The sequence below is a fragment of the Macrotis lagotis genome, chromosome 1 (assembly GCF_037893015.1).
Source record: "Macrotis lagotis isolate mMagLag1 chromosome 1, bilby.v1.9.chrom.fasta, whole genome shotgun sequence".
In the NCBI taxonomy this organism is placed as follows: domain Eukaryota; kingdom Metazoa; phylum Chordata; class Mammalia; order Peramelemorphia; family Peramelidae; genus Macrotis; species Macrotis lagotis.
Genome location: NC_133658.1, coordinates 64,523,690 through 64,762,185, shown reverse-complemented (window position 1 = coordinate 64,762,185; position 238,496 = coordinate 64,523,690). Strand labels below are relative to the sequence as shown.

Here is a 238,496-nt window from a genome sequence, read left to right as displayed (position 1 = left end):
CAGCCTCCGTGGGTCCTTGGAACCTGACAGGAGGGATAGAGTCGGTGAAATGAGTTGAGTTAACACAGGGGTTAAAGGCAGGAGCAGGTTGACTGACTGCTGCTTGGATTTATTTTTATAGTCTCAGAGTCATGTATGCATCAAGCAAGCAAGTCAAAATTATTTCCTTGGTTACAAAAGTTTACAATTTTCATTATCAATCATATAGTTCATATGGTTACAAGTTTGATTATCAATCATGTAATTTTCTTGTCACTGCTCAGACCATGATGACCTCAACCTGTCTGTTGCCTAGTTTGTTGCTGCATGTAAAGTTATTAAGCAGAACTTTCCTGATAATAATCTTTGATATAATTCATTTAATGGAATGCTTTTATGTTTTTTGTGCTGTGTATGTAATGATTTTCAATATGCTCCTTTGACAGACTATAGTAAGGGCAGTTCTGTTTGTCCACCCATCTGTTGAGTCCTTCAATAACCAATTTTCCTTTCAGCCCTTGTTGGTAGACGCCATGCTTTCTATGACTTTTTATTCTATCACAATAAACTAAGGCTGTTAGAGTTCACATATCAGTCACCTATACTAACTATTCTTTCACCATCTTTATCATATATATTCCTGTGTATGGAAAAGGGGGCAAAACTGTTGATTTCTCAGGAATTCTACCTAGCCCATCTTGTATCTGTTGTCCCTGTATGTATTCTGACGTCTCCCCTGGAACTCCTAGTGCTGTATTTTCCAAAGATTTCATAATGTTGAAGCCTTTTGTATGCCTCAGGGAGAGGCAATCCTGTTAAATTTGGACAGAGTTCATAATCTGTTTTATTCAAGGAATTTCTCTGGAATCCTTCCTTTATAGTCATTTCACTATTAGGATGAGTAAGTTTTACAATCAATATTAGTCCTACAAATATGTGTATACATGGATCCCAACATTCAGAGATCTGATGATGAAATGTTACCTCTTGACAGATGGGTGACAGACCAAAGTGCAAAATGAAACATACATTTTTGGACCTGGCAAATACGTACATCTCTTTTTCTTGATTATTACTATTTGTTACAAGGATTATGGGTTATTGTTCTTTTTTTCCCCATTTTCAGAGAAAAAGGGACGGGTAATAGGGAGCTAGTCAAAACAAGCAAACAAAAAAACAAGGGGTACATTAGTTATGTCCCAGTATGTTGACAAAAAAAGGGAAAGGAAGGACATCATTGAACCATTTAAAATATGCAGAAGAATGTTCAAAAGAAAACAATGACAATAAGAATAAATTTGAAATTAGATAAATTTATGTACTTAAAATACTTTTGTTTTTTTAGATCCTCATGGTTTTCCTTTATATCCTTCCCGTGCTCTTCTCAGAGAGACATCCCATTTGACAGATAGTATTTTTAAAACAAAAAAAAAGGAAAAACTAGGATAACTAATCAACACATTAAAAAAGTTGGAAAAGTATGTGCAATAACAGCATCAGTAGACCTCCCCTGTCCTTGAAGGGATTAGATAGGAGTATCCTTTCTTACCTCTTCTTTCAAGTCATGCTTGTTCTTGATAATTTCATAAGATTTACTTCCCCTCCCTCCGCTATGTGTGCTTGATGTTTCTATTTACATTGTTGTAGTCATTGTGTATACTGTCTTTTTAGATTATGCTTACTTTACACATCAGAAATTCTCTGCATTATAATGTTCAGCATTTTTTATAACATAGAAATATTCTATTATATACGTGTATAGGGTAAGTCATTTGGCCGGGATTGAAATATGAATTCTACTTAATCACAGTGGTCCAGCTTGATCAGATGAGGCCCATATTTGGATATTTACTTCATTCAGATGTACATTCTTTAAGCCTGGAGATAACTATTTTAAATAAGTTTTTGATGCTTATGTAAGTCTCAGATTTGGCCTGATACCAACTGTTACAGTTCAGGCTAAGGGGAACACCATGCAGATAGGAGTTTGTGGGCCAAGTGGATAGCAAGCAGACCTTGCAGAGTGGAATGGGCAATAGTAGACAGCAAGTGGAGAGAGGGAGAAACAAGCCTGTACTTCTTAGCTGCCCTGTTACCAACTGCTGAACAATCAATTTATGACTTTTTTCCCTTTCAACTTTTCTACTTTTCTTTGACCTGACTAATTTGTGGAACCCACAGTCAGGAGAGGAGCTCCTGATCTACATCATGCCACAATTTGAAATTACCCAATTCATGAACGTCTTTTTTTTTTTCCAATTCAAACTATCCATTGGGCTATCTAGCTATGCATGCGCTGATCCTTGCACAATTCTCTAAATCCTGAGACTACAAACACAAAAATGTAACCACACTTGCTTTCAGATATATTTTGAGAGAAGAAACAACATGTACACATGGAAAAAGGTACAAATTATATTACAAAACATACAATTACTTACAATGTTGTCTACTTCATATAAACTCACTTAGCAAGTCATGATCATATAGTTTTTAATAACATGGAATAAAATTCAAAATAAATACGTAAAGCCCTATCAGTTGTATCTATTTTCTTCCAGGTTATTCGGTGGGTAATTTTTCCCCATGCATATACCTAAGCTCATAAATAAAGGGAATGGGGAGACAGAAATTCACTTTCCTCATCTTAGTTTCAAAAATTAAAGTCAAAGTAAGGAAGATGCATCCCCTCCTTGCCTTACAAGTTGCCAGACTTCAGTTAGTACTAGTAATGATGTGGTTCCAATGCTCCCAGCCTGTATCAGGCTGAATGCTCTAGCATCCTACCTGGTCAAACCACAAAAATCTCAGGGCAATTGTGTCCTCCTTTGCTGCTTTCTCAGAGGAAGAGTTTTTAAAAAAAAAAAAAAAGGAAAAGCATGAACTCAAAGAAAAGTCATCACCCCTTTTATCCTATTGTTCTGACTTCTGCTCTTGTTTTTTTTTTGGGGGGGGTTGCTATTATTGTTTGTTGGGTTGTTTGGTTTGTTTTTTTTTTAAGGAAAGATCTTAGGGGTAATTGGGTGTGACAGGCAATACCCCTCCTGGACTAAGATAATCAAAAATTATCCCAACAATTTCTAGGCTTCTTTTCCTTGGGTCTAAAGAATCTTCACTAGAGAAGAAGACAATGCATATTCTTTCAGACTATACAAAAAGGTTTGTACTATCAAGTAGAATAATGGGGGAAAGAAATAGGAAAAGAGGTGGACTGCCACTACCAGTTATACTATATGTAAGTTATACTATATATAAAGGCATGTGTGTTTTCCATGCAGGTTTTGTGTTATGTCCACAGAGAGAGTGTGTGTCCCCAGTGTCAACCAAGGGAAAATTCCTTCTCTATTATCTAAAGAATAACACAGAAATCAGAAGCTTATTGAGGTACTGCCTCCTTTACACTAATCCAAGTTCTTTTATTTTTAAAGTTATTTTACTTTACATTATCATCTTCCTTGGGCATCTTCTCTTGATTCCACTTATTTTATTCCACATCAGTTCATAAAAATCTTCTCAAGTTTCTCTGAATTCTTTTTGTCATCATTTCATAATATTCCATTATAGTCACATTCATTCCTCAGTTTGTTTAGACATTCCTCAATCATTGGTACTTGATTTGTTTTCAGTTATTTTCTAGAAATATATATGTGTGTGTGTGTGTGTGTGTGTGTGTGTGTGTGTGTGTGTGTGTGTATATATACATATATATATATGACCTTTCACTAATTTGACTTTCTTGTGGTATGTGACTTGTAGTGGAAAATGAAAGGTTATTAAAAAATTTAGTAATTTTAAAGCAGTTCAAAATTGTTTTCTATAATGATTACACTAATTCAGTTTCAATCACACTGGATTAGTGTGCCTATATTCTCAGAGTGTTAACACTGGCTATTTCTTTCATTCTTTTTTCCAAATTAGTGATTTGACATATTTAAAAGACTGTTGAACAGGAGCAGCTAGGTGGTCCAGTGGATAGAGCACCAGCCCTGGAGTCAGGAGGACCTGAGTTCAAATCCAGCCTCAAATACTTAATAATCACCTAGCTGTGTGATTTTGAGCAAGTCACTTAACCTCATTGCTTTATATAAATTTTTTTAAAGGTTATTGATTATTTGTCTTTCTTCTTTGAAAATTATTCATGTTCTTTAACTACTCTTGGGAGAATTCTTGGATAAATTCCCTACCTATCTTGATTATTAGATCTTTCTTTGGGATTTTGGATGTAAAGATTTTTTTTCCCTCATTTGATACCTTTTTTTAATACTAACCAAATTACTTTTGTTTGTGTAAAAAAAATTGAATTTTATATATAGCCATTTCATGACTTCTAATGTCTGGTTTATTTAAGAATTGTTTTCATAGTTTTGTAAAACATAAATGATATGACATCTTATATTTAAGTTAAATATACATTTGGAACATCAAGTGTTAATTTGGTATGATAGTAGGCTAAATTTAATCCCTATTAAACTATTTTCCCATTTTCCCAGCACCTCTATTGAACAGAAAGTCCCTCTTATGTTAGGTTATGTTCCTGGGTTTAATGAACACTGGGGTTATTTTGTTCAGTTTCTTTTGGATCTTGCTCATCTAGCTTATTTTGATGATATAAGTGCTGTTCCTGTTGCTAATGATGTAATTCTCTTTTTAAAACAATTGCAAATGATTAAAATGATTACTGATTTGCAATATTGTTTGGAATCTGGTCATAATAAGCCTACTTGAATTAATATTTTTAAAAAATATATTTCTTTGGGACAGCTAGGTGGCACAGTAGTTAGAGCACCAGCCCTGGAGTCAGGAGAACCTGAGTTCAAATCCAACCTCAAACACTTACTAATTACCTAACTTCGTGACCTTGGGCAAGTCACTCAACCCCATTGCCTTGCAAAAACCAAAAAAAAAATTTTTAAATAAAAGAATCTAGGCCTTTTGTTCCTCCAGGTGAATTATTTTTTTATTTCTATAAAGTAATTCTTTTGGTAATTTGATTGGTATAGCACTATGTGTGAAAATTAATTTAAGTAATATGAATTATCATAATGTTTTTCTTTATGTAACTGCTTTTTGTTGCTTAATTTTCATAGGTTATTTCACTTCCTAATCCCCCTCCCCAAAAAAAAAACCCACGGTCACACAATTGACTTCCCTTGTCACAATAAAGTACAATTAAGAAAGTAAACAGAAACAATAACCAAAGAAGAATAAAGCAGAAGAGCCAGAAAGGTAGAAGATTGTTATCTGAGAAAGGAATTCCATAGCTCTGGCTCATGAAGAATACCTAAGAGATCAAGGATAAAGTGGTGATAGCGATGGAATGGAAAGTACTATGTATGTCATTTGAGTTTAGAAGGTTGATGAACTAGAAAGTTAGGTTGTTTGAAATAAGGTCAATGGATATACTTGAAGACTCCAAGAATAAAAGTAGGGAGATTGTGCCAAGTGCATATTGAACTATTTAAGAAATAAGGGAGAATGAGCTGAGGGCCAATAAATAATTGCAGCACATATCTGCATCATGTCTAGTTGGCCCCTGCTATGCTTCATTTTATTCCTTGTTCATCTTCTTGCATATACGCAGTCACTAAACCCTTCAGAGCTTTCCAGTTCTGGAATCATAATCAAACAAAGAACTGCAATGGCTAATAGAAAACTCTATTGCTCTAATTACCTTCTTTAGTTATATTCTCCCTTTTGGAATAAAATCTCCTTCAAAACAGGAACTGTATGGTTTTGAATGTGTGTTCTTAGTTACAATGCTTGAAAAATAGTAAGTGCTTTTCATTCATGCATCTGGATAGGTTGATATAAATGGTTGACAGAATTATTAAGGAAGAGATGTTGCTGGGTGATGATGAAAATAGGAGAGTCTGGAAATGACTAAGGAGTATGCTTACTCTTCCTCCTTACTCAGTGAACATAAAGAAGCTATATCTCCAACTGATAAATGATCAGAGGATATGAACAGGCAGTTTTCAAACAAAGAAATTAAAGTTTTATATAATTATATGAAAAAATGCTCTAAATCATTAATGTTTAGAGAAATGAAAATTAAAATAATTATGAAGTACCACATCACACCTATCTGATTGGTTAAGATGGCAAAAAGGGAAAACACAATCAATGTTGGAGAAGTTGTGAGAGTATTGGGACATTAATGTACTACTGTGCATTGCTGTAAATTGAACTAACCATTCTGGAGAGCAATATAGAATTATGCCCAAAGAGCAATAAAACTGATCAAATATACCCTTTGACCCAGCACTAACAGTTTTAGGCCTATATCCAGAAGAAATCATAAAAAATAGGAAAAGTCCCATATGTTACAAAATATTCATAGCAGCTCTTTTTGTGGTGGCAAACAATTAGAAATTGAGGAGATGCCCATCAATTGAGGAATGACTGAACAAGTTATGGTATATGGATGTTATGAAGTACTATTGTTCTATAAGATACCATGAATGGTCAGACCTAGAGAAGCATGGAATGAATTACAGGAAGTGATTCAGAGCGAAGTGAACAGAACCAAGAGAACATTGTACATATTTACAACATTGTCAGGTGATCAACCTTGATGGATGCAGCTCCTTTCAGTAGTTCAGAGACCTAGGATGACCCTGGAAGATCTATTATGGACAATGCTATCCACATTCAGAGGAAGAAAAACCAAACAAAACAAAGAAAAACCTACAGAATCTAAATGAACACTACATTCACTTTTAAAAAATTTCTCTTATGTTTTTCTTTCCTATCTCATGGTTTTCTTTCTTTTCTCTTAGTCTTAATTCCTCATACAGAAAATGACTAATCTGTAAACAAGTTAAACACAAATGTATATGTACAATGTTCACCAGACTATTTGCTACTGAGGGGAGGACAGTGGGTAGTGAGGGTGGAAGGAAATTATATAACTTATAAATATGCATGTGGATAAATGTTGACAAACTTTCATAACATATAATTGGAAAAATAAAATAAAATACTGATTGTGAAAAAAAGAAGAAGCTTTAGAGAATATAGATAAAAGTCTAGAGATTATAATCATGGACACAGTGTTTTCTAGGGTAAACCAGGTTTCTAAAAATGCACAAATGATCCCATTGTCTTCCATCTTATCCAGCAAATTGCCCCCTCTACTATTCCTACCCTCTCACTTATTTCTAATTTCTTCTTATCCATTGCCTACTTCCCTGTTGATGGCAGTTCAAGTTGGCTTGGGTTAGAAGGTCAGTTATGACTAAAAAACCTAAACTCTGGTGACCCTCAAGCAGAAGGCTTTCCATGGAACTCTAATTTGATAATACAACTGTGTCATTTGTGGCCTCACTTGTGATAGCCCTGTTCCTGAACTTCTTGACCTGAGTTACAGCCTGCCAGGTTACATCCTGCCCAAATTAGAGTTGCATCATTGTTTTTATCCTGTATGCTAATTTTGTGATTTTCTGCTATAAAGAACTGTTTGATACTACCAATAAATGGCTCTACTAGTCGTTCTTCTAACATCCCCACCCGAATGTATGCATGTTTCTTTTCTCTCCTGAGCTGAATGAATCCCCTGGTGAACAGGAGAACTCAATGCTTCCCTACTGCCTAAAAACATGCTCATGTCTTCTCTAGACTCAAAAAAACCTTCCCTTGATCCACCTATTCTCATTAGCTAATGAAAAGGGATTTATGATTTTCATATTAATCAATATGGCATGTGCAACAAATATATATTAATAATTGTGACTCACGATGCAGCTTAGACTTATCAATCACTCTAACAATACCCATGTTCCTGTGCTTCTGTTGTGCCTGTATACAGTAAGTGAAGTGAATCAAAGACTGCAGAACCTGTTACCATTACAGAACTTGTTCTGAACTCTGCAACGTAACAACCCCCCAAGACTTGAAACAATCAACTTAACTGTTCCCACACGACTCAAAAAAAGAATACCTATACACTCCTGCACTCCATGGGCTCAAGTCCTAGAAATGATTGTGTGTTGTAATCCACTTTAAGGTAAATCATTTGGCCTAGATTTAAATATGAATTTCCTTTAATGATCAGATGTAAGGCCCATATTTGCATGTTCATTTAGTGATGGATACATAATCAGGCTGGATATACAATCCTTATATGGAATCTGGAAGTAGCTACTGTTATATAAGTTGGTTATATTTGATATTTATATAATCTCAGATTTGGGTCTTCTAGACCTCTATAAATGTCCAGATTATGGTGCAGACCAGGCAGACAGGATACTGTGGAGCAGGCAGAGTGGACAGCAGACCATGTGGGGAAAGGCAGACATGGAGTAGACCAGATAAAGGGGAGAAGCAGATTAAGAACTTGGGGAATTGAAAAGTAAACTTGGTCTGCGCAGATAGAATATGGTGTTAACTTGACCCTGTAGCCTCCTGCCACAAGGTCATACAATAAAAAGGTATAAATTTCTCCAAGTCTCCTCAGCATTCCTTTGATCTCTCTGAATAAAGAACTTGTAAAATAAGGAGGATGTTTGAAACATCCTGCTCCCCTTGATTAGATAAGGACTTACATTTGAAGTCACAAATAGGATTGGCCCAACATAATTGTAGTAGAAGTCTTGACAGGATTATATCTGACTTACATTTAATTCCAGTTGGCATGATTTGACTTACATCCACTTTTCCCCTCCTTTTCCACTTGTAATTTATGCATAAAACCTCTGCCTTTATTGTAGCAGGACCAATTCTCCTTCTCAGGAGAACTACATTCTTCACCCTGAAATTAATTAAATTAATTCAACACTTGATTGCTGGCACTCCTGTCTCTGACCTGTTCTTTCTCTTCCAGTCATTCCCAGACTAAAGATAGGTCAGGTAAAATTCTGTTGACATTGCCATCTTATATCTCTCCTCCATTTTGTGGATAAACTCCTTGACAAAGTCATTTATAATCATTACAAATCATCTTTACCACTTCCTTTCCTTTCATTCTTTCTTTACTCTGCCATCTGGTTTCCAACCTCATCATTCCATTGAAGCCTTTGATCATCTTTACCTTTATACCCTCTTCTTTCTAAGTTTTCATGATATTACTCTCTTCTGGTTCTCCTCTTACCACTCCTTAGTCTCCTTTGTTATATCCTGATGCAGGTCACATTATGGGGTTCTCTCCTGGGCCCTTTTTCTTCTCCCTCTTCACTTTGTGTCTCATCAGCTTACATGGATTTAATTATCATCTCTATACTAATCATTCTCAAATCTAGTCCTAGCACTCTTAACAACCTTGTCTCATGCTTATTAGATGCCTATTAGACATCTTGTGCTGGATATCCTGCAGACATCTTAAATTCAATATATCCAACTCTGAATTCATTATCTTTCTTCCCAAATCTCCCTCTCTTCCTAAGTTCCCTTTCCTCTGGAAAATGCCAGCACCCTCTTCCTATCTTAAACTTCAACATACATACCATCCTTGAATCTTCACTTTTTCTCATCCACACTGCCCTACCCCCCCATACCCTATCTGTTGCCAAAGCAGCAAAAGATTGTGGCTAGATGCATCTAGGTGGTACAATGAATGGGGTACTAGACCTGGAGTCAGGAAGACCTGAATTCAAATCCACCTACTAGTTGTGTGACAATATTGGGGCAAATCTGTTTCAGTTTCCTCAGCTGTGATAATAGCACCAACTTTCCAGGGTTGTTGTAAGGATGGAATAACATTTGTATTGTTGAGTGTCATATAATAATCATTTAATAAAAGCTTGTTTCTTTCCTTCCAAAGTCTGCCAATTTTACCTTTCTAACATCTCTCCTATACAACTTCTCTCCAATATTGCTACCACTCTGGTTCAAGCCCTCCAACACTTCACACCTGAACTATTATAATAGCTTTCTAATTGGTCTTCTTGCCACTAATTTCTCCCCACTCCAGTCCATCCTTCTCTCAGCTATTCAAGTGATCTTCCTAAAGTATAGGTCTGACCATGTTGCCACACCCCCTTCAATCAAGTCCACTGGTTCCCTTTCAAATATGAAATCCTCTGCTCGGGGTTTAAAGCTCTTTGTAACAGGCTCCTCTCCTAAATTCCTAATCTTTCTATATTTTACAACCCCCTCCTACATGTCCTGTCTCCCCATCCTAACCCCAAATCCACTCCAACTCAAGTATTCTTTCATCTAATGAAAATAAATCCTTTTTATTCTTCAATCCTCAATTTCCTGGCTCTTGGCATCATCACTGGCTGAACCTTAAGCTCGGAATGCCCTCCTTCCTCATCACTACCTCCAATTTCCCTGACTTCTTTCAAGTCCCCCTTGGGGAGCCTTTCCCAATCCCTTTTAATACTAATGCCTTCCCACTGTTGGTTATTTTCAATTTACCCTGCATGAAACTTGTATGAACCTAGTTTTTGCATGATAACTGCCCCATTCTACCACAAGCTTTTTATGAACAAGGATTTTTCCCTTTCTTTGTATCCCCCAGCTCTTAGCAGAGGACTTCCACATTGTAATTGCTTAATAAATGTTTCTTCACCGACAGACCATCTGATACTTGGGGTTTTTTTTGTTTGTTTAGTTTTTGTAAGGCAGTGGGGTTAAGTGACTTGCCCAAGGCCACACAGCTAGGTCATTATTAAGTGTCTGAGGCCAGGTTTGAACTCAGGTACTCCTGACTCCGGGGCCAGTGCTCTATCCACTGCGCCACCTAGCCGCCCCTTCTGATACTTGTTTTTAAAAAACAGATCAATAGGACACACTAGACAAAGTAGGAAACAGAATCAATGGAACTCAGTGTTTGATCATAAATTCCTTAAGAAAAATGTTCCTATTTGATTAAAAAAAATTCTAGGAGAACTGAAAAACAGAAAATAAGCTTGAACAAAAACCTGACCTTAGGGAGCACAATATTAAATGGATACCTGGCCTTACTTAAGGAGCATATTCAAAAAAAATTTTTTTTAAAGAAGCATATCATATACTTTTCACAGTTATGTTAAGTGTAAGCAATAAAAAGTTAAGTTTTCATACCTGAACATCTAATCATGAGATGGAAAAGATCAGGGTCATGTAAGAGTTAACTTTTCATAACTGCTTGGAGAAACATAACCAGGACCAGACAAGGTCAAATAAAGAGGTCAAGTTTGTGGTTAGAAAAGAATGAACAGGGGCGGCTAGGTGACACCGTGGATAGAGTACCTGGGTTCAAATCGGGTCTCAGACACTGAATAATGACCTAGCTGTGTGGTCTTGGGCAAGCCACTGAACCCCATTGCCTTGCAAAAACTTAAAAAAAAAAAGAATGAACAAAAAAGGGAGGGAAGGGAAGGAGGATAAGGGGGAGCTGGTCCCAACTTAGCAATGACCTAAGAACTGCTCCTGCTCAATAAGATTTATACATATTCCTTTGCACGCCCTTCATAAAACTAAGCTTCATTTATATAATATGGGATGCAGGAAGAGGAGAAAGGAATCTATTTTTTTTTATTTAAGGCAGTGAGGTTCAGTGACTTGCCCAAGGTCACACACCTAAGCTGAATTTGAACTCATGTCCCCCTGACTCCTGGGCCAGCACTGCATCCATGGTGCCACCTACCCGCCCGGAGGAAGGCATCTGTTAGGGAAAGGTGTAGCAGGGAGACTGTAACCCTGAGGAGAGTTGGACCAGTCTCACTCTTGGGAGGGAGAGATTGAAGGGATTATGGCATACTGATTCCCCCAAGGCCTTTGGGGGTGGAGCCCCTACTGCCGGAAAGGTGGGGTTTCTCTAAGCCCTTGCCACAAGAACGTGCCCACACTTAACTGGGTCCAGCGCCACAAGAACCTGCCCACACTTAACTGGGTCCAGGGCCACAAGAAGCTGCCCACACTTAACTGGGTCCAGCGTCAAAAGAACCTGCCCACACTTAACTGGGTCCAGGGCCACAAGAACCTGCCCACACGTAACTGGGTCCAGCGCCACAAGCTGCCCACACTTAACTCGGTCCAGCACCACGAAAACCTGCCCGCACGTAACTGGGTCCAGCGCCACAAGCTGCCCACACTTAACTCGGTCCAGCACCACGAGAACCTGCCCGCACGTAACTGGGTCCGGCGCCACGAGAAGCTGCCCACACTTAACTGGGTCCAGCGCCACAAGAAGATGCCCACACGTAACTGGGTCCAGAGCCACAAGCTGCCCACACGTAACTCGGTCCAGCACCACGAGAAGCTGCCCACACGTAACTGGGTCCAGCTCCACGAGAACCTGCCCGCACGTAACTGGGTCCAGCGCCACGAGAAGCTGCCCACACGTAACTGGGTCCAGCGCCACGAGAAGCTGCCCACACGTAACTGGGTCCAGCGCCACGAGAAGCTGCCCACACGTAACTGGGTCCAGCGCCACGAGAAGCTGCCCACACGTAACTGGGTCCAGAGCCACAAGCTGCCCACACGTAACTGGGTCCAGAGCCACAAGCTGCCCACACGTAACTGGGTCCAGCACCTTCCTGGCAGCAGGGAGGGAGGGCGGTGGGGCGGGAGCAAGTACAGAAGACGGAGCACGTGGCTTGGATTATAGCGATCTGAAAATCTTTAGAAGACAAAAACAATGCACCCGGGATAAAAGGTAAGCCCCCGGAAAAAGAGTCCGAAATAGATAAATAACTGATATCTGCGCATAAGCTATTGCCTAATAAACATGCATTCAGGGGCCTGAGTCACGAGACCCAGCTGGTGGGAGTCACATGTGGGCTTCGAGAGGCCCCGGAAGCCGGAAGTCACAAAGTGAGGCTCGGGGGCGTCGGGAAGCACGAGGCGGCTGCCCTAGGCCTCTTGGGGTACTTGAAGCGGAAGGCCCCGGCACAGGCCTGCGAGCATGCGCAGTGAGAGAGGGCGGGGCGCTGCGGCTCCGCGGCGTGGCACGAGGTGGGCGCGCCTGCGCACTGAGCTTGTGGGGGCCTCGCGAGACCAGGAAGGTGGCACGCGTGCTGCCGTTGACTGGAGCCGCGGGCCGGTGGGTGCGGTGCGCGGGAGCCGAGCCGCGTCAGCCCGGGCCCAGCGGGGTCGGAGCCGCGGGGAAGCGCATGGAGACCCAGTCTAGCTCCCAGACGGTGCACAGGACCCTGAGGATTTACATGACCTCCCTCAAGGGCATAGTGAAGCTGGTCCGGCTGGTGAGGGCGGAGCTGGGCCCAGGGGGCTCCGGGGCGCACAGGCCGGGTGGGGGCAGGGCAGGGCCCCGAGGCCATCGGCTCTCACACCCCACCACCCCCATCTTCCAGGGGCGCAGGCAGAAGGCCGCACCAGCAGCTGCTCCTTCAGTCTGAGGGTGGAACTGATGATGGGGGGAGGGCAGCCACCCCCATGGGGAAAGTAGGGCGGGGGCCAGCTGCCAAGGTAGAGACTCATTAGCTCCCTAGTAGCCTCAACCTTTATACATGGATATGTCCAAGGGTATTTGAAAATTGGAGCATGAGGGTGGGGGCGGTTAGAGTACATTACAATAATATGCCATTTAAGACTAATTTGTAATCTTATGTTTATTATATTTATGCATACGTAAATAATAATCGTTAACGGAGCTAAGACTTAATAATAGAAACTGCAGGTATTGTCAGGTGTGACTGAAGTAATAGAAGTCTTGCATTTGTTCACTCAATAGACATTATTGAATACTGTGGGTACTAAAAAGATAATACAAAGCCCCTGACTTCTAGAAATTTGCAATCCAGTGGGGAGAAGAGGCATCTATGCAGATAACATAAATATAAGATAAAATATAAGTACTATTGGAAAAGTAAAAGTGCTGTGGGAGTTTCAAGGAAGGAAAGGAGAATTAGGAAAGGCTTCATGGAGGAGGGGAACATATGTACTGAACTTTGAAATAATAATAATATAAACTCATATTTATAAAGTCTTTTTTTTTGGCAAGGCACTTAGCTCAAGGTCACACAGCTAGGTGATTATTAAGTGTTTCTGAGGTTGGATTTGAACTCAAGTGCTCCTGACTTCAGGGCTGGTGTTCTATCCACTGTGCCACCTAGCCACCCCTATAAAATACTTCTAAGATTTATAAAACATTTTTCTCACAGCTCTGTAAGGTAGATTCAGCAAGTATCTCCATTTTGCAGATGAGAAAGCCAAGGCTCAGAGTTGAAGTTACTTGCTCATGGTTGCAGAGCAGCATTCAGACCCTTTGGGATGATTGGCTTAAGAATTCTGATGAGGGGTGATAAGGGAACTAGACACAGAAAAGGGAAAGGAATTAGGAATAAATAGATCTGATAAAAAGAGGAGTGAAAGACTATTCCAAAGCCTCACATCAGAGTGAGAAGAATGATGGGACCATTGATGGGATGGAGAAATCAAAAGAATGTAGTTGGAGTAAGAGAAAGGAAGAAACTAAAAATAATGAGTAGTCTTTGCTGATGTTGAATTTGAGGATATAGGGCCTGATCATTGTTGTTGTTTACTGTATGATAACTGGTTTTTCTATTAAGAACCTGGATTCTAGTAAACCTCAGAGAATCCTTGAGGGGATGAGGCTTGAGGAAGGATTCATCCATCTGAACCCTAGAGAATGGGTGAAAGAGAGGCAGCATTTGTTTTGTCTCACCTGTGCCACTGAAAAACCAAAGGAGTTATGGTAGTGATGATGTCTGTCCTCCATTCTCAAAGAAATCACCGCAGGGAGGTGACGCTATGATATGACAAGCACATGAATTGGATTTGAGTGAGGGGGGCTGTGCTGAAGCACCAGCCTCACTTCCTCCTCCAGAGCCATCTGGGTCCAGTGACCAGATAGGAAACAGGACAACTGGAGATGACCTTGGATGTGAGACAATGGGGTTAAGTGACTTGCCTGAGGTCACACAGTGTCAAGTGTTTGAGACTCAATTCAAATTCCTGTCCTACTAACTCCAAGGTCAGAACTTTATTCACATTGCCACCTAGCTGCCCCCCAAAAGTCATGGAAAAAAAGATGTCCTTGAAGGCCCAGCAAGTATCACTGGTTGAACAGGTAAAGAAATGTAAATGTTTTGGAATTCAAGTTCATAGTTTCATAGAGCTATACAACAAGACCCTCTTCGAGACTTGGCAGTGATGCAACTAGTTAACATCCCTATAATCTACTTAATACCAAGTGCTATTGAGAAAAACGAAAACAGTACTGCCCACAAAGAATTTATATTCCAATGAGGGAAACCACAAGTATATAGAGAAAACAGCCAAGATGAAGAATCTAGAAGCCAGAAATATCTGAGTTCAAATCCTGTTTCTTATGGTATTAACCAGGGCAAATCATAGTTTTTCAGTACCCTAGAAGATGTTTCTTTATCCAGAAGTTTAGCAGTGAAATTACAGGTCCATTTCTTATCCCAGTTACAGAATAACTGAAAAGTAACTTTAGAGGGGAGGGCATTAGGTCTGGGGAAATAGGAAAAACCTCTTAGAGAAGGCACTTAAGGTGAGTTTTGAAGGAAGACAAGGATTTTAAGAATGGAGAGCAAGAGCATTCCAGGCATGGAGAAAAGCCAGTGCAAAAGATAGAAGTCCTTCGAGGAGCTACAAGGATGACTGCACATTTGAGTGGAAGAGCATGCAAAAGAAAGGTGTCTGCTTGTGGCAAGATTTGGAAATGAAGCAGAGGAGTTTGTGTTTGATCCTAGGGGTAATTGGAAATCACTGGAGGTTTTTAAGTGGGGGAAAGGTAGGTATAATCTGAAAGACCTGTGCTTTAGGATATCACTTTGGTTCGTGTATGGAGGATATTGAAACAGCTGATTAAATCACCAAATGAAATGATAGAGAAAGAAAAAAGAAGAGGGCCCAGGACAAAGTCATGACATGGCTGAAGATCCAGTGGAAAAGACCAAGGAATCATCCAAAGAATAAGAATAAGCAATCACAGAAATCCTGAAAGCAAAGCATATCCAGGAGTCTTAAGATGATATAGCAGTATCACATGATGATTGAGAAAAGGCATCTGGAAACTTTGATATAACTGATGTGAACTCTAAAATCTTAAAATATAAGGTTAAAATAAAATCACAGAAAATAGAAATTAGATAAGAAGTTTTATTATCTAGGATTTCCTGGTAAACCTGTGGGTGGAGACCATCTGTCCAAGATGATCATCCAGAGTTGAGAGAGACAAGCATATTTATCCAAAAATAAAGGACAAGGGAAATCAGTGATCTCCTTGGTGACCTGACAATGAAGGTTGCACAAACTTAAGGTATCCATCCAATTGCTCCTTAAAACCTATCATCCTTATTACAGTATTCTCTGATTGTTATTTATTCTTGAACTTTAAGCATCATAAGGGCAGGACAAGTCTTCCAGAATCCCTAATCATTGTCTTCCTGAGTAAATCCATGTAATTAACATGGGGGGAGTCATAAATCACTGACTTCTTACCTATTGGCAAAAGGTGGCTGTAGTAAGGTGAAGGCTGAATACTGTCTAAAGAAATCGGACTTTTTTACCAGGAATGTAGTTGATAAAAACTTATCAACATTTGAAACACTTCAACATTTCCCCCCATTTTGCTCAAAGATGATGTCATTGCATCAGCTATACATCAACTAAAGAGGTATAGAAAGAAGGGGGGAATGAGGGGCATATTGGAGGAAGAGACAGCAGCAGCTTTTGGGGACCTAAGGTTGCTAGAAGAAAGAACAGGTGAGAAACATAAGTTTAGTCCATTGGGGTAGGGGAGGCAAGTCATAAATCAAGTAACAGGAGTCAAAGAGCAAGTTACAGAGAACAATAGGGGGCAAGTCCCTTTTGATCTGTTCAATCAAGAAACTCAGGAGGGAGAAAGTAAACAATAACATAAAATTCTGATCCTTTTCTTTCTTCACTTAAACATTGATAAATCAGTTTGGAGAGATGAGGTCAGAAGCCAGGTTGCATAGGGCTTAAAAACATGAGAGGAGAGGAAGTGGGTATACTAAGTGTTAACCTGCTTTTTCAGAGGTTAGCAGAGGAGAGACAGTCACCAAAATGGTATGATCTATTGATGGGGTTTTTAGAATAAGGGAGACACAGAAGTACTTTTAGGCAGTGTAAAAGGAACCAGGAGATGAGGAGAGATTGCAGGTTAGAGCAAAGGTGATTAGTATGAACTGTAGGCTGGAGAGAACAAGAAGGAATGGTATCAAAGTTACATTGACTAGGTAGAGGGCTTCCTCAAGGAAGAAGCAGTAAGCATTTATTGCCTACTTTGTGTCAGACAATAATAAACACTGGGGTTATGAAAAAGGCAGTTTTAGCTGCTCTCAAGAAGCTCATTCTAATGGAGCAGATGTCATGCAATCAACTGCAGTCATCTCATTAAATTGATTTTTGTGTTTTTAAATTTGCCCTATGTATGTGGGGAAGGAAGGGCTGTAAAAAGAGGGTCACTTGTAAAGGGATGGAATTGAGATGTATTTCAGGGATATGTGGGGGCCAGGGATAGAGAAGCATACAAAGACTAGAGCCAGCCAAGTCACAGCCAAAACTGAGAGGATGAGAATACATGGGGACTCAAGGACACATGGGCAGGTGATGAATGAGGCAAGCATCTTTCTGGGTGGAGTGGGGCAACAGTCTCAGTACCAGAGGTCTCAAACCAAACCTAGTTTGGTGGTAGTACCAGCCTCTAGGAACTTCTATTCTGCTTTCACTTGCAAGAGTTTTTTAGTTTATTATTTGGGGGGAGGGGCAGGAGGCACAGAGTGCTAAACTGAGGGAGAGGTGAGAATACAGTAGTCTTGACTGAATGTTGTCCTTTATCAAAGACCAAAATGACATCACTATGTTAACTTCCATGTTGTAGTGTGGTTGATCAGATGACTAGCTCAGAATGCTCACCACAGTTTGGGCAGATAGTCTAGGTGATCTTTGGGATGGTTCTCAAAACCTGCATATCTCACATTTCCTTTGAACTACTTTAGTTCTTCTTTTCCTATATAGTTCAGCAGCCTCCCTGATGTGAGGGTACACCATGCTGAGTGGTCCTGTGCCAGGGTCTCCCATGTTATATAATCAGTTCCAAAATTCTTAAGAGATTTTGAGTGACCTTGTATCACATTTTTTGTCCCCTCTGAGTGCTTTGCCTTATGTGAATTCTCCATAAAATAATTTTTTTTACTAAATACAATTTGGTATTTGAACAAGGCTAATCCATCAGAGCTGTACTCTGAAGCAAAGTTTGGATACTTGTCAGTTTAGCTGAAGAAAAGACCTCAGTGTCTAGTATGTTCTGCCAGGTGATCTTCAGAATCTTCTTAAGAGCATTTAAATGGAAATAATTCAGTTTTCTGGCATGATGCTGGTAGCCTGTTCAAGTTTCACAGGCATTCAGCAATGAGGTCAGCACAAAACCTCTCTAGACCTTCAGTTGGTAGTTGGTCTAATCTCTTCTCTCCCACACCTTCTTTCAGAGCTTCCCAAATACTGAGCTAGCTCTGACAATGTGTATGTCAACCTCATTGTCAATGTGTACCTCCCTGGAAAGTACACTGCCAAGGGAAGTGAACTTAACGAAGTTCTAAACTTCTCATTTTCTGTAACCTTTGGTTCCACATATGAAGGGTATGGCGCTGGCTGATGGAGCATGTGTGTTTTCTTGATGTTAATTGTTAGAACAAAATTAGCACAAGCAGCAGAAAATTGATCCATACTTTGTTGTATCTCAGATTTAGAGACTGCAATAAGTGCAATCATCTGCAAACAGAAAATCATGCCCAACACTCCCTCTACTTCGGTCTTGACTTGTAACTTCAAGTTGATGAATTTACCATCAATGCAGTAGCAGACCTTGATGCCTTATTTGTCTTCATTTAAGGTGTATGTCAACATGGCTACAAAGTATCATGCTAAAAAGAAAGCGCAGGAATGAGGGTGCACACAGCCTTGTTTTGCTCTATTGCTGACCAAAAGTTCTCTCATGAGAGTCACTATCCAGACCCCAGGCATACACACTGTCATGAAACTGATGTACAATCCTAATGAATTTCTCCAGGCAACCAAATTTTGACACAATTTGATGCAATGCTCCTGGCATTTCTCTTGGAGTTGTGGGGCAGTAAACATCATAGCAACTGTTCCTTAACTCTTCCTGAAGCCACATTGGCTTTCAGATAGCCATGTTTCAGAAGAAGGATGAACCTATTAAGGAAGACTCTGGCACGTATCTTTCCAGTAATGACTAAAAGAGAATCCCCTCTGTAATTGTCACAGAATAGTCTAGTCCTTTTGCCTGTATAAAGTTGTACAATAGAGGTATATCCCCACTCCTGCGGGCTAACCTCCTCATGCCATATCTGGAAAATTTCAACTTTCATATGAAGAAAGGACTACCCACCTTGTAAACCTTAGATGGAATAGAATCACCTTGTGCTTTTCCCCATGAAAGTAGCCTTTCACATTCAAAACCTATTCGTCAGTTGGAACTTCAGCTAGGGAAGAATTGACTTCAACTTGAGGTAAATGGTCAGTAGTCTCAGCACTGACTGATGACAGACTGTTGAGAACACTATGGAAGTGTTCCCATCTCTGGGATTATGTCTTTATTAATGTGTCTCTGTCAGCACTGAGTGGAGATGCACCATAGGTCTTTAGCCCATAAATAGCCTTCAGGGCCTCATAAAAGTACAATACTGTTCAATAAAATTAACATTGGTGTTTTTTTGGAATGTGGATTTACATAAAGCAAGAACTTATATGTATGCTCAATCTTATATACAAGATAAATAAGTGATCAACAAAAGGAAAGACAAATTAAAAGGGTTTGGGATAGACTTTTGATAGAAAGTGGAATTTTAACTGGGTCTGGAAGAAAACCTGGGAAACCCTAGAGAACTTTGAACACCAAGGGATTTATTTGATCCTGGAGATGATTTTTACTTGTTAATTTTTTTTAGGTTTTTTTTTTTTCATGGCAATGGGGTTAAGTGGCTTGCCCAAGGTCACACAACTAGATAATTATTAAGTGTCTGAGGCCAGATTTGAATTCAGGTACTCCTGACTCCAGGGTTGGTGCTCTATCCACTGTGCTGCCCATGGAGGTGATATTTGATCCAGGGTGTCACTGGATTTTATTGAGTAAAGGAGAGATGTGGTCAGATTGGGCTTGAGAAAACTGATTTTGCTGGTGATCCAAATATGAGGTAATGAGGGCATGCACTAGAGCAGAGACCGTGTCAGAGAAGAAAAGGGCATGTTCAAGGAATGTTGCAAAGGTTGAATTGGAGAGACCTTGACAACAGATTGGATATGGGGATTTGGGGAAGGGGAACAAGGTTGTGAGACTCAGAGACTGGAAAGATGGTGCTACCCTCTACAGTAAAAAGGAAGTTCAAAAGCTGGGAAGAATAGAACACAGGTGACATCCAGTTCAAGAGGTTTAATTGACAATAGTTGGAGATGTGAGACTGGAGGTCAGCAGAGAGCTTAGGATTTTATAAATAAATTTCAGAATCATCATTATGATAATTGAATCCATTGGAACTAAGATCATCAAGTGAAATAGTGAAGAAAGAGAAGAGAACAGGGTCCAGGACAGAGCCCTGGCAGACATCTACAGTTAGTGGGTGTGAATTGGATAAGGATACAGCAAAGACTGAGGAGTAGTTAGGCAGGTAGAATGAGAATGAACAGAGAGCAGTATCCAAAGGTAGAAGAGAGGATCAGGGAAAAGAGAGTTATTAATAGATCAGAAAGGATGAAGATTGAGAAAAAACCATTGGCTTTGGTGATTAAAAGGTCATTCATGATTTTGGATTAATCATTCACTAGAGTGGTGAGACCAGGAGCCAGATTATAAGCATTTAGAGTGGCTAATTTATGGGATATAAATGTAGAATATTTTTAAAGGAATTTGGCTACTACATAAATAGTTCTAAGGGATATTAGAAGTAAAGAAGAATAGGAAAAACAAATGTGTTTTTAGGAGAGTAAATAATTTGTGATAACATAGCACTTGACAAAGCACTTTCTGTGTGATGTAGTAGATGAAATAGAGAGTACAAACTATTTTACAGCTGAGGAAACCAGTTTATAAAGTCTAAACACTGGTACTAGGCCTACATACTGAAGCTGAATTCAAACTTGAGTGTCTTGACATAAGTCCAGATAATACTAGTTTCCAATTGATTAATGATGATATATCTAAAAATATTGATGAACACTGATACTATTATGAGTATAGCAGGTCTCAGGACCTCTTTTATACTTTTTAAATTTAGGGGGTTTTGGGGGGTTGTTAAGGCAATGGGGCTAAGTGGCTTGCCCAAGGCCACATGGCTAGGTAACTATTAAGTGTCTGAGGACAGATTTGAAATCAGGTACTCCTGACTCCAGGGCCAGTACTCTATCTACTACAACACCTAGCCGCCCCCTATACTTCTTAAATTGTTAAGGACTCTAAAGAACTTTTGCTTTTGTGAGTAACGTCTATACATAACTACCATATTTGAAATTAAAACTGAAAAAATGTAAATGTTAATTTAAAATATTACCCATTATATGTTAACAAATGACATTTTTAAAAATAATATATGTACATATAATATAAAAATCTTCAAAAAGAAAAATATGAGAATTAGTTTTATATTTTTGCAAATCATTTTAGTATGTCTTAAAATATAGCTGTATTCTCTAATCTGCTTCTACATTCAATCTGTTTCAATATGTTGTTTGAAGTAGATGAAAATTCATCTTCCCATAGATAAATAGTTGGGAAAAGATCTATTTTAATAGTCTTTTCAGATAATTGTGGATATTCTCCTTTGATACCAGTTGATCACAACTTGAAAAGCATTAGTTTCTTAGTGATTAATTGCAGAATGGAATATGAAACTATTACAATGTACTTTTTATACTCCTACATTAAAATTAATTGATCCTGGGGGCGGCTAGGTGGCACAGCCGGGGGGCTTGATGGCATAGTGGATAGAGCACCAGCCCTGGAGTCAGGAGTACCTGAGTTCAAATCTGGACTCAAACACTTAATAATTACCTAGCTATGTGGCCTTGGGCAAGCCACTTAACCCCATTTGCCTTGCAAAAACCTAAAAAAAAAAGTAATTGATATCTTGCACTTTGAATGGATTATTTGTCCATGCATAATTCTGTAAATCGTGTATTTGGTCATTAAAAAAATGTATTCACTGAGTTTTGCAGCTCTCCCAAGTAATGACACATTTCATTATACTATACAAAAATTCCATTTTTTACTATCACCACCAATATCATCAGAAAAGTCTTTTTAACTAGTTAAGAAATTGTCAAGTCTCATGGTGGTGGATCCAAGCATAGCTTCAGTTTTTGCTTGAAAGCTCAAATTTTATCATTGGCAACAAATACTCAATTTTTTTTCTTGAAGCAATAGATTCCTTCATTTCTGAGAAAATGTCTACAGATATCTAAATCTGAATAAGTGAAGTTTGTCTGTTGGCATTAGTGCTCTCCCAATGGAGAGCTCACCTCCAGTTTCAAGTACTTCCTGCTGTGTGACCCTCACCTCTATTTGCCTTATACTCCTCTAGTATAAAGTGGGGACAATAACAGGCCCTACCTTGCAGCGTCATATCCAAGCACATAGTAGATGTTATAGAAATGTTTATGGCCCTTCTCATCCCCATTCCCATTTACATGTCTGTGGATGTCTTCATTTGTAAGGCATGAATACAGTCCTGCAGAATGAAAGGGACAAATAACATCTAAGGAGTATTATAAAAAGTTTTAATTCACAGACTTCCTGAAAGGGTTTCAGATCACACTGATAACTGCAGGCATACTAACTAGAGATATGGCCCCAGAAAACCTGGATTCAAGTTGTGCCCAGGCAGTTTGGATACTTAAGTAGAGCGAGTTTCCACATTGAGAGGTTTGTACACAGATAAAAGCCTAAATCAGTCCTTCCTCAACCCCAGGTTTGTCCAGATTTCAAATATGTGGCAAGATTTTAGATTTTGCTACAGCATATCCCACCAGTTGGGGAATGGGAGGACTTACTGGGGGGGAGGGGGGAGGAAAGAAAGGAAAAAGAGCACAGATACTGAAGGACTTTGCCTCAGCAAAGAAATCAGTCTTAACACTTCATAGTCACACTTCATGCCTATGTATTTAGAAAGCAATCATAGTTAGAAATGTTTACAATGTGAAACAAATATATTGAAGTAAACTTTGTTTTTTTCTTACAGGTATTGATTATAGCGGCCTTGATCTTATTTGTTATTGCTCAAAGCCCTGAAACCTACATAGTAATCACAGCTTTGGAGACCATCATTTTGGTTTTTTTCGTACTGTTATATATACTAAGACTTGACCTAGTGTTGAAATGTTTGTTTTGGCCTTTACTCGTAAGTGTCCATTTTTATATTTTTTTTCTGTATAATAAGGTCTTTACTGCATAAACTCCATTCTTTAATATTAAAGACCTTTTTAGCCCAGGCCAATGGATTACTTTCTCTACATGTTTGCTTAGAGCTCCATAGTCTTGAGAGAGTTGGCCAAGAGCATGGCTAACCTTTAAGCTTCAGGGTCTTATCCTGCTAGTGTCCAGGGTGGCTCATGGTTGCATTCCATTCATCTTCAAAGCTGCATAATTCCAAGTATACATATGATGGCTGTCAGGCTTATCTCTGGTATCATCCTAGTCAGAGGAGAACATTGACTATTCCATATACAAAGAAAAATAGAAAAAGAATTGTATATGAAGCCATAGCTCTGTTACATACAGCTTGCTTTTTAAAAACGTATATAATAGAGGCAGCTAGGTGGTGCAATAGATAGAGCACTAGCCCTGGAGTCAGGAGGACCTGAGTTCAAATCTGTCCTCAGTCTCTTAATATAATAAATTCAACACATATTAGTTTCAAAATTCTCCTGTTTGTGTTTCCTTCTGTTCTATACATGTTTTAAAGTTTCAGTGACCCTCTTTCTTTAGGCAACTAGGTAAATAGTAAATGGTCTTGAGTCAGAAAAACTGAGTTTGAATTCAGTTTTAGACACTCCTAGCTATATATATGACCTTATTTAGGCAGGTCACCTAATCTCTTTTTGCCTCAGTTTTGTCAAATTTAAAATGAGGGTGATGACATTACTTAAAAGGTTGTTAGAAGAATCAAATGAGATAATATTTGGAAAGTGCTTAACACAATGCTTGGGACACAGTGGGTAGGTAGCACTAAGTAAATGCTTATTCCTTTCCCCTCCTTCTCTAACACTTCTTTTCTAGTGCCACTGTTCGTATCCCACTTCTCTTGTATAACCTCCCTTCCCCTTAAGAAAAAAACAAACCCTTAAAACATGGAAGCATAGCCAAACAAAACAAATCATGCACTGGACATAATCTAAAAAATGTCTCTGCATACCAAGTCTATCTATCAGCTCTCTGATAGGAGTGAATAGCTAGGTTCATCATTGCATTGTTCAGATTTCTCAGGTCTTTTAATGTTTTTCTTTACAGTGTTGAAATTTTGTATAAATGGTTCTAGTTTCACCTACTTCATACATGTCTTCCTAAGTTAGCCTGACTCCATCCCTTTTGTCAATTTTTTTACAGTCTCAAAAAATTATGTTACATTCATATCCCATAATTTTGTTCATTCAATCTCTAACTGATGGATAATCCACCATATTCTTTGAAAAGCATTTTTCTTCTGTAATGACACTGTACTTAACATATAACCCCTGCAGGGGGTTGTATACTCAGAAGCAGGAAAAACTCTTGTTATATGTTGGATAAGCTTTTCCCAAAGGTTGACCATTAACGCCATCAGTCAGGTTGATCTACGCATTACCCTCAAATGCCAATTTTAATGCTAGTCATCCTTAAGCAGATCTCACCTAGTATCCCCTTTGTCTTTTGATTGCCATTTTCACCCCCTGATTCTGCACCCCCACAAGGGTTTATTGTTTAGCTGCCAGTATCACCACAGTAATATGTTCTGAACTCATCTTTCAAAGGGGCTACTCCCAGATAAAACATGAATATATTTTAATAAAGGTCAGGTACACCGTTGGCATCAAAGAATGAGCCTTATGGTCATATTGAAGAGAGTATTAAATAGTGGTGGTGGAGATAGAGGGTCCTGATATTTAGACTGCCCTCACTGAAGAGCTGATACTGTTGGTACAGCTGAAGAGGAAAAGTGTACAGAAGTCCCTTTTCTTGAAAACATATTTACTGAAATCAGAAGTTACTATACTTGAAGATGTTGTCAGATCAATGAGTCATATCACATTGGATAACCTTACCAGGAATAATGACATAACTCTCAAACCAGTTGTTGCATTTGGAAAAGTGAATATTGACGGGGTTTTTTTGTTTTTCATTGAGTTGCTATAATCTGAACATCGAATAAATGACACCAGAATAATTCATAGTTCTATAGATTTCAAACTGGAAGGACCCTTAAGTGAAGAAATACTTAAGTGTCTGATAAATTTTGGCATTAAAAGTCAACTAGACCAACCCCTTCATTTGCTACTCCTAACTCAAGGGCTGGTGCTCTATCCACTGCACCACCTAGCTGCCCCTAACCCCTTCATTTGGATGAGAAGAAAACAAGATTCAGGGAAATCCCAAAGGGCAAGTGGCAAGACTGAGTTTTGAATGCAGATCCTCCAAACTAAATCTTAAGTGCTTTTTTGCATCTCACCAACCTGCCTCATTATTTGAGTTAGAACAAAATGTCATTCATTAATTTCCCTGAACCTTCCATACACTGAACATTGCTGGTATCTAATAATTGACACCCCCAGAGCCTATCTCTCATATCTAAAATATCTCACCCATGATTTGTGCTCTAGGTTAGTAAAAATGATTCAACTACGGTAGAAAACTAGGACCACTGGGTGTCAATCTGAGCCAGAGGGAAAGGTACCTCAGTTGTCACTACTGGCATTTCTACAGCACTATAGAACTGCAGTATGCTTTAAGGTTTTGCAGAGCACTTCATATTACATTATCTCATCTGACTCTCCTAATGATCTCATGAAGTAAGTAGTTTAGATTTTGTCAAACCCAGTTCACAAATGAAGAAAACATGAGCCTTGAAGAAGTGATTGCAAATAGTTGCCCAGTTAATAATAAGCCATGAAGTTTGAAGAGTTCTCCTAATTCCCAAGTCTCCTTCCATTAAGTCATGCTGCCTTTCTTAGACTTTACTATATTGATTCTAAAGTTTTATTTTTTGTCATCCAGTTTTCAGGAAAAATCTGACTACTTTATGCTATGTTTTCAGGATATTTTAAACTCAGTTATGACCATTGTGTTCCTTTTAATCCTGTCTGTTTTGGCATTGATACCAAAAACTACAGTCTTGGTTGCTATTGGAGGGGTAAGTAGAGGTTTTGGTAACTTCATTCCCTAAGTTAATTGATGTCAATAGAAGTCTGTTTGAATGGTTAATGGTATCACTTGTGTCCCTAGAATTGGAGTAGAATTTTACACTAAAATTGGAATACCATTTATCCTGAAAGTATATTAAACTTGTATTTCTTTGCATTAATGTAGTGATTCCTTATCTGCAAGGAATACATAACTGGATCATCTAATAGTTCTTTTCATTTGGAAATGTTATTTTCTGTATCTAAGATTTGTACAGAAATAAAGTCATAGTAATATGGAATCATGTTACTTCTCACAATACAAAATTCTTCCTCCCTGTTAACTTTATTAATTAGTCCTAATGCCATTTTTACATGGCAACCCTTCAGACATTTGAAGGTGGTCCTTAGATATCCACCTAAATTACATTTACTCCCATAAATCTTTTCTTCTGAGGTTAAAAATCCTTAATTCTTCTATGGTCCTGGCAAGTCCACTGCTATAAATGTTTAGTCATTGTCTCTGGGTTTGAATTCTGCTTCTGACATTTACTGTCTATGTGGCTCTGGACAAGTTACTTGACTGACTGACTGCCTCAGTTTTCTCATTGGTTAAATGAAGGGAATAGGACTTTACTGATCTCTTAAGTCCCTTTCAACTTTTAAGTCTTCTGTGACCTCCCTTCTCCACTTACCAATGTACTTTAGACCCAATTTCTCTACTTTAAAGGAAGAAACAAAGGTTTTCGCACTTTTTAATCCAAAAAGATCTGCAATTTTCCCATGGCCTCTTCAACAAAGTGTGGTGAGCCAGGCCAGTATGTCAGTCCTTACTGCAAACCCAAGTACTCCATTAGAATGGCACTGTGTTCAGAAGAAAGAATAGAATGCAGAGGTTAGAGTGAGGGATAATTTTTTTCGGTTAAATTCTCCAAAGTCTAGTAGTGAGTATATCCCTCTTCTACAGATTTTATCATTTACTTGGTCTCTACATGGTATCTTTAGTTTCAGTTTCTCATTAAGACATTAGTCACCATCAGTTTGTTCCTCATGAGCATCATGGATGACAATTCATATATTTAAAATATATCAGTTATTTTTTCAGATCCCTAAGAGGAATCTCTAAAAATGCCATTTCTATCTAAGTAAATGCAGTTCAATCTGTGACATCTATAGTCCAATTCTTTATAACATGTATAAATTATTAATAACACTTTCCAAACAACTTCTCTAGATTGAGCTGATTCACTTTTACCCATTAGACTAAAAGAATGGTATACTGGAAGAAGGAGCAGACTGAGTGTTAGGAAAGTGGATTCATATTTTAGTTTTTCCACAAGTGTACTATGTAAATTTGGGTTAATCATTTCCCTTTTATGGGCCTTAGTTTCACTATCTGTCAAATGAGACTGTTGTCCTGGGTGTTCTTAAGTTTCCTTTCTGCTTTAATATTTCATGATTCTATTAAAATAAAAGTATTAAACAGTAAAGACAATAATATGATGCTAAGTACTCATGAGTTTATACAATGCTCTACTGCTATACAGTACACAGCTAAGATGGAAGACAAGTGAATATTTTTTTTCAGGTCTCTTCTGAATAATCAACCTTTCTAACAGTTACTGGGGAAACTGTTTTAAAAAGACTATATTTTTCATTAACAATAAGTTATTTTGTCTCCTTACTGAAGAAACTTTAGAGAAAGGGAAGGACTGTGACAAAGATGAGACTAAAGAAAAAAAGGAGGGGGTCAGACTAAATGTTCTTTAAGATCTCTACCAAACTATAACTAAGTGAAGGAATCAACCTAGAGATCCAGGCTGAGTAGAGCTCATAACAGGAGGGAATGGGAAATTATTCTCTGGTCTATGAATGATTAAAAGTAATAACTTTTTTTAAAACAGATCCTTGGAATTGTGGCAGTTGTGTTTACCATTGCAGATGCTGCCCTCATTTACAGAAAACTTTTGTTTAATCCAAGTGGTCCCTATGAGAAAAAACACAGTCATGGCAGAAGACGACGCAGTCCTTCCTCTCACCCCTCTCATCATAGTAATGAATCTCAACCCACTTACGGGGAAAACTGAAGACTTGTTATTTTGTTTATTTGAAGTTCAAATATGTTTCTGTAGTCTTTTATGTTTTCTCTATAAAGTGTGATATTGGGAAAAGGGGGAAAAATAAGGAAGAATTTCCAGTGGACAAATTCCAGGAGCATTTCTGCCTTAGAGGTGGAAGGATAGAATGGACTTCATTCTGTGATCTGGGTTCTGTCAGAATGGCAAATGACTTGGTCTTGCTAGTTGGCTGCTTTCCTCTATAAAATACCAGGGGGTTGGATTGGATCATCACAAAGGTCCCTGCCTGCTCAGAATTTTGTAATCCTAAACTTTCCAGTATGCTTCCAACCCAGGATATTGGGTTATCTGAAGCTTAGAACCAGAATTAGGCAAGGTTTAAGAATTGCATCCCTTCCTGTGGGCATAGGAAATGTGACCTTCTGCAACTCATTCAGCATGATGAACCATAGATTGTTTGAGTTGAAAGGGACCTTCCTTGGTGGTTATCAAATGCAACACTCCTATTTTATGTAGAAAAAATATATGCCTGTAACAAAAATCCTGCCTATTGTGAAAAAATCGTTTTCTTGCATTAAAAATATATTTATAAAAAAGGGGTTTTGAAAATTCTTGGGTGGCTCCCTATTTTTTCTATCCTTAATCCTGTTTCATAATACAGATGCTTCTTTGCTCTCCTGTTGTGCACTAAGTTGATAAAAGCTTTTAGGACAGAAGAGGTGTATCCAAAAGACTTTGAATTATGCAAATAGTAGTAACAGAGGATGTGACAATTGAAAGTTTGCAATTCAGTTTACATGCTTTACAAGATCTTAGAATAGGCTTGAGAGAGTAGTTGTAGGGAGGAGTAAAGAATTGATATAGAGGAAATTTGGAGGCTACAGGGGATGAGGAAAACAGAATCACATGAAGTTGAAGAATGCAGGCTCATTTCAGGGCAGCAGCACCTCTGCTTCCACAGGCCTGAAATAACTGAGCTGAAGCTGACCCCAATGACCACAAAAGAGATTAAGACCAGTGAAGAAAAACAAAAATCCCCTTTTCCCTTCCTGTCAACTCTGAAGTTTCTGTAGCTAGTATGAATGATTTCTGATGAATGAAGATCCTAAAGTTCTTACAGTTTATCATATGAGAAAGAGAAGAACTAGACCAGAGATAAGTTCCATCATTTGGAAAGCAGGAAAAAGATAGTCTAACAGACAGCTTCTTCCAGTACAAGTACTTAAAGGCATCCTGCTAAGCAATGGGGATACAAAGACAAAATTATAAATCAACCCTGAAGACTTAATGAAGTGAGCTGGACCAGGGGGACAACTTTGCAGCAGCTGTATGATCATAAAGGAAAGTGAACTCTGACCAATACAGTGCTGGCTCACCAGTTCAGATGACTGTGGATGAAATATGCTCACCACTTCTTAACTGACAGGAACAGAATGAGATGCATTTTTTACTACCAGGGTGTGGTTTTATTTGAATATTTTTGACCTAGTAGTAGGAGTGGTAATAGTAGAGTGGTGGTGGTAGTGGTGGTAAGAGAGATATGGAGAAGGGGTTTGACGAAATATACATACAAACAGGACATTTCTGAAGGGGACAGGTCAGCAAGGCAATGGGGGGGTGCTACTGTGTTAAATCTGATATATGCTATTTTTTTAAAAAAACAAGCTATACAGAATAGAGATCCCAGATTTCATAGATAAGCCCCTTTTTTGTATATTGAAACATTTGTGTGTGGTGTTTTCAAATTGATAATAAAGTAGTTTTATGACAGTGTATTCTAAAGTCTGTAAAATATGCACAGATTCTGCCTGCTTCCTTCTACAGGTTTGGGTGTGTATGTTTGTCTGATTGTGTGGCTGTATGTGATTTCATATTATTATATGAATTAAGCTTTCAGAAGGCAACCCATAACCTGAGTGAAAAACAATTGACTAATTTCTGTCCACAGAATTTGACTATCTGGAGCAGTATCATATTTGTTTGCCCCTGAAGTCCCATAGAACAATTTAAACTCCCTAAAAAAATGGAAATTGGAAGGGGGGAATAGTGCACTGGCCCTGGAGTCATGAAGGACCTGAGTTCAAATTTGACTTCAGACACTTCAGATTACTAGCTATATGGTCTTGGGTGAGTCACTTAACTAAATTGCTTCACAAATAATAGGAATTACCTGTAATATTTTGAAGCATCTGTAGCTCAATATAGATACTATTGTACAATTCATTAATTCTATACAAATTTCAAAGCTTTCTTTAAGACAATTACAAGTATTACTCATTTTACATATTAGAAAATAGACTGGGGGTGGCTAGGTGGCACAGTGGACAGAGCACTGGCCATGGAGTCAGGAGTACCTGGGTTCAAATCCGGTCTCAAACACTTAATAATTACCTAGCTGTGTGGCCTTGGGCAAGCCACTTAATCCCATTGCCTTACAAAAAAAAATGAATGGAAATAAAAACTCCAGTGATTCCATTTCACCTCCAGGATCAAATACAAAAATCCTCTGGCATTCAAAGCTTTTCACCTACTGACCCCCTCCTGCCCTTTCAGTCATCTTAAGACTCTATTCTCACTACTACCCAACATAGGCAACTAGATGGCTCGGTTACAGCACTAGGCCTGAGTCACAGTTTGGCCTTGAACAATCCATTGAAGAAAGAAATGGCAAACCACTCCAGTATATTTGTCAAGAAAACTCCATAGATAGTATGATCTGTGGGGTCACAGAGTCAAATGTGACTGAATCAACTGAATATCCAATATACTCTGTCTCCTTTTTTTTCAAACTAGAAATAACATCTCCCAGCATTCTTCCCTTTTCCTAGAATTCTCTCCTTTCTCATCTCCCAAGTTCCAGCTAAAATCCTTCCTACAGGAAGTCTCTCCAGATTCGTCTTAATTTTAATATCTTCCCAGGGGTGACTAGGTGGTGTAGTGGATTAAGCACCGGCCCTGGAGTCAGGAATACCTAGGTGCAAATCCGGTCTCAGACACTTAGTAATTACCTAGTTGTATGGCCTTGGGCAAGCCACTTAACCCCGTTTGCCTTGCAAAAACCTAAAAAAAAAAAAACTTATTATCTTCCCTCTGTTGACTATTTCCAGTTTATACAGCCTAGAGCTTATTTGTACATAGTGATTTGGGGTGTTCAAGAGGACTAGCATCTCTGTCTGAAGGACTTGCTGAGCCCTTTTCAGGGCACTTATCCGCCTTTGATTTCTACTCGGCTCTCAACTCTTAGCTATACAAGAAGCTGTAGTGTGTAAAGTGGCCACACTCCAGGAAAATGTTTTGGCAGACAGGCTAAAAACCAGGTTGAGGATAACCAAGGGGTTTCAAAACCTTCGGGGAGTTGTGTCAACCACAAGCATGTGAAGATCTCCACAGACAATGGGTGGATGAAAACAATTTGTTCCAAAAGCCATGAAGGTGACTGAAACAGATGTCATGGAGAGCTTAGAGCTTGGTCAGACATCAAAGATGCCATGATCATCCACTGCATCCCAACCATCACCAGTGGAGTTCAATGACAGTAAGTGTGTGAGATTGTCAATCTTGTTTAGCTCTTCCTCCTAAGAACGGAATGAAATGTTCACACTTCATTAAAGGATCACCAGGAAATTAATACAATACCTCAAAAAAAGTTGCCATTTTATTTTTGCTTTCTGTGATGATATCTACAGTGGAGATTGAGGGAGAAGCTAATCCTCTTTCCATCACATGTAAAACAAAGGGGGATTGGTAAAATTTCTATAGTTACTTTCGCTCTGTCTCTTAGAAAGAAATGGCAAATTAGGATTTTAGGATCCTAATCTGTAGCTAAGAAAAAGCTTCCTAAGGACTACAGCTAAACCAAGAGACTGAGGCTGCCTGAGGAGGCAATTCTTTACTAGAAGTCTTCAAAAGGAGATTTGTCAGAGGAATGGTGATTAAGATTTTTTTCAAGTAGTTTGGACTAGATGACCAATTCTTTACAATTTGATCCCCTAAAAGGGAGTTTATGGAAAGCTATAATTGAATGGAACCTTAAAGCTTAACTGTCAAATCTGCAAGAAAGCTGGTCATCTAAATTCTTCATATAATTCATGAGAAAACAGTTCCAAAGAGAAGAGGCAGACTCAGGCTCACATGATGAGCAACAAAGCCATGGATAAAGCACCGGCCTGGAGTCAGGAGTACCTGGGTTCAAATCCAGTCTCAGACACTTAATAATTACCTAGCTGTGTGGCCTTGGGCAGGCCACTTAACCCCATTTGCCTTGCAAAAACCTAAAGAAAAAAAAATGTTTAGCAAAATATATAGCAAATAGTTAAAGAATGTTTTAAATTTTGCAAAGTATTTTCTGTTCATAATTTCATTATCACACTTACTGTGGTAACATAAGCTTACAGTCTCTACCTTTTTTTGTATCTTTTTTTGTATCTAGGGCTGAGCACATAATCATAATTTTTTTTGAATGAATGAGCCCCTTTTTCTCTGTCCTTTGAGAAAGATTGGATTGAGGTAGAATTGAGAGGTTCAAAAATAAGTGACTTGGGGACTTGGAATTTTATGGCCAAAAAGAAGGCAGTTTATGCCACCATACAGGTCAAACTCCCAGGTAGTTGAAAGAAAAGATGCAGACAGATGACAAAATGAATCCTAGAAAGTTAAGAGGAATGGTTCATTTACTCTGTCTCCGGCACTGTTCTTAGAATATGGGTAAAACAAGTGTGCTAAAGCTGGCTCATTCCACTCTGAAAAAGTAATTGTTAAATTTGCAGTGGGAGCATTGACACCTTAGAAATCAACAATGTCACAGATCACATTATTTTGTTAATTGTCTGGCATTAAGAAACTGCTGGAGAAGTTATTAAAAAGGCAGATTAAAAGTGTGCTGTGTACTTTTTTTTTCAGAGCCCATTATTAAATCTTTGGATTTCTGATTGCAGCCAGATTCCAGAGGTCAGCTAGGGAGTGAGGATACTTTCAATATAAAGAAAAAGACAAAAGAATCTTTGCCTTCAGGCAGATTGCATTTTGCTGTAAGACACTGCATGTTTATAGGGAGATATACGCAAGATATATATATATATATATATATATATATATATATATATATATATATATATATATATACATATATATATATATACACACAAAGGAGATTTAAGATTAAGTCAGAGGAAAAGACACAGCTAAAGGGACCAGAAAAGATTTTCTGAAGATGACTCTTGAATTGTACCTTGAATGAAGGCATGGATTCTACTGACCAATAACAATAATCACAGAAACTCCAGGCTCACTTCTCAGGCAAAATGAAGATGGTGGCACAAAGCTAACCTGCTCCCAGAGTCTTTCCCTACCAGAGCCTCTACTCTGACGTTCACACTACAGATCTCACCAAGAAAAAACAGAAGATGCAAAGAAGTTTTCAACTGTAGACATCATGAAGGATCTTCAGTGAAGATCTGTCTCTTTGGGGAAAAGGGGAAGTAAAGTCCTGGAAGTAGGACAATGGGGAAAGCTAGAAGGAGGCTCTTAGCCACAGTGCAGTCCAGGTCCTGACATTTTAATAATAATAGAGGTTCCAGCAGCTAGATAACAAGCCAACAGGGAGAATCCCAACCCTAAACAAAGTCTGAACCCTGAAAACATCACAGTAAAAGACAGGACTGGGTTGGGAACAATCCTCTGTTAAGTCAGAACCTGGACATAAAGGAGGAAACAAACCTCTGCAAAGGCAAGGCCTGGACTGCATAGGCAAGGCCTTGGCCAACAACAAACCAGATATCAGATCCCAGCCCCAGCAAAATAAAAGCTTGGATCTGTACTCCATATATCTCTGGAGCAGAACTACAACAACAAAGATGAGCAAAAAAGTTAAAAGAGTGCTCACTATAGAAAAATACTTCACAGATAAAGATGACAGCAATGCCATGTCTGAAGAAGAAAGCTGTGAAAAAATCACAGGGAAAGTATTAAAATAGTCTATAAATTGGACTCAAATGCAAAAGTTCATCAAAGAGCTTAAAAAAGAATTCAAAAACGTAAGAGAGGAAGAAGAAAAATGAAAATAAAAATGAAAGTCATGCAGAAAATTGTGACAAGTTGACCAAAGAAATCAACTCCATTAAAAGTAAAAATAACCAACTGGGAAAGGGAAATACAGAAGATAATTGAAGAAAATAAAAGCCTAAAAATCAGAATTAAACAAACTAATTAATCTACAAGCCTACAAGATTCCATCAAACAAAATTAAAAGGCTGAAAAAATTGAAGAAAAATGTAAAGTACCTTCTAGGGAAAACAAGTGACATGGAAAAGAGATCCAGGAGAGAGAATCTATGAATCATTGGACTACTAGAAAGCCTGGACTAACAAAAGAACCTGGAAAACATCATGCAAGAAAATATAAGGGAAAACTGCCCCAATCTACTAGAATAAGATAATATAACAATTGAAAGAATCCACAGAACTCCTCCAGAAAGAGACTCCAGGATAAAAACTCCAGAGGTTGTAATAGCCAAATTCCAGAACCCTCAAATAAAAGAGAAAATAATGCAAGCAGCCATAAGAAAATAATTCAAATACAAAGGGAATATAATCAGACTAACAAAGGACCTATCAGCTTCAACATTGAAGGATAGGAAGAACTAGAATAACATTTCAGAAAATTAAGTACCTGGGATTACAACCCATAATGTACTATCCTGCAAAATTCAGAATGGTGCAGTACATAGAGCAACTGACCCTGGAGTTAGGAGGACCTGAGTTCACTCTCAGACATATGATAAGTACCTAGTTGTGTGACCTTAGACAAGTCACTTAATCCCACTGCCTTGCAAAAAACTAAAAAAAAATTCAGCATACAATGTCAGGGGAAAAGATGGATGTTCAAAGAAATAGAGGACTTCCAGAATTTCCTGACACAAAGACCAGAACTAAATAGAGAATTCAATCTCCAAATACACGACTGAAGAGTTACATTTTAAAAAAAGGTAAATGAAAAAGGGGACTGAAAAAACAAAATTATTTTAAACAAATGTTGGTCCCTAAAAAGGAAGATACAATAATTTAAATTCTTTAGAACTTTACTTCTCTAAGGAAAATTGGGTAGAATATAATTGAAGAGAATGAAGCTAAAGGATAAAACCCAAGAAGATAAAGAAAAAGCTTCAAGCAGGGGTGTAATTTAAGTGTCTCATTATACTTTGACTCACTTTAATCACAAGGTGCTAAGCACCTTGTCTAATGGGAGCATCATAAACTGGGAGGACCTGAGACAGTGTCTCTGTTACATAGAATCATTTGTCAAGTTCTCAGGTGAGACCTCCAGAGCCTCCCAGTACTTAGAGACCTTTAGGATTCTTACAGTAAATTAGATCAGCAGCATCCTGTGCTTCATTTAACAAAGGATTAAGTACCTTGGGGGGGGGGGGGTGTAAAGGGGGAGAGACAATAGGCTTTGGTTCACTAAACAAGGTGTTAAGTACCGTGGGTGAGCCTGGGGGGGGGGGGGGGGCACAAATAGTTCAAGAAATGAATGGCTTTGGGTGATACTTTGGCTTGTGAGGAGGATTGTGTATACTTGAAAGATACTTGAAAAGGGGTAAGGTAAAAATGATTATAATTATAATTGGATGCAATTTGAGTCAATGCTTCTCAAGAAAACAATTTGTGATGATATCTTGATAACAATAGGAACTTATCAAGCAATCAAATAACTGTGATTGATGATACCTGATTAATAATATTAGAATACCTAGGGAAGAGGTACAAAGGTATATAATTTTGTTGGGAAAGAAGGGAGAATGTGACTGCTGAGTAAATACTACTCAATGGATTTAGTCCAATGAGAGAATAAGATACATTCCCACTTGAGTTTAAAAATTTAACTTAATCTATAGGGAAGAGGGGGGCAGGGCAGGCAGGGAATGGGAAAGATAAGGGAAGAAGGGACTGATAAAAGGGAAGGGAAGATATAAGTGAAAAAACTAAAAGAAATTCTAAAGTTAAATTTCTAAAAGATAAGTCAAAGGGAAAAGGTAGTAAAATTTTGGTAAGGAGGAATAAGAGAAAAAAAGGATAAATATAAATGGAGAAAGATAGCATGGAGGGAAATACAGAATTAGCAATTTTAACTGTAAATGTGAATGGGATGAACTGTCCCATAAAACAGAAGCAGATAGCAGAATGGATTAAAAACCAGAATCTTACAATATGCTATTTACAAGAAACACATTTGAAGCAGAGTTACACACAGGATAAAGGTAAAAGGTTGGAGAAAACTATATTATGCCTCAGCAGAAGTAAAAAAATCTGGGGTAGTGATTCTAATCTCAGACAAAGTAAAAGCAAAAATCAATCATTAAAAGGGATAAGGAAGGACACTACATCTTAAAAGGCACCATTAGTAATGAAGCTATATCATTACTAAACTTGTATGTGCCTACTGGCATAGTATCCAAATTCCTAGAGGAAAAGATGAATGAATTACAAGGAGAAACAGACATCAGACTTTAATAATGGGAGACCTCAATCTCATCTCTCACAACTAGATAAATCTACCAACAAAATAAACAAGAAGGAAGTTAAGGTGAATGAAATCTTAGAAAACTTAGATATGATAGACCTCTGGAAAAAACTTAATGGGAATAGAAAAGAATATACCCTTTTCTTGGCTGTACATGGCACCTTCACCAAAATTGACCATTGACCATCTAAAAAACTCCTTGAAACAATTAACAAATTCAGCAAAGTAGCAGGATATAAAATAAACCCACATAAATCATCAGCATTTCTATATATGTGAAAAACAAAGCCCAAGAACAAGAGATAGAGAAATTCTATTTAAAATGACTATAGACAACATTAAATACTTGGGAAATCTATCTTCCAAGATAAACCCAGAAAATGTATGAACACAAGTATAAAGCTCTCTTCACCCAAATAAAGTCAGATCTAAATAATTGGAAAAATGTCAAATGCTCATGGTTAGGTCAAGCCAATATAATAAAAATTACAATTCTACCCAAATTATTTATTCAGTGCCATACCAATCAAACTACCAAATAACTACTTTACAAGCTAGGAAAAATAGTAACAAAATTTATCTGGAGCAGCAAAAGGGAAAAAATAGCAAAGCAACTGATGAAAAAATGTAAAGAAAGGTGGTTTAGCTCTACCAGATCTAAAACTATACTATAAAGCAACAGTCATCAAAACTGCCTGATATTGGTTAAGAAATAGAGTAATGGATCAGTGGATTAGAATGGGTTCAAAAGAAAATGCAAAATGATTACAGCAATCTACTATTTGACAAACCCAAAGACATCAGCCTCTGGGATCAGAACTCACTATTTGACAAAAATTGTTGGGAAAACTGGAAAATAGTATGGCAAAAGCTAGGCATAGATCCACGTCTCACACTCTATACCAAAATAAGGTCAAATGGGTACAGGATTTAGACATAAAGAGCGATACCATAGATAAATTAATAGACAAAAAAATACTCTAGCTATCTGATCTATGGAAAAGGGATAAATTTATTACCAAACAAGAATTAAAGCACATTATAAACTGCAAAATGAATGATTTTGACTATGTTAAATTAAAATGTATGTGCACTAATAAAATCAATGCTGCCAAAAATAGAAGAAAAGCAGAAAGCTGGGAAACAATCTTCACAATCAGGAGTTCTGATACAGGTCTCATTTCTAAAATATATAGAGAATTGCATCAAATTTATAAAGTCACAAGTCATTCCCCAATTGATAAATGGTCAAATGATATGAACAGTTTTCAAATGAAGACATTAAAGCTATATATAATCATATGGAAAAAATGCTCCAAACACTATTGATTAGAGAAATGGTAATTAAAACAACAATGAGGTATTATCTCACACCTGTTAGACTAGCCCAGATGAGAAAAAGGGAGGATGATCAATGTTGGAGAAGGTGTGGGAGAATTGGGACATTGATGCATTGCTGATGGAGCTGTGAATGTATCCAACCTTTCTGGAGGGCAATATGGGACAGTTCATACCCTTTGACCCAGCAATTCCAATTCTAGGACTATATCCAGAAGAAATTGTAAAAAACGTTCCAAAATATTCTTAGCAGCTCTTTTTATACTGGCAAAGAATTGAAAATTGAGGGGATACTCATTAATTGGAGAATGGCTAAACAAGTTATGGTACATGAATACTATGGAATGTTACTGTTCTATGAGAAACCATAAATGGTCAGACTCTAGAAAAGCACAGAATGACTTGCGGGATCTGATGTTAAGTGAAGGGAGTAGAGCCAAGAGAAAAATGTACACATCAACAACATTATGAGATGAACAACCTTGATGGAAGCAACTTCTTTTGACATTCCAGAAAGCTAGGACAACTGTATTTGATTGGTTATGGACTATATTATCCCAAACAAGAGGAAGAAAAACAACACAAAACAAAACGCAAAGGAAAAAAAGCAACCCTTCCAAATCTGAGGAACACTTTTTAAAAATTATCTCTTATGGATTTATTTCCCCTAATCCTAATTCCTCATGCCAAAAATTACTAATTTGTAAATAAAGTTTTACAAAATATGTATGTAAAATAATAACCTAACTGTTTCCTACTAAGGGGAGGAGGGTGGAAAGGAAGGGTGGAGGGAAATTTTGTAACTTGGAAATATGCATGTACAAATGGATGAAAATTAAAATAAAATTTTAAAAAGTCCAGACTCTTCCATTAAATCAATCAGTCCAAAGTGTAAATTAGATATGGACAAGAACTTAAAAAATTTAAGAGGCTTATGAGATTTTGTATATTGAATGAAAAAGAAAAGATGAAGCTGCATTGTAATTGGTGGAGAAAATGAAGTCACAGTTTTTGGGTTGTATATAAAAAGAGCAAATTGGTTCAGAATTGTCCCATCAAGGTGAATCAAGCTAGTGGTGAAAGAGGGGAAAGGAAAGGGGGCAGCTAGGTGGTACAGTGTCTAGAGCACTGACCCAGGAGTCAGAAGAACCTGAGTTCAAATCCAGTCTTAGACACCTACCACCTAGCTGTGTGAGCTTGAGCAAGTCACTTAACCCCATTGCCTTGTAAAGCCCCCTCCCCCAAATAAAAGAGGGGAAGGGAAGGGAGAGAATATAATTAACAATTCTAGATACTGTGCTAAGTGTTTTTGATAAATATCTCTTGATCCTTCACAATAATCCCCTTTGCTGAATCACACAGCTAGTGTCTGAGGCTATATTTGAACTCAGGTCATAGGATTTTCAGTTCCAGCAATTGATCAATAGTGATTGAGAATTGAAGGGGGGGGGGGTGTAGAAGGGACATAGGTGACAAGGAGAAAGTTCTCTGTCTCCATCTCTGTCTCTGGCTCTGTCTCCCCTTGCCTCCCTCCCTTTCCTCCCCTCCTCCCACCCCCCATCTCTTTCCCTCATTCCTCTGACCATGTCATCATTAAGCAGGTGGTCTATGGGCAGGAAAAAATATTGTAATCTTTCCTCTTTTTCTAAATTAAAAAGCAAATATAGTTATTCCAGCAAACCTCTATAAGCAAAGAATGTACCCAACAAACAGACACTCTATTAAAATAATCTTTTAAAACTGTTAAACCTTCCCTAATTCTATATTGACTTTGAATTAGTCTGCTATGTAAGCTAACCAAACTAGTGTCTCCAAGTTATTTTACCAGGCTCTCCTAGTTATGTCATAAATTCCTTAAGGTTACCTTGAGTTAACAAAGACTAACTTCCAGTCGAGCTGATGTCTTCAGCTAAGGGACTGTAATTCTTAATCTTAATTTAATAATTTAAGGTTAATCGATAATTTTAAACTCTCCAGGCATGTGGAAACACAACTTTTTTGTCATACATTAAGACCCTCCTTAGTCCCCTCCTTGTGTTACACTAACTCCTCCCTGTACAGGAGATGGGCTAGGCTGGATTCTTCCCAGGCTGGATTCATGTGATCGCAGCCCAGCTGTCTGTCTCATGGATATGTCCTTTCCCTTTCCCTTTTCCCTTTCTTAATTGTCTTTGATGTTTTCATCAGCCCAGCTTGTAGCTGATTTTTCTTTGCTTAAACTTACTATCTTCTTAAAAACTCACTTTACTTTGCTAAAGAACTTTGTGAATTAATCTGTGAACTTTTTGCAGTAATCTGTGAATTAAAATTTATGTCTTTTCTTACCCCGAGTCAAAGTTTTGTGATTTAAAGAACCTTAGTTGTCTTTAGGATCTCCCCACCCTTTAGCTGTCCTCTGGAATCTGGCTGCAGTCAGAAAAAAATGAACCAGGAGCACATTCAGCTGGTTTGAGAGACACTGGACCAGTAAAAGACAACACATCCATCATGGGAGTGATAGACACCCAAGGAAAGGAAGCATTGGGGAATATGTCTTTCATGGCAGAGACAAGTGCTGGCAATGAACCATACAAATATGTAGACCTTTAGCACTCAGCAGAGAACAATTGGTAAGAAGAACCTCATGAGGTCACTACCTGGGGGGAAAAAACCACTTCCAGTAACCAGGATTTGGGAGTTACCCTTTGCCATATTTATTATCTACATTGTGCCTGACTACCTTTTACTTTAAATTTATGCCCATCCTCTCCATAAATCCTGTTTGTATTTATGGGAGAATGTATCTCTGACTTTAGGAGGTAAGGGGAATAATCTTGAACTATTTTTTAGATCATCATGCTATATTATATTATTAAAGAACATTGCTTAAAAGCTAGTTAATTCTGAATAATTATCAGTGGGAAATACACTATCAAAGGCAATATTAGGGACCCAAACCTTCATTGACTATTCCTTTAACTCTATGTAGTAGTAGTCATTCACCATATGGGGAGCCTAACCAGTGAATTGAGTTGGCAAACCCTAAAGGGATAACCTTACAGTGGGATCTTGTCCAGCCTAATTTGGATGCCCTTCAGCATTTGTAAAGACCTCTTGGAGAAATATTCCAACTGGGAGATTCATTCTTGGATACTTTAGCTTGACAGATCTATTTAAGAAAATTTAGCATTTTTTTCCCTTTTCTGTAGATGGCACAATGGATAGAATGCCAAGTCTAAATTCAGGAAGATTTGAGTTTAAATCCAGCCTCAGATATTAGCTGCATGACCATAGGCAAGTCACTTAATCATGTTGGCTTCAGTTTCTTCTTCTGTAAAATAAGCTGGAGAACAAAATAACAAACGCTCCAATATCTTTGCCAAGAAAAGCTAAAATAGGGTCACAAAGACTCAGACAACTGCCTGTTGGTCTAGAAACCTTTAAGAAAGAAAAAAAAGAAATAAACTGAGTGCTAATTCCCTTTTGGGAACTTCATGCCATTTTGGAGCTTTTCTGAGAGTGCTTTTTTTTCCCTAGATAGCATGCTTGTCCTACTGAGGGATCAATCTGAGCAACTAATTGGCTGCCCTACATGCTTCAGGGATCTCAGGAGAAAATCTTGATAACCAGTGTTATGGGAACCCTGAGGACTGTCCTATTATTAAACCTAGTGAAATATGGAAAGTGAGAAAGAGAAAGGGCAACTTGCTCAATTCCCCCCCAAAGTTAACTTTTGCCACATATGCTATCTTACATATGTGTCTCATTAACTTTGCATTTTGAGTTTGTGCATACCTTCAACATATACTCTGTATACTTTTGTATACAGATTTATCCATATTTTTGGATAAATCTTTTTGCACCATCTTGCTATACCATCTTAGTAAATACCTTTGCTAAAAACTAATTTAGTCTGGCAGAGTATTAATGGGAGGCACACCAGTAGGGATTTATAAACAATAATAATAGAAATTCAAATTTTCAGGGTTATCCATGGAAACTGAATAATTCTAGTTAGTCATTGTCTGGGGACATCAACATGTGAGTAGGAATTGGGTGTGTGAGTTCCTAAGGGTATACTATACCAGGTTTGAAAGAACTTTGCTTATCAAGCAGAGGAGTTTCTATTTTTTTCTAGAAATAATAAGGAACCATTGAGTTTATTGCACAACAGCAGCAGACCTATAATTTTAGGAAAATCATTTTGATAGCTGAATGGAGGATGGATTAAAGTGTAATGATACTTTAGGCAAGAAGATCAAATAAGATGCTATTGTAGACTTCTGTAAAGCAAGTTGGCAGAATAGCAGTAAGTCACCCTAACTCCATCATATTCACCTCCAAACATAACCATAAACAAATCCTAGAATAGCAGGACCAGAAAAAAGAACAGATGCAACAATTGTTAAGCCCAAGAAACTTGGAAAATCAGCAGGAAAAGTCTGTTGCATTCAGGTAAAATGGAAGCACAGTCCAGGTCAGGAACCAGCCCAGTAAATCAGCAGGAAGCCCCACCTCAGCAAATCAGCAGTAAATTCTGAACCCCAGTGCCAGGACAGGAAAACACCAATGCCGGGACCCCCTATACACCTCAACATAACCAGGGAAACAGGAAGACTCCAGGTCTGAGAACCAAATACTTCATCATAGCCCTGGGCAAATAATCTCAAGGGACCAGACTCCATATACTTCAGTTTAACTCTGGACAAAACAGGCAGTCGTCAGTCAATAGACCACCACATGCCTCAGTGTATCCTTGGAGAAACACAGAAATACCCCACTGGTCTCAACACATTCCAGACATTAGCACTAGAGTCCAGCTTAGCACCAGGTAAGCTTCCAGACTCCCATAGCTTCCAGCAGCACCAGTCACCCTCCACCTCACCTCTTCAGTGCAGCACCAGACAAGAGGAACTCCTGTGGACCTCAGGGCAACATCATTGCAGCACCAGGTGAACTTCAGTAAGTTTACTGAATTTGGAGGTAGAAACATGTTTTTCTGGAGTGACTGTAGTAAAGGGAAACTCTGTGAAGCTGGGGTAAATTTGGCGACCAAAACTAATGTTTTGCAATCAAAACTAACCTACCAAAAGAAGTGAATGCACCGGCCCTGGAGTCAGGAGTACCTGGGTTCAAATCAGGTCTCAAACACTTAATAATTACCTAGCTGTGTGGCCTTGGGCAAGCCACTTAACCCCATTTGCCTTGCAAAAACCTAAAAAAAAGAAGTGAATGGCAGGCTCATGACAATGAGATTGCTACTTCCAGGAAAACATCATGCCACCATTATTAGTGCCTATGCTTCCTCCATGACAAGGACTGAAAGAAAAATTTTATGAAGACCTGGAGACTCATCATCAACGTACTGAAAGAGGAAAAGCTTATAATTCTAGTTGACTTTAATGTTAGAGTAGGCTCAGATTACCAATTATGACAGGGAATCCTTGGGAGGATTGGCATTGGAAACAGCAACTGCAATGGTCAGCTATTATTGAAAACTTGTGCCTCTCATCACCTTCTCCTCAAAACTGTCTTCTGTTTACCTAAATGCAATTAAACTTCCTGGATGTACACTCATAGCAGACATTGGCATCTAATAGGCTATGTTATCTGAAGGAGAAGAGACAGTATGTGAGGGTGACAAAGGCAATGTGTGATGCAGAGTGCTGGACTGATCACAGCTTCATCCTCTCTAAGCTAAATATTCTCAGTCAATCAAAGTTGCAGCCCCAAGGCAAAATAAATACTAGAAGAATTAATGTCAAGAGACTATAGAGTGTCTCTCTGAGCAGGAACACTTTGTTTCTAACTTGGAGGCAAAACGGAGCCAACACACAATTGGGAACAGTGGAACAGAAAAGGACTAGGCAGCTTCAGAGATCTGGTAAGCAGCACTGCATTTGCTCATCTGAGCCAGAACATTCACAAACACCAAGACTGGTTTGATGAAAATGAAAATGAAAATACAGAAGCTGCTAAATAAAAAACAAGCACTCCACAGGGTTTACCAGCAGGATAATTCATAGTTGTTGGGACAACTCCAGGCAAAATACCAGGAATAGAACAGAGGTTTGTATACAATATTTGTAGATCTGACCAAGGCCTTTGATACCATCAGTCCAGAGTTCATCAGTATTGTACATCAATTTCATGATGGCATGCATGCCTGTGTTCTGGATAGTGGACAATGGTCTCAATATTTCCCAGTCATCGATGGTTGTGTCCTTGCTCCCATACTTTTTAGCATGATGTTTTCAGTCATGTTATCAAAAGCCTTCACTGAGGATGAACACAGCCTCAAGGTCAGCTACTACACTGACTGCAAATTCTTCAACTTGTCAAGGCTACAAGCCAAGACCAAAATAGAGGGAATGTTGGTGCATGATCTTCTGTTTGCAGATGATTGTGCCTCAATGCAGCCTCTGAAAATGAGATACAACAAAATAGGGGTCGATTCTCTGCTGCTTGTGCTAATTTTGTCTAACAACACCAAGAAAACACAGGTGCTCCATCAGCCAGCACCATACCATCTGTATGTGGAACCATTGATTACAGCAAATGAAGAAGTTTTGAGTATTGTGGACATGTTCACTTACCTTGGCTGTGTCCTTTCCAAGGAGGTACACATTGACAATGAGGTTGACACATTGCCAGAGCTAGCTCAGTATGGGGGAGATTTCAAAAGAAAGTGTGGGAGGGAAGAGGTATTAGGCTGACTACTAAACTAAAAAAAATTACATCTTACTAAAAGGTACCACAGAGAATGAAACAATATTAATACTAAATATAGATGCATCAAATGGTATAGCATCCACATTCTTAAGGGAGATGTTAAATGTTACAAGAAGAAATAGAAAATGAAATTATGCTAATGGGAAATGTCAACTGTATTTTCTCAGAATTTGATATATTTAGCAAAAAGTAATCAAGAAAGAAACTAAGGAGATAAATAGAATATTAAAAAAGTTAGGGTCTACAGAGTTGTGCTGACCTCATTGCTATATGTCTGTGAATCCTGAACAGTCTACCAGCACCATGCTAGGAAATTGAATTGCTTCCATTTAAATTGTCTTAGGAAGATTTTGATGGTCCTTTCTCAAGCTAAACTACCTAGCATTCCAACATTACTATAGAGAATGTAATTACAATGGGCTGAACACAGTTAGAATGCCAGATGTATGCCTGCCAAAAACCTCTTTTATGAAGAACTCATATAGGGCAAGGGATCACAAGGGGGTTAGAAGAAGCAATACCAAGACACCCTGAAGGTCTCGTTAAAAAACTTTAGAGCATGGGAGACATTGGCACAGGCACAGACACAGAACCACCCAGCATGGCATGTCCTCATCCGTAAAGGTGCTACACTCTATGAGGAATGCAGGATTGAAGCAGCTCAAAGTAAACATGACAAACATAAATTTAGAGTACTCACTCCAGGTGTTCACATGGACTATTTGTGCCCAACCTGTGATAGAGCATTCTGAGCTCATATTGTTCTGCTCAGTCACAGTTGGACACACTATAATTTGTTTCAAACTAGTGATGTCATTTTGGTCTTCTTCAATAAGGAAGGACAAGAACCAATCAACCAGCCAAATAAACAGGGCCTGTAGCCCCTGGCATCAGAAGGTTGGAAAGTTCCTAAGTGAAACAAGTGAAAAATAACATGGAGGGGAAATACACAGTTATCATAACTATAAATGCAAATTAGATGAACTCACCCTTAAAACAGAAACAGATAGCAGAGTGGATTCAAAAACAGAATCCTACAATATATTATTTACAAGAAATACCCCTGATATAGAGAGAAAACACAGAATAACGGTAAAAGTTTGGAGCAGAATTATGCTTCAGCAGGAGTAAAAAAAATCAGTGAGGATAGCAATCCAAATCTCTAAGAAAGTAAAAGCAAAAATAGACCTAAATAAAATAAATAAGGAGAAAAATTATACTAAAAGGTACCACAGAGAATGAAACAATAGTAATACTAAATATAGATGCATCAAATGGCATAGAATCCACATTCTTAAGGGAGATGTTAAATGTTACAAGAAGAAATAGAAAATGAAATTATGCTAATGGGGAATGTCAACTGTACTATCTCAGAATTTGATAAATTTAACAATAATCAAAAATAATCAAGAAAGAAACTAAGAGGATAAGTAGAATATTAGAAAAGTTAGAATAGGTCTTTGGAGAAAACTGAATGGGCAAGCAGCATGTGGCACCTACACAAAAACTGACTATGTATTAAGACATAGAAACCTCAAATACACATGTAAAAAAGTGAATAGAAGTAAATTTATTCTTATCAGGTCATAGTATAATAAAAATTACACTCAACAAATGGCAGTGGGAAGATAGATTAAAAATCAGTTGAAGGGGCGGCTAGGTGGCGCAGTGGATAAAGCACCAGCCCTGGAGTCAGGAGTACCTGGGTTCAAATCCAGGCTCAGACACTTAATAATTACCTAGCTGTGTGGCCTTGGGCAAGCCACTTAACCCCATTTGTATTGCAAAAAAAAAAAAAAACTAAACTAAAAATCAGTTGGAAACCAAATAATTTACTCCTAAAGAATCAAAGAACAAATCATAGAAACAATCAATAATTTCATTAAAGAGAATGACAATAATGAGACTGCCAAAATTTATGAGATGCAGTCAAAGCAATATTTAATTGAAATTTTATTTTTCTAATCTCTTACTTCAACAAAAATAAAAAAGAACAACCCAATGAAAGGTATGCAACTAAAAAAAACCTAAAAAAAGAAATTAAAAATCCTCAATTAAGTACTAAATTGTAAATCCTAAAAATCAAAGGTGAGATTAATAAGACTAAAAGTTAAAAAAAATACTATTGAATTTAATCAATAAATCTAGGCATTGGTTTCATGAAAAAGGCAATTAGGATAAAGCCATTGGATAATTTGACTTTAAAAAAGGAAGAAGAAAACCAAATATCAAGTATCAAAGAATGAAAAAAGATGAAATCACTACTAATGAAGAAGAAATTAGATCAACCATTACAAAATATTTTATACACTTATATGCCAATAAATCCGATACTCTGAGCAAAATCAATGAATATTTATAAAAATGTAAATCCCTTCTTAGAAAAAAATTGAACAAGCTAACTAAGAGTTCAGGGTCAGATGTGTTCACAAGAGAATTCATCCAAATATTTAAAGAATAATTAATTCCAACACTATATAAAGTATTTAGAAAAAGGAGAGAAGAATACTACCAAATTCCTTTTATGACTCAAATATGGTGCTGATATGTAAACCAGGAAGAACTAAAACAGAGAAAGAAAATTATAGCCCAGTTTTCCAATGAATATTAATGTAAAAATTTTGAAGACAATACTAGCAAGGCACTTACAACTATATCACAAAGATTTTAGGCTATGTCCAGGTGAGATTTATTCCAGCAATGCAGGGTTGGTTCAATATTTGAAAAACTATCAACATAACTGGCCATTGTATCAATAACAAAACCAACAGAAATTATATGATTCTCTCAATAGATATTGAAAACCCTTTTTAAAAATACAACCATTCTTATTTTTTTAAATAGAGAAGTATAGGAATAAAGGGTAACATTCCTTAAGATGATAAACAATAGCTATCTAAAACCATCAGCATTATCTCCTCATTTTCTGTAATGGGGAGAAGCTAGTAGCCTTCTCAATAAGATCAGGGCTGAAGCAAGGATGCCCATTATTACCACTATTATTCAATACAATTCTAGAAATGTTAGCTAAAGCAATGACAGAAGAAAAAGAAATGGAGAAAATTAGAACAGATAATAAGGAAACCAAAGCTATGATTCTTTGCAGATGATATGAAGGCATACTTAGAGAACCCTGGAGAAAAAATTTAAAAACTATTTGAAATAATTAGCAACTTTAGTAGAGTTGCAGGATAGAGACAAAGCCCTATAAAGCATCAGTATTTCTTTATATGACCAGCAAAGGTCAGCAACAAGATATAGAAAGAGAAATTCCATTTAAATAACTGTAGACAATATAAAGTATTTGGGAGTCTTCCTACCAAGACGAACCCAGAAACTATATGAATACAATTATAAAACACTTTTCACACAAATAAAGGCAGATCTAAATAATTGGAAAAATATCAATTACTCATGGGTAGGCGGAGCCAATATACTAAAAATGACAGTTCTGCCTAAAATAATTTACTTAGTGCCATGCCAATCAAACTACCAAAAAATATTTAACAGAGCTAAAAAATAATAAAATTAATCTGGAAGAACAAATGGTCAAGAATATCAAGGGAATTAATGAAAAACATAAAAAGGAAGATGGCACAGCAAAACCAAACTACATTATAAAATGGTAATCTTCAAAATTATCTGGTACTGGCTAAGAAATAGAGTGGGTCAGTGAAATAGATTAGTGACATAAAACACAGTAGTAAATGACCATGGTAACTTACTTTTGATAAATTCAAAGACCCCTACCTTTGGGATAAAAATTTACCATTTCACAAACATTGCTGGGAAAACTGTAAAGCAATATATAAACCAACACCTTGCACTGCATACCAAGATAAGGTGAAGATGGGTGCATGATTTAGACATAAAGGGTGACATCATAATCAAATAAGAAGAGTAAGGAATAGTCTACCTGTCAGATCTATGGAGAAGGAAGAATTCAAGATCAAATGAGATAGAGGATCATTATGAAATATAAAAAAGATAATTTTGATCATACTAAAATAATGTGTTTGTACAATGTCAATATAACCAAAATTAGAAAGCAAAACACTGGTAAACAATCTTTATAGCAAGTGTCTCTAATAAAAGCCTCATTTCTCAAATAAAGAGAACTGAGTAAATTTATAAGAATATAAACTATTTCACAATTTATAAATGGACAAAGGATATGAATAAGTAATTTTCAAATGAGGAAATCAAAGCTATCTATCAGCATATGAAGAAGTGCTCTAAATCACTTTTGATTGAAAAAATGCAAATTTAAAAAATTCTGAGATACTTCCTCACACCTATCAGATTGAATAATATGAACCCCCCCAAAAAAGAAAATGATAAATGTTGAAGAAGGTATGAAAATTGTGACACTAATACACTGTTGGTAGAGTTGTGAGCTAATCCAACCATTCAGGAGAGCAATTTGGAACTATGCCCAAAGGGCAACCAAACTGCATACTGTTTGATCCACAGATACCACAACTTGGTCTGTATTCTATAAAGATCATAAAAACCTATATGTGACAAAAGTGTTTATAGGAGCCATTTTTGTGGTAGCAAAGCAATGGAAATTGAGGGAATACCCATTAATTTGGGAATGGCTGAATGAGCTATGGTCTATAATTATAATGAAATACAATTATGTAATAAGATACAATGAACAGACAGATTTCAGAAAAAAAAACCCAGAAAGACTTGTTCAAACTAATACAAAGTAAAATGAGCAGAACCAGGAAAACATTATAGATAGTATTAGCAGCATTGACTGATGACCAATTATGAACAACCCAGCTCCTTTCAACAACATAGTGATCCAAGATAAGTACAAAGAACTCATAAAGGAAAATATTATCCACATCCAGATAAAGAGCCAATGAACTCTGAATGTAGATCAAAGCATATCATTGTCATTTGTTTTATTCTTTTTGTTTTTTGTTTTTATCTGTTTCTGCTTTCACATGTATGACATATGGAAATATTTCATATGATATCGCATATATAACCTATCTAAAATTGCCTACCAGTTTCAGAAGAGGGGAGGGGAGAGAGGAAGTGAGGGAGAAAAATTTCTATTTCAAAATCTTTTCAAAATGAATGCTAAAAATTGTCTTGACATGTAACTGGCGGGGCGGGGGGAAAGAAAATACCATTTTAAACCCAGGTTATTGCAATCAGGTAAGAGGTGATGAAGGTCTGCACTTGAGTGGCACCTATGTGTATCTCTAAGATGAGACAAATACAAGAAATGTCTTAAAAATGGAAAAAATAAGATTTGGTAATTAAATGAATGTGGGGTGAATGAATATGAGAAGTCAAGGATATCAAGGTTGTGGTGACTGGGAGGATGGTGATACTCTCCACAATAATAAGGAATTCCAGAAAGAGGAACAATTAAGAGGGGGAAGATAATGAGTTAGTTTTGGATGTGTTGAGTTTGTTCATAGGACATCTAGTTGGAAGTGTCTAATAGGAAGTGTAAAATAAGGAACTCTAGCTCAGGAGAGAAATTGAGTTTTATAGATCTGGGAACCATCTGTAAAAACGATGGTATTGGGGTGGCTAGGTGGCACAGTGGATACAGCACCAGTCCTGGAGTCAGGAGTACCTGAGTTTAAATCTGACCTCAGACATTTAATAATTACCTAGTTGTGTGGCCTTGGGCAAGCCACTTAACCCCATTTGCCTTGCAAAAAATTAAAATTAAAAACAAAAACAAAAACGATGGTGTTCAGGGATGGGGAAGTGGGGAAGGAAGGGAAGCTAGCCCAGGGAAGAAATGAGAGAAAACCACATTTAGTGGAAGTGACATGGATGGAAATCCAGCAAAGAGACCTGAGAAGGAGTAGGCAAAGAAATAGGATGATGATTAAGGGACAAGTCACAAAAACTCAGAGACCAGAAAGTATCCAGGAATAGCAAGTTATCGAGATATCAAAGTCTATAGAGAGTTCTCTATTATCATGAATCACACAGTTTTACAGCTTCAATGTCATTCTTGACTCCTCTCCCCAGATATGGTCAAACCATTGTCAAATTTCTTAAAATGTCACCTTGGCTCTAGTTCAGACCCTGAACACCTCTTGTATAGACCACTGCAATATATAATCTCCCTACCTCAAGCCACTTCTTACTCCAATCCATTCTTAACTCATCTACCAATGTTATTTTTCTAATAATAAATGCTTGCTGACTGATCAAGTAAAATATAATACTGGCTGTGTGACTGGTCAAGTTACAATCTCTAAGTGTTCAGGCACCTTTTTAAGCCTAAAAGAGAGCCTTACAGAGGTGGCTTGGAAACGAAAGTTTCTTCATTGTGCAAGTTTCCATTACCAACAAAATCATAAGTGCAGTTGTTAGGATAAAAAGGAAAGGAAAGTATAGGTAAGTAGTTGTTAGAGCCCTGGATCTGGAGGTGGCACAGAGCATAGAGCACTGGCCTTGGAGTCAAGAGGATGGGAGTTGGAATCCAGCCTCAAACATTTGACTCTTACTAGCTGTGGGACCTTGAGCAAGTCACTTAACTCTGCCCTGCATCTGGGGTCATCTCCAGTCACCCTGATTCATATCTGGCCACTGGACTCAGATGACTCTGGATGTGAAAGTGAAACTGGTGACTTAGCACAGCCCTCCCTCACTCAAATCCAATTCACATGCTTCTTTTGGCATCACCTCTCTGATGTCATAGTCTTCTTTGAAAATGAAGGACTAAAATTAAAACAACTATGAGGCTCCACTTCATACCTATCAGATTGACTAAAATGACAAACTAGGAAAATGATCAATGTTGGAGAGGTTGTGGGAGTATCGGGACAATAATGCATTCTTAGTGGAGTTGTGAACTGATCCAACTATTCTGGAGAGTAACATTGCTCAAAGAGCAATAAAATTGATCATACCTTTTGACTCAGCAATACCAATATTAGGCCTATATCCAGAAGAAATCATAAAAAATGGTAGTTTCACATGTTCCAGCAGCTCTTTTTTGTAGTGGCAAACAAATGTAAATTGAGGGGATGTCCATCAATTGGGGAATGACTGAACAAGTTATGGTATATGAATGTTATAGAGTACTATTGTTCTATAACAAACCATGAATGGTCAGACTCTAAAGAAGCATGGAACAAATTCCAGGAACTGATGCTGAGTGATGGTGAGCAGAACCAAGAGAACAATGTACCCATTAGCAACAATATTGTGAGTTGATCAACCTTGAGGGATGTAGCTCCTCTCAGCTGTTCAGAGAGCTAGGACACCCCAAGGAGAATAGACAGTGCTATCCACATCCAGAGGGGAAAAAAAACAAAACAAAAAACCCCACAGAATTTGAATGAGCACTAAATTCACTTTTAAAATTTTTTCTCTTGTTTCTCTTTCCTTTCTCATGATTTTCTTTCTTTTCCTATAGTTCTAATCCTTCATACAGAAAATGACTATTCTTTAAACATGTTAAACACAAATGTATATGGACAATATTCACCAGACTGTTCCCTGCTGTGGGGAGAGGGGTAGGAAGGGAAGGGGAAAGAAAATTAGCTAACTTAAAAAGCTACATATGCATGTGGATGAATGTTGAAAAGCTTTCATAATATGTCATTGGAAAAATAAAATAAGATATCAGTTGGGTAAAAAAAGAAAATGAACTAAACATTGGAGTCAGGAAATCAAATTCCAATTTAGACGCTGCTATGACTTTGAACTAAACCTCAGTTTCCTACTCTGTAACTTCAGTGGGTTGGACTTCACGACCTTTACAATCTCAAGTAACACAATAATATATATCCAGAGATCATTAGGAAAAAACCTTTTTATAGGGGACAAGGCAGTATGGCGGGTAGTTAAAGGGTTTGAGTTCAAGTTACCTCTGTGTAATACTCAATTGCTGTGTAATCCTGGACTAGCCACAACATCTCAGTGCCTTTGAGGTCTAATCACATCTGTGATGTTATAAACACATTGCGCCAATCAAATCCCGGGTCCAGACCTGGGCACTAAGAAACCAAGGGTGAAGGCTAGGGGTGGAGCTAGGGGCAGAGGGAGGAAGCAGCCGAAAGCCCCGAGTGGGGAGAGCGAGGCAGGGGTGACGTGGCCAGTGCCAGAATACAGCCGTTAGTGGGGCGCGGGGGGAGAGCGCTGCTGGGGGGACCCAGCGCCTCTCACTCTCTATTGCTCCCGGAGAGGTGGTCCCAAGCCGGGCCCCGCTCCACTCCCATGGACACCACCATGGACCCACCCAAATGGTCCAAGGGAATCAAGATGAGACTGCGGGCAGAGGGGCGCCAGAAAGTGCAGTCCAAGGTGACCGCAGGCCTGTTCAGATACCTTATTTCGGGGCCCGGCATCGTGAAGGTCATCAGACTGGTGAGTGCCCTCTGAGAGGCGTCCATAGGTTCCACCTTGCCCTGCCTCGCTCCACGTCATGGTTCACAGGCTGGATGGGCATGGGACTTGAGGATGGGGAGGACGGAGAGGAAAGAGACGGGGGGGGGGGGTGCCCTAGGGACTAGAGCACCTGGAAAAAGAGACTGTCCTTGACCAATTTGGAAAGAGATGGAAGGGATATCCTAGATCTTCTGATCCAATGACCTCATTTTGTAAATGGGGAAATCAAGACCCGGAGAAAAGATGGGCGGCCTTGATTCTCCATAGCTAGTAAACTAGTGGGGGAGTTTGGCCACGATGTTTGAGACGCTTCGGGGACATCTAAGTGGAGCTGTCCAGCAGAAAGTTGCAAAGACTGGACTGACCGCAGGGGAGAGATTACAGCCAGGTTAAGGTAGGTTTGAGAGTAATCTACTTAGAGATGTTAACTGAATTCTGGGGCAAGTGAGACAATATAAGTTAGCATTTCTGTAAGATTTTTCCCCCCTCTATATCTCTCTACCTCTAATGAAGGAAGAAAAATATATCAGTCAGTCATTCGCAGAGAGGAAAGACCACTTGTGGTGGTAGAAAGAGCCCTGAGTTTGAATTCAAGTCCTGCCTTCTTCATTAACCAACTGGGTCCTCTTTGTCTCATTTTGGTCATCTAGAAAACGAAGTACTTGGTCTCAAAGGTTTTTTCATTAGGGGGCTGCTAGGTGGCGCAGTGGATAGAGCACCGGTCCTGGAGTCAGGACCTGAGTTCAAATCCGACCTCAGACACTTAATAATTACCTAGCTGGGTGGCCTTGGGCAAGACACTTAACCCCATTGCCTTGCAAAAAAAAAACTAAAAAAAAGTCTTTTCATGAAGTTCTGTGTCTATATGTTCAAAGTCCACTAAATTTGGACACTGGCTGCCATGTAGCAGAAAGAAGGAAAGAATATGAGTCTGGAGAGAATCTCTAGATGTTTTAGTTATTGTTTCAATGAGGAAAGGATGTGAACATCCTCTCTGGATCACCTCTAAATCAGATCCAATCCTCTATATGTGGGGTGAAAGAGTCAAAAATGATTTTTGGTTGAGAGTATCATCAACAGATAGAGGAAATTTGGGAAGGTAGGAAGACTAACATAAGGAAGGCTGATGAATTTGGTTCTGAGCATGTTGAGTTTGAGAAACCTAAGTGTTATAATAAATAGCTTGAGAATACTTAGTCCAGAGTGATTAAAATGGTTTTTATTAAGATATCTTAACAAAATGGCACACCTCTCTCATAGTGGGAGGGCAAGAACAGATAGATCTCCTTGAGCATGGGCAAAGACTCTTGGCCAGTTAGGGACTAGTTTCTTCTAGTCTTGGGATTGTCATTTTTGGAACGGGATTAGGGGAACTCTCCCAGTTTTGTGATTGGTTGGGGCCATTCCCCATTTGTAATGGATTTCAAAGGGGCCCCCCTCCACACCCTGTGAAGACCAATAACACCCTTCATTCCTCACTCATAGCTGGAAACTGTTCAGCAGGCATCTGGAAGTTCAGGGTTGGATCTCAGGAGAGAGACTGTCTAGAGAGGTATATTTGAAAATAATTTTCATCATGTTAATATATGAACAAATGAGACAATAAAACTTAGCATTTATGTAGCCCCTTAAGGTTTGCACAGTGCTGGACAGAAGTTATCACATTTGAGTAAGCCTTGGAGGTAGGAGCTATTGGTATTATTATTCAAATTTTACAATTGGGTTGACTAGAGAGGTGGAATGCTTTGGTCAAAGTCAAAGAGTTATTAAGTGTCTGAACCAGAACCTGAACTCAGGACTTTCCAATTCCAAGTCTAGCCCCCTTAACCACTGCACCTTCTAGTTGCCTACCAAGAAAAGGAGTATAGGAAGAGATGAAAAATGGGACAAGAACAAAATATTGTGGAACACCAAAAAGATAAAAGATAAATGTTGATCTAACTAAGATTAAGGAGTCAGAGAGGAAGAAAACCACAGTAGAGCAATGACTCAGAAACTCATGAAAGAGAGAGAGTAACCAGGAGAAACAAGCAGATGGTCGGCAATATTGAGAGTTGCAATGCAGTCAAGGAGGATGACACCCAGGAGAAGTTATCAGATTTACCAATTAAGAGGTCAGCAGCAACCTTTAGAAGTACAATACAATAGGAGTCTTGGAAGCTAGATTGCTTGGGATCAAAATATGAATTCTGATAATTCTAACAATTTAGCAATGAAGGAAATACACAAATATACATATGTATGGGTACATATATACACATTTATGTAAAACTAGTAGCTTAAGGAAATGGTTGTGATGAAGTATGCTTGTAGGTGGGAGGGGAAGAGCCAGAAGATGATGATGATGATTATGATGTTGATTTTTGTCCTTCATTCTCAAAGAAAACTGTGACATCAGGGAGGTGATGCCATGAGATTTATGTAAATTGGATTTGAGTGAGGGGATGCTAAGTTACACAGCTAGTAAGTGTCAAGTATCTGAGACCAGATTTGAACTCAAGTCCTCCTGTCTCCAGGGATAGTTCTCTATCCACTCCCAGAAAATCAGGAAAAACTGAAGGTAAAGAAAGATGCCAAACCTAGTGTCCTCATTTTACAGATTGTGAGAGTTCCCAGGTTGAAATTTAGGTACCATGATTTCAAATCCACAGTTCTTTCCTTCTATGCCAAGGCCAAGATCTGAGAAATATTTTTTAATTGACTTTGTGACTTTATGAAGCCACATTGGATAAGTTATTTTGACCTCTTGATCAGTCACTTGCCAGTTGCTTAACCAAAATGACTGATTTAAAAATCAGTCCAATCATTGTTTCTCAGTTTACTTTAACTTTATTTTTAAAAAATGAAAAATGAAAAAATTAGGTAATTAGGTAATTCTTAACCTTCTTTACCTTCAAGGAAATGACATTTTTTCCCAGGATACCAATGTCCCCTAATTCTCCTACATAACAGACTACTCTTTCTCAGTCTCTTTTGCTAGACCATCCTCCAGAACATGCCCTCTAACCATACTCCATGTCAGTTACTCTCTATACCTATGATGCCTCACAAAATCAAAGCAATTCTCTTTTAAATTCAATAATTCAGGAATAGTGATCTGTGTTTCATTGCTCTGCAGGATCTCAACTAAGCTCATTATCTTGTCCCTCTATTTTCCTTACTTGGTGATCTCATCATCTCTCATGGATTTCATTTTTACCTATGTTGATGATTCTTAAATCTACCTATCCTTCCCTAATCTTTCTTTTGATCATCCAATCTCACATCTTCAAGTGATTTTGAGATATCTTGAAATGAATGTCCAGTAGACATTTTAAAGAAAGCACAGTCAAAATGAATCTCTTTTCCCCTAAACCCTTCTCTCCTCCTACCTTGCCTATTGCCTCTATAGCAATACACCATTCTTCCAGTCCTTCAGGTTTGAAATCTAGGAATCATTCTCAACTCCTCACTCCCCCTCACTCCCTCTCTAACCTCAGTTCCCATATTCAATTTTTACTAAGGTTTGCTGATTTCTGCTTTGCAATATATTTCTAGAATGTCCCCTTCTCTTCTCTGGCCTTGTTGTCTCTCAGAGGCAGTTTCTCATCACCCCACTCCTGGACTATTGCCATAGACTGTTGGTGGGTCTGCCTGCCTCAATTCTCTCCCCAATCCAGTTCATCCTCCAATCAGTAACTAAGATGATTTTCCTAAAGCACAAATCTGACCATGTCACTTCCCTACTTTGTAAAATCTGGGGGCTACCTATCACCTCCAAGATCAAATTCAAAATCTTCTGTTTGGCATTTAAAACCCTTCATATCCTCCCCTCTCCTGCCTTTCCATTTCCATACTCCCTTCCAAATACTTTTCAAATCAGTGACCCTGGCTCCTTTGCTGTTCTTCAAACCAGACACTTCATTTAACTTTCAGAGCATTTTTTCCCCTGGCTGTCTTCCATTCCTGAATTGCTTTCCCTCCTCATATTCATCTACTTGTTTTCTCAGCTTCTTTTAAGTCCCAGAGAAAATTATTTTTCCTGCATTAAACCTTTCTCAAGTCCTCTTTATTCTATTGCCTTCTCTCTGCTAATTATTTCATATTTATCTTCTATAAAGCTTATATATTTATTTGTTGTCTCCCCCATTAGATTGTAAATTCCTTGAGGGTAGGAACTGTCTAGACTCTTTCTGTCCTTAGCACAGTATCTGGTCATTTAATTAGGAGAAAAATAAAGTTAAAATAAACTGAGAAACAATGATTGGAGCACAATCAATTTATTAGACTAGTAATAATGAATAAATGGGTCAGTGGAATCTCCCAGTGACCAAAGATGTAGGTTCACCAGCCTACATTTGGGAGAATGGGAAGGTGGGGAAGACAATATGATTGGTTACAATATGGTGTGGAAAGGGACAACATGATTGGTTATTTTAAAGAAAGTGGATTAGCATACCCATATTGACACACCCCTCTCTGACAATTAAGGAATGTTCCTTTGCTTTATAGGACCCATTAGCTTTTTGCAGACCTTGTTAGCAGACTCCCTGACACTGAGAAGAGTTTGTTAGGAAGATAACACCCTCCTTAACTGTACAAAGACAGACAAGGATAAACAATATACCTTTTGGGGATAAGCAAGTTAAGTCATAACTTTAAACTAACTCAAAGGAAAAACTGGCTCAATTGTAAAATGAATAGAGTTTTAAATCAATTAAACTTATGTAGTAGAAATAGAGGTAATATTAATTTGAATATTTTCATATACTACCTATATACACCTTTGCTCTCTCTTTCCAGATCTGTGAAATGTAGAGATTGGGCTTGGGTGATCAGAGCTGATCAGAGCAGGACCTGTCTTTGGTCTTTCTTTAATATCCAAAGCTCTGGTTCATGTTGTTGTTCAGTTTGAGTCTAACTCTCTGTAATGCCATTTTAGATTTTCTTGGCAAAGATCCTGGAGAGGTTTGCCATTTCCTTCTCCAGTTCATCTTACCTAAAGATGAACTGAGGCAAACAGAAATAAGGGACTTGCTTATTATCACACAGCTAGGAAGTACCTGAGTCAGATTTGAACTCATTAAGATGATTCTTCCTGATTCCAAGTCCAATGTTCTATCCCCTTGAGTCATCTAGTAGGTGCTTAATAAATGTTTATTTATTTACTGCCTGGTTCTCAAATATGACAGTTGCACAGTCTGACACCAGACCTTTTTCTGAGTTTTGTCAACCAGATAATTTGCATTTCTCTAGAATTGCCCTCAGTACCCCAAGTTCACCTCCATCCCCAGGATCAAATGATACGTTTATTTTTAAATAGACTTAAAGTTGATTTTTAAAATTTACTTTTTTAGATTTTTTTCATATATATACATATATCCACATATGACAGAGAGGACATAGTTGTTACTCAAAGTTTTTCTTATCATTTGGAATTGTATTGAATGCTGTGATTTTTTTTTGTTAAATCTTTATTCATTTTACACTTAAATACAAAACAAAAATAGAGGAAAAGAGCATTACAATGTACACAGTAGTACTGAGAGGACTGAATATAAAACAATAAATTCCCATTTTAAGAAAACATAAATAAGTACCACACTTCCTTTTCAAAGTTACTGTACTTTTCTTTGTTTCCTTGTAGGTTTTATTTTGTTCTCTGCTATGCACTTTTTTTAGGGTTTTTTTTTTTTTTGCAAGTCAATGGGTTAAGTGGCTTGCCCAAGGTCACATGACCAGGTAATTATTACATGTCTAAGGCCAAATTTGAACTCAGGTACTCCTGACTCCAGGGCTGGTGCTCTATCCACTGCACTGCCTAGCTGCCCCATACTATTCACTTTGTATATCATTTTTCCCCTCCCTCCTCTTACCCCATCCTGAAGAGGGCTATATATATATATATATATATATATATTATATATACACATGCATATATGTATGTATATTTCTAAAACACACATATATGCACAAGACTGTAGTATGCATATTTCCATTCATCATCTCTTTCTCTGAAGATGGTCTTTTTCATAGGTCCAAGTCTTTCCATGTTTTTCCAATTCCACCAGCTTATCATTTCCTATATCACAGCAACATTCCTATTCAATCATATCCCAAATGAGAAACTATGAAGTTTTTCTCCCCATTTTCTACATTCCTTCTATTCTTGACTATATTGGTTTAAGAAAATTTTAATTTAAAATAATCCAAATTATCCATTTTACACTTAAACAATGCTCTCAACTTAAAATATAGTTTAAGGTCCCAAAATTACTGAATCTCCTTCCTTTTTATCTTTTCCCCTTTGTTTTGATGTTCCTGATCTTTTGTTTTTCCAAATGATCTTTGTTAATATTTTTTCTAACTCAGTAAGATAATTTTAGTGGGAGGGCATTAAATATATAAATTAGATAAAATTGTCATTTTCTTATAATATTGACTTTACCTTGCCATGAACAATAATATTACTCTGCTATTTAGCTCTGATTTTATTTATATTAAAAAGGGCTTAATGTTTATGTTCCTAGAATTCCTGTGTCTGTTTTGGCAGGTATACTCTCAGGTATTTCATATTATCTAGTTATTTTAAACAGTCTAACATTTTATTGAATGTAATTTCCCAATTTTTCTTTTGATTAAATCTATTTTAACTTTAACTTTTTCTGAGATCATGATTATTACCCCTGCTCTTTTTTTAACATAATAAATTCTTGTCCTGACCTTTATTTTATATTTGTGTGCATCTCTCATTTTTATTGTGTTTCTTGAAAGTAAAATATTATTGAATTCAAAATTTTAATGTTATCCATTTTCATTTTATGGATAAATTCATCCCATTCATATTCTGGCTGTTTGACTATTATATATTTTCTTTTATTTTTCCTCACTAACTTTCTCACCCTATTTACCCTATCCCTTCTCACTCTTCTACTCTACCTCTACCCACTACTTTGATCTCCTCTTCCTTTATCTGTCCATCCCTCTAGGAGTCCTTCCCTTGTCCTCTCCCCACCCCAACCCTATCCTCTTGCCATCTTATTTTTTTCTGAATTTAAAAGACTTTTATACCCTTCTTGATATATGTATATATATACACACACACACACATATATATATATATATATATATATATATAGTTCCTTCTTTAACCCATTCCCATTGAAAATAAGTTGTTATGAAATTCTTGAGGAAACAAGGAAGATAGAATAAAAGTTTATTTTAAATTTTACCAGGGTTCAAAATTCTTATTATGTGCCCACTTTGAAGAGAATATGAGTTCACTGAACAGACTCAAAGGGAATAATTGTCTTCCAGTCACCATACACACATGATATATGCACAATAATCACAGAACCATTGTAATCACAAACTCTTTGAGCTAGAAAAGGGGACTTAGAACATTGACTATAAAATGCTGTAACAGAAAGGAATCTTAATGAGTATCTCAGAACATATGGCATAGTAGGAAGAGCTTTGCTCCTTTGGAACCAAATAGATATACCAAACACCAAACAGGTCTGAGTCCAGACATGTACAAACTGTGTGATCCTGGGCATTCACTTCACTTTTCACCTCATCTAGGCTAAAAAAACAGTACCTGCCTGTTGGGATCATGAAAATCCAATGAGATCATAAAGATCAAGGGCTTTTCAGACTTTCAAGAACAACCTAAAGGTCAACTATTATCATGTAATACAACCTCCTCGTTTTGCCAGTGAAAGAGGGTCCCAGAGGGGAAGAGATTTGCTCAAATTTTTCCTGCAAGGTGTTACTGTGATTAACTTGGCTTTAAATTAAATTAAAACCTTGGAAGAAGACAGTACAAGTGTTATGATTCCCATTGTACAAATGAGGACAACACAGAAAGGCGAAGGGAGGGGCCTATGCCAGTGAGTTACAACCCTTAAGTTCAAGTCAAGGTCCTTTAGACAATCCCATATTCCATTCACTTAACAATGGTGCCCAAGCTACCAACTATGTTTGGAAATGGTCTTGATCCAATCCTTCATGTCAGTTTGGATTGTTGGTAACAAAAAGTTTGAATGAAATCTCTCTCTTCCCTTACAGATGCTTAACCTGGGAGCAGTTGTCAGCTTTATCATGGCACCAGCCCAGGAATCCTACATAGCCATCCTGCTATTGGAATGCTGCATAGTTTTGTCATTCATTATAATATATGTGTTAGGTCTACACCACTTGTTAGTGTGCATATTATGGCCAGCATTTGTAAGTGTCCATTACCTATAGTTAAAATTCATACTCTATGATTCAATGATGCTTTGACCATTAATTGAGCCCTATTTTCAGGAGATCCTAAGACTCTTGTCTGTCTAGCTCTGACTCTCTCTCTTTTTCTTTTTCTGTCTTGGACTTTGTCTAACTTCTCTGTTCTCTAACTTTTCTCTGAAAAGCTCAGTTAATACCTCCAAGGGGATCTCCTTTGGAAGCTACTAACTCATATTTAATATATCAGAGGAAAAAAATATAACAGGATATACAGGAAAGTTCTCACTCAGATGAGCATCCCTAAACTCACTGAGGACATAAAGAAGGAGAAATCAGGTATTATAAGAGGAAGAGTAGTGGAGTTAGAGTTAGAAGTTCTGGTTTCAAATGCTAATTCAGTCATTTAATTGGTTCTGTGACCATAGGAACATTGTTTCCCCTAAGTCTTAACTTCCTGATGTGCAAATATAATTATATTCTGCCTGTTTATCATTCAATTCAATAAATATTTAGTAAACATATACAATGAGCATGGCCCTATAATCAGTGCAGGAAATACTCATTCTTCAATATATCATGTTACTGGGGTGGCTAGGTGGCATAGTGGATAAAGCACCAGCCTTGGAGTCAGGAGTACCTGGGTTCAAATCCAGTCTCAAACATTTAATAATTACCTAGTTGTGTGGCCTTGGGCAAGCCACTTAACCCCATTTGCCTTGCAAAAAAAAAAACCTAAAAAAAAATATATCCATGTTACTATCCTACATCCTTGTTAGAACTATGATCTCATTGACAGAGGGTAGTCCCTCCTTGGGGGGGGGCAAGGGGGAAGGGGAGTACACATTGCAAATGATACAACCATTCTCATCTTGTGTGATTCCAGTTAAGTGCCTCCTGTGTTAGATGTTGCACTAAGCACTGGGCATAGAATGAAAAGCAAAGGAGGACCTCCTCTGTATAATGGGGAAGATGACATGCAAACAACTCCCTGTACAAACAAGGATAAATTGAAAGTGATTCTTGAGAGAAAGCATTAGACATTAAAAATAACTGGGAGAAATAATTTTATTAAAGAAAATAACAATATACCAAAATTTGTGGAGTATAGACTAAGTAGTATTTGGGGAAAATTTTATATTTCTAAATTCTTTTATCAATAAAAGAGAGAAAGGATAGATTGATGAATTAGGTATGCAATTTAAAAAGTCCTACAAAAACAACAATTAAAAAGCTTTTGCACAAACAAAATCAATGAAGCTAATATTAGAAGGAAATCAGATGGAGAAGGAAATCATTGCTGTACATTTTTCTGATAAAAATTTCATTTTTAAGATACATTGAGAATTGAGTAAAATTTACAAGAATAAAAGCCATTTCCCCAATTGATAAATGGTTATGATAAATGATAAAAGGACATAAGTAGACAGTTTTCAGAGGAAGAAATACTTGTTTAAAAATGCTCTAATGGGGTGGCTGGGTGGCGAAGTGGATAGAGCACTGGCCCTGGAGTCAGGAGTACCTGAGTTCAATTCCATCCTCAGACACTTAATAATTACCTAGCTGTGTGGCCTTGGGCAAGCCACCTAATCCCATTGCCTTGCAAAACAAAATGCTCTAATAATTAGAGAAATGTAAATTAGATAACATCAAATTGAATAAAATGACAAAAACGGAAAATGACAAATGCTGGAGGGACTACTGAAAAGCAGGTACACTAAAGTACTATTGATAGAGCTGGGAAATAGTACAACTTTTCTGGAAAGCAATTTGGAACTATGCTAAAAAATCTATTAAATTGTGCACATCTTTTGATCCAGCAATATCCCTGTGTCCCCAAAGAGATAAAGCAGAAAAGGATCCATATGTACAAAAATATTTATAAAAACTCTTTTATGTAGCAGCAAAGAATTGGAAATAGGAGATGTCTAGCAAATGGAGAATTAGAATGGAGTATTGTATATGAATGTAAGGAAATACTATTGGACTATTGTGTGAGAAATGATGAAGGGGATTATTTTTTAAAAAAACCTAGAGACTCTTGTATGATCTGAAGCAAAGTTAAATGAGCTGAACCAGGAAACAAACTACACAATAACAAAAATATCATAAAAGTTATAAACCTAATAACTCTGATCAGCAAAATAAGTACTCTAAAGGATTCATGATGAAACATGCTATCCAACCTCCAGATAGAGAAGTAATAGACACAGAATGCAGTTGAAAGCATATTTTCTTCTCTTTCTTTTTCTCCCTTTTTCTTTTTCGGACATAATGTGAGGTTTTGCATGACTGTACCTGTAATAGATTTTGGGGCTTTTTAGTTAACTCAATATGTGGGGAAGGGAAATGGGTAAGGAGAATAAAATAAATTTTTTAAAATGTTTTAAAATGTTTTAAAAGAGGTATTAAGGGGGCAGCTAGGTGGCGTAGTGGATCAAGCACCAGCCCTGGAGTCAGGAGTACCTGAGTTCAAATCTGACCTAGCTGTGTGGCCTTGGGCAAGCTACTTAACCCCATTGCCTTGCCAAAAAAAAAAAAAGGTATTAAGAAAAGCTTCCTGTAGACAGTAGGATTTTAGCTGAGACCTGCAGAAAACCAGGGAAATGAAAAGGTGAGGACAAAGAGGGAGAGTGTCCCAAGCATGAGGGATAGACAGAGAAAACTCTCCAAGTCAGGAAAGTCAGGAGATGGGAGGTCGTCTTGCAAGGAATAGAAAGACAACTAGTGTTGTTGATCATGCAGTAGGTAGAGGGTTATAAGATAGAAGAAGACTGGAAGAAAATGACAAGGTCAGACAGTGAAAGGACTTTAAAAGTCAAGCAGGGGAGGTAAATTTTGATTCTGAAGGATTTGAAAATGGGTCATCCTAACTCTAGTCCCAGAACTCTATCCACTATACTACACAGGTGCCCAACACTAGGGAAAGTAGGTTGTGTAAGTGAAGAGAAAGATGTTTAAGATGGTATGAAGGTCATCTTAAGAAGCCTCATAAGCTGATGGAATATTGGGAAAGGAAAGGAAAGAATAAAAGTGACTGATTAGAGAAGATGGCAGATTATGGATGGCCACCTAACTGAACTTTTCTAACAGTCCCCTCTAGACAACTTTTAAATAATGCCTCAAATAAAATTTAGGAGCAGCAAAGCCAATAAAAAGTCAGAGTAGAATCAAGATGGAGACATGTCCAAAGCCAACACATCCTTTGGCATCAAAAGCAGCCACCTCTGTAGCAGCAACAGATACAACAACAACTTCAAGAATTCTCAGCCCAGAAATAGTAAGAAAGTCAGACAATTGGTCAGAAAGAGAACACAGGGAACCCTTTGATGGCACTGGGTATAGCTGGTGCTTATTGACAAGTCTCTTTTCCATATGCAGTTCTGTTTCATAGTTCAAGGGAGGAAAGGAACACTGGTGGTCATTCACAAGGGAGCAGGGGCCCCCAGTTATTTTACCAAAGCAAAGGGGAGAGCTCTTGAAAAAGAAGCTTGTGGTAGTGTCTCCTCACCCTAAGGTAAGCCCAACTTTAACATAATGTTTCAAATCAAAACTAGGCTATAGGGGCGGCTAGGTGGTGCAGTGGATAAAGCACCGGCCCTGGAATCAGGAGTACCTGGGTTCAAATCCGGTCTCAGACACTTGGTAATTACCTAGCTGTGTGGCCTTGGGCAAGCCACTTAACCCCATTTGCCTTGCAAAAACCTAAAACAAACTAGACTATAAAAATGAGTAAATGATAATTTGACCATAAAAACTTAGTGGCAAGGAAGACCAAGACACTCGGAAGAAGATAACAATGTGAAAACAGTTACAAAGTTTCAAAGAATAATGCAAATTTGACCCAAACCCAAAAAAGAATTCCTAGAAGAATTAAAAATCAAAGCATGATAGATTAAAAACTGGGACAAGAAAAGAAAATGATGCATGACTATAATGAAAAGAGAATTAACAGTTTAGAAAAAGAGGAATTTAAAAATTCTGAAGAAAATAATACCTTAAAAAAATTGGCCAAATGGAAAAGGAGGCACAATATCTCATGGAAGAAAATAAGTGGAAGCTAGAAAATGAAGGAGAGGTAATTAAAGAATTATTGTACTATCTTAAAAGTCATGATCAGACAAAGAACCTAGATATCATATTTCAAGAAATTATCAAGCAAAACTGCCATAATACTCTAAAACCAAAGAGTTAAATCAACATTGATAGAATCCACTGATCATCTCCTAAACGATATCCCAAAATAAAAACTCCTTGGAATATTATAACCAAATTCCAGAGTTCCGAGTTCAAAATTTTACAAGCAGTCAGAAAGAAACAATTCAAATATCATAGAGACACAGGATCACACAAGATTTAGTGAGTTCCAAGTTATCTGAAAAGGAGGTTTGGAATACAATATTCTGGAAGGCAAAGGAGCTAAGACTATAACTAAGAATAACCAACCCAGGAAAACAATGTAATTCTTCAGGATGAAAAATGGATACCTAATTATATATCTTTCAAGTATTTCTACTATGACCAGAGTCAAATAGAATATCTGACATTCAAACAGAAGATTCAAGATAAACATAAAAAGAGTAATCGGGCAGCTAGGTGGCACAGTGAATAGAGCACTGGCCCTGGAGTCAGTACACCTGAGTTCAAATCCAGCCTCAGATATTTAATAATTACCTAGCTGTGCAACCTTGGGCAAGTCACTTAACCCCATTACCTTGCCAAAAAAAAACTAAACTAAAAAGAAAAAGAAAAGAGTAATCATAAGGGTCTCAAGAAAGTTAAACTAAGGGGTGGCTAGGTGGCATAGTAGATAAAGCACCTGCCTTGGAGTCAGGAGTACCTGGGTTCAAATCTGGTCTCAGACACTTAATTACCTAGCTGTGTGGCCTTGGGCAAGCCACTTAACCCCATTTGCCTTGCAAAAACCTAAAAAAAAAAGAAAAAAAGAAAGTTAAACTACTTAGATTCCTATGTGAAGATGATATGTGAAACTATCATTATAAAAGTAGAAATTTATAGAGACAGAAAACATAGGTGTGAGTCCATTATGTTGAAATGATCTCCCCAAAAATAAGGAATAAGAAAGATTATCTGGGAGAAGGGGTAGGGCAAGAAGGGGAAAAATTTAGAATTCAAAATTTAAAAGGAAAAAATGTTAAAAATAAATAAAAATAGATTGGGGAGAAAATCTATCAAGTTAGAGAATCTGAATGATTGGAAGGATGGTAGTGTCCAGGTAATAGATTAGTGACTATCATTTAGAAGATTCTGTTGTCTTCTCTACATTACAGGATATCGTGAACTGCCTTCTCACTTCAGGTTTCCTTATAGTTATTGGGATCCTGGTTCTCTGGGAAGAGGGAATAGATGTACTCATCGTAAGTGGAGCAGTAAGTAGAGGTCTTTTGATTTGCTTTTAACATAGATCAGAGTTCAAATCATTTTGAAAAAGAAAGTTAAAACCAGTTTTCTATCATGTGCAAAATTCTCTGTCAATTTTTCCAAATAAATTAAGTTCTGAGAGGCTGCAAAATATATTGGATGGAGATAGAAACTTCAGTAAATCAATCAATCATGTAACAAGTATTTATGAATCTCTATGAACTGAGGGCGCAGGTACAAAGAAAGAAATAATCTCTACTCACAAGGAGCTTGGGTTCAAATAGGGACATAAGTACATATAAAATATAAATAGGTGAGTAATACAAATACTTGTGAAAGTTATTAAATATAATGTGGTTTGGGAATAGGGGATAGAGTCTGTTCAAGGAATACTAGTATCTCTGGTGTGAGTCCTTTTCAGGGTTGCTTTCCACCTTTGGGGTCCACGTGACTCACCCAGTTATTACCTGTGGCTCCAAGAAGCTATGACAACTTCTCAGTGGAAGCAGCAGTGAATTTGGGCAGCCCCTGGAGTAGTTGAATAGTCTTTTTTTAAGGACTGCATTGCTCACCTCTTGGTGTGAGGAAAGGGGCTAGAAATAATGTCCTTAAAATTATCTGCTTCACCCACCCCAGGCTTGTTTACTACATCAGGGCTCCCAAAAATGTACAAAAACTTTGCAAAGATGATTCCACTGACCATCAGAACAGGGAATGTGAACATACTTATGGACAATTTGAAATCCAGCAGACCTGAATAACAAACAGCTCTTGATGCAAGAGATCTCAACAAGTATTGCATCCAAATAGCAGCCCTGAATGAAACAAGGCTGGCAAATGAAGTTGGAACTGGATATACATTTTTCAGGAGTGGCTATAGTGAAGGGGGAAGTGCTTTGACGCTGATAAGGGTTTTGCAATCAAAACTAAACTAGTTAACAAGCTTATATTGCTTCTAAAGGGCAACTAGGTGGCACCATGGATAGAGCACTGGTCCTGTAATCAGAAGGATGGGAGTTAGAATCCAGCCTCAGATACTCACTAGTTGTGTGACCTTGGACAAGTCACTTAAGCCTGATTGCCTCATATCCAGGCCATCTCTAGTTGTCTTGATTCATATCTGGCCACTGGACCAAGATGGCTCTGGAGGAGAAAGTAAGGCTGATGGCTTAGTACAGCACCCCTTCACTCAAATCCAATTCTTAGGCTTGTCATGGCATCACCTCCCCTGATGTCATGGTCTTCTTCAAAAACGAAGAAAAAACAACACAGCTCCTAAATGGGGTGAATGACAGACTCATGACAATGTGATTATCACATGATGCTGGAAAGCACCATGTCACCATCATTGATGAATATAGTCCCACCATGATAAATCCTGATGAGGTCGAAGGAAAATTTTATGACAACATGGAGTCCCTTATTATTAGTGTATTGAAAGAGGACAAGCTTATAATTCTGGGTCACTTTAATGCAAAAATAAGTATGGACTACCAAATGTAGAAGGGAGTCTTTGGAAGGAATGGAGTCAGAAATAGCAACATCAATGATCATTTACTACTGAAGACCTGTGCATCGCATGACCTAATCACCAACACTTGTCTTCCATTTATCTAAACACAATAAGACCCTGTGAATGCACATTCACAAACACTGGCATTTAATAAACTATACCTTTGTAAGTAGAATAAAAAGATAGAATGTGAGAGTGATGAAGGTGAAGTGTGGTGCAGAGTGCTGGACTAATTATCAACTTATCCTCTTCAAACTAAAGATTTGCATTCAACAAAAGCAGTAGCCCCCCCCCCCCAAGACAAAAGTTAAAAGACTTAAAGTCAAGAGATTAGAGAACTTCTCTGAACATGAAGAGTTTGTCACTAACTTGGAGGGAAAGTTGAGCCAACACATGTGGGCAACAGTGGAAAGGAAAAGGAGTAGGCAACTTTCAAAGATTTGGTGTAGAGCATTGCAATTTTTCATCTGGGCCAGAATAATAACAAATGTCAAGACTGGTTTGATGAAACTGATGAGGAAATTCAGAAACTGCTAAACTGAAAATGAGAACTCTACAGAGTTTATCAGCAGGATAGATCATCTCTCAGTTCCTCATTTATTAAATGTGTTATAGAAGGAAATGGCAAAGCACCCCCAGTATCTTTGCCAAGAAAATACCAAATGGGGCCACAAAGAGTCAGACTGTACAACAAAGACAACAAGGATCAGATCTGCCCTGCAGAAAAATTGTTTTTAGCCTCAGAGTGTGTGATGGACTAGAATGGTGAGAGACTTGAGATAGAGTAGTACAGAAGTTGATATCATAACCTTGGTCAAAAGAGATGAGAGGCTGCACTTAAGATGGTGATCAGATGAAAGGGAAATCATGAGTGGCAACATTTAATAATTGGTTGAATATCTATAGAGGAGAGTGAGGAGCTGATGATAATGCCAAGTTATCAACCCAGAGAGACTGAAAGGACAGTGGTATTGAGTTCCAATCTGAATTATCAGGGATAGTGACTATCTGGGATCTGTGACCCAGATAAGAGGGAGTGGGAATGATAGGAAGTGCAATCTGCTAGAGGAGGCAAGGTAAAATAGGATCACTAAAGGGGTTTGCCTGGGAAAGGAGAAAGTATATTTAATTATGCGAGACAAGGATGAAGGAGGACATAATGGTAGAAGGCATCTGAATAATGTTAGATAAGAAAAATGGAACAGTAGCCTCATTTTTTTTTCAGTAAAATATGAGGCAAGGTGCTCAGTTGAGAGGATTGGGAGAAAGATTTGAAGAGGAATGCAAAAGTTTGGAAAAAACCACCGGGATAAGTGAAATAGTGTTTTAGTTAGGGAGATAAAAATGTATAATCTTGCCACAGACAATAATGACCCATTTTCTTCTATATTTCCAGTCTTTTGACATTGATTTAATATTCTTTGTTGCTTTGTGTAGTCCTTGGCTTCTCTTTTTTATTAAAGATTTTATTTATTTTGAGTTTTACAATTTTTCCCCCAATCTTACGTCCCTCCCCCTACCGCCCCACAGAAAGCAATTTATCAGTCTTTACTTTGTTTTCATGTTGTACATTGATCCAAATTGAGTGTGATGAGAGAGAAATCATATCCTTAAGGAAGAAACAAAAAGTATAAGAGATAACAAGATCAGACAATAAGAAATCTGGTTTTTTTCCCCTAAATTAAAGGAAATAGTCCTTGAACTTTGTTCCAACTCCACAGTTCTTTATCTGGATACAGATGGTATTCTCTGTTTCAGACAGTCCAAAATTGTCCCTTATTGTTGCACTGATGGAATGAGCAAGTCCATCAAGGTTGATCATCACCCCCTTGCTGCTGTTAGGTTGTACAGTGTTTTTCTGGTTCTGCTCATCTTACTTAGCATCAGTTCATGAAAATACCTCCAGGCTTCCCTGAATTCCTGTCCCTCCTGGTTTCTAATAGAACAGTAGTGTTCCATGACATACATATACCACAGTTAGCTAAACCATTCCCCAATTGAAGGACATTTACTTGATTTCCAATTTTTTGCCACCACAAACAGGGCTGCTATGAATATTTTTGTACAAGTGATGTTTTTACCCTTTTTCATGATCTCTTCGGGTTATAGACCCAGTAGTGATATTGCTGGATCAAAGGGAGTCCTTGGCTTCTGGTTGATTCGATCTTATTTTGGAAGTATGTTGCTTAGGCAAGATTTTGTACTATTTTGTGCCAAGCTGTTGAATCCCTTTACAAGTCTTTCTCCCATAGCTCTCATTTCTTTTCCAATCTGTTTTTCTCTGAGGGTCATCCTGTAGATATTTTAGAGTCATTCTCTTCATTGGGGCTTGTTTCTTTAGTGTCTCGGCCACCATAATAGCTCATTATATTATGGTTCTTTATTTTTATTTGACTAGTCTTCCAATCTACTTCCTGACTTCATACCTGAGGTTAAGATGAGACTCTGCCTCACTTCTGTTGGGAAAGTCTGGGTAAAAATTATTGCTACTTTCATGGGGTATTGAGTGTTGGGTTATTCCAGGACTTCAGGGACAGATTGGTACTTGCAAGCTTTTTCAAAGTGCTCTGATCTAGGGCAAAGTCCAATATCTGCCCTCTGGTCTTAATTGTTAATGACTTGGCTTTGGGTCTGTGGAAGAGTAGACAAGCTCTCCTAACCAGTTGGAAATCTCTGTTGCTTAAGAGTGGCACAATGGAAGACTTTTCTTTGACCCAGGGATTCCTGTCTCCTATAGTCTAGGTTTGATGCTAACTGTCAGAACACTGTCAGAAACTTTTTTCTTTCTTGTGTGATTCAAGAGCTCTCTCCTTACAGATAGCCTGGTGTGACTAAGCATCTCTAGCTTCTCATCTACCACTTCTTCAACAGAGAGAGTTTAATTCCTACCAGAAGGGGAATCAGGAAGTTGGGATCAGAATTTGGCCTCTCTACTCTCCAGTGAAGGGGGTAATAGGCTAGAATGATATCTACCTACTTCCTTAAATAATGTTCACCTAAGAAATATTATTTCACCTAAGAATATTATTTCATTAATAGAGGGCATGTAGGATCCTAATCTTTATATATTCCATTATGCCCCTTTTACTCAAATACCAGTTCCACAATAAACACACAGACTGATTATCAAAGAAGTCCATTTATCCAATTTGATCGTGACAGAAATCAGAGAAAGTATGTGAGAGAATATATACCAGAAAATACAGAATGAAGGAGCTCTCCCATTAGGAGTGAGGTACCTCAACTCAGTTAAGAGAGAGTCCTAGACCTCACTGATGTAAAATTACCCAACAGTCCCTAGTCTAACAAGCTGGAGAGTAGGACATATTGGATACTGTCAGGTCCTTTCATGATGGCTTCCTTCAGTAACCTGAAGTGGGATTGATCTCTTCCATCTTCTCTCTCAAAGCTGGAAGATAGGAGTGCCCTGAAGTGACTACAGAGCCCAAAGAAATCTGAAGAAATCAAAGTGACTCTTGAGCATGAAGATAACTAAAGACCTGCTTCTGTCCTAATCTCACCAGCTCTGCATGGCCCTCTCATGCAGGTGCAGGACATTCACCTCCACCAAAGAAGGGAAAGTCCCATGGCAATGGGCTTTGGAACTGAAGTTAAACATGGTATACCTCACCCAGGGCCTCCCTACCCCTTTTCACTCTGCCAGGGATCCAAGACCCAGAACTGGGTATTGGGGGGGAAAAGCTGCAAGATTGCACCTGTCCCCTTGGTAGTATCCCTGGTAGTTCCTCTTGCCCTGGTGGACATCCATCCCTAGGTGCTGGGGCTTGTATGTTCCCAGTGTCCACAGACTTTCATGTCTATGCTGAAAAGGACAAATGATTCACAGTGACTTTTTCTGGATTTCCCCCTTTAGGATTCAGTCTGGAGCCTTTTCTAGATGAGAGGAATTTTGGAGCCTGGAGCAGTTTTGTGAATATATCACTTCTTGCCATTTTGTCATCCCACTGCCTTCTTCCATGAGGGCCCATTGGAAGGATGAGACAACGCAAAAAGGTTTTTTTTTTTTAAGGTTGAGAGGGACTTAGAGGTCTCTGAATACAGTAGGGAAAGAAATCAGTAGCTTTGGAGAAATTATAGATTAAAAAAAAGATTGCATTGAGGATGCAATCTGCTAAAGAAAAAAAGAAAGGGATGGGATCAAGTACATATGTAGGCATATTGTCTCAGGAACAGACTGAGTCTGTTTTCCAAAAAAACCAGCTCCACCAAGAGTGGAGAGTTTCCTCTTTAGAGGACTGGCCATTCGATAGATTACTCAGGAATGGGCTGTCATGACAACCCGAGGAATATGGGGTGCTAAGAGTTACCATTTTTAGACCACCTACAAGCCTTCATTTACTGCTAGTACTCTAAATGTGAGAACCTTGTATAATGGCCATGTATAGATAAATAGACATTCCACTGGAGAAGCTCATCATATCCTATCTTGATTTGCTATAAATGAAATCAGTAGAAAGGAGGAAGTTGTAACTAAATGAATGAATGAATGAATGAATCATTAAGCACTTATTACATGCAAAAGACATTGTGCTAAGCATAGGGAATTTAGATAAAAAAAAAAGTAAAATAGTCCATGCTGCCAAAGAGAATGTAATCATGTAATCAAGGAATAGTGGAGGTTGGAGACTTTTGAGGAGTTCCAAGGCAGTTATTTATCATCAGGATAACATGAAAAGAAGCCTGTTGCGAGCTGGAAGGATTGAATCCAAGACATAATAGAAAATTTCCCAAGACAAGTCAAAATGGATGACCACCACACTCTTGATAAGCCATACATAGAGTCAATCATAAAAGACAGCCAGAAAGGACATAGAAAGCAATGCAAAAGACAATCAAGTCACTTCCTCTGATTTCTGTTTACTATCAACTTGAATAAATGGGTTTATTTTATGGAATAAATGACTGTGTGTTTGAAGGTCTTTATGGAAGTCATGCTTTTGGATATTACTTTGATCCTTCTTCCCCTAGTCAAGGGATATATCAGGAGAGTGGCTTAGATCTAATAATTTAATTCTAGTCAAAGGAAAGCATATCAGCCAGTTTCTTGGGACTAGTCTCCTGCTCCCCTCTTAGCAGAAATCATCTCTCTATTGAATAAGGATGAGTGAAGAAGACTCTAGTGATAATATATTCTTGCCTCTCTGAGAGCCACATTGAGACCAATGTTGATACACATAATTTACAGGGACACACATAGATATGCTACACAAAGAAGGTAAGAAACAGTCTAATGAGAGAGACAAGATGGAAACAACTACGTACATACACGATATAAATAGAAGGTATTCTCAGAAGGAAGGCTCTAGCTGTGGAGGGAGACCATGAACAGCCTTAATCAACAAGTATTTAATAATTGCCTTTTGTATGCCAGTAGTAGGTGCTGGAGATGCAAGAACATAAAGTGAAACTATAAGTTTACATTCCTACATAAGCTGGGATTTAAGATGAATTTTGAAGCCAACTAGGGAAGTCAGGAGGCAGAAATGAGGTAATATCAAGAAGTGGGATTCTCTGGAGCAGAAGGGAGTTGTATTGGATGTGTTAACTCCCAGAATTTGACCTTAATAAAAACAAATGGAATTTGGCTGACATGTAATTGGCCTCCAGAGTTTGGTCTTAAGAAAACATATATACTGCATAGGTTAACAGACATGTTTATTAGTTTTCTAAACTTACAGTCATGTATGCATGGAGGCCTAGAAACTAAATCTCAAATGGAATTTTGGAGAAGTATTTATAGAATTGAATTTATAGAATTGAATCAGTCATAAATCAGAAGGCAGGATTCAATCAGAACTAAAAGAGCTGCCTCACCACTCATTATAGTTCCATGAGGGAAGTGCCCTCGTTTGAGAATATTTGTTTCATGTCATTTTAGGTAGGGGAGTAAAGGCACTATTGGGCTCTGTTAGGTCAGGGGAAGTGCCCCCCCACCCCAACTCAGGACTTTTGTGCCTTGTCTTCTATGATTCAGACTTCTATAAAGTAAAGGAATGCCAGTGCCATCCTGTGGCAGCAGATGAAGTTTATATGTGTTAGATGAAAGACAAAACAGGCAAGTCTTTTGTTTCTTAAGTCAAAGTTGACATTTTTGCATTCAAATTTATATTTGTTTTTATATGATATTCTCTCTATATATAATATACACATATACATACATATTCACATTTGTGTGTAAACTTTTGCACAATATAAACCAATATACCCATAATAAGGAAAAGAAATAGATGAAAAACATTGCATCACACTCTCCTGATAAAAAGTCTGACATCCAGGTATATAGGTCAAAGAATATGGACAAATAGTTCCTAAAAGAAGCACATATTATCAACTACTCCCTGAAAAATTGTTCAAACTCTTTGATAAGAAAGGAGTAAGTTGAAATGATTCAGAGACTCCATCTGATAACCCATCAAATTTGCAAAGATAATCTCAGTTCTACTTTTGCTAGCTATATGACTTCAGAAAATTTCATTTAACCTCTTTTTCTTTTAGTCTCAATTTTCTTATCTATAAAATGTTGAAACTAGTTTAAATGGTCTTTCAAACTCCTATTTCTAACTTTCCTATGGGCCTAATATGACATAATTCTGCATGTATGAATTTGTGGCTGAACAGTACCACAGCTAATTATATAAATTAGATCATCCTTTTTCAAAAGCAACGTGGAATGACAGAGCAAGAGTTACAAAAATAAATATACCTTCTAACCTAGTAATCCCACTACTAACACAATGCCCTAAGGAAATAATTGCCTAGAAAAGCAGAACTACTTCTACAAAAATATTCCTAGAAATACTTTTTGTAATCATTTAAGAATGCAAATGATCTAGTTTTCACTGGAAATGACTCCATGATAATAGGTGGTGCATATGCAGTATGTGTATATTTATATATGTGTATTATATTTTTTATGTATATACAAACAAAACAACACGCACTGTTATCATGGAGTCATTTCCAATGACAACCAGCTTGTTTCCAGTTACATATTTGTTACAACATATACACATTTCTGTATATATGTGTATATAAACACACACATATGCACAATACATAAGGCAGCATAATAGATTTAAAGTCACAAAGTCACCTAAAAAAGATGAGACTCAAATATGAGAAGACCAACATGAAGTAATGTTGAGTGAAGAAAGCAGAAGCAAAATGAAAACATACAAACTGACTGCAATACAACAACAACAAAATACAGGTTATGTAACCAATAAGAAAGTCCAAAAGACCATAAAGACAAAGTAGGCACTTTTTTTTTAGTTTGTTTTATTTTCAAGGCAATGGGGTTAAGTGGCTTGCCCAAGGCCACACAGCTAGGTAATTATTAAGTGTCTGAGGCCGGATTTGAACTCAGGGACTCCTGACTCCAAGACCGGTGCTCTATCCACTGCACCACCTAGCCGCCCGTAAAACTAGGCACTTTTAAAGCCAATTTGCAACTCTTTTGGGATGGAGTTACTTGGTAACTAGTTTCTAGATAAATGTACAATCATTTGCACTATTGGTGTTCTTTGTTTAATCACACATTCTCATTATTTCCATTTTCTTATTCCATTCTCATTATTCCATTTTGGTTTGCATATATGAATACCAACATTTGTCAGTCAATCCCAATATACTTCTTACTTATCATTTCAGTTCTTCTAGTGACCTGTAGCATTTTACTCCTTTCAAATTTATTGTTTTCCTACCTGGCTTAATTAATACCTTTAAAAGACTAATTAAATGGGGTACTTTCAACTGATAAAAGTGTCAATGTATGTACATAGGTATAAAACCTCTTTCTATTTACTTTAAGTGGGGATGGGGAGAAGTTATTGATTCAATCAACTCTCACCCTAACAATAAAAATTAATAATATAAATAAAAATTAAATAGTTAAAAACAGAAGATTCTAAAGTCTCTGCCAATTCCTAAATTTTTGAATCTATGAAATGCTAAATCCAGTGATCCTCCCTCCTTCCTCCATTACTTTTCAGAATTATAACTTCCATCAAGCACCGATATTCCACAAAATCCCAAATAGTAAGTAACTGGATTACTTAGAAATAGCTACAATAGGGGACAGCTAGGTGGCACGGCAGACAGTGGACTGGTCCTAAAGTCAGGAGGACCTCAGTTCAAATGTGACCATCAGACACTTAATAATTGCCTAGCCTTGTGACCTTGGGCAAGTCACTCTTGACCTCATTACTTTATAAATAAATTTTTTTTAAAAAACATAGCTACAGTAGAACCTTCTTTTTGTTTTGTTTTTTTCCTTTTCCAGGCTTGTTGCTTTACAGCCTCTGTTCTGTGTTTTGTTGATGTGGCTTGCCAAGGAGGCAAGATGTGGTTTAAGAAATGGAAAGCAGCATTGAAAGAGAAGCTAATAGAAGCAAAAGAAAAGCAGAAAGAAACTGAGACTTAAGACAATGGCAAAAAAAAAAAAAACCAGTGGCACCAGGGATGGCAGCATTAAAATCAATAATGCATACAAAAGGAGCAGCAAAAAAGTCATCAAGAGCAATACCTCCAGAACTGGCACCAAAAGCAACAAAACCAGAACCAGCAAAGTGAACAGCACAGCTCTCCAAAGATCACCCGTTTTCAGAACTATGGTTCAGTACACTTAATAATCAGTCTCTCAAAGTACATGAACACTTTTGTCCTTGATTCTTTCTTTCTTTCCAGAAAGATTTCCATTTAATTTTTGAAGGAATGGATTCTGGTTAGGGAAGAGTTTTCTGCATGTGGAAAGAAGTGAGGTAATTAAGGTACTTGTGGTGTAATGGGTAGATTATGTTGGTTTTTGGGAATCATTCAAGACTGAGGATCAAGTTAGAGCTCTCAAATTTCATTATCTGTATGACCTTGGGTAAATCATTTACCTTTTCTGGGCATAGGTTTCCTCATTTGCAAAATGGCAAGATGAGGAGGGATGTACAAGTTAAAAAAAGTAGCTGAGAATGTCTTCTATAAAGAGTTGAAGGAGATTTCAAAGGGGTCAAAACTATTCATTTTATTGATGAAAAAACTGAAAGGAAATGATTAACAGAGCTAAGTATGAACCCAGGTCCTCCCACCCCAAAGTCAGGAAACTTCCATTGTACCACATGACCTTCAATGGAACTCTTTTTTTTTTTTTAGGTTTTTTGCAAGGCAAACGGGGTTAAGTGGCTTGCCCAAGGCCACAGGGCTAGGTAACTGAGACCGGATTTGACCCCAGGTACTCCTGACTCCAGGGCCAGTGCTTTATCCACTACACCACCTAGCAGCCCAATGGAACTCTTTTAAATTCTATTGTTTTATGAGTACACAGCAGAAGGGCACTATGAATAAGAAGAAGACTGGATAATATGGTTTTGCATAGCTTTTTACAAAGTTATTCAATCTTTACAGAAATCCCATCAGGCAATGACTTCAGCTATTATTTTTTCCCATTTTACACAGAACCAAAGAAATTAACTTTCCAATAGTCAGTCACACAGCTATTTAGTATCCAAAGCAGAATTTGAATTCAAGTCTCCCTTGAGTCCAAGTTCAGACCTCTTAACAATACAGTGTCATAGATTCTGCTCTGATTATACCAATTTTGAGATGTAGACAGTCTGAAAGGATACTGAGAGGCTGAAGAAAGAAGGATATATAAATGCCATGCCAGTGTGGGCATATAGGTATAGATTTATAGGATTCAGTGGGTTAATTGGCCGCAGGACTGAATAGTGGATCCCTGCACCTACCCTTATTTAAGGTATAGAGAAACAGAAAAAAAAAAAAGAATGTATAGTGCCAAAGATGATGATGTTTACATTAATTCAAGATAACAAATCAACTATGGAGTTGGACAACACTGATACTCTGGCTTCTACCATTCACACATGATTTATCAAGGCTCAAATACCCTCCAGATCTTACTTCCGGGGCAGCTAGGTGGCACAGTGGATAGAGCACCGGCCCTGGCGTCAGGAGTATCTGAGTTCAAATCCAACCTCAGACATTTAATCATTACCTAGGTGTGTGCTGGGCAAGTCACTTAACTGCATTGCTTTGCAAAAACCAATTAAAAAAAAAAAAGATCTTGCTTCCAAGCAGTAAGATCAAGATGGTCTTTCTTTTACTACCTGCCAGGCACTTTGCTAAGCACTGGAGTTACTGAGGCAAAAAAAAAATAGTCCCTGCTCCCAAGGAGTTCCATAATGGAGGGGGGGAAACATGCAAGCTACCATATATATGAACAAAACATAGGAGAAATGGGAGGCATCCTTATTAAGGGGGAATCAGGAAATGCTTTTTACTGAGGATAGGATTTTAGCAGGCATCTGAAGGAAGCCAGAGAAGCCAGAAGGTGGAGATGAGGGACACATGATCAGACTCTGCTTTTAACAACTGCATTTAGACTGTAGAGCGGAGGATGTATGGGAATGGGGAAAGGAGAAAGGAGGTAGAGACCAATAATGGACTGAAAAGAATTCCAGGAGAAACAAAGATACACTCCTCATCCTCCTGCTTTAGCTCCTTCTAAATAAAGCGATCAGGATTAAGGTAACTTCCCACTGAAAAGACTAAGCAGGTTTTTTTGGAGCTTCAGAGACAGGGCTGAAGAATCCACCTGGACTGAAGGCTGGTTTAAATAGTAACTGTTGCCCTGCTGGCCATTATTGGGTGGCTGATACTTCTCTCCAGGGCCCAGTCCAGAGGAGTTCTTCTAACACTTCATAAAGAAGTGAAGATGAGCCAACTAGGGGAAAGGACATTTTGTAATACAGAGCTACCAAGGAAGAAGGGTAAGGTGAGACTATGCCAGAGGTTTCTGTATCTGTGTCTCCTCATATGATCTGGTTTTAGATGCAGATAGAGTTGCTTTTATTTGGGTGTAAACCTGCTCCAAAACAGGAAGTCCACAAGATTTAGAGCTGAAGGAGACACATTTAATGCAATTGCTAAGCTGATAGCTTGCTTGGAGCTACTTGGGTCCCATTCTCCTCCACCCGTATTTTGCAGGTCAGTCAACTGCTGAGCATCTGTCGGGTGCCAAGCTTTGGTTTAGCTGGTGGAGAAGCAAACAGAAAAATGAGATAGCTACTTCTTTTAGGGGGGAGGCCAGATTTGAACTTTAGTCTTCCGACGTTGCTGCTTCACCTAGCTGCCTATGCCATAGATACTAAGTGAAAAGAAGATAAAATGATAAAATGTATATAGTGCTTGAAAGTTTTAAAGTGATTTACAAATGTTTTCTCATTTGGTTTTCACGACTCTGTGAGGCATCTTACTGATGAGCAAACAAGAGGCTAATGACTCGTCCAGGGTCACAAAGCTAATAAGGGCAGAAGAACTGGATTTTAAATCAGACCTTCCCCCACTCTAGGTCTGTTGTGTCACCCAACTGCAAAATCAGTTCCAAGGAGGGCTATTGGGAGTTTGGGGGTCAGAGGAGGGCTGCTGTAAGCAGGGGAGCCTTGGAGAGCCAGCTCAGGGTCCTAAGAGGCCGAGGAGAGGAAGGCAGGCCCACATTGCAGGTAGAGGGGACACAAGGTGGCATGTGGTGAAAGTGGGAACTGTGGGGGAAGGCTTGCGGGGCGGGAGGACCCCCAGGCTGCCTCCCCTAAAGAAGTGGCTCAAACCAAAGCACGGCCTCCTCGTCCGATGCAAGATCCGAGGGTGGGAAAAGTGGGGGCGCGCAAGGAATCCCGAGAGTGGGGAGCGGGCGTGGAGGGCACGCAGGCGCGGGGGGGATCCCGAGGCGGGCGGCTTTCTCAGAGGTGCACGCGGGAGCCTGGGCGGGGGCTAGTTCCATAGGGTCCGCCCGGGTTCCGGGGGGAGGGGCTCATGTGGGGAGCGCGCAGGGGGTCCCGGGGCGTGGGTGGTCCCCCGGGGGCTCGCTCCGCGGCGGCCCGAGAGACAGGGGCCAGGGAGAGGGTGGGCGCGGGGGCAGCAGTCGTTGGGGGCCGAGTCCCCACAGAAGGCTGCGGCCCGGGGCCCGCCCTCGCCCCTCGCCCGCCATGGAGACCTCGGCCCCGCACGCAGCGGGAGGAGGGGGCTTCTCCAGGTACCGCCTGGAGTGCGGGAGGAGCAGCCGCGCCTACTTCGTCACCACCTGGAGCGGGGAGCTGAAAGTCGTGGCAGTGGTGAGGGCCGGCCGGGGGGGGGGGGGGCGGGGCGGGGGGCCGGGGGGGGGTGCAGAGACCCCTCCTCCTGGAGTGTGTGGGGGGCGGGGAGCCGGGCCCGGGGGGGCGGGGGGTGCAGAGACCCCCTCCTCCTGGAGTGTGTGGGGGCGGGGAGCCGGGCCAGGGGGGGCGGGGGGGGGGGGCGGGGGGGTGCAGAGACCCCTCCTCCTGGAGTGTGTGGGGGCGGGGAGCCGGGCCCGGGGGGGCGGGGGGGTGCAGAGACCCCTCCTCCTGGAGTGTGTGGGGGCGGGGAGCCGGGCCCGGGGGGGCGGGGGGGTGCAGAGACCCCTCCTCCTGGAGTGTGTGGGGGCGGGGAGCCGGGCCGGGGGGGGGCGGGGGCCGGGGGGCGGGGGGGTGCAGAGACCCCTCCTCCTGGAGTGTGTGGGGGCGGGGAGCCGGGCCGGGGGGGGGGGGGTGCGGGGGCCGGGGGGCGGGGGGGTGCAGAGACCCCTCCTCCTGGAGTGTGTGGGGGCGGGGAGCCGGGCCCGGGGGGGCGGGGGGGGGGGGGGGGGGGTGCAGAGACCCCTCCTCCTGGAGTGTGTGGGGGCGGGGAGCCGGGCCGGGGGGGGCGGGGGCCGGGGGGCGGGGGGGTGCAGAGACCCCTCCTCCTGGAGTGTGTGGGGTGTGGGGGCGGGGAGCCGGGCCCGGGGGGGGGCGGGGGCCGGGGGGCGGGGGGGTGCAGAGACCCCTCCTCCTGGAGTGTGTGGGCTGTGGGGGCGGGGAGCCGGGCCGGGGGGGGGGGGGGGCGGGGGGGGCGGGGGGGGTGCAGAGACCCCTCCTCCTGGAGTGTGTGGGCTGTGGGGGTGGGGTGTGGGGGCGGGGCCTCTGGTCTGGGGGGGCTGTGGCTAGGCTGGGGGCGGGGCCTCTGGTCTGGGGGGGGTCTGTGGCTAGGCTGGGGGCAGGGCCTCTGGTCTGGGAGGGTCTGTGGCTAGGCTGGGGGCGGGGCCTCTGGTCTGGGGGGGCTGTGGCTAGGCTGGGGGCGGGGCCTCAGCCTCCAGGGTCCGGCTCGGAGCAGACTGGAAGCCCCAGGCTTCGGCTCCTGCCGCTGAGGTGGCCCGAGGGACGCCGGGTCCCGGGCTGCGGAGAGGGCAGGCGGGGCTGGTGCCCGGCTCCGGGTCCGGGCCATCCCCTGGGGCAGTCCTTGAGGGACCTGGCTCCTTTCCCTGGTCTGCTCACGGTGACCCGCGCTGAGAGCCAAGCCCGGAGCCCGGGCGCCCCTGGTGCCAGGCGCTAAGAGGACGTAGGGCGCCCTCATCCTGAACCCCATCCTCGCCCCAGATCGCCTTTGCTTTCCCCAAGGCAGGTGTCTCCACAAATAGCTCTGCGGGCGTGGAAGGGCCGCATCCTCCAAGTCGCCTCGTGCACCCTCTCCCTCTCCAGTATCCACTGGGCTCTCGGGTCTTGGAGGGGCCCCTTCTGGCCCTCTTGGGCCTGCCTCCCCCTCCCTTCCCTCACACACCTCGGCCACTGGCACTCGCAGTGTCAGCGCCTCATCACGCCGCGGCCGCTGCCCCTGCTTCCGCACCCCAGTCCGTCCTCCACTCAGGCTGTCCGAAGGGTCTGACCGCGTCATCCCCCCACCCCTCCCCATTCAGTAAACACCAGTGACCCCTTCTGCCCTCCAGGATCAAATATAAACCTTCCGTTTGGCTAGCAAAAGCCCCTCATAATCTGCTCCTCTCCCCCCGCCCCGCCTTTTCCTGACTTCTTATACCACACATACACACCCACTTTGTCCCATTGACACTGGCACAAGACATTCCAGAAATTCTTTTTAAGGCAGTGGGCATTAAGTGACTTGCCCAGAGTTACACAGTGTCTGAGGTCAGATCTGAACTTAAATCCTTCCTGACTCCAGGATCCGATGCTTTATCCATTGAAGGCACAGCCCTGAACACATATCATTAGCCTGTTGGAAAACCTTCAGTGGCTACCCACCACATGGCAAGGGGCTCAGTGGGCGCCGTGTTAGGCAAAATGGGTAAGTTCAAAAAGGCCCCACAAGGGCAGGTCCATGTTAGAAATGAGCATGCACTGGGAAGCCCAGGGGACACTAGTATAAAATATAAATCCCCCAGTCTATCACTTAAAGTCCTTCATACATGGGTCCCATTCACCTTGCCAAACTGAATTTAACTCTTCCGCCTTCTTGTGCTTTATTTTCTGATTCATTAGCTGCTCTCTGAATTTAATAGACCATCTCCTTTCTGTATACCTTTGCCCAGGCTATCCTCGATGCCTGAAATGCATTCTTTCCTCTCCTCCATCTCTTAGAATCTCTCATTTTCAAAACTCAACCAAGGTGCCACACTTTACAGGCCTCATGAGACTTTCCCTGACCCTCTCTGGAAGTGACTTTCATTTACCCATGTTGTATCCCCCAGGAGTATGTAAGCTCCTTAAAGACAAGGACTTTCTTTTAATCTTTGTATCCTTAGCCCCAGGCACAGTACCCCACACATACTAGCTGAGTTGGATTGAATCAGATATCATTCTGTAGGCTCATTTTGAGGTTGTAGCCCATTATGAACCTTAGCTCTTCTTTTCACCCACATTGGTGTCTAGCAAACCTCTCTCATTTTGTCCTCGATTTTTAAAATACATATAATATGCAATTTATTCCTCATAGATTTTTGCTGTTAAATTGAATTGAATTTGATCTTGATTTTGCTTCCTCCAAAGATTCCTTTGGAGTGGAGTGAAAGCAATCTTGGGATCCCAAACTTTGGATTTTGAACTATGGAAAAAGATGAGATGGGGCTGTATCAAGCAATGGAGGGACCACAGCAATGAAATTCCAGTTGCTTGGAATATTGAAGTAAATAGATCACCTGATAAAATGTTAAAATCTTAGCCAATGGGTAACTAAATGATGACCTATGAAACTCTATATTTTGTATTCCAGATATTATTGATAGTGTCATTTATCTTGTTGAAAAGAACCCAAACAGCCCATGTGTTCATCCCAATGATCTTACTGATAGAATCCATCCTCTATGTTTTCTTCATTTTTGCGAATATTCTGGCATTACCAAGATATTTAACAAAGTTGCTCTGGCCTGTTTTTGTAAGTGTTCATTTTCATAATTTCAGTTTCATAATTCATAATTCACAATTTCAATTGAATTTCAAATTCAATTTCAATTTTATAAAGCAATTGAGGTCTTTGTGTGTGTGCATGTATATATATGCATATATGTCATACATGGTAGATATGTATGTTCAGAAAAAGCTTGCTGAATTGAATTCAGAGGTTAATGGAATTTAGGGGACCTTTAAAAAATTATTTAGTCCCAACCATTTTGTGTCCTGGGCCCCTCTGGGGAAGTCTATGGATCCCTTCTCAGAATAGCATTTTTAAATGTCTAAAATAAAGCACATAGAACAATAGTTCTCAAAATAATATTTAAAAATAGTATGATGGGGTGGCTAGGTGGCGCAGTGGATAGAGCACCAGCCCGGGAGTCAGGAGTACCTGAGTTCAAATCTGACCTCAGACACTTACTGATTATCTAGCTGTGTGGCCTTGGGCAAGCCACTTAACCCCATTGACTTGCAAAAAAAAAAAAAAACCCATAAAATAAAAAAAATAAAAATATTATGATCATATTAAGAACCCCTGATCTAGTCAAACACCCTCATTAAAGAGTTGAGAAAACAGTCTAGTTTTTTCCCAGTTCCCTAGGATAAGTGAGTTGCCATAAGTCAAACAAGTAGTTAAACAGCAAGATGGGACTAAAACCCAGATCCTCAGACTCCAAATCCAGTGTTCTTTCCACTGTGCCTTGATTGAATTTGATTCTCTGCTGCTCTGTGTTGGGTATGTGTTTGGGTATCCAAACCTCCTTGGCTCTCTTTTCTCATTTATAAAATGGAAAATTGAATTCCATATCCTACAGCTATTTGCACCCACTATACACTTTTCCTTACTCCTGGGGTCACTGACTATTTTGATTCCATGCTTTAAGATTTATGCCAAATGGAAAACCCCAGAGGAAAGAGTCATAATCTTAGAAATGATGAATCATGAAGTCATGGGCTTATAGCTGGGAGGAACTAGTCTAACCTTCTCACTTTGATGGGAATGAAACTAAATATTGGGGAAATAATACTAATGATAATATCTAGACTTCATATGGTGCCTTAAGGTTTGCCAAGCACTTTACAAATATTATGTCATTTGATTCTCACAGCTGAAGGAGGTAGGTGTTAGCATCATTTCCAATTTAGAGATGAAAAAACTGAGGCACAAAGAAATTGAGTGACTTGCCCAGTCACATGGCTAGTTAGTGCCCAAGTGAGGATTTGAACTCAACTCTTCCTGATTCCAAGTCCGACAGTATGCACTGTGAAGAAATTTTCCCAAGCTCACCCTGGTGGTTAGCTGCAGAGTCATATTTCAACCAAGACCACTTGTTCTCTTTCAGTTCCTTTGTTGCCTCTGTTCTTTTGTTCCAGTTCCACCCCAACTAGCAGTGTGCCTTGGTGCAAATCGGAAGTCAGGAGGGTTTTAACTTTGCTCCTTATGTTCCCCCATTCTTGAACTTCTCTATTACTGTTGAGGCTACCACCATCCTCCCAGTTACCCTAGCTTAAAATCTAAGTATCATCCTTGACTCCCTCATCCAAGTTAGTACAAGAATTGACCCTTCTAGCCATGGAACATTTGTGACTCTACCGCTTTCTCTCTTCTGACACTACCCTCAGTCCTCATTATTTCACACCTGGATTATTGCAATAGTCTGCTGCATCCAGTGTCTCCTCACTCTACTCACATTCTTTATTCAGCTATATGATCTTAAAGCAGATCTCTCTCTCTCTCTCTCTCTCTCTCTCTCTCTCTCTCTCTCTCTCTCTCTCTCTCTCTCTCTCTCTCTCTCTCTCTCTCTCTCTCCCCACCCACCTAGAGAGAGGGAAAATATTCAGCAGAACAGGATTATTGACTGTATCAACAACTGCAGAGAAGGAGAAAAAAAAAAAGATGAGGATTAGAAAAGACCATTAGATTTGGCAATTAAAAGATCATTCATTGAAAGATGAATTGATATAAAGTAAAATGCACAGAATCAAAAGAACATCATACACAATAACAGCAATATTATATTATAATAATTATAATTATCATAGTATATTAGTATATTATTATAACAGTGATGATTTATTGTGAAATGACCTAGGTATTCTCAGCAACACGTGGTCTAAGACAATTCCAAAGAACTTATGATGAAAAACCTCTATCCATCTCCTGAGAAAGAACTAATGGAATCTGAATGCAGATTAAAGCATACTTTTTTACTTTATTTTTTGGTGTATGTTTTCTTTTATAACATGGCTAATATGGAACTGTTTTAAATGAAAGCACATGTATAATCTATCTACTCCAGGAAGATAACAGAGGAGAGAAATTGCTACTCAAAATTTTTAAAAATGAGTGTAAAATTGTTTTGTTTACATGTAATTGAGAAAAAACAAAATTAAATGTTAAAAAAGAGAGATCATTGGAGATTGAAGAGAGTTTCAGTTAGATATTGAGGTTGGAATGCAAGAAGAAGAAATGAAAGAAGCAGCTGTAGTCAGCTTTCTAAAGTATCTTACTTGAGAAGAAAGATAAGCTAAGCAGCAGTATCAGGTGACTTTTTTTAAAGGCCGAGAGAGATGAGTGTGGAGAAGACAGGTTGGACAAAGATCACTTGTGCAATCAGAGGGCTCTTTCTTGGCAAGGAAAGGACCACCTTTTCAGGGAAGATAGGCATAAAAGAGGAAACTAAAGAAAAACATCTGATTTGTGTGAGATAGGGAGTGAAGAGAATGGAATTCTCGCAAAAGTCTCATTTTTTTTTCAACAGACAGTAGCCACCAGGATCTGGTGACAAATTTGAGTGACAAATTTTAATAGAGTGAACTTCAAAGAAGAAGTTAACTGTAATACTGGAAAGAGAGTCTGGAAGAGGTAATGGGTGACAAAGAGTGTTGACTCCTCTACCACTACCAGTGAATGCTGTGGGAGAAGAGGGTCAGGGTATAATGCAAAATGCATCTAGTCCATAAGAGAAGCCAGGAATGTGGTATCATTTGGAGGGAGTCAGGTATCAATGAAAAAGATGAAAGGAGGGAAAAATAAAAAGATTTAAGATGAAATCAAGTTTCTTAATTACTGATTAGGCATTCAAATAAGTTCAGAGGAAGGAGTAAGTAGATCTGGAGTGGTACATTTAAGGGTAAGATTGAAAGAGATGGGAGTGAGGGACTGGGCAATTGAGGGTGAGGAATGGACTTTGAACCTCAGTATCCAGAATTACTGGAATTGGGAAAGTTGAGGCAGTAGAAATATATTCCATTGAGTAAAACTATCAAGGAATGATTTCAGGGAAAAGTGCCCAAAGAGAGGTCTGTTGAGAAAGGCAGATGACTGTCTCTCAAGGTAAAGTATGTAGTGGTGTAATCTGGTCAGCGGCAGGGAACTTCATTCATAGGTGGGTCCAGAAAAGGTCTCCAGAAAACTATGGAAATCCCTGAAGCAAAAAGGTCAGAGGCAATGGGCTTGGATCCAACCAAAGCAGGGCTCCTCAGTAGCTCAGCTCCTTGAGAAGGGACTATTTCCATTTTTGTCTTTGGAGCCCTTTTATGTAGCCTGGTCCTAACACACTGAGTTGAATTGCACTGAATCTTAAGGAATTGTATTATTTTTATGATGATCTGTCAGCATTCATTGTTGACTATTTTTCTATTCTGCATTTTTAGGACATGCTCAATGACTTTTTTGCATTTATATACCTTGCCTATGCAGGCTTCTTTTCTATATTCAACGTACCAGCCACCACTGATAAACTTTACTGGCAAATATCTGTAAGTAAATTATTTTTAAGCTTCATTTCTACATGTTAAATCTGTATTCAGATCCTTTGGGGAAATGTCTGTGCTCTGTCCAGTGGTAGAAGTATCTATTTTCAAAGGGGGAAGCCTGATGTAAAATTAATGCCACTCATTTCAGCAGGGTAAATGAGGTCTCTCTGTGAGAGTTTGAGTTTTAAAATGAGTAAATTGGACCAATTTCTCCTGACCAATTCAGATCCAATAATTGACCTCTCCAAATAAGTGTCCAGGTGGTATCTAGCATCCATACTGTGGTGGGGGGGGGGGGAGGAAAAGACTATTCATATGATATCTAGGTCCCAAAGAGATTAATTCAAGAATAGCATTGAAAATCAGCTAGAGATGGGAATGATGCTGTGGGCCTACAAAGTACAGGAGTAGTGGGATGGCAGCTCCAAAGATGACTTCTTAGCTCCACTTTTGGTACAGAAAAGTCTCATCTCTGAAATGTGTTAGAGATGCTGCTTGCTTCAGAAGGGTTCCAGGATCCTGACTGATGGGGAGCAAGCTGTTATCTGTGACCTCTGATTTTAGACCTACTCTATGGAATCTTTGACTACAGTAATTGGTTGACTAGCATAAAAATATGGGATTAAAATGTTTGCCAATTTACACAAGGTTGACTGCCTAGAGAATAAAGATCTTAACTATGATCCTAAGTGCTATGGGGCCATTTAGGTCTAGGTAGACTTATTTATGAAGTTATGATTGCAAGCAAATATCAATTAGTTTTCAGGGATTAAACAAAATACAATAGGAAGCCATTTAAAAATACCTAGGCAGACAGAAAAATAGATAATTGATATGGTCCTGAGTATTCCTAGGATGTTCTAGAAGTGTTGGAGGTATAGCCTTGGACCATTTTCTCAAATAAGAATCAAAGACCTTCAAAGAGAGGTGCTTAGAGTGTTTCCCCTTGAGATTCTACACTATAAAGGGTAACATTTTATAGAGTAAGAAGAATACACTTTCAACACACCAGGATCATACATAAGGATTAAAGTCTTATTTATTAATATAGCTGACTTTATAATAAGGGTTGAGTATGGGGTAGAGCCAAGATGGAAGACAAATACCATCTAAGCTTTACCCCACAACTACTACACATAAATAAAATGCATGAGACCACACCCTGATCAGGAAATCCAAGAAAACAAAATTACAGAAAATAATAATAAATAAATAATAAAGGGAGATAGAAAGTTCATGGAGACTGGGAACAGCATCTATTCAAGCACAGAAAGAGGCTATGCACCAGAACCACAAGGAGACTCAGCTGCTGCAACACATAGGGACTTGATCTTGTGCAGCATAGAGGAATAGAGCAGCTCTGTCATTTGTTGTGAAGTTCTGGGTCACAAATTCAGAATGGGGCAAGGACTTGCATCTAGGGGTGGCATCTCAGGATGAGAAATGATCCCTCCCTCCTTAGTTCCCTAGTGCCTTAGATTGTGTTACTGATCAAGAAACAAGTCTGGAAGCAAGCAGCAGTTGCATAGCTCTGACCCTAGGAGTAGAGCAGCTTTTCATTTCCAGCCTCTTGCTCTAGTCTGCAGTGGAAATAATAAGGGCAGAAATCCCAGACCAAAGAAAACATGCACTTCTGTCACTCTGATCCAGCAGAGTCCAACAGCTGTCTCCTGAAACACCAAATAGGGCAAACCCACAGATATGTTGCTCAAATCCAATCTCAGGACAGGAGCTTTACAGAGCTCAACCCAGGAAGACAGCAATCAAATGTTCAGGAGCACTGAAAGCTTATAAATATTTCAAGGTCATCCTGGAGTAACACAACATTCAACAGAAGAAAGCAACGGCAAGACTCTAGATAACACAAGCTTGACCTAGACATTCACTCTGTAAGCCAGCATTGACTGTCCCTACCGTAACTAAGTTAGGAAGTATTCTAGAAGAAAAAATAATCCCATCATAAAAAGCTATTATGGTAAGAAGGATACTCAATAACAGCAACAACAAACCAAAAGAAGAAAATGACTCCTAAACACCTACAAGAAAAATAAAACACAGCTTGAGCATCAGTTCAATTAGAATTCCTAGATGAGATGAAATGATATTTTTTAGTTTAAAAAATAACTTAAAATACTTTTATAATATAAAATGAGGGTTCTAAAAAGGTGGAAAAAGAGATGAAAACTATGGAAAAAAGAATTAGAAACAAAATTAACAGCTTGATTCAAGAGGTTTGTTGCCTAAGCAACAAACTCCTAGAAAATAGAAAGGACATAATAAAAAGTAATGTCTCCCTGAGGCAAGAAATACTAAAACAAAGTTAAAAGTTAGGGAAAAGATAGAAGAAAATGTTAGATATCTCAGAGCATAACAACTAACCTGGAAAATAGATCAAGGAGACATAATAAATAGGTAGCTAAGTTTTCAGTGGCTAAGATGCTAGATCTGGAGTCAGGAAGACCTGAGTTCAAATCTGAACTCAGACATTTATTAGCCATGTGACCCTGGGCAACTGTCTGCTTCAGTTTCCTTATAATGATAACATCTACCCCAATAATTGCCATGAAACTCAAATTAGATATTTCTAAAGTGCTTAACAAAATTCCTGGCATAAGCAGGTGCTTTATTTTAAGCCTTTTTTTAATTTAAATTTCTGAAAGTCATGACCAAAAAAAAGAACTTAGACCAATAACCTATAACCAAGAAATCACAAATTCAAAAAAATGCCTATATCTCTTAGAATGGCAGATGGCAGAATGGAAATAGAAAATATTTACCAATCACCTCTCAAAAAAAAAACCCAAATTAAGATCAATAGATTAAGCGGGGGAGAATCCTGCAAAAGAGAATTCAAATAGTGAGAGGATCCATGATCCTCAAGATTTAGCAATCACTGCTATGAAGGAGCAGAGTGCAAAGGATTTATGTTTACAACCAATAAGAAAACTAAATAATTTTTAGTTTTCCTAAGAAAAAATAGACCTTTAAAGAAGCAGAGGATTTGCAAATGTTCCTAATGAAAAAACCAGAGTACATGGAAATTTGGAAAGGCAAATACAGGAGTCACAAGAATATAAAAAAGGTAAACATGAGCATAAAATTATAATAGAATAACAAACTAAAACTCTATATTATTAAGTGATAATTATTGTTACAGGCTGTAGGGTATGTTCAAGGAAGACTAGTACCTTGGTGTGAGGGCTGCTGAGCCCTTTTCAGGGCTGCTTTCCACCTTTGATGTCTACCTGAGCCACCTAACTCTCACCTGTGGCTCCAACAAACCATAGCATGCATAGTAGCCACACCCTGGTAGATTGAGGGTAACTGAGGGAGTCTCAAATTCATCAGTGAGTAGTGGGGGGCGGGATGTCTTCCCTGGGCTTGTGAAGTCTTCCACTGGTGGAATGGGTAAAAGAGAACATTTCATTCTAACAACCATGAAGTCAACTGAAGCAAGAGCTGTGGTGAGCTTAGAGTTTGTCTTGATTCTATCTTGTTCTACTGGATCATGGTGACTTTGGAGGAGAGAGTGAGGTCATTGATTTCATGCAGCTCTATCAAACCTAAATCAAATTTATGCATGCAACAAAAGACATCACTCATATCCACTCCTCAAAGTTCTGTGGCCACAGGCAGATAAAGAAGCAGGTACAGATACATTGGGATCTGTAGTCATAACCCTGCACACAGGTGACCCAGGCCATCGGGTCATTTCTCCACTGAAAGCAGCAGTGGGATTTAGCAGCCCCCTAGATGACTGAGCAGCCCTTTTAAGGATTGCACTGATCACTTCCTGATGCAAGAAGAGGATAGAAAAGGTGCCCTAAAAATTGTCTGCTTACTCAAGCCTGGCCTGATTATCAAAGCAGGTAGAGAATCCCACAGTGTGGTCAAGAGACAAAAAAAAAAATCTACAAAAACTTCTTCAAAGAAGATTCCACTCACCATTGGTGCATGGAGTGTGTGCACACTCAAAGACAACACAAGATCCAATAGACTCGAAAGACAAACAGTCTTGTTGCAAGAGAACTCAGCAGGTATAGTATCCAAATAGCAGCCCTAAGTGAAACAAAGCTGGCAAATAGATCACCTTAATGATGTCAGAGCTGGATACATGGGTTTTTTTTTTTTTGGATTTTTGCAAGGCAAATTGGGTTAAGTGGCTTGCCCAAGGCCACACAGCTAAGTAATTATTAAGTGTCTGAGGTCGGATTTGAACCCAGGTACTCCTGACTCCAGGGCCGGTGCTTTATCCACTGCACCACCTAGCCGCCCCGGATACATGGTTTTTTAGAGTGGTCAGAGTGAAAGAGAATACCATGAAGCTGGAGTAGGTTTTGCAATTAAAACTAATCTAGTCTACATTCTTGAATGTCTACCAAAAGGAGTGAATTACAGGCTCATGACATTGAGATTGCCACTTCTAGGGAAACATCATGCTACCATCATCAGTGCCCATGTTCCCATCTTGACTAACACTGATGAAGTTAAAAAAAATTTTAATGAAGACTTGGAGACTCTTATCTTCAATGTACCAAAAGAAGACAAGCTTATAATTCTGAGTGACTTTAATGCCAGAGTAGTCTCAGACTACCAGACATGGCAGGGAAACCTTAGGAGGAATGAAGTTGGTAGCAACAACAATGGTCACCTTCTACTGAAGACTTGGGCATCTCATGACTTTCTTATCACAAACACTATCTTCTGTTTACCTAAAAGCAATAAAACTTCCTGGATGTATCCTCATAGCAAACATTGGCATCTAGTAGTTCACGTGACTGTAAGGAGAAGAGACAGACAGGATGTGAGAGTGACAAAGGCATTGTATAGTGAAGAATGCTAGACTGATCACATATTCAACCAAAGCAGTGGCCCCAAGGCAAAATGAATACTAGAAGAATCTGGTTTAGAGTGGTTTACCAAGGTGTGGTCACTTACATGGAGACACAGGTGAGAGTTTAGGTGGCTCAGGTGGACATTAAAGGTGGAAAGCAGCCCTCACACCAAGGTACTAGTCTTCCTTGAACACACCCTACATCCCATAACAATAATTATCACTTATATAGAGTTTTAGTTTATTAGTCTAACTTGGAGGGAAAACTGAGCCAACACACAGCTGACAACAGTGGAGCAGAAAAGAACTGGGCAGCTTTCAGATATCTGGTGTACAGTATTGCATTTGCTCATTGGGGCCAGAACACTCAAAAACACCAAGACTGGTTTGATGAAAATGATGGAGAAATACAGAAGCTGCTAAATGAAAAATGACAACTATACAGGGTTTACCAGTAGGTAAACCATTCATTTCTAAGAAAGCAGCATTTAATTCCATCAAAAGTAAAGCCCAAGCAAAGCCTAGGAGACATGCAGGACTCTTGACTCAGTAAGAACAGACAAAATTCAATTTTATGCCGACAATAACAAACCTAAATGCTTTTTTGATGCCCTAAAGGCTATTTATGGGCCAAAGATATATAGTGTATCTCAAGTACTCAGTGCTGATGGATCCACATTGATTAACTATAGAGACATGATTCTAGAGAGATGGGCTGAACACTTCCATAGTGTTCTTAACAGACCATCATCAGTCAATGTAGAAGCCACTGACATTTACCTTAAGTTGAAGTGAATCAGTCCCTACCTGAAGTTCTGACTGAAGAAGAGGTTTTGAATGCCATTAGGCTCCTTTCAAATGGCAAAGCACCTGTGCTGATTCTGTTCCACCTGAGATCTACAAGGTGGGGGTGAGCCATTTCTCATCCAAAACATGACTGAAACATACCAGTGTATGTGGCGTGAAGAGCTTATTCCCCAAGAATTCAGAGATGCTTCCATTGTCCATCTCTATAAAAACAAAGGGAATAGATTGTCCTGTGACAGTCATAGGGATATTTCTCTTTTAGTCATTGCTGGTAAGATTCTTGTCAGAGTCCTTCTCAATGATCCTTCACTGGAAGATAGTCACCTCCCTGAGAGCCAATGTGGCTTCAAAAAGGGTCAAAGAACAGTTGATATGGTACTTGTTGCCTGACAACTCCAGGAAAAATGCCAGGAACAGAACAGAGGTCTGTATACAACATTTGTAGATTTGACCAAGGCCTTTGATACCATCAGTCATGGGGGTCTGTGGAAAATTTTGTAAAAATTTGGTTGCCCAGAGAAGTTCATCAGTATTGCACATCAATCTTAAGATGGCATGCTTGCCCAGATTCTAGATAGTGGACGATGCTCTCGAGATTTCTCAGTCAACAATGGAGTCAAACAAGGATGTGTCCTTGCTCCCGTACTTTTTAGATAATGTTTTCAGCAATGTTATCAAATACCTTCACTGAGGATGAACATGGCCTCAAGGTCAGCTACCACACTGATGGCAAATTCTTTAACTTGAAAAGGCTACAAGCCAAGACTAAGCAGAGGGAGTGTTGGTGCATGATCTTCTGTTTGCAGATGTTTGTGCTCTCAGTGCAGCCTCTGAAGCTGAGATGCAACAAAGTATGGATTGATTCTCTGCTACTTGTGCTAATTTTGGTCTAACAACACCAAGAAAACCTAGGTACTCCATCAGCCAGCACCACACCATCCAAATGTGGAACCATCAATTACAGCAAATGGAGAAATTTTGAGTACTGTGAATAAGTTCTTACCTTGGCAGTGTCCTTACCAAGAACATACACATTGACAATGAGGTTGACACATATTGCTAGAGCTAGCTCAGTATTTGGGAGGTTCTGAAAGAAAGTATGGGAGTGAAGAGGTATTAGACTGACACCGAACTGGAGGTCTACAGAGCTGTTGTGTTGACCTCATTGCTATATGCCTGTGAAACCTGGACAGTCTACAAGCACCATGTCAGGAAACTGAATTGTTTCCATTTATATAGTCTTAGAAAGATTCTGAAGATCACCTGGCAGGAGAAGATACCAGACTCTGAAGTCCTTTCTTGAGCTAAACTGCCTAGAATTCCATGACTACAGAGAGTACAATTACAATGGGCTAGACACATTGTTAGAATGGCAGACAAAAAAAACTATTTTATGGAGAACTCACAAAGGACAAGTGCTCACAAGGCAAGCAGAAGAAGCGATACTGAGACACCCTGAAGGTCTCATTAAAGAACTTTAGAATTGATCATATAGCATGGGGGACACTGGCACAGGACCACACAGAATGGCATGCCCTTATCAGTCAGGGTGCTGCACTCTCTGAGAAAGGCAGAATTGAAACAGCTCAAATGAAACATGACATCCATAAGTTTAAAGTATCCACCCTAGGTGTTTACATGGATTGTTTGTGCCCAAACTGTGTTGGAGCATTCCGAGCTTGTATTGGTCTGATCAGCCACAACAGGACACATTACAATTTGTCTCAAATATGATGATGTCATTTTGGTCTCCTTTGATAACGAAGGACAAGAACCAACCAACCAATTATTATTAATCTTTTAACACAGGGAGATGAAAGAGGTGTCTCTATGTCTTTGTAGTCAAAGAGTCAAACTTTAATTTGTAGTCCAAGAAATAATTCTGTTATGTTTCAATTATCTTTAAAAAAAAGAATGTGAAGAGAAAGGGAAGAGGAATATACCACTGGGGGAAGAGAAGGGAAAGAGAAAATTATCTCACATAGTTAGGATGCAAAAGCAAGGAAAAGGGAATAGGGGGAACAAATGGCTCTTGAACCTCACTCTTGTCTGAATTGATCAAAGGAGAAAAGACATTTGCACATAGTTGGGTACTGAAATACTCTTCTCTAAACAAGGAAATGAGAGTGAAGGGAGGGGAAGAGAGATAAGGGGATCCTAAGAAGGAGAGAAAATTTAAGGATTAGTTCTAAGCAAAACAAAGCAAAAATAAATCTAAAGATGTATAAAAATGCTGATAGCTCTTTTTGTGGCAACAAAAAATTGGAAAGGGAAGGAGTGTCCCTCATTTTGGGAATGAGTAAGTAAGGTATAGCATATGAATGTTATTGAATACCATTTCAGTGTAAGAAATACTGCAGGGGATGGTTTCAGAAAAGAATTGGAAAGGTTTATGTGAACCAAGGGAAAAGTGAAATGAGCAGTACTAGGAGAAAAATTTGTATTGTAAAAAATAATCAATTGTGTTAGGAACATAATTCTGGTCAACAAAATGCCCAACTACAATTCCAAAAGACCCTCAGAAAGAGAACCAATAGACTCAGAGTGCAGATTGAAGCATATTTTTTTTATTTATTTTTTTTGGAACATAGCTAATGTGGAAATTTGTTTTGCATGACTTAATATTTGTAATGTGTTTTGTTCCTCATGTCATCTCAGTGGGTGGGAGAGGGTGTGGATAAGGAAAGAATCTAGAACTGAAAATAAAATGAAATGGAATTTTAAAAAATAAAGAAAGAATACATATGAATATAGTTGAGTACAGAAATACATTTCACTAAACAAGAAAACAAGATAAAGGAGGGAAAAGGAGAAAGAAGTGTAAGATGAGGGAAAATAAAGGAAGGAATTAGTCCTAGGTTAAAAAAAACTCAAAAATACATATAGCAGCTCTTTGTTTTGACAAAGAATTGAAAATGAAAACCGAGGGAGGTGTCCCTCAATTAGGGAATGATTAAGCAAGTGATGGTGTATGAATGTAATGGAATGTAATTAGGCTTTAAGAAATTATGAAATGGAAGGTTTCAGAGAAATATGGGAAGGCTTATTCAAAATAATGTAGAGGGAAATGAGACCTAGGAAAACAATGTATATAATAATAATACCATAAAAACCAAATACTTTGCGGGACCCAGAAACTCTAATTAACCCAGTGACCAACTATGTCGACCAGAGAACTCACCATGAAACGTTCTAGCTACCTTCTGATTGAGAGGTGATGTTTTCCAAGTGCACACCAAGGCACATTTTATTTTAGACATGGCTGATGTGGAAAATTATAGCATCAAATAAGTAGTTTCCATCAATATGAAGAGTCTTATGCAAATAGTTTAGAGCCTTATTGTCCTTATTTTACTCATGAGGAAACTCAGACAAGTGATGTGACCTACCTCATGTCACACAACTTAGATCTAAGTGGGATTCAACTGTTCTATGTCAGAGGTTTGGAACCCATATATCCTGATTCTAAGGACAAAAATTTCTTTTCATTGATAAATGAAGAAATACACTTTGATAGGTAAAGAAATACATCTCAGATGGGGGTCACCTTCTGAAGCTAGTGAGTGTATTTCAAGCTTCTAATCTATGCCGAGGAGCCTATTATTATTATAACTCTCCTCACCCCTTCCTGGCAGCTATTGACCTACCTTTCTCCTCCAAGCAGATAAGAGCTTCATCTTAATTCTCCATTTTTCTGGTTCCCCCTTAGAGTTTGCCCAGCCCTTCACCTCTACTTCTTCTGCCCGGTCCTTATAATACTGTAAATTTGGTTAGGGCACATATGATCATCCCCATTTCAATCAGCTATGCAACAAGTAGGCACAGAGGAGTTAAAGGGAATAACCCAAACCAAAATAGTAGGTTTGGAGTCAGATCTCTATTAGCATGGGCAAATCATCTAACTTTTCTGTATCTGGTTTAAACTCCTATGCTTTTTTTCACTAAGGAAGAAGTTTTGAATGGGTAGAGAGCATAGATCACACTACTTAAAGGTAGAAAAGACCCCAGAGTTAGCTAATCTAACTCCCTCATTTTACAAATGAGGAAACTGAGGCCCAGAGAAGCTTAATGGTCACATAGCTAATAAATAGAGCTAGAATTTGAAATGATTCTATCTCCAAACCTCATACTCTTTCAGTTAGATCCGCTGAAATCTGTTTGGAGAAAAGTAGTAGAAACTGTTTACATTTATTAATAATAATAGTTTTCTCCTGTGGAGGTGAACTCTCAGATTGGTTGTTGTTCAAACAGGCTGGATGATCACTCAGAATAACTTAGATTTGTTGCTGTTGTTCAGTTGTTTCAGTCATGTCCTACTCTTCATGACCTGATTTGGGGTTTGGTTGGGGAATTTTTTATCTTTTGTCTTTCATTTTTTGTAGGAAATAAATACTTGTCCCATGTCTAATTTATATTTTTTTCTAATTTTATAAAATTTAGCATTTAATTTTCTCCCAGGTACATGTAAAAACAATTTTTAACATTCATTCTTAAAACTTTGAGTTCCAAATTTTCTCACTTCCTCCCTCTCCATCTCACTTCATTGAGAAAACAAGTAATTTGATAGAGGCCATGAATGTTTAGTCATGAAAAACATTTGCGTAATAGTCATGTTGTGAAAGAAAAAATAGATCCCACCCACCCCCAAAAAAGACCTTAAGAAAAATAAAGTTTTTTAAAAAGTATGTTTCAATCTGCATTCAAACATCCTCATCTCTTTCTTTGGAGATGGATAGCATTTTTTATCTTTATCCTTCCAAGTTGTCTTGTTGTCACTATTGCTGAGAAAAGCTAAGTTATTCACAGTAAGGGGGCAGCTGGGTGGCACAGTGGATAGAGCACCAGTCCTGGAGTCAGGAGTACCTGAATTCAAATCCAGCCTAGACACTTATTAATTACCTAGCTGTGTGGCCTTGGGCAAGCCACTTAACCCCATCGCCTTGGGAAAAAAAAAAAGAAGTTATTCACAGTAATATTGCTATTACTTTTGATAATATATATTACTTTTTAATATTTATATATTACTTTTTTAGATTTCATCCCTTTATATCCAACTCATACCTGTGTGCTCTATCAACATATATTCCTTCTAATTGTTCTAATAATGAGAAAGTCCATATGAGTTATCAGTATCATCTTTCCCTGCAGGAATATAAACAACATCATTAAGTTTCTTTCTTATTTACCTTTTTATTCTTCCCTGAGTCTTGTATTTGAAAATCAGATTTTCTCTTCAGCTCCTGTCTTTTCATCAGGAAAGTTTGAAGGTGTTTTGGGGGTACTGGAGTTCTTTGCCATTTCCTTCTCCTTACTCACATTTATATAAGACTTAAAACAGTCAAAAGCTTTTTCCTCACATAGTCTAACAAATGTTGGAGTCAGAATTTGAGCTCAGCACTCTAGCCACTATACCAGAAGAGAGAGAGAGATTAGGAGAATGAAAGTGAGGAAGAGGAACAGAGCCACATCAAGAACTAAGGCGCTAGCTATATCAATTTGAGGGATAGGCTTGGATGTTTCTCAATGTCAAGAAATGGAAGGGGAAATGTGCCTGTACCACTGTGCCAAAATAACAGCAGTATTTTTCTTTGCAGATTATCATACTTTCTGTGGCCTTCATGTCCCTAGCAGATGTTGTTTTACAAAGTTTTCGGATTAAAAGAATGAATGTGAACACTAAATTGAAAGAATCTATCTATTCTCCATCCAGATAGAAGACTGCATGTTTAAAATGCTGTGGAAATCACAAGCATATATTGTTCTTTATTTTACTAAGATGATTTTTTTTCCCCACTAAAATTCCCATTTTGACATGTTAATGGCAGTGTGCTTTCTCAAACAATAAAAATGCATGGAATGTTTTTTTTTTCTCAGAAATCAATTTTAATTTTACCAAATAAAATTCTCTTCTGACACCTCTTTCTTATAGGATAGGTTTTATACCTGATTATTTAATAAATTAATTATCAGACCTAAGAAAGGACCTTAGAAAAGAGATCGTACACCACCAATAAAGAGGAAATAAAAACAATCATTAAGAAATATTTTGCCCAAATGCATACCAATAAATCTGAGAATCTAATCAAAATCAACAAATATTTTTAAATATATAAATTGCCCAAATTAATTGAAGAAGAAAGGGAACATTTAAACAACCCCATCTTAGTTCTTATTCTCAGAAAAAAAATCCTCAGGGCCAGATAGGTTCACAAGTGAATTCTACCAAACATTTAAAGAACAATAAATTTCAATACTATATAAACTATTTGGGAAAATTGCTGGAGTCCATCCAAATTCTTTTTATGATGCAAATATGCTGCCTAAACCAGGAAGAACTAAAAAAAAGAAAATGATATATCAAATTCCTTAATGAATATTGATACAAAAATGTTAAACAAAATAGCAAGGAAAATATATCACAAGGATCATATATTAAACCCAATGGGATTTATATCAGAAATGCAGGGCTACTGTAATATTAGGAAAATTACCAATATAAGTAACCACATCAATAAGAAAAGCAACAGAAATCATATGATTTTGACAAAATACACTAGAGTATATTATTAAACACAAGAGAGTGTAGGAATAAGTGGGATTTTCCTTAAAATAATACAAAACTTAACAGCAAGCATTACCTGTAATGCAAAAAAAGTAGAAGCTTTCCTAGTAAGAGCAGGAATATCACCATTATTAATATAGTACTAGAAATGTTAGCTGTAACAAGAAGAAAAGCAAAAGAATTAGAATATTCAATGAAAAGACTAACATTACTTGCAGATGATATGAAGGCACACTTAGAGAATCCTAGAGACTCAACTAAAAACCAGTTGAAACAATTTACAACTTTAACAAAGTCATAGGATATAAAATAAACTGCAAAAACCATCAGCATTACTTTATATTAACAAAACTCAGCAGCAAGAGATAAAGAAATTCCAATATAAAATACTTGGGAGTCTACCTACCAAGACAAATCCAAAAACTATATGAATACAATTACAAAACATTTTTCATACAAAATCAGTCCTAAATAATTGGAAAAATGTTAATTGCTTATGGGTAGGCCAAGACTATATAATACAAATGACAATTCTGTCTAAATTAATTTACCTACTCAGTGCGATATCAATAAAAATAGCAAAAAATATTTTATAGAGCTAGAAAAATAAAATTCCTTGAAAAGAAAAAAAGAAAAACAAGAATATCAAGAGAATTATGAAAAAAATGCAAAAGAAGGTAACTATCTCTCAACTTGTAATAAAGCAGCAGTCATAAAACTAGTGCTGTATAAGAAATAGTGGATCAGTGAAAAAGATTAGGTACATAAGACACAGTAATCAATTATAGTGACCTAATGTTTGACAACTATTTGACAAAAATTGCTGAGAAAACTGGAATACAATGTGGCAGATACTAGGCACAGACCCACAATTTACAACATATATCAAGATAAGTACAGGGATGACTAGGTGGCGCAGTGGATAGAGCACCGGCCCTAGAGTCAGGAGTACCTGAGTTCAAATCTGGGCACGGATACTTAATAATTACCTAGCTGTGTGACCTTGGGCAGACCACTTAACCCCATTTGCCTTGCAAAAAAAAATAAAACTAAAAAAGAAAAGAATATGTCATTCCCCATTTGATAAATGATCAAAGGATACTTTTAAGATGAAGAAATCAAAGCTGCTATCAAGAATGCTCTAAATAATTATTGATTAGAAAAATGTAAATTAAAACCACTCCTGAGGTACCACTTTACACCCATCACATTGGCTAATATGACAGAAAAGGAAAATTATGAATGTAGAAAAATTGGACCACTAATGCATTGTTGGTTGAGTTGTGAATTGATCCAACCTTTCTGGAAAGCATTTTGGAACTATGCCCAAAGGGCAATAAAATTATGCGTACCCTTTGATCCAGCAATACCATTACTAAGTCTGTAGTCCAAAGAAATCACCAAAAAAAAAAAAAAGAAAAGAAAAGAACCTACACGTACAAAAATATAGCTTCTCTTTTAGTGGTGGCAAAATTGATGAGGATGTTTCTCCATTGGAGAATGACTGAACAAGTTGTGGTATATGAATGTAATAGACTGTTGTGCTATAAGAAATGATGAACAGAGTGGATTTCAGGGAAAAAAATCTGGAAAAACTTAACATTAACTATTGCAAATTGAAGTGAGCAGAACCAAGAGAACATTGTACATAATATCAGCAACTTTGTGGGATGATCAGCTGTGAATGACTAGCTCTTCTCGACAATACAGAGATACAAGACAATTCCAAAGGGTCCATGAAGGAAAATACTATCCACATCCAGAGGAATATCTGATGGAACCTGAATGCACATTGAAGCATACTTTTTTTTGCTTTATTTTTTCATGGTTCTTTTCTTTTGACCTTTCTTCTTTCACAACATGACTTATATGAAAATGTTTTACATGATTACATATACATTACAAATATCACATTGCTTACCCTCTTATCAAAGAGGGTAGTGACAAGGGAAGGGAGAAAATCTGGAACACAAAGTTGTTTTAAAAGATGGATGTTTAAAATTATCTTTATTTTTATTTGTATTGAAAAAATATAATACTATTTAAAAAAGAACATAAAACAATGTTAGAACTAAAGTCCATGGAATATTAAAATATCTAAAACTACGTTAGAGCTGAAAAAATCTTTAGAACATTAAACATTAGGTCATAGACTATAGATTGGGAGAACCAAAAAGAATTTTGAAACACAGAATGGCAAAATATTGAAATATAGTAGACCACACAAAGAATTCAGAATGTTAGAATTTGAAGTGATTTTAGAACATAAATTGTCAGAACACAAAACACAGAATGGCAAAACATAATATGGTGGACCAATATACTCTTATAGTGTGCATGAACATTAGAACATAGGATATTAGACCACAGAACATAAAATACTAGGACACAGAATGGTAAAACATAGAATATTAGAGACAGAAAAAATATATGAAAAAAAATTAGACCAAATAATAGATGTTAGAGCCAAAAAAGAATTCTTAAGGGGCGGCTAGGTGGCGTAGTGGATAAAGCATCGGCCTTGGAGTCAGGAGTACCTGGGTTCAAATCTGGTCTCAGACACTTAATAATTACCTAGCTGTGTGGCCTTGGGCAAGCCACTTAGCCCCATTTGCCTTGCAAAAACCTAAAAAAAAAGAATTCTTAGAATATAATATGTTATATTACTTAATGTAGAACATGGAAAAATGAGAAATCATTTAGTCCAATGCCACATATTTTATAGAAAAGGAAACTGAGACCCAGAGAAAGGAATTTAATTAGTGCAAACTTAGAGGCAAAATCAAGAGCAAATTCAAATTTCACTCTCAAGATATTGCCATTCACTAAACTGATCTAAGTTGAAATAACAAAGATAAAATTGTTATAGAAATTTAGTTTGACAAAGTTCCTTCCTTACAGCAATCTAACCAAAGACTTTAAGATTGTGATTCTGACACTCCACTTGAAGCATTTCCCAGATATTCTGCTACCTGAATTTTATTCATTCATTCATTTACTCATTCTGCAAATAGTTATCTGGTTCCAACTAATATGCATTAGCACCATGCTAGATACTGTGTGAAAGATATAAGCAATGGGCTAATAAATGCATGAATCTCTTGAATCTCCCCAAGTTCTTCCTCTCTGCCATGTTTTCTGTCCTTAGACTTCTTCTAATAATAACAGGCAACTACAAGTCACAATGGATAGTGTGTAGGACATAGGAATCAAGAACACCTAAGTTTTGAATCTTGCCTTATAAGTTTACAATGAGTGACCCTGAGCAAGCCACTTATCCTCTCAGCCTGTTTCTTCAACTGTTAAAAAAAAAAGTATTAATCATTAAAAGCATGATTCTGAGAGAGAGGCTTCTCCAGACTGAACCCTGGGTGAGGACATTCTTGTTTATACCTTTAAAAATCTTAATCATCTCTGTTAATGACACATTGAAATATTATCTGTGTTGTAAGAGGGTACAGGATATGAGATTTATTTATTGTTGTGAAGTACTGATTCTATTGCCTTCTGCTACCCCAGCGATTCAAATTTCCTGATCACCCTGTGGGAGATTAGGAAAGGGCTTGAGGAGTGGAGAGAATTGCAGTAAGTGATTGTCATTGGAGCTGGACTTTACAACTGCGTGGAAAATTGGAAGCTGACGCTAGAATTGAAACTTCTAGACGTCCACAAGGTACCCTTAGTTTTCAAATGCAGCTAGGTGGTACAATGGATAGAGTATATAGTTTCAGTCACTTATTAACAAGTGAATAAGAGTCCTGGAGTCAAGAGGACCTGAGTTTAAATCCAACCTCAGACACTTAACATTGACTGTGTGACCTTGGGCAGATCATTTAACTCTGATGGCCTTGAATGCAAGACAATCTCCACTTGTCCTGATTCATATCTGGTCACTGGACCCAGATGGCTCTGGTGGAGAAAGTGAGGTTGGTGACTTAGCACAGCCCCCCTCACTCAAATCCAGTTCTCTTGTCATGCCATCACCTCCCTGATATCATGGTCTTTGAGAATGAAGGGCAAACAACATGTGACCCTAAGCAAATCATTTAACCACTGTTTGCCTCAGTTTCTTCAACCATAAAATAAAGGAATCAAAAGCACCTACTCCTGGGATTGCAGTGAGAATCAAATGAGACCATCTTTCAAAAGTATTTAGTACAGGCTCATATTGTTGTTGTCCTTCGTTCTTTTCCTTTTTTTTTCTTTTTTTAGTTTTTACAAGGCAATGGTGTTAAGTGACTTGCCCAAGGTCACACAGGTAATTATTAAGTGTCTGAGGCCAGATTTAAACTCAGGTACTCCTGACTCCAGGGCCAGTGCTCTATCCACTGCGCCACCTAGCCACCCCTGTCCTTTGCTGTCAAAGAGGACCATAGCTTTGGGAAGGCGAATGCACAATTTGCAAGTGAATTGAATTGAAGTGGGGGAGGGCAGTGCTCCTCCAGAGCCTCAGGTTCCAACCTTCAGAAATAGATCAGGACTTTGTTCAGACCCTGATGGCTCAGACTGGCACAAAGTACGCTGGTCCTTAACCAGTTCTTGTGTCTTTTCTCAGCTCCATCTTCCTTGAGATAAACCTAAATGACTTAATAGGCAGCTGTCATTGACACTGTTTGACAGACCAAGCATAGACCAAGAGCAGCACAGAAGGAAAGACCCAGAACCTGAATCAGATGTTCCAGTCCCAAAGCTGGCAGCAGTTTTGTTGACAGGGGAACAAAGAGGAGAAAATTTGTTTTCCCTCCACTCCCTTTTTCTTGTTTTCTCTTATCATGGCCCATGATCCAAATCTGGCATTCCAGACACACACATCTCTCTTCATCCTTTTCCAAAGAACCATTGGGTATAGGCGTTTCGGGGCTTTCTCCCATTTCCTATTTCCCATCCAAAAAGAAAAAAATCCAAGGTTAAGGTCTTCTCCCCAGTTACAAATCTATGAAGAGGCTGAATTAGTCACCAAGCAAGATCAAATGGAACAGTGCTCAAAATGTTCACCATATGGAATCATTCGTAAATAGCTCTAGAACACCACTGCTTTCCCTGGTCACAACTCCTCATATTTATAAGGCTCAGATCCTCAGATGGAGGAATCAGGAAGACCTGGGGTCAAATCCTGCCTTATATATATTTTCTGTGGGAGCAAGTCACCTAAGGTTTTTTTGTTTATTTGTTTTTGTTTGTTTTTTTAGTTTTTGCAAGGCAATGGGGTTAAGTGGCTTGCCCAAGGCCACATGGCTAGGTAATTATTAAGTGTCTGAGACCGGATTTGAATCACCTAAGGTTTTTATGAGATTTAGTTTCCCATCTGCAAAATGAGATGGTTGACTTCAATTGTCTCAAATCTATGCTCTATGAACAAACAGACCTCAAAAGTGCTTGAACATAGGGAAAGGGAAAGGAAAAAGTGAATTCTTCCCACAAGGAGCCCTCTATTCCAGACATTTCCTATTGCTCCTTTGGTTACTAGTGGGGAACCCATGAGATTTTAGGAAGGTTGTGCCATGCTTGCAACAGAAAAATTGAGGCAGCTATTAAGCTTAGTAACTTGAAAAGAGGTGGTTCAGGGGATAGATCACTGGGTTGGAGTCATGAAGATCTGAGTTCAAATCTAGCCTCAGACTTTTCCCAGCTATATGACCCCGGACAGGTCATTTAATTGCTACCTTCTTAAATATAGCACAAGAGGGTTGTTATGAGGATCAAATGAGATAATCTGCTTGTTTCTGTCCTTTCTTGTGAGCAAGTCATTTTCTCACTCTCATCCCAGGCACATGCCATGGTTTGGGCTGCCATTAGTTCAGTAAGCCATATGTCATTCCCCGCCAAACTATTCCATATCATATCTCTCTACTCTTTCACTGTCTGCTTCCCAGAAAACACACTCCCTCCTCATCTCTGTCTTATTAAAACCATAATTTCAAGTCACAGGTTAAATTATACACCCAAACAAGGTCTCCACTGATTTGTCCCTGTTGATGATGTCCTCCTTTCTTCCCATAAATATCAAAAAGTATCTTGGATTTATTTCCCATATATTTTACATTAATCTGTTTATAAATGATTCTCTCCAAAAGAATATAAGCTTTAGAAGGATTGGAATTATTTCATTTTTTGGTCTCTATCCTTGGCCCACCTGGATCATTTGATATTATTGATCTTCCTTCCTAGAAAGTCTCTCCTCTGAATTTTCATGTACTCTCTCTTGGTTTTCCACCTACCTTGCCTGATTTCATTTCAGTCTTCTTTACTGAATCAACCTCCCCCAATTGGATATACTCTAGGTTTCTGCTTTGGATCCTCTTCTCTGTCTTGTTAATCTCATCAATCAGCATAAGTTTAATGACCATTTCTATGTCTACAAATCCCAAAGCTAAATATTCACCATTTGTTTATTGGCCATTTCCAAGTAATGAGCATCTCAACTCAACGTGGTCATCCTATCTATCCTTCCAATCTATGTTTCTAAACTTTTCTATTTTTGGTGAGGGCATCCGTGTCCTTCCAGTCATCCAGATTAACCTCAGAGTCACTCCTGACTCAGCATTCAACTTTATCAATGTATATTTGCTAAATTTCATTAATTTTACTCCCATAACATCTCTCCACTCATGTCAACACTTTAGCTCAGACCCTCATCACTTCCCACTTAGACTGTGGCAATGGTCTCCTAATTTGTCTTCCTGTCTCCAGTCTCTCCTCTGTCCAATCCATCTGCCTCATAGCTGCTAAAGTGATATTCTAAAATCATAGGCCTGATTGTAATACTCCATTACTCATTAAGTTCTACAGGCTTCCTACTATCCAAAGAATTTAGCATAAAGCCCAGTATTTGGGCTTTATTTAAAATAAACCCCTGTGTCATTCCCTGACAAACTATTCCATATCCCGTCTCCCTACTTTTTCACTGCCTGCTCCCCAGAACTGAAATACACTCCCTCCTCATCTTTGTTTCATCACAACCTAGCTTCAACCTATCATTTTATTTATTAGATCATAAAAAAATTTATTCTTATTACAAATTTTTGCCTTCATGCATGCTGTGTTCAGATGAACTGACCTTCTCGCCATTCTCTAAACATGATACTCTGCCACCCATCTCTCTGCCTTTGCCTGGACTGTCCTTTGGATCTGTAATTCACTATTATATGCTTCTAAGAATTCCCAGATTCCTTCCCAATTCAGTACAAACACCAACTCCAGGAAAGTTTTTCTGAATTCCTCAGATTCTATTTTCCTCCTAATTCCCTTCCACCAAAATGGTACTGATTTTTTGTATTTGAATCTGGCACAGTGATTAGAGGCATCCACTTGGATGAGGCTGCTGGTGCTTGAGGCCTGTGTCACATTCTACATTTTGCCTGCCATTGTGCTTGACTCTCAGCTAATTTATCAGGGTTTGCCCTACATTTGCTGACCTGGTTCAGACTTTATTAACCATTACCTAGAGTAGAGCAGGTTTCCTGTCTTCCCAATAGATGAACTAAGCTCCCTCAATTCACTCCCTGCTTTTGACTTCCAAGGAAAAGTGTCACAGTGAGAGTAAATAATTATAGAATTATAGAAATAATTAATGGCTCAAAATCCAGTTTTTATCAGCAAGAATGGAAAATAAAAAGTACTTAGTGTACAAATATGAATCAGTTATAAAACATAACAGTTTCTCCCATGCAGGAAATAGGTATGCAAATAAAGAGTCACAGAATGACTTGATCAGAATCCAGAACCTTTCACTCTTCAATTAGTTGGGAGCATAATATTATCTAGGATGCTGTGATCTGGTAAGTTATGGAGAAATTCTAGAGAGAAGAGCTAAAGGTTGAAGAGGAGTCCCAGGGATGACCCTATGCATAAGGAGTAGTACAAGACCTTGTAGCCCAGGAAGAAAAGGTTGTATAAATAGAGGAACACAAGGGAGCAAAGGAGGCAAAGGTGAAACACAATATAGAGGCAAAGATGAACTCTAGGGTCAAAATCATTGGAGGAGGAAAAGTAGACTAGAGAAAGTATTGTGGACTAGGAGGAGGGGAGGGGTAGAGGGTCTAGTGGTTAGCAGAAAGCACCTAAGAGGAATGAAGAGGGAGAAGGGATGAAAAGAAATTATGGTCAGTGAGGAGAATATTGGAGGTAGCACAGTTAAGAGTAGGTAGTTGAGATAGAGTGATGCTGTAGGTAATTTAGGAGATTGATAACCTGGGAGACAAAGGACATTCAAAGGGACATCAGTGAGTTGGGTAGAAGTGAAAACTGTAAAACAGGTATTGGAGAGTAAGGAGAGCTATAATATCACCTCCAAATGATATAGGTGCAAGAAACGAATTTCAGATATTACTGAGAGATGATAGATCTGTAAGGGATAGTGATGAACCCTATATGCTGGGTGTATGAATACAAAAAAGACAGTTCCTGCCCTCAAGCAGCTTACAATCTAATGGAAGAGACAACACATGCAAAGAAACTAAAAATGGATGAGAGGAGAAAAGAAAGATACAGGGTAAGAAAGGAAGAGGAAAAAGCAGAAAGGAGAGCAACCAGGTGGAAAATGAAAAATGGCTCACTTGGGTATCCTCCTTAACTAGAAGTTTTGGCAAGAGCTCTCCACTTGACCCTTCATTTAGAGGGTTCCCTGGAGCAGAGTGTACTGATGAAGTGTGAACATCAAGGCTGAAGGGAGCTTGCAGGATGACAAGGTTCCTTGTGAATAGTATATTGTGGGGTCCCCATACATTTTTATTGAAAGGATTTCACAGAACAAACTCATTCAGAATCACTGCATTAATGTAATAAAAAGGACAAAAATTCTTTGAAGCAAGAGGCTACTTTTTCTTTTGCCTTTGTGGTCCCAATCTGACCTTATAAGGTTCTTACTCAATTGAATGGATATTTATAGATATCCTTCTGACCCGTTTCAGGTCTTTCAGGGGTTAGAGTTTGAATTAAATGGCCCTTCCATCCAGAAGTGTGCCTTTTCTTCAAATAGCCCCTGTCAAGGACCCAGAAGCTAAGGTCTCTTGAGGCAAAGACCAAATTTGAAATCTCAGTAATTTTGTGCCATTATGGAAAGAATATTAAATGAAATAGCCAAAAGACCTAAGTGCTCCAAATTATAGAACCCTAATGTTGTAAGGGACCCATTCTGCACCTTATCAAGGATTTCCTCAACAACCTTCCTGATAATCAGTGAAACCAGTCTCCATTCCAAGTCCTCCAAGGATGGGAGTCCACTCCTTCCAAATGTAGCATGTTATACTTTTGAATGGCTCTTTTTAGAAAGTTGTGAAATATATACATTAAGCTCAAACCTGCCTTCTTTTCACTTCTGCTTGGCTTAGCAGTGCCTGCCACATAGGCTTGATATATGCTTATTGGACTGGACTATTAGATAATTAAGAGGCTCCAATTGCACCATTTACTAGTTTTATAAACTTGGGCAAGTGACCCCTCTTCATTTCTAAAATGGACATGATAATCCTTTGGTTTTCTAGGGTTGTTTGAAGAATCAAAGATCCTGGGTGTGCTATAAGCTAAAGGAAATGATTCTTGTTATTAACTAAACAAATGTGTCAAATATGAGGTATACATAGACATAAGTAAAAGATTATCTTGAAGGAAATTACATTATATCAAGGACACAACCTTATACATCTATATACATATATATATATATATATAGAAATTTTTAATGAAAAATTTAATACTCTGAGTCTTTGGTTTCAAGTTTTTAAGGGACTATGCTTGGTTGGCTGGAGAAGTTCATCAGTATTAAATGTCAGTTCCATGATGGCATGCATTCCCAGGTTCTGAATAGTGGACAGTACTCTTGAGATTTCCCAGTAACCATTGGGGTGAAACAAGGATGTGTCCTTGCTCCCACACTTTTTAGCATGATGTTTGCAGCAATATCATCGAACGCCTTCACTGAGGATGAACATGGTCTCAGGGTCAGTTATCACATTGATGGCAAATTCTTCAACTGGAAAAGGCTACAAGCCAAGACCAAAGTGGAGGGAGTATTAGTTCGTGATCTTCTGTTTGCAGATGGTTGTGCCTCAACACAGCCTCTAAAACTGAGATGTAACAAATTATGGATCAGTTCTCTGCTGCTTGTGTTAATTTTAGTCTAACAACACCAAGAAAACCCAGGTGCTCCATCAGCCAGCCCCACACCATCCAAATGTGGAACCATCAATTACAGCAAATGGAGAAGTTTTGAGTACTGTGGACAAGTTCACTTCCCTTGGCAGTATCCTTTTCAAGGAGGCACACATTGACAATGAGGACCACAGTATAGTGTGCCCTCTTCAGTGAGGATGTTGCAATCTATGAGGAAGGCAGAATTGAAACAGTTCAAAGAAAACAGGACACCCAATCCAGGGGTTCACATGGACTATTTGTGTCCAGTCTATGGTAGTGCAATCCCAACTTGTATTGGTCTGATCAGCCAGTGCAACACACTGTAATTTGTCTCAAACATAGGGATGTCATTTTGGTTTTCTTTGATAATGAAGGACAAGAACCATTTTATATATGTGTGTGAATATATGTATATATGTGCATGTACAGGTGATTATATCTATCTTTTGTTTGTATGTATGTATGTATGTATTTACAAGCTTTGCTACTCAGAGGGAAAAATGGCAAAATTTCCTCTGCTAAAGAATTCTTCCCTATTCAAACAAGGTCATCATGTAATCCATAGAATTCAGAAACAAAGACAAAATTCCACAATCAAGATTAAGTAAAAGTGCAGAAATTAGGGGAAAGTCTTTGATTCATGAAATAGAGCAAGAATAATTTACCTTTCTGGTGCCCTGGAAAATCAATCACCTTCCTAAAACCATTTTGTTCTGTTCAGGGGAGGTAGCATGCTCAAATGATTTAATCCAAGGAGCTTCTGCTTTTTTCTGGTCACTATTCTAATTCTCCATTCAAGGAGATTAGAGTTTCCCCCCTGAATTTTGACTTGGTTTCCCTTCAGATACTGGTTAGATCTTTGAATATATTTCAAAAGTATTTCAAGCTAGAATATGGTTCCTTGGCTTTTGATTAAGTGCTGACAAGGTTCATTTCATTCAGGTGAATCCAAAGACTGAATTAGGACACTGAGAAAATTTAATTTGTTAAATATTTCTAAAAGAAGGACTGAGAAGAGTTTTGATATGCTTTCACAATAGCAAGGAAATACACAAATGCAAGATAATTGAGGGGCAGCAGTTCCTTAGGGAAGGAGGGAATCAAGAAAGGCTTCAATGAAGTTGATGGCACAGGCTAATGAAACACTTAATACTCTGTGTCTTTGGTTTCAAGTCTTTAAGGGACTGTGTTTGGTTGCCTGGAGAAGTTCACCAGTATTAAATGTCAGTTCCATGATGCCATGCATGAGGCAATGAGGGATTAGAAGAATAGAGGTGACTAAAAAGTGCATCCAAGGCTGGGAGGCTCTCTTTGTGCAGAGGCAGAGAGAGGTGTCACCTGTGAGGAAGGTCAATTTGACTAGACCAAAGGCTGGGAAGATAGGTGTTAGGGCTCAGTTGTGAAAGACATTAAAAGTAAAAAAAAGAGGACTCTGTGTTAGCTCCCTGGGGGTATCAGACCTCACCTCAGCCTCCTGGTTTCCCCGGTTTCATTCAAGTCCCAGTGAAAATCCTACTCTCTACAAGAAGCCTTTGGGCTGCTAGATGGCACCATGGATAGACTGCCAGCCCTGGAGTTAGGAAGACTCATCTTCCCACATTCAAGTCTGATCCCTCACACTTAGCAGCCATGGGCAAACCACTTAACCCTTTTTCTTCTTGTTTGTAAAATGAGTTGGAAAAAGCAATGGCAAACCACTCCAGCATTTCTGCCAAGAAAACCCCAAATGGGAACCTGAAGAGTTGGACAAGACCAAACAGAAGAAGCCACCTTTACAGATCTCTGTTTTCGTATTTTCCCTGGAGTGACTCTCCAATTCTATAGCTTATTCATACAAAGCTGTTTGCATGATGTCTTCCCCCATGAGACTGTGAGGTCCTTGAAAGGAGGGATTGTCTTTTGCCTTCCTTTGTATCCCCCAGAGACCAGAACAGCTACGGGCACATGGGTGATTAATAAATAATTACTGACTGACTGGAGATTGGATCAAGCTCTGAGGATGTGGCGCTCTATTGGCTTGAGTAGACTACAGACTAGAAAGGATGGGTAGACATTTAGCAGCAACTGAGTGGAGAAGGCTCATCAGCAAAGACAATGAAGACAGAAAACACCAGAGAAGTTTTGGGGGAGGGTAGGGAAGGGGGAGAATCTTGGTAGGGTGGAGAATGAAAGGACCCATAAGATCATAGGATGGGAGTGGCTAGGTGGTGCAGTGGATAGAGCACTAGCCCTGGAGTCAGTCTTCCCTGAGTTCAAATCCGGCCTCAGACACTTAATAATTACCTAGCTGTGTGGCCTTGGGCAAGCCACTTTACCCCATTGCCTCGCAAAAACTAAAAACCTAAAAAAAAAAAAAAGATCCCAGGATGGTTGGATTTAGACCACAAGGGTATTTACATATTTTTCAGATGAGGAAAATGAGGTTGCCAGCTGGGAAGTGACTTGCCCCAGCTACACAAGTAGGAAGTAGCAAAGCTGGCATTTAAAACCATGTTTGTTGACTTTAAATCCAATGCTTTATGAGTCCCTAAAAGTAGCATAGTGTAACAGTGTGGAGAGTCCTGAACATCTGGAGGAAGAGTTCAAAATTCCCTGGGGGGGGGGGGGGTAATAAGGAGCCACTGGGGCTTTTTGAGCGAAGGAGTAACGTGACCAGCTTTACCCATAAAGTTAATGTGGCAGCAGTCTGGAGGGTGATTGGTGGGGAGGGATGAGGCAGGGTACAGGAGGTGGACAACAAAGGGGAGGGTGCCCTAGAGGAGAGGACAGAGGAAGAGAGGTTCCCTGCAGAGTGAGAGATGGACACTGAGAGACAGAGAGGAGACAGAGAGCCACAGAGACAGGCTCAGAAGCAGAGATAAAGACTGAGATGGAGACAGAGAGCCACAGAGAAAGACTCAGAAACAGAGATAAAGACTGAGATGGAGACAGAGAGACAGAGAGGAGACAGAGAGCCACAGAGACAGGCTCAGAAACAGAGATGAAGACTGAGATGGAGACAGAGAGCCACAGAGACAGGCTCAGAAACAGAGATGAAGACTGAGATGGAGACAGAGAGACAGAGAGGAGACAGAGAGCCACAGAGACAGACTCAGAAACAGAGATGAAGACTGAGATGGAGACAGAGAGACAGATAAAGCTCGAGACAGACTAGGAGAGCTAGAGCGAGGCCGAGCATAGTCACAGACCGAGACAGAAGACGAGAGTCGTCTCTCCGGCTAGCAGTCCGGTGGAGACTCAATGGGCCCAAGATCGGAAGCACGGAGATGGGAGGAGGAGGGGGAGGAGGAGGAGGAGGAGGAGGGGCTCGGGCTGCGGAGCTCGGGGCCCCCTTGCTGAGTTCTTAGATCTCTCCCTGCTCCCTCTCTCCCCCCCTTCCTCCTCCTCTCGTTTCCGCAGTGTCATGATTTCCGTTTCCCTCAAAGAAAGGAGGGTAAGGGGGGCGAGAGGGAGAGGGCTCCCACTCGTGCCGCCGCCATGTGGCCCCCGGCAGACCCCGACCCCGCGGGGGCCCCGGACGGCCCCCAGACAGCGAGCCTGGGAGCTCTGCTCCCCACGCGGGACTTCTTGTGCTCCCGCAAGGGCCAGCTCCTCCTAGCAGAATCGGTGAGTAAGGAGGCGCCGTGGCCCCTCGGCCCAGAGAGGAGCTGGGGGGCCGCCCAGGGCCGGGACCCGCACCCGGAGGCTGGTGCGGCGCCGGAGCGGCCGCGCCCACCCCAGGTCAGCCGCCCATCCCCAGGCCAGCACTGCGAAGGGATGACTCGAACCCAGTCCTGGGGGGCCAGGGGCGGGGTCGCGGCTGGCGCGAAGCCTGGGGGCCGGGGCGGGCCAAGGTGAGGGAGAAAGGGGTCCCGGCTGCGGGCATCCCCACTGCCCTGCCCCAGGACCAGCCGGGGGCTGATGCCCACCCCGGCCCCCGCAGCAGGAGCAGGTGGCCCAAGTGGTTGGACTGCCCAGACAGGGACTGTCAGCAGCGCTGGGGAAGCTGGCACAGAGTGGCAGAGCTGGCAGGGCCCTTGGGACATAGAACGCAGGGCCGGCGGATCGCAGGGAGAAGAGAGAAGATATTTTCAAAAATGGCACAGGGCTGGGTGGCCCAGAGAGAGCCCGAACTCGGGGCTCGGTGTCTCGAACAGTTGCAGGCCGGGGCTACCAACGGCTGAGCCTACCTCCTTGCCCATAGGCATCCAGCCGCAGCCCAAAGCGGGGAGCGGGAAAAGGCACCTAGTGAATTTAGACTTGGAGAGCCTGGAGGAAGGCAGTCGTGTTGTCAGAGCTTAGAGCCAAAGCTCCCCCCCACCCCCACATCCTGGCCTTAGGGAGAGACTGACGGGGGAGACTGAAGTCTTCCTGGGCAAGGCAGACAGGGATGTGTCTGGTGTCCACTTCCTGTGGGGGGGGGGGGTAAGGAGCCTGAGAGAAGGTGGATCAGAATGGGGGGGGTCAGAGGAGGGGGTGTCTGTCACTGTGCTTAGGAGGGCCTCTCTTTAGTTAACCTTAAAGGTAACCCCAGGGGCATTCTGGTGGCAAAGTGGATAGAGTGCTGATCCTGGACTCAGGGGGACCTGAGTTCAAATCCAGTTTCAGACAGTTACTAGCCATGTGACCCTGAACAAGTCACTTGACTCAATTGCCTCAAAAAATAAACAAAAAAGTTCTAGTGACCATGACACTGCCCTCCAAAAAAAATCTATCCCAATCCCTCCAGAAAATTCTTATTTCTTTCATGAGAGCTATTGTGCAGTAATAGATAAGAGAACTGACCTCAAAGCCAGGAAGGCTAGGGTTCAAGTACCACCTGTGTGACTCTCATCTAATCTCTCAGGGTCCTAGGCAACTCTTTAAAACTTAATAAGTTTGGCGGGAGTTTCCTCATCCAGAAGTTTCTTACTCCAGTGAAATCATGAGTCCAGTCTCTATTGCTATCCCTTAGGGTTTTCATAGCATCAAAAACTTTCAAGGACCTGAGGGCGTTTGGTTGAACCTCTTCCTAAACAGGAATCCATGAATAGCATCCCTAGTAAGGACTCGAAAGCTTTCCCTAAAAGCTTGTAAGACATTAACGGCCTCCCAGGGCAAACTATGAACCCCTTTTGGACAACTCTGACTATGAAGGGGGGCCTGCAAAAGAAGCAATACTGGAATTGGATGAGGTGACGGGTTCAAGTCACTGCTTTACCCCCACTCGGTGGATGCTTCCTCATCTGTAAAGTCTATGGTTAATTTTCCAAAAGGAAAACCTCTTTGGCAGAGCACCCTTCTTTTGGCCAGACTTATCCTGCTGAAGCTCCCCGGATCTCCATGTAGTTCTGCTCATCCAGCAGTTTCATTTCTGCAGTTCAGTCTTAGCCCCATTCCTTTGGTGTCCCAACTGCACCCTGAGAAGTCTTTTATAATTAGGAAAGGACAGGGACCTTCTTTGCTTAAGTATACAATTCTGAACCTCATCAACAAATCCAGTGCATTCATGCTTGGGAAATGGCTAGATCCGTGCCTTTTCACATTGTATTTCCTGTGGTGACAAATGAATACTCCTCCCCCTCCCCCATGCCACTCTCTACTCTTCCCACTTGCCAGCCCCCCCTTGCTACCTCCCCTGCCAACCTTCTTCCTTATCACCCTCCTCTTGCTACCTTCCCCCTTGCCACCCTCCACCTTTGCTACTCTCCCTTTTGCTTGCCCTTCCCTCCCATCTCACACAGACACACATGCACACACACACACACACACACACACACACACACATGCACACACACACACACACACACACACGCACACGCACATGCACACACACAACACCACAGCCAGCTTTTTCCTAGTCCTATAAAGGTGAAATGTGGCTCACATTCCTCCTTCCCTTCCTCCTCTCCTAGGATTTTGAAAGAGGGACCGCAGCCAAATTTCTTCTCCTTGAGACATCTGGTTTTTGTTCAGTGAAGTCACCATTAGCTATTACACTTCTCTGCCTGTTGGAGCCACCCTTCCCCCCACCCCCTCTGGAAGGCAACACAAGTCCCACAGTCCCTATGGAAGTAGAGCAGAAGTGCTGGGGCAAGTGTTTCCCTTATGGGGCAATTACCTGTCATTCTGCATCCATCAGAAAGAGGAATTGTGGGACAGAGAAAAGAGTTTGAGCTGAGAATCACAGGTGCTGGATTCAGGTCTCCACTCTGCCACTTAACTGACTGGGCTACTCTGAGAGGGTCACGTTCTATCACTGGGGCTGTCTTGTCCTCTATGAGTTGAGATGGGGGCGGGGGGGGGCATCTTGGTCCAGACGCCTGGCCTCTCAGCTCTGTATTCTTAATCTAATACAGATCAGTTTTCATGAGTGTGAATGTTATTTCTGTCCATACAGATGGCAAACCCTACATGCTTCAAAGGTAGCTAGGTGGCACAATGGGTAGAACTGCCAGGTGTGGAATTAGGAAGGCCTGAGTTCAAATGTGGCATTAGACATTCACTAGCTGTAAGACCCTGGGCAAGTTATTGAACCATTGGCTTTGGTTTCCTCATCTGTAAAATAAGCTGGAGAAAGGAATGGCAAATCACTCCAGTTCCTTTGGGGGAAAAAACTCCAAATAGGGTCATGAGGAGTCAGACATGAATGAAACAACAACACACTTCATTCATTGCATTCACACAACATTCATGCATATCTTTTGGTAAAGTCTTCACAAAGAGCCAAGCTTTACCCCTTTCACCTTTGACATTTTATGTTCTAACATTTTTGTATCTAAGATTCCTTCTAACTCTGATCGCCATTAACCTTCAGAATAATCTGTGTTCTAAGATCCCCTCCGACATGAGCATTCTGTGATTTGTTAAAATCTTCCGAAGTCTTAAGGCTGAGATCTTCCACCCATACTCTGACCAAGTTCTAATCTAACTCATATCAAGGGCTGGAACAAGGCTGAAGACAAGTCATAAAAAGGGCCTCCAGCTAACTCCAGCGATCCTAGGAACAGAAAAAACCAGAGTAACAGAAGTACCAGAGTGGGTTATCCACCTAGATCATGGCAGTGCTGGGAGACAGTTCAGGTTTTTTGACTCCAAACCCAAAGCTCTTTCCACAGTTGCTGTCACTATGGAGTACAAGGGCGGGGTGGGTTTCAACATCTGGCTAGAGTTCATAAAAAGAACCAAGGATCAAACTTTCCCTAAAGTAAAGCCAAACTCTTTCTCCTCCAATGCAATCTATATGAAGCAAGAATGACTTTAGCTCCAAAGACATTTTTAAACTATCTAACATATGCTAGGTGCTAGTGGAAATGGAAAATTTAGATAAGACAGTCTAGTAGGGAGGAAAGTCACTAAAAGGTATGTAGTTACAGTCGTACCTAAGTACATTTAAAAAGATGCAAAACAGAGCCCCCCATCAGTGTAAAAATGAAAGCTTTCAGGGCAGACTTTCTTATTGTTCAATTAACATTTGTTAAGTACCTGCTAAGTAGAGAACTTTAGGGATACAAAGGTAGAAAGGAAACAATCTCTATTCCCATGTTTGTCTCTGAAGAAACAAAATACACATCGAGAAACAAATACAAAATATATATTTTAAAAGCCAGATATAAAGTAACTTTAAAGGGGAAGGGGATGGGGAAGGAAAAGAGGTGCAGGAGAGGTGGAAGGCAGTATACCAGTTGAGTCTGGTATGAAACCAGAAATTCCAAGAGGGAAATATGGGAAGAGAGTAAATTTCAGGCATGAGGGACAGGACAGAAGAATTATCATTGATAGGAGTAGCAAGGCCAGTCTGCACCATAGAGTTCATGGAGAAGAGTAATATGTAATATGCCTAGAAAGTTAGGTTGAAACCAGATTTTGAAGTGTTTTAAATGCCTAATAGAGGACTTTGTATCTGATCCTACAGGTAAGAGGAAGCCATTGAAGTTTATGATCTGGTTAGAATTTAGGAATACTATTTTGGCAGTTTCATGAAACATGGGTTGAAGTGAGGGAGAAAAATGGATAAAAGGAGATCAATTGGGAGGCTATTAAATAGTCCAGGTGAGAAGTAATGAGAGCCTGAACTAGAATGGTGGCCAGGCAAGTTGTGAGAAGGCAATAGACTCGAGAGAGCTCATAAAGGTGAAAATCACAAAGACCTGGTCATCCATTGATCAGAGACATGGGGTGAGGGAAAGGGAAGAATCAAAGGTGAGGGATCGTTAGAAGAATAGTGGTGCCCTTGACAGAATTAGGTAAGTTCAGAAGAGGTGTATGTTTGTTCGGTATTGGACATGTTGATTTTGAATGCCTAAGGGACATCCAGTTCAAAATGTTTAGGAGACATGGGACTAGAGCTCAGGAGAGAGACAAGGGCTGAATATTAAGGGCTGGATGTCATCTGCAAAACAATGATAATAAAACCCAGGATTGCTGATGCACCTCTCACTAAAACTAAGGGTTTAGAGATAGGAGCCCAGAACAGAGCTTGGAGTAAGTACATTCATGAGTGGGTCAGAAGTTTTGGCATCGAAAGACAATTTATTGGGATTTTGAAAAGTTGTTTTAATTGAATAATTAAAGCCAGATGATAAAGGGTACTGAAGAGAAAGAAGGGACCGAAATGCAATGAGTGTAGATAGCTTTTTCTAGGAATCTTGTTAAGAAAGGAAGTAGAACTATAGACTGAGGGGATATCAGGGTCTAACAGGGGTTTCTTAAGTACAGGGGGGACAGGCATATTTGTAAGCATCATTGGACTTCGAATAGGAGATAGATTAGAGAGAGAGATGCAAAGACTGCAGGCCAACCTGCCAGAGAAGATGGTTGGGGATGGGATCAAGGATACATAGAGATTGCAAGGGTTCTTCACCTGGGGTCTGGAAACTTGTTTTTACAAATAATTAGTATTTAATTATTGCATTTTAACATAATTGTCTTCTTTTTCAATCTCATATATTTTATGCATTCTGAGAAGAGGTCCAGAGGCTTCAGCAGACTGACAGGTGTATAAGGATTATATACACCAGTATACATTATCTTGTTGAGGAAAAAGGCCTCCTCTTCATCAGAGACTGGAGTAAAGAGGTAGACAGTGTGTTGGGGTGGGGAGGGCAGGGGTGACAATGCCAAGATGTATAAGATGTGGAGAAGTGAATAGCCTTGATTTTCTAGGTGAGAATAGGAGGTGAGGGAAGAGTGAGTGTTATAGAAGAAAGGTATGAAGTATTTGAGTTGGTAATAATTGAACATATGAAGAAGAAAAGACATAGGGAACAGTGTGAGCAAAGGCAAGAAAAGAGGAGAGCATAGGGCAGGCTTGGGCTATAGAGGATATTTCAATTCTCCTGCAGGCAGGCCTACTGGAAAATGATGGTGTTTGGTTGAGATAGGGAGGAAAGGTCATTTGAGGTTCTGGGTTAGCTTCATACTAAAGAACCAGATATAGGACTGTTATCTTCAACTGAGCCTGTAGTCTCACCACAGTGGAAGGGCAAGATTGTTGGGCTTGGGATCCAGAAATCTAAATTAGAAAGTCCTGACTGTGATTTTAAGCAAGCCATTTCACACCCTGAGCTTCATCTTCCTCATCTGGAAAATGTAAATAAACCCTGCATGACCTAAGTCAGAGGACCCAAACCATCCAGAATAGAGGAAATATTATAAACCTTAAATCATTCTAACAATGGGAGCTCCTTCAACAGCTCATCCTGTAAAGTCAAAATGAGAAAGCTATTGGTATACAATCTACAATTTCTTCTTGAGTCTGGTTGGATGGGAATCCCCACTCTTGTCTCCAGGGAGGTTAAGGGAAGGGAGCAGTGAGGTTGATAAAAATCCATCTTTCAAAACAAAGCTAGTACTTAGGCCTGCTGCTAACAACTCCAGCTAAATGACATCATCTTTCCTCTACTGAACGAGCTTAGTCACAGCCCTTCCCCCTCCACATCCCCTCTTCCTCAATTTGCCCTTCTCCTTGGCCTTCAGATCACAATCCAACATTGTTTAGTTTCCTTCTTCCTATTGGTCATTTTCTTCTCCTTTAAAAAAATATGGTACTGAGAATTTTGCTTTGAAAACCACTGTCACTATCTTCCCCACCACTCCTTTTGATCCCTTCTTTATGGCAAAATCAACACAATAACTATATCTGATAGCAAACCACTCCCCCCAACTGGGGAATAGTCTCCCAGAGGATGTGGGTATAAACAGCATGTTTTAGTGGAATAAGTGGGCCTAGTTTCAAATGGCATTTCTATTATTCTCTGCATTGCTTTGGGTGAGTCATATTCCCTAATCTGGATACCAATTTTCTCATCAATAAAATAATGGGTTAGGATTAAAGATACTTAAATTCCCTTCTCCACTCTAAAACTTAAGAACCAATGAAAATGGGGCAGCTAGGTGGCACAGTGGATAGAAAACTGGCCCTGGAGTCAGGTGAGTTAAATCCAGCCTCAGATACTTAATAATTGCCTAGCTGTGTGACCTTGGACAAGTCACTCATAACCCTATTGTCCTAAATAAATTTTTAAAAAAATTTTGTTTCCACTTTTTTATTTAATATTTATTCTCATTTTGTACAAATAATGTTTTTATACATTAATAAAATATTCTTGTTTAAGAGTAAACAATTTATTTTTTAAAAGAACCAATGAAAACATTCATATGGCACTCTGCTGTTATTGATTCACTTTGAAAACAAAAGAATGAACAACATGGAACTGAAAATCAAAGCAGTTCCACACTATTACACACACACACACACACACACACACACACTCTCAGCACTAGTAACTTATTAATGCTAATTTGACACTCCATTTAACAGCAATTAGCTTTTAGAAATAGATTTTTATTTTTAAAATATAGCAAGAATAAAATTATAAACATTTCCCCCCCAAGTCCTTACCTTGGCTTCTGAGGAAAGCAGATTCAGACTTTGCTAGAACAGTTCTTGGGCAGCACTGGTACCACTAAACTATTTTCCAAATATTATATGACTACTAGGTGAGTTCTCACTTCAGATGGATCCTGAAGGCCACTCTTTGGCCATACCATCATAGAGAAGAACACGTCCCATTACTCTTAGCCATTCAAGTCTTCATCAATTCATTCCAATCCTCTTATAATTATGTACTTTAATTATTTTAGTCATGTCTGACTCTTTGTGACCCCATTTGGGTTCTCTTGGCAAATATGATGAAGTGGTTCTCCAGTTCATTTTACAGATGAGGAAACTGAGTCTAACAGAGTGAAGTGACTTACCCAGGATCACACAGCTAGCAAATATTGAGGTCAAATTTGAACTCAGATCTTTCTGTCTCCAGATCTGACACTCTATCCTCTGTTCCACCTAGCTGTCCTCAAGTTCTGATAGGTCCTATCAAACTGGAAATGCTAAAAGTCTAGGCTCTGCATTAATCATCATTTTGAATATACAATGTGACAGGTATTCTACAAATACTGAAGATAACAAGGGAGGAAGGGGAAGGGAAGAAGCACCGACTGTGTGTCAGACACTGTTCTAAGCTCTTTTTTATAAATATGATCTCCTTTTATCCTTACTGCAACCCTGAGAGGGAGATACTGTTATTTGCCCTAGTTTATAATTGAGAAAACTGAGGCAGACAGAAGTGAAGGGACTTGCCAGTGTGTCTAAGTATTTGAACTGGGGTGTTCTTGGCATCAGATCCTGTGTTCTACCCATTGTGCCACCAGCTGCCTCCTAAAATGGTGACAAATGATGAAATAGTCCATGTTCAGTCAGTCAGTCAAAAAGCAATTATTAAGCATTTAATGATATGATAACACAGCTGAGAATGGGGAACAGGAAGAAAGAAAAAACAAAGTCCTTATCTTCAAGGAGCTCAAGTTCTAAAGAGAAATCAACATGAAAACAATTTCAAAGAGAAAAAATAGATCCCAGTGCAAATGGGATGTCTTCTCAATAGGAGGAGAGTCCTACAGAAGACCTGCAGAAGGTGGGATTTGAGCTGTCTTAAAGTAAGTCAGGAAAGTCAAGAGGCAGAGATGAGGAGGGAGAACATTTCAGACATGGAGGAACAGTCCACAAAAAGATACAAAGTTAGATGAGTGTCCTCTGTGAGGGACAGCAAGAAGGACGGAGTCACTGCACTGTCAGGAATATGGGGGTGGGGTGTAGTAAAGCCTAAGAAAGGTTGTGAAGTGCTTTCCATGTCAAACAGAAGACTTTATATGTGATCCTGAGGTCATTGAAGTTAACTGAGTAAGGGGTGACATGGTTAGATCTTCACTTTGGGGAGATTAATTTGACATTTGAACCCAAGGGGAGAGTCTCATTTCAGAAAAAATAAATAGGAGTCTATTACAAAGTCTAGGTAAGAGGTGATAAGGGCATAAACTAGGGTTTATGTCTGTGTGAGTTAGAGGGGAAGGGAACATATCCAAATGATGTGGTCGGTAGAAAGACAAGCTAACTTTGGTAGGTAACTGATTGGTGGGTGTGAGAGGAATTTAAAATGACCCCAAGGGGCGGCTAGCTGGCACAGTGGATAGAGCACCAGCCCTGGAGTTAGGAGTACCTGAGTTCAAATCCGGCCTCAGACACTTAATAATTATCTAGCTGTGTGGCCTTGGGCAAGCCACTTAACCCCAATGCCTTGCAAAAACCTAAAAAAAAAAATTAAATTAAAATAAATAAAATACTCCCAAGATTGATAACCTGTGTGACTTGAAATCTGGAAGAGGAATGGGTTTGGGGGGAAAGATAAGGTCTGTTTTGAATGTGTTGAGTTTGAGATATCTAAGGGACATCCAATTCAAAATGTCCAATAGGCCATTGACATAATTGTTTTCATGTTGTCTTCGCTTTAGAATGTGAGTTCCTGGAGGATAAGGACTACATTTTTTATCTTTCTTCCTATTCCCCATGCTCAGTACTGTATTATCACATCATTAAATTGTTTTTTGACCCACTGACTGAACATGGACTATATATCATTTTTTGTCATCATATTAAGAGGTTGGTGGCATAATGGGTAGAGCTCTGGACCTGATGCCAGGAAGACCCCAGTTCAAATAGAACAAAGCTTGGGATTGCATATATGGATCTGTTAGTCATATGAATAGAGATCCTACTAAACCCATTCCCAGGAGGTAGAACGGGTGAGGTTACCCAGAGGCAGAGAGAAAAGTGGGCTCAGGACAGATTTGAATAAGGAAGCTGAAAAGAGAAGTTGGGAGGAAGAGGAACCAAGAAGTAGGTGGAGAGGGTGATGGACAGAGTCCTCTTGAGGCTACAGAACAATCAAGAAGGATGACGATTGAGAAAGGGCCAATAAATTTAGATATCATCGGTGACTTTGGCAATGTACTGAGGCTCTCTTACCAGCCTCAGTTCATTCTAAGATTTAGCATTCCTCATACTAATTTTACAGGATCATGTCACACTATTACATTCATTCTGTTACCAGGTATTGTTTTCATTATCTTTACTTAGTATCTTGCTTGATGACTTCCTTGTTTATTCATATCAGTTTCTTCCAATAAATCTCATTTTTCTTTATCATTGAAGTTTCCCTTCTTTAGAATTTCATTCTTGGTCAACTCTCATTCCTTCTGGGTTGATATTCTCCAAAGCAAGAGATCCTGCCCTTCCTTCCTCTGAAACTTTTGAAATCTTCTTCCCCACATAGTAGCAAATGACTATTGCAATCTATTATTTGGTAAACTCCAAGATTGTAGCTTCTGAAATACGCAATCACTATTTGACAAAAACTGCTAGGAAAACTGGAAAATAGTCAATAGACCAATATCTCACAGCTTATATCACTATAAGGTCAAAATGGGAATGTGATTTAGAAATAAAGGTGGTACCGTAAGTCAAATAGTTTACTGTCAGATCTATGGAGAGGAGAAGAATTTATGACTAAGTAAAAGAGAATATTATGAAATGCAAAATGAATAATTTTGATTATATTAAATTAAAAAGGGTTTGCACAAACTAAGCTTATGCAATCCAGATTATAAGGAAAGCAAAAAGCAGGGAAACATTCTTACAGTCAGTATTTCTGATAAAGGCTTCATTTCTAAAATATAAAGAGAGTTGAGGCAAATTTATAGGAATACAAGTCATCCCCCAGTTGATAAATGGTCAAAGAATATGAACAAGTAGTTTCCAGATGAAGAAATTAAAGCCTTCTATGGTCATACAAAAAAATGCTCCAAATTATTCTTGATTAGAGAAATGCAAATTAAAACATCTCTGAGGTGCCACCAATCAATCAGATTGGCTAACATGACAGAAAAGGAATATGATAGCTATTTGAGGGGATGTGGAAAAGATGTTGTTTGGCCTTTGTTCTTGAAGAAGACCATGACATCAGGGAGGCAATGCCATGACAAGCACATGAATTGGATTGAGTGAAGGGTGTTGTGCTAAATCAACAGTCTCACTTTCTCCTCTGGAGCTATCTTGGTCCAGTGGCAAGATAAGAATGGGGACAACTGGAAATGGCCCTGGATGTGAGGCAATCAGGGTTAAGTGACTTGCCCAAGGTCCTACAGCTGGTAAATGACCAGATTTAAACTCCCATCCTCCTGACTCTGTCAGGGCTTTATCCATTGCCAATTGTTGGTGGAATTGTGAACAATTTGGAAAGCAATTTGGAACTATGCCAAAAAGATTATATAACTGTGCATATTCTTTGATCCAGTAATACCACTACTAAGTCTGTATACCAAAGAGATCACAAAAAAAAGGAAAAAAAATCATATGTACAAAAATACTTAATAGCATCTCTTTTTGTGGTGGCAAAGAACTGGAAATTGAAGGGATGCCCATGAATTGGGGAATGGCTGAACAATATGTGGTATATAAATGTAATGGAATACTATCATTTTATAAGAAATGATGAGCAGGCAGATTTCAGAAAAACCCATAAAGACTTTCATGAACTGATACTGAATGAAGTAAACAGAACCAGAATGTTGCACACAGTAATAGCAACATTTATCACCTATGACTGACTTAGCTCTTCTCGGCAATGCAGTGATCAAAGACAATTCTGAAAGACTTGTGATGGGAAATGGCATCCTCATCCAAGGAAAGAATTATGGACGATAAATACAGATTAAAACATACTATTTTCACTGTAAAAAAAATTTGCTAAAACCTAGTGGGCATATCAGCCATGCCCAGCTTTCCTTTCCTTCTCTATCACAAACTAAGATGAAATGATAAGCTTCCTCCAGGGTTTCCATTATTTGCCCCCCAAAGTATTCCCTCTCTGTTAAAGAGAATCAGATCCAGAATTGTTGGTTAAACGCTCAACAAAAACTGACTGGGGTTTATTATATGCCAAGGAAATTTAAAAAAATATGATGCCTCCAGGAGCACCCATTCTAATGGGGGAAACTCCATGTACTTACATATTAAATACAATGTAAATGGAAGGTAATCTCAAAGGAAGACACTAGCAGGGTGGAGAGGAAGAGGAGAAGAAGGAGATGGAATAGGAGACAGGAAAGACCTCCTGAAGGTCCTGGGTTTTGAGTTGAAGAAAACCAAGAGGCAGAGATGAGGTTGGAGAGGAAATTTAATTTCCTCTTGTTGGTTCCTCTAGCTTTGAAAGGATGAAATTATCGCTGAGGTAAGATAAAAAGTAATTAGCTGGGGTGGCTAGGATAAAGCACTGGCCCTGGAGTCAGGAGTAGCTGGGTTCAAATCCGGTCTCAGACACTTAATAATTACCTAGCTGTGTGGCCTTGGGCAAGCCACTTAACCCCGTTTGCCTTGCAAAAACCTAAAAAAAAAGTAATTAGCTACTTTGTTTTTTTGGGGGGGGGGAGATAGGGAGGGAAGGAGGCAGAGACAGAGAGAATAATTCAACAGATGTCTGGATAACTGGATAACTGAAGTCTCTCATCACTCTTAAGAGGCTTGGAGTATCTTTTCCAAACTCTTCATCTTATTACTCTGCCCATCCCTGCAATCTTCTTTATTCTTCAGGTACAAAATCATTCCTGTTTCATTCTCCATTGACCTTCATCCAAATACTTCCCATCATTCCTTTCTGATTTCTGGAATTCCTTAAAAAGTATTATATAAATTTTAGCTATTGTTATTAGTCTTCAGTGCTTCAATTCAATCAACCCCTACCCTATCCCCATCTGTCTTTCCATAGCCAAAGACAGGTCATGAGTTTCATCTCAACAAGTTTCATTGGAATCTATGAGGTCAAATTTGCCCTCATTAGGACTTCTGGTTTCCTAAACTTTTAGCCATGGTTAAGTTCTTGTTTCTTTTGCATTTCTGAGTGTCTCAACTATTTATTCTTCTTCCTTCTTTTGTGGTTATCTATAATAACTGACTTTGGGGCTAAACATAGGCAGTCCTAACACATAACAGGCTTAATAAATGGTTGTTCCCTCCCTTATATTTATTACTTTAAATTTATTTAGATTAGATGCCACTTTTTTAGCCAATTGTGCTTTTCCCAATCTGAATTTTCTCTCCTGCATCCTTTTCCCGCAGTGGAAAACACAAGCTGAGCCTCTTTGGTATTGTTTAAGGTTTAATCATCATTGGTAATACTTTTTCATTTTCCTTCTGGAAGTGCCATTTGTGCTCACGTGAATCATCAGAAAGAGGTAGTTGTCATCTGGTTTGTTAGGTCTTGGAAGGTTCTCTGTTGTGTCTTGGCTATGAAGACAACAGATCTGTCTGTTGTTATTAGGGCAGCAAATTGCTGGCTGAGCAGCAGTATTCCTGAGCAGAGAATCACCACTATTACTAGTCTTTTCTTCCTAGTCTTTTAATTGGATGATCACTTATCCAACAGTTTTTGAGATTCTCCTCAAACATTCCTAGGAGAGTGTGCAGCTTCTTACTCCTCAGAACAGCTAATTGTCTCCTCTTTAGGCAGAGCCTCAAATCCATATTTAAGTGCTATTATACAAATGTCCTTTTACCTCTTTCTCCATTCGCCATCATCCCAGAAAGGGCCCTTCCTCCTTCCCTCCCTCTCCCCCATTGAAGCTTTACTTGTTACCTGTAGGAAATCTCCATTCCCCTTGAGTCCCTTCCCATTCTTTTTCAGGGACATTAGCCAATGCTTAGAACATAAATAATAGCTATTTGGCTGCTGGAAGACAATAATGTTGTTGTTGGGAAAGATGCAGACATCAGCACCTGCAGAGAAGTCACTGCACAATTTCCTGGACACTTCTTCAGTTGAGATTTTTCAGCCTTGTTTCTTGAAAGAACCTTGTTTACAACTTAACGCCCAAACCCAGGTGAAAACTTTTACAGTCGATGATCATTTCTGAAGAACCTGACAACCCTATTCAAATTCCTCTGCTTGTCTCCAACACAACTGACAGTCACAGCAATATCTACTTCCCCTTACACCCATCTCCAATTATTTTCACTCATTTGCCTAACCTCCAGTCTATTCAGTCACTCTGCTTATCCCTTCCAGTCAACATTTATTAAATCTGTTTTATACTTTCTTTTTTATATCCTCCTTCATTCTCTTTAATCCTGCTTCTCTTATAACCCAGAAGGAGAATCTAAACCATTATCTGGGCCTAGAAATTGCTCTTCAAATTACCCTCAATTTATCACAAATTTTTGTCAAATTCCTTTTCTCCAAATTCAACTTTTGACCTATTTAATAATAATAGTAAAAAAATATTCAGTACTTCAAGACCTGTAAAATACTTTACAAATGTAAAAATGCTTTACAAATTTTATCTCCTTTGATTTTCACAACCAACCCTGAATTGTTGTGCAATTATTGCCCCCATTTTACAACTGAGGAAATTGAGGCAAACAGAATTTAAGTGACTTGCCCAGGAGAACAGAACTAGTAAGTGTCAGAGGCAGGATTTGAATTCAGGTCTTCCTGACTCCATATCTACCATGCACCCTAGCTGCCTGGTACAAATTTCTCTGAGTCCCCTATATTCTTATTCTACTTATTCTATTTTAATTTTAGAATATCAGATCATGGAATCTTAGAGCCCAAATTCTATTATTCTGCTCAAGGTCTTTCCCTGCTCTTCTTCCCACAGAATCATATAATAGATATTTTGTAATAATACGTGAAATGCATTGTTTTTGCATTAGATAAATGTTAGTCATTGGTACTGAGTAAGAAGTCCTCTCAGTGATGAAATCTGGATCCTTCAATTATTAAAACATGTTCAAAACCATATTATGTTAGATGCTGGGAGAGATGACATCATCAGCAGCAATGACAAGAATAATTCACTTTTCTTTCAATAACTCATTTTTCCCCCCACCATTAGTTCTTTAAGCTTTTTCTCACTTCAACTCTGTGAGGGAAGTAGAGAGTAACTTAGTATTAGTAACTTCTTTTTGCAAAAGAGCAAATTGATGCTTGGATTAGTTAAATGACTTGTTCAGAATCTCCCAGCTAATAAGAGGTTTCTTGACCCTAAGATCAGGATCAGTCTCTACCAGACTACACTTACAAGTCTAATGTGTTGGATACAGGATTCAAACTTAGGTCTTATGATGATAAGAAAAAGTGCTCGTTTTCCTGTATCCCCATTATGTCTGAGCCCTTCGGTCTATCCTGGCCTGGGTGTGGGGAAAGAGGACACCAAGAATCGCCACCATAATAAGAGATCAGGTGTTGCTTTCTGAAAGGGAGGATTGGACCTTGGAAAGGAGATGTGTAGAGCTGACATCAAATATGATGACAAAGACTGGAGGGGCTTGGAATTCACTGTTGATGGACCTGTGAAATAGTTCAGCCTTTCAGAAAAACACCTGGGAACTACAATCATAAAGTTAATAAATTGTGCTCATCCTTTGACACAGCAATACCTCTACAGGTTCTGTACTTCAAAGAGATCAAAGAAAGAGGGGAAAGACTCATAGCTAGCTAGCTAAATACAAAATCTGCTTGCATCAGCAAAGAATTGTATATTGCTCATCAATTGGGGAGTTCTGGTATGAATGTGATAGAATACCGTTGTGCTCCAAGAGCTGAGGAAGGAATTCTTTCCCAGCTACCTAGGAAAAATTGAATGAAACAACACAGGATGAAGTAAGCAAAACCAGGAGAACAAGTTATACAATAACCACACTATTGTAAAGACCAACAATTCTGAAATACAAAAATCAGTCATAATTCCAGAGAACTCACAATGAAATATACTTCCCACCCCTTGATAGAAAGGCAGGCAATGAACACAAAGTGCAGAGGGACATGGTTGGTGCAAAGATTTGTTTTCTTTGACTTGTATTTTTGGAACATTTGAAGAAAGGGGAAGAGAGAAAAAGTAGAAAAACTTAAATAAATCAAAAGAACCACAACAAAAGAAGTCAATTGGAGCTTCACAGTAGTAGCGAAAGCATCTAAAAGCATCCTGCCACCCCACCTCTTTCCACCATGCAGCTGCGAAGGGAAGGATGTGAGAGCAAAGTGATACCTGGGCTTCAGATGCTGTTAATACATCCTGTTGCTTTATGCCAATGATATAGATTAATATAATATATATTTATACATTATCTACAACATATTATATAACATATACATTATGTAATACAGACTATATAATATTTATATATAATACACAATATTATATATAACATTATACTATAAACTCCGTTAGCCAGAGCAGATAAGGACCATGGATCTAGAGCTGTAAAGTACATTCTCTAATTCAACTCTATTATTTTTCAGAGAAAATTAAGGGCAGACATGGGAAGTATCTTGCCCAGAGTTGTACAAAAAGTAAATACCAGGACTGGGACTTAAAAAATGTCTTCTGACTTAAAATCTTTGCCCCTTAGCTCCTTATTTGTTACCTACAAATGTACCTGTTTATTCTCATACTTCACAAATCTTGACTTGACCATTCTCTCAATATATCATCCCATATCTCCTCTTCCTTTCAAGCCAAACTCTAAGAAAAAACTGTGTAGTCAGTGCCTCAACTTTCTCACTTCTCCCCATCCCAGACTGGCTTCCCTCTTGCTACTCAGTGAGAAACTGGTGATGGATTTAACTATCATTTCTATCAAGATGATTTCAAAATCTAAATACCTGTTAAATTTCTCTAACCTGAGCTTCATTCCCTCTCCAACCGTATGTCCCATGGTCTGATGTCATGATCTTCTTTGAGAACAAGGGACAAAAACATTAACATCAACAACAGATGAAAATGGAAACTAAAACAGTATTCCTTATAATTTCACTTAAATCCAGCCCATCACCCAATCTTCCTATTTCTGTTTAGTGCACCACCATTCTGGTTTACCTATGTTCGCAACCTATGGAATTCTTTACTTTTCCTGCCGTTCCCAATCAGCTGCCAAGTCTTACTGATCCCACCTCCTCAATATCTTTTTTTTTAGGTTTTTGCAAGGCAAATGGGGTTAAGTGGCTTGCCCAAGGCCACACAGCTAGGTAATTATTAAGTGTCTGAGACCGGATTTGAACCCAGGTACTCCTGACTCCAAGGCTGGTGCTTTATCCACAACACCACCTAGCTGCCCCTCCTCAATATCTTTTGCAGCAATTATACAACCACCCCAGTCCAGACCACCTCTTGTCTAGACCAGGAATTCTCAAAGTGAGGTGCTATCTGGATCCTTTGGGGAGAGTGGATCTGTGAGGTCAAAAGTACGCTCAAAATAATCCTAAGATGTTTTCATTTCTAATATGGTAAATATCAATTGATATAATTCACATCAACACAAGCTCTTTGGGGTGAAGGGAATCTTCAGATTTTAAGAGTGTAAAGGAGTCCTGAGACTAAAACAGATTATAATAATGACTTCCTATTTGGTTTCCCCTCCATTCTTTACATAAAACCTGGGTCTAACCATGTGGCTCCTGCTCAGGAAGCCTCCCTGGCTTCCCCCTGCCTTTAGGAGAATGTACAAACTGGTATTGATCACTTCAGTGCCAGCACAGTCTGGCTCCAGCTTTCTTTCTTTTCAGGTAGATTACTCCTTTACTCTCTCTCAATCACTCCATCTCCCCTTGGCCACACTCTTCTCTTTACTGTCTCCAGTACCCACTTTGATCTCCTGCCTGTCTTTTGCTCAAGCTGGCCCTGGTATCTGGAATGATCTCTCTCCTCACCTCTTAGGAGGCCATCTTCAATGAATAGCTAAGTGGCTCTTTGATTCCCTAAGACATTATTCCGGCTTCCAGAATTCATCACTGAGGAGTTATATTGTAACATTCCTGCATTTACTTCTCTATGAACAAACTTTAATGTTTGTCCTTCATTTTTTAATGTTTTTTTAGGATTTCGCAAGGCAAATGGGGTTAAGTGGCTTGCCCAAAGCCACACAGCTAGGTAATTATTAAGTGTCTGAGACCGGATTTGAACCCAGGTACTCCTGACTCCAGGGCCGGTGCTTTATCCACTGTGCCACCTAGCCGCCCCTGTCCTTCATTTTCAAAGAAAACCACGACATCAGGGAGGCGATGCCATGACAAGCACATGAATTGGATTTGTGCGGGGGGTGCTGTGCTAAATCACCAGCCTCACTTTCTCCTCCAGAGCCATCTAGATGAATCAGGACAACTGGAGAAGATCCTGGATGTGAGGTAATCAGGGTTAAGTGACTTGCCCAAGGTCACACATCCAGTAAGAGTGTCTGAAGTTGGATTTGAACTTCTGTCCTCTTGACTTCAAGTGCTCTATCTACTGTGCCATCCATATTCAACTCCCCCCCCCCAGAATATAAGCTCTTTGAAGGCAAGAACTATCTGAACTTTGTATTTGTGCTTAGCACACTACCTAACTGTAGTAGATGTTTAATAAAGACTCATGGATTGATTGAAATTCAGTGTTCTTTCCTTGGCAGTACTCTGCCCGAACCCTAGACTCTGGAAAGCTCTATCAAGCAGCTTCAGGCAGAGGCTGAATCACCAGTAGGGTTATTGCTCCCCTCTTCTTCCTCCCCAACTTGAGACAAACTTTCAGAAAGTATCATGGCTTCCTTCTGGTCTGACGTTTCTGTGTCTGTAGCAGAGAGAAGCACCACATACAGTGTCTGGCTTCCAGGAATCTCACCTCAAACAGACAGAAAATAAATAACTCATTTTCATAGTACTTGAAGATGAACAAAGTGCTTTCCTCATGAAATGTGTTGGACAGTTCTGGGAAGGTGTTAGATAATGGGCAGCTAAGGAAGGACTTGGGCTGGGACATGTTGTTGCTGTTGTCTGTCCAGGCAGGGGAAAGGTGGCCCCTGAATCAGGAGGGTATAGGGAAAAATTCAGTGCCCTTAAATCTATGATTCATGGGTAGTAGGCAAAGTTTGCAGAGCAGAGAAAGAGAGAGAGAGAGAAGCACTATTGGAAGTCTAAAGCCCTGGGCTAGATTCTCACTATGACAAGACAAAGCTTCCCCTCTCTGGCCTCACTTCCTCTTCTGCAAAACTCAGATGATCTTTCAGGTCCCTTGTGGACTTCTAATGATCCGCATGAGTTTGAGGGGAGCACTTAAAGACACTCTAATCCGATGGTCTTATTTTACAAACAAGAAGGAAACTGAGGCTCAGAGAAGGAAATGAACTTGTCCAAGGTCACACAACTCTTGTCTTTTAACAGCACTGTTCACTCTCTGGAGATAAGAAGAGAGAAGTACAGAGGCCAATTTCTGCTCTGTCAGAGGAAGCTGGAGGAGGAATCATAGATGTGAAATCACTAAGGAGCACTATAACACGTTTATTTTTATATTTTTAGTTTTTGCAAGGCAATGGGGTTGTGATTTACCCAAGATCACACAGTTAGGTAATTATTAAGGTCAGATTTGAACTCAGGTCTTCTCGACTCCAGGATCGGTGCTCTATCCACTGTGCCACATAGATGCCCCTTATTTTTACATTTTCAAAATTTACAAAGCACCCTAGTTACATTTTCTCACCTGATCTTGCCAATTGCCCAGTGAGACAAGTAGTACAAATGTGATTTTACATAAGGGGGGAAACTGAGACTGGGAGGTATTTCTGACTCCTGACCAAGACTCTACCTGTTATATTCTGCTGAAAAGGGAATGTGCAAATTTGTGTTTAGCTGCCTTTATGAGAATGGGAGCTACTGCTCAGGGGCAACCAGATGGCACAGTGGTAATGCAGAGCACTGGACCTGAGTTCAAATTTGAGTGTCCTCAGACACTTAACTAGCTGTGTGACCTTGGGCAAGTCACTTAACCCTGACTGGCTTGCATCCAGGACTATCTCCAGTCATCCTGATTCATATCTGGTCACATTTGGGACCAAATGGTTCCAAAAGAGAAAGTGAGGCTGGTGACTTATCACAGCACATCTTCACACAAATCCAATTCACTTGTTTGTCATGGCATCATCTCCCTGCTGTCATGGTCTTCTTTGAAAACAGAAGAACAAACATCTTTCCTGCTCAACACTGAGTTTGCTAAGCACCAAAAGAAGTGAGTTGAAGGCTGGTGCTTGACCTCAAAGGAAAGAATTTACCAAGAAAGTCACGTGCATAAAAACAGACTTATATGTGTGTGCATAAGTATATGGACATGTAGACATACATGAAGATTTGCACATATATCTGAAGCATAGATTTTGCACGTGTTCATTTATCCATGTACAGCAAGCAGTTCTAGATAATAATAATTAGCATCTACTAGTGCTTTAAAAATATCCTGTTTAATTTTCACAACAACCCTGGGAGGTAGGTTATTATTATTCATCTCCCCTTTTTAGTTGAGGAAAATGAGCCTTAGAGAAGCTTTAAGTGCTCCACCCAGAGTTCCACGGGCAGGATTAGAATTCAGGTTTTCTGACTCTTGAAGCCAGAGCGCTGTCCACATCCCCTCACACCCCTAACTGCCTCTGTATCTGCTATATAGGGAAGTTATTGAGATGCTAAAAAAAAGTAAATGTGGTCTTTGCCTTCAAGGAAAATTCCCAGTGTATACTTGTCTTGATTAAATTATTTCCTCTTGTTGGGCCTCAGTTTCCTTCTCTGCAAAATGAGAGGATTGGATTAGAGATGGCTTTTTATGTTACCTCCAGATTTGTATACCCTTCAGTTTCTACATTCTGTGTTCTAAGGCAGTGGTTCTCAAAGTGGAATCCCTGGAACTTTTACAGCCATCTGAGAGGTCAGAGCTCTTTACATAGCAGCTAGGAGGCACAGTGAATAAGCAATGGAACGAGTTCCAATCCCTTTCCAGATACACTTATTCGATGTGTGATCATGGACAAGTCACTTAACCTCTATGTGCCTCAAGTTTCCTCAACTGTCGAAGAGAACCACAATAATCCCTAGATCCCAGGATTGTTGTGAAGATAAAATGAGATTATTGTAACATACATTAGCACTTTACACATGCTACCTATTATTAATATTCACAAGAATATCAATGCTATTTTTTTATTAAAATACAATAGTCCTCACTTTTCTAACCTCATAACCAACAACATCAGGTACTATTTTCTTCATATACTTCAACCAAAACCACAAAACCAAACAGAACCAGAAATAAGAATCTAGCAGTTTTCTATAAAGCCAGATATTAAAAGAGATTTGCAAAACTATGTGGTTCTGCAGGATCACAACACCTCATCTCTGGATAACTACAATAGTGTAAGTCTCCTCTACTACAGATATCTCCCTACCCTATTCATCAAACTCCAGTGGCTCTCTTTTACCTCCAGGATCAAACATCAAAGTCTTCATTTTGACATTCAAAAAACTTCAAAATCTGATCTCCTTCCTGTTCTTATCAACCCTAACCCCTTCAGAACAGTTAACAACCCACAGGCCTCCTTGCTGTCCCCTGAACAACAGATACTCTATCTCCTGGCATTTTTGCTGGTTGTCCTCCATATGCCTGGAATTGTCTCCCTTCTCATCTCTACCTCTTAACTTTCCTAAAGCCAAGGGAAGCTCCTCCCCATGACATAAAGGCTAAAAGGGTGTAAATGATTTGCAATGGATCAAAATGAGTGGGGTTTTTGATTTTTAATTCAATTTTTTCAATCAGCAAGCATTTGTTTTTCTCTTTTCCACCTTATCCCCCATATATCCCCCATATATTCCTCATAACAAATAATTGTAGTCAAGCTAAACAAATTCCCCTATTAGTCATATACCATTTGTCATCACTGGTCCTCTGAGATCATAGTTGCTCATTGTGTTGATCAGAGTTCTTAAGTCTTTCAACACTGATCATTTCTCAATGTTGTTTTATATAAATTGCTCTCCTGGTTCTGCTTACTTTACTATTGGTTCTTATAGGTCTTCCCAGGTTTCTCTGAAACCATTTCTTGCATCCCTCTCCTCACCCAAATCCAATTCATGTTATGGCATCATCTCTTAGAGCACAACAGTAATTCAGTATATTCACAGACCATAATTGTTCAATGATTTCCTTCTTGGGCACCCCATTCAATTCCAGTTCTTTGCCAACCAAAAAAGAGCTTGACAAATAGACAATAGATGCTTTTCCTTTTTCTTTTATCTATTCTGGGTATGTCTAGTAGTATAATTGTCATAGAGTCAATGTAATAGTACTAAAGTTTAGGAACTTTCTGGTTGTAGTTAAAATTGCTCTCCAGAATAGCTGGTACTATTCATGGCTCCATCAGCAATACATTTATGGGCTCAGTTTCCTACAGATCCTGAAATATTTGTCATTTTCCCCTTTTTTGGTCATCTTTAAACAGTCTGATAAGCATGAGTAGAACCTCAGAGGAACCTCATTTAGGGATCCCTTCATTTTCCTGTCTAGATTGTAAGCTCCTTGAGGGCAGGGATTTTCTTTTTTTTTTTTGTATCTCCATTGCTTAGACAAGGTACATAGTAGGTGCTTAATAAATGTTTATTGATTGATTGATCTTTGGGGGCATGGAACTTTTGATGCAGGTGATGGGGAATCAGGTAACTGTTATGACTGGTGGCGTTTGTTGGTGGTAGTGGTGGTGGATGTTGGTGGTGGCTTTCCTCTTTCTCACTTCAGTCAAGGGGCAGTGGGAAGGAGACAGGAATAGGAAGAGAAAGGTGTGAGATGCATAAATGGATAGAGAAGCAAGTTCAGCTTTTCCTTAGGCATGGTTCATCCCTAGAGGAAGCTGAGACTCCTCTCCCTGGCAGGTGCTCTCTTTCATCATCTTTATCTGCTACATCGCATCCACGGCAGCACCCTTCCTGACTGTGCCTCTCTTGATGTTCCTGCTGGCCCTCTGTTTCCTCTTTGGCTACTTCATGAAGATCTATGAGAAGTTCCCAGGGATATGCTGGCCTCTCTCGGTAAGCAAGCTGTGGAATCAGGGTGGGCAGGGAGGGAGGAAAGACCAGGGTAAATTTGTGTTATGGAACATTGGACTGCCGAAAGATTAGGGCTGGAAGGGAAGGTGCAAGATTGTCTAGTTCAAACCCATTTTACAGAGAAGGAAACTGAGGCCCAGCGAGGCAAGGTAACTTTCTCCAGGCCATAACACTAGTGAGTAGTAGAGTTAGAATTCAAACTCAGGTCTCCTGACTCTGAATCCATTATTCTTATATCATGCTTTTTTCCTTCATATCTACCTCTTAGCTTCCTTCAAAACTTGCCTCAGATCCCACCTTTTGTGGGAGGCCTTGTCTGGTCCTTCTAGACATTAGTGCTTTCCCATCTGAGTCTACTTTGCATCTGCCCTATGTATATAAAACAGGCATTGCCCTCCAGGAGTTCACATTTTAGTGAACTAAACTAAAACCAAACTAAAATGTGAACTCCTGGAGGGCAATATCTGTTTTTGCCTTTCTTTGAATTCCAAGGATTTAGTATATGGTCTGGCTATAATAAGCATTTAAAAAATGCTTGTTGATGAATTGACTATACCATTCAGCCCTGAGGAGGCTACAAGCCCGATCTTGCTCAAATGGAGTGGGTCCTGTTTGATAAGAGTGAAAAAAGTAGAATTCACTTTTATTCACTCCTTAATCACAATAGGGATAGGCAGTGAGGGGGTGCCCACTGAGATACAGTGGCTAGCTGAGCCCATCCACACAAGCATCCCAAGGAAGATGTTTCTGGAAGTTTGACAGGTCAAGTCCAAACACCTTACGTGGAAATGACTGGTCAATGAGACTATCATTCTCCATAGTCTTAATGGACTGGACGCTTCTGGAGGGCAAGGCCCATTTCTTATCTATCCAAAGCTTTTTTTCTGTTGAGTTCACTAGTGCAATGCTGACACCAATTACTTAACAGAATTTTAAAGGAAGCCTTTTATAAACCTTAAAAGCACCAAATCAATCAAAAAGCATTGGATTACATATCTAATGGCCTTATACATCCAGCACTGTGCTTGATGCTGAAGATAGAGAGAAAAATGAAATCATTCCTGCCACCTGGAGTCTAGCTAGGGGAGACAACAATCACGTACCTCTCTGATGATGTTCATCCTTCATAATCAAAGAGGACTGTGTTGTCGTCTATATGATGATATGACCTGCACATACAAGGGAATGTTGGGCAAAGACATCCTTCTCACTTGCCTTTTCCAGAACTATTTCACCTTTTAGCCTGATGGATAAGAAATAGGACTTCTGATAACGTCTGGATGTTTGGGGTGGGGGGAGTCCTTGGCACCGGTTTCAGTGAGGGTTCACAGTGCTCCAGCTAAAAGTACAAGTATGTGATTTCCTAGCAACAAATACCTCTATAAGTAGATTAAAATATAAATGCAAGGCTATGGGGGGAAAGAAGACAAAGCTAGCAGTACAATGATTCTTAATAAAGTAGGCTCTAAATTAGAAGACTATAATACTCACAATAATATGCACATGCCTGAACCTCTCCCAAGCATAATGTGCTGAGGATTCCTCATACCTAAGAATAATCCTATACCATGAGTCAAAAACTTTTCAGAGTTACTCCACCAGAAGCTAGAGCGAGCAGGAAAGATCTCATGAAGGTGATGGCCCTGATCTGAATCTTGGAAAAAACCAGGGATTTGTAAAAGGCAGAGATGAGAGGGAAATGTGTTCTGGGTTTGACTGACAACGTGTGCAAAGGCATGGAAGTGGGAGATGGAGAGTCAGGTGTGAGGAACCCTGTAAAAATACAGTGGGTCATAAGAATAGAAAAACAAGTAGGAATCAGATTGTGAAGGGAATAAAATGATTATAATCATATTTATGCTTCCATTTTAATTAATTATTTGAATCAAATAAGATGCAAAAGTCCTTCCTAGTCAAACTAGCTTCATAATCGTAAATCACTATGTAAGTATATCTACCTCAATGCTTTACAAGTGAATTAATGAACAAAGCAATCATCAAACTGATCCAACATGGAACACATGATTCAAAGATACAGCAGAGTCCAGGGACCCCAAGGGAGCTTTTATCAAGCAGATCTTTCCCAAGTAGCTGAACCAAGAAATTTCAAGATGTTTCCTTTAATGACCACCAAGTGTCGCTATTGTTCTAAACTGATCTATAGCTAATTAAGGGGAAAATGTAGTTAAAGGAATTTTAGGATTTTTAAGGAGTTATATGTTGACAGAGACATATGTGTGTGCATATATGCATACATATAGACATAAATATTCATATACCTATGAATATTAGTTATAAAGACCCTCAGTCCATGTGGTCTGAGGCTCAATCAAATTAAGTGATTCACTCATTCAAGGGCATGGAATTATTGGAAAACTAGGGCTAAAACTGATGATTCCAAGATCTATTTAGCCAGCCCTTAATCTCTCCTAACCTGCAATCTTGAATCTCCAGTTGCCCATTGGACATCTTGAACTGAATGTCTTAACATCTAAAAGCACCTGTCCAAAATTTAACATCTCACCTCCCGACCTCTTCCCTCTTCTCAACCTTCTAATGACTGTGGAGGGCACCAACCTCCTCCCGGTCACCCAGATTCCCAGTCTAGATGTTACCTTGATTCCTCCCTCTTTCTTATCAATGTATCCAATCCTATGTCCAACATCCATTGAATTCTGCCTTCTGAGCAAGACTCATTTATGTCGTTCCCCCCACCCCATTCCAGGTTATTTTATACTCAGCTGCCAAAGAGATTGTCCGTCTGAGCATGTCACTTCACTCTTATTCAATAAACTCCAGTGGCTCCATCACATAGGAAACACTCTATTTGGCATCCAAAGCTCTTCATAGCTTAGTTCCTCTGACTTTTCCAGTCTCTCTCTCCCTTACACATACTCTACAATCTAATGACAGTGAGCTCCTTGCTATTGTTAGAACAAGACCCTTTATCTCCTCTTTTGGGCATTTCCTCTGGCCTCTTCCATGGAGTGCTCCAGCCTCAGATTTTGACTAACTTCACTTCTGATCCTTCCCTGCCCTCTGGGCAAGAACATAACTCACATTTCTTTTTTGTCTCTTTTTCTCACATTTCTATAACCTGTGGTTCTGGTATACAGAGCACTATATTTCCAATCAACTTGAGAGTGTATGGAGAAAGGCTATTAGGATGGTGGAAGACCTTGAGTCCATGACACATAAGGAATATCTTGTTAAAGGAACAGAGGACATCCAGCCTACAAAAGATAAGATTCAGGCGGTATATGGTAGTAGCTAGCCACATCTATTGGAAGGGCTGTGTTGCTCAATTTGCAAGCAGTTGGGCAGCTCCTGCTACTCACATGGTTGAGTAGTTCTTTTTCATTCTTGAAGAAGACTATGACATCAGGAAGGTGACGCCATGACGTACAAGTGAATTCACTTGTCAGATTAGATGGCTGGACTGGATGATCTCTTAAGGTCTCTTGAAACACTAATATTTTATGCCATAAGAGCTTTTGAAATGCTAACAGAACATTCTCTTAGGTTCCTTTCATCTCTAATTCTGTAAAATGTGGAGAAGTCTTCCCAAGAAAGACTTCAACAGCCCACCAGGGATCTTCCAGCACATCTGATTGCTTATTCACTAGCTGCCAGCTTGGCCTTCCCAAGTCACCCAGTGCCAGCATCTAGAATTCAATCTCTTGAAACTGGATTTAGAGGAGGAAGTTGCCACCTCCTTCTCAGATTATTTCATCCAAATCTCTGCAATGTGCTCTCTTCCAGGACTTCCTTCGATGTGTCACAGCTGCCATCATCTACTTTGCCATCTCCATCACTGCCGTCTCCAAGTATTCAGATGGGGCTGCCAAAGCAGCTGGAGTAAGTAACTGATAGTCAAGGCTTTGGGGTGAGAAACTGTGAGGTTGCAACTTGTACTTCTGTTCCCCCATAGCACCAAGCTAGGAGTCAGGAGACCAGGGTTTCAACTCTACTTAGTTGAGTGTGAGTCACTTCCTCACCTTGAGTCCTCTATTGAATAGGGACATACCATATTTAAGATTATACCTCACAGGGTGGATAGATCTAAGGAAATATTTGCAAGAAGGAGCTTTTATCATCATCATTATTTAAGATTCCTTTCAAGTGTAACATTTTATAATTGTCTAGTCAATCAAGGGGGCAAAAAGATACCTCTGTTTGACCAATTACCCTCTTAATTTTAGTATGTTACATTAACAGTCTGCATAGATACCTCTGTTTTCTCATTTACATTCCAAATCCTAGTAACCTACCCTATCAATCTACATGTGACTTAGAGATGTGTACATCTCACCTTCAGTTAGGATAAAAATATTCTGAGGGGAAAGGCTTTCTCCTTAGTCTTCTGGCATTATAGTCAGTTTGACTCCCTGAACAGTGAATTCAGTCATTAGATGGCAAATCTGTCAATACTTCAAAGACCCATGATTTCGTTAGTGTAGACATTGCCTCTACCAACACAGCCCTAGGTAAACTATGCAAAAAGACCATCATCCCCCATCTCAACTTCATCTTGTATGAATTTTAATTGGACATAGTTGTTTGCAAATTGTCACCCACATCAGACTCAGGGCTCCTTAAGATCAAGGACGTGTGCTTGAGTGGCCTTGACTTTCTGGCCTTTCTCTGTAAACCTAGTTCTACTCATAATACTTGAGGCACAGTGGACACTTCCTAAATTGACTATACCTCCCTGTGTTGCCACCTTACCCTCGTCACAGTTGAGCTTGCTACATGTAGTCGTGGTTTTGACCAGGGGCAGCCCTAAACAGACCAACAAGTTTACAAACATGTTTGAGCCTGGGGCCCTGACATGGACCTGGTTTTGTGATCCCTGCTGTTGTGTCCTACAGGTCTTTGGCTTCTTTGCCACAATTGCATATGCCGTGGACTTCTACTACATCTTTAATGATCTGTCCAAATTTCTTAAGCAAGGAAACTCTGCCAGAGACCCAGAAGCTGAAAAATCAGAAGGTAAGTCGTTTCAGGACCCTAAAAAACTCTCCTTATATTCATTGTTGAACAATATTTGTGAGGTCTTTAACTAAAACCCCACACTTCCATCTGAGGTAGATGAATCTGTGCTTCCCCAGCTTCCCCTTAGAGGGAACAAGGGAGGAAAGGTAAAGGGGAAATAAGTCAGTCCATAGGGATATCTACAGGGAAACATTTTGAGATTTTGTGTGTGTGTGTGTGTGTGTGTGTGTGTGTGTGTGTGTGTGTGTGTGTGTTTGTGTGTGTGTGTGGAGAGAGAGAGAGAGAGAGAGAGAGAGAGAGAGAGAGAGAGAGGAGGAGGAGGAGGAGGGGAGGGGGAGGGAAGAGAGAGAGAAAGAAGGTATAGGTAAAGAATTAAAGCAATCATGCTAAAAATAAGAGATAGCTGACCCCCCCCCCCAGATTACCTGACTTTTAGTATTCCTTTTGTCCCCATTCTGTGGTCTGCCTTTTGATATTCTGTAGAATCAGAGCATATTAGAAACAGCTTCAGAAGAGAGAATTGTGCTGAAAGAGCAGGAGATCTGGTAAAGTGGAAAGAGAAGGACTCATGGTTCCAACAGAAGAGTTAAGTTTGATTCTCCTGCCGAGTGACCCTAGACAGTCACAACCTCTCAGGACTCTTAAGTTCTTCACTTATAAAACATGGAAGTTGTACCTGATGATTTCCAAGGCCCTTCCAGTGCTCACATTCTATGATTGTGACCTTAGAACTGGTTAGAGCAGAGAACACAGCAGTCAAGGCAGAAGAGAGAAGCAAATATAGAAAGTTGGAACATAAAAAGTTAAAGGAAGAAAGGATTTTAGGAATCTTCTGTTCCAACCCCATCATTTTATAGATGAGGAAACTAAGGTTTGTTTAAGGTCATAATGAGTCACAAAAGCACTGGATCTCAGACTTGGAAGAAAACTTTCCAAAGGTATCTTGTCCAACCCATACTTGACTGGAAATCCTAAAATATTTGTGGGAAATGGTCCTCCAAGGAAAGCATTAAAAAGCTATTATCTGGTCCCTACTTGAAAATCTCCAGAGGGAGAATCCATTACTACCTGAAGCAGCCCATTTCACTTTTGGATTGCTCTTATTTGGAAGTTTTTTCTCCTCTCAAACTAAACTATTCCTCTCTGAAACTTTTACCCATCAGCAACCTAATTCAGTGGATAAAACACTGGATTTGAAGTTAGGAAGATCTGAGTTCAAATCTAGCCTTACTAGCTGTGTGACCCTGGGAAAGTCACTTGACATATCTGTAAGATGGACCTATTAATATTTTATTAATATTAATAATTTCCTAGGTTTGAATTGGGAGAAAATGAGATCATATTTATAAAGCACTTTGGAAACTGTAAAGTCTAAATTCTGACTGTTAAATGATACCTCTTCTTCCTAATAACGCCACCTAGGACTAAGGATAATAGCAGCAGAGTTAGTATTAGAAATCATGTCTTGGGGGTGGCTAGGTGGTGCAGTGGATAAAGCACTGGTCCTGGATTCAGGAGTACCTGGGTTCAAATCCAGTCTCAGACACTTAATAATTACTAGCTGTGTGGCCTTGGGCAAGCCACTTAACCCCATTTGCCTTGAAAAAAAAAAAAGAAATCATGTCTTTCAACTTCCAGTTCAGAGGTCTTTCTGAAATCACATCATGCTGTCCCGCCCCAGGCAAAAAAAAAAACCCAGAGAATTTGTTAGGGGAGGAATAGATAGGTCTAGAAAAGATCTGAGGCTAAGTAAGAATGGTCAGTTTTTGCACCAGATTGGATAGCAGAAGGTAGTTGTGGTTATTCTAAGAGGAGCCCTCCTCAGCCTCATTATCCTTCAAAGCTGCTGACCTGTCAATAGCAAAAGAGCAATTCTGTTTCTAAAGAGTTTTTCCCCCTTCCATTTCAGAGGAAGACTCCAATTCTGATTCTGACTGACAACCAACGAGCTTTGACATCACTATTGCACAAGCTACCATGGGAATCTCAGTGGGTGCTTTAATTTTTCAGTCTCCAAGTACACTGCCAGCTGGGATTGAGACTTTTCTTTCTTAAATTGGATGTTGCTTCTCCTTCCTTCTATGTTACTGTTTCTCAAGGGATTGTGGTTGGGGAGAACAATCCAATTCCCACCTCTTCCTCCTGCTCATTCTATCCTCCAAACAGATTTTAATATGTTAGCGCAGTCTGCAGCCTGCACAGCTTTCCCATGTCTAAGTGTCTCTTCAGTACCAGGTTTGCTTAACAGTCTTTGTTTAGCAGAGCTAACTCCACAATCTTGAGTCTTAAACTTTTAATAATGGAGAATTCACTTTACACAAATGTCTCTCCTAACCAATGAGCCATTTAGACTTGTGTCAAAAATGAATGCTATGCAATGGAGGCATTTAGTCTATACCTGCATTCAGGTCCCAGAGTGCTATGTAAAATCTTGCTACCTCGGTTTTTACCAAGCATTTTATATTACATGTGATATTGAAAGTCTATTGGACAAAAAGGATCTTTGTACCCCCTTCACTGCAACACATGTAACCTTGCTTAACAAAAGATTAATATGTATTTGCCAAAGAGAGTTCCATTTTGTAATATTAAAAAATCTTTAGGGGGCGGCTAGGTGGCACAGTGGATAGAGCACCAGCCCTGGAGTCAGGAGTACCTGAGTTCAAATCCGGCCTCAGACACTTAATGATTGCCTAGCTGTGTGGCCTTGGGCAAGCCACTTAACCCCATTTGCCTTGCAAAAACTTAAAAAAAAAATCTTTACCCTCCTATTGTCTCTTTATGAGACAGAGGAAAACTGAAGCTCATCAGGGGACTTACCCAAGATCACACAAGGAATCATATTTCTTAATTAGATGATTGTTGTGCCTTAGATGCCCTCCTGCCTTTAAGACATACTTACTCAATGACAATGGACAAAATGATTAAATTTTCACTGCCTCCAAGTAATTCTTAAGACTATGTTGCTGTTGTCCAAATTAAGTCACAAGTTTGTTCTTCATCCTAACATAGCAATCAATTATGAAGCACCTACAATGCACCCACAAACTGAGATAGACCTCTGCTCCATGACCCTCTCTCTGTCTCTCCTTCTTTGTCTCTCTCCTGTCTGGCCCTGTCCCTCTCTCTGTCTCTCTCCTTCCCTCTCTCCAAGAGCAGATGCATTGCACACACACACAGATCTTTAGGTATTATCCACTTGAATCATTTGACATTTTGAATAATAATGCTCTAAGAATTTACTATGAGACAACTCTTTTCTCCATGTTCTTGGTGCACAGAGACAGTTCTGACCCCTTTCATTTCAAATAGTGGATATTCATCACTCCATCTGAACCTGAACCTACAGATCTAAGTCCAGATGTGAGGGTAGCCTAAGGAAATCAGCTGCCCTTCTTCAATAGAAAAGGACACTATTCCAACCCTGCTAAAAATCAAAATTTGATATAAATATCAGAGATTTATCAGAGTTGGAAGGGGCCTCAGAGACAAGGTAATGAATACACCAGCAGTTTGGATTTCTTTAAGCTCTAAGGCCTTTCTCACAACCGTCCAGTGAATGAGATGGTATAAGTGTACTTTATCCCCATTTGACAGGTTAAAAAACAAACTCAGGGGAAAGAAAATTGGCAGCAAAATCATAAAGACAGTTGTTGGTAGCCAGTCCTTTTGTTCAAAATGGGTGCTCACTAGCAGGCTAGGGACACTCAGGGGTAGGGGGTGAGGGGTACATAGAAGACCAAAGTACTGTGGAAACTACAACATAGTCAATGACTTTTTCCAAGGATGAGGACAATCTTTAATCATTTTAGGAAACTGTGATATTTTATGTATTTCTCTCTCTTAAACAAGATGTTATAATCTTTTAATACATTTTATATAAAATTTAAGCCTAAAAACTTTGCAATATACAAAAGCAGTTCCCTAAGTAAAGTACATTTGCTATGACTTCAGAACTCAAATGAATGTATAAGTGCCTTCAATTTGTAAAGTTTTCTACTTGTTAAAATACTGCATGTCAACAAGTGATTTACCTTTGCTCTCCAGGGTCAAATCCTACCAGAAAGTGGTAATGGATTCTGGAGTAACAATCAATCATAGAAATTCGTTTTTCAGTTTTTCTAAGTTTCTAGACAGTACATTTTAGTCAGTTACATTAAAAGCCCCTAATTCATACTTTCTAAAGAATATGCTCTATAAAATGTCACCCACTTAGAAATGTTCCAAGAAACATAAGTTCTTTCCTGTGTAGATCACACAATGCCAGTGCTTCATCATTATGAAATCATGGAATTTAATGTTAGAATTTCCAATAAAACCTAGGTTGGACTATGGCAGTCGTGGCTTATAGAACTTCCTGCAACAAGACTCTTCCCACTACACCTTTCATTCTCTTGTCAAAGGGGTCTAAAACACAGATTTGAATGTATCAACTCTCCCTCCTACTCCCACTTCCCAACACTAGTGGCTTCCTAAAGCTTCCAGGATCCAAAAAATCTCCCAGGTGATGTTCAAAGCCCGTCATAAACTGGCCCTTCCCTACCTTTCTAGTGTCCTTGGAACTTACTCCCCTCCACATTGTGAAAATTGGTGGTCTCTTGACTGTTCCTTGGGCAAAACCCTCATCTCCTGACATTGTGTATTTCAATGATTGTGCTCCAAGCTTAGAACTCTCTCCCTCTTTATTTCTGCCTCCTAGCTTCCCTGATTTCCATCATGCCTCAGCTCAAGTCCCATCTTGGGTAAAATGCCTTTCCCAGAACTCCTTAGTGATTTCTTACTGAGACTCTCCAATTTATCCTGCATTTATTTATGCATAATTCTTTGCATCCTGCCTCCTCCATTAGACTCCAAGATCTTTGAGAATAGGACCATTTTCCCCCTTTTTTGCATCTCTAACCCTTAAGACTTAACTCGGCATTTAGCCTGTCTCATAGAGGTACTCAATATAGTTATCACTACTTTTGACTACTGACATTAACTATAAAGCTTTACAAATCAATAACTATTATCATCCATATGATCAGTCCATGTGATACCAAGCCAATCAATAAATGGCTCAGACTCATATCCTGGGGCTCTTCACAATTCCGATTCCTGAGCCACACTTGCAATCATATTTACCATATGCTATTGGTGTATGCACTATTAATCAATGCTATCACCATAAACCAAGAGCCATGACCATCATATATCCCTTGCAGTGTTGAATATAGTATTCCATAAAAGAATTAAAAATATGTTTATTAGAAGAGCCTCATGATTTGTGAACCATGGGTGTACTAAAAGACCTTAACTAACATGGGTTACTTGGGACTACCATCTATAATATGTATCTTCAGAATCACACAATCTTTGAGCTAGGACTAAAGAGATCCATCTAACCTAGCTCTCCCAATATCCAGAGAGTGAAGACCAGAGAGAAGTGACTTATCCAAGGTTATACCATGTTAGGGAGAAGCAGAATCCAAATTTGTTTTATGATTGCTAATACAGTGCTCCAAAATAAGCAACTGCATTGTCCCAAGAAACTAAAAGGTTTGGGTTTTTATGGCTCATGTGGACCACCACTTGAAAACAAGTGCATTTAGGTAAATTCCATCTTGCCTGTTTTGTTTTTTTTTCCTGAAGGACAGTGTCAGTTTAGTCAGCAGCCATTGGAGGTATGCATGGTGCCATTCTTCCTCTTTCAGTGTTCTAGATAGGTTAGTTTTCCAAGCATAGAACAGACTTTCACTTTCAGGAAATGGACTTGCACCCTTATTTACAAAGAGGTGAAGAACATAGGGTGGATTAAAAGGAGAGGAAAAGATGCATTCGTTTGTTTAGCCATATACATTTATTCAACAAGAAATTCCTTCACAAGTTCGTACAATATTTATCAGAGATTAGTGTTGAGAAAATTATCTCCCCCTACATACAAAAATACAGATTTTACCACTATGAAAATGATCAAGACAAGATGAAAACTGGTTAAGTTCGGCATCTTAGTATATCAAAAGGAAGAGAGTAAAAATGTGGGTGGGGGAGCAAAAAAAACTCAATGAATATAATACTTCATTTGAAATCAAGAAATTACCACAAAAAACCCTTCATATTGTGCCCTTTTTAAAAATATATAACAAGCAAAACATCATTTTTTAGAATGTCACATACTTAAAACAATCAAAATCAAAAGTAAATTCGAATTCACTTTTTATAATACCATTATGAAATTACAATCCTTCAACTTCATCTTTAAGATCAGAAAACAAAAAAAATAAAACCTACAAAAAAGTTACACTCAGAAAATCAGGTTCATAAAATGAGTATTATCTTGGAATGTAGGATGCTTGTACCTTTAAACTGTTTATAGAGAGAATCAAACAAATATATCACTTAAAGAAAACACAAACTACATCAAGGTTAATTTTGATCCAGTTAATAGTACTTCTAGAGGGAAAAAATATTATTGGCTTAAATCTGGTAACTGTGGAAAACTATGATAATCAATTTCCCATTTGATTTGATATTTTACCAACTGTGAAATCCCTACATATGACCCTTCCCATTCTCATTCCCCTTCAAAAGGAAAAAAAGAAAATTGAAACTTGAGAAAAGAAACATTTTAAAAAGTTTCTTTAAAATATATTTGTGATGCTTCTGAAAAATCATTAGCATTGCTTTGCAATAGCTTGGCCCCATCTCTAAGATTTTTACTTGGGCAGACATTTTACTTACTTCACAGAGAAGAGAAAAAAAGGATTCTCCAGCAATTCATCTCCTCCTGAAAGGAGCATTAAAGAAAACCAAGGCATAAACAGACCAAACTAAAAAGAAGAGTTTGACTCCAAACAGTAAGAAGTTAGAAGCTCTAGCTAGTAGCCTGTACTTTTCTCTTTGGATGGAGATAGCTTGGTAAAATAGAAAATTTGATGGACTAGGGGTGAAGAGGCTAGGTTCTCATTCTAGCTGTGGTACAAACTTGCTATACAGATTTTGGAGCAAGTCACTTCATGGAATCATGATTTTGGAAGAAGCCTTGAAGGTCATCTAAACCAACTCTTTCATGAAGAAGGAATCCTCTACATTGAAAAACATTTGACACTATTACAGTAATAGGGAACTCAACTAACAAATGAGTCAGGCTCCAGGGACCTTATTCATAAAATAAACCTCTAGGATTTGGTTTCCTTTCCTCTGTAAAACAAACAAGTTATGATTAGATGGCCCCATACTTCTCTCTCAGATCTACCATTCTATGATCCTATGATTTTAAGTGAGCAGTAGACATGAAAAGGGTCAGATTTGACTGAGAAATAATTAGTTCAAACAATGATGCTCCCTAGAATGACTTCTGTGGGTCAGAATTTAATCCCCAAGATGACCCAGATATGGGCAACTGACTAGATTTCCTCCCTTCTATTATGAAATCAACATTTATTTTTTATAAATACACATTAGGAAGGACAAGTCCATGTGTGGATTTCAAAAAATGGTTCCAAAAAAGAAATGTAATTGAATTGATAATATGTCATTTTACACAGAAATGTTCTTACTCTCAGTCTTTCTTAAAGTGAGCAAAGAGAATTGAGAGGGGAAAAGTCAGTCCTTCTGAACCAATGGAGGGGAAAAAGGAGAAGCAACCCGGCTAACTAGATCACAAAAGGAAAATTGGTTAAATATTACAACTGGCATCAGTGAAAGCAAAATTAAAAAGAGAAGATCATAAGATCATGCTACAAAAATAGTGTTTACCGACAATAAATTTACATCTTTTTCATCTTCATGATTAACAAGTGCTTATCCGACAACTTGGAAGGCACCAAAGGTGAAGTAGTTATTTTATATTTGTTTAAAAAAACATGAAAAGACAGAACAGTTATCAAATTTTCAAATCAAAACACAATGAGTAATAAATAGATTATTATTTTTGCCATGGGTTCCTGAACCCTTATAAACCTCAACATATACAAATAGTTTCACTTCCTACCACTTTAATCAGAGGAAAAAAATGGGCCCAAATGGACACAAATCTAGATGACAGCTCTGATTCCCTCAATGATGTATAAAAAAATTTGTTTCCAACAAAGGGGAGAATTTGAAAATGCATTTCAAAATGGTTCAGTCTGAAGCAAGAGAGAGACAACTATCTCTTGGAACTAGAAGAAGCTTACAAAACAATAGTGGTGAGCAGCAGCATTCACAGGGTTTCTATCTGGCCTCATTCAAATTGGGTTGGGTTGGGACCTAGATTGAAGGAGGCTGCTACATCCCCCTTCCCCCTGAAGAGCGCGGCCACCACTCCACTACTGGCTTTGGATTGACCAGTTCACATTTTTAAATGCTGATCGTTTACTACTGTCACTTCTATAAAAAGGAATGAAGTCATTTTTTTTGGAAGACATTTCTGCAAAGGGTAAAGGAAGCAAAATCAAGGCAGAAACACAAAAAAAGCAGACATAGTGAATCAGTTCTTTACAGAGACACTAGGATTAAAGTACCTCTTCTTCCCCTTATCTGAGCTTCCCATTTTCTAAAAACAGAATTAGAGTACCATGTCTTTAGGGTTGCTGAAGACACAAGGGTCACTCACTGTCTACAAGGATCTTCAGTTATTAAGACCTATTTCTCCCATGCCTAAACTAATAAGATTTTGCTGTTCCTAGATTAAGAAAATCCTATGCCCTCCTCCTTACCTTCCCCTGCCTCCAAATTCATATTCATCTATCCTTTTATACTTTGAGTGAGGTTATTAGGAGAAATTTTGGGAACCAGCCCTAATTCCAAAACACACATACACAAACTGCTATTAAAAATGAGGCCCTCTAACTTTAGACGTATTCTTAATAAGGATTTCAATATTTCTGATAATCCATTGTTTTCTTTCAGCAGAATGTAGAAAATAGAATGATATATCTATATTCTAAGATTCCCTGACCTCTAGCTATAATTCATAGCCATTATACACATGGTATCAACACAGGAAATATTGAGCTAGCAAATAATATGACCATTATTATATTTCCTATCAAAAAAGTATAAACAATTATCAAAATAATATCATGAAATCCTTACACTACCCAAACTCACATAAATTAAAACGATATTGTTGACAGTCATTACTGGTTCAGAAATTGTATCCAAATAGAAGTAGGGAGATAGGGAGGGGAAAACATTCTCTAGTCCCTCCCCAAAACAAAGGAAAATAAAGCTAAATGAGAAGAATTAAATAAAGTATATTCCTTTACTATTCAATCTTGCTAAATCATTAAAGCAAATTAAATTTGTCATCTAAACTCCCAGATTTAAAATAGGAGCACAGTGCTCAAAGCTTTTGCAAATGCTATTATTCAATACATTTGGACAACTAAGTACTGTGACTATTTCTAAGGCAGTTTCTAAGAAATGTATTAAAATATCCTAGTCCCTTTGGTCACATTCTCTCAGTGAGGCAGTTTTCATTGTTCCAACAATTTGAACCTTACTGAGAAGTACAGAAGATAAGAGGAATTCAGTCTTAGGTGTGTCCTTAAAACATCAAAAAGGCACAGAAAGTCAATCCTGATGATACCCTTCTAAAATGTGTGGGGACACAATCTAGTCATAGCTATCCTATGTCAGTAACTGTAGGACTATTCCACTTAATGTTGGCCAGTTCTAAGAAAATATACTGTGTGAAGAGGATGATATTATGGGGAAACAGGAATTCCATAGGAACATTTCAAATGGCAGATTGGTCAAAAGCCTCCTGATGCAACAATAGTGTTTGGTAGCAATATTCTATCAGGATTGGTTTTTTTTTTTTTTGATGCAAATCCCTGGTTCAGGCAATATAGTGCTAAGTGAGTGTATCTATACTGGACCCTGTTGTTACAACTTATCTGGTACCTGTCCTACAGGCAAAGTTATCAGTAAAGATTTGAGGCAGTTTTTTCCTGTCTCCCTACTCTCCGAAAAAGGACCTATGTAGGCTGCTACCATCCAAAAGGATATTACTTGAAATAGAGGCAGTGAGTTGGAGTAGTGAAAAAAACTGGTCTTGAGTTCTAAGATCTAGTCTATAGAAAACTTGATATTAAGTACTTAGGACATCCCAGGCACTGTGACCTTGAACACTTGATCTGAGTTTCCTCAACATATTAAAATGGAAGCAGTAACTGATCTAACCTACCTCAATGGTCGTCCTAAGGAAAGTGCTTTGTAAAACCTTAAGATCAATGACTTAGACCTGGAAGAAATCCTCCTCCCCCCTCATTTTATAGATTGAAAAAAATTCAGGTTCACAAAAAGAAAGTAATTTGCCACAAGTAGGAGGAAGTAAAGAGCAAGGTCAGCGCATGAACCTGGCTCATCTGATTCTAAATACCCTGTATCAAATATTTGTGGTATAGAAATATGAGTTACTCATATTAAGTTGGGAGAGACCTATTTTTCCCTAGGATCTTTTGTTTTTAATAAAGGGAAGGAGGTTTTCAGAGAGTAGAAAGTAATATTAAGACGGCCAGGTTCTAGTATCAAACTCAAGTGATATCAAAGTATCTAGAACAAATGCACCAACAGGACTACTAAGAGTCCAGAAAGAATTTCCTTTAAGTCTGTTCCTGAGTATTGATTACCAATCAACCTCTATCACTGGCTGCCTCTTTTACCTTCTGAGCTGGTCAGTTAAACATCATTTTCTTTCAGATAATCTTGCTACAGCAGCTGCCACAACTCAACAGTTTAATTTCAAGGCCTCTTTTTGTTTCTGACAAAAGAGAAAATGAAATGGCAAAAAGAAGTTGCCAAGTGGGAAGTTATCAAAATGGATTCAAAATCACACATATTTTCTATTTTATTGCTATGACAAATCATAGAGATAATAATAAAAATTGCCTCTCCTGGGGATGAGAGATGAGCAACTTTGATGTATCCTCCTAGAAAATGGAGATCTAAGGACTCTTCAATAATACTACTGCTTTAGACTTTACCATACCATAGAATATAGAAATTCTAGTCATGCGAGACTTAGTGGTTACTCAAGGCTCAAAAAAATTAAAAAAAAAAAGATCTAACCAGTTTCCCTTCCTTTACGGCTGATTCATTGCAAATGAGACTTCATATATTTGTGCAGACAAAACACTTCATGCTTCATCTCCACAGAGACCATCTGTGGTTCAACCTAAGTCTGAATCACACACAAAGACAGCATGAAACCCCAGTCTTTAAGACCACAAAACAAGCAAAGCCATACTCAAAGCATCTTAACCAGTCTATGAAGAGAGGCAAACAGGCATCATTTCAGAGGAGGAAAAACTTCACTAGGAAAAGAGACAACAGAAGTGGCCAAGGAAGGAAAGGCATCAGCAAGCATCAGATCTGTCTCTTCTAGAATTCTTCAAAGCTAAAAAAGATCTAAACTGAACGAATTCATAGAGGAGTGGGTATTTGGGAATGGGAACCACTTCCCTCCTCACTTCTCCGAAGAACAGAGTTCCCAAGAGATCTTTTGGGTATAGTTGTGTCATTGACCAATACTGATGGCAACGTCCCACAACTTGGTATGCAACACAGTTCTTTCAGAAAGTAGAGGCTTTCCTGGTATTTTTTTTAAATATTTTCATTTAACTTGTTTCGGATTGTACCCAATTTAAATAACTTTACCTGCAAAAGTATTTGTCTTTTCCTAATTTTATTTGGAGTCAGGAATGGTCCAACATTTTTGTGAGACTATGATGCCTCTAGACCAAAAAAGAAAAGGGGCATTATTTTCATCCTGCAATAGTCTAAAGAAAGACCAAAAAGGAAAAGTAATATAAGTGTGAATGGTGTAATTTTGAAAGGGGAAAAGATCAAAAGGAAAACTTATATAAATTTGAATGGCATAATTTAGAAAGAGGAAAAAAGGAGAAAAGTATCTTTTCCATTTTTTGTCATGAAAACAAAAGTACATTCTGATCTCTTTAAAGCCCAATACAGAGTTTATCACTTCTAAAGCAATGTGAAATTCCACATTCAGAATGCCAGTATGCTGTTTAGTCTAAAGAAGCTGACAAGTTATTAAACTGCGAGCTATTAAAATTGATCCTTATCCTCTGATGCCACATCTGCCACCTCAGGAGGCAGAAAAGCATTACCCTTTTAAACTTTCCTTCAACTTTTTAACACCTCGAATCTAAAACAAAAATATGTTCCATCTGTGATTTATAGGAAATAACAAATTTAAGTAGGAATCATTATTAAAATTAAGATTTATTCAAATAATATTTTAACCAGCAAAATATTCATTTTCAATTTTAAGTTTATATATGGTCTTCATTGCCTGATTACATGAATTATAATAGAAGGGATACTAGTGTGTTATCTTCATCCCAGATTAGAACTACTTTATTGACCATATGATCCATATTTAAATTATATGATTATATATTACGTTGTATTTGAAATGTGTTTTACTTTCTTTCTGTTCACTGGCCAGTTACAAGGAAACACACAAAACCTACATAGTTCTTTCCATGGCAAAAAAAAAGATTTAAAAATAATCTTAAAAAAATAAATACTTCCAAAAATTCTGTCACTGGTATGCAATTAGATACTTAATAATTTCTAACTCTGTGACCTATCAAAAGATCAAGATTTTTCCATGGACTACACTCATATTTGTTATGTATCTTATACTCTATTTGCAATTTTACTACATAATCAACTCTCTTCCTTCCTCAGGCATTAGCTCAATCATTCTGTTCTTCCTAATGGTAAACTTTTTTCAAATCACTTGAGAAAACTCTAGTAATCATCCTGTCTAGTATTCTCTCCATATCTGATTTCAAAAATAGCTTTCTAAAGAACATACTTGGTAGAAATTTGAAAATAAGCCACAATTAATGAAAAGCAACAGGCTGCAATGATCTTTCCTTTAAATGAATCTGAAACTAAGTAATGGATAAGAAGCATGATTCTGTTCTTTTAAAAATTAAAAATAAAATAAAACAACTCATCAGAACATGCAAGCATGTGAGAGTCTAGTCACTAATAATGCATGTCTGCAGTGAAGGTGAATGCAACCTGTAAAACTAAAAGATTAGATCCAGATGTTACACTCTTCCTGAAGTCATTGCTAAGAAAATTAAATCAGAAGCTGTCACACAAACATTACTTTCTGGGTGGATTCAAAGGAATGGTGATACCAAGAGTTCTTTTAGGTGTGGTAGAAGACCCATTTCTCTCTAAGGTTAGCTGCAATGACTTGGAGCTATTGCATGTGCCACCTAAGCACAGAATGTGGAATAATTACTTATTTAGTAATGGAACATAGCAACTGAAGTTAAATGTCATCTGAGGTTCTCAAAGTTAACATTATGTTGACATACTTTTAAAAATAGGAAAACTAGACTTAGTATTTCATATGCCCAAAATGAGTAACTTTATCAGTCTCGCACCAGGAAGTCATACTAAGTAAAATACATAATGAATGAAATGCATTTAAATCATGCAGGTACATGAGTGTGAAAGTATTCATGCACCTGCTGAGACATAGGACATAATAGAAGCTGTGCATTAAATTTTTCAGTAAATGAATTCCAAGTACCCTACACTTTAATGAAAAATTCAGATTCTCTGACGAACAGTAAATAGTCTTTTTCTCAGCAAATGCTGAATGTCAAGCTAGAGAGAGATTTGTAAACATTTAAATCAATCCAAACTAAGACAATCAGCAAATTCACCTCTGCTCCTTAGAGGTAATCTTCAAGAGAAGAAAGACTAAATTGCATCAACTTCTCCCTATAAATTCCAAAATCAAAACAACAAAGAAAACTTAAATAGAACTTTCTGACAGTAATGTATGATAGAAACTTCTCTTCATAAATAAGAATCTGAGGCCTGTGATAAACTGGAGAAACTTTTGAATCAATGGAAGAACATCCTTTAGTGCAAAGAATGTGTCTTTGTAGGTCCCCAAGTGCAAAGAAAGCACAGTGCAGTAAAATTAATAAATATTTGATGAATGAAAAAGTGAGTGTATTATGACTAACAAAGTCCTAGTGGGTTGGCTAATTGTACTTAGTTCTTTGGGAACTGAGGAGTTATGATCTAGTCTAACAATTCTTCATGATATGGAGGCAAAACTGAGCTCTTCAAATCTAAGCAAGCAGAGCACAATTTGGCAGGTTCTACAGCAAATCAAAATCTTTTTGATTTTGATTGCAGGCTCAGAGTCAGGCTGTATATCTGCTGTCTAAGAACCAATCAAATGAAGCAGACAGAGGAAGACTCATTACCAGAAGGAAGACCACAAGAAAATGAATTATTTCAACCACAGAAATTCATGAAAACTTAGGTTAAGATATAGGATGGGTTGAATTTGCAATCAGTAGAGGCAGGACCCAAAGAGATGCAAAACCATCAATCCTTGCAGTGTTAAATAGGTAGGATATATAAGAGAAATCCCCATTTAAATCTGAATATTAAATTAACTGGGATAACCTCTAGCCTTTCTAGATGAATGGGAGCCGTTTCTTTTTTTTCCCCAACCAGATTTGGTCAATTGTCACACACAATATTTGTAATCAAAGGAAAATGTTCTTCATCCTATGTAAAAATTTGTTCTAGTACCATCATATACTACAATGACCTGAAAGACCTTTATGAGCAGAACACAATGGCAAAGAACTGGTTCTGGCGTGGTGTAGAGGTTGACACATATGCATATGGTGTGTGTATTCACACAATTATTTGAAATATACACACACACATCTCATCTATAGTTAATGGAACACAGTGGTAATGTGTTTTGGCTAGGGCACTGCATTACGAATTCATGTGAAATCCTCCAAATTCGGCTTCACAGCATTCATGTTAGGTAGAAATATGGGAATTATGTACTCCACTCAGACTCAAATTAGCTGTTTATGGGAGACAATAGAGTGACTTTACATTATGGCCAAAAATAAAATGTAGTCCTACCAATATAGAGCCCATTGCCCTAACTGCTGGTGTTCTTTATCCCCATATTACCAGTGTTTTATTTCTGAAAGGTCCAAACTTGACAGACTCTGGCTGACTTCTTTCTGTCCATGTTACCAAAGTTTTCAATTCCATAATTTGCTTCACAATTTGTCTCAGTTATCCACAGGTCACAAAATTAGAGGACAAAAACTAATAACTAAGGGGTTATGTTGGCAAGTCAAACATTAGCCTGGGTTGTAAGCAACTACAATTGTTCTCTGTCCATACTGGTCACCCCATGAAGGCTGTTGCCTGATCTAAACCGGTGTCATTCGCCCCTTATTTCCTAAGTCATCACATTAGATGTCAACTTGAGTTACATTTCTTTTACCTACCCTCAAACTCCTGACCTTGTCATGAAGATATCTAACTGAATTCTAGTTTATAACGAAACCACATGCAGCTTGTACAAAATTAAGGTTAAAAGTTGAAAAAAAAAACCCAGCTACTGTGGTTACTTCAGAGTCCTTGAGATCTCTGGGCTTTCAGCTAGGACATCTGATGGATCAAGTGAAGTTCCTTAATGATGTTGCTGTGGATGTTCTTTGCCAAAACCAACTGTTTCCTTAAGAAGCATAAAATTAAAAATTGTATGAAAGTTTGATATGATGAAATAATGAAAAATAATGGCAGGAGTTTGGGGGGGAATCAGGAAAAGAAGGAGAAAGACAGAAGTTTTCTTTGTTTGATGTCTTCTCTCTCATCCCCCATTCCTGTTCGGATGCTCCTTTTCTCATGTGTCCAAACGCTGTATCTCAGGACGGCTATCCACTTCTCGAGATTCTGTCCGTGCACGAATGTATTCATTGGTGCTCTGCTGGCGAATGTTCATTCTCCATTTCTGCACAGCTAAGAAGGTATTTGCAGCATATACTGCTGTTGCCAAGAAGCCAAAAACCTAAAAGACAACACAACAAAGATACTCAACACCCATAATGCAAAAGAAAAATCTTTGGATTTTATGCTTTTAATTACTAAACTAGACCTTTCCTGTTTTTCTGCTGTTTCATAATGTGTGGAAAATAGACAAAAACCATCCCACACAGAAGACAGGAAAGATTTCTGGATTTTAAATCAGGAGCCTTGAGTCATTGACCCAGCTCCATTACTCACTACTTATGAAACCTTGTGAAAGTCATTAACATCTCTGGCCCTCGGAGTCTTCATCAGTAAAAGAAGATGGCAATACTTACACTACTTTTTGAAGAAATCATTTCACAAAATGAACTATTTTATTACCAAGTTCACACAAAGATCCTCTTAAGATATAGCCAAGCCCCTAGAGGTACCCAACTCCTACCAATTCATGTTAAACATTTGGACCTTTTCCTAATGTTGTCAATCAAATCCTAGTCTTTCTCTCCTTCTGCTTCATTAAAATGGAGTCAAGTCCATAATAACTCACTTATTTAACAGTAGTTGAAATGAAAAAATGTGAGATATGCTTTATATATGTCTTTATTATTTACATTATATATGTGTGTATATGTGCACACATATTTAGACATATACATACACATACACACATTTTTTGACTTTAGTCCTGTCTGACTCTTCGCAATCTCATTAGGCAAAGATATTGGAGTAGTTTGCCATTTCCTTCTCCAGGTAATTTTAGAGTTGAAGACAAATGAGTCCCCTTTCCCAGGGGTCACACAGCTAGTAATAATTTAAGCCCAGATATGAACTCACAAAGATGAGTTCCTGACTCCAGGCTCACTATTCTATTCATAGTGCCACCTAGCTGCCCCCAAATTCATGTGTGTGTGTGTGTGTGTGTGTGTGTGTGTGTGTGTGTATGCATATATATATTTCATTCCTTGTGAAATATATATGAATATGTATGTTTCATATTAACATATATGTTGCATTCTTTCATTCCAATGAGTATCTATCTATAGCTAGCTATACACATACACAAATTCTGGAGTTAGGGGGATTGAATCTGTACTCTTACAACTACAATTTATTCAGGGGAGAGAAGCAGTAATAAATCTAGCTCAGGATTCTAGTTAATTGACTTTTAGTTATAAACTTGTACTTTCAAAGCTTTGAATTTGGAAACTGTACTCTCCATGATTCTCTATTAGATTCCAAATCTCATCAAGAAAGGTCAAGGAAAAACTAATTCACTATTTTAAATCTATTTTAAAACTGTCCCCCTCTATTCTTGTTTACTTCTTATTCATTCATTTTTAAAACTCAAAAGCAACCTCCTTCATAATTACCGCCTCTCAGCACAATCAACATCCCCAACAAGATCTCATATAGTACTAAGACAGCATCTCTCATGAAATATTGTGTAGCAAAGTTTTCCATCTTTACCAGAATGTAAATTTCCTGAGGACTACAACATTATCATATTTAGACTTCATTATCTCCCCTAAGAACATAAATTCAGGACTCTGAATACAGTATGTATTTAAATGTTGGTAGTAGCTATTCCTTAAAAACAACTGGGATCTCTAAAGTTCAAATGATAGTATCATTTAAAAAAAATAGGTTAATGGAAAATTAGAACAAAACACCCTGGAGTGGGGATGCAAACCAGGATGAGTCATTCTGTTTAAAATATATTATTCTCTTACCACAGCAGCAATTTCTGCTCCAGCTTTATGGTTCAAAGCAGCAAGTACTATAGAGGCAATAAAGAAGAAGAAGGTGCTGAGTCCAGTGTTGACCAAATCCTAAATGAGGGAAAAGTAATGGCATTACTTGAAAAGTTTTTGCTCTTAAACAGAAAACATTCAAAATAAGAACCACACTATTACATTTTCTGGACTGTTCCCATTTTGTACTTCATACAACAGCATGGAAATAAGAAACATACAAGCTGAGGATGCCAGTAAAGTGAAGGGTAAGATCACCACAGTATAATGAAAATACATTTTACCAATTCACTGAATGATAATGGAATTTTCAAGTGATTTCTCTTGTGAAAATAGCAATTGAAAGCTAACCTATTGAAGGCATACTAATCAATTGCTCTTTAAAAAGTTCTATTATAAAGCTCTCACACTTCACCCAATCACTGTGGCCTGGATTCAACTACAGAACTCTTCATAGACAGTCCAATGCCCACACTTTCCAATATAAGACACAGAAACTAAAAAGCATCGATTCTGATTACCTGATCCCTTAATATGTTCTTCCCCAATTCTCTAACACTTTCACTTGTTTATTCAATGATCATTCATCAGTAATACTGATAATTAGTTATGACAACAATGCAGATGATCTGGGAGTCTTTGGTGTGAGCGATGCCTCAAATCAGTCATCTACTTTTTAAAATCCTTTATCACATTTTTATGATTTTATGATTCCTGTGCTCTTCTAATGGCTCATCAATACCAGAAGGGACATCATATGGGGATGACTTGTTGAAGATGTTTCTCATCAGCATGAAAGATATCCAGTTTAGAGTCCAATTGAAAAAGATAGAAATCGGGGTGGCTAGGTGGTGCAGTGGATAGAGCACCAGCCCTGGAGTCAGGAGGACCTGAGTTCCAATCTGACCTCACACACTTAATAATTAACTAGCTGTGTGGCCTTGAGCAAGCCACTTAACCCCATCTGTCTTGCAAAAAACTTTTTAAAAAAAGAAAAGAAAAAGAAAAAGACAGAAATCTTCTGTGTGAGGGATTCTTAACCTGAATCTGTGAATTTAAAAAAAAATGTCCATATGCCTCACTAGACTGCCAAAGGTGTTAAAAAAAAAAAGTAGTTCAGAACCTCTGCTCATGATCATTCTGGGGGTGAATGACAGTTTACGTTCTGCATCAAGTCCCAAAACTCTGTTGTCTCAGGCTCAAAATTAAATGCTTTAACCATTTAGAAAAACAATTTTTAAATTCCGAGGACCAGAAGTGAATCCTAACAAACTGTAAAAGAACAATTAATTCCAATGCTATACAAACTGTTTGGGAAAAATAGACAAAGGAATCCTACCAAACTTCTTTTACAGCACAAGGATGGAACTGAGACCTAAATAAGAGCCAAAACAGAAAAAAAAATTCCCTAATGAATACTGATGCAAAATTTTAAATCCAAAACTAGTTTAAAGATTACATCAATAAATCACAAGGATTCCATATACATCCCTAGGTAGGATTTATAATGGGAATACAGGCTAGTTCAATATTAGAGCAGTGATCAGCTTAATTGACTGTAGCAATAACAAAACCATCGGAAATAATGATTATCTCAATAAATGCAGAAAAAGTCTTTGACAAACTACACCACTCATTCCTATTAAAAACACTAGCAAGGGTGGCTAGGTGGTGCAGTGGATAGAGCACCAGCCCTGGGGTCAGGAATACCTGAGTTCAAATCTGGCCTCAGACACTTAATAATTACCTAGCTATGTGGCCTTGGGCAAGCCACTTAACCCCATTTACCTTGCAAAAAGTCTAAAAAACAAAAAAAAAAAAACACTAGCAAGCATAGGAATAAATGGATCTTATCTTAAAATGATAAATAATATTTATGCAAAATTATCAATAAGCATTATAGAAGTCTTCCAAATACAGAGATGAAGTAAAGATGCCTGTTTGCACCTCTATAATTTAATATTATACTAGAAATGTTAGCTGTAGCAATTAGAAGAAAAAGAAATTAAAAGAATTAGAATAAACAATGAGGAAATAAAACCATTATGCTTTGCAGAGGATATGTTATACTTAGAAAATCCTAAAAAGGGGCAGCTAAGTGGCACAGTGGATAAAGCACTGGCCCTGAAGTCAGGAAGACTGAATTCAAATCTGGCCTTAGATACTTAATAATTGCCTAGCTGTTTGTCTTTGGGCAAGTCACTTTGCCCAAATAAATTAAAAAAAAAAAAAAAGAAAGAAAGAAAATCCTAAAGAATCAACTAAAAAAACTATTTGAAATTAGTAATAACTTTAGAAAAGTTGCAGGATACAAAATAAACTCACATAAATTATCAGCCTTTCTATATATTAACAATAAAGTCCAGCAGCAAGAGATAGAAAGAGAAATTTCATTTAAAATAGTGTAGCTAATATTAAATGCTTGGAAATCTACCTGCCAAGACAAACCCAGGAGATATATGAGGACAACCATAACCCATTATTCACACAAATAAAGTCAGTGGTAAATTGGGAAATCCAATCAATGAAAAAACATTAATTGCTCTTGGGTAAGCCAAGCCAAAATAATAAAAATGATAATACAACATAAATAAGTCTATTTAATATTATACCAAACTATCAAAAATTTATTTTACAGAGCTAGAAAAAATCATAACAAAACCCATCTGAAAGAAAACAAGTTCAAGGATGTAAAAGGAATAAAAAAAATGCAAAAGAAAACAGTCTAGTAATACCAGCTCTCAAACTTATTATGAAGAAATAATTATCAAAACCATCAACCACTGTGGTGGATCAGTGAAATAGATTAAGTATGAATTACATTACAGTAAATCACCATAGTAACCAAGTATATGATAAACCCAAAGATTCAAGTTTTTGGAACAAAAATTCATTACTTGACAAAAACTGTTGGGAAAACAGGAAAGCACTATGGCAGAAATTAGGTATAGCCCAACATCTCACCCCATATACCTTGGTATCATATCTTGATATGATCAAAATGGATACATGATTTACACATAAAGGGTACATGATTTACACTTAAGTATATTCAGAAAGTATGGAATAGTTTTACCATCAAATTTATGGATAAGGGAAGAATTCAGGACCAAAGAAGATATGGAAAAAAAATGTAAAATAGGTAATTTTGATAAAATAATATTAAAAACTTTTTGTTCAAACAAAATCAATGCAACCAAAAATCATGAGGAAAATAATACAGGAAATTTTTTTTCAAGTCCTTCTGATTAAAGCCTCATTTCTCAAATATATTGAGAACTAAGTTAAATTTATAAAAATAAAAGTCATTCCCCAATATCAAAGGATATGAACAGCCAGTTTTCAGAGAAAGAAATCAAAACTATCTATAGTCATGTGAAAAAAATCTCTAAATTACTATTGATTAGAAGAATGAAAATTAAAACAACTCTGAGGTACCACTCACATTTATCAGACTGACTATTATGACAAAAAAAGGAAAATGGTTGATACTGGAGAAAAAAAGGAAACTGTTCAATATTAGAGGGGATATAAGAAAATTGGGAGAATTTCACTGCTGTGTTCACTGTGAACAGTTCCAATCATTATGGAGAACAATTCAGAACTATGCCCAAAGGGTAACTACATTGTGCATACTCTTTGATCCAGATGATTAGGTCCATATTGAAAAGAGTTCATAAAAAAAAAGGGAAACATCTATTTGTACAAAAATATTTATAGCAGATCTTTTTGTGGTGGCAAAGAATTGGAAATCAAAGGGAAGGCTATCCATCAACTGAGGGATGGCTAAACAACCTGGAGTACATAGTTATTAGAGAATACTACTGTGCTATATGAAATGACAAGCAAGATGATTTCAGAAAACCTGAAAAGACTTACATGTACTAATTCATACTGAAGTGAACATTGTACAGTCACAGCAATATTGTTCAATATATATATATATATATATAACCATTCTCAGCAATACAATGATCTGAGACTAAAAGAAATGAAATATTTTGTAGCTCCATAAAACTTCATATATAACTGTATTCTGATTGAATAATACCAAGTAGACAAGTTGATGGATGTTTAAGTCAAGAAGACTAATGAAGAAGTAGGGTGACTTGGAGTTACTTGGGTTCATTATTCTGAGCATACTTAATAAACTTACACCTATTAACTTTTCCACCTCAGGAGGAGCTTAAAGTTCATTTTAATGTGTGATGTATGTGGAGGAGGCATTACCAGGATGGGGAGGCAGGGAAGGGATACAAAGCAACATATAAGAGGTGGATTGGGATATTGGAAATTACCTAATCCCAAACCAATGAGGGCCTGAGGGAGGGAATTGGACTTGCTTTCTATTTTTGTGTGTGTCTGTCTTTGAAGGTGTACACCTTTCCTGCAGGAATGTACTAAATTTTTAAGTTACTTCATTCTCCCGGGAGTCTTTTATTATTCCTTTATGATTTATTTCTAACAAAGACACTCCCAAAGTACCAATGATGAAGAATAGTATCTGCCTCTAGAGAATAATTTGATATTGTTTGAATACAGATTAATGCATGCTATTTTTCAGTTTCTTTTATTTTGTTGAGTCTTCTTGTACAAAATGACTAATATGGAAATGTTAAACATAACTACATATGTATAACCTATATCTGATTATCATTTCAGGGAAGAGAGAGGAGAATAGAATTTGGAATTTAAAACTAAATAAAGATATCTTTAAAGGGGGGCAGCTAGGTGGCACAGTAGATAGAGTCCTGGCCCTGGAATCAAGACAACCTGAGTTGAAATCCAGCCTCAGACACTTAATAATTACCTAGCTGTGTGACCTTGGGCAGGTCACTTAATCTCAATTACCTTGTAAAAATAAAAAAAAAATCTTTAAAGAAAAACAATTTTAGAAGAATTATCATTGTTCAGGATCAATAAATCAATCAATCAACAAGCATCAACATTAAGTGTGTACAAGACATTGTGCTAAGCACTTCTAGTGCTTAAAAAAAATAAAGGTAAAGGCCAGTAGATGCTTTCAATTTGCTCACAATCTAGTGAAAGAGACAATATGCAAACATGGTATGAACAGGATAAATGGGAAATAATCAGTCAAGGGAAGGCTGGATTGAGAAAGGTTTCCTGTAGGAGGTAGGATTTAGTAGAATCTTGAAGGAAGTGATACCAGGAGGCAAAAATGAGGAAGGAAAGCATTTTAAGCATGGGGGGGGGGCAGCTATAGGAAAATGTTTCATGGTTTTAGCAAAGTGGTAAAAATGTAAGAAGAGTAGAAAAGTTAGAGGTAAGCAATGAATTCAAGGTTTCAAACAACAAACAAATGATTGTGTATTTGCCCCCCTGGAAGTGATAGGAAGTGACAGGAGTCTATTGAGTTGGAGTGGGGTTAGGGAGATGGAGTGTGACAGAGGCAGTCCTGTACTGTAAGAAAATTCTTGTGACAGCTGAGCAAAGGATGGAATAAAATGGAAAGAAATTTGTGGCAGGAAGACCAACCAGCAAGCTACTGCAGTAGTTCAGATATGAAGCAATAAGAGTTCATACCAGAACACTGAAAGCATCAGAGGAAAGAATGACACATTGGGAAAAAGGAACCTACAACAAGAGATTCACCTAGGAGACAAGATGAGGATGGTAAAAGAGCATAACTAATACACAGATAATGACCCAGGAAAGAATGGAGGGATCAAGGTAATGTAGATCAGTGTAGATTAAAAAAAAGAATTAGGAGTTACAAGGATGAGAAAAAGATGAGATAGTAACAGATTGTAATCAGATAAAAAAGTTTCAGGTGAATATGGAAGTGATCTGTTTGTTGGTGACATGAGGGTATCTTTGTATTAGGCTGATGCAGGGTGAAGTAGGATATGGGAAATGATTAAATTGAGGAACTAGGAAATTGGGGTGTTTAAAGGCAAATCAATTGCATATCTTGAAATTCTCTAAAATGAGGGCAGAAGATGAGGAGAGGAAAATTGGAAGATGGATACTGAACTCACTGAAAAAAGAAGGGGGGTGTTCTGAAGGTTTGCAGACAACAACTACCATGATTTTTATTGAATGGTAGATACAAATTGCATGACTCTCCAAGGAAGAGAGGGTACTGAATGATGGAGGTAAAAGGAGAACTTGGAAGTAGAAATGGGGAGCAAAGAGTATCCTATCTTCCTCACCTCAACCAGCAAGTCAAGGAGAGCAAGGAAATATTCAGCCATTCTGGAAGGAGAGATTTTGTCACTTGAAGGGAGCCAGTTCTCAATGGGAGTAAAAGGATGAAAAGAGAATTAAAGGGAAGAATTAAGATAAAACTAATTGTTACCTATGGACCAGGAATTCCAGAAGGCACAAAGGAAGGACTTAGATTGAAACACTGAGGAGTTGGACATGGGGTATGACATGGAGGATGTATGATCCCTTATTTTGGGCCATTAGAAAGAAAATAGAACAAACATATGATATGGTCCTGCAAGTAATATAGAAGGACAAGAACTAGCCCCAGAAAAGAATAGTATTGTGTCTGGCAAAACAAGATAATTCTTTCACTGATCTCAAGATGCCTCCTGACCAAAAAACAAACAAACAAAAGAAAAAAACCAACACCTTTCAACACTAATATTTGTTCTGGTGATACTATTGAGTTCCAAAATTATTATTATTATTATTATTATTATTAGTTTTTATTATTGGCAATAATAATAGTAACAGCTTATATTTCTAAAGTACTTGACCTATAACAACTCAAAGAGGGCCATAATGCAGTATTCTCATTTCACAATAAGAAAACTGAGTCTCAAAGAGTTATTGCTTGTCCATGTATAGAAATAAGAGCTGATGGTATTATACTGCTTTCAGGTTTTCAAAGTAATTTACAGACATTATCTTATTTAGCCCTTATAACAACGCTGTAAAAAAGACATTATAGGAATGATTCCTACTACATAAATGAAGAAACTCAAAGGGAAAGTTACTGCCCATGGTCATAAAACTCAAGTAAAGGTAGAATCTGAATCATGATATCTATCTCCAACTCTAAACTTTCTGCTATGTCATCTCCCAATTATCAAGTAGTGATCATGTTCAATGTAGCATATTAAGACCTGGAGATACAACAAAACCCCAGGAATCTTAGATTTATACAAGGATCTCAGCCTTCATGGTAAGAGAACTGAAAAATATAAACCATGTATCTACTGGACATTTTCATATGAGTCTCAAAGTCAACAAGTCTAAACAGAATTCATTATCTTCCCCTTCCTAAATATTGTATTTTTAAGAGGACCACCATGCTTCTAATCATCCAATCCCCAACTTCAATTGTCTCTCTCCACTTTTCATTCTTTCACAATGTATGCAAAAGTTCTACTCTCTGATTTTTAGGAAAAGTCTACCAAAAACAATTTTCAAAAATTAATTTAGGTTTGTCTAACTTAAGCACTTCTTTACTCAGAAAGACAAAAAGTCCAAAATGGCAGAATCTTCTTATGCCTTTGGAATTCTCTAGAAGACAAATCACTCTGGAGTTACAGAATCCCAGAGAACATTTCATAGTCAAGAAAGTTCAAACCGAACAATGATTAAACTTTCAACACAGTTTGGATATTTATATCCCTAAAGCCATTTATTGCTCTTCCATGAAGCTTTTTTCTAGATGATCAGAGTTAAACCCAATAGATGATTCTAATAACTGAAGTAATGAGTTCTTCATTCTCTTAGGCAAATTATGACCCTAATCTGGTTGAGGTCTGGTTGGTAGCTAAGGAGGAGAAAGAGAGACTAGTAACTCTGCACAGCCCTGCCTCACTTAGCTCCAATTCACTTGTATATCATGACATCACCTTCCAGATGTCACGGTCCTCTTAAGAAAGGAAGGACAAGCAACAAAACAGCAGATCAGTCACAGGTCAATGCCTTCATTCTATCCAAAGAGAGAATAAAGCACATCTTCAACTGCTTTCAACTGTTTACCCAGTTTTCTCCAAGAAAATGATTTTACCTTTTATAAGAGAAAAAACAAATTAGTGCAGGACATTAATTCTGAATTGATAGCTAAAGGTTTCTCTTTCAGAATAGTCAAAGGCTTCAAAACTAGCATACTGAAAAAAAATGTTTTCAAAATATTTCTTAAAAAGGGAGATGGAGGGGTGGCTAGGTGGCCCAGTGGATAAAGCACTGGCCCTGGAGTCAGGAGTACCTGAGTTCAAATCCAGCCTTGGACACTTAATAATTACCTAGCAGGGACTTCCGGCCAAGATGGCAGAGAGAAGACAGGCACAGTTCTAAAGTCTCCTGATCTTTTCCCCATCTATCATATGAAACAAACCTCTTAAAAGACATCCAACCCACAAAACCCAGAAAGAAAAGCAAGAAGAAAGAACATCTACCTCAGGATTTGTCTCCAGCAGCAGCATTGGCCGAATTCGGGCAGGTGAGTCTGGGCTCAGAGAGAGGATCAGCCCCAATTCAGCCCCATTAGCAGCTGAATTGGAGCCGGGAGTCTGAGGGCCTGAGAGCCGGACCTGCTGGATCAGCGGTGGGGCTAGACAGCAGGGGCTTGAGTCAACTAGGGAGCAGAGACACTGGTGTTGGTGCTGTCCCCCAGGAGCTTGCGGACGGGGCTGGAGGCAGAGTTCTGGTGCAGGAGAGCTGTGGACACCATCCCTGGGCTCCTCTGGTCTGAGGAACTCTGAGTCCACACCTCCATTACAGCTCAGACCTCTTCCTGGAACAAATGCAGACTACTTCTGCCTCAGGCCCAGGTGTGTGAGCAGAAGTAGCCCAGCTGAGTAATGACCTCAGGCCAGGGTAAAGCCCACCACTGAATGAAGGCAAAAGAATTCAATAGCTCCAACCCCTCCCTTCAAGCTAAGGGAGAAGGCCTCAATCAAGGTCACAGACAATCCAGAGAAAGCAAACAACACCTCCTACTGGCCAGCCAGAGAAACTGCACTCAGGGAGTAAAGCCTTTAACAATCCCAAGCCCCTGTGAACCAGCCCCTCCCCAACTCAGGTCTTAGCAAAATGAAGAAGGGTCAGCGGAAAGGTGGATCCATAGAAAAATTCTCAGAAGGGAAAAGACCCTAACTCAGAAAGACCTAGAACCTCTGAGGAGAATACAATCTGGTCTTCAGCACAGAAAGACTTCCTTGAAGAAATAAGTAAGGAGCTTAAAAATTTGGGAGAGACAATTAATACCTTACAACAAGAAAACAAAACCTTAGAAAGTACAATTGGACAAATACAAAAGGAGAATAAATCTCTCATATCCTCAATTGGACAAATACAAAATGAGAATAATTCTCTCAGATCCTCAATTGGGCAATTACAAAATGAGAATAAATCTCTCACATCATCAATTGGACAAATACAAAATGAGAATAATTCTCTCAGATCCTCAATTGGGCAAATGCAAAAAGAAAATAATTGTCTCAAAACCTCAATTGGTCAAATGGAAAGCTCTTTCAAAAGTAGAACTGACCAATTGGAAAAGGAGTTGCAAAAGGTTAATGAAGAAAACTCCCCCCCCCCAAAAAAAAGAATGGAGTCTACAGAAACTAATGACTCCATGAGATAGCAAGAGTCAGTTAAACAAAATCAAAAAATAGAAAAAAATAGAAGAAAATGTAAAATACCTCATCAACAAAACCACTGATGACCTCAAGAACAGATTGAGGAGGGGCAACCTGAAAATTATAGGACTTTCTGAAAACATTGAAGAGAAAAAAAGCCTGGACTTAATATTACAGGATCTAGTGATGGAAAACTGCCCTGATATCATGGAATCAAAGGGCAAAGTAGTTATTGAAAGAGTACATCCATCCCCACCAGAAAAAGATCCTAAAATGAAAAACACCAAGGAATGTTGTGGCCAAACTCCAGAACTATCAAATAAAAGAGAAAATCCTGCAAACAGCCAGAAAGAAACAATTTAAATATCAAGGAGCCATTGTAAGGATCACACAGGACCTGGCTGCATCAACATTAAGGGATGGAAGGGCCGCAGTCAAGAATCTACTTTCCTGCAAAGCTGAGTCTTCTCTTCCAGGGAAAAAGATGGACATTTAATGAAATGGAATTCCAAAAATTTCTGATGAAAAGGACCAGAGCTAAAGAGAAAATCTGGACATCAAACAGGAGGCTCAAGAGACACATGAAAAGGTTAAAAAAACGGAGGGAGTGGTAAAAGGAAAAATAAAATGCTATCCAGTACGTTGAAACTGGCTATATCCCAGCATGGGGAAAAAAAGATTCTCATAAATCTTGAGAATTGTAACTCTACAGAGAGAATATACCTAGCCAGAAATGATGAACATTCATGATCTATCCATGAGACTGCTAATGGGATGTAACTGGCTTTAACCCCACTTGGGAGAAAGACTCTATTAACTCTCAGGAATTTTGACTCTATTCGATAGAATATACTGAACTAGAAGGAACAGACACTCAGAATTTTCTATGACTTAGAATGATCTAAAAATACTACCTCCTTCAAAAGGGGGACAGGAAAAAGAGGGGAGGAGGGATGGGGATTGAATGGGGTAAATCTCATTACATTAAATGGTACAAAAAACCTATGGTGATAGAGGGGAAGAAGGGAGCAGAGGAGAAACACCTGAATCTTCTTCTCATCAGACTTGGCTTAAAGTCAACCTACACATACTCAGTTAACTTAGAAAACATCTAACCTTTCAAGTATTAAAAGGGGAAAAGGGGAGTGGGGGAAAAAGGGGAAATAACAAAAGGAAGGGAAAAGGGAAAAAGGGAAAGGGGAAAGAGGGGAGGGGTGATATAGGAGGGCAAACACACTGAAGGGGGTGGTATTCAGAAACAAAATACTGGGGAATATGGATAAAGGGGGGGAAGGGGAAAAATACAAACAAAGGGAAGATAGCATGGAGGGCAATAAAGAATTAGTAATCATAATCTTAAATGTGAATGGGATGAACTCTCCCTTAAAACATAAGTAAATAGCAGAGTGGATTAAAAACCAGAATCCGACAATATGCTGCTTACAAGAAACTCATTTGAAGCAGAGAGATACATATAGAGAAAGGTAAAAGGTTGGAGCAAAATATATTTTGCTTCAGCTGAAGTAAAAAAAGCAGGGGTAGCAATCCTTATCTCAGACAAAGCAGCAGCAAAACCAGATAGCATTAAAAGAGATAAAGGAAACTTTATCCTCCTAAAAGGTACCATAGACAATAAAGTCATTTCAATATTGAATATATATGCACCCAGTGGGACAGCACCCAAATTCTTAGAGGAGAAGCTGAAAGAACTACAGGAAGAAATAGACAGCAAAACTCTGCTAATGGGAGAACTCAAACTCCTGCTCTCAGATCTAGATAAATCGAATCATAAAATAAACAAGAAAGAAGTTAAGGAGGTAAATAGATTGTTAGAAAAATTAGATATGGTAGACTTATGGAGGAAACTGAACGGGGATAGAAAGGAATATACCATTTTCTCTAAAGTACATGGAACTTATACAAAAACTGACCATGTACTAGGACATAAAAACCTAATGATCAACTGCAGAAAGGCAGAAATAGTGAATACATCTGTCTCAGATCACAATGCAATAAAAGTCATATGCAATACTGGGCCAAGGAGATATAGACCTAGAACAAATTTGAAACTGAATAACCTCATTTTAAAAAATGAGTGGACCAAAAAACAAATTATAAAAGAATTAACCATTTTATCCTAGATAATGATAATAATGAAACAACATACCAAAACCTATGGAATTCTTTCAAAGTGACTCTCAGGGGATATATTATAGCTCTAAATGCTTACATGAATAAATTGGAGAAAGAGGAAATCAATGAACTAAACATGCAACTAAAAAAATTAGAGAAAGAACAAATCAAAAATCCCCAATTAAATACCAAATTAGAAATTCTAAAAATTAAAGGAGAAATTAACAAAATTAAAAGCAAAAAAACTACTGAATTAATAAATAAAACCAAAAGTTGGTGTTATGAAAAAAAACAATAAAATTGATAAACTTCTAGTCAATTTGATTAAAAAAATAAAAAAATCAAATTGCTAGTATCATAAATGAAAAAGGTGAACTCACCACCAATGAGGAGGAAATTAAAGTAATAATTCAAAATTATTTTGCCCAACTCTATGCCAATAAATTTGATAATCTAAGTGAAATGGATGAATATTTACAAAAATATAAGTTGCCCAGGTTAAATGAAGAAGAGATTAAATACTTAAACAACCCTATCTCAGAAAAAGAAATTCACCAAGCCATCATTCTCCCTAAAAAAAATCTCCAGGCCTGATGGATTCATTCACAAGTGAATTCTACCAATCATTTAAGGAACAATTGGTTTCAATTCTATATAAACTCTTTGGAAAAATAGGGAAAGATAGAACTCTGCCTAACTCTTTCTATGAAACCAATATGGTGCTGTTACCTAAACCAGGCAGAGTTAAAACTGAGAAAGAAAAGTATAGACCTATTTCCCTGATGAATATAGATGGAAAAATCTCAATAAAATCTTAGCAAAACAATTACAATAAGTTATCACCAGGATAATACATTATGATCAAGTAGGATTTATTCCAGGAATGCAGGGTTGGTTCAATATTAGGAAAACTGTTAGTATACTCAATTATATCAACAACAAATCTATCAGAAATCATATGATCATATCAATAGATGCTGAAAAAGCTTTTGACAAAATACAGCATCCATTCCTATTAAAAATACTAGAGAGTGTAGGAATGAATGGACTATTCCTTAAAATAATTAGCAGTATCTATCTGAAACCATCAACAAGCATTATATTCAATGGAGAGAAGCTAGAAACATTCCCAATAAGATCAGGGGGTGAAACAAGGGTGCCCATTATCACCAATACTATTCAATATTGTATTAGAAATGTTAGTGTCAGCAATTAGAGAAGAAAAAGAAATTGAAGGAATTAGAATTGGGAAGGAAGAGACAAAACTCTCACTCTTTGCAGATGATATGATGGTCTACCTAGAGAATCCCAAGAAATCATCCAAAAAACTAATGGAAACAATTAGCAATTTTAGCAAAGTTGCAGGTTATAAAATAAACCCTTATAAATCCTCCACTTTTCTATATATGTCTAGCAAGATACAGCAGGAAGAGCTAGAAAGAGAAATCCCATTCAAAGTAACCTCAGACAATATAAAATACTTGGGAGTCTATTTGCCAAGACAGACTCAGAATCTTTTTGAAAACAATCATAAAACACTTCTCACACAAATTAAATCAGATTTAAATAACTGGGCAAATATCAACTGCTCATGGATAGGTAGAGCTAATATAATAAAAATAACATTTCTACCAAAACGAAACTATCTGTTTAGTGCCCTACCAATCAAAATTCCAAAAACTTACTTTAATGGGTTAGAAAAAATTGTAAGTAAATTCATATGGAGAAAAGAAGTCAAGAATTTCCAGGAGCTTAATGAAAAAAAGGGCAAAAGAAGGTGGCTTAGCCCTGCCTGATCTAATATTACATTAAAAAGCATCAGTCATAAAAACTGTTTGGTATTGGCTAAGAAATAGAGTGGTGGACCAGTGGAATACACTAGGTATAAAAGCAGGAGATGATTATAGTAATCAGCTGTTCAATAAACCCAAAGAGTACAGCCATTGGGATAAAAAACTCCCTCTGATAAAAACTGCTGGGATAATTAGAATTTAGTATGGAAGAAACTTAGATTAGACCAACACCTTACACCCTTTACCAAGATAAGATCCAAATGGTTACAGGACACAGACATAAAAAACAATACTATAAGCAAATTAGAAGATCAAAGACTAGTTTACCTGTTAGATCTACGGAAAGGGGAGCAGTTTATGACTAAGGAAGAGTTGGAGAACATCACCAAAAACCAATTAGATGATTTTGATTACATTAAATTAAAAAAGCTGTTGCACAGATAAAACCAATGTAACCAAGATCAAAAGAAATGTAGTAAATTGGGAAACAATCTTTACAACTAATGATTCTGACAAAGGACTCATTTCTAAAATATACAGAAAACTGAGTCATATTTTTAAAACAAAAGGCCATTCCCCAATTGACAAATGGTCAAAGAATATGCAAAGGCAATTTACAGATGAGGAGATCAAAGCAATTCATAGCCACATGAAAAAATGCTCTAAATCATTAATTATTAGAGAAATGCAAATTAAAGCTTCTCTGAGGTACCACCTTACACCTCACAGATTGGCCAATATGACCAGAAAGGATAATGATCATTGTTGGAAGGGTTGTGGGAAATCTAGGACATTATTACACTGTTGGTGGAGCTGTGAACTCATCCAACCCTTCTGGAGAGCTATTTGGAACTACGCCCAAAGGGCAACAAAAATGTGCATACCTTTTGAACCAGAAATACCACTACTGGGTCTATATCCTGAAGAGATGATAAAAAAGGTTAAAAACATTACTTGTACAAAAATATTTATAACAGCCCTGTTTCTGGTGGCAAAGAATTGGAAATCAAGTAAATGCCCTTCAATTGGGGAATGCCTTAGCAAATTGTGGTATCTGTATGTCATGGAACACTATTGTTCTATTAGAAATCAGGAGGAATGGGAATTCAGGGAAGACTGGAGGAATTTCCATGAACTGATGCTAAGTGAAATGAGCAGAACTAGAAAAACACTATATACCCTAACAGCAACATGGGGGTGATGATCAACCTTGAAGGACTCACTCATTCCATCAGTGCAACAATCGGGAGCAATTTTGGAATGTCTGCTAAGGAGAGTGCCATCTGTATCCAGATAAGGAGCTGTGGAGTTTGAACAAAGTTCAAGGACTATTCCCTTTAATTTAGAAAAAAAAAAACAGATATCTTATTGTCTGATCTTGTTACCTCTTAGAATTCTTGTCTCTTCTCTAAGGATATGATTTCTCTGTCATCACACCCAATTTCGATCAAGGTACAACATGGAAACAAAGTAAAGATTGGCAGATTGCTTTCCATGGGAGGGGAAGTAAAATTGGGGGGAAAATTGTAAAATTCAAAAAAGTCCTTTCTCTCCGTTTTTGAACTCCTTGAGATATAGTCTAGTAGTGGTAATACCCAGGGTCAAAGGATATGTATAATTCCATGACTTTAGGTTTCTAGTTCCAAATTGCTTTTCAAAATGGTTGGAGCAGTTGATAGCAGAAGTGTGTCTGTCGGGGTGGCTAGGTGGCAAAGTGGATAAAGCACCGGCCCTGGAGTCAGGAGTACCAGGGTTCAAATCTGGTCTCAGACTCAGACACTTAATAATTACCTAGCTGTGTGGCCTTGGGCAAGCCACTTAACCCCATTTGCCTTGCAAAAACCTAAAAAATAAGAAGTGTGTCTGTCATCTTTCAGTGCATCCAACAATAGAACTTTTACTTCTCTAAAATTTTTCTAATAAGATGGGTAGAAAGTAAACTCTTAAGTTGATTTAATGTGCATTCCCTCAACTGGGAAATGGCTTAACAAACTGTTGTTTATGTATGTGATGGAACACTACTGTTCCATTAGGACCTAGGAGGGATGGGAATTCAGGGAAGCCTGGAAGGATTTGCATGAACAGATGCTGAGCAAGATTAGCAGAACCAGACAAACACAGTACACCCTAAATGCAACATGGAAGTTATAATCAATCTTAATGGACTTGCTCATACCAACTGGGCAAAAATCAGGCAGAATCTGTGATGGAGAATGCCATCTGTATCCTGAGAAAGAATTGTGGAGTTTTAACAAAGACCAAGAACTATTACCTTTAATTTTAAAAAAATGTTGTCTTATTATATAATTCTGCTATATCTTATACTATATGTTTCTTCCTTAAGGATATGATTTCTCTCTCAACACACTTCAACTTAGATCAATCCATACTATGAGAGTGATATAAAGACTAGCAAACTGCCTTCTGGGGGGGGGGGGGGGGAAGCAAGATTGGGGGAAAATTTATAAAACTCAAATAAAACCTTTCTAAAATAGAAAAAAAAATACCTAGCTGTGTGGCCTTGGGCAAGCCACTTAACCCCATTTGCCTTGCAAAAACCTAAAACCAAAAAAAAAAAAAAAAAAAAAGGAGATGGAGACAGCAAGAGAGAATCTACTTCTATCCCCAGTCAGGAAGTCAATTGTCCTGGTCTTGCCAATTCAACCTCTCACACATATTCCCTTTTCTCCATTCATACAGACAGTAAAGTCCTAATTCAGTCCCTAATCCCTATAGATTTGTCTCTCTGCCTCTAGACTTTGCCATCTATAATCCATACATCTCACAACTGTCAGATGGATTCCTACAGTATGGGTGGAATTAATCTGTCAATTCCTTACTCAATGCCCTTCAGAAACTGGTTTGAGCTGACCTCCCCAGACCTACTGCACATCACTCTCCTTCCCAGACTGCAATCACCCTTCTGAAAACTGTTCCTTACACATAATGCTCCATTTCCCACCTCAAGACTTTTATAGAAGTGGTCTTCACGTCTATCTCTCAGAATCTCAATCTTCCTTCAAAGCTTAGCTCAAATGATTATCCCAACACAAGGTTCATACTGACGCTTTACACTTTAAGAACCTGCCCTAAAATTGTCTTGCAGTGACTTTAGGCATAGCTTATATTGACTAATCTGAGTTCATGCAGCTGTCTACCTCACCTTTCCAAAGAATATAAGTCCCATGAAGGCAGGGAGCCTCTTTCACTTTTTTCCTGTATCTATAGCATCTGCCACAGTGCCTGATACATTAACTACTTAATAAGTTACATAAAAATAACACCTGAAAACTTGAGAAATAATAAAACTGTTCTTAGCAGAAAGCAATACAAAAATACAGACCACAACAAAATATGGTACTTCATATACCAAAGATAATAAATTAACAATATTTAATGAATGCCTAGCTGTCCAACCCTAGGAAGAAAAGGGAACCAATACCACCATGAATGTTTAAGATACTAAAGGACAATTACATAAGTAAAATCAATCAGCAATCATTTCTTGGGAGCCTACTGCAAACCAAGCAGATACCAAAGCTAAGTCCTAGGAAAGGCACAGTTCTTAAGGAAGTTCTCAGTAAAAACAGTTCAACAGAATCCCATGGAAATAAATACACACGTTTTTTAACAGAGGTCGGCAACCTACAGGGCTGCCTATTTTGGTACCCACTGTGTGCTAAGGATGGTTTTTAAATTTTTAAAGAAAGTTTTATTGAATTTAAAAACATAAAAATCATTAAGTTCAGCTTTACAAAAACAGATGGTAGGCTGGATTTGGCCTTTGGGCTGGGCTGTAATTGGCCCACCCCTGTTCTACAGGAAAATAAGCCAACTTCTCTGCCCTCAGTTATCAACCTAGTTGGAAAGCCAAGACTTGCACATAGGAAGCATTTAGTTAACAAGACCATACCATATATAATTAGGAGCCAAATTACAGGGTATAGACTCTAAATATTATAGTCTGGTGAAAGGAACTATCAATATAGGTAGGTTAGAATAGTCAATAAAGTTTAACTTGGACTTGAGAAATGGCCAAAGGGGTGGGGGATGTGAAACTGTCCATGCTAAATTTAATTGGAAGAATTTTCAAACTGAACAGAATGATAATTAATAGTAATTGGTTACTAAAAACTGATAGGTTAATGGTTTTATTTACTATTTAAGAAACTGTTAAATTGCAATATCATCATATATTTAAAGGATACTATAATTGGAATTCAAAGACATTATAGGTGTAAGTCTTTGAAGTCAAAAATTATAACCAAATAACTTACTAAAAACCATAGATAGATCACTAGACTTCTTCAATAATCAGGTTTCCTCATCTATAAAATGGTGGCTATATTTATGTTTCTTACTTTGCAAAACTGTCTGGGGGAAATGCCTTGTAACTATATAAACAGGAGATATTAAGGAGACTTGCCTAACCAGAATAAAAGGTTTCATTTGGGGAGACTTTGGAGATAAGACTGAAAAGACAAAATAAAGCCATATTATGGGAAAACCTTCAGTGGTTCTCTATAGCCCTTTGAAGGGCTATAATTCAAGGTCCTTTAGAAACTAGTTCTCACCTTATTTCACACTCCCTACCAGATTGTGCTTATTTCTTCCTCCACTTTTTTCTATATTTTTCTATATTCCCCTTTCCATCTTGATTGGCTCCAAAGACTAGAATTTCACTTATCTTCATTTGTGGAAGTTTTTCCATCCCTCCAAATCCTAACTCAGATGCCACTTTCTCCATGAAGAACTTACCTCTCCCTCAAATAAAAATCATCCCCCCACTTTTCAACATCTCATGGTTTCATAACTGGTTCTGTTTGCTCTTAACACATGTTGTTTTTTTTTATGTCACCCTGATCTATGCAAGTGCCATAGTCCTTTTCCATTACCCACCACCCAATTGGATTGCAAGTTCCTTGACAACAGACACTGGTGAATCCCCAGAGCTTGGCACATTTTTAAAAGATCTCATTACATTTTCAACATCATTTATATTTCCTAATGTATCCTCTCTCCCAGGTAGTCATTATCTTATGATACAGAAAAAAAATAAGCAAAATTAACCAATATATTAAAAAGGTCTGATGTTTTATATACAGTGTTCCATACCCATAATCCCTATTCCAAAAAGAGTGGAATTAACATGCTTTGTTAATAAATATTTTATGTTGACTTGAAGGGTTTCAAATGCAAGACATGATCCCTTAAGAAAGGAGAAAACATTCTAACATTAGATGGTTCAGATACATTAATCAATGCCCCCCCATTATAACTTTACTTTGGAAAAACTATTTTCATCTATCTCAATTTTCTTTACATTACAGATAAAAAAAATTGCACTGCTCCAATTGATGCAGTTTGGTCCTTCTAGTGTTAAAATGAGGCAAGTTAAGTCTGGCAGTGGGATACAGGATTGACTATGTAACTTTTTGTTGAAAATTTATAACAAACCAAATAAGGTATTATTATTGAAGGTCAAGACTAGAATGGAAGCAGCAAAGAAGTAAAGGAAGGATGAATTTAGGAACTTCATATGTGACTTCAAAAAGGGGGTGAACCAAGGAACAAGTCATAGAACTTAGAAATAGACTTCCCCAGCATTTTCAAAAATGAAGAAACAAAGGCCTAGAAAAGTGAATTAACTTGTTCAAAGTCATATAGCTATTAAACATAAAAACTAAGATATGAATCCAAGTCTTTGAAGCCCAGATTCAACTGCCTTTCCTTTATTCTACACTACCTCTCTGACTTCCAGGTTTTAAGATGACAACAGTAGTGAATTGCTTTTCAGCAGCAAATTATTATACCCTTCTCAAAACTGATTATATTCAAGAGTCAAAAATGTGAGGACTCATTTAAAGGAAAGTGAACTATCCAACAGAATCCATGGGAAATTCTTTAGAAAAAGACTGTCTTTGCAATTGGAAGCATCCTCTTCAATGCACTACAAAAGTCAACCACAGTAAGTTACCTCCCTGACAAGCTCATCATCAATTGTCCAAAAAGTGAAAAATTAAAGACTAAGAAGAGAAGACAAAAATCATAATCCTTCATCACCTTCTATGCATAAATAAATTTTCTGGGTCTCAAAGCTTCCTCAAACATGAAAAATAAAACTAAACCAGGTTGATATAGGAAAAGATTAAACATTATAATAACCTTGGCACATAGGTATTCATTCATCAAACATTGCTTCAACATAAGTCATCTTCTGTACTTAAGACTAATTCTGCCTATACCATAGAAATATGTTTTGCTTAACTTCGTATGTAGTTTGCCTTCTTAATGGTTGAAAGAAAGGTGAGAGAGGAAAAAATTCATAACTCAAATTTTTAAAAAATGAATGTTAGAAAAAATATATACATACAATTTTAAAAAAAAAGTTGATTCTGCCAAGCCACACTCCTGGAGGCAAAAAAACCAAGGGCTCTTTGTAGATTTTGTATACTCTACTGGAAGGGCATACTTCTTAAAGGGTCAAGATAAGAGATGGACTAAGTACTTGGTGCCTTTCATTTCATTCCATTTGGTTGTATTATTGCTCCTAGAATCAGCAAATTGATTTCTTAGTTATTAATAATTTGTGATAGATTATGTAGTTGAGGGTACTCAATAAAACTTAACCGAGTTGGAGATCATAAAGGTCTTCCTACTTAGATAGGAATTTTTGCTTAGTTTAGCCAATGGCCATCTCACACACACACACACACACACACACACACACAGACTGATAAATTCAGATAGACATATAGATACATTCAGACAGACAGACAGACACATACCCACACCCACACACACACACACGCCCTCTGCTTTAAGAGAGAAAAATGTAGGGTGAAATATTGAGCTTCCTACTATAGCAATATTTACCAGCACAAAGGCAGATGACAATAAATGACATAGATTTAGTGACATATGATAACTTAACAATTCCAATTATAAAAAATATTTGCAATACAACTCAATTCAAGAATGAGTGATTTCAATGGTATGGAGACTCCCTCTACTAATATGTTTGCTACCCAATCTGAAATGTTCAGCAAATAAGTAGGCAGTACAACTGAAGGGTACATTCCTCTAAGTTAAAATATGGGGCAAACTCTAGAAAAATGGGAACCTGGCTTTCCCTTTCTTCTCTCTCTTCTTGCTTTACAATTCCTGGCAGAAATTTGATAAATGTTCATTAAACCTAAACTTTGGGGAGCAGACAGAGGGATAGAAAGATAACAAGAAATTACATGATAGTGTCTGCTCTTTTCTATGAATCACAAAGGATCCCATTCTAGGCAAAATTTCAAAACAGTATAAGTCTGTCTTAGGGCATCAACCCACCTCACTTTCTATGACTACTCCTCCCTATTGTCCTTATTGGAAGTTTTCTGGCAATGGTTCTAGAAACTATAACAATTTCTACTAGTACAAGGACAGACCAAGGCAAACAACTAGATTTAGTGACATATGATGGGATAACTTAACAATTCCAACTATAAAAAATATTTGCAATACAACTCAATTCAAGAATGAGTGATTTCAATGGCATGAAAACAACCTCCACTAATACATTTGTCAGATATATTTTGGAAGGGATTCCTGTTCAAGTATCGGTTGGACTATAAGGCCTGTAAAGTTTTTTTTTTTTTTCATTCAGGGATTCTGGAACTTTCTTTCCATGGTTTCCATGACCTAGTTTTCTTCTTGGTCTTCTAGCAGAATTCTCCTTTGCTGATTCCTCATGTATCCCAGGGGAAGTGATGAATAGTTTGCTCAGAATGAAATGAGAGGAAGAAATAAAGAAAAAAGGATGCTTATGAGATTAAAGAGTAGATAGAGGAGAGAACAAGGATAGTTGATGGCCCCACTGACCTCTTCCATGATCAGACCACATTTGGAGAGATCAGTCTAGTTCCAAGAACTCTCTTAGGGTGGACACTAACAAGTCAAAAACAAATAGTTGGGAAGACCTTAAAAATATACTCAAGTGTCCTCATATTATAAGGAAACCAAGACTCAAAAGTAAAGTCATCGAAAATAACAGTTAGTACTGAAGTCAAGACATCAGACTCCAAATTCATCCTAAAGTCATCAGTTTCCAGAATTCATCTCTCATGAGCTTCATCATCGCAGGTGTAACCCAGAGACATGGTGTCACATAGTCTTTTGAGAGAGCTAAGGCATGAGTGGAATAAATATCAGCACAATAAACTGATGTGCAATGAGGAAGATCCAACTGGAGATCCATTCTCTCCTAGTCTCCCACAAAACAAATTACACTGATTATCATTAAATCAAGCAGTTTTATTAAGGGTATATTATACTTTTAAATGGAATATAATTTTTCTTTTAAGTTGTTAGGTTTGTTTTTTTAATCGATGTAATGGACCCATTTCTCGTGGTTTTGTGGTTTTTCTACATGTGAATACAAAATAAGGGGGCATACAAATCCATATACTCAAATGTACACAATATTAGTGGCACAAAAAAATGGCAAGATTTGAAGGCTAAAGGGACTTCCAGTTGGGGCCTAAGAATCTCCAATAAGGAAATACACTGCTACTTAGATTGCAGTTCAAAGGAAAAGAGAAAAGTTGAGAATAGGACATACAATAAATAAGAGCTAGCACTTTAAAGGCTGGTAGAGCAGTGTCCATATTTCATTTGATCCTCACAACAATCCTTTCAGGTAGGTAATATTATCCCCAATTTACAGATGAGGAAACTGAGAAAGAGTGAGTTAATATGATATGGTCATGTTATACAATAAGCAATTTTGTGAAGTAGGATCTGAACTTGCACCTTTCTGACTTCAAGTCCAGTGTTCTCGCTCACCGAGTCACCTAGCTGCCTGGGTGAAAGAGAGTTCTCTACTTGGAATCAAAAGACCTGGGGGGGGGGAGGCGGTCTGAATCTTAATTCTACTGTTCCCTAAAAATAACCACCTCTTCAGGCTTTCGTTTGCTTATTTATAACATGGGGATAATAATCCTTGCTGACTTTCCTCACATGGTTATTTTAAGTAAAGCACATTGTACATCATAAAGCCCTATAGAAATGTGAGTTGTGGTTCTGTTTTTTTTTTTAAATAATTTTCCCAGAGTGGGAAGGGAGCAGAAAGGAGACAGGAATAAATCAACCTCATGGAGTAGTGAATCAAAAAGGTGGGGGGGAAGCACATTATACAAGAGATGAGAATAAAACCTATCATTTCATAGATTCCCACAAGTAAGGAAATCCCTTCTAGCAATACAAAAGCCAGAACCTTTTCCACAATTTATGTCTTAGAGAACTGTCTAGAGTGGTCATGTCAAACCTAAGGAAAATGAGTCACTCAAATGTATACCTGTGGACTGTATGGTGACTTGGTTCATATTATCTATGTTTCAGTATATTTTTTTATTTATTTTGTTCAATATTTCCCAATAACATTTTAACATGATTCAGGTCACACTAGGGAGTATTGCAGGCACGAGTGACTTGAACAGGGATCATGTCACTAAAAGATATCAAAGGTGTTATATAAACTAGGAAAAATAACAGTAAACCTTTATTTTTAAAAGGCTCATTATAGCTGAAAGACTAAGGAGGAAAGTCAATCTGAATTAAATTGTGTATTTCAGAAGAAGGTTGACCCATAATCAAAAGCCCTGGGGGAGGACAGCATGGTATATTTTACCTCCACAATTTGGCCCCTTCTTCAAAACCATGGATCCCCTACAAATTTCTGTGCCACATCAAGGGGGATTGCCTACATGATTTGTAAGGTGAGGTCAAGCTCGTAATTTTGTGATTCAATGATAAATAAATTAATTTTATTGTAAAGCAATATTCGATTTAAAATAGCTACAGAAAAAGAAACATTTTCTGAAAAAGGCCTATTATAAGAAATCATGGGACTACAATAATCTTCAGAATGTTTGAAGCACATAATCTGTGATCTGTCACAAAGTTGGAATCAAATTGTATCTCAAAATTGGAAAGCTTAAATAAAAAGTACCAGGCACACATTTGTTCTTCTAAATGTTGGACCAAAGTCAAGATAACCAAAAAAAAAAAAAAAAAATTTTCAGCCATACTTCTTTTCCTATCACCTCTTTAAAGGCAATAGACTCTACAGATGGAGGATAGAGATTAAATTTAATAGAGACAAATGTAGTCTTACACTAAGGTTAAAAATAATCTGTTTATTCATTTTGTAGAGGCAAAGAATGACATCCATCAATTGGGGAATGGCTGAAAAAGTTACGATATATGGAGTACTACTATTCTGTAAGAAATCATGAGCAGTTGTACTTTAGAAAAGTCTGGAAATGCAAAAGAAGGTGGCTTAGCCCTACCTGACCTAAAATTATATTATAAAGCATCAGTCATCAAAACTGGTATTGGCTAAGAAATAGAGTGGTGGACCAGTGGAATAGAGTAGGTGCAATAGCAGGAAACAATTATAGTAATCTGCTGTTTGATAAACCCAAAGAGTCCAGCTATTGGGATAAAAACTCTCTCCTTGATAAAAACTACTGGGAAAATTGGATGTTAGTATGGAAGAAACTTAGATTAGACCAACACCTCACACCCTATATCAAGATAAGATCCAATGGATACAGAATTTAGACAAAAAAAAACAATACTATAAGCAAACTAGAAGATCAAGGACTAGTTTACCTGTCAGATCTATGGAAAGGGAAGCAGTTTATGACTAAAGAAGAGATGGAGAACATCACTAAAAGCAAACTAGATGATTTTAATTACATTAAATTAAAAAGCTTTTGCACAGACAAAATCACTGTAACCAAGATCTAAAGAAATATAGTGAACTGGGAAACAATCTTTACAACTAATGTTTCTGACAAAGGACTCATTTCTAAAATATGCAGAGAATGGAGTCAAATTAAAAAAAAAAGCCATTCCCCAACTGACAAATGGTCAAAAGATATGCAAAGGCAATTTATAGATGAAGAGATCAAAGCAATCTGTAGTCATATGAAAAAATGTCCTAAATCATTACTTATTAAAGAAATACAAATTAAAGCTTCTCTGAGGTACTACCTCACACCTCTCAGACTGGCCAATATGACCAGAAAGGACAATGATCATTGGTGGAAGGACTGTGGGAAATGTGAGACACTATTACATTATTGGTGGAGCTGTGAACTTATCCAACCTTTCTGGAGAGCACTTGGGAACCACGCCCAAAGGGCAACAAAAATCCCTTTAACCAGCAATACCACTACTGGGTCTATACCCTGAAGAGATGATGAAAAAGGATAAAAACATCACTTGTAAAAAATATTCATAGCAGCCCTGTTTGTGGTGGCAAAGAATTGGAAATCAAGTAAATGTACTTCAATTGGGGAATGGCTTAGCAAATTGTGGCATATCATGAAATACTATTGTTCTATTAGAAACCAGGGAATTCAGAGAAGCCTGGAGGGATTTGCATGAACTGATGCTAAGTGTGATGAGCAGAACCAGAAAAACACTGTACACCCTAACAGCAACATGAGGGTGATGTTCAACCTTGAAGGACTCGCTCATTCCATCAGTGCACCAATCAGGGACAATTTGGGGCTGTCTGCAATGGAGAATACCATCTGTATCCAGAGAAAGAACTGTGGAGTTTGAACAAAGACCAAGGACTATTAACTTTAATTTAGAAAAAAAAATGATATCTTATTGTCTGATCTTGCTATCTCTTATACTTTATGTTTCCTTAAGGATATGAGTTCTCTCTCATCACATTCAATTTGGATCAATGTACAACATAGAAACAATATAAAGACTGACAAAATGCCTTCTGTGTGGGGTGGGGGGAGGGAAGTAAGATTAGGGGAAAAAATTGTAAAACTCAAAATAAATAAAATCTTTTAAGTACAAAAAAAAGAAGTCAGGAAAGACCTGCATGACCTGATGCTGAGCAAAATGAGGAGAGCCAAGAGAACGCATTGATAACATTATGAGATGATCAACTGATAGGTGCAGCTCCTCTCAGCAGTTCAGAAATCAAGGGCAATCCTGAGAGACCTGTTATGGAAAATGCCATCCACATTCAGAGAAAAAAAACATGACATCTGAATGCAGTGCAAAAGTATACTACTGTTCATTTTTTAAAACTTCTTTCATGTTTTTTTCTTTCATTCTCATGTTTTTCCCCTTTACCTCTACTTCCCCTTTCACAGCATGATTAATATGAAAAATATATAAAACAAGATTGTACAATTTTCACCAGATTGTTTGCCACCATAGGGAAGAGGGAGAGAAGGGAGGGTGGTAGAAAATTTGTGGAACTCACAAACATGCATATGGATGAATGTTATAATCTACCACTGCATGTAATTGAAAAAATTAAATTAAATTTTTAAAAAATATTAGTATAATATTGGAGCTGGAGAAGATAAAACTAGGAAGCGGTTCACATGAAACTCCTGGAAATTTTAGGGTCTGAGTTTACACTGGGACATCAGCATGCTTTGGAATTTTAGGTTTCATTAGTAAGAATAGGATAAAAACTAACAATTCCACTCATCCAAAGAAAAGGGAGTAAGATGCCATCCTGCTTCCACAGGGAAGCTGGGAAACTAATTTGCTGCTAATAACCTAAAGAGGGCACCAACTTCTCTCATACTTTGAGGTTGCCAAAAGACAGTAGATTAAAGCAAGGAGAGCCTTGGACTCTTGTGCTGTTGTTGAAACTAAGTCATTATGTGGCCGATGAGATCACAGCACTTACAACTATGAGAACTTTGTTTAGATGCATGGCTTTCCCAAGAGACTGTGCTCCTTTGTTTTTCATGAGACAACAAGAAAATTTTGTGCATTAGGTTATGCTACAAACTGCCTAAGGTCTTTAGCAAAAAACAAACTCAAAAAAGTTTGGCAATGATGACTATCATGAGTTCAGCAAGAGCGACAACAACACTTTAACAGCCTCTTCTGAATCTTTCTCAATAGTTCTCTTGAGTATGTACCTGCCACTGATCCTGTAAGCATCTAATGAAAGGGTTAAGAATGTTGAGATCAGGGACAGCTAGGTAGTGCAGTGGATAGAGCACTGGCCCTGGAGTCAGGAGGACCTGAGTTCAAAATCAGCCTCAGACACTTAATTACCTAGCTATGTGGCCTTGGGCAAGCCACTTAACCCCATTGCCTTGCAAAAAAAAAAAGTGCTGAGATCAGAAAAGAGAAGTCCCAAGTCAAATTGCAGTCCTGGCTCTAAGACTAACTCACTTAGTCCATGGCCTGCATGTATCTCATTATTTATAAATTGTCTCTTCCATGAGAAGACAAGTTCCACAAAGGCAAACCCTGTTCTAGCTTCCCCAGTTTTCAATATGGCACCTAGCAAACAGTAGGTGAGCCTGTTGACTATGTCAGTGATTTGGACAAGTACTTTCTTTCTCTGATCCACAGCATCAAATGAGGAGATTGTACTAGATGGTCTCTAAAGTTCAATCCAGTTCTGAAATTCTATAGTCTCTAATGAGCTAAAAATCAATCAACTGAAAACAGGATTATAGGAAGTATATTTCAAGTATTCAAAATCACCCCAAATCAGAGAAGATAGGGCTAATGAAATTTTCAGGTATTATTTAAAGACAGGGCATTTTTGCAGATAATTCTTGTATACTTACTGTAATATTCCAGTTGATCTGTGGTATTCTTGTATGAAGATTAAGACTGAACATAAGCAGCAAAACTCCAGTAATTACAAATGCACTACAGCTCACAAATTCAAAGAAATAAAGTCCTTCACATGGGGCACATTCCATGATAGTTTCTATGCAGATGAATGCAATCAGTGCCAAAACCTAGAAAGATAAACAAAAAGATCCATAAACATATCTGTGCTTTCATAGATAATATGCTTACCCTACTTAAACCCAACAGCAGATTTTTTTTAGAACAATCATGGAGGATGGAGGAGGCAGACCACAGAATTTGGGCTTCAATTCCATCTCTACTATTTGGTCATGTGCATATTGGCCATGAGCATATTAGTTTCTCTCTTTAATATGTAACGAGGGGCTGGATTAGATGGCTTTGGAAGACTGGTGTTTCTCAACACTAGTCAATCAGAATCAACATTTGTTAAGTGCCTATCACATGGAAGAGGACATTGTTTGGCACCATAGAAAGACAAAAGAAAATAGCACCTGCCTTCAAAAAGTTTACCTTTTCTGGGAAAAATAAACATAAACATAAAAAAGCAAATACAACATAATTCCATGAGGAAGGGAATACAAACTCCTGGGAAAGGCCCTGAGTAGGAGATAAACTATGTGTGAAGAAAGTCAAAGAGAATACAAAGCAGAAGTGGGGAGGGTGGGCATCACTGTGCTACAACAAAGAACTGGCAAAGTGAAAGAGAACAAAGTCAATGTAGGGAAGTAGTGAGACTGTTAAATTAGGTAAAAGTTAGATTATAGAGGGAATCGAATGGTAGAGAATTGGTATCTCTCCTAGAGGCATATGGAGGCCATTCAAGCTACTGAGCATGCTCAGTAGGTCCTGAAACTTTCAACTTGGCACCTACGTCCATAATAGACTAAAATGAGAAAAGAATGGAGGCTAATGTAATATTTTGGGTTAGAGTTTAGGAGAGACTGAACTGAGATTAAGACTGTCAGTGAGGGGTAGCTAGGTGGCACAGTGGATAGAGCACCAGCCCTGGAGTCAGGAGTACCTAAATTGAAATCCAGCCTCAGACACTTAATAATTACCTAGCTGTGTAGCCTTGGGCAAGCCACTTAGCCCCACTGCCTTGCAAAAAAAAAAAAAAAACTAAAAAAAAAAAAAAGACTGTCAGTGGAAGGTGATGAATGCCATAAAGATTGGCAACTAAGTACATCTTTTGTTCTATGTTATCTTTTTATTTCCCCATAGAATCTAGCAGAGGACAATGTATCCAGTAAGCACTAAATAACTGATACTTTTATAAGTTTAAGGGTCGTGATGCACTTTACAATTTCTCATGTAAGTCTCAAAATAACCCTATGATATGTACTTTGAGTCCCATTTCCTAAATTCATCATCAGAAAATACACTGGTCATCTTTGTCATAAGGTAGCATGCATCAGAATTAGGATCTGAACATAGATCTTCTTGACTCCAAGTCTACTTTGTCTTGCTGAATTAATAAATATAAATAAAAACTGAATCTAAGGGCAGCTAGGTGGCGCAGTAGATAAGAATAGTAGCCCTGGAGTCAGGAGGACCTGAGTTCAAATCTGTCCTCAGACACTTAATAATAACCTGTGTGACCTTGGGCAAATCATTTAACCCCATTGCCTTAAAATAAATTGTTTTGGGGGGGCAGCTAGGTGGCACAGTGGATAAAACACCAGCCCTGGAGTCAGGAGTACCTGGGTTCAAATCCAGTCTCAGACACTTAATAATTACCTAGCTGTGTGGCCTTGGGCAAGCCACTTAACCCCATTTGCCTTGCAAAATCCAAAAAAAAAAAAAATTTTGTTTTTTATTAAAAAAAGAGGTCTACAATGTAAACACTAACCTCCTGTAGGGGGTGGGGGGAGGGAAGCAAGAATGGGGGGGGGGAATTGCAAAACTCAAAATAAATAAAAATCTTTCTTCAAATAAAAAGTCTATGCCATAGTCTTTTTCTTCTCCTATAGTCTTGGTCTGCCCCAAGATACTGACACCAAATAATATGAATTCTTGAATTCTTGAATACAATGTGCACATCTCAATAGCACAAAAGCATATAATTAAACATGTATCTATAGAAGTTTTTTTTGTAAAATACCAATTTTCCATTTTAAATTTTGTTGAATTAGCAAATAATGTTGTAGATATTCCAATCACACTACACTTTATCAGAATACCAAAAATGACAGTTGGACTAGCTACCAAAAAAGTGACAATATTTAATGGGAAAGAATATTTCTCTCTACCACTTTTGTCTAAAGTTCCCCCTTCCCACTAATTCTAAATTTTTAAAAATACCAGTTTATAGTAATCAATTTAAATGAAAATCTCAAAAATACCTTGCAAAAATAACTAGAATCCACAACATTTGAGAACTAAATTTTAGTCATTCTTCTGTTTCCCTAACCTGACCAAAACTGAGGCAGAAAAAATTTTAAATCAAGAATCAAGGTAAAAAGCACAAAGTTAAAACCACCTACTTTGGCTGTAATACAACACACAAAATAACTTTCTGGATTACTATTTTGTTCATGGAAACTAAATTATCAGCACTCAAATTTTTCCTAAAGTAAACTATTTCTTTAACAAATTCAAAAAATATTAAGCATGTGCAAGGCAATGAAGCAAGGTAGTATAATAATGAATTTGGAATCAGTAAACACTGGGTTCAACCAAAGCCTCTGATACTAAGCAATATAAACCTGGTCAAATCACTTAATCTCTATGTACCTCAGTTTTTATCTACTAAGATGGGGCCCGTTAATGTTTGTCTGACAAAATCAGAGTTCTTTTGAATATTTATATATTTGTGTATCACACAATCTCCACCTGCAAGGACTATAACTGGAATGAAAAAAGTTATGATACAGACTCAAGGAAGTAGGATTAAAATGGAGAACAGAGTACTCAAAGTTTCCCACTGCCTTCATGACTTCCACACAGGTAGTCCCATCTGACCTCTTCAGTTTATACAGGAGGATTTAAGATCCAAAAACATGAAGTGGGTTCCCAAATTCATATGGTAATTAAGTGGCAGAAGTCAGGATTTAACATATGTACTTTGACTCCAAATCTAACATTCTTTTTATTGACCACACTATAGTTTGTCTGTGACTAGAAACAAATCAACCCCTAGTAATTGAAGTTCTGAGGGGCAGCTAGGTGGTGCCACTTGTGCATAGAACACTGGGTCTGGAGTCAGGAAGACATCTTGAATTCAAATCTGGTCTCAGACACTAGCTATATGACCCTGGGCAAGTCACTTAACTACTGTTTGCCTCATTTTCCTCATCTGTAAAATAAGCTGAAGAAGGAAAACCGCAAATCATTCCAGTATTTTTACCGGATAAACCCCACATGGGGATCATGAAGAGTCAGACACGAGTGAAACAACTGAACAACAAAAAAACTAAACTTCTAAAGATAACTTAGTGTAATAAAACTGTCCTGCATAGTGGGCTTTGAGTTAAAAGACATGGGTTTGAATCCTAGCTCTGGCATTTAACTATCTTGGGCAACTATGAACAAATCATTTCTCTAAGCCTTCATTTCCTTATCTGTTAAAGGAAAAAATAATATTTGTGTTTCCTGCACACACATTTATTTTAAGAAATTATATTATACATTTAAAGTGATGTACACATGAGAGTAAGCAACATAAGTCAGAAAACAGGTAAAGTCATTACTGGGATTGTGCCATTCTTGAAGTCTTACCAAAGTTTGGGTTTTACTGGCACAGTCTCTAGGAAGCCAGGAGAATTAGCTCAACTTTAGATAAACACTGCCACTAGATTTGTCACAGCTAAACATTTGGACATAAAATAACTGAAAGTATTTGCTAGTTAGGTTTCCTATTTTTTTAAGAAAATATAAATAAGCTTGATGGAAAAGCTTTATTTTGAAAGAGATGAAGCAATATACTTTCTCTACTGCCCAGAGAAACTTTCCAGTTTATTATGCAGAACTAAGTGGAAACACTAATCTAATGAACTCAAAATCAGACAGTATGCAAAATGCTTTCAAGCATCCTGGCTTATCATGAATTAAATAGCTGGGACTAAGTACAAACCCTCATTCCATTTTGAAAGTAATTCATGAATATTTTAAGATGAAACTAAAAACTTAATGGAAAACTAAAACCATTCTTCCAGGGTAGGAGCCACTTCTTTCCTTCAGCTGGTACCACAGCTCCGTGAGGAAAAAAATGAAGTTTACAACCAACAAAGGTGTGTTAGGGATGCAGACCTAGAGCCAGAAAGGTCTGAATTCAAATCATAATTCAGATACTTATGTAACCCAGGACAAATCACTTAACTTCTGTCTGACTCAGTTTCCTTAACTGTAAAATCATAATGGCACCTATCTCCCAAAATTGTTGTGAGAATAGATTGAGACAATATTTGTAAAGAGCCTAACACAGTGTTTGGCATATAATAAGCACTGTATAAATGTTGGTTATTATTATGAGATAGTTGTAAAACATTCTGCATCACTATTGCAGCTGTTACTATTGCATTACTATGTCATTACTGTTGCAGTTATTATTGCTGTTGTTCTAGTGGCATACATTTCCTGGTAGGCAGGTTATACTCTCCATACCCTTGGGCATTACAATTGCTCTGCAGCTCCACCCTTCTGAGTTTTCTCTATAAGAATATTGGAGAGCAGGGTAGGCTCCTAATAGGTACTTGATTTTTTTAGTCACACATTTATTCAGAGTTCATAATCCTTAATAACTGTCACCATAATGTAAATAAATGTCTCTTCTTCTGATAGCCACAATATTAAGATAATTATATGTGAATGTTATCAACCATGAGCATTATACAGCAAGTCTGACATGTGCTAATGATGCAGTCTTTTAAAATCACTAGCAGAAAGACTATTGCCTTTAATTAAAAAAAATTATTTTATCATGCAATTTTGCTATCTTTTATACTTTATTTTTTCTTCCTTAAGGATATGATTTCTCTATTATCACATTCAACTTAGATCAGTGCCTACCATGGAAACAATGTAAATACTAACTGACTGCCTTCTGGGGAGGGGGGAGTGAGATTAGGAGGAAAATTGTAAAATTCAAAATAAATAAATTAAATAAATTAAATCCCTAGCAGAATGAACTTTGAAGACAATGAATGACTGATTGCAATTATATTACTGTCCAGCACCTAGCACAAGACACTACAAATACCCAAATGGGTCTCATCCATTCAAGACCTCCAATAATTGAAGTAACAAGTTATCCATGGCCATTCATCCATTGTTGACTCTTATGTATTCCCAAAAGTTCACCACAGGAAATCTACCCAACTAAAACAGAAGTTTTCCTCACTTTCTCCCAACATATTCTTCAAAAGCATTTACTATATATCTGCCATTTGCTAGCTGCCTATCATCTGCTAAGCACTGGGCAAAAAAGAAAGGCAAAGACAGTCCCTGCACCTTCAAGGAGCTCACAGTCTAATGGGATAGACAATATTCAAATAATTATGTACAAGCAAAACATAAACATAAAACAGCATAAACTGGGAGTAATGTTTGTCTTTTAATCCCTAAGGAAGATCATAACAATAGGGAGATGATGTTATGACAAGCACATGAACTGGATTTGAGAGAGGGGGAACTGTGCTAAGTCACCAGGCTCACTTTCTCCTCCAGAGCCATCTGAGTCCAGTGGCCAGATATAAATCAAGATGACTAAAGATGGCCCTGGATGCAAAGCAATCAGGATTAAGTGCTTTGTTAAGGTCACACAGCTAGTAAGGGTCAAATTGGGAGTAATCTTAGAGAGAAGCCATAAAGATTAAGGAGGACTGGAAAAAGCTTCTGGCAGACGGTGGGATGTGAGCTTAAGACTTAAGAGTGCCTTATCATGAATTATCATTTTATCATGCCACAGAAGAAAATATTTCTCCAAGGCTGTGTCAGCGCAGCACAGGCTTTGGCAAGTTCAATCAAGATGGAGGACTTTGAAAGCCTAGTTACAGTTGGGAAAAACCCATCACTGAAAAGCTGGTAACCAGGTAATGATTTTCTTTAAAACTGACACAATTCACAAAGAATATTTTAAGTAAAGAGGCATAGAAAGGGGAGTAACTGGCATGGGTTGCCAATGTTCTCATGAATTAAATTATGGATTCCTGCCCTCAAGGTCCCTTCCAATTCTAAATCTGATACTATAGTGTACTGCATAATAATTTTTAGTCACAAGAATTACTTAAATTCATCAGGTTCTAAATAAATATTTTGTGACTGGTTCAAATTTAGTACTAACTTGTGAGACCTTCAAACAATCCATTGTTTGAGGGGAATGAGCCAATATAAGTACTAAGTAATTCATGAGCTTTATCAAATTCAAACATAGTATTCCTAGAACAGGCAGCCCCACCCACCTCTAAAGACCGTATCTGAAGGCCACATTTTACAACCAGAGCTAAAATGCAAATCACAAACACATGTTAACAGGCAACCTAACATAGCATAAAAGGTAAAAATTGGATTTTTATTATCATTTTGTAGAATTTTCAACATCAAAAAAGTATTTTAGAATAAACCAACTAGAAAACTGACTAGAAAGGCAGAAGTTTAATAATGGGAATTTTTCCCTTCTAGAGTTAAAAAGCTGATCACAGTGATATGTTGGATGTATGGATGGATAAGAGAAAGATCATGAAGCTCTTGTTACACACAAGGTCTGGTGTTAAGTATTGCAAGTACAAATACGAATAGTCTCTGCTCTCACAGAGACAGGTACTGGGAAATCTCCACTTCCTATTCTTTCAGATCACTCCTCAACCCTTTGTAATCTGTCTTCCAAATTTATCACTCAAATGAAAACTGCTCTCAGTTACTCATGATCTCTCTTAATTGCTTAATTTGATGGTCTTTTCTCAGTTCTAATTCTTCTTGACCATTCTGCTGCATCTTACACTATTGAGCACCCTCTCCCTTCTTGAAAATCTCCTCTCTAAAGTTTTGTTGGGGGTTTTTTTTGGGGGGGGGTTGATTATATTCTTTCTTGGTTCGCCTCCTACTTTAGTTCTCAGTCTCTGTTACTTGTTCATCATCTACATCATTCTCCATTACATGCAGGTGCTCTCCAAAATTTATGCTGGGGTTTTTCTCTGTCTCTACTCTCTTCTCTTCCTCTCTCTCTCTCTCTCTCTCTCTCTCTCTCTCTCTCTCTCTCTCTCTCTCTCTCTCCAGCTCTAAGTAAGCAATTCTTAGATGGATATATTGATAAAGATGATTGATTCTTCCTTTTATTAATAACAAATTACTGAATTAGAATTTAGGTTTTTCCTCTTTTCTATTTCCTTATTCAGAAATTAACCTCTGTGGATTATCCAACCAGCCTTTGAAATGCAGGACTGATAATGATAGGAAATCTTGGGCAAAACTGGGAAAGCTTAGCTCTGTTCCAAAGGTAAAGAAATTCTAGTTTAGATGAATTGGTAGATTCTAACCCACTGTATTCTAGCCAGACCGGTCTGAGTGGAAGTGGATTCCTCCTTTTATCTAGATTACCCTTTGTGGAGTGATATGAATATAGATGATAAGTTTCTTTGTCCAAAACTGAGCGACTAAAATCTCATTCCCCTCCCCCTTAGAATAAACCCACCTCTCATTACAATATTCATTCTCTCATTACTTGTCAATCAATCAGAGTTGATTACCACCAACAAGAGCATTCACTTTTCCAAGGGCAAACAAGCATTAATTAAGTTTCACAAGGGTCTTTGATTAGGAAGAGACAGCCAAATGACCATACTTTTATGTATTATTCACTAAGATAATTAATAAAATGATTAATTATCCAGAAACTATGTCTCATAAACTTTTTATAGATCACATTATCAACCCCCCAATTTTGCAGAACTTTACTCCTACATAACCAATCAAACATTTCAAACTGGAGGTCTGAGGGACATCTTTAACTGACCTATCATCTTTTGCCCATTATTTCTTCCAATATTCCTACCTCTGTTGAAGGCACCACTATTCTTCCAGTCTTCTACATCCCTAACTTTGGCATCATACTGAATTCTTCACCCTACAATACAATCAACTGCCAAATCTTGCAGTTTCTTTGCAACATTTTGCATCTCACCCCTTCTCTCTTCTCCTACAGCCACTACCTTCCTTCAAACCCTCATTATTTCTTGCCTAGATTATTGCAACATCCTCCTAATTCATTTCCCCACTTTGTTACTCACAACTCCAGTCCAATCCTTGCTGCCAAAGTAATTTTCCCGAAAGCACAGATAGAGCCATGTAATTCCTCTCAATTGCAGTGGCTTCCTATTTTCTTTAAAATAAAATAAATTCCTCAGTTTAGTACTGCAACAACCTGGCTCCAATTTATCTTTCCAGACTTATTGGGTATTACTCTCCCTCCCACAATCTTCAATAAAGCTTCCTCACCTCTGACTCACAGAGTTCCTCTCTTCCTTTAAAACACAAGAGAAGGAATCACATTCTTCATGATTCCTTTCCTTTTTTTCCCAAATGGTAGTAGTGTTCTCCTTCCCTAACTACCTTGTATTTAGCTACTTTTCTAATACCTAGAACACTGCATTTAATAAATACTTGACTGATTTGTTGAAGGTGCTTATGTTCTAATGGGGAAAGACAACTTATGAAAAGGTACTGGAAAGAGAGGCCAGAATTAGAGGACATTGGCACCAGAAAAGGAGATGGTAAGAAATCAAAGCTCTAGAGATCCCAGGAAAGAAGGGAGATGAGGATGACAATTAATTATTTTTTAATAAAAATAGCCATCTTCACCCATCATTAACATCAACTTTTAACAATCAGAGCTGTCTAAAACTAGGTTGAAACACATCATGACAGGATTGCTATAGAGGAACTTCTTGCTTAGATACAGGTAGGAGTAATATGACCAATGAAGGCTGTGGTTAATGTAGAATAAAAGCAGGAACAGAAATTAAAAATCATAAAGTTCAAATCCACACTTTTACAAAAGAGAAAATTGGTACCTAAAGTGGAGCTGGAACTTGCCCAAAGTCACTGACATATTAAAGTAGCAAAGTCAATATTCAAACCCAGGTCTTGAAAGCTACAGAATAAAGAAAATTAAATCTGGTCTCAGAGAATCTAGGTTTGAACCTAAACTATTTTACAAGTTACTACTTGTTTGACTGTGGATAAATTAGGCTCTATTGAGAGAATCTCCTTTTCCTTCAATTAAGGGAACTTGGGGGAAAACACATGAACTGATGCAGAGTGAAGAAAACAGAATTAAGGGAACAACATACAAATGACTCAAATAAGATAAATGAAAACAAACATAAGAGGCAGCTATGCTCTGATTAAATATACTAATCAATATGGGGAAGACTCAAGACTGCCAAATGCCGAAAATGCAACTACAGATTTTGAAGTAGGTTTCATTCAGATTTTTGTTCCCAGAAAAGATTTTATGGCTAGGGAAGAGAAATACCCAGAAACATTTGTCTTTCTTTATATTACTAACACTACAGTGACAAAGTAACTGCTTCATAGTTGAAATAAATGCCATTGAAACCATGGCCCCAAAGAAGAGTGGTATAGCCAGAAGACATCCTCACCTTACTTCTTTACAAATACGTAAAGTCCATGGGAATAATACATAAATTTTTAATCAAAATCAGCAATAACAATATATTGACTGGTGTTGCTGGCTTGTTTTTTCCCCTTTCCCCCTTTGCCTTAAAAAAAACAAACTATTCTTTGTTAATGGGAAGATCCACTAGGAAAAATGGGGAAGGAGAGATACTAGGACAAATTTTTGTCATGTAAAAACAAAAGATGTCAATAAAATTTTCTTTTAAAAAAAATTGTTTTCGACTGACTACAAGGTTGTAGGGGTAAGACATGTTGTTTTTCCTGTACTTCTGATAAGCAAATGGACTCAAAAGTCAAGGTCAAACAGTGACATTCAAACCTATGTCTTCTGATTACAAAGTCAATATTTTATTAAACCATATTATATAATAATGAAAATAGTTCCAAGGAACCTGAAATATGGGGATTCATGCACATTTACATACTTTCATATACAGAGATCTCTATATACACAAGTATATATAAGCATACATACAATTCATGGATTTTAAAGTATCAAAGTACAGCATTTAGATTCATCATACATACACACACACACACACACACACACACCCCATTGGAGCATACCAGGAGAATTTCCCAAGAGCTACATAAGTTGACACCTGTGTTTTCTTCTACCACTCCATCCTGATGTATGTGTATGTACACACACACACACACACACACACACACACACACACACAACTAACATACCTATTCCATAACTCCTACCTAAACTTCCTAGTCTGGAAAGTTCAGATCTGTGCCCTATTCTATGGTATGTTGTATCATCCTAAAAAAGGTAAATTCCTAAAGAATAGGGAAATGTGATCTAGAAAGCCATCTAGAAGACTATGTGAACCCAAGTTACTTAGGCTTGGAGAATGACTTCCAACCTGTAATTGGAGTTAATGGAAAGCACACTGGACTTCAAATTAGAAGCCCAAGAATCAATTCCAAGTTACACTACTTACTAGATGTGTGCTATTGAACAAATCATTTCCCTCATTTGAACCTCCATTTCCTTCTCTATAACAAGGATCCATTTGTGTTCCTGATCTGTCAAGGACAACACTCTGTAAACTGTCAAGTCTTGGTCTTAATGAGTATTGGGGGGGGGATCAAACTCTAGCTGCCATCACTGGTAATAAGATGGTGCCCCTATACCTGACAGTGAAGCTGTTCCAAGTAGAGCTTGCCCTCTGTTGATCAAAAATCCTCATCCTTTCCATACCATGACGAGGACTTCTCTGAAGCTCTTGTAATATTTAATACTTAAAATAATTATCAACTTTGAGTTCATTGTGCTACTTATGATTCCCATGATATGAAGTTTCTCTCCAGAGAGGATATTGGTAGAGAAGGTCAATTTAAACTACTACTTTCTCCTGGGGAAAGACAGTCTTTCCCACTTAAGTGTGGTTAGTTATTTTTTTTGCTCCTGTACTTAATGAGAAGATTGTACAGGTAAATTATTAACCAGGTAGTCAATGGTTTCCTACATAATCTTTTCTTTCTTTGTCTTCCTTTTGCCAAATAGAGACAGAGCTAGAAATGTAACTGCTGCCACAGAGTTAAAAGAAAAATGGTCTATTTCTGAAAATAGATGGGGTTAAGGTCCAAAAGAACAGAGATTGAGATTAAAAACCCAGTGTGGAAAAGGAAGAAGGATACATAAAATCAAATTCAATAGTTTCAGAGTCAACAGCACTGAAACACTCAAGAAAGGAAGGAATAAGGACCAAGAAGTTGATATAAAGGATCTCTGGGCAATTTCCACGTTTATCAAGAGTACCTGGAAATGTTCTATGTTGTTAATGCCTCTCTATTCAGCACTCTGCCATCCTCATTCAGGAGACAACAGTCTTATATAATGGACAGAACAGAGGCCTAGTGTTACTTCCTGCAGCCCACTCCTGGGCACTCCTCTGAGGATGGGAAGCCAAGAGTGAGCTCAGCCAGTAGAATTCAGATAAACAACACTAGACTGCTTCTGTATATAACTTCATTGTCAGTTAAGCCTACAATTCTAGTATGCAGGGGATCAGTCTCTGGAGAGATACAGAGCTCAATTAATGCCCACTGACATCCATTAACTTATTCAATCCCCACAATAAAAAGACCAGGGGAGAAAGACCCAGCCTCAACACTAATGGGCTGTGCTGCTGCATTGCTTCTCCATCCTCAACCAGACCCTCTATCTACCAATGACACCACTTACTGACTCCAAACCAGGATGATCTGATGGTTTCTTTCTAACACTACAATTGATAGAAATGGTGTTGCAACATGTCTAAGATTCCACCCAGCTGTTCCTGTGGCCCCAGTACCATTGGAGTATCCCAGGAGATTTCCCAAGAGCCATATAAACTGACACCTGTGTTCTCCTCTAATACCACATCCTGATGTATCTATCCCATATTCCCTACCATATTGATACCTTTGATTCAAAAGACCTGGGCATTAGTGCTGATTTTTGCTTTGTTTTCAATTCAATAAATTTATATTAATGCCTGTTATATTTTAGGATACCAAAGCAAAATCAAAATATCCCCTATACTTAGGAGACTTGCATTCTACAAGAGAAATACACCAGGGGCAGCTAAGTGGCACAATGGATAGAGCACCAGCCCTGAAGTCAGGAGTACCTGAGTTCAAATCCGACCTCAGACATTTAATAATTACCTAGCTGTGTGGCCTTGGGCAAGCCACTTAATTCCATTTGCCTTGCAAAAAAAAAAAAAAAAACCTTAAAAAGAAAGAAAGAAAGAAAGAAAGCCAATGAAGGCAGGAAGGTGAATTGTTTTGTGCTATGTGGAGAACAAATGGAAAGGAGGGAAAAGCTTGGAAACAGAGGGACCAGATAGGTTATTTCAATAGTCCAGGGAAGGTCAATGATAGTATGAACTAAGGAAGAAGCTGTGTGAAAGGAGGAAAAGGAAATGGATGTCAAAGATGCCACATAGATAGGGTCACTAAAACCTGGCAATATACTTGACAATAACTTGGATATAGTCCTGAGGGGGAAGTAAGAGTCAAAGTTCTCTAACACGGCCAATCTGCATGACTGCAAAGATAGTGGTACCCAAAAAAAGGAAATTTGGAAAAGGCATGTGTTTAGGGGGAAATATAATTTCTATTTTGGATGTGATCAGTTTACAACTGAAAAGGAACATTTAAATAAATAAATCTAACAGGCAGTTAGTAATGTGAAACTAAAGTTCACAAGAGAAATTAGGATGTGTGGATGTATTGTATGGATTAGAGACACCTGCCTAGAGATAATTGAACCCACAGGAGCTAGCTAACTAGTTATTATGAATACATCAATTCCCATGGGGTCTCAGCATGCCCCTGTTAAAATGAAGTTATAAACTAAATAATTTCTACGGCTCCTTCTAGCTTTAATCATTTAAATTTCTAATATTTTGTTCAAGAATATTTTTAAACAAACATTTGTTTTGGAGAGGGGATAGTTCTGGTTACTGCCATATTATGAAGTTGTCAGCTTGCTTGTGCCACAGCCCAGCCATGACTCCATCAGATATTTTAAGCTTATTTTGACTATGTAAATATTTTTTTTCTATTTCGGAATTCCCTAAACCCCAAAATAAGTAAAGGTAGCACTTAGTGGAGCAGGGATCTGCCCTATGGCTATGCAAATGACTTAAATTTCAATTCTGCCTCAGCAACATTTTCATCTTTACCATAAATTCTGCTTTCAGGATTTTAGTAACTCAGAAGTTACTTTCCAAAGTAAAACTGAATCATTTTTGATATCCAAGAACTTGCACATGCATTCATATATGCACACACAATGATATATAAATTCAATAAATAACATGGAAAATAGTCCATATTGTATACATTTCATTCAACAAAGAAAGAGGAAAGAAAGTGGAATTAAAGGAAGGGTAGAAAAGGGATTGGTCCTAAGGAAAACAAACTCTAAGAAGATACAAAAAATATTTTTAACCCTTTTTAAGGTGGCAAAGAATGGTATTCTGGGGGAGGGATGGCATAGATGGCATAGTGATGGTAGAGAACTATATGATGGAAGATTATTATGCTGCAAGAAATGATAAAGGAATGATTTCAGAAAAAAAAATCTGTACGAACTGATATGGAGCGAAGTAAATTGAACCAGGAGAATAAATTATACAATTATAACAAATCATGCAATGCCAACATTAAGAAAGACACAAACAACACTGAAAGATTTAGGAACCCCAAGTTTAATCACCAACCAAGACTAATGATTAAACTTATCACCTAGTCCTTTGATAGAAAAATAAAAGACAAGTTCAGAATGAAAGAACTCTCTCTCTCTCTCTCTCTCTCTTTTCTCTCTCTCGATAAATGTAAAAGTTTTTTTTCATGATAAAACATGTTTATAACAGGGATTTTGTTCTTTCATTCTCGACAAGGGAAAGAGAAAAGGAGAGGGCAAGAAGGCAAATATTTGCAGATTGAAAAATTAAAAATTAATTATTTTTTAAAAGAAAAGAATTCTCTGTCCATTCAAAACAATTCAATAAGCATTTAGCAAGTGCCTACTATGCTCCAGGCACTGTGATAGGCATCAATTCTAAAACAAATCTCAATCCTCAAGGAGATTACATCCTATTGGGGGAAAGCATGTATAGAAAATTAAATACTATATATACATATATATGTGGCTTATATGAAATAGTATCAGGGAGGAGAACTGTATTACCAAGTGAAAAAAGTCTCTTTGTAGAAGGTGGCCATAAGGGGCAACTAGGTGGTGCAGTGGATAGAGCACTGGCACTGAAGTCAGGAGGACCCGAGTTCAAATTCAACCTGAAAACACTTAATACTTCCTAACTTGTATAACCTTGGTCAAGTCACATAACCCCACTGCCTTACAAAAGTCCAAAAAGAAAAGAAGAAGGTGGTACTTGAGGTAATCTTTGAAGGAATCAAGAGCTTCTAAATGGCAGGCAACTAGGAAGTAAATTCCAGGCATGGTGAAGAGCCCATGCAAAGTCATGAAGGTGGAATGTTGTGTATGGGGAACAGGAAATAGGACATTTGAATGAAATTTAAAGCAAGTGAAAGGGACTAAATTAGTACAATAAACCTGAAAAAGAAGACAGGGACCAGATTGCAAAGTTTTAAAAAGGTAAACAAAAGAGTTTAGATTTTATCTAGAGGTAAGAAGGTAAAGGTAAGAGGTAAAATGAACAGAGAATAATTATATTTGTGTTTTAGGAATATTATTTTAAAAGCTAGATAGAGTATGGTTCAAAATGGGGTGAGACTGGAAGTAAAGACCAATAAGGAAACTCCTGAAATAGTTCAGGGGAACTATTTCTATGTAAGAAAAAGGATGCAAGATATTTTGGAAGTAGAGTTAATAAGACCTAATTTTTAGAAGAGAGGAAGAAGAAACAGCCAAGGATGTTTCCAAGGCGGCAAAAACCAAGATGTTTGGGAGGATGGTGCTACCCACCACAAAAATAGTAAAATTAAGAGATAAATATCTTAAAAGTATTACAAAAACAACAACAATAGAATGCTATAACTACCATAAGCAAGTTTGGAAACAAAGAGGAAATGAGAAAATACAATCCTGTTTTTTTCATGGGTGGTAGTCTTTGGTTATGAAAAATTGTATGTAATGTAAAATTTGGTTAATATGTTAGTTTTCCTAAACTGTTATTTTTTTAAAAAATTCTTTATTATAAAGGTAACAAAAATAAATACAAAGGGAACTAGTAACTAATCTTCCCAGCTATAAGATGGCACTGGAACTGAATCTTAAAAGACACTAGGAATTCTAGGAGGTGGGGAGAAGATATCAGCAATGAAGGTAATAGTAAGAACAAAAGAGAGCAGTAAAAACAAACTTTTTTTAAAGAAGAAGCCCTACTAAAATTTTTCTTCATGTCGTTTAATGACAGAATTTCTGGTTGTAGTTGAAAAAAAAACAATGGATTGAAAGTGAGAGGAGCTGGATTTAAAGTCTACTACCTTTGTGATCTCATCCAAATCATCCCCTCTCTGGGCTGTTTCTTTATGTGTAAAATGAGAGTTTTGCAGCTCTAAGTCCTAAGATCTTATGAAAACCACAAAATGGTCAGCATTTTCCCTGCCAGGAAGAATGCCCACAAAATTTGAGTATAAATGCCACTCTCCCTAAATGCCTGCATATCCAGACTGTTTAAATTAGTACTAAAGAACAAACAATACATGCATAGAATACACAGGAAACCAGCTGCCTTCAACCACATCCAGCTGAAGATGGTTACCCATACTGTTGATATTCTGGTATAGTTGTCCCCATTCCCTTTTATTTTGCAAGCTCCATGAATAAAACTTCCCCCTAGTATTTTTTTACTCCTTGCAAAGTATAAATCTCCCATATATTCCAAAGATCCCTGGTTTCAGGGTTACTGAAATTGCCTTCCACTTACACAGACTATATGTCTTTCACTATATGGTTTTTGTGAGTTGGTATGGCTGAAAATTATTCCCCTAGTGGACAACATGGGCAGCTGTACTTCGTTCATGAGTTCAAATATGAACTCTGACACACAGTAGTTGTGTGACCTTGGGAAAGTCAATTTAACCCTGCTTTTCTCCCTCAGGTCCTCCATCTGTAAAATGAATTGGGAAAAGAAAAAGCAAACCACTCTAGTATATTAAACAAGAAAATTCCAAATGGGGTCACAAAGAGTCTGTCATGGCTGAAATGAGGGAACAACAACAAAATGACCCCACATACAATTGAATCTTTCCAAACTTAACTAGGGGGTCCTCCAATAATTACTGCATAGTTGAGCACTAAACCAATACACAAACTCTTTTCAGTTTGATTTGTAACTTATTTTTAACAAAATGAATGTTAATGTGTAAATAATAGAGTTAGTTTGGGGCAATGGAAAACTTTGAAACCATAAGTCCTGGCTTCTAATGCTGTCTGTCATTAACTTTAGCAAGTTATGCCCCCACCCCTTTATCATATATGTTAAATGAGGGAGTTGAAAAAAGTAGAGTTCATATAGGATTCTTACAACTCTAACACTGTACAAAGTTATTATTCTAAAACATGTATTGTAGTTTCCCAATGACAGTATTTCTGTAACTAGAGAGGACACATCTGTCTTTCTGCTTTATTGGAATACATCAGAGTAGAATTCCAGAAAGTAATTATTTCCTTCTAGAGGAGGAAAGCTCTCTGGAAACAGAACATAAGACTCCACTGGCACAATTGTCAAAATATACAAGGACAACAACAGTATTAATAAAAAAAAAATTAAGACACTCTCTTAGGGGAACCTGAACTCAAATCTAGCCTCATATATTTCCTAACTGTATGACCCTGGGTAAGTCCCTTAACCACTATTGCCTCAAAAGGGGGGGCATTTGGGGGGGGTCTTTGGGTGTTTAGGGACTATGTTAAAATTTACAAATAAAAAATGTTAAAAAAAAAAGAGAAAAAATAATAATGATCACAATTTGAAGGTCTACAAGGGACCCTGTGGTACACTAAGCTGACTGAGTCTTTCACCCCTACTATTGAATGAAGGGGAGTGGTAAACCTCTTCAGAGGATAGGATGTCATCTGTGGAAAAAATCAGCTCTCTGAAGAAGCTCAAGGAAAAATTTGAAGACAAGAGAGAATTTGTCTACAAAGGGGCCAGAACACTACAGGACACAATAAAAAGAAAAGCAATTAAGGGTTACAGGTCTAAGAAAGCTGGACTGTGAAGAAGTAACACTGAACTGAACTGGAAGTAGAGTGCAAGACAAGTTAATAGTAGAGAGAGAGAAAAGAGAAAGTGGGAAGAGAGATTTCCATGAGACAAGTATAGATTTGCTTAAGAAAGTAAATATATTGGAAAGATCTGCATATTTATTTATAGGGAAAGGATTCAAAGTCAAGATACAAGTTAAATTCCCAGCTTCAATGAAAGGATGTTAAAGGAAAGTGTAATAATGATAAGCATTACTAATATGAATAATTCATATTTTTAAGAGTTTATAATGCATTTACCATCTTACAGGAATATTGTTAACTAAGTTTCTTTCCCTTTCCCATTTCAGTTAACAGGCTAAGAAGTGAGATGGCTTGCCTAGGCTCAAAAAGCAAGCATAAAGGAAGGAAGATCTGAATGTGAATCCCTTAGAGTCAAAAATCAATTCTCAAAATTGAATAGCTATGTGACTTTAAACAAGTGACTCCCTAATCTGAGCCTCATTTTACTTCTTTGTAAACCAGGGACCAGTCTTAAATAAGTCATGGGGGTAATATGAGGAAGAGGGAAGCAAAATGGTGCAAAGATAAAAGCACTGGGACTTGAGTCAGAAAAACTCATTTTCATTCACCCTCTAATCTATTATTAGCTGTGTGACTCTAGAAAAGTCACCCAACCCTGCTTGCCTCAGTTTCCTAATCTGTAAAGTAAATCTGAGAAATAAATGCAAACCTTTGCCAAGAAGACCTCAAATGGGATCACAAATGAGATCACAAAGATTCCAACAAGACTGAAAAACTCAACAACAACAAAATTTGTGAGGAAAGCAGCATTTTGTAAAGCCATGTAAATAAAATCTAAATAGCTACAGAATCATGATATTCCTCTAAACCTCTTTTCAGATTGTTAGAACAACAAATATTTATCTGAGTCAAAGAAAAAACCTTATCAAATTCCTTCCCTCTTTTCCCTCCAAAACTGATTCTTGTATCACAATAAAAAAAAAAAAAAACCACTGCAGGACTTCAGATCCTCCATATTAAATAAAATTACTTACAATATTATTCTTCTTTCCTTAAATATATATATATATATATATATATATATAGTCTCAGTTCCATAAAAATTATTTTTTTCTTCTAAACAGTTTGAATATTGAAAGGCAGCTTCCAAGATTCAAGACAGAGAAATAGGCCTAGCATTTTCCGAAGCACTTAAAAATACTGGTTCTCAAAAAATTTACTAAGACTATTTTTTCCATATATCTCAATTTCCTCATTGGAAAGACAAAAGGACAAGGAAAGAGGGAGAGTTAATATTAAGAAACTGTTCTCCCTGGATTTTGAGAATAACTTAAAATTGTAATTGACTAATAAATATTAAACCACATATAAAAAGGACCCCTTAAACTCATACACTATCCAGGACCAACAGTTTTTCCCCAAATACCTCCTTTATCACAATCCTGCTAAAGTTCCAATGACCTCACCTCCATTCCTCTCTCTGAGTTGTCAACATCTTCTATGGTTTGAAATTACTATTTACTTATTTGCACACATCTCCCTCAGGAGAATGTAAGCTCTACGATTTCTGGAGTTGTTTCACCTTTGTCTCTGTATCCCCAGACCCTGACATAGTGTTTTGTAACATAACTAATCCTTAAAAGTTATTGAACAAATTGTTGAAATCAAAAATAATTCAAGAAGTGTACTTTTTCCCTTGAAATTCAAATTAAGCATACTTATCCTCATAGGTCTTTGAACACTGCACTATGATTTCCTCTTTTAAAGACCACAGCATCCAATTATTCAAGAATTCAAAGTGGTAAACAATTATTAAGCATTCACTCTATTGAAAACACTTGCTGAATTCTACTAGGCTCAGGCAGAAGGTTCTGAAAAGACAGATCCAGCCTTCAAAGAGCTTATCATCTAGTTGGAAGGAAAAGATGCCTTTTCCAACTATACTTGATTGATAGAGATACTTCTTCCATCAGTAGTGAAAAATGCCTTTTCAAACCTTCACATCCTATTCATTTTTTCCCACGTCTTTCTGGATACTCACCAGACCAAAGCCATCTCAGAGTCCCTCTGTGCTCAAACTTAGGGTTTAGGGTAAGGGTTCAGAGTTTAGGGTCAGGGTTCGTCTTCTTCTAGTTTTAGTTCTTGAGTCAAGTACCAGCTCAAGATATTTTCTCCCATTCTACTACATGACCAGTCTTTCTCCAATTTTCCATCAAACATACATATCCTAAGTGATGTACTATTTCTCACAAATGTTATCCCTGGTATGCAGACTACTTATACCCAACATGAATCTGCCCAGTTCTTTTTAGGGAGTGAAATATAGATAATATACAATAAATGTATCAATGAGAAGTCTACGTTAATGAAAAGAAAATACAATTCTTTTAAGACTTGAAATAAGAACTATTATACTAGTACTACAATATCTAGGTATTCTGAGATAGAGTGCTGAGCCTGGACTCAGAAAGATCTTGAATTCAAATCCAGGTTCACATACTAGCTATGTGACATTGTTATGGTTTGTCATTTACCCTATCTGCCTCAGTTTCCTCATCTGAAAAGTGAGTATAATAGCCTAACTCCCAAGGCTGTTGAGATCGATTGAGATAATGTTGGTAAAGCACTCTGCAAACCTTAAAGTTCTTATTACTACTGGTTTTTATTATAAATAAAAGAAATTTAAGAATATACTTTGAATACTGAATAAAAAGACTCTATTTTCTAAGTTATTTTAGTTCTGATGAAAGTAGGGTCAAGATGTCTCTACAAAGGGGTGGCTAGGTGGCGCAGTGAATAGAGCGCTGGCCTTGGAGTCAGGAGTACCTGGGTTCAAATCCGACCTCAAACACTTAATAATTACCTAGCCGTGTGGCCTTGGGCAAGCCACTTAACCCCATTGCCTTGAAAAATCTAAAAAAAAAAAAAAAAAAAAAGTCTCTACAATTACCCAGCTAATGGCTGGTTCCTTCTGTTTATTCTATAATTAACCATGGATAAGGAGGCACTTTTGGACATTTTTGCTTGGGGCCCTGGATTGGAACAGTATTGCTGAAGTAGATGGGCTTTCAGGAAAGAGAGGGCTAATAACTTTTGTTTTTAACTTTCTTTTGAAGTTAGTTCAATAGCTGTTTAACATCTCTTTTATGAGGCTTAAACTCTAACCCAAATTGTAAAGAAGCCCTTGTACCAGCTTCAAAGGAAGGCACCCCCAAGCCAATTTTACTTGGAGTAACTGATTAACAAGAAGATACAGAAATCAAAGTGAAAATAATATTGCAATTTAACAAAAATTTCTCCAGTAACTTAGTTGAGGGAATTACAGGAAAACAGGTCCACTAATGGGCTGGTGAGAAAGCTGCGAATGATCAAATTATTTCTGGACCGCAATTTGGAACTATGCCCAAAAAGATACTAAAGTGTGCCTACCCTCTGTCTCGGTGACAATATTATTTAAGATAAAAAGATAAAAAGGATCCATTTATAGAAAAATATTCATAGTAACTCTTTTTATGGTGGCAAAGAAATAGAAACTAGAGGTTTGTCCATCAATTGGAGAAAAGTTGAAAAATATTATGATTTATGCTTGGAATGGAATGCAATTCTGTAAGAAAAAATGAAAGATGGTTTCAGAAAAAAACTGGGAAGACTTGAATGAACTGATGTAGAATGAAGTGAGTAAAACCAGAACAATTTATACATGACAATTATAAAAAAAAATCAGTTTGAAACTTTTTTATCTACACAATGACAAATCACAGTCCCAGAGAACTGATGATGAAACATGCTACCAAATTCCTGTCAGAAAGATGATGAACTCAGGGTGCAGACTAGGACATTTACTTTTGAACAGGTCAATGTGATTACTTTTTTGCTTCACTATGAATATTTGTCACAAGGATCTGGGGGTTGAGGGAAAGTCCTGCACTGGGAGTGGGGAGGGAAGAAGGGGAAAAGGATTTGTGTTAGCTAAAAAGAAAAATCAAATTCAATTCAATTTTTCAAAAGAAGAGTAGAGTGGAAAATGATACTCTAACAGGATTTTTGAATTAACTAAAATTTATCATATAATACAAGAATACTATGTTTTTAAAGTAGACTAAAATAAAATACTTTACAGCAGCAAAAGATATTCACATTTCCATGGTACTTTAAAAGTTACAAAACATTTCCTTTACAACATAGTAGGTAGTTCAGAAATTACTGTGTCCATTTTACAAATGAGAAAAATTGAGGCTCAGAGAGGTAGAATGATATACAGTCAGACATTTAACTAAAAACACCTCAGGCAAGGTTTGTATTCAGGTCTCCTTATTCAAATTATGAGCTTTCTACTAACACCACATTCTCTAAAACAACTTTTTTTTATTTGTCTTATATTATTTAATTTTTTAATGGAATATAATCAGTGAAACATATAAGCTAGAAAGGCTATATTATATTGGCAAAGAAGACAATAAGTAAAATATCTTTATAGAGTGTGCACTTGAGATCAGCATTATAAACATTATCCTTCTGAAAGACAAAACATTTTAGTTGAGCTTTCTAGTTCTTTGGATACTAAATAATAATAATAACAGTTAATATTTAACATATTTTAATAATTAAATTTTGTTTTCAGATCCACAGTCTCTCCCTCATCATTACCTCCCTCCCCAATTGAGAAAGCAAGAAAAACACAACCACTGTTACAAATACAGCCACATAAAATAAATTTGTGTATTAACCATTTCCCGAAACTATGTCTCAATCTCTCCTTTATCAAGAGATGGGTAGCATATTCACACTTGAGTTATTTGGATTGTGACTGACTGGTTGATCAAAGTTCCTCAGTCTTTTCAAGTTGTTTGTCTTTATAATATTGCTGCTGCTATATAAATTACTCTCTTGGTTCTGCTCATTTCACTAGATATCAGTTCATACAAATCATGCCAGATAATTCCTGTAATTACCTATTACAACAAAATATATGATAATTTGATATATCATAATTTGTTTAACCATTCCCCAATTGATGGGCACTCCCTCCATTTCCAATTCTTTGCAACCCCCCCACACACACACACACACATACAGAGCTACTATATTTTTGTACAGATAGTCCTTTTCTAATTTTTTCTCTTTGAGGTATAGACTCATAAATGTTACTGCTGAGTCAAAGGAAATTCAGATTAATAGTTTTTTGGGTCATAGTTTCAAATTACTTACTGTTCAGAATGGTTCATCCACTTCAAAATTCCACCAATGTGCATTTGTACCTGTTTTACCAGTATTTGTTACTTTCCTTTTTTTTTTAAATCAACAAGCTTGATTGGGGGGGCAGTCTCAGAGTTTTAATTTGCACTTCTCTAATCACTAGTGACTTAAATCATTTTTTCATGTAACTATTGATAACTCCGAAAACTACCCATTCATAACATTTCATCATTTTATCACTTAGGAAATTAATCTTATTATAATGAATTTTTAATAGCTCCCTATGTGTATTAGAAATGAGACTTTAGCAGAGAAATTTTAAGCAAAAGTTTTCCCATCTACCTGCTTCTTTTATAATAATAATAATAATAATAATAATAATAATAGTGTTTGTCCTTCATTTCCAAAGAAGACCATGACATCAGGGAGGTGATGCCATGACAAGCACATGAATTGGATTGGAGTGAAGGGATGCTATGCTAAGTCACCACCCTCACTTTCTCGCCCAGAATCATCTGGGTCAAATGGACAGCTATGAATCAGAACTGGAGACCCTGGATATGAGGAAATTAGGGTTAAGTGACTTGCCCAAGGTCACAAAGCTAGTATGAGTCAAGAGTCTGAGGCTGGATTTGAACACCAGTTCTCCTGACTCCAAAGTCAGTGCTCTATTCTAATTTTAACTACTATGGTTTCTTTTACAAAATTTTTAATTTTATCTAATCAAAATTATCCATTTTACCTTCTGTGATTCTCTCAGTCTCTTATTTGGTCATAAACTCATCTTCTCTCCATAGATCTAAGAGGGATTTTCTTCCTTGTTCCTCTAATTTATTTGTAGTGTTATGTCAAGTAACCAGTTGAAGCATGTCTCATGTATAGTCAAAGATATTGGTTTATACCTATTTTTCTGTCAGGATGCTTTCCAATATTCCCAGTAATTTTTGTCAAAAAATGAGCTCTTGCCTCAATAATTGAGATTTGAGAGTTTATCACATACTAGGTTTTTGTATTCATTTGCTTCCATATATTGTGTACCTAATCTAATCTACTCTTCTTATAACCTCATTATCAATACCAATTGTTTTATTTTATTGCTTTGTAGCAGAGTGTGAAATTTCGTACTTTGAGATCCCCTTCCTTTCCACTATTTTTTCATTTATACCCTTGAGATTCTTGATCTTTTGTTCCTCCTGATGAAATTTTCTATTTTTATTCTAGTTCTATAAAGTAATCCTTTGGCAACTCCTTTGGTGGACTTATGACAAAGATGGCAACTCATCCCAGAGACTGAGCCTTTGGAATCTGAACACAGACTGAAGTACACTTTTTTCCCCCTCTCTCACTGTTCTTGAGGTTTCTCTTTGTTTTAGAGGGGAGGGGAGTTTATGCTTACTTTCACAATAAGATAGTCATAATAATAATATAAAATAAACCAAACTGTCACTCAAAAAATTCCCTCTTTCAAATTAAAAAATAATAATAATAATCCTTGAGAAGTTTAATTGGTATAGTATTAAATAAGTAAATTAACTAAGATAAAATCATCTCTTCAGTCATTTCAGTCCTGATTCTTTATGACCATATTTGGCAAAGCTACTGGAGGTGGTTTAACCATTTCCTTCTCCAGCTGATTTTACAGATGAGGAAACTGAGACAAATATGGTTAATAAGTGTCTGAGGTTGGATTTGAACTCAGGAAGATTAGTCTTCCTGACTCCACTCCTGGCACTCCATCCTCTGCATCAACTGGCAGCCCTGATTTCACTTACCCATAAGCAATTAATATGATTCCAATTATTTACATCTGTAACTGGGGGAAGGGTGCAAGAAGACTACTAAATATTTTATGCTTTCTGTAGTGATATTAAATGTAATTTTCTACTTCTTCTTGGATATTTTGTTATATACAGAAATGCTAATGATTTGTATGAATTTATTTCAAAGCCTACAACTTTGCTAAAGTTGATTGTTTAAGTTAGTTTTTCATTGACTCTGTAGGATTTTCTATGTAAACCATCCCATCGTGTTATTCACAAAAAGGGAAGATACTGTTTCCTCTTTGCCTGTGCTTAAACCCTCAATCTCTTTTTTTCTGGTCCTAATGCTATAGGATAATTTTCAAAAGAAGTGGCTAGGTGGCACAGTGGATGGAGCACTGGCCCTGGAGTCAGGAATACCTGAGTTCAAGTCTGGCCTTAGACACTTAATAATTACTTAGCTGTGGCCTTGGGCAAGCCTAGCAAAAACATAAAGAAAAAAAATTTTCAAAAAGGGTCAGCTTCCATCTATTAAATACCTACTATTGCTAGACACTGTGCAGATATAAAGATGGGAAAAAAAACAGTGTATGCTCACAAGAAGCTCATAGTCTAATGGAGGAGACAAAAATGCAAACAAGGTATGCACAGCTTAAATTGGAAATAATCTCAAAAGGAGAGAACCAAAATTAAAGAGGACTGGATAGGCTTTTTAGAAGTGAACTTGATCTGAGACTTAAAGGAAACCAGGAAAGTGAGGAGGTAGACATGATGAGTATGGGGGACAGCTAGTAAAATCCTTGTTGTCCAGATATGGAGTGCTGTATTCAAAAAACAGCCAAGAGGTCAATGTCACTAGATCGCAGAGTATGCAGAAGAGAGAAAGAAGACTGGAAAGGGGGTGGCTAGGTGGCGTAGTGGATAAAGCACCGGTCCTGGAGTCAGGAGTACCTGGATTCAAATCCGGTCTCAGACACTTAATAATTACCTAGCTGTGTGGCCTTGGGCAAGCCACTTAACCCCATTTGCCTTGCAAAAACCTAAAAAAATAAAATAAAATAAAAATAAAAAGACTGGAAAGGTAGGAAGAGGTCAGCTTATGAAAAGCTGTGAAAGTCAGAAGATTTTGTATTTGAGCCTGAAGGTAACAGGAAGTCGCTAGAAAGGGATTGATATGGTTGGATTCATTTCATTGGTATTTACAAAAGCGCAAGTGTAAGATAATAAGAGTCTGTTCCAGAGCAGTTGCTTTATCAGAAGAGGAGGCACATCAGGGATGTGACAAAGAAAGAAAGGTCAGGCCTTGACCACTATTTAGATCTTGTGGATGAGACAGAATTCAGGATACCAGTTGGGTTTCATCTTCTTTTCCTTGCATTGCTTTCATCTTGTGACCAGGAGGATGATAACCAGGGGAAGGGAAAATGGAAAGATAAAGAACAACAATGGATGATGGGTAGAGGCTTTTTTCTAGACCTGATTCTAAAATGGATTCATTGTGTTACTTTAGACAAGTCACCACTTTGCTAGTTCTCAATTTCCTCATGTCTATAATATGGAGGCTGGAACCAGGTGATTTCTTGGGTTCCCTCCAATTCTAATATTTTATGAACTATGGTTTAACATTCTGTGTTCTGAGATATTCCAAAGTCCCTTCCAAGGACATCATGACTAAGATTCTAAAAGTAAAATATATTCCAGTAAAAACCAACCAAACATGTGAAGGCAGTTCATGCAACACTGAATTTTTCAGAGCCAGGATGTACTGAAATGTGCAGAGTATAGTTTTCTGTATCCTCCAAAACATACAAAATCTTCCTTTCGATTCCACATACCCCTTTGAATGTATCCAAAGTCTTAAAAAATTGAAAGGGAGGTTGGGAAATTTTTCGAATGACTCATCATTAACTAGGACTATTTCAAAATTGCTCATGATTTCAATGTAGAATAATAGAAGATATCTGAATAGATTTATGTGACTACAGAAAGCTGGATGACCAACGTTGATTTTTTTTAATCTTTTTTTTAGAAGAGGAAGTAAAGGTTTGTTAAAGAAGATGAATTGTAAAAAATCTTAAAAATCAGAATAAGCTGGGGTTAGATATGAGGATTTGTTTTCATCTACATTGGGAAAAAGAGGATAAAAATTACAAGCTCAGGGGGTGTGGCTGGGTTGCGCAGTGGATAGAGCACTGGCCCTGGAGTCAGGAGTACCTGAGTTCAAATCTGGCCTCAGACACTTAATAATTACCTAGCTGTATGGCCTTGGGCAAGTCACTTAACCCCATTGCCTTGCAAAAATCTAAAAAAAAAAAGACAGGCTCACTGCTTAGGGTAGATAGTATAATGACTAATTAATAGAGAAAAGACTCTAAAAATATTCAATTAAAATGTTAGTTCTGTCTTTTCTTCCAAAGAGATTGGACTGGAAAGAACAGAACAAAAAAATAGCTAAAACAAAGTTGATATTCAAAATAAATAAGGATAGTAAGAAAGTACTCAGCTGTTCTTGATAAATTCAAGTCACTAGGCCCAAATGAACTCCTAAGAATGTTCGATGTCAGTGCCAAATAATTATCAGGGAGATTCTAAAAATCTGTGGGAAATGAAAAAGGGAAGCTCAGTACTGGCAAAAAGGAAATGCACCTATTTTTTAAAAAGGGGAAAGAACATAGTCTATAAATAATAAGCCTAATGAGCCTGGTGTTAGAATCTTGCTGAAATTTTAGAGTTGTTATAGAAATGTTAGAATTAAAAGGATCTCTGAATACCTAGAAAAGAAAGCAGCAACCACAAAGAGTTCTCATGGCTTCACCAAGACTCAAGAATACTGGGATGATCCGAATATGATAGAATTCAATAGGAATGGACAGGTTCAAAAATTCAACTTTCCCAAGAGAAAGATTGAGAGGGCATGATTAGGCATTTGTTGGAAATAGACCTGAGAGTTTTAATGGACCACAAACTCAATGAATTAACTCAGATAAGTGAAGTCTTTTAAAAAAGCTCAAGTCTTTGGGCTTAAGTCAAGATCTCGGGCTGCATTAGAAATCATCATGTCTAGGGAAAAAAAAAAAAAGATGATGTCCCACTATATTTCTGCCCTGATCAGACCTTATATGAAATCCTGTGTTTATCTAGGTCTAGTCTTCACAGTTTGACAATAAGCCAGAGTGTCCAGAGGAACGCAACAAAGATTGTGAAGGGTCTTGAGTACATGTTTAACAGTTGGAAGCCCTGGGATGCTCAATGGGAATACATTTGCTGTCTTCAAGTTCCTGAAGGACTGTCATAGTCAAAAAAGTGTTGGACCTGTTTTATTTAACCTTATATGGCAGTAAGTTAGATAGAGGCATATTAAAGGTATCCAAATGTGAAACAACCTGCCTCCAAAGACTCCCTTCATTGTAGGTCTTCAAGCACTAGATAGATGACTAAACACTCACCAGGGATTTTAAAATGGGGATTTCTTTTCAGGTAGGACTATAGAGTTTTTGAAGTCTATTTCAACCAAAATTCTGTGATTCTCCAAGCTGATATGAAGAAGCAATTATGCAGGATAATAAGAGCTACTATATGAAGAGATATTTATTGGAGGAGAGCAAGGTATAAGAAGATAAAAAAGACAGGAAGAGGCCAGATTATGAAAGACTTTAAAATTACGTGGATTTTAGATCTTAGTAGAAAGATCACTGAACTTTTAAAAGTCAGAAGACCTAGGTCTGAATCCTGGCTCTGATGCTTACTAGTTATGTAATCTGTTTGCTGCAAGTTATTCTACCATGGAATTGTTTCCTCATCTGTTTAAAAAAAAGTTAACAATATTAAAATTATTAATATTAAAAGGATACTTTAAAGAAAACATTTCAAACGTGAGAATGCCAGATGTAAATTATATATGTGTGTGTGTGCATTCAATTCCATTGCTGTATTTCAATATAATTTTATCCTTTGTAATTGTATATATTTTATTTTTTTGCATTTAAAAACATGATTCTGTTATAGAGGACTATTGTTCGATTTAAAAATCATGCGAGCCTAGACTTTAGAGAAGCATAAAGACTTACATGAACTGATGCCAAGTAAAGTGAGCAGAACTGAGAACATTATTCACATTAACATGAGATGATAAAACTATGATAGATGAAGCTCCTCTCAGCAGTTCAGCAATCAAGGACAATGCCAAGAGACCTGTTATATATCCACATCCAGAGAAAAAACTGTGGAGTCTGAATGGAGAGCAAAGCATACTTGTTCACTTTTAAAAACTGCTTTTATATTTTTTCTTTCTTACTCATGATTTTTCCTTCTTAGCTCTAATTCCTCTTTCACAATTGGACTAATATGGAAATATGTTCAACACAATTATACATGTACAACTTTTACCAGATTTTTCACTGCCATGGAGAGGGGAGAGGGAGAGTGGTAGAAAAATTTGGAACTCATAAACTTGCAAATGGATGAATGCTGAAAATGACCTTTGCAATAATTGGAAAAATAAAATCAAATTTACTTAAAAATAAATTAAATAAATAGATGAATGAATGAATGAATGAATGAAGGCATGATTCTGAGAAGAGATCCACTGGCTTCACCAGATTGTCAAAGGGGCATAAGACACACAAAAAAAAGTTTTAAAAATTCATGAACCAAGTGGAAATAAGAAAAACTTCTTAAAAGAGGATAGATGTCAAGAGGTATCTGAACAGACAATATGTAGAAGGGGAAGTGGCCAATTTTTGATCTCATAAAAATAATAAGAAGGCTTTTAATTGTCTTCCATGAATAAATATTCAAGACATAATAGAAAGCCTCCCAAGACTAACCAAAACCAATGACTACTGCACAATTTTGTGAATTGTGTGGGGAAAAAAAGGACAGATGGAACCTAAAAAAATTATAAATGTTATGAAGTCTTGGTCAATTAAACTAAAGACAAAAGGAACACATGTTATGTTTCCCTTATGATCTCTGAAAGCAAATTATGCAGAAGGGAAAAAATAATTTGAGAAGTGAACACCTAAGAAGATGATGTATGAGAATGGGATTTAGATTTCTGGACTATGTCTTTTTTTTTTTTAGAAATTTTTTATTTTGTTTTTGCAAGGCAATGGAGTTAAGTGACTTGCCCAAGGTCACACAGCTAGGTTATTTATTAAATGTCTGACACCAAAGTTGAACTCAAGTTCTCCTGACTCAAGGACTGATGCTCTAACCACTACACCACCTAGCTGCCCTGGACTATGTCTTAAAATGTAAGGGGGTAGATCCCCATCCAAGAGGTTAACAATAGATGGTAAGATTGTTCTTACTTGCTGAGTATTTTGCCAATCCAAACAAATGTTAGAAAGTTTTAAATGAAGGGACAGGGAGAAAATGGTCCATCAAGCTAGACTGCTGAGGAAATATAATAGATGAGCTATAAGATTACAATATTTAAGAAAGGAGTCCATGGCATAACCCATGGCTTCAAATGTCTACATACAAATGCTCAAAGTTTAGATGAGAAACTAAAGGTCTAAAGTATAGAGGCAAATTTAAGTATTCACTGGGGCTTTGTGGGATGAAGTTCATGACTGAAATATAGCTTTAGATGGATATAATTTGTTAGAAAGAAACAGAATTGGTAAAAGGACAATAGGTGGAGTAGAATTGTTTATTTTAAAATTATATTTATGGGAGCAGTTAAGTGGCACAGTGGATAGAGCACTGGCCGGCCCTGGAGTTAGGAGTACCTGAGTTCAAATCTGACCTCAGACACTTAATAATGCCCTAGCTATGTGACCTTGAGCAAGTCATTTAACCCCACTGCCTTGCAAAAAAAAAATTGTATATCTATGTGAACAAACACAAAAAGCATAAGTGGGCAGTATGATGGGGAGCATTTAAGTGGAAATGAATTAAAAAAGAAATGATCTTGCCAAAATTATACAACAGACTACCTGAATTTCTAAAAAAGAAGGGGGGGGAACTAAATAAGGAATATGGAATATGGGAACATAAAAGTTAACTTGTTTAATCACTTAATAATAATTTCATCCTTCAAAATGTAGAGAAAGCAACATGGAAAAACTCTTTATGGCATCTGATTCTACCTAACCAGGTAATCAGTATAGGTTACTAACAGGTAAAGGGACCTTGAGAGGCAAGGACCATTCCCTCTAAGAGTTTTTGATGACAGCAAAGCTGCATGTGGTCTGACTGGGGAAAAGAGATATTTCAAAGGTTTAAGAAGGAAGATAATTAGGATACCATGTTCTCTAAATGAGAAATCAGTGGAAAGATAAGAAAAAAAGGAAGAAATTCTGAAGACACAAAGGAAAATAGTTCTAGGGGAAAATAATAAAGGGTTTGCCTAAGAGAACCAGTGTGGATGCACAGAATACCCATCAATTAATTTAAGAGTTGGAAAAGATATGTATGGATAATGAAAGCATAGGGAGGTAAAATTAGGGGAAAATGAGTGTTGCATGATCTTGTAAAAATTATCAGAATCTTAAGCCAAGCAAAACCAAGAATAGTGAGGTTGGCAAAAGAAATGAAGAGCAAAAAGGTTTTTTTAAGGGGACAGCTAGGTGGCGCAGCCTTGTAGTCAAGAGGACCTGAATTCAAATCCAGCCTCAGACACATAACAATTACCTAGCTGTGTGACCTTGGGCAAGTTACTTAATCCCATTGCCTTAAATAAAGAAAACAATTTTTAAAGTTTTTTAAAGCTACATCTGGGGGCAGCTAGATGGTGCAGTGGATAGAGCACTGGCCTTGGAATCAGGAGTACCTGAGTTCAAATCCAGACTCAGACACTTAATAATTACCTAGCTGTGTGGCCTTGGGCAAGTCACTTAACCCCATTGCCTTGAAAAATCTAAAAAAAAAAAGCTACATCTGGAAAAAAAGAAGAAAGGAAGAAAGGATAGGACTGCTGTTAAACAAAGATGGGACTATGATTCTTGATAACAGAGAAGTTATACAATCTCTATGCTGCTTTAGTTTTTTCTCTCATAGAAAAAGACCTTTGCACTTACAAATGTCAAAAGAAAATGCAATGCATAGGGTTGCTAACCAAGATAAGACAGGACAAGGAAAGAGAACTTTGTTGTCCTTCATAAATTTCATATCATCTTTCATATACAGAGCCTTGTATCTTGGTAGGTTTGATTGCCAAAACATTGTCAGTGACAACTCAAACGATGTGAACAACAGGAGTTATGGAAGGCTAGCAAAGAGTAAATGGTATCCTGACTTTCAAAAAAGTAAGAAAAGAGTATACAAACTAAAAGCCAATGATACAGATTTAAATATCTGCAAAATTTTAGATAGATTATTAAAGTTTTTTTTTTTTTTAAGGAGGCAGCTAGGGGGCACAGGGCAGAGCACCAACTCAGGATGACCTGAGTTCAAATCCAATCTCAAACACATAACAATTACCTAGCTGTGTGACCTTGGGCAAGTCACTTAACACTACTGCCTTGTCAAGACTAAAAATAATTAAAGTGCTGTTAAGTAAACATTTAAAAAAGGAAATAGCAACTACAATCAGCATGGCTAAGGATATAAAACAGATGATGCCCCAAACAAATTTAACAAAATAATCACAAAAAAGTTACAGCAACTTATCAAAAAGATTATATATTCTGATTAGTTTGTATTTATAACAAGGATGAAGAGTTGATTCAAATAGAAGGGAAATATATATGACTGTATTGATAATAAAAATCACATGAATCTATAAAAAAGATATCCAAAGAATTTTAACAAAGATCTATGGAAAGGGAAACAGTTTATGATCAAAGAAAAGACAGAGAACATTATAAAAGATAGATTAGATCATTTTGATTATATTCAATTAAAATGTTTTTGCACATAGAAAAATCACTGCAACCAAGATTAAAATGAATGCAGTTACGTTAGGAAACAATTTTACAACTAGTGTTTCTGAAAAAAGCACTCATTTCTAAACTATAAAGAGAACTGAGTCAAATTTATGAAACAAGCCATTTCCCAATTGATAAATGGATTGGCCAATATGATTTAAAAGGGAAATGATCGATATTGGATGGTATGGGAAAACTGAAACACGAATGCATTGGTGGTAGAGCTGTGAACTGATCCAACTTTTCTGGAGAGCAATTTGCAATTATGCCCAAAGGACAATAAAACTGTGCATACCCTTTGATCCAGCAACACCATTTCTGGGTCTGTATCCTGAAGAGATCAGGGGGAAAAGGGTAAAAATCTTATATGTACAATGTTCATAGCTATTCTTTTTATAGTAGCAAAGAACTGGAAATTGAGGGGGATTCCCATCAGTTGGAGAATGGTTGAACAAATTGAGGTACATGAATGTGATGAAATATTATTGTTCTATAAGAAATCATGAGGAATGGGATTTCAGAAAAGTCTGGCAAGACTTGCATGAACTGATGTTGAGTGTAATGAACAGAACCAAACTAACAACAACTCTGGGTGGGGATCAACTACGATGGACTTGTTCATTTCAGACAATTCCAAAAGACTTGGGTTGGAAAATACCATCCATATTCAGAGAAGGAACTGTGGAGTTTAAATGAAGATCAAAGTTTATTATCTTCAATTTTTAACAGTTAGTTTATATATTGTCATTTTTTTCTCTCTGAATTTTTTTCTTCCATTTGGATTTGATTTTTCTTTCACAACATGATCAATATTGAGTGGAATATTCCCTCTTAAGAGTTAATATTCCAGGGCGGCTAGGTGGCACAGGGGATAGAGCACTAGCCTTGGAGTCTGGAGTACCTTGGGTTCAAATCTGACCTCAGACACTTAATAATTACCTAGCCGCGTGTCCTTGGGCCACTTAGCCTCATTGCCTTCAAAAAAATCTAAACAAAAAGAGGGAAAGAGGCCTTTTACTCTCAGTCAGACACCCTCCCAATTCTGTTAGGGAGTTAAACAATGGACTATTTCCAGAAAGACTTTGCATTCACAGCCAGATACCTTCCTGCTTCAGTTAGGGAGGGAAATTGTAGAATACTTCCAAAGAGACCTTGCATTCTTAGTTAGCCACCTATTTTGATGACAGACTGTGAGAACAGTAGACTGCCTTCTCTTATTTAATGATAAGTACTAAACTAAGAAGATAGTAGAGTTTCTTATAAGACGACCTTGCATACTCAGACATTAATTCATTTGGATAGACAACAAAAGGCCATTAGAAATCTTCTTCTGGTATCCTCACCATCTGGATGGTGAGGTAATATTCTATGAAAACATTTTATTCTTCTCTTTGTTACCAGGTAAAGATTGTAGCTCTGAAAACCTTAACCAATCAGGTTGGAAGAGAGGGGGCTAGGGAGGGGGGAATCGTGCTAGGTCCTATAATCTTGTTTGTCACCTTGCAGCAGCTCCTTGATCTTCACTACCTTTGTGAGCCTTGGGGGTGCCCTTTTCTGAAGAAAAGCCAAAATAAACTTTCTTTTTTGCTCAGAGGAGTCTCTATATTTTTTTAAGTGGATTTTTATCCCACACAATATGGATCTATATTTTAGCATGGTTATAAATGTAGAGCCTATTTCAGATTGCTTTCTGTCAGAAGGAGAGGAGAGGGAAGGAAGCAAGGGAGAAAATGTAAAACTCAAAAACTTGTAAAAACTACGATTGGTAAAAATTATTGCTACATGTAGTTAGAAAAAAACAAATACACAAAATATTTAAATTAAAATTACTTTTTTGACAAAATACAACCCATTTCTATTAAAAACACTGAAAAAATATTTATAAATTGATTATTCCTTCACATAGTAAATATCATATAGCTAAAATCTAGAATCAATATAAAATGTAAGGGAGAAATGCTAAAAAAAAGGGGGGTTTAATATGATTAAAGCTAAAAGTAAGATGTCCATTATTACCATTAATATTTGATCCAATTTGGGAAATGTTAGGTACAGCAGTAAGAAAAAAGAAATTAGGAAATACACATAGGCAAAGAAGAAACAAAATTATCATCTTTTGTACATTTTATAAAGAGCCCTAGAGATTCAACTGAAAAATTAGTTGAAACAATAACTTCAGCAAAGAAAATTTGATATAAAATAAATTCAAATAAATCAACAGTTTTTCCTCTATATTATCAACAAAATTCAGCAGAAAAAAATAAAAAGAGAAATTCTATTCGAAATAACTACAAAATATAAAATATTGGGGAGTTGATCTACCAACATATACAGTAATTTTACTAAGACAATTACAAAGCACTCTTTACAGAAATATAGTAATTCCTCATGATGTTCTATACCAATAAAATAAAAATGACAGTAATACCTAAATTAATTTAGTCAGTGCCACACCAATTGAACTAACAAAGGACTGAAATAAAATCTACTTAAGAAACTAAGGATCAATAATCTCAAGGGAAACACAGTGGGGAATGAAAAAAGAGGGAGGTGGGTGCCTAGAAACACAAAATTTCAAACTATATTACAAAGCAATAATCCTCAAAACCATTTGGAACTAGTTTAAAAGCTAGAAAAGAACAACTGATACAATAATTTCAATGGTGTTAAAAAAAAGACTTAAGAAAGATTTAGGAACTCTTATCATCACCATGACCCACTATAATTCCAGAGATCACAAGGTGTCATATTTTAGGGATGATGTTGATAAGCTGGAATGTCCAGTGAGAGGCAGGAAGGGCTAATACAGGAGATCATCAGGTCTAGCTTTAACCACTTATTACCAAGTAAAACCTCCTTCTCTAGGGTGCAATTTGATTGAAGAGATTGAATTTGATTATCTAAGGCCCAACTAGTGCTAAAAGTCCATGATTCTTATCTATGATAGTTCATTGAGGTAGGATTTAGGAACATGAAATACAAACTTAGGTAGAAGAGGAAGAGATAAGAGGGAGATTGAAAGGAAAGTTGCTTAGATGTACAGAATAGCAGAGTAACTTCAGGATATGGAGAAGGGTGAGGCATGAAAAAAAGTGGCTTTGAAAAAGTGACTGACTTGACTAAAGAATCAGAAAAACTAATGAATTCTGATAAAGTGTAAGTTAAATTATCCCCCTCTCTAGGACTATTTCGTCTTCTGTAAAATTAAAGTGTTAAGCTAGAAGATTTCTAAGGACCCTCTTGACTCTAGATCATATTCCTCCCCCCACCTCCATCATAGTATATCATTCCATGATTGTGATTTCCTAAAAGAAGTCTAATTATTTTCACTGTGCCATGACATTATAAACAATCATTTAATAAGTAATTTAATGACACAAGCATAATAGGACTAAAAACTTTTCATTTAAACCTGTGCAATTCTAACAGAGTTGTAGCAGTTTAAGTGTTATCTGACAATAAAAAGATGACTGTTTACTTAATTCATATCACCAATGGGATTTTTACAGTCCTAAAGCTCCTTGGTCATAAATTCATTACTAGGTTCCCTACTTTAAAACAGGCAAAATTATTTTCAGAAACTAAAATCAAGAATGTTTTTGTTTACTTTGTTGCTCTAGCTTCTTTGGGAATGCCTTATTCTAAAATATACTTTCAACCTCAACCTAAGAATTTTAGAGACATGATACAGTTATAAAACAAATTTTCAATTCCAAAACAATAAAGAAATAAGAAATTATAGCAGGTAATTAGAGACTTTTAAGGCAGTGATCTGGAAAGCTGTTATATCAAAACTGAAGTCACGGTGTAAAAGCAGGAGATGATTATAGTAACCAGCTGTTCGATAAACCCAAAGAGTCCAGCCATTGGGATTAAAAACTCCCTCTTTGATAAAAATTGCTGAGATAATTGGAAGTTAGTATGGAAGAAATTTAGATTAGACCAACACCTCACACCCTTTACCAAGATAAGATCCAAATGGTTACAGGACATAGACATAAAAAACAATACTATAAGCAAATTAGAAGACCAAAGACTAGTCTACCTGTCAGATCTATGGAAAGGGGAGCAGTTTATGACTAGGGAAGAGTTGGAGAACATCACCGAAAACCAATTAGATGATTTTGATTACATTAAGTTAAAAAGCTTTTGCACAGATAAAACCAATGTAACCAAGATCAAAAGAAATGTAGTAAATTGGGAAACAATCTTTACAACTAACGATTCTGACAAAGGACTCATTTCTAAAATATACAGAAAACTGAGTCATATTTTTAAAACAAAAAGCCATTCCCCAATTGACAAATGGTCAAAGGATATGCAAAGGCAATTTACAGATGAGGAGATCAAAGCAATCCATAGCCATATGAAAAAATGCTCTAAATCATTAATTATTAGAGAAATGCAAATTAAAGCTTCTCTGAGGTACCACCTCACACCTCTCAGATTGGCCAATATGACCAGGAAGGATAATGATCATTGTTGGAAGGGTTGTGGGAAATCTAGGACATTATTATACTGTTGGTGGAGCTGTGAACTCATCCAACCCTTCTGGAGAGCTATTTGGAACTATGCCCAAAGAGCAACAAAAAATGTGCATACCCTTTGACCCAGCAATACCACTACTGGGTCTATACCCTGAAGAGATGAAGAAAAAAAGGGTAAAAACATTACTTGTACAAAAATATTTATAGCAGCCCTGTTCGTGGTGGCAAAGAATTGGAAATCCAGTAAATGTCCTTCAATTAGGGAATGGCTTAGCAAACTGCAGTATATGTATGTCATGGAACACTATTGTTCTATTAGAAACCAGGAGGGATGGGATTTCAGGGAAACCTGGAGGGATTTGCATGAACTGATGCTGAGTGAGATAAGCAGAACCAGAAAAACACTGTACACCCTAACAGCAACAAGAGAGTGATGTTCAACCTTGAAGGACTTGTTCATTCCATCAGTGCAACAATCGGGAACAATTTTGGGCTGTCTGCAAAGGAGGGTGCCATCTGTATCCAGATAAGGAGCTGTGGAGTTTGAACAAAGTGCAAGGACTATTCCCTTTAATTTAGAAAAAATTAGATATCTTATTGTCTGATCTTGTCACCTCTTAGACTTCTCTTCTTTAAGGATATGATTTCTCTCTCATCACACCCAATTTGAATCAAGGTACAACATGGAAACAAAGTAAAGACTGACAAAGTACTTTCCATGGGGGGGGATGGGGGGAGGGAAGCAAGATTGGGGGGGAAAATTGTAAAACTCAAATAATATCTTTAATAAAATAAATTTAAAAGAATACTGAAGTCATGTGATCAAGTTCTATACTTAATAATTCTAGCTTTAAACTGCCTAGTAGGGGCGGCCAGGTGGCGTAGTGGATAAAGCACCTGCCCTGGAGTCAGGAGTACCTGGGTTCAAATCCAGTCTCAGACACTTAATAATTACCTAGCCGTGTGGCCTTGGGCAAGCCACTTAACCCCATTTGCCTTGCAAAAACCTAAAAAAAAAAAAAAATGAATAAACTGCCTAGTGGAAGGTCCAGTATTTTAAGAGACTTACAATTTCAAAGGGGTTAACAAACAAAAGGTGCTCTTTCATTTTAATCTCTGAGAACCTTTGATCGATCAACTAGAAATTTAAATTAAAATTTATAATTTATATAAAATATACATTTTAAATTTATAAAATTTAAAATACATTTCCCGTGAGGAATAAGGACAGCTCATCATTTTTAAAGAGCTTTGTTCACACAGGGCTTTTGAAAAATGTGTTATAAAGTAGTGCAATCTTTCTCCAACAGAGAAGAAAATCTAGAAGATATATGACAGCTCATAAATATGAGATAAGACTGGAACTCAGGTCTTAAAACTCTAGACTCAGTGGGGTTCCCCTCCAAACACCACTGCGACAAGTGCACAAAGAGGTTAATGACTGTTGAGCAATTTATCAGGTGAGAAGAAGGAGCTCACAACCAACCAATCAATCTGGTCACAGGAAGGCAAGGAGGCCAGCTCATCAGTATGCAAGCTGGGTCAGTTGCTGGGGAACTGGGAAACAAGAAACAAAAACCAAGACCTTGGTATAAGTAAAGGCATTGCTGAGATGGGGTCAGGGAGAATGTCCTGCAGCTTCACGGAGTGGGTTTATAGTTTGGGAGAATGAGAGAGAAAAGCCCATGAGAAACTTGGAAGATTCACACTGAAGAGCTTTCCAGCCTAGGCAGGCAGTAGAGAAAAGAGGTGTTGGATCTTCCTTAAGAAGTCAAATGGGTTGGGGCGGCTAGATGGCATAGTGGATAGAGCACCAGCCTTGGAGTCAGGAGGACCTGGGTTCAAATCCAATCTCAGACACCTAATAATTACCTAGCTGTGTGGCCTTGGGCAAGCCACTTAACCCCATTTGCCTTGCAAAAATCTAAAAAAAACAAAACAAAACAAAAAGAAGTCAAATAACCAGTGCTGCCTTTTAAGCCTAGAGAAGGTAGCCTGTGGACAGAGTTCCAGATTGTCCCATCTGGACAGCCTCACCTGTAGTTAAAGCTCTCTTGGGTCAATTTTTGGACATCTGCCTATGCTGTCAGCTGTACTTTATGAAGAATAACACTACTGTCCAAGAATGACCTGTTTTCCTCCAAATGAAAATCAAGGGAAAGTACCAAGATGAATGAATGAAAAAAACATTTATTATGTAGTTATTTTATGCACTACATTCCAAAGATAAAAATAGAAAAAATTACAGTCTTTTCTCAAGTAGATCACAGGCTAACAGAGGAATCAGTATGCAAAGTAACTATGTACAAAAACTATGGGAAGGATAAATGGAAATAATCAACAAAGGAAAGACACCAGGTTTTAAGGGGGATCAGCTTCCTGATGTGAAGTTTATCTGGAACTTAAAAGGAAGCCAAGGAAATCAGGGAAGTCAAGAGACAGAGCTGAGAAGAGAAAACATTCCAGCCATGGGGACAGCCAGTAAAAATACCTAGTGTCTGGAGATGGAAGGTCAGCAAGGAAGCCAATGATGCAGGATAGAGGAGTTGATAAGTTTAAGAAGTTTGGGGGGGGGGGGTGGAGAACAGGTTATAAAGGGCTTTATATTTGATTCTGGTTGTGAGGAAAATTCTTTAGAGTTTATAAATCATTATATAAATTAACCAATATCATTGGAGCAATTGACAGATGCAGGGTGGGGGAAAGTAAACTGTATTATTGCCAAGACTGGCTCACTGAGTTCAACAGGCATACCAATGCATGTCCTAGAAGCCAGGAAAGTCCCTCTTTGACTTCAAAATGTAAAATCTTTGACTAAGGTATGAACTCACTTGTGTCCCATTTGGTCCTTTATTCTTCAGAGTTTTAGAAGCAATGTGGACCAATGAGCTGATAATACATGGCTGATGTTCACATACTGGTGCTGTCCCTTTGGACTGAGCCTTGAAAAGGAGCCATTAACATTCCAGGAGATCTGATGAGAAAGTGGAAAGGTTCCATGAAGGCATAGTTTCAAATCTCTTGAGGCCTGTGCATACTTATAAATGCCTCCTAATCCCAGGAGAGGAAGAACCAGTGTCAGATGGAAGCATAGACCAATAAAGAGAGAAAGAGAAACCAGGAGCTAGAGATTCAGAAGAAAAAACAACAAAGCATGTAAGAACAGAAACATCCCAGAGCCAGAAGTCCTAAGATATAGAATCAACTAGAATATATACCTTCAGTGATAATGTGAATCATGATGAGTGTCCCATTCAATTGCATACTTTTTAAAAAATTATTTTATTCATCTATTTTTCCAACTATATGCAATGGTAATGTTCAAGAAACATTTTTTTGCAAGGTTTTGAGTTTTACATTTTTCTCCCTTCCTCCCTTCCTTCCCCCTCCTCCGACATAAAACAATCTAATAGACTATGCACGTATAGCCATGCTAAACATAGATTCATATTAATCGTATTAATCTTTTATTGTGAAATATGAACTAAATCAAAATGAAAAAAGAGAAAAACATAATACCTAAGACAACTTTCAAAAATTGAAGATGGTAAGCTTTGGTCTGCATTTGAATCCCACAGTTTCTTCTCTGAATGTGGACGGTATTTTCCATCACAAGTCTTTTAGAATTGTCTGTGATTACTGTGATGCTGAAATGAACAAGTCCACTATAGTTGATCACCATCCAATAGTGCTGTTAAGGTATATAATGTTCTTCTGAGTTTTCAATTGCATACTTTCAGATAACATATTAAGCAAGTTATCTTCAGCCAAAAATAGTATTTCTTGATTATCCATTGTACCCTAACCAAATTCACTAGGAAATGCTCCTGGAAAATGACCACCAATTCTGATTAAGTCATTTCTTCACTGACATTATGAACTTCTCACCAATAATCAAGACATAGAACAAAAAGCTCCAAGTTTCCACCTTAAAACAACTCAATCTCCTCCCCCTCAAAAAAAAACAAAAACACATTGTATGTTTCACATAGTAAGATAAGGGGGCCAGGAGTGTGGCCCTGTGGGATGGGAGTGAGAAGGGAATGAGTCACAATGAAGAATGGTAAAGCAGGAGTCCAAGTGTCAAGAAATATCTTCATTATCTTATTTAGAGAGTTGTAGTTACCCTGTCAGACTCTAGAGAAGCATGGAATGAATTACAAACTGATGCTGAGCGAAGGGAGCAGAATCAAGAGACCAACTGTACACATTCACAACAACATTGTGAGTTGATCAATCATGATGGATGCAGCTCCTCTTAGTAGTTCAGAGAACTAGAACAACCCTAGGAGACAGCTATGGACAGTGGAAGAGGAAGAAAACAAAACAAAACCAAAAACCCTACAGAATCTGAATGAACACTATATTCACTTTTTTAAAATTTCTCTTATTTATTTCTTTCCTATCTCATGGTTTTCTTTCTTTTCCCTTAATCCTAATTCCTCAGACCAAAAATAACTATTCTGTAAACATGTTAAACACAAATGTATATATACAATATTCACTGTTCACTGTGACTGTTTACTGATGAGGGAGGGGCGTGGAAAGGGAGGGTGGAAGGGAAAAAAAGTTACTTTGGCTATCCAATTGATTCTCTAAAGATCTGTCCCTCTCTCACCCCAAAGGACTTCCTTCCCTCTCCTCGACTTCTTTAAATCCCCTAGCTTTCGTCCAGGGGCAGGTGCCTCCCAAAGCAATCCAGCTCCAGACAGCTCTAATCTTCCTTTAAAGTCCACTGATCTCCCTTCCAAAGTCCCTTGGTTTTGCTTACCTGTTTACATACTGTCTTCCCCCAGGAGAATGCAAATTCTTTGAGGCATTTGATTTTCATATGTCTAGTGCAAGTGCCTTACACATATAGTAGGCACTTAAGGAATATTTACTGAATTAAATATCAGGACCATAAAGATAACTAGAGTCCCTAGGAAGAGGCTGAGAATGTTCCTATTCAGTAATAATTTTAGCTTTCCCTAACAGTGTTAGGTTAGTTTTGCTCTTCACCCTAGCCTGGCTAACTGCCACCACCACATCAAATCCAGTATCTTTGGCTTTACATTCAAGACACTCGATCAGCTGCTTTCTCCTCCCTTTCCAAGCTCAACTCTCACTCCCACAAGACAGTCCCTGTTTCAAGCAGACCAATCTGTTTGTCATCCCACACACGTCTCACTAATTCTTTACTGCGTTTACTGTCTGTCCTACTGCTTTTGGCACTTAATCATAGACTGCCTTATTTTTTTTTTATTTAACCACTTCATGAGTATATCATATCCCCCCAAAATGATGCATTTCTAGGACATTCTGATATTACAGTTGGAAGAAGCTTCAAAATTCCATCTATAACATCTCCAACAGGTGATTATACAATGTTTCATTGTCCATGACAAAAGATTACTCAGTTATAATGAGAAATTCACTGCCTCTCAAGGCAATTCAGGTCTGACAGCTCTAATCTTCCTTCAAGTCCTCAAGCTCATCCTCTTCCCCAGTGTTACTTCCCCTAAGTACTACCAAAACTTGTCATCTGCCCTGAAACTGAACTCTCCAAGATGAATTAATTCTCCCTATTGGAATATAAGGTTCTTGAGAGCAGAGATTATCTCAATTTTCTGTTTGTACCATCAGATCCTGACACATAATAAGACCTTAATTAACTTCAATTCAATGAATGTTTATTAAGAGCCTACTATGTGCCAGACACTGATAAGTGTTGGGATACAAGAGGCAGAAGGTAACCCCTGCCCTCAAAGAATTTACAGTCTTATGGGGAACAACATGCAAACAAAGAGATACAAAGTAGGAACAAATAAGTAATTAAAAGAGAGCACTATAATTGAGTTAGAAGAAGATTTCCCATTGAAGGTAGAATTTTAGTTGGGACATAAAGGAAGTCAGGGAGGGCAGTAGTTGGGAGCTGAAAGAGAGAATTCCGGATATGGACGACAGTCAGAGAAATTTCCCAGAGCCAAAAGATGAAATGTCTTGTCTGTGGAACAGCCAGGAGGCCAGAGTAAATGAATCAAAGGATATGTGTTAGGGGGTAAGGTGTAAGAAAACTGAAAGGGGAGGAGAGAACTAGATTATCACAGGTCAAATTGCCAAACAGAGCATTTTGTATTTGCTCCTGGAGGCAACAGGAAGACCCTAGCGATACTGAGTAGAAGGAAGGGCAGGATGACATGATTAGACCTTCAGCTTACAAAAAACACTTTGGTGGCGGAATGTTTTGGAATGGGGAGAGACCTAATGCAGGCAGACTGTTATTTGTCCTTCATTCTCAAAGACGACCATGACATAAGGGAGGTGATGCCAAGACTAGCAGGTGAATTGGATTTAAGTGAGAAGGGCTGTGCAAAGTCACCAGACTCACTCTCTCCTCTGGAGCCTTCTGGGTCCAGTGACAACAGATGGCCCTGAATATAATGCAAGACCTTGGTCTTTTTAAATTAAGGTCTTTCCCAAACAAAACCTATTCGGTGATTCAGGTTAGGTGAGAGATAAGGCAAAAAAAAAGTGACTTCTTTTATCTGCTTTTAAAAAACAATAATAATCTTGGTTAGCGGAAAACCCTGATGGTTTCTAGCTCAAGACAAAAGCAATTGCTATTTAACACTCACTCTGAGCCATCAGGGTCCAAAGAAAAACCAGAGAGGCTTGGATTGGGGTGTATTGTTGGTCAGTCAATGAGGACCAGGGTGATCTGGCTGTAAGGAATGATACTTAAAAAGAAATCTAGCCCATAAACTCCAAGATACCTAGCAAGGTTCAGTGATCAAAATTTATATTGGGCAGAGCACCCTATAAAGGTATGATACCTCATATGGCAGGGAGGAAGGGAGGAAAAGAAGGAAGGAGGGGAGGGAAGGGAAAGGGAGGAAGGGGGGAGGAAGGGAGGAAGGCAAGAAGGAACAGACAGGAAGGCAAGCAGGCAGGCAAGAAGGAAGGAGCTGTCATTACCCAACTGGACTAAGGAGTGATCAGATAGGGAAAGAGGAAAATCAGAAAAGAGTGGTATGCCAGAAACCTAAAGAGAAGAGAGTATCAAAGAAGAGTGATCAACTTCAAAGACTGAAGAGAAGACTGTGAAAAGGCCACCAGATTTAGCAACTAAGAAATCATGAGGTGGGGGCAGCTAGGTGGTGCAGTGGATAGAGCACTGGCCCTGGAATCAGGAGGACCTGAGTTCAAATCTGAACTCAAGAAACTTAATAATTGCATGGCTGTGTGACCTTGGGCAAGTCACTTAACCTCATTGCCTTAAATAAAAAAATAAATCATGCCTTCTCATCTCTGGGTATACCCAGGGTGAGCTTCACCCACTTAATTTCACAGGACACTCAGGCTAAGACTTGACTCAGCATTTAGGCTTGCATTGTGATCACTTGTGGGCATGTCTTAATGACTCTACTAATATCCTTGAGGTCAGTGACAATCTTTTTTCAGAGAAGTAATATCCTATACTAGAAAAATCTCTGGACTTGGGAATCAAGCAAATCTAGGTTCAGATCTGAGTCTGACATTTACTCACTGTACAATTCTGGCAAGCATTTAATCTCAATTTAATCTCAGTTTCCTAATCTGTAAAGTGAGGGAAAAAATACAAATAATGATAATTATATCTTTAAAATTTAAATTTTTATTTATTTTTTCAACTATATGCAGAGTAAGAACTATATATATCCAAAGTATTCTTATAAGAAAAGCTCTTTCCAAATATCAAAATGTTATATAAATGCTAATTATTTTATTTCCCCAGCACCTAGTACAGTGCAGTTATAATAGTATTTATACAGTTTTAAATTGTACAAAATGCTTTAAAGTATTTTATCCTCACAACAGATGAAGAAACTGAATCAGATAGCAGTTAAGTGATTTGCCCAGAGTCACAAAGCTATTAAGTGTCAAATCCTGAGGCTGGATTTGAACCCAGATCTTCCTGACTCCCAGAATTTTATATACTATGTCCCCTTATGATATACAGAACTCAACATAAATCTCTCTCAAGAAATTTAACTGAAAAGGTCTCCCTGAGATGAGTGTGACAATCTCTTTGCAAACTGCAGTCACTGCACAATTTCAATAACCACATTCCCTATTTTCTATCCAATATTTACCGAGTTTAATGCCAGACAAAGCCAGCAATCTCACTCCGCTTCCAAATATTAAAAAGCTGCCTCCTAAGCAAAAGTTGCTATTTCCTATTAAAACCCTTCTTTAAAAAAAAATATAAAATTACTAAAAAGAACATTGTTTCTTGCTATTCTTTCTACATGTCTTCAACATTTTCACTTCATGTTATGATTATAATTATAACTTGCCCAGGAACACAATAAAATGACAGAAGTGTTAAGTACCAAGTGTCAAAGCTGAGATAAGAATCAAGGCCTCCTGACTCAAACACATTCTACTGGGCTGTTTTTTTTATATATTATTATATTTGGGTTTTGCCTTTACCATATAAGATATTGCTCATGTTTTTCTACCACATACACCCAGAATCCCCTCCCCAACTTCCAAGGCCTAGTCTTTCTCAACTATTCCAGTTCCCATAGACTTCTCTTTTAATAGTTTCTGACATATAATTTAATATTTGTTTACAGACTGCCTTTTATTTAACTATTTCATATGTAGCCCTTGAGATTAAGAACTTTGTTATGTCTCACATAACACTTCCCAATTTTCGCCATCCCAAATTTCTTTCAAACTCTTCAGACAAAGTCAGCAAAATTACTATAAACAGAATGTTGGTCTTAGCAGTTCTATATGACCTATTTTAAAGATCTTTTTTTTTTTTGCAAGGCACTGAGGTTACATGACTTGCTCAAGTTTGCACAGTAAGTATCTGAGGTCGAATTTGAACTCAGGTCCTTCAAACTCCAGAACCAGTGCTCTATCCACGGCACACCTAGCGCCAATACAATTCAAAAAAGGCTGGAAGTCCTTGAGAACATTTCATTTTGACCCCCTCATTTTATGAATGAGGAAGCCAAGGCCTTGAAAAGGAAATGACTTACCCTTAGTGGCTGAGTTGGAACTATTCAACATTTATTGAGCTATATGAAAGGAACTGTGTTAGGCCTCTCTAATCTGGTCATTATTTCTATATTTCCTAATAATTTGTGAATGATCTGAATACTGTCAGAGTAATAAACCAAGGGAAAGACTTAACTAGTGGCCTTTATAAGATCTAATATTTTAGCTACATAACTTTGAATAAACTATGACCACATTCAGGTAAGTGTTAGCTTAGCCCTAACTTTTCATTTCTTCTCAAGTAATTAGAAACATCAGCAAATATTCATTCAACAAGCATTTTTTAAATAGTTATTGGGGACCAAGAACTTCTCTAGCTACTGGAGATACAAAATCACAATTGAAAACAGTACTACCCCTGTCCCCCATGGGTGAAGAGGGGAAAAGAATATGGACATACACAAGCACAAAATAAATACAAAATAATTTGGAGACAGAGGAAGAGAAAGGTTCACTACTAAGGGTACTTATATAGAAGTAACACTGAAGGGTACCTGACCACACAAACTTTAATGTGTAATATCACTGGATACTATTCTCAACCACCCTCTCTACTTCAAAAGTCTCCCTGGCTTCCTTTTGGCTGCCTTTTATTTAAAATACCAAATATCGACTCCTTATTAAATCTTTCAAGCCCTTCAGAATTTGGCTCCAGACCATTTATCAAGGCTAATAACACATCACTGCCTTTAAGATTCTCCCTCCTCCAGTCTCTCCTTCACCCTACTAGAAAGGTGATATTTCTAAAAAGTAAGTCTGACTTTATTGTCTCCCCACCCCCATGCAATAAAGCTTGGTGCCTCCCTATTAACTCAAGAATCAAATGGAAAATTTGTATGGCTCCAGATACCCTTCAAAACCTGCCCCCTCCTGCCTTTTCAGTCTTCTTATACTTCACTGGTCTCCCTTAAAGTTCCTTAAATATATGATGCTCTACTTTCACTGGCTGCCCCATGCCTGCAATTCTGGTTTCCCTAGCCTCCTTCAAGTCTCAGTTAAAATCACCTCCTGCAAGAAGCTTTTTCCTATCCATCCTTAATACTAGTTCTTTCTCTCTGAAATTATTATATATCTTTACAGAAATCTTACATTTTTAATAACTTTAAAATGCACTAAGACTTTTGGGACACCCTATAGATCTAGTTTGTCCATAGTTATTTGCAAGTTATTTCTCCCCATTGGACTCGTTTTTGCCTTTCTTTGTACCCCCAGTGTTTAGCATGGCAAGCCCTTAATAAATGCCTGATTGCTTTATCTGATATTATATACACACACACACACACACACACACACACACACACACACACACACACACATTACATCCTATGTTCCAGCCAGGCATTCAAGTCTTTGTACAGGCAGCCCCTCCTCCAAGAACCATCTTCATATCAACAAATATTTGTGCTAAAGTCTGGTTCCATTATCAGAGTTCACCAGACAAATCAATCTATCGACTAACAACAGCCATTCACAACCACCCACACACAATCAAGAAACAGTTTTCAATCTGCTAATTCTTTCTGTGTCCCAGAGAGAGATTTCCTCTAAGTCAAATTAAGCCAGTGCCTTTCTTTCAAATCCTTGAAGTTTCAGCTTTGCAACTAGACTTCCCTGGAACCCAGAGACTTTCATTTCCCAGAAGTTGCCCAGTGGGTCTCAAAGGAATAATGTCGCCAAACTGTTTATGGTCTGAACTATGATATATCTGATTGTCTTCAAACCTCCAACTTTTCCAACTTCTTAGAGAGAGACAAGTGGCACTCAGCCACTGAAGATTGAGCAATAACAGGTCTGTGAGGCCTTTAGAAGCTATTCCCATGAACTACCAAGGCAGGTTAAGTTAGTTTTACTCTACTGATGAAGATTTGTCACACAGAACAAGTGGAACTATAGCTCCATATAGCTGAGGTGCCTCACTGATCTGGGAAAAGACCTACATATAAAAGGCCAGGTTCTCCCATTGTATCCAGGCCAACACCAATACTCCTATTCCTAATATATCAGACTATTGGGTTCAGATGATTCTTAGAGAGATAACGAGAATGGTGTCTTTGTGCACTTTAATCCAAATTACATGCATGTCATGACATCACTTCCTTTGAAACTGAAGGAATATTGATAATATTTGTGCTTAACCTTGGTTTTTCCCATTTCCCTCTTCCCTCCTACATACCAATAACTATCTTTTTAAAAAAATTTTTCCTACCTTTATTTAGCAGGAGATATATAGTATCCCATCTAGTAGAATATCTGTTTATATCTCCAGGGGCTGGGTAAATGGAGGTGGGAGTTGTTTCATTGTTTCTCATAAAGCTAAAAATGGAAAGATCCCAAACAGCAGAGCATTCAAAAACCCTTTCCAAGGTTGTGGGGCTGAGTCACAGCCCACCTGCCATCAAGCTTGACAATACAACAGCCTTAGATTTGTAAGGGACTTCAAAGAATGCCTAACCCATGCCTGTAATGTGTCTCTTCTTCAGGACATCCCCTACCAGAGGCCTTTCCAGTGAGGAATCTGAAAATGATGGCAATGTTCTATATAGGCTGAGGAAGCCCATTCCAAATGCCCAGACCACCAACTGCTAGAAATTAATCTCTCTCCTTCCCCTCCTCTCTCTCTCTCTCTCTCTCTCTCTCTCTCTCTCTCTCTCTCTCTCTCTCTCACACACACACACACACACAGCCCCAACCCAATTCTGTCACTGAGCCAAATTCTGCTATCTTTTATAGCTTCTCTTCCTAGTCTCTTCGGGACCACAAAATAAGCATGCTACCTCTTTCATTCCAGTCAGGTTTTAAAACAGTCCAAAATGCACTTCTTGCTTTCTTGCTTTTGCCTTAACCAAAAAAAAAAAAAAATAGGTGTTTGCTAGTATTATGACAAGATAACTGTTAGATGTCCACATCATAGCTCATTCTTATTTAGCAGTTAAGAAGACTGATGAGGCTATTCAAATGAAGAATATGATCTGAAGAGAGTGAATGGCTTGTTCTGACCAATTTATAAGGCTTCTCTAAAAAGGTCAGAAATACCATACAATGAAGAATGATCATTACTATTCTGTGATGATGTGACTGAGTTTTTAACTACTTTTATGTGTTTTGCTTGTTTTTTCCAAAAGCATTCAAGATTCTACATAATGTAGCTTCCTTGTCTGCCTAAAACCCTTCATACTTTTCAACCCCAACAAACCTACTAATAACTATTCCCCAATTCTTTCCTCTCTTGTCTCTCCCATTCATTCCATCTCCTACACCTGGCATTGATTCCCCACCCAAATGGGCCTCTTCGAGGTCTCCCTAGCTTGACTGCCACCCCCCCCTAGAAAGCCTTCCATTAGCATTCAGCTTCAAGTCATCTTTCCTCTATTTTGCATTACGGTATTTTTCCTAGATCTTTCTTTTTTAACTTAGTCCATTTTAATCGTTATCATAATTACATAGTAACAACAATAATAATAGCTAGTATTTCCAAATTGCTTTAAAGGTTGTAAATTGCATTAAACAACCCCAGAATGTAGAGTGTATAATTACTTCTGTTTTACAGATACGGAACCAGCGGGAGACAAAGGTTGTAAGACTTGCCCTGGGTCACAGAACTAGGAAGTTTCTAAAGCCGCATTTGAACTTGGGTCTTCCTACACCAGATCCAACACCTAGGCAACTGCGCTACCCAGCTACTGCTTACCCTAATTTTAACCAACAAAGTTACTTTTTCTCTTTAAAGAACCTATGGGTTGTCTTTGGGGGGGGGGGATGGTTGGAACCCTAACTAGTCCAATTCTTTCAGCTTACAAATGTTAAAAATGAGGCCCCAGGGCGGTTAAATGAATTACTCAAGTCACAGAAGCAAAGCAAGTAAGATGCCCAGGACGCAAAAGGTGTCTCAAATACAGTTAAGTATTTAAATATTCATAGAAGCTCAGGATTTGGAAAGAAGGAATTTGAGGCATATCTAGTTCAATACCTTTTTTTTAAAATGGGAGGAAGCTCACAGCCGGAGAGCAAGCTAATATGACAAAGGTCATACAGAGTCGAAGTTCAAACCCAGATCTTCTTACTCCAAATTCTAAGTTCCTGTCACTATACAACAATAGTTATTTGTTAAATGAAGCCTGAGAGCTTAGCATATGTCTACTTGCCTCTGCCCCTTCCACCCCACCATCCATACTTCCTTGTGTCCCCACTCTATAAAGATCAGTCAAATAACTATAAAGTTTCATGTCAAAGAGTATGATTCTCTGTGGCAAAAAGAAACATATCTGACATACCTATTGACACAGAACAACATCACCTTAACAAAAGTAAACAAAAATAAATACCATTAGTTTCCATTTCTAGTCTTAAGTAAATTTTTAGAATTACTTAAATTATTGCCAAAGAATTCGGGAATACAGTGATGATGAGCATCATTTTTAAACAAGTTATTTAAGATGGTCAATTTGAATTTCTCAACTGCTGTCTCTTATTTGCAAAAATCCACAAAGCAAATAATTCAAGTCATTTACTATTGCTCATATATTCCAAGTGGCCCAAAAGCTGGGTTACTTTATTAACTTCTACTTGCACAACTAACACTAATTTGTTCTTTCAAAAAGAATGCATCCCTATCTTCCTGCCCTCTTTCCAATCCAAGCTCATCAATGACACTATATACAAAGTAAAGAGCGCTAATAATCTTGGTAACTATTTCAAACTTTTACCAGATAAAGTCTATTCTAAATTTAAAGGCAACTGTATTTTCTTTCTTTAAAACCTTTCAAACACTTCCCTAAGACTCAAGAGAATGTGTTCTCTCACACAGAGGAGATAACCATTACTCTGTAACTGTGTTATCTACAATCCTGAGATCTTTATTTAAAGATTGACAAATTGTATTATTCCCAAGAAATGCTTTCTGTCCTTTGTAAAGCACAAGGAGCTCAACTCTTAGAAAAACCAAAATACTAAGTATAGTTAAGTATCTATATTGAAAACAGATTCTTTGTGCCCATCACAAAGAACCAACACAGTATTTAGAGGGAAAGAGAGGGGAACAGAACTATAGAGATTTACAAATGAGGAAACTAAGACTCAAAGAAAGGCACATCTAGACCAAGGCTACACAGGTAGGCAACAGAACTAGGATTCAAATTATAATACCAAATTTGGGGTTCTTTCCATTACATCAGGGCTACCACTCCATCAAACGCACAAAACAATAATTCAAGGGAACAGAAATTCAAGGTAAGAGGAGTGCTGTTAGAGGCTGAGGTTTCCTGGAACAGAAGGTAAATCTTTATCAAGACAAGGCCATAAGTACAGGATTTGGACCGTCCATGAGGCAGTTAGAAACTGGAACCTGGGAGGGAAACCGGGCAGGGCTTGGGATATATGGAAATGGATGAAAAAAACACAACTGAGGAAGCAGCAAGGCAGCAAAGAAAGATCTTCTTGTGCATAGGAGACTAAAAGAAAAACCAGCTTCCTTTACTGGGTGTTTACTTCACAGGCTAGGCTGAAGTCTGACCCTGGAGACTGTTAATGAGTGGGAAGGAAGAGTTCTTCAAACGCAGATGAAAACTGCTGCTGAAAACTGATCCTTGCTGTCAGTAAGAGTGGTATCTGTTGGGGAAGCATGAGGAAGAACAGACCCCTGAAACAGGCAGAGACATAGAATTGCTAAGGAAAAGGTCGCTCCCCAACGGGGCTTTAAACCTAGCTACTCCACTTCAGGTTGTTTTGAAACTTCTTGCAAAAAAAAAAAAATTAAGAAAGAAAAGGAAAAAAAGAAATAAAACTGGCCTGGCCACGGGTGGGACTGGTGCCCACTAGGAGGAGGAGGAGGAGGAGGAGGAAGAGGAGAAGGACTGGGTGTGCCCTGCCTGGCCCCAGATGTGAAGAAGAAAGGCACCACTAGGAAAAACTCTTCTTAGGGGCTACCCTAAAGGAAAAGTCACAGGTAGCAGTAAGGTGAAAGAAGATAGCACGATAGTGAAATGAAGCCAGATACCCAGTTCTGCCAAGAATCAGGGAGGCTGTGGACCAGTCACCTAACCCACCTCAGTCTCCTTTTCTTATTTGTGGCACCCGGGGAGGGGTGCTGAGGATGGGAAAGAGTCAGGGACCAGTGCCTGAGAGGATGGAAGGAAGATGGGGCCCAAGCAGGGAGGGATGAGGGAAGGCAAGCCAGCACACAAGGTCAGGGAGGTAACCTGAACCGGTTACCTTGGAGGGAGCACAAGCAGACCAGGAGGGATGGGGAGGGAAGGCGCTCAGATCCGGGGTGAGGGAAGGGGAACCCTATTTCTGGGAAGTGGGGAGACCTCAGGAGAGTGGTCTGCGGGGGGAGGAAGCAAAGCCCCAATCTTGGGGAAGGGGAATCGGAATGGGGAGCAAGGGGGCGGTCTCCCAGTGTTTGGGGGATCCTTGGCTGGGGGGAAAGGGGGCAACTTGGCCGAGCTGGGAGGGGGAGCCTCTGCCTCGGCTGGGAGGCGGGGTGGGGGCCCCCACTAATGTAGAGCCGGGGCGCGGGCTGGGGGAGGAGATCCTGCAGCCCTAGGTGGGGGGCCCTCCGGCGGGGGGGGCGGGGGTCTCGCCCCCCCCCCCCGCATCACGTACCACTTGGGCGAGCTTGAGGCGGCCCGGGGCGCGGCGCAGGTAGTCGGGGCGGCAGCGGAGGCCGCCCAGGCCGCGGCGCTGGCTCACGGGCTCCGTGGTGGGCTGGTAGGGGCTGCTGGCCCCCGAGATCATGGAGCTGCTCGAGGCCTCGCCCTCGAAGCCGTCCGGCTCGTCGCCGCCGCGCATGCTGGCTCCGGGCGGGCTACTCCGCGGCGGGCTGGCTCCGGACGGGCTGGCCCCGGGCGGGCTGCTCCGCGGCGGGCTGGCCCCGGGCGGGCTGGCCCCGGACGCCGCGGCGGGCTGGCCCCGGGCGGGCTGGCCCCGGGCGGGCTGGCCCCGGACGCCGCGGCGGGCTGGCCCCGGGCGGGCTGCTCCGCGGCCGGCCGCCTCCCTCAGCGGCGGGCCCGCGCCGCGCGCATCGCGGCCCGGCCCGGCCGGCCTGGGCGGAGGCACCCCGAGCCGACGCCGCAGGCCGCAGCCG

The 238,496-nt window shown here is 38.3% G+C and overlaps 5 protein-coding genes across 7 annotated transcripts; 4 read left to right on the top strand and 1 right to left on the bottom strand.

Moving 5' to 3' along the window:
- Positions 1–12,677: 12,677 nt before the first annotated feature.
- LOC141507264 (uncharacterized) lies at positions 12,678–30,134 on the top strand. Its single transcript, XM_074214803.1, has 4 exons — positions 12,678–13,106; positions 23,130–23,288; positions 26,178–26,273; positions 28,167–30,134. Exons 1-4 carry the CDS (start codon positions 12,678–12,680, stop codon positions 28,347–28,349), a joined length of 867 nt encoding a protein of 288 aa, XP_074070904.1. The 3' UTR covers positions 28,350–30,134.
- Positions 30,135–53,033: 22,899 nt separating this feature from the next.
- LOC141513480 (CKLF-like MARVEL transmembrane domain-containing protein 1) lies at positions 53,034–77,061 on the top strand. Of its 3 annotated transcripts, none has more exons than XR_012475812.1 (5): positions 53,034–53,267; positions 61,338–61,496; positions 66,785–66,883; positions 72,263–72,402; positions 76,691–76,776. XR_012475812.1 is itself a non-coding variant. In XM_074223338.1 (5 exons), the coding sequence occupies exons 1-5, from the start codon at positions 53,118–53,120 to the stop codon at positions 76,726–76,728; spliced, it is 492 nt and encodes a 163-aa protein (XP_074079439.1). In that variant the 5' UTR covers positions 53,034–53,117; the 3' UTR covers positions 76,729–76,824. The 3 variants fall into 3 exon arrangements, 2 of the variants coding, with proteins under 2 accessions (XP_074079439.1, XP_074079429.1); XM_074223338.1 differs by lacking the exon at positions 72,263–72,402 and adding an exon at positions 76,401–76,446 and having other exon boundaries at positions 76,691–76,824; XM_074223328.1 differs by lacking the exon at positions 72,263–72,402 and having other exon boundaries at positions 76,691–77,061.
- A 3,190-nt stretch (positions 77,062–80,251) lies between these two features.
- On the top strand, positions 80,252–98,918 carry CMTM2 (CKLF like MARVEL transmembrane domain containing 2). Its single transcript, XM_074203154.1, has 4 exons — positions 80,252–80,528; positions 83,473–83,634; positions 87,309–87,413; positions 98,646–98,918. The coding sequence occupies exons 1-4, from the start codon at positions 80,403–80,405 to the stop codon at positions 98,763–98,765; spliced, it is 513 nt and encodes a 170-aa protein (XP_074059255.1). The 5' UTR covers positions 80,252–80,402; the 3' UTR covers positions 98,766–98,918.
- Positions 98,919–113,206: 14,288 nt separating this feature from the next.
- CMTM3 (CKLF like MARVEL transmembrane domain containing 3) lies at positions 113,207–153,856 on the top strand. Its single transcript, XM_074203143.1, has 5 exons — positions 113,207–113,350; positions 135,808–135,963; positions 139,744–139,839; positions 140,853–140,973; positions 142,886–153,856. The coding sequence occupies exons 1-5, from the start codon at positions 113,222–113,224 to the stop codon at positions 142,912–142,914; spliced, it is 531 nt and encodes a 176-aa protein (XP_074059244.1). The 5' UTR covers positions 113,207–113,221; the 3' UTR covers positions 142,915–153,856.
- On the bottom strand, positions 150,724–238,216 carry CMTM4 (CKLF like MARVEL transmembrane domain containing 4). Its single transcript, XM_074203137.1, has 4 exons — positions 238,016–238,216; positions 185,676–185,852; positions 158,532–158,630; positions 150,724–156,841 (listed from the first exon to the last, which is right to left on the bottom strand). Exons 1-4 carry the CDS (start codon positions 238,199–238,201, stop codon positions 156,677–156,679), a joined length of 627 nt encoding a protein of 208 aa, XP_074059238.1. The 5' UTR covers positions 238,202–238,216; the 3' UTR covers positions 150,724–156,676.
- Positions 238,217–238,496: the final 280 nt, after the last annotated feature.

What these genes read in the sequence shown, in the direction of transcription:
- CMTM4 (XM_074203137.1), bottom strand. Translation starts at nt 238,201, where the DNA reads ATGCGCGGCGGCGACGAGCCGGACGGCTTCGAGGGCGAGGCCTCGAGC. An exon ending in AGATCAACTGGAATATTACA is followed by an intron (nt 158,631 to 185,675) that starts GTAAGTATACAA and finishes TCCCTCATTTAG; the next exon opens with GATTTGGTCAACACTGGACT. An exon ending in GAGCAGAAATTGCTGCTGTG is followed by an intron (nt 156,842 to 158,531) that starts GTAAGAGAATAA and finishes GTTGTCTTTTAG; the next exon opens with GTTTTTGGCTTCTTGGCAAC.
- CMTM3 (XM_074203143.1), top strand. Translation starts at nt 113,222, where the DNA reads ATGTGGCCCCCGGCAGACCCCGACCCCGCGGGGGCCCCGGACGGCCCC. An exon ending in AGCTCCTCCTAGCAGAATCG is followed by an intron (nt 113,351 to 135,807) that starts GTGAGTAAGGAG and finishes TCTCCCTGGCAG; the next exon opens with GTGCTCTCTTTCATCATCTT. An exon ending in GGATATGCTGGCCTCTCTCG is followed by an intron (nt 135,964 to 139,743) that starts GTAAGCAAGCTG and finishes GCTCTCTTCCAG; the next exon opens with GACTTCCTTCGATGTGTCAC.
- CMTM2 (XM_074203154.1), top strand. Translation starts at nt 80,403, where the DNA reads ATGGAGACCTCGGCCCCGCACGCAGCGGGAGGAGGGGGCTTCTCCAGG. An exon ending in AGCTGAAAGTCGTGGCAGTG is followed by an intron (nt 80,529 to 83,472) that starts GTGAGGGCCGGC and finishes TTTGTATTCCAG; the next exon opens with ATATTATTGATAGTGTCATT. An exon ending in AACTTTACTGGCAAATATCT is followed by an intron (nt 87,414 to 98,645) that starts GTAAGTAAATTA and finishes TTTTCTTTGCAG; the next exon opens with ATTATCATACTTTCTGTGGC.
- LOC141507264 (XM_074214803.1), top strand. Translation starts at nt 12,678, where the DNA reads ATGTGGGCTTCGAGAGGCCCCGGAAGCCGGAAGTCACAAAGTGAGGCT. An exon ending in GTTTGTTTTGGCCTTTACTC is followed by an intron (nt 23,289 to 26,177) that starts GTAAGTGTCCAT and finishes CTATGTTTTCAG; the next exon opens with GATATTTTAAACTCAGTTAT. An exon ending in TCTTGGTTGCTATTGGAGGG is followed by an intron (nt 26,274 to 28,166) that starts GTAAGTAGAGGT and finishes TTTTTAAAACAG; the next exon opens with ATCCTTGGAATTGTGGCAGT.
- LOC141513480 (XM_074223328.1), top strand. Translation starts at nt 53,118, where the DNA reads ATGGACACCACCATGGACCCACCCAAATGGTCCAAGGGAATCAAGATG. An exon ending in TCGTGAAGGTCATCAGACTG is followed by an intron (nt 53,268 to 61,337) that starts GTGAGTGCCCTC and finishes CTTCCCTTACAG; the next exon opens with ATGCTTAACCTGGGAGCAGT. An exon ending in GCATATTATGGCCAGCATTT is followed by an intron (nt 61,497 to 66,784) that starts GTAAGTGTCCAT and finishes TCTACATTACAG; the next exon opens with GATATCGTGAACTGCCTTCT.